Raw genomic sequence first — 288358 nt, forward strand, 5'->3', positions numbered from 1 at the left:
AGTCAGTTCCAGCCGCCTTTGTCCTTTGCTTGAACTACCGCACCTGCTTAGCTGTCTCATCGTGCTGTCTGCCGTGCTCACTTTGCTTGTACTGTGCTCTCTGGCACCACCTTTTATCCCTGTGGGGAAGGGAAAGGGCCGTAGGGTGTGGGTGATTCTGATAAATTGCCTGACTTTGCGTGACCCTTGTATTGGGACATGTCAGGTAAACGGCTCTGATGTTAGTCCGTTGTCCTTTGTGTTGTGCAAAAGTGTTAGAGCCAGAAAAGTGGGGCGGGTCAGTGGTTTCGAATGTCCTACGTGAGAGGATGGGGATAAGTTGTCAAAGGAAGGGGGATACTGCATCTCACCAGTCGGTGTCCCACTCCCCAAGGACCCCCACCCTCCAGGTGATCCTCCCTCAATGGTCCACCACCAGGAACTGGATCCAATAACAATGGCTGTGTCCTGGCCACCTTGATAATAGATCTTCAAGGTTTAGACCGGGAAACACCTTCAGATTTCTCACACTGCCCCTCTGAATCCCTTACCAATTATAGAAGTCCCTTTCTCAAGAATTGGAATGAACATCATTGGTCCTTTAGAAACATCCCGATTAGGCAACAAATATGTCCTGGTAATTATTGACTATGCAACCAGATATCCCAAAGCCTATTCCGTTGTGCAACAATAACACCCAGCAGATTGTTTAAATACCTCTTACCACATTTTTCGAGGGTTGCCTTTCACAAGGAAATACTAACCGATCAAGGCTCGAACTTTATGAGCAAACCTTTGGCAGAAGTCAAAGAGCTGCTCCATATTACCACCTTACGAACTTCTGTGTACCATCCCCAAACCGATGGCTTGGTGGAAAGATCCAATAAAACACAAATTCATTTTGTGGAAATTGGTATATAAGGATGGGAAAGACTGGGACCAAATGATCCCATGGGCCCTATTTGCAGTGAGGAAAACTGCTCAGGCCTCTACAGGATTCTCTCCTTTTGAACTACTTTATGGTAGCAAGCCTAGAGATGTCCTGAGCATGCTACGGTAGACCTGCAAGGAATGAGAGGCGGCACCCATTCCCATTTCTCAGACCACTACTAGAATGCAGGAGCATCTGAGACTTGTTTGAGATTTAATCTGCACTCATATCGAAAAAGCCCAAAGTCAGCAAAAATCCATTTATGACAGGAACATGAGCTTAAGATCTTTTTCCATATGACAGAAAGTACTGGTCCTCTTACCCACCTCAGAAAACAAACTCAACTCTAAGTGGCATGGGCCTTATGAAATTTTCAAACAAACGGGTGCCTGTACTTATAAAGTCACCCAACCGGACAGAAGACAGAAAGTCCATTTATATCACATAAGCCTCCTGAAAGAGTGGAAAGAAAGCCCACCAGCCACCCATGCCAAAGTATTATCCTGTCTGGTTCCCGAAGAAATACACAGTTATGAATGAATTCCTTTAGAGTTATCTATTCAACAAGAAGATCTAAAAGCTGAAATTACATAATTTCCCAATGTATTTTCTGAAAAACCAGGAGGAGTGAAGGGCACCTATCACTATATTAGAACACCTAAGGGAAAAGCGGTTCATTTAAAGCCCCATCGACTCCCGGAAGCCCGTAAACAGATGGTGGTAGAGGAAGTAAATAAAATGTTGAAAGCTAATATTATCGAGCCTTCTTCGAGCACATGGTCCTCCCCTATCGCATTGGTCACTAAACCTGACCGCTGTTCCTGTAGATTTTGCATAGACTTACATCAAGTTAACGCTATTTCTGACTTTGATGCCTATCCCATGCCACGCATCAATGACCTAATTGATAAAAACTCAGAGCAGCCACCTTTCTATCCACCTTAGACTTAACAAAAGGGTACTGGCAAGTTCCAGTATATGAGCCAGATAAGGAGAAAACAGCTTTTTCAACGCCCCTACGACTGTTTCAATTCAAAGTTCTCCCTTTTCGGCTTGCATGGCGCACAAGCCACCTTCCAGCACCTCATGGATAGAATTCTACAACCCTATTCTGATTTCTGTGGAGTTTATATTGACAATATTGTCATCTATAGTAAAACCTGGGAAGACCATCTCTTCCCTCTTTATACTATTATGAAGGTCATCAGAAGGGCTGGCCTAACTGCTAATCCATCTAAATGCAGATTAGCCCATTCAGACAATACCTCAGCTTCTTTGTAGGGAATGGGAATGTATAGCCTCAAAGCGAGAAAGTGAAAGCCGTCTTAGATACACCAACACCCAAAACTAAGAGAGATCTTAGTGCCTTCTTAGGGTTAATAGGATATTACCGTAGGTTTATCCCGAATATTTTGGACAAAACAGCTAGGTTAACTGATAAACTCAAAAATGCAGAATGCAAGAAACTTCATTGGACGGAAGAAGAGGACATATATTATAACACCTTAAAACAAACCCTGTGCCAGAACCCAATCCTAAAGAGTACATACTACAAACTGATGCCTCCCTTATAGGATTAGAAGCAGTCTGTCTCAAGTTTGCGATGGATTAGAACAAGTCGCAAGCTTTTCCCACGTGAAGAAAATTACTCTGTGCTGGAACTAGAGGCATTGGCTTTCAAGTGGGCCATTATCCATCTCAGATACTACCTCTTGGGAAGAAAGTTCACACTCGTCACAGACCATTCCCCCCTAATTTGGATTAGCCAACGCAAAAACTCCAACCCTTGTGTCATGCAATGGTTTCTAGACCTGCAGCCTACTGTTTCACTGTGGAACACAGAAAAGGTAAGGCTCAGGGTAATGTATATTTCCTTTCCCGGTTCCCCTGTGAAACAGATGTGGCTACATCGCATGGAGGAAGGGTATGTGAGAAACCTGAAGGTTTGATAAAGATCCTAGAGGTCGAAACATGTGTCGGCTGACCACACATGGACAACATGTCTGTTTTACAAATAACAAAACCCAAGTGCTTTGCACCCAAATGAGTGTGTGGATATTTAGACTTACCAAAAGTTGCGCACAGATCCGGGACAACACCTTATACTTCCTGCATTTTTAGCTAACCCTCATCTTTACAGAATGGAACCAAAATGTAGTCAAGTCCTTCCATAAAACGCCCCACCTGGCCCAAACTGGCCTGCCCCAAACTGTTTGGAAATGTCCAATCAGCCTGGGATAACCAGCATCATCTACGAAGGGCATATGCATCCCCCTTCTTCACAGGCACCCATGGTAAAGATCCCCAAAATATTTCTTTTTAAAAGGCAGAGCAATGTCAGGCAAGAGGAAGGGGCAGTTACAATCATAAAAAAATCATTCATGGAGCTGGGAAGATAGGGTTTTTAATCTTAAAAAACAAGCTGGGATATAATTTTGGGATAATAAATATAGGTGCATAGATCATATGATATCCAGTTTTTGTTCCGAATCAAGGCCATTCAACACATTGGGCTTCTCAAGAAATTAATGACTGGGTTAAAAAGCGTGGAGTTACAAATTGAAAGGTGGGCTGCGACACAGGCTTTTATTATTTTAAAAACACCTTCTTTCTGCTCCCACATCACTTAATAACATTATTTTCATGATATATACAATTGATGAAGCTGTCATACATGGACTACATGATCAATAACCTATCACAATTTCAGTCATTTGCTCTCTTGCAGGTTCGATCTCCACCAGCTTTAATTGAGGAGTCCTTGGAAGTTGGGCTCTGCGCACTGGGGCAGTGCAATCTGATTGCTTAGTAGTTTGTCGATGATGTTGATTTCAGCGTCTCGTTTCTCAATGCCCTCAAAAGGGGTCCATGACATGTCATGCTGCAGCTTAAAGGCACCGAGGAACTCGTGAGGACAGCTGGGTCCCCAGTCCTACAGAAATACAACATATACATGTTACAATAAGTGCTTAGCTTTATATTGCATATTACTACAATGAACATGCTTTAATAGTGCTTTTTCCTAGCCACACAATGCAATACGATAAGCATATGGAATCAGTTCACAATTCCTCCATTAGGTGAACAGTACAAAAGTGTAAAGAATTTGTTTCAAATACAGTTGGACACCTCAGACCTTAAGTACAGGAAACAGTACTAAGAAACAGTTCTCAGCAGAGGGCGCAGGAGGGCACTGTGGAAGGGCTATCCGAAAATAGGTATTTCCCAGCCCAGTTTCTATCATCTTACTTATGTGTGCAAACATATTCACATACCAACAGAAATGTATTTTAATTAGCATGGGTTTTGTTAGGGAGGATTTTCAATTTAGTGCTAAATTCCTCCCACCTTAGAGACCCCCAGCTCTTTTGCTGAACTTTGGGACTTTGTACTTTCAATTCTATGGCCCCGATTCATGGATTATTTGCGCCAAAAGAAACGGGATTTGAGCGCCATTCTTCCCGCAAATCCCTGTTTAACAAATGGGGATTTGCAGGCAGAATGGCGCACAAATCCCGTTTTTTTTCCGGCGCAAATAATCCATGAATCAGGGCCTATGTGTTTTCTGTGTTTTTTTGGGTTGTGGAATCTGACAAACTCCATAGGCATCATCTTTTACATTGTGCCACACAGCACCAATTAAGTTGCAAACCTCCCCCAATAGCACAATCTCCATTCACTTAATATATAGACTCCCAGGTCATCTTGGTACCTTTGAGGAAGACATCACCTCTCTAATAGCTGAGAACTCTAAGCCATCAGCACAAACTATCATCCTCAAAGATTTTAACCTTGGGTACAATGACCCCAAGCCCCTCCCCAGCCTCCTCCTTAGCTAACGCTCTAGCTGAGAATGGCTTGCACAACTTAGCTCTCAACCCACTCATCAGAAAGGTAGAATCATCGACTGGGTAGCTGCTCTCAATTGCAATATTACCTGCAAAGCCCCGCAACCTCTCACATGGACTGACCACCATCTAATCCCATTAGATATTAATATCAACAACCTAGATCCAAAAAAGTGCCCTACTGCACCAGCCTGTCCGACCAGGAATAAGCGTAACATCACTGCTGAAGCCTTAACACCTTTGGTCCTTCCCACTCTCAACACACTTCCGGCCACAGCCGACCTTAACCTATTGGTCAACACCTACAATAATTCCATGGCCAATGCCATTGATGCCATCGCCCCATTGAAATTGCGCAAAGGAAAACCTAGAGCTCATTTGAACTCCTGGTAAACCCCCGAACTCAAAATATTGAGAAAAAAAGAAAGCTAAGCTAGAAACACTTGGAAAACGGCACCATCTGCTGAAAACAAAACCAATTTTACGAATATCTCCTCCTTATATAAAAATGAGATAATTCGCACCAAGAAAGAAGCCTATGACATTAGGATAAATCAGGCAGGATCCTGCACCAGAGAACTTTTCAATATTCTAAAGGAATTAGAAAATCAAAATCCACTTACAGATACATGCACGAAAGACAAACACTAGTGCACCAGGAACGCCCTTGCCAACAAAATCACTGGGCTCCAAACCAAAATAGAGTTTAAACGACAACAACTCACCAGTAGCAAGTCTACCAGCCCAAGTACACCACCGCCCACTAACACTAATTTAGGTTTCACATTCAATAAGGTTACTATACCAGAAGTACAAAAAAGTATAGCCTCTCTAAAACCGTCCAACTGCAAAGGGGACAGCTGCCCTGCCCAGATTATAAAAGACGCAGCCAGAGATCTATTCCACTTTCATCTCCAAACTAATAAACCTGTCTTTCTCCACTAATTCTGTCCCTAGTAACAATCATGAAACAATCATGGGTTCTCCCACTTCTAAAAAAAACAATCATTAGACCCGGCCATACCCACCAATTACAGACCTATCACCACGGTCCCATTCTTGCTAAAAATCCTTGACAGAGTTGCCTACCTGCAAATTCAGGACTACCTAGAGACAAACCAACTGTTAGGAATACGTCAATCTGGCTTTAGACCTCAACACTGAACAGAAACTGCCCTTGTTGACCTCAAAAGTCAGACTGATGAAATCAAAGATAAAGGTAACGCTGCCATGCTACTCCTTTTAGACCTCTCAGCAGCATTCAACTTGGTCGATCACAAAATCCTTTTCAACCACCTATCTTCCGCAGCTCACTTCTCCTCCTCTGCTGTCATGTGGATACAATCCTTCCTGGCTAACAGAACCACGAGGGTCTTCTCACCGGTAGCGGCAGCTGACCCTATCCCTATCACATGTGGTGTCCCACAAGGCTCATGTGTTTCGCCCACTTTGTACAATATATTTACAAAGCCACTCTTTGACAAACTGGACCATCTGGGTGTCACCTACACCAATTATGCAGATGACACCCAGATACTCCCTACCCTTTCAGGTAACTACAATACTGACGTCATCCGGATTAACGAAATCTTTTCCATCATTCAGGCATGGATGGCCACACACGGCCTCTGTCTGAACGATGAGAAAACTGAACTTCTCCTTATCGGTTCACCCAATAACCTACTGAAACTTATCCCCAATTACAATAGCATCATCATCAATGGTAACACTATTCTCATTGTTAAAAGTGTGAAAACCCTTGGCTTTTATCTTGATGCCAACACTAACCTCTCCAAACAAATTAACATGACTGCCTCAGCCACTGCCTACACTGGTAAGCTGATCAGGGCCTGCAGACCTTTCTTGTCCTCTAATAGCTGCCTCACATTGGCCAGGGCTCTTATACAGTCCAAACTAGAGTACTGTAACAGCCTATACCTAGGCGCAAACCAATCCATAATTAATAAATTACAGGTACTCAAAAATAACGCGGTACGAGCAGCACTAAACATCCCCAGGCGAGAGCACATCTCTACCACCAGAAAAGCGTGCAAATGGCTCTCCATACAAAAAAAAAAAAAAAAAGACCTAAAAATCATCTGTCTCAGATACAAAGCCTTAAACCATCTAGCCCCTCCCTATCTCACCAACAAATTTACCTTGAAATCTGCTGCCAGAATTACTAGATCCTCTAACACATTATGCCTAACGGTGCCCAGATTCACCTTAAAAAGAGCTGGTGGATCCAGTTTCACGGTCCTTGCCTCCCAACTTTGGAACACCTTCCCACTCAACATCAAATCTATTGAGTCCTTTCAGTCATTTAGGAAACAGGTAATTAGATGGTTACTGAATAAAGACTAGCATTCGCCATCTTCCCTCTACTATGTCTGTTGCTATTGCCTCTGCCGTAACTGTGCTTTGTACTTACAAACTGTATACATTTCTAACTGTATACCGTATATAATGTACTATGTAACCGTGTAACGAAGCGCCCTTTTACCTCTAGGTCCGGAGTGCTATAAAAATAAATAAAACAAACAAACAAACCTTCAGTGCAGTGGCACAGTGAAGTCTTTCAGATTTCCCAAAGATTTAAATACCTTCTCTTTGATAAACTGTTTCCAAGAGCAGTGAAGTGAAATTGGCTTTACTTACATTTGTTACTTTCTAGACCCAGCACAGACTATCTTACAATAGGGTACTGGAGGGGTTACTTAGTATCCCACTTGTCTGGCTTCTCATGTAACAATTTTATGTTACCTTTTCCTAGATGAATGGCTGGTGGCAGTGGTTTACTTTTAACTACTGTGGTGTGCTTTTACCGCGGGCTGCATTTGCAGCTGCAGTAAAGCACCCAAGGGTGCCATTTTTGTCAAAATGGCCCTGGTCGTCTTTTTTCGCCATTTCTTTGTGGAAAGGTCCTTCTTGAGATATACTCTGCGCGTCAAACCAGGTTTGGTCCCTTTGTTCGTTTTGTCTTTCGCAGGATTCACGAGTGAAGCCCGCCTCAGGCTCCAGGGTGTCTGGTGGGGGCAGGAAGCAAGGGAGGTGCCCGAAACTCCCTATGTTTAGTCTCCTAGGAGACAGGAATGCACTCCTAGGTGATTGGCAAGCTGGCTGTCGGGCAAGGACAGCCACCTTGCTGGGTGACCGACAGCTAGGCTGGAATGAATGGGAGAAACTTGCATAAAAAGGCGAGGCTTTTTGGCTTGGAAGAGATAGTCGACCACTGGATGAAGGAATCCAAAGAAGAACTTGGAAGAGACGCCTGCTGCAACTCCTGGACTGTTGGTTTGCCCAGTGAAGCCCTGCTGCTGTGCTGAAGCTCCGAATTCGCCTCGACTAGAGAAGCCCTGCAAGGACGAATTCTCCCCTAGAGTTGGTGGGACCAATCAACTCCAACGTAAGCCACCTGGACATCCTCTCGGAGTTGATTGAATTTGCACTGCCGTTGCTGTTGGACACCGTAGAGCCAGAGAGAGGAACACCAGTTTGTGTGCATTGCTTTTAAGATGGCCAAGAGCTCCAGGAAGATCCTCTGGACTACCAGGAAGTAGGACTGACTGAGCCTGAGCCACGTCAATAGGGTGCAGGACCCCAGATGCAAGGAAAGCCCACCTCGACAGCCAAGAGTCTGCAGTGTTGCTATTTACTTAGACGCCAGGAGCTGAAACCGCCAGGTGCCACTGAATAGAAGTTGGTCCTTTTCTGTCGCCGACCGTCCCGTTGCAGGGCAGGAATCCTCCAGACGTCCTCCCTCTTGTCCCCCACGACGGAGGCCCAGGAACACAGGATCTGCAGAGCTGCACAGGAACAGAAGTCGGCCAAAGCCTTTATCTTCTAACCAAAGATATTGTAAAGTCTAAGAGAACTTACCTCTTGTTGTGTAACCGCACTTGTTCTCAGTTGGGACTTTTCGTGGTTGATTCTGTAGAGTTGCTAACAGCTTCTTTATCTCACAAGCCTAATCAGCTTCTGGCTCTGCTTTGATTTCTTTTTTTCTACAAAGACTTCTAAAACATTGTGCAAGACTTTTACCTACCTGCAAGAATTGTTTCAGCTCACCAAGGCTTTTGTCCAATAGACTTTGGCCTGGCCTGGCTTAATGGATGACTCTTCTCCCCTCTGACTGTGTTTTTCTGTCTTCCTTGCAGGAAGGGGTTAACTTGCTTTGCATTGGGGGTTATCAAAAGTACTTACCTGCTTCAGAATATTTATGAGATCTCTTGTTTTGTTTTAATAATCCTTTTCTTTGACATACTCCTAAGTATTGCCCTAAACGCAACAGTGATATATAAATGTCCACAGTGTCCTATTTATTTAAGTCACCTGAGGGTGTAGGAAGTGCCTGTGTGCCATCCAAAATGGGTACTTACTGATTGAGGGAAACTAAGAGTGTGTATTTTGCAGTGTATTTGTGTGTTACTGTTATATTTCCCCTTCTGAAGAAGGCTTACTCAAACTGACTGTTAAATTACTAATTGTTTAATCAAGAAACCTTGTGTGTAAGAGTTTATTTGAATACTTGTCACTCTGAATCTCTGTGTAACTCCCCCACAGCTCACATTGATCCCTCTTGAGATAAGGCTGGTTGCTCAACTTGCTACCAACCTGTGTAGTACAGACTTATACCAAAGGTTGGGTTCCTATTGCCAGGAGGTCAGGGTTGTTGTAGTGCACCCAAAGGGTACTGCATACAATCTTGCCTAACAGGATTATTGCTCAAGATAAACCGCAAGTGGATGGTATGGAAGCCGGGAATTCAAATTGTAATGCCTGCCCACATACCTTGTGCCATCTTGAGAGAGCCCTCCTAAGGAGCTTTTGCTTTTTTTTTGTTATGTACCCTAAATAAACCACCCGTCTAGCTCTCCGTAGGAGAGCAAAGATATTTAAGCTGCAGCGAAAAGAACTTGACAAACCAGTCCTTCAGTGGCCAGTGGGGCTGGGTCAGTGTCAAGAGATGCAATGCATTCTTCAAAAACCCTGCCTGCCCCGGAGAGAAACCGTCATAGTTTTCTCAGGACGCTTCTGGTTGCCACTCTTTAGGACTTGAAGCCTTTCTGCACTAAAACAAAGAATTATGGGTTAGGGAAGATAACTTGCGCTCAAATCACTGACAATTAAGGATTTGAACAGTGCTAAAGATGTATATCACTATGACAAATCAAGCAATATGAATTCAAAATTTTAAATTAGGATGATGAACAGCAGACAAGTGTTTCGACCACCTGGTTGTTTTCTAGGCTGTATATGACATGTCAATTAACAGAATTAATATATTTGTTGAGTGCAAGTAATATTAAAAAAATAAAATATAAATAAAAATATTGAATCATAGTAAATATGACATCATATTACAAATTAAATTATAGAACATACCAAACATGTCACAGTTCAGGTCAGGGACGGAGTATGAAGTCAAATGTGTATCAATGCAAAGAAAATAAAACAAATTAAAATACAAAACCATACTAATTGTGAATAGATTCAAGATTGGTGACACCGAAGATCAGTATTGTCAGTTTGCTGTGGTAAAGTGCGTCATGCCCCACACTCTTGATGAAAAAAGAAAGAAGAAAAAACGGACAGATGTGAAGCCATTGACAGTACGAATGATAAGTATCAGAAATTGTGATGAATAATAAGATAATAGGTCCTCTCCACAAAATGATCAAAAAACATCCCATGTTCTGCAGAAAATGCACTGTGCTATTAGTATTATTGTTCAGTATGATTGCTCCTTACTGCAACCACGATTTAGAACAAAGTATTGGTGCAAACCGTTAAATGTTGAGTTATTAATATGAGCTGTGATGAGGGCTGAAAGGTCACACTTATCCCACTATGCTCAACCAATGTCTCCTTCTCCGTTAGTAGGACAAGATGTCAAAAAAAGAAGGAAGATGTAATATGCTCCACATTGAAAGTGTGTGAATAAAGGCCTAATTGACCCCCTGGCAGTATTAGAAATGGAACATACCTTAGGGAAATAGAAAGTCTTGTAACAAGTAAAAATCAAGCCATATACGACGGTGTGGTTAGGTTAATCCAACTATAATGGTGATATGATCTGTAATATAATCATACATTACAGTCACCTTGAAGTTCAGAGAATATCATGGTCAAATCCCATTGCCCATCCTTTGAAAAGTTCCTACCTGTAATCTGGTTCCCCTGGTCTATTCCAGATGACAAATATAAATTTGAAAAGTCGATGGTATGGATGGGACTTGGATGCTATAAAGTGTGCGTGTGCATAATCTTAGACAGAACCTGAAAGGATAACTAAATTATCTTTGGTGTTAGCGATTGTCTAATGAAGAAACAAAAATGCATGATCAGGAATACTCAACCCTGCGCGTTCCCACTTCTAGCAAGTTGTCGCTTCTTCATTTGATCTCTGTCCTCACTACATCAAAGTCAAAATATTATGATGAGAACCCTTGTTAAGTATTAGGTTAACATAGTCGTTAGATAAGAGAGCCACGTAGACCCCAGATGGCAAGCTGGCCACATGGCAGAAGCTCTTACCTTAAACGCATATAGACCCAAGGCTCGGGATAGATCCCTCGAACATAGTCACTTGGCAGCTGCCCGAAAAGTAATTTTCTTGCGTTGGGCCACTTTCACATTCTGCGCGCAAAAATAGCCGGAAGTACGTGCATAGGAGAGCACCTATTATTCATCACATTTTCTAGGACTCCTCATTCGTACTGTCAATGGGCAATCAGGATGGCTTCACATCTGTCAGTTTTTTCTTCTTTCATCAAGCGTGTGGGGCATGACGCACTTTACCACAGCAAACTGACAATACTGATCTTCTCTGTCACCAATCTTGAATCTATTCACAATTAGTATGGTTTTGTATTTTAATGTATGATTTTTTTCTTTGCATTGATACGCATTTGACTTCACCCTCCGCCCCTGAACTGTGACATGTTTGGTATGTTCTATAATTTAATTTGTAATTTGATGTCATATTTACTATGGTTCAATATTTTTTATTTACATTTTATTTTTTGAATACTACTTGTACTCAAGAAATGTATTCATTCTGTTAAATGACATGTCATGTACAGCCTTGAAAACAACCAGGTGGTTGAAACACGTGTCGGCTGTTCATCATCCTAATTGAAATTTTGAAATCATATTGCTTGATTTGTCATAGTGATATACATCTATAGCACTGTTCAAATCCTTAAAGGATAGTTCCGGGACTTTTTTTTTATTGTCCCTACGGTTCGGCCATGTGTTTTTAAGCATAAATCGGTAGATCGTATAAAACTTTCCTATGGACCTTACCCGACTTTTCGTCCATTAACGCACTCGAAATCAGCTGCCATTTTGTGATAATCCTATCACTTTCCGCATCGCCCTGGCTGACCTGCTTTTGCGGCACTAAATCAAATCCCCCGCCCCTGAAACAGACTTTATCAAAACATTCATATTCCCCGCCTCTATCCGTGACGTGACTGTGCTGCGTAGGCAAACGCGCCCAGGCGTCTTCTACGCGACTCCACACAGAACCCGGAAAACAACACAGATCAGCTCACAACACAGCGCGCCACAATTCGGAATATGAAACTGTACTTTTAAATCAAACCGCAAGATTGTAAATTTGGTAAAGTACATTTATTTGACATCAAATGTTTAGAGAATATTCAGCGATTTGCATTTTTCTTTGCTCTCGATCCAAAATAGTTCGTCTTGAGGCAAGCGATGTTCGTGTGCAGTACACAGGGTGTTGGTTTACGATAAAATAAGCTCCTCGGTCGCACTGATAATCGCATGGCTGTTCCAACAACGAGGCACTAGGCCACCACAACGGTCTGTATGTTGCATCTAGCTGTTAGTACCGCGTAAGGGCATACTTGTACTTGGCGATCGTCCCATAAAATGGTCAGGGTGGTAACGTTGTTCACACGGAGAAGCAACTGGCGGCTGTAAAAGCCATCCGCCGGTGTCTGGTACTCGTGACACGGACAATAATGTAGAATGTACCTGTTTTAAAAACATAAAAAATGAAATTAGTCTCACCATCAGATCTTTATTAAAATTATTCATTTTATATATTAGGTCGGGAAATTATTTCATAGCTAGGACAGTGCAACTGGGTATTATACGTCATTTCCAGTAACCCACCCCCTCTCCTCCGCCTTTTTCAGAGCCGCCTGAGCGCCAGTGGACCACTTCGTCACTGATATGATATAATATGGCATTTGCAACGCACCTATACACAAGTGTTTCAAGGCGTGGCGAGGCAGGGGGGGGGGACAAGGAGAAGACCGACAACGACCCTACTAGGCCAGGTGTAATTCAGATCGCGCAAGTGCAGGGGTAGGGGGAAGGTAAAAGTGCAAGGGGAAGGGGAGGGGGGAAGTGGAGTACAAGGTAAGTAGCATAAAATAATAAATACATAGGGCCAGCTGGTGGCGAGTGCAAGGTAAGTGAAGAACAAGTGCTGGGAAGGGGGGGCTGTAGGATACTGAGACAGTCCCCCAGTGCAGGGGTTGACAGGGAGGCAGTGCATGTGGAGAGTGGAAGGGCCCAGGACCGAGGTCGCAGACAGTGGACCAGTTGTAGCAGGGGAGAGGGAGAGAGAAAGCAGAAGCAAAGAGGAAGGTTTTGAGGTTCTTCCGTAAAAGGAGATGGTTCTCCTCAAGATAGTGCGCGGTACAAAACAATATGCCACATAGAACGAACAAGTACAACTTAACCCGTCTTTAAAGCTACTGTATAGTAATTAAATTGCGGTATAAACTCATCTAAAGAGTTACTTACATTATATTTGCATTTTCCATTGTGTCTGTGCGTAGGGCAGCCCCGAAATACCACTCCTTCTATGCCGACGTTATTTCTTCTAATGAACGAACATTAAATGGCTTTCGTTTCTGAAATTATATTCATTATCGTTTACGTTATTGCACCACACCCCCAAAAAGAAGTCTTTCGGGATGGTCCCGGCCTGTCAAGGTCAAATAACAATAGAACCTTATACTGAGTCGTGGGCCATTCCGGCACCCGAGCAAAAAATCAAAGCAGCTGACCTTCACTTTGAACGAGCACACATTCCTAGTTAGCTACATTCAGTGTAAGGCCATCTCACAGGACTTGAAATTTACACTGCATCTTTGCATTTTGTCTGCGTGCTTTGCAGCCCCAGAAAACCATAAATACGGAGACATTCTATATTTTTTGAAAAATGATTTATATTACTGTTTGGTTTAATTTAATGCGCAAATGAACAAGATGGAATAGACACATTGCATGTACACTGAGCAATCACTTTTATTTACACAATACATAGCTACACATATTCAATGGGCCTGCGACATGAGGAGACTCGAGAGAACAGACAATCAAATTACAATCATTTAAACCGCGATGTGTATTTCTCAATGAGCTCTGCTTTAGGTGGACATGGAACAGAGGCAATGTTGGGTGGCAATGCAGTTGTCCCCTGCACAGGTTCGTTCACAACTCCATGTATGTGCCTATCTATGACATCGACAATAAGTTTCTCAATAAACTCATATTGCATATCCTCAAAATACTGGTTTGATCACCCATTGTTTACTTCTTTTAGTGAAGGCCTTATTGTAGCGAAGCGTCCCTAAAGTTCCGGTCGTCCTACTTTGTTGACGGCCAACATTATGGTTATGTGCCAAGACCGCTAGAAGAGTCCGATTTATCATGCCCTCCATGCCAAAATGCAATCGTTTTGGCCTGTACTTTAGGCACATATTGTGGAACACCTCCAAATCTCCTGTGTGGCAGAATTCCGTGAGTCCCCTCAAATCTCTTGTTATAGTTTTATCAAATACAATCTTTTCAATGGCTTTGTGAGTGGGTGATGAAGGAATCAACCACTTCTTCTTCCGTGCCTCCTCTGTGGACAAATGGCCATGTTCACAATTGTGGAAATGTTGGTTCGTGTTCCAGCGGTGAACGTTGCTACAGTGTAGCATTACTGACCGCCATTTTTCCAGTAGAATTTCCAACGACCCTCCAGATGTTTTTGAGCTCCACCAAAGATGGTTGCTGATTGACTTGGACCACTGTGAAATACCTTGCATATCTTTTTTTTTACCTGCAGCCGACATTTTTTTATTGATTGATTTTGCAAGATGCCATACGTCAAATTGGTGATTTATATTTTTGTACTCTTCTCTCATTGTCTTGGCAATTGAAACGTGTCTGTCCGTGGCCATCAGGTCGATCACCATTCCCCGCGATTGTAGTTCTTGCAATGATGCTACAAAGCCAACTTTCTCCATGGCCACTGAGGATGTACTTTGTGACACCTGCACGACCACCGAACTCACAATTTTCTTACTTTCCATGTACTGAAAGTGGTAGGTGCAGTACTTGGCTGAAAATCCTGGGCTGTCGCACTGTCCATCACCGGCTAGCCTGAACCGTTTGCCCACAAATGTACTTTCAATAGACATTTTTTCCATTCTCCAAGCTTCGCTAATGGCTGGAAATAGATAATCGGTTTGGTATTTGTAGAACTGAGTTTTCGCAATGAAATGGATTCCCACAAACTGAAAGAAATACTCTAACTTTTGAAAACTTGAACCACTAAAAAGTGCGGCCGCTGCACAAAGTAGATTGCCTGCTGGCAGTTGCCCCAGCATGGGTTGTGCAGACCATGAGAACGGATGATATTGTGTACAGGTGGCATGTATTTTAAGGTTAGTGCCTCGAATTGCACGAGTCACATTAATCAATGGCTCCCCACATACTTCCCCCACCAACCAAATGCCCACATTTCAGCATAATAATAATATCAATCAAACAACTATCGAATACAATGAATTTGGCCTCTTTCCTTATACTGTCACTCTGCATCCCAGCTGGTTCGGCCTGTAACATTGAGGACATGTCACTCACAGTAAAAGGTACAATCTCTGATATCATCTTCCGCTATGTTCAGTGATATTGATGGTGTTTCATTGTCGTCCATTACATTCTCTTCCATTGAAACATCTGTTCCTTCACCGGCGATGGGAGAAAAAAACAATTTCTTCAACTTTCTCGCGGTCTTAGTTTTTGCGGGTGTGGATTCTGTGAATTTATCTCCGACTGCATCCGAACTACCAGGAGGACATTCACTATCAATGACTGGTGGTGGTATAGCTCCGTTGTCAATCACTTCATATTCTTCCCATTGGCACGATGCATCTCCAGTCTCAAGTCCCTGCCAAAAGGTTTGACAAGCAACATCTCTCATTCGCTTCACTGTCTGTGTAGATCTAGTTCGTACACCCACTCGCAACTAGAGGACAGATTGGAAAAGGGATGTTCAGTTTAAACACAACTTACAGTATTGAACTATTAACAGTGAAAAACAACATAATATAGTGACCGGGACACTAACCTTCTTTTGCTTTCTTTTCTTTGAAACTTTCTTGCCTCGAACTTCAACATCTGGACGCTGTTGCTCCGACTCGTGTGTGCATGTCTCCACTTCCTCTTGCGATGCAACGACTATATTTTCACGATAAGCACATCCATCACTCACTGACGCTCCATCGACTCCCTGAAACATAGAACTTTCATTAGTATGTATAATAACATTGAAAACACAAAATGTACTTGGGGACCAATACCCACGTACATCTCAATAGCAAAACACGAATCAACGCATTGTGTAGAACATTCTAACGACAATTATTCAGGCATTGTTGATCTAGTTAGATGGAACTGTCAAGATCCATACCTCGGGCTCCGCATAGACTTCCATTGATGATATTATTGAAGATGACGCTTCAGCAACTCCCTGAAACACAGTAATTGCATTAGTATGGAAAGAACATAAACTTTGTGCAGGCGTCAACGGCTCATCTGAATAGACATGCACAAATGATCAGTTGTCAAAAATAAATAATGGATATTTAAATATGATTCGATTTGCTCGATCGTTGGAAGTGTCACCACCCAGAGATCTGCATCGACTACTAGGGGTGATGTTCTTGTAGTAGAAGCTCCGTCATCTCCCTGAAACATAGTACTTGCGTTAATAAAGAAAGAAGTATAGCGGATGTAATCACGTCATATGATCTCGCTTGATCGAACTGTCAGTATCCTACCTCGGAATGCATAAGAACATCAAGGGACGCTGTAACTGTGGTGCACACTTCTGCAAGCTGTTGCGCCGACCCGTAACTGCATGCTCCCCCTTCTTCTTGGACTAATGCTCCATCGACTCCCTGAAACATAGGACTTTCATTAGTAATGAACACAATATTGAAAAAAGAAGACACATAGGAGGGCGACGACAGAAGGACATATCAATAGCTAAAAACGAAAGAAACATTGTGTGTAACAATCACGCTACAAGAATGCAAGATCTGATGATCTCCATTGATGGAACTGTCCGGAAAAGTACCTCGAGCATCTGAGTGACATCAACGGTTGTCGTCAATGCGTTGGACTCCTCAGCATCTCCCTGAAAGACAGTACTTGCATTATTTTGGATAACAATAATTAAGTTTGTAAACAAAGACTAGAGGACGAGTACTAGGGTGTACCATTAGGTAAAATAATTACACGATAAATTAAAAGTATTGATTTACATGCCTAAAACAAGTCAGTGGCAGAATAGCTAAGTAAGATTACCCGATAGGCGCTTGAAGTGGCTGATGACTGCAATAACGACACGGATGGAGAATCTTCCGCCTTCATTTTGAGTGGATACATAAATGGGGAAATTATTGTTAGCTAATGCTACACACTACCGCAAGGCCGAGAGCTAGATCCGTAAACTTGACTCACCAGTGGAGGGATGTGGACGAATAGAGTGGGAATAGCGGTTGGGAGCAATTTTCGCCTCGCTCGCGGTGTGTTCTTCTTTATTAGCAATGATGTGGAGTACATGTCTGAGCTAAAGTGCCTGCTGCAGATGCGGTATCGATCACCCCTCTTGTCCGCAAAGACTTCTAGGACTCTACTTTCAAGCTCAGACGGTGGATATCCGCAATATCTAACCCATTCTCTTATCTGATCTATTGTCTTAGGGAAAACATGCATTATAGTACCTTCAGATTTATTATGGGTCTTAGAAGGGCAACCGCCAATGGAACAGGCAGGCATTGTGGAAAGTTCTGAAAAGTAAGGATCAACAATTCTCAATGAATACCAATGTGTTAAAAAATTAAATGACACATAAAAGGTCCAATGCAAGGTTCGTTTAGGTTCTTGGAACTATACACGTTATTCACATGTGGATAAGTATAGGAACAACAACCCATGCTCTATAGACTACTTTGAAGTGTACATGGTCTTTGGCACCTCTTGGCCTTGATCGCTCCCCGACAGCTCCACTTGCCAGCGCAAGTACCCCGGTGCGAACTGCCTTTGATAGGGCGGGGGGTGGATTGGGGCGCTGGTCGTGCAGACAAGACACAGGAAGACTTGTGAATGGAGACACACTTATGTGGATTGCAGGGGGGCGTCCAGCGTGAGGGGGGATGCTTGGCAGGAGACACGGGGTCTGGAGGTAGACATGGGAACAACAACCCATGCTCTATAGACCACTTTGAAGTGTACAGGGTCTTTGGCACCTCTTGGCCTTTATCGCTCCCCGACAGCTCCACTTGCCAGCGCAAGTACCCCGGTGCGAACTGCCTTTGATAGGGCGGGGGGTGGATTGGGGCGCTGGTCGTGCAGACAAGACTCGTTTGCCGCAGGGCCTCACCAAGGAGAGGCCATCTAACTGCATGTAAGAGGCAGGCTGCAGGATCTAGTACATGGAAGGCAGGGGGGTGAGTTTATAAATACCAAATCAAATCAAATCAAAACAACCATTGTTAAAATATATGTTGGGTTTTATTTTAGATATTAATTTCAATTGAACATAAATAATAAACATTACACATTGTAAAGTTCCGGTTGCAGCACATCCAGGGAAAATCTGCGGTATTGTCCACTGTCGCTGGGGAAATGTTGTCTAATGGCAAGTACCGCACAGGCAGGTATTACTCTCCGAACGCGGTGTCCGAGCCTCCCGTGAAGCCACCAAGTGAAGCAACGATAGGCCACCAGCCTGTACCACCTGTGAAAAAGAAAGATGCAATGGAACCAATTTACATGCGTTCGAATGATATGTAGATGTAATTTTATATGTGGGAGACGACCATGAAATAGTAGTGGCATCACTGACATCACAACCAGAGTATACTTACTCGTTACTCGGACGAACAGTGCCGCGAAGTTCATGCATAAGCACCATCATCATCCTCAACACGGTCCGTGAGAGGCACGCTTCCCCGAACTCTGGCAGCTCGGTGATGCATTGCGGACTTGGCTCGCCTTCCGAAATGTAGGCCAAGCACCCGGAATTTTCACGGCAGCAGCAGTTCTCCTCCTCAGTTGGCATTAGCTCGCACCGATTGCACGTGCACCAGGTGGAGACGCCGTCCATGCGACATGGTCCAGGCTCTTCATCCGTTGACTGGTCCTCCCAACTGCCGTCCGAATCCCCATCGTTTTCGCGTGCTTGCCTTTCCAGTAGTTCCTCCTCGGTGTACTCGGGCTCGTACATATACGGCATTATTGTAGCCATTGTGTGGTAAAGAAAGTAAAATAATTTACAGAGATGGTACAGGTGTTCACAAGGCCTAGAAGCGGCGAAGGTAGCTGACCAGAGCACAGAAACGAGTCACAGAATACTCAAAGTAACACAGAGAGAGGAATGGAATCGGAAATCGGCTGCTGTGTGTTGTGAAACGGTGTGTTTATACTTATTGAGGAAAGAGGCGTCCTGCCATTTCCATGGCGACACTCCATTAGCTGAGGCGCAGCGATTGTTGACACGAAACGTGCTTTGGCGTTGGGAAATGGGCGGTGCGCGTCTGCTGATGTCAGGCTCAGGGGCGGGGGGTTTGATTTAGTGCCGCAAAAGCAGGTCAGCCAGGGCGATGCGGAAAGTGATAGGATTATCACAAAATGGCAGCTGATTTCGAGTGCGTTAATGGATGAAAAGTCGGGTAAGGTCCATAGGAAAGTTTTATACGATCTACCGATTTATGCTTAAAAACACATGGCCGAACCGTAGGGACAATAAAAAAAAAGTCCCGGAGTGGTTTGAGAGCGAGTTACCTTCCCTAACGCATCATTCTTTGTTCTTAACTTTACAAACCCTGTGGGTGGTTTGTGGGAACAGCGTGTTCACTGCCAATAAATCCTTTTTTTAATATGCATATCCTAACCTGAGAGTGGTCAATGGCGCACAGGGGCCAGATCAAACCCACAATTTTGATTCCTTTCTGCACTAAAACACTTACATTTCTGATGTCTTTAGTACAGCATCACAATTGCATCATGAATACATAAAGAATGTCAAAACAAAATTAAAAGGTTTACTTTGTCGACCACCTTATTCTGATCTGTAACCCAATGAGTTTAATCCTTTTCCAGCTTGATCATTAACAATGAAGTCCATTTTTGTAACATTTAGACTGGGCATTTATTGCTTAGCTGCTGCTCTAGATCGTGCTTCTGTGTGAACTGACAGAACACCATCATTGGTACAAGATAGCAATTTCTTTAGCCCCTCTCCCAATTAAATAACTGGGTCTCTAATTTAACAGCAATCTCAACCCATTTCCAAATTCATCATTAAACACAAACATACAATCTCAATAATGAAATCCTTCCTCTAGCTCTTGGAAATATCATTGGCTGCAAAGAACAAGTTACTTACCCCTGGTAACATTCTTTCGACTGAATGTTCCTCCCACGTATTCCTCATCTTTTGATATCTCCAATATCCAGCTTCAGCTGCTTCAGAAAACCTTTTCGGCAGAGGGGGCTGTGCATCGATGCGGTTGACTCGATGTCCCTCGAGGGTCTCCGTCTCAAGGATGATGTCATCGAAGGTATATATAGCACTCAAAGCGCCCATTGGCTTCAGTTCTGTTTTTTCGTGTCAATTCTTAAATAGAACTACCCACATTAAAGCGGATTTGACCATACTAGACTCTGAAGGGGTGTAAGCTGCAATAACATGGAAATTCTACTGCAGGCCAGGTTGGGAGGGGCGATGAGGAATACGTGGGAGGAACATTCAGTCGAAAGAATGTTACCAGGGGTAAGTAACTTGTTCTTCGATTGGATTGTGTCCTCCCACAAATTCCTCATCTTTTGTTAGACTCTCAAAGCAGTGTTTGATTTGTAGGCGGGAGTACGAATTTTGTAATCAGGGATTGTCATGAACAGAATGAAGGACTGCTTTACCAAAGTTTTCATCCTGACTGAAGGTAGAATCAAGGCAGTAATGATTTGTAAAAAGTGTGGATTGTAGACCAAGCGGCTGCCTCACAAATGTTTTTTTTTATAGGAACACCTCTTTGCAGAGCAGAAGAAGTAGCCATGCCCCTACTGGGATGGGCTCTCGAGCCTTCTCAGGCATCTTTCCCAGCCAGCCTATAGCATTCAGTAATAGCTAAAATAATCCATCTGGACAAGGTCTGTTGGTTACAGCCTGTCCCGACTTATGACCGGTGTATCCTATAAAAACAGTTGGTCATCCAGACGCAACTTTGACATCCATGAAATGGGGAAACTCAGAGCCCTTCGTGGATCGAGTCTGTGTAGCCTCTCCTCTTCCTTGCCAGGATGAGGTGGGGTGTACTAAGTAGGTAACACTATGTTTTGTCCCAAATGAAAACCTGATATGACCTTAGGTAGTAATGAAGGTTTGACCCTAAGGACAACCTTGTCTTCATGAAATACCATAAAAGGTGGTTTAGGGTTTATAAGATAGTGCCTGCAACTCACTAACCTTATGGGCTGATCTTAGCGCTACCAACAAGATGGTTTTGAATGTTAGTAGTCTTAGGGGACATGAATGGAGCGGTTAAAATGGTGCACAGATGAGAAACTTTAAAACAAGATTAAGGTTCCAAACGGGAACCTGAAAAGGAGATGTAGGGAACACATTAGTGAGTCCCTTTACAAATTTTATCACCAAAGGTATTTTAAAATATGATGTTTCCTCAGACCAGCGCTTGAAGATGGAAAGCGCCGCCAAATAACCTTTAATGGTCCCAACCTGGAGCCACAGATTGGCCAAGTACAGCAGAAAAGAGAACACCTCTGGTGTTTTGCATAGCAAAAGATCTACATTCTTGTCCCTGCACCAGCTGCAGAATTTGTTCCAACGGCAGCGGTACAAAGACTTTGTTGCTGGCCTTCTGGCTGAAAGCATTTTCTCCATTACATCATCCGGGAGGTCCCAATCCTTATATCTCAGCCTCTCAGAAACCATGCGTGAAGGCTGAGTGTCTTGATCTCTTGATGGACAACCCAACCCTCCTCTCGCGAGAGAAGGTCCTCTCTTTGTGGAAGACGTATTGGAGGACAGATGGACATGTCCAGAAGGTCTGGGTACCACGTCCTCCCGGCACAATCCGGGGCAATTAGGATCATGACTTTCCCAAACTTTCTCAACCTCCTGATGACTTGAGGAATGACGGGGACTGGATTAAACGCGTACAGGCGTGGAAACTACCAGTCCACTACAAACTTGTCTTCTAGAGTTCCCCCTGGGGGAAATTCCCAGGGGCAATACAGTTCTCACTTCCAGTTGACACTGGTCACAAACAGATCCACTTGAGGTGTTCCCCAAACGGTGAAGATCTCTTGAAGGACTTCCTGAGGTAGTTCCCTGCTGGTGGGAGACTGTGCTCTGCCTGCTCAGAGCATCTGCCACAGTGTTCTCCTCCCCGGCTAGGTGAACAGTCGACAGGGAGATTCCTTCTTGAATTGCCCAGTAGCAGAGCTGCATTGTCTCTCTGCACAGTGGCAGTGACCTTACACCACCTCGCTTGTTAAGGTAGTACATGGCCACTGTGTAGTCCGTCATTATCAGGACATTCTCTCCTCATACAGAGGGCAGAAAAGCCTTGAGCGCAAGTCTGATTGCCCTCAGCTCTAAAAGGTTGATATGTAGTTTGGACTCTGACCGGCGATTGTCAGATCGCTTGCGTGGGTTACCCACCCCATGAGTGAGGTGTCCGTCATTACTGTTATCTCCGGCAATGGTTGCCAAAAAGGCTCTGCCTTCAAAATATCCTTGCAGCCGTACCACAGGAGATCCTGTGCAACCCTGTTTGGAAAGTAGGTCTGACGTGTTGCCCGGGAACAGAGACCATTGTGTCCTGAGAGACCATTGAAGGGATCTCATTCTCAGACGAGCCTCTGGCACCAGGAAAATGCAGAATGCCATGAGGCCGAGCAACCTCAAAAAGTCAAAAGCTGGGGGAACCTGGGCACTCTGAAATTTGGGGACCATCTGCAGAATGTCTTGAGCCCTCACACCTCGGGTGGCGTGGTCTTTCCCAAGGATGTATCCAGTACTGCACAGATGAACTGGAGTTTTTGAGATGGTATCATGTGGGACTTCTTTTAATTGAGGGAGATGCCCGAGTTGTGTATAGAGTGGCAGGTCACGCTGAGATAATCCAGGACTTGTTTGGAGAACATGCTCTGATCAGCCAATCGTCCAGGTAGGGGTAGAGGTGAATCCCCCCTCTCCTGAGACTCGCTGCCACCACCGTCATGAGTTTGGTGAAAACCATTGGGGGCACAGGTCAGCCCGAATGGTGGAACTCGAAACTGATAAGGAGAACCAAGACTGTCGGGTACTTTCTGTGCTGGAGATGGATTGGCACATGAAAATAAGCATCCTGAAGGTCCAATGACGCCATCCACTCCTGGAGCTGGAGGGCCTGAAGGATCTGAGAAAGGGTGAGCATCTTTAACTTGTCCTTCCTGAGGAACTTGTTCAAGTATCTCAAGTCCAAGGTGAGTCTCAATCCTCCGTCCTTCTTGGGGATAAGGAAATATGGAGAATACCATCCTTTGTTCCTCTCCTTTACAGCACCTTTCTCTAGCAGGGTCAAAATTTCCTGCACAAGGAACGGATCAGGAACCTTTAAAGAATGGCTCCCCGGTGAATGATTCTGAGGTCTCTGAATGAAGGGGAGGCAGTAACCTTGGGCTATGGTTTGTAATACCCAAGCATCTGAAGTAATACCCTGCCATTCGTTCAGATGCCGAGACATTCTGCCTCCCACTGGGGTGTCAGGAGTTAAGACCTCAAGAGAGGTTTTGAGGTGGCTGAAGCAGTGGCTGTCGGTAAAGATGCTGCTGCCTGGGCAGGGTTTGCACCTCTCCCTCGTCCACCACAAGGGAATCTTCTTTGGCCTCTTTGACCAGCCATTCCTCTCGCTCGTCCAACTGAGGAGTAGTAGCGAAAGGATCTACCCCTCCAAGACGTTCTACTGGAGTGAAAAGGCTGACTCTGCCTAATAGCGGCACCTAGAGACTTGGCAACCAGCTTCGAGGTCTGCAGCTTCTCAAGACTTTCGGCAGCCTTGCTGCCAAAAAGATAAGACCCGTCAAAAGGCATATGAAGGAGTCTAGACTGCACATTCGGTGCAAATTCAGACTTCCTTAACCACGCAAACCAGCGTATCACGGTGCTTGCCGCCATGGCTGTGATGATGCGGTCAGCAGAATCCAAACCCAACTGAAGAGACTCACACATGGCCTCTTTGCCATCTTTTACAATGGCCAAGAAACCATCTCTTTCCTCCCCTTCGGGAATATGTTCAGCCGCCATGGATATACAGTGCCATAGAGTCTACGTGAATTTCGCAAGGGCACATGTAGAGTTGGCTGATTTGTGAGCCATGCTCTCAGCAGAAAAGACTTTCATAGACCAGGCGTCTATACGTTTATCATCCCGATCTGGTGGGATGGTCAGAGGTAGTGGTTGCTGCTTGCACCACCAGACTTTCTGGGGTAGGATGTTTGGACAAGTAGCTGGGGTCACTATTTCTTTGTCAAATTTGTATTGACTGCCGCACTCAATTCCGGTACTTCCCAATTAGAACTTACTCTCTTCTGTAGCGCAACATGAACGGATAGGATATGATCCCTTTGAGGACATTTGTCCAGGATATCCATGAGGTTATCCTGTTCGAATGGGATGGCAGACGAAGGGGATAAGGAGCACACCTAAATGTCATAAGAATTTCAAACTTATTCGTTTTAGGGTTTAGCTGATTTTTTAGCTATTTAAAAGGTGCACGGGAGGAACTAAGGCCTTGGCACGAAGCCCAATATACACAAGAAAAGGAGAAAGAGGAACCAAATATGGATCCCTCCCGTCCCAAGCACACTATCCAGAAACCACAAACAATGTGGTAAAGTAAACTTCAGAATATAGGTCGAAGATGGTTAATTGAGGCATGATTAAACAATTATTTTCTTTAAATGTTGTAGAAATTATTTCTTACACAGAGTTTGTAAAAGAAAAACATTAGTTTTAATTTGAGATAGCATTCAATGTAAAAGATAGACAAAGCGCATTTTCAATGTACACAGTATTGGCGGCTTAACGCGTTTCGAGGACAAATCTTCATCAGAAGCCTGAATTGCTTCAGTTGTTTGTAAACAGTCATTGCAGTTGGAATATATGTTAATGCAGAAACATGAAAAGAAAACGTAAACAGAAACACACTTTAAAGTTGGTCATTTCACCATCCATCATATAAGTCAAAACAATATATTTTTTTTAAAAACACAAGGTCTAATGAATGCTTCCTTGAGAAAATAAATCACAATGCTCCACCACATAACACTTCAGTGTGGATAAATCCCAAAGCCTCTAGTTTTATTAACAAAGGTAAGTTATAATATTCCAACTAGAATTCAGCTACTATGGGTAACAAAAAGGTTAATCCATAGTATGGTGAACTCCTATTAGTCCAGACAAGTAAAACATTCAAACGAGTTTATCACATCTATGCGAATACCTGATTCTTCATTGAAAACACCTCAAGAGATCTTAATGGACGTGCTCAGTTATAGACTCACCCGTATTTATAATGTGCTTTGTCCAGTGTGTGTATTTTAAAATGAAAACACAAGGTCAGCAGTGTAGCTAAATACGTAGATTCAAAATAATGACGTACCCCCGGGGTATCTGATCCTAAAGTGTATAGAGATAATATGAATACGGGATTAATGCCATAGGTGCTATATGGGGATACCAATTGTGTTTGATAGTTGTAAGAACAAGGACACATACCAGAAAAAGAGTATGCTCCAGATGCTTATACAGCACTTCTATGCCGCTACATTCTGGTATCCGAGAAAAGAATTCAATGAGTAGTCACATATGAGTTTGTCACTCAGTACCCTAAAAAAAAGGGCGGGAAATAAAGATATGAATAAAGCCAGTTATGTAAAATTAAAAATAAAGAGGGGATCATCCTGGTACTTATAGGTTCCCCCCATGGCCCAAAAGGGAGAGCTACATACCTTATGGGTACTAATTGAAAGCGGTCTGTTGATTGCTATGCAGTCCAAAAAGAGAGGAGTTGCAAGCTTTCCTATGTGGCTCCGTTCATCAATGTCCAGCCATGGACGTTTATACTCGCAAGAGCTACCCACTGAATTCTTTTCTCGGATACTAGAATGTAGCGGCATAGAAGGGCTGTATAAGCATCTGGAGCATACTCTTTTTCTGGTATGTGTCCTTGTTCTTACAACTATCAAACACAATTGGTATCCCCATATAGCACCTATGGCATTAATCCTGTATTCATATTATCTCTATACACTTTAGGATCAGATATCCCGGGGGTACGTCATTATTTTGAATCTACGGATTTAGTTACACCACTGCTGACCTTGTGTTTTCATATTAAAATATGCACACTGGACAAAGCACATTATAAATACGGGTGAGTCTATAACTGAGCATGTCCATTAAGATCTCTTGGGGTGTTTTCAATGAAGAATCAGGTATTCGCCTAGATGTGATAAACTCATTTGAATTTTTTACTTGTCTGGACTAATATGAGTTCACCATACTATGGATTAACCTTTTTGTTACCCATAGTAGTTGAATTCTAGTTGGAATATTATAATTTACCTTTGTTAATAAAACTAGAGGCTTTGGGATTTATCTTTTTTTTTTCTTTTTTAGAAAACATGTACGCTTAGTTTATTTGAAAAATGTTGATCAATCCTATCAAACAAAAAACGTTATACATGCATTTACTTTGGTGCAAACAATAAAAGAAAAATAATAACCCAATGTCAAAGTTGCATTAACTACTTTTTGGGGATTGTTTTCTTAATTTTGGGGGGTTTCCGTGTTCTATTAGGATTTGGATCCAACTTTTTTATTTTCAGTGGCTGTAGGGTTATGCTGGATGTAGCTCTGAAATCAGACTTCTGAACAGGATTGTCCTCTGCTTTACGCTTAAGATTTGCTTGGGAAACATTCACAGATTCCTCCTTGGCCTTGTCGGAGGGCTCTTTCGCAGGGCTGGAAAAAATTATTTTATCTTCAATTGCTTGCGGATTGATCCATGGAACATTCAGAGGAGGCACCTTTTCCTTTATAGCTTTCACTTCATCTTCAAAATGACTGGAATGTTTTCGGAAGCCTAGAGCTAAAACAGACTTTAAACCAAGAACTGGCGCGAGGCTCTCACTCAGGCGTGGGACCTGGCCAGCCGGTACTGCACGGCTGGCACTTAGTTCAATGAGGTGCATGGTGATCATAGCAGATTTTGCAGATTTACATACAAGCACCAAATAAAGTTAATTATTTTCTAGAGGTCTAGTAACTTTGTTGATACCAATAGTAAGCTGTTTCCGAAGATCAACATGAGTCCACCCTGGTTTATGTGCTCCACCCTCCCCCAAGCAAGCATAATTTTTTCCAGCATCTGCTGTTGCTACCATGTTTTCCAAGTTTGCCTCACTTACATTACTTTGGCCTTTTTGGCACCTTTTCTTTTTTTTTTAAGAACTAAACTTTTTGGGTTTATTTGATGGCTCACCTTTTTGGAATCCAAGTTGTTGGAACTTTTTTTGTAGGGTCTGAAGTATAAATTGCATATCATCTCCTACCACTGGATTCCACTTGATCATGTAAGGGTTGTCCAAAGACGTCTTTATAGGAGGTGGTGTGACTTTTCCTACCAATCCCTTTTTAGCTGTTGTAGCAGATGTCATCTTATTCCGTTATACACCTGATGCTGCCTGGAAACTGAACAGGAGCATTTCGTAAACGGGGGCCTTATGTTGCTTTCATTATTAATTGAAACACGTTTAAAGTCTCTAGGAGACCCGATAGCATTGTGTTTTATTTATCCACACTGAAGTGTTATGTGGTGGAGCATTGTGATTTATTTTCTCAAGGAAGCATTAATTAGACCTTGTGTTTTTAAAAAAATATATATTGTTTTGACTTATATGATGGATGGTGAAATAACCGACTTTGAAGTGTGTTTCTGTTTCCGTTTTCTTTTTATGTTTCTGCATTCACATATAGTCCAACTGCAATGAATGTCTACAAACAACTAAAGCAATTCAGGCTTCTGATGAAGACGATTTGTCCTCGAAACGCGTTAAGCCGCCAATACTGTGTACATTGAACATGCGCTTTGTCTATCTTTTACATTGAAAGCTATCTCAAATTAAAACTAATGTTTTTGTTTTACAAACTCTGTGTAAGAAATAATTTCTACAACATTTAAAGAAAAGAATTGTTTAATCATGCCTCAATGAACCATCTTTGACCTTTATTCTGAAGTTTACTTTACCACATTGTGGTTTCTGGATAGTGTGCATGGGACGGGAGGGATCCATATTTGGTTCCTCTTTCTCCTTTTCGAATGGGAGGGCAGGCCTGCTCCAACCCAGATAATCAACTACCTTGGTCATTAATTGCCTGTAAGGGGCATCTGCATGCTCATATGATTCTGGCTTACCAAAATCCAACTGTGGTGAAGTGTCTACTCCACTGGCCATCTGTACATTTTCATGCAGGTCCCGTAACCTAGATTCTCCTGATCTGAAGCTACCAGGGAAATTTGGAGTGCCATACTGCAAACCAAAGGGTGCATCAATATCGGATAGCTCATTGTCCTCATGAATGGAAGTGAGTGACTTAAAAGAAATCCTTCCTAGGTAAAGGAGTGAAGGTTTTCAGAATTTCTGACAAAGGCGTCTATGGCTTCGAAGATTTCGAGCCAGATGCCCATGGAATCGTCGATGTCTTTGATTTATTTATTTTACAATGTTTTTATTGGCATTTCAAAATACATTGAAAAACTGTGACAATTAACAATTAGCATTTACCAATAAGAAACCATGTAATTAATAACATAACTTAAAACAAAGAACATTGTTCTTTGTCGCTTTTAACCATCTTTCAGCTTCTTTTAGGGTGTTGGTATCGTCCCAGGGGCTGGGTAGGAGTGGGGGCCCTGCCGAAGGGGTGGTGGGACTGTTAATTGGAGATAGGCAAGTTCGTCGCTGAGGGTTAGTTCCAACCGTATGTCCAAGTCCTGACGTACAGTTTTCGTTTCTCACGGGGGTTTGTTGTCGGATGGGTCGAACATGTCCCATATCAGGGATTTCCAGGCTTCGTAGGTCATACTCGGGTCGTCCCCTATCTTGGCTACTCCCTCTCCCCAGATTCTCGATTCCGCCTCTGACCAATGTTCCATCTCTTTATGCCATTTGGCGTATTGGGGGCCCTTCAGAGTTTTCCATGCCATTGCAATAGCTCTCTTAGCCAACACACAGGCCATGTCCATAAACACTGTCTTTGATAAAGACGTCTTAGACGTTGATGGCACCGGTGGCGACAATGGCACTGCTGGCATTGATGACTTTGACATCGACTTGTCCTTGAACTTTGTCTGTTACGGACTTTGATGGCTCAAAGGATTCCTCAATGACTTCGTCGTGTCGAGGCCTCAACGGCTCGATGGGGATTGGCCATCGTCCCGGGCACGTACCAGCTTCAGAAGGCGCGGTAGGAGCATGGCCCATTTGCTTCGAGTAGGTCTGGTTCTCAAACATTTTGAGCTTTTCCTGCCTGAATGATTCTCATTCAGCCGGAGTAGAGGCCTTAGTGGGGCATGATACTGCCTTCTGCAAAGCCATGAAAACTACCCTGTTTGCCTAACCAACCCCATCTGATCAAGCTCCCATGACTACCATGTATGATGTTGTATGATACTCCCTATTGCTTGACACAGGATCCTGTCTTAATGTAAACCCAAGGCACAACCTGTACCCATTGTAACTAAGTCTCCTTACAAGTAACAGCGCCACAATGCCTCTGGGCTGCCTGCGTGCTATACAAATGTAATAAATAAATAAATAAATAAATAAATAAAGTGCTCTCTGGGGAGAAGTGGGACGAGGATGACAAAGTAGGCGATTTGTGATGACTTTTCTTCGATTTCCTCGAGGAGGAGGAGGAGTGGTGGTGGTGGGAGCCACTCCGTGACCTGGACCTTTTAGTCTTCTTCCATCGAGGAGAGTCGCCTCTCGCTTCGTTGGAAGAAAGTTTTTTCGACGGGGTAGTCCAAGGGGATTTTTTGGGGAGTCTACCTTCCGCCAATTTCCCTTTACGAGCCTCCAGAGCTTTCCCGGTCATCGACTGGCACTTTCGACAGGCCGAGGTCTTGTGCTCCACACCGAAACAAGCATACTCGATGTGGGTCCGTCAGCGACATCTTGGCATCGCAGTCTTGGCATTTTTTAAACCCGGTCTTTGGGGTTGTCGGAGCCAAAGACAAAGACATTTTTTGATAATTCTCGAAGAATTATCTGATGCGCGCCGTAGTTCACAAAGCGAAAGCTTACTCAGAAAAATGGAACTGAACTCAACGGGCGCTGCGCGTGCTATATATACCTTCAATAACATCATACTCGAGACGGAGGGCCTCAAGGGACATCGAGTCGACCGCATCAACGCACAGCGCTATCTGCCGAAAATTATTTCTGAAGCAGCTGAAGCTGGCTATTGGAGATATCAAAAGATCTGTGGGAGGACACAATCCATTTGAATATTATATATATATATATATATATATATACTCACAGGAATTGTATGAAATATTACAGTCACCCACACACGCCTGCTTCTTAGATGCATTAATAGGATATGGACATCAGGTGATCTTATGCAACCAGGATGGTTACAGGCCACAGTCACAATCTTGCAATCAATGGGATTAGCTGCCTGAAAGATGTCCCTCTTACAAACTCATCTCTCTTCTAAACTTTAACTATAAGGTCATCACTAAAGCTTGAGTCGAGGATAGAGCTGCTGACCCACCCAGACCATTTAGGTTTTATGAGTGAAATGGGTGAACAATATTAGGAGGCTGCTTGTGATGCAGTTATGATGGATCCTGCTTCGTGTCAGCTTTAGTGCTAATCCTTGATGCTGAAATAGTCTTTGAAAAGGGGGGGGCTGCAATTTGCCCTCACAGTCCAAATATACCATCCTAACTGGAGTATTGCGTTTGAACTCTTGCGTTTGTGTGAAGTAGCACAGTACTAGATATACTATCACAGGATGTACTGACTCTTAAGCAAAACAATAGGAGGTTATACCAAATAAGCAATGCAAGTTATCTTGTCAGACTGCAAATAAAGTATATCACATGGATCTGCTGCTGTTGTTTAAGCCTTTCAGAGTTAAGAGATGCAGGGACAATATCAAACCTTGCACATTGCTTTTGAAGCAAAACAGATACAGTCAAATTAATTTGCTTCTAGTCACATTAAAAACAAGCATTGGTAATGAGAACAATTTGGGCTTATGCGTAGGCATGGCAAATGCCCTTCCCATAGTCGTATTAACTGCCCATTGCTGGTAGCAGGAACAAAATTGTGTGAATCTAATAGCAGTGCTTGGCAAATGCCTAATACTTGTACACAAGTTAATACTGCTGGCTTTGCCAATGGTTGTTTTTAACAGGACACACAGAGTGCTTATAAATCGAAGGAGAATGGGAAAAAAAAATTTTCAATGTGTTTCCATCAGGTTTTTGGTTTTGGAAATAAGGTCAACCTATATGGAATATGCTGCTCGTGATAGCAGCAAAGGAGAAAGGGTTTCAAAGGCTTGCAACTGTTTTTAAGACACACGGATCCCATGCCATTTTAATAAATTAAAATTCTACTATTCGTCCAGGGAAGAATCTTCAAAAGTCGCTTCACTTTACAGCGCAGCTTCTCTCACCCTGCCAGGCTGTTTCCCCACGTGTGATTATTTGTCCGTAAAAAAAACGGAAGCACTCTCAAAATCTCGGAAACTAACTTGAGCTGATCAAGCAATGCAACGCTGCAGTTGCACTCTTCCATAAGATCCGACTCCTTCCTCCCCCGACCCGCCTCTTTCCTCCCCCCGACACAAGCAAATGAAAAATAAAAACACCAGCCTGTGCCTTACGTCAGCACGCTGCACAAATCGAAAGCCTTCATTAAAACGAGCTTGCAAACTCAAAGAGTTCCCATGAGGAGGAGTTTTGGACGGGGAGAAAAAGGAATGGGTGGGAATGGCCATAGGGATTAGCATGGCAAAAGGCAGGCAATGGGTCGGCACATAACCAAACAACACCTATACACTGTGTGTCCCTCCTCAAATGTCATTCAGCCGTGTCTCTCGTCATTTGCCACTTGTACCCATCTGTACTTGAATCAGTACTCAAATGTTATGTTATGTTATTTGGCATTTGTATAGCGCCTTTTACAATTTTTTTGATTTCAAAGCGCTGTGTCTGGGGTTGTTTGTGTTTCTGTGCAGAGGGGACCTGGCCTAGCAGTTCGGGTAGGGCTGCTCCCATTGATGTCAGTACCTGACTGATTTGCATATGGATGGACCCCTTTTGCAATGGCGCAGAGACTAAAAAACGGTGGTGTGGAAGGTTGCCCAGAGCAATCAAGGACATCATTTGGGGGTCGCCAGGGTCAGCAACTGCTTCCCCTGAGGTCTCCCTTGCTACTCTTGTGTTCTGTTCTCCCTTGCTATGTCTAACAAAAAAAAAAGTAATATTTTTTTTAAACATCTTTTTTTTTTTAAATGTAGCTCCTGGGCTGTGGCCAGCGCCATGTGACTCTTTGTTTCTGGAGAGAGTGGCTATCTTGTTCAGGCCTCTTAAAAAAACAACATCAGGGGGTTGCACAAGTGTTACACTTTGAGCAGTTACCCTAAATAAGAAAGACTAGGAATAACAAATCATTTGTCTTTCTGGAATTCTATACAATAATTGCTAGACTCATTAAAGGTTTATTTCAGGCACACTTAGGGGGTGAGTGACTGATTTAGAGTGTTCTTAAACACCCCAACTCAGCCTTTCATTCTTCTGAGGTTGATAAATGAGTACCAACACAGGTTGGGTGATATTGTTTGTAATTACCTAATTGTCTGCAACTACGCCGTGATACCTCAGGGTCTGGGCGTATAACAAATGTAATAAATAAATAAATGTGTTCTATATAAAGCGCTTAAGCGTTAGTGCTTTATAATAACACATCATTATCATTTGGCCTTGGACTTCTGCTTGCATTCCCAGTAATTTGGTAGCAACTGAGATTAACCATACATATGGTGATCTATTTCTGTATGAAATGTATATCACATTGTAGTGATATCGTAACCATATTTTTCGTAATGCACTTAGGAACAATGCTACGTGAAGCCACTTCCTGTTTTGTCAAGGGGTGAAAGGCTGTGTTCAATCTCTTCTGGTGATGTCACTTTGGGGTTGGGTCAAATGACATCACTTCCTGTGATGTTTGTTTATTGATTTGTAGGGCACACCAAACCCTTAGGTAACTGGGCGCACAGCATAACAAGAATACTTAAAGCTTAGTTACAGGTATAGACAGGTCAAGTGATTACTTGGAGGCTTAGTTACAAATGTCAAAAGTACAGACAGAAATAATACACACAAACATGTCATCAGAGCTCAAGGACCGTGTGATGTCACTTCAACTACCCCAAGCATTTTGGTGAAATGACGTCCCCAAGAGCAATACCAGTGGTTCAAATTAAGTAAAAACCTTCCACCCATAACTTTTTTGGTTTAAACTTCACAATTCTATCTAAGTTTGACGGATGGCTAATCTTCACATTTCAGTCAGTGGAAGGGGTGGCTTGCGGGAGGCGGGAAAGAGGGCAGAGGTCGCCTAAGAGGCCTGGAAGGTGAAAAAAGGACAAAGAATGGGAATGAAGGTGCAGAAACGAAAATGGAGGCAGAGGCATGGAAAGATGACAAAAAGGAGGATGAAAGGAGAGAAAAGGACAGACAAACGGCAGAAAGGAGCAAAATTGAAGGTACAGGGTGCAGAAAGTGAGAAGGGGGACACTCGCCTCTCAATCGTTTGGGCTTTATAGGTGTCGCCCAAACAAAAAAGTGAGAAAAGCAAAGTCATCAAAAAGGACTGATCTTACAAAGAGCTCCAGCGCCTGCCCGTTAATCTTGATTATTTATTCGGTTATGGCCTTCCTAAGCCCACTACAATAGAGAGGTGAGAGAAAGGGACCTGTAAAAGGGAAGACCAGTATGACACCTTAGCCGAACAGATTGGTGCACGGAATTTGACGAGGCGATCAGTACACCACACAGAGTTAATATGGCCGGTGGGCGCTGACTGAGGAAGAAAGACTGAGGTGTGTCGGGAGACTACCCCGCGGCCCAGTGTGATGAAATGACTACTGCTCTGCTGAAGGTCAGGGATAGGTAGTGTTTTAAGACATCTACTTATGCTCACATTCCTACTAAATCAGCAGTTATCCAAGTTGAAACCGGAACTGTCCGATTTGTATACCCTGTTCGCCAATTTTTCCTTGAGTGAGGACTCAGCTGCTGCTTCCACCGGCTCCTCATGGGTAAGTTGATGGGCCCATGGCCCTTCCACGACTGAGTTTGCAGTACACCAGGCCCTCGGCTCTACCTCTGTGCTTGGCGCAGTGTTTCTCCCAGGCCCTCCTCTCGCCCTGCCCCAGCCCGCCCACTGCACACAGATTGGCTTCCCAATCAGAGCAGCAGACCTAGGTCTGAAGCATTGTCAGTGCATCAATTAGGGCAGCCTGACCGGGCAGCCGGCTAAGGGCTGAGGCAAAGGGCACCTTCCATACCTGTTCACCTGTTTGCCCTGATGCCCCAGCCGGCTAAAAGGCAGAGCACGAGAGCACACTCTGAGCGAGGCAAAGCACATAAGGAAACATCATTTTCGGGACGGCAGCTGAGCGAGAGAAGAAAGATGGCAAAACAGAAGGGGATCGCAAGGAGATTCATTCCCTTGACCTTTTCGACAAGGAACCGCTACTTTCCAGAAACCTCAAGAATAGAAAGTGTAAGACCAGGAAACCAGGCTGAAGATTCCTGCATTGTGTGTCAGAGATACCCGGGGCAGGCCGGTGTCAATCAAGGTGGGGAGAAGCAGCAGCCTCCGTGATACCTTGGCTCCAAGATCAAAGCAATGTCAATAAAATCAACACAGCCAGTGAGTTGGGGAAACCGATACAAGACCAGTCTGTGTTGAAGCCAAGGTTGCAAGCTGCAACATTGTATGGCGAGTGCCAGAACGAACATTGTTAAAACATGTGTGATAACAGACACAAGTAGTAAAGTTGAACTGCTGATGAGTGATTGAACTTTAAAAGCAAGGTACAATACGTTTGACAGAGTGGTCCGGCACCGCGTGGGTGCTCAATCAAAGGTCTCTAAAGTATCCAGCTGAGAAGTGAGAAAAAGTTTATATCAACAAGAGAACAAGTAATTGTGAACTGAAGTGGTCCTCCGATGAGTCGGGCAAAATCCCAGGCAGAGTCAAAAGTCTTTGCTTTTGATGAAGTAAAGAAAGTTTGGAAAAGAAGATAAATTTGGTCCGAGCCCGACGGATGGAGACCAGTTGAAGGTTTTGTGTTAAAGTTGGTCTGTGCCGGCAGAGCAGGATCTGGGGTGAACAGAAAATCACCCAAGAAGTTGTATATGTGAAATCCTAAGAAGAAAGGAACTTTAATGTTTGTCGTGTTGCATCAGGCCCTCTGAAATAAGAGACTTTGAATGGCAAAGAGACTTTGGCACAGAAGGCCCTGATGTTGAGGTTTTGAACTGCATCCTCGTGCTAGAGAAGCCAGAGAGTGTGCTAAACTCGAGTGTGCCACCTTGTCCCATGCTAAAAACATGGGGAAGGGAAGCCAACGGCTTGAATATCCTAACATATAATTTCTTGAACACTTCTTTTGCATAACATTGTTTCCCACACTATTTGTATTTAGAAGTAAGGATAGGTTTATTAATGTAAGCCCTTTAATTTTGACAGCCTTTACTAGGACGGCGATATTATTATTTGATGGTCGTAGCTTGCACCCAGCTTAAGATTTAGATGGGCGTTTTTAAAACCCAATTGAATTATTTCAATAAACGCCCTTGAACTGTGAACACTTGTGTCTGTCTTATTGTTTAATACCATGCCTTCCTTACAGAGATCAGCATCGAAAGAAACAGTGTTCAACACAAAGTTCTGAGCTTCGTCCAGCTCGCCGTTTCCTTACAGCTCCCATCCCCAAGTGTAAACTGTTCCCCCAAAAAGTCTCAAAATTACTTTCCTTGGACTTAAGGCAATATAGCCTTAACGAATACTCGGGGTTCCCTAACTCACGCTCTAAGCAACACAGTTGAAATAAAGGGAACCTTGAGACTCCGTACTCCCGTCAGCAAATGTCTCAAATCTGAAGGGTCCCCTTCCCAATGATTTAGTTTTGTTAAAGAACACAGTTCAAGATAAAGTATCCTGGTCTTCCAAAGTTCAGTTATTTCTGCTTTCTAATATTTTTTCTGTAGTTTGTAGCTTTCACACAAGTGTGTTTCATATTAAAGTTCCATTGTAGGAATTCCAAGATGGCCGCTGACATCAGATAGACATGTCGGCTGTGCTCCTGCTACCCCCCAGCAACTTAAACCGGTTCCACCACCCCTCAGCTGTTTCACCCCGTAAAGTGCGGAGAAGGCAGCTGTCACAAGTCTCTCCCATTTTACTTTACTTGAAACCTTCTTGGAAGTGACTTCCTTCTTTTGTACGGTCCGGGATTTATATAGGCCCGTGTGCGAGTCTTCGGATTCCAGCGTGGGGTTTGCAATGTCCTGTGCTGGGTAACGTTCAAACATCCAGGATCGGGAACCAGGAAGGGAACAATGTCCTGACTCGGAGGTACAGGAGTATTGTAGGACCGAGTACAGAAAGGATCCAGGAAGGAAGCACGGAAGTAGGAGGGTAAGGAAAGGGAACGAACGGGAAAATATAATCAGGGAATTGGGAACAAGGACTAGAAAGGAAGCGCCGAACGGACTCTGGCAACACACGTCTGACTACTCAAAGCAGTAGCGTTGAGATGCGCAGAGCCGCGGGGGCGTGGCTGTTTAGTAGGAAGTTGCACGTAACGCGTAAAGGCTGGTAAGCAGACCGCGGTGCATCATGGACCATGAAGTCCAGAATGGACGTAATCAGTGGTTCATGAAAGTAGCGGAGACACGGACGGGCGAAGTAACAGCCTGGGAAAAGCAGAGTTGGCCCCTGAGAGACGCTGCCACAAGGGAGGAGGAGCCCAATGGAGGGACCCGGGATGGCGGCCCGTGAGAGTTCGTGCCACGAAGAGGCGCACCCTGTCGAGTCCAGCATCTTGTCAGTGAGGGCGATCTAACGAGCTGAGGGCAAGCGGAGACCCATCAGAGACTATGACGAGCCAGACAAGCAGAGAAAAGAGGCACCGGCAGTCAACAGGGCTTAACGCGGAGCAGTGAGCAGAGGGATCAGGAGACTTGAGGAGCACGTCGGCGCCGACAGAACACTAGAAGGGGCAGCATCACGGCGGAGAGGGACGAGCGGAGAGGAGCCTGAGCACCATCAGCAGGCTCCCCGGCGACTGGAACGGCCCGCTCAAGGGGACGACGTGCAGAGGCAGAGCAGAGAGGTGGAGGGGAGGACCCAGGTGAGAGGCAGCGGCGCCGAGGCCCAGGGGACTCCGATATTAGGACGCTGTGTGCCAGGCACCTGCATTATAAACTGACCAGGTGAGGGACCGGAGAGCACACCAGCCAACGGGGAAAGGAGAATCCAGAGCCAAGGGGAGGCAGGGAGCCCCTAGGGATTTCAACAGACCGTGCCCGAATGGGATCACACAACGAGGGGCCAGGAGGAGAGGCCCTCGCAGTGAGGAGGACCAAGTAAAGTCTATTTGCGGCCCAAACGGCAAGGGACCGCGGTAATACCACTGCGAAGAGCACAGCGACGATTCAAGCAGCAGGCAAGCCCCTTCCCTCCCAGGCCCGGACACCACTCGCTGACGGCTCTGCCACAGAGGGGCCGGGGCACCAGTGAGGGAGACCGAACACTGTTGTGCTACCTAGGGAAGCCTAAGCAAAGCAGGCACGCCTGCAAATTCAGAGATAGGCACACCTCAAGAACAGCAGGGCTCGGAGTGGAGGAGCCCCAGCAAAGGAAGGCCCAGGGGGGCAGCAGGGAATCAAGGAGCCAGGCAGTAAGCACCCGGGACAACAACAGCTCTTTTGGGGACACCCCTGCAGGATGGAAAGAGGAGGGGGGACCAAGTCTGGAGCTGCCCCCGAATAAACGGATTGTGAGGGCGAACGGGAGAGGGAAGCCAACCTCCCGTGACTTGGCAAGGGTGGAAACCAACCCCGGGCTAAAGCATTAAGCAGGAGAAAAGGGCGTTGGGACGCGACTTACCTGTCCCCACCCGGGACCCCAGCTGAGGCGAAGGAGACGCAGTGTGGGAGCAGATAGGCCACCACGAGGACCCAGGGAGGCGAGACCCAGAGCAGCAGGAAGGGAGCAGGCCTGTAAAAGCAGGAGGGAAGGTGAGGCTGAGGGCCCCAACAAGGGGGCAGCACCTAGCCTCAAAGAGGGTGCAGGAGAAAGGGATCTACCTAGAGGGCACCGGCAGGAAGGAAGAGGCATACCATCGAGCGACCCATTTTGAGGCAGAAAGGTCCCCGGCATAACAGGCGACAGGGAGCGGAAATCAAGCTAAAAGGATACTCCTAACACTGGAGCGAAGTCATTCCCACCCTAACATGTCGAATAAAGCCAAAGGCAAAGCGAACAGAAGTGCACACCCCCAAGGAGCCGCCCCAGAACCTTGCCAACTATGTAGACGACCAGAGAACCCAATGAGACGCTCAGGGGACCCCAGGAAGGGGCGACGGGCCGTAGCACACCGGAGGAGATAGACCTAATGGCCCCGATATCGCATCGGGATTTCCACTGGGAAATGCTCTCCCTGCAGTCCAATTTTAGTCAAGACATTCCAGGTTCAAGTAGAGAGGCGGACAGGGACAACAAAGGGGGAAGGAGAGGGGAAGGGATGGACCAGAGAGTGCTCGGGCGAGTATTACAGAGAGAGAAAAATGGGGGTCACCAGCAGGCAAGGGACGTAGTCAAATCAACAACCATTCAAGTGGTTAACTCACAACATTAGGGGGCTTAATTCTCCTCTAAAGAGGAAAAAGCTAGAACAATTCACGAGGAAAGAGGGGCCGGATGTGCTGGGGCTGCAAGAAATGCACCTCATGCATAAGGATCAGGGATGACTAAAGTTGCAGGGGTTTGACCAGATTTTGCATGCTTCAGGAAGGAATAAAACGGGGGGAGTGGCCTTAGCCATCAAAAACACTATGGACTTCAGAATCATAGTGGTCCTACGGGACAAGGAAGGTAGGTACGTCATAGCTAAGGGGACACACCAGGACCTCCCCTATACCATAGCAGTAGTGTATGCGCCTAACTCCGGCCAGGAGATGTGTCTGAGGCGCTTTTAGGAAGTACTGGAAGACAACGCACGGGGCCAAATAATCATGATGGGAGACCTCAACATTGCTTGGGACAGGGGGCGCGATGGTTCAGGGGGTGCAGGGAAGGGAGGGGGAGCAGTGATGTCAGCTGAATTGAGGAACAGGATCGCAAGGGCAGGGATATGGGATGTATGGCGGGAGTTGAAGCGAGATGAGGAAGGCTATACTTTTCTATCAGGAGTTCATGGGTCACAAACCAGAATCGACTACATCTGGGTTTCAACGGGCCTGGTAGGGCAGATTCGGGATGTGGAGACGGGTCCCATTGGAATGGCAGACCACAAGATTGTATCCATCCAAATGAATTTAGGGCGTAAGGACAGAGGTGTATGGGGTTGGAAATACCCAAAGTTCCTGATCAGGGACCCAGTAATTAGAGAGGACATAGAAGGGAAAATCAAAGGTTACTTTGAGTCCAACAGGAGGGGGAAAACGAGGGAAGACATAAGATGAGACGCATTCAAAGCTACGCTCAGGGGGGAATTGATAACGGCGAAGACACAGTGGGAAAAGCAGTTGGAGGCGCTGGAGGCACAGCTTGAGGTGGAGGTGGCAAGGCAACGGGCAGGAGCAACCCCAACTAGGTCTTCCATGAGGGAGTATAGACGGGCAATGGGGCAACTGGAGGTCCTCCGAACAAAACGGGCACTGCACACCGTTCGTCAAAAATACTACGCTAAAGCAAATAAGGCAGATGCGCTATTAGCATGCCTACTGCGGGTGAAAAAGGCAAACAAGCGGTCACAGCCCTGAAAACGGGAACCGGAGAGCGGGTCACAAGGGCGGGGGACATCCAGGAAACTTTCGCACAGTTCTACGAATCATTATACACATCGAAAAACCCCCAGGCGCACCTACAGGCGAAATTCCTGGAAAGGGTGACTATGCGCAGTATTGGGAGGGAGGCACAGGAAACCCTTAGCCGGGAGATCACAAAGGACGAAAAAAGGAGGGTGATAGGTAACCTACCATCGAATAAGGCCCCAGGCCCAGACGGCTATACAGTGGCCTTTCACAAAACGTTTGCAACCAAACCAACCCCGCACCAGACATACCTTTTCAACACATTCAAACTCACAGGCAGGATAACCCCATCTATGGAGGAGGCCAGACTAACCCTCATCTTGAAACCTAATAAGGATCCAGAGGAGAGAACGTCTTACAGGCCCAAGGCACTGATAAACGTAGATGCCAAGATCTACACAAAGATCTTGGCAAACAGACTGGAGGGCCTTCTCCCGGATTTGATCCATCCGGACCAGGTGGGTTTCATAAGAGGCAGGCAAACGGCGGACAATATCAGGGGGGTGGCTCACCTACTGGAGAAGGTGCAAAAAACGGACACTCCAGCTGTCCTCTTGTCACTTGACGCAGAAAAAGCATTCAACCGCATGGAGTGGTCCTTTTTGTTTTGGATAATGCAGAAAATGGGGCTCGGTGGAGGGAGGGGATTTCCTGAAAATGGCCCATGCCAACTATCAGGCAACGTCAACGAGAGTGGCAGTGAATAGGGCCATATATAGACCCTTTAGGCTGAGCAGAGGCATGAAAAAGGGATGCCCGTTATCCCCAATGCTCTACGCAATATTTAGAACCCCTTTTACAGGCAATAAGAGAGGCAGACGGGATACGGGGCATCCCATTGGGGGGGACAGCACAAGGTAGCAGTGTTCGCTGATGATATGCTGCTCACGCTGGTAACAACAATGGAGTCTATCAAGGCAGACAGGGCCTTGCTGGAGGAATTTGGAGAGGTCTCAGGCCTGAGGATCAACATTGGCCAGTCTGAACTATTGAATCTGACCCTGGGGGTAGGGGACCGTGAGGCACTGAGGGCAGCTACCCCCTTTGTGTGAAGCGCGAGGGGAATTAGGTATCTAGGAGTAAGAATCACGGCGATCCTGGCAGGCTGGTACGCAGTTAATGATCCCCAACTACTGAAAGGCATTAAGCAGGACTTTCATAAGTGGAGGAACCTTTGGGTATCATAGGTGGGAAGGCTAGCCACAGTTAAAATGGTGACGCTCCCGCAACTGCTGTATTTCTTCCAAACGATTCCACAGGCAGTGCCAGCAAGCCTCTTTAGGGAAATAAAAGGTTCTGACTAACGAGTTTCTTTTGGCAGGAAGGAGAGCAAGGGTCATTAGGCATCTATTGATGGCACCAAAGCGGGAAGGAGGGCTGGCGCGTCCAAACTTCCAGCAGTATTACGAGGCCGTGTAGCTAAGAGTAATTAGGGAATGGCTCCAAGAGGGGGAGAATACGCAAAATAAGCAATGGGTGGCAATGGATAGGACAGGAGTACCTCACAAGCTGCCAGAAGTGCTGTGGCTACTGAAGCAGCATAGACCGAGGCATGTGTATGAGAGAACTATAATCAAATTAGTAGCGGACAACTGGGACAAATTGGTGGGAACCGGAAACATTACAACCTTCCCGTCCCCCTTTACGCCTATATTCAACAACAGGGAATTTAAACCTGGGTTGGAGAAGGGAGCATTCAAACAATGGCAAGAGGGAGGGTATAGGAAGCTGCAGGACATGTTTCGGGGGGGGGGATGGGGAATACTCTCATTTGAGGAATGCAAAAGGGTATTCGCAGTAAAGGAAGGGGAGAGGCTTAAGTATGCGCAAATACGGCATTGGGTACTGAATCCCGGAATCAAAGAGGCAGCGATCAGGAAGACGATACAGTTTGAAAAATTCCTCTTAACTTATGATGGATCTAAGGGGCTAATATCTGTATAAAATACTAGACGATGCAACTCCTAGGCACAGAAGAGGTGTTTGCAGCTGGAAGTCTTAAGGATCTGCAGCCAAAAACCCAGTAGCTGAATTCCTTGCTGTGAAGACTGAAGACAGGACAATGGAAGGGAATTCGAAGCAGGGATCAACTGGGAAGACTCCAGGCAAGGGTTTCTTCGTAGCTAGATGCAGTTCAGTGGTTTTGGCACCCTTTTCAGGAGCCAGGCGAAGACTGAATATCGCTGGTCGGATTCACGTCGCTAATATGTTCCAGCACTCTGGTGAGGGTACTTCAAGGATTGAACGTAAGTCTCTGGATGTCCAAGTTTCAGTGTGATTCGGACTTAGGAAGACTGTGCACCTCGTAATGCTAGAGGTCCCAGGGTATTGTGGGATTGCAGCCCAGCAAGGTAGCAGCACACCAAGGGAGGGCTCAAAATGCAGGTCTTCTTGAGTCTAGTGGATATCACCAGCCTCTTAGACTCTTTGCAGACGATGGGATACTGACTCTGACCAACCCCATGGAATCAATAACTGCAACAATGGAGGAAATACAAAGATTGGGGCAGTCTCGGACTTCGAGGTCAACATTAATAAATTGGAACTCTTGAATATCTCGGTGACTGGGGACACTAGACGGTGGTGAACCAGATCTCGAAAAACCCAATAAAACGAATTTTGTTGTTTTAAATCATCATTTCACTCAATGGTAAGTCATTGTGGAAAACAAACCTGCATCATGATATGACCACCAATCATAAGCTAATTATGTCTGTGCTAAATGATGAGATCTTGTTATGTCTCTTTGCTTATAAGTGCTGGAAATATATCAGAAATAACAAATAGTAACCAATACAACACATAAGGATAAACCAAATCAACTTGGGCAGTTTTCTGTAAGAAATCTGCAAAACCTTACATACCTTTGGTGAGAGGATTGAAAAATATCTCTGCCCACTTGTTCTCATGTACAAGTAGTATATATTTCCTGGTTTCTTCACAACGTTACATGCTGCATGATGTAGATCTGCATCCCTTTTTGCCTCTTCCAAAACCTTATTGGAACATCAATAGAACAAATTCGATAAAACATACTGTTCAGGCATAGAAATGCACTGCAAGGTAATTCTTTTGTTATGTACCCCCAGCACCAGAGCTACATTCAGTGCCTTAACACTGTAGCCAACATAAATGAGGCATTTAAGATGGTACATCAAACACCAAGTCAAATTCAGTAGTTAGATATTGCCTGTAGACTGAAAATCATGATAAATGAAAAATACTATTAGCCACTTCAATAACAGTTCACTTTGTTTATGTTCTAAAAATCTGTAGTGCTTAGCCGGTAGCGTCGGATCAGGTGGAGGGTGCAGATAAATGGCCTCCTTACTCACTCTGTAAAGCCCTGAGAGAAGAGTGTACTTGCTGTGGTTTCTCCTGTACTTTGAGCCTCGGACTCTGGTTAGCTGCATAAGGGAAACTATGCTGAATAGGATATGGTGATGAGGCTGGGGATATGTGGCATTTCGGCGCCCCAGGAAGTCTTGCGGTCACTGATACATTCTGCCTCAGCCCTGTGTTGATCTCCCAGGACTCCCACACCCTGCTTGCCCTCGATGTTGTGAGGGGCGTGGAGTCAGAGCACTTGCAGGAGATATTCTGCTAGCTTTGGTAGGCAACCAGCCCCTAGATCAACCCACTGTAGGGGGCCAATAGTGAGCCTCAGAGGGTAAAGTGGGGGAAATCATTGCACAGAGTCAACGGTCCAAAAGCGGCCATAATGGAGTAAGGCACTTCTTTGAGTAGAGATGTGATGTCCATGCAGACGTAGGGGAACCCCATGGAGTGCAGGCTCCTCAACAGTGATAGAGGTGGGAAGAGGCTCCACTTTTTCCATCTCACCCTCTGACGGACCGTACATGACAAAGGTGAGATTGCAAATGTTTCCATCAGTCTGGAGATGAGAGGCTTCCCACCACTTGCCTTTGATTGAGTGAATCTGTAGGGAGACCCTTTTCTCTGTCAGTGCACAAAGTATTAGGGTTTATTAAAAAAAAGTGTTGGAGGCATTTGTGCCCTCCCTCCGCCATGGGCCTCCCCGGAAGCTGGTTCTTGTTGGCTGTGTATTTGGGCAAGGAGACCTTAATTATGGCACTCCAACAGTCCACTAAAGATGGCAGGAATTCTGATTTCTATGCCCCATAATGTGAAAAATCAATTCAGTGGGCATCACCCGAGACTGTCTCTTCTGGCTCCTCACCTTCTTAAAGTCATGACAACCTTGGAAATGCTGTGTAACACTGAGAAGACAGCTTCGTTCTAAGACAGATGCAAACTTGGATAAACTAAATGTAGAAGTTCTGAAACTTGAAAATTGGGTTGACATTTTGAAACGTGGCTAGTGAAATTTGATTTCTGGAACAGGCAGTTGAGCTGAAATAGCGGAGAGCCATAAATGCCTCCCTGATTAAGACGAGTGGTGCCCAGGTGGTCAAGCTGAACAGCCGGAGAACTACCAGAAGGCTGCAGAACTGTATTGGTGGGATTTCCAGAGGCTGTTAAGTGTATGGATCTGAGGGCCTTCTACTACACCCGGCTGAATGAAAATCTGGACATTCCAGAGGATACAGTATAATGCAGAATTTTTAAATGTGAATACCTGACATCCAGAGAGAGGAGACCGGACAAGAGGACAGAGAATGTGTTTAACATTGTTTTCACCTGGGTTGTGGAGCAGGGAGGGGGAGATGTTCGAGAAATTGAAAGCTAAAGGGGATACCTTTACATCAATGAAAAAGGGGGTTTTCATCTTCCAAGATTTCTCAGAGGTGAGTAACTGAAGGCGCGGATCAAAGCCACTTCTAAAGGCCTTTGTGCAAATGGGAATGAGAGCAACCTTGTTTTATTTTGTTTTGGGAAACTTGCAGAATGCCCAGGGTTTGCTGGGTTAATTGATGCGAGTTGCAGGATGTCTGTGCAGCCCCAGAGAATTTAGAAGCAACTTTAGCAGTTGACATTCCCAGACATGGATGCAATGGCTTCCTTATGAAGAGGGTCTATTTAGAGGTGAGGTTGATAGGGGACTTTCTTGTCTTTTAAACAGGGTCTTTCTTCTCCCTTTTGGGGAAATGGCAATCAATGCCTTTTCGTGAAGGTGAGCATTACTGTCTTTGGTAAATGGAGATAAGGTTTACTTTGTGGACAAGGTTGCGGTTTCATAGCTTGTGAGTTTAAGGGAGGTTACTGAGTGGATACAGATCATTACATTGATCCTTAGATTGTAGTTTAAGAGGTCCATTTCCCTTTGTTGTTTTGGATGATACCCTTATTACATGGCAAGCTTTGTGATGTCATCTGAGAGAGGGACGATCCTCGCCCAGTAGGATAATGTTCTGTTTATAAATTCTAAAGTCATATTTTCAAAGAAATGTGTATTGCTGTTAATTTAAAAAAAACTCAGTAACTATTAAAGGATAGTTCCGGGACTTTTTTTTTATTGTCCCTACGGGTCGGCCATGTGTTTGTAAGCATAAATCGGTAGATCGTAGGAAACTTTCCTATGGACCTTACCCGACTTTTCGCCCATTATCGCACTCGAAATCAGCCTCCATTTTGTGATAATCCTATCATTCCGCCGCATCGACCTGGCTCACCTGCCTTTGCGGCACTAAATCAAATCCCCCGCCCCTGAAACAGACTTTATCAAAACATTCATATTCCCCGCCTCTATCCGTGACGTGACTGAGCTGCGTAGGCAAACGCGCCCAGGCGTCTTCTACGTGACTCCACACAGACCCCGGAAATCAACACAGATCAGCTCACAATACAGCGCACCACAATTCGGAATATGAAACTGTACTTTGAAATCAAACCGCAAGATTGTAAATGTGGTAAAGTACATTTATTTGACATCAAATGTTTAGAGAATATTCAGCGATTTGCATTTTTATTTGCTCATGTTCCAAAAAGTTCGTATTGAGGAACGCGATGGTCCTTTGCTGTACACAGGGTCTTAGAGCATCTCACAATACAGCACCACAATTCGGAATGTGAAACCGTGGTTTAAAAGCAAACGGCAAGATTGTACATTTGGCAAAGTACGTTTATTGGACATCAAATGTTTAGAGAATATTCAGCGATTTGCATTTTTCTTTGCTCTCGATCCAAATTAGTTCGTCTTGAGGGAAGCGATGTTCGTGTGCAGTACACAGGGTGTTGGTTTACGATAAAAATAAGCTCTTCTGTCGCACTGATAATCGCATGGCTGTTACAACAACGAGGCACTAGGCCACCACAACGGTAGGTATGTTGCATCTAACCGTTAGTACCGCGTAAGGGCATACTTGTACTTGGCGATCGTCCCATAAAATGGTCAGGGTGGTAACGTTGTTCACGCGGAGAAGCAACTGGCGGCTGTAGAAGCCGTCCGCCGGTGTCCGGTACTCGTGACACAGACAGTAGTGAATGATGTACCTAAAAACATAAAAAATGAAATTAGTCTCACCATCAGATCCTTATTAAAATTATTCATTTCATAGCGAGGACAGCGCTACTGGGTGTACACAAGTGTTTAAAGGCGTGGCGAGGCATGGAGGGGGGGGGGAGTGGAGTACAAGGTAAGTAGCATAAAATAATAAATAAATAGGGCCAGCTGGTGGCAAGTGCAAGGTAAGTGCAGAACAAGTGCTGGGAAGGGGGGGCTGTAGGATACTGAGACAGTCCCCCAGTGCAGGGGTTGACAGGGAGGCAGTGCAGGTGGAGAGTGGAAGGGCCCAGGACCGAGGTCGCAGACAGTGGACCAGTTGTAGCAGGGGAGAGGGAGAGAGAAAGCAGAAGCAAAGAGGAAGGTTTTGAGGTGCTTCAGTAAAAGCAGATGTTTCTCCTCCAGATAGTGCGCGGTAGAAAACACTATGCCACATAGAACGAACAAGTACAACTGAACCCGTCTTTAAAGCCACTGTATAGTAATGAAATTGCGGTATAAACTCATCAAAAGTTACTTACATTATATTTGCATTTTCCATTGTGTCTCTGTGTAGGGCAGACCCGAAACACCACTCCTTCTTTGCCGACGTTACTTCTTCTAATGAACGTGGCTCATCGTTTCGTTTCTGAAATTTTATTCATTATCTTTTCTTAGTCTTTCAGGATGGTCCCGGCCTGTCAAGGTCAAATCACAATAGAACCTTATATTGGGTCGTGGGCCGTTCCGCCACCCGAGCAAAACATCAAAGCAGCTGACCTTCACTTTGAGCGAGCACACATTTCTAGTTAGCTCCAGTTAGTGTAAGGGCATCTTGTCTGCGTGCCTTTTTTTTTATTGTCCCTATGGGTCGGCCATGTGTTTGTAATACGGAAACATTCTATAATTTTTGTAAAAATGATTTATATTACTGTTTGGTTTAATTGCAATGGGCCTGCAACATGAGGAGACTCGAGAGAACAGACAATCGAATTACAATCATTTAAACCGTGATGTGTATTTCTCAATGAGCTCTGCTTTAGGTGGACATGGAACAGAGGCAATGTTGGGTGGCAATGCAGTTGTCCCCTGCATAGGTTCGTTCACCACTCCATGTATGTGCCTATCGAGGACATCTACGATAAGTCTCTCAATAAACTCATATTGCATATCCTCAAACACTGGTTTGATCACCCATTGTTTACTTCTTTTAGTGAAGGCCTTATTGTAGCGAAGCGTCCCTAAAGTTCCGGTCGTCCTACTTTGTTGACGGCCAACATTATGGTTATGTGCCAAGACCGCTAGAAGAGTCCGATTTATCATGCCTTCCATGCCAAAATGCAATCTTTTGGGCCTGTACTTTAGGCACATATTGTGGAACACCTCCAAATCTCCTGTGTGGCAGAATTCTGTGAGTCCCCTCAAATCTCTTGTTATAGTTTTATCAAATACAATCTTTTCAATGGCCTTGTGAGTGGGTGATGAAGGAATCAACCACTTCTTCTTCCGTGCCTCCTCTGTGGACAAATGGCCATGTTCACATTTGTGGAAATGCTCATTTGTCGACCATCGATGTACGTTGCTACAGTGCAACATTACTGACCGCCATTTTTCCAGTAGAATTTCCAACGACCCTTCACATGTTTTTGAGCTCCACCAAAGATGGTTGCTGATTGACTTGGACCACTGTGAAATACCTTGCATATCTTTTTTTTTTCCTGCAGCCGACAATTTTTTATTGATTGATTTTGCAAGATGCCAAACGTCAAATTGGTGATTTATATTTTTGTACTGTTCTCTCATTGTCTTGGCAATTGAAACGTGTCTGTCCGTGGCTATCAGGTCGATCACCATTCCCCGCGATTGTAGTTCTTGCAATGATGCTACAAAGCCAACTTTCTCCATGGCCACTGAGGATGTACTTTGTGACACCTGCACGACCACCGAACTCACAATTTTCTTACTTTCCATGTCCTGAAAGTGGTAGGTGCAGTACTTGGCTGAAAATCCTGGACTGTCGCACTGTCCATCACCGGCTAGCCTGAAGCGTTTGCCCGCGAATGTACTTTCCATTGACATTTTTTCCATTCTCCAAGCTTCGCTGATGGCTGGAAATAGATAATCGGTTTGGTATTTGTAGAACTGACTTTTCGCAATGAAATGGATTCCCACAAACTGAAAGAAATACTCTAACTTTTGAAAACTTGAACCACTAAAAAGTGCGGCCGCTGCACAAAGTAGATTGCCTGCTGGCAGTTGCCCCAGCATGGGTTGTGCAGACCATGCGAACGGATGATATTGTGTACAGGTGGCATGTATTTTAAGGTTAGTGCCTCGAATTGCACGAGTCACATTAATCAATGGCTCCCCACATACTTCCCCACCAACCCAATGCCCACATTTCATCATCATAATAATATCCATCAAACAGCTATCGAAAACAATGAATTTGGCCTCTTTCCTTATACTGTCACTCTGCATCCCAGCTGGTTCGGCCTGTAACGTTGAGGACATGTCACTCGCATGAAAGGTACAATCTCTGATATCGTCTTCCGCTATGCTGAGTGATATTGATGGTGTTTCATTGTCGTCCACTTCATTCTCTTCCATTGCAACATCTGTTCCTTGTCCGGAGATGGGAGAAAAAAACAATGTCTTCAACTTTCGCGCGCTCTTATTTTTTGCGGGTGTGGATTCTGTGAATTGATCTACGACTGCATCCAAACTACCAGGAGGACATTCACTATCAATGGCTGGTGGTGGTATAGCTCCGTTGTCAATCACTTCATATTCTTCCCATTGGCACGATGCATCTCCAGTCTCAAGTCCCTGCCAAAAGGTTTGACAAGCAACATCTCTCGTTCGCTTCACTGTCTGTGTAGATCTAGTTCTTACACCCACTCGCAACTAGAGGACAGATTAGAAAAGGGATGTTCAGTTTAAACACAACTTACAGTATTGAACTATTGACAGTGAAAGACAACATAATATAGTGAACAGGACACTAACCTTCTTTTGCTTTCTTTTCTTTGAAACTTTCTTTCCTCGAACTTCAACATCTGGACGCTGTTGCTCCGACTCGTGTGTGCATGTCTCCACTTCCTCTCGCGCTGCAACGACTATACTTTCATGATAAGCACATCCATCACTCACTGAGGCTCCATCGACTCGCTGAAACATAGAACTTTCATTAGTATGTATAATAATATTGAAAACACAAAATGTACTTGGGGACCAATACCCATACGTACATCTCAATAGCAAAACACGAATGAACGCATTGTGTAGAACATTCAAACGACAATAGTTCACGCATTGTTGATCTAGTTAGATTGAACTGTCAAGATCCATACCTCGGGCTCCGCATAGACTTCCATTGATGATATTATTGAAGATGACGCTTCAGCAACTCCCTGAAACACAGTAATTGCATTAGTATGGTTTTCTATTTTGTTTAAAAGAACATAAACTTTCTGCAGGCGTCAACGGCTCATCTAAATAGACCTGCACAAATGATCAGTTGTCTAAAATAAATAATGGATATCTAAATATGATTCGATTTGCTCCATCGTTGGAAGTGTCACCACCCAGAGATCTGCATCAACTACTAGGGGTGATGTTCTTGTTGAAGAAGCTCCGTCAGCTCCCTGAAACATAGTACTTGCGTTAATAAAGAAGGAAGTATAGCGGATGTAATCACGTCATTTGATCTCGCATGATTGATCTGTCAGTATCCATACCTCGAAATGCATAAGAACATCAAGGGACGCTGTAACTGCGGTGCACACTTCTGCAAGCTGTTGCGCCGACCCGTAACTGCATGCTCCCCCTTCCTCTTGGACTAATGCTCCATCGACTCCCTGAAACATAGGACTTTCATTAGTAATGAACACAATATTGAAAAAAGAAGACACATAGGAGGGCGACGACAGAAGGACATACCAATGGCTAAAAACGAAAGAAACATTGTGTGTAACAATCACGCTACAAGAATGCAAGATCTGATGATCTCCATCGATGGAACTGTCCGGAAACGTACCTCGAGCATCTGAGTGACATCTACGGTTGTCGTCAATGCGTTGGACTCCTCAGCATCTCCCTGAAAGACAGTACTTGCATTATTTTGGATAACAATAATTATAACTGAAAACAAAGACTAGAGGACGAGTACTGTGGTGTACCATTAGGTAAAATAATTACACGATCAATTAAAACTATTGATTTACATGCCTAAAACAAGTCAGTGTCAGAATAGCTAAGTAAGATTACCCGATAGGCGCTTGAAGTGGCTGATGACTGCAATAACGACACGGATGGAGAATCTTCAGCCTTCATATTGAGTGGATACATAAATGGGGAAATTATTGTTAGCTAATGCTACACACTACCGCAATGCCGAGAGATAAATACGTAAACTTGACTCACCAGTGGAGGGATGTGGACGAATAGAGTGGGAATAGCGGTTGAGAGCAATTTTCGCCTCGCTCGCGGTGTTTTCGTCCTTATTAGCAATGATGTGGAGTACATGTCTGGGCTAAAGTGCCTGCTGCAGATGCGGTATCGATCACCCCTCTTGTCCGCAAAGACTTCTAGGACTCTACTTTCTATCTCAGAGGCTGGATATCCGCAATATCGGACCCATTCTCTTATCTGATCTATTGTCTTAGGGAAAACATGCATTATAGTACCTTCAGATTTGTTATGGGTCTTCGAAGGGCAACCGCCAATGGAACAGGCAGGCATTATGGAAAGTTCTGAAAAGTAAAGATCAACAATTCTCTATGAATACCAATGTGTTAAAACATTAAATGACACATAAAAGGTTCAATGCAAGGTCCGTTTTGGTTCTTGGAACTATACACGTTATTCACATGCGGATAAGTATTTCAATAACTTTCAAAAAATAGAAAAAGTAATTTGACTAAACTCAGAACATGTGACTAGTTCCTTGCATGTACTGTCGTGAACGAAAAGAAAACATGGATGCAATTTGATGACTGCTAGCAAATAGATATAAATTAAAAAATTGGACGCAAAATGATTATGGTACATGGACTTACCTTGACGAACAAACAGTTAGATGCAGGGATCAGAGTAGTTTCTTGTCGTAGAACAGGGAGCAGTTCACAGGTTGCAAACTGACGAGTTTGCTCAAAGTGGTCACGGAAGTTCACAGAGACGAAGAGCAGATAACCAGCACCTTCACGGGTTGACTAGCAAAGCGCAAAGAAGTTCTCATTAGAAATATGAAGTGGGTTATAAAGAATTCGAAACAGGGGTGTGTTTGTGAATGAATGACGTGTATATGTCGTGGCATTATGCGGTCTGCAGGGGGCCGTCCAGCGTGAGCGGGGATGCTTGGCAGGAGACACGGGGTCTGGAGGTAGACATGGGAACAACAACCCATGCTCTATAGACCACTTTGAAGTGTACATGGTCTTTGGCACCTCTTGGCCTTTATCGCTCCCTGACAGCTCCACTTGCCAGCACAAGTACCCCGGTGCGAACTGCCTTTGATAGGGCGGGGGGTGGATCGGGGCGGTGGTCGTGCAGACAAGACACAGGAAGACTCGTGAATGGAGACACACTTATGTGGATTGCAGGGGGCCGTCCAGCGTGAGGGGGGATGCTTGGCAGGAGACACGGGGTCTGGAGGTAGACATGGGAACAACAACCCATGCTCTATAGACCACTTTGAAGTGTACATGGTCTTTGGCACCTCTTGGCCTTTATCGCTCCCTGACAGCTCCACTTGCCAGCACAAGTACCCCGGTGCGAACTGCCTTTGATAGGGCGGGGGGTGGATCGGGGCGGTGGTCGTGCAGACAAGACCCGTTTGCCGCAGGGCCTCACCAAGGAGAGGCCATCTAACTGAATGTAAGAGGATGGCTGCAGGATCTACTACATGGAATGCAGGGGGGTGAGTTTATAAATACCTCACCCTCCCAGGAGAATATACACTAGATTCATTTAAAAAATCAAAACAACCATTGTTAAAATATATGTTGGGCTTTATTTTAGATTTTAATTAAACATAAATAATAAACATTACACATTGTAAAGTTGAGGTTGCAGCACATCGAGGGAAAATCCGCGGTATTGTCCACTGTCACTGGGGAAATGTTGTCTAATGGCAAGTACCGCACAGGCAGGTATTACTCTCCGAACGCGGTGTCCGAGCCTCCCGTGAAGCCACCAAGTGAAGCAACGATAGGCCGCCAGCCTGTACCACCTGTGAAAAAAAAAGATGCAAACTGTATTAAACTGACCAAACTTTCTTATCAATGTCGATTCAGGTAACACATGTCATTTTTCTTAGAAAAAAATTATATCTAGAAAATGCACTATATGGAACAAATTTACATGCGTTCGAATGATATGTAAATGTAATTTTATATGTGGGAGACGACCATGAAATAGTGGTGGCATCACTGACATCACAAACAGAGTATACTTACTCGTTACTCGGATTACGCGGACGAACAGTGCCGCGAAGTTCGTGCATAAGCACCATCATCATCCTCAACACGGTCCGTGAGAGGCAGGCTTCCCTGAACTCTGGCAGCTCGGTGATGCATTGCGGACTTTGCTCGCCTTCCTGCAGACTTTGCTCGCTTTCCGAAATGTAGGCCAAGCACCCGGAATTTTCACGGCAGCAGCAGTTCTCCTCCTCAGTTGGCATTAGCTCGCACCGATTGCACGTGCACCAGGTGGAGACGCCGTCCATGCGACATGGTCCAGGCTCTTCATCCGTTGACTGGTCCTCCCAACTGCCGTCCGAATCCCCATCGTTTTCGCGTGCTTGACTTTCCAGTAGTTCTTCCTCGGTGTACTCGGGCTCGTACATATACGGCATTATTGTGGCCATTGTGCGGTAAAGATAGTAAAATAATTTACAGAGATGGTACAGGTGTTCACACGGGCTACAAGCGGCGAAGGTAGCTGACCAGAGCACTGAAACGAGTCACAGAATACTCAAAGTAACACAGAGAGAGGAATGGAATCGAAAATCTGCTGCTGTGTGTTGTGAAACGGTCTGTTTATACTTATTGGGGAAAGAGGCGTCCTGCCATTTCCATGGCAACACGTCAATAGCTGAGGCGCAGCGATTGTTGACACGAGACGTGCTTGAAATGGGCAGTACGCGTCTGCTGATGTCAGGCTCAGGGGCGGGGGATTTGATTTAGTGCCGCAAAGGCAGGTGAGCCAGGTCGATGCGGCGGAATGATAGGATTATCACAAAATGGAGGCTGATTTCGAGTGCGATAATGGGCGAAAAGTCGGGTAAGGTCCATAGGAAAGTTTCCTACGATCTACCGATTTATGCTTACAAACACATGGCCGACCCGTAGGGACAATAAAAAAAAAGTCCCGGAACTATCCTTTAAATCCAATAGCATTTCAAATCCAAAGTGTATGCTGATTAAAGTATTCATAAAGACACCCAAAAGGCCATTGATGAAAATGCCCAAGCCAAAACTTCTTAACCACTGGAAATATTTCTGCAAAGAAAAAATAAACAAATGGAATGAAATGCTAACAGAAGGTGGGTAGCAACCCTATGACAGGGAGTATCAACTCCAAACCTAAAGCGCCCAACTGCTAGGCTACATGTACTCTGCTTAGAGACAAGCAACTGGTGTTTGCAAGCTGTACCTAGACAGTCACACTACAGTGAGGTCAAAAAAGGCAGGGAAGGACGCTGGAGGTTGCGTTTGCACCCTGCTGAGCGGGGTGTGGGTTAGCAGTACAAATTTGGCTGTTCTCTTTATGGTCATAGTTGAGGATTTTCAGATTCATTTTGTTCTTCCTGCATATAGGCATGTTGAGGCACATGAAGGCTTTGCTGTCACAACAGAACAGTTCTCCATTGATATCAAGTTTAGTTAGAAGATGCTGCTGTCATGAAATATAAACAACATGTAATCTTATCAGAACTATAGTGGCTGTAGGATGCCCTCTAGCAAACCATAGTGCTCACAACATGCAGGAGCTGCTCTTTTTCTTGCCACCCTAAAATGGGAGCAATGCTATTTCCTGTTGATACAGCCTGCTGTAATGCCATCCTGGCCTCCTATTAGTAATAATGTGCCATCAGCTATAATAACTGAGGCCTCATATAATGTAGCCTAATGAAAGCTGTCTTATAATGCCGTTATAAGCACAACTGTGTTTTTATGGTATATTAAATGTCCATGATGAAATGAAAGGTTTGATACCGTAAGTAGAGAAAACATAAAACATGGAGATCAAAGTATAAACGACTGAATAAAATGCCTCTGCACAGTCCCCCCCAGGCGGAATACTAGAGTCATGCTACAAGATATCAGGGTAGACCTGAAATCCAGGTTCAGCAGGACTCTCCTTGACTGCTGTTACTGGGGGTAGGAGTGCGGGCGGCGAACATAGCAGCGGTTCAGAGGTCAGAAGCAGAGCCAGAGTGAGTGAATCAAGCTGCACACCTGGACTGTGGCTCTCAAAGTCTGTTTCAGACCTAAGACTCAGGGGAGGGAAGGAACGACTCAGCTGATTGAATCAATGAGAGTCGCAGGGGCGTGGGAAATGGAAAGGCTGAAAGATCGCATGGCATATATACCCATAGAGCCCCATTTAGAGCAGTTTAAGGGGTAATCTAGCAAATTCCTACAAAGCTTAAAGCAACAGAGGAAATAATACTACTTTTTGTCCAGACAATTACAGGATTATCCAGTTTAGAAACTCAGTGTGCTGGAGACGGTCCGATTTGCCAGTGGTCTGGTGCTTTGTTCTTTGACAATGCTGATGCGTGACCTTGGGGATATTCTACATAAACGCTACTGGGTATGACTGGAAGATACTTCAAGTGGGGAGACTGGAGAAGGAGGCAAGACTTGCAGAATGCATAAGCAGGGGGCAATGGCTTTGGCACTCCCAGTGCAGGGTCCCTCTGAGTCTATTAAACAGCACCATCTCCACCAGGTCTCCCCATTCGACTGCAGCGATGCAAGTCCTAGAATCTGTATGCTGTGGGGGGATATTATAACAAGAAAAGAAGAGGACTGAGAACAGAGCCTTGAGGAACCCTATGGTGAAGCAGAAGTGCAGAGGAAATTTGACCAGACCAAGAAGCAGCCTAGGTACAGTCGGTAAAATGGGAACAAAAACATTTGTGCACACAGCCACAGAAACCTAGAGATGAAAGAGTAAAGACAAGAATACGTTGATCAACAGTGTAAAAGGAGAAATATTATATGTTGTTACCTTTCGCGCCTGCTCTTGTAAGAAACGAATTTGCTCTGCAATTGTAGTCAGTCTGTTACAAGCATTGGCTCGGATAAACTCATCTGCCTAGAATAAAAGGACATAAAAAGCATGGCAATGTCCCCAATAAGCATAATGATGGTAAGGATTGAGGAACAAGCAGAATTTAGCAATCTGTAAATATCTTGTTTTATTAACACATGTAAGATAATAGACATATAATTTACAGTTTGGAATATTGTATAATCACCTAGTTTAGTTACAATACACGTACTAGCCAATTACTATAGAATTAACAAGTTTCCATGTCCTCACATTGTACATAAAATACACTTTTCCACTGTTCTGCCAGTCCATACTTAACCTTACCTTAGGCAAGTCCACACCTCACCCAATGCCGATTGCTGTCCCTTGTACAAGACAAACCAGGTTTCAAAGGCCATCCTAAATCAGAGGTCCACCCCTACTAGGAGGCCATCTCAGTTACAAGGTCGCCCCTTCCTGCTCCAAGGTCTTTACCCACTCCAAGACCTATCCCTATTCCAAGACCCATCTATGTTTCGAGGCCCATCCCTGCCCTCAGGCGCATTCCCACAGCCGGCTAAGGTCCGAACTGGGAAATTATATGAAATGCTGGTTCATCAACACTTTAAAAAGGAAATTCATTCCCACTACATTCCTATTTTGCATAATTGCACAAGAACATTTGTTTTGGTATTAAAAAGACTTCCATACTACCAAGTATATTAGAAGGATATCAAAAGTCAACTCTGAGTTATGTCATGACACAGGACTCTCTGACAACAAAGCTTTATAATGTTCTGTGGCAAATTACATCTAAGTGGCCAAAATGGGCATCTTCTGAGTCTATTTATTATCCTCAGGGATTGAAAAGGACGGTCACCCAGAAGAAGATAAACATGAGGCAACAGGAGGTGGATCCAGATTGCCAGAGGATGGCAGTGGCAGATGCATAGTCCATGCCAACATAAAGCCGTTAAATTGAACCACTGAAAGCAGGGGGTGAATAAAGCGATAAGCTGCTGAAGTGATTTTATGGAAGCGGAGGATGGAGAAACAGGCTGAGAAGCTGTTGCAATAAAAGCTGAAGAGAGGAAAACTGCAACAAGGGAGATCATGAACATGCACAAGTAGAGCCCAAGCCCTTGGGTTTACATATACCTGGCATTGATCAAACTTATGCCTGTATGTCAACTCTTGCCCCTCCTCTCATGGATAGTCTTGCGTTCTTGGGTTTATGGACAAAGCTCTTGCACAGTGGACTGGGGACGTTCAATCCATCTTCCCCACCACGTGAATAACGTTCAGACACCTGGAGTGGCAGTACTGCTTGCAACCGCCTGCCTCCTATGCTTCTTTCTCCTTCTGTCCCTTTCCCTCCATCTTGAGCACGCCATCCTCTCATTCCTAAACCCTGCTCCGGTGTAACCGCCTCTTTTTCCCTTTTTTTAACCCTACTCGTTCTCCTCTTTCAGGTTTTGTGCTGGTCCTTCCCTACAGCAACATTCTTCACTACTCACCCTATCCTTTCTCTCAGTGCCCGTCTGCACCAGAAACCTCTTTGGTTCCTTCCTCTCCACGCAAGCCCATCTCTCCACTCCTGCTCTGCTCCTCCAACTCTCTAGCCCCTACACCCCAGAGCCACCCACTGTCTCATGCCACCTGAAGCCAACTCCTACCTTCTGTGAAAAACCAGAGGGTGTTTCACAGCCTTGTCCCCGGGGATCCCATACTCAGGTGGCCAGGGAAAGGCCATCGCTTTTGTATCCCGACCTTGGGGGAGGCCAAGCGAGGGAGGATCACCTGGGTAGGGGGCCCTCGGGGAGTGGGGGTGAAGCACCTGATGGTGAGACATGGCATCCCCCTTTTTCCTTAACCCATCTAACTCCTATCCCTGCTTATTTTAATGGGAAACTACAACTCACATAATTCCTCCCACTTCACACTGACAACACTACTGAGCCGAGGAAGATGAGGAATGAGGCCAGGAAGATTACCAGGAGGATTACCTCTACTGACTTGCAATGGCTCTGTCCCTCTAATGTGATCAGGCAGAGTCAGGCACGTAATACAAATCACATACATCTGCCACTTGTTAACGCTCCCTGTCAGGATAAAAGGTGGCACGCACAGGCACACTCTGAGCGAGGCTGGGTGCAAGAAGGAACAGCTCATTCGAGGATGATTCAAACCAGGCTATAGAAGTTGGAAGGCCAAGGGGCTGATCGGCTGCTGTAGAGAACGAGAGAGAGCAAGGCGAGAATTCCATCCTTTCGGGAAGCTGTAAGCGTTCAATGACTGAAAACGAGTCAGCGGAAAAGAGAAACCTTCAAAATGCTTTCAGGTGGCCCGGTACCCTCCCGGGTCAACAACGGAGTTGGGGAGGAGCAGAGGCGGCGTTGGTAACGGCCTTGACTGCTACAGGAAAAGCACTGAAGATAGAAGCCCAATTAACATGAACAGTGAGTTATCGAAGGCAAACAAAAGCCTGGTTTGTGTTAAGAGCAAAGGAGGCATTAGTTGAAGGTTGCGCATGTGCCGATAAAACACGGAATGAAGAGAACAATGATTGAATACTGAGAAAAGTATACAAAGTAACAGAGTGGTCCTGCAAAGTGGAATCGCACATCCGAAAGTCTCTGTGAAATGTTCTGAGTAATGGAAAGCCGGAAACAAAGGCAATAAAGTAACTGCAATCCCGAACGAGAATTGATTGGGCGGTATTCAAAGTTCATATAGATTGCTTTTCATTCAGAGAGCAACGGTCAAGAGGACATGAACTTTAAAAGATGCCAAGAGCATGTGGACTTTGAAAGAGGTCAAGAGGGCAACATTAAAACTACAAGTACCAAGGATCATCGGTGTTGTGAAGATTGTTGATTGTCAAATTATTTAAAGGTTGTTGAAGTGGTCATCCAGAGGTCTATGTAAAATCATTGTAGTTTCGAAAGTCTTCGACAGTAAAATAGAAAAACATTCTCGAGCCCAGCGGAGGGAAGCCTGTACTGAACTGTGATGAAGTGAAGAGTTTAATGTGAAAAGAGAGGCAGGCTATAGTACGGCAGAGGGAAGCCTGTACTGAACTGTGATGAAGTGAAGAGTTGAATGTAAAAAGAGAGACAGGTTCGAGCCCGACGAAGGGAAGCCTGTGTTGAATAGTAGCAAAGTGAAAGCCAAGAGAAGAACTGTGTGTTTGTGGTTAAGGCGGACGGCGCCTAAAAAACTGATTACGATTCCAAGATGGCCACCGGTATAGAGACCTGTTCCCCGAGCACTGGTGAGGCCAATTTAATGTGTACCCGTGGGCCGAAAAAAAACGGGACAATTCCCAGCAGCAGGCTCGTACACAGAGGACAAGCTTGAGGTGTGATGATATAAACGAGCAGCCCCCCCTGATGCAGAATTAAGAGTGATGAAGACTTGTAGCACACGCTGGGGCGTGGCTGTGAGAGGCAAGGCCCCTGATCCGGTGGATTAGATCCGAGCCATGTGGTGGAGGGACGGGGCAGCTCGATTGTTGAGCCTGGTGAAGCTGGAAACGTGCCTTAAGGAAGGGGGCGAGGACGGTGAGTGGGGCACAACCGGAGTGGATTGGTGTTCGAAGAAGGGAACCAGGTGGCAGAGAGTATATCTTGAGTGATGGATGCCGTAAGAAATGGAACCTGGTTGGAAAGGCGCATCTAAGCAGTGAGCAGGCACAGAGATCCTTGGGAGGATGAAAGAGCTGTGTTAAGACGTGGTGTGTGGCAGTACCCACTTCGAGTAAAAGGGGATCAGTTACGAGGTGAGGAATCGCTGAGCAAGGAGGGGAGGTTGCGACTGCCATATGTATAAGGAAAGCTGACCTGCGCTTGGAGAAGACGTGTGGCACCTCTCTCTAATAATAAACATATTGGGGACTTATCAGGAATATATCTAACTCTCTTTTGTTAAGGGACTTAAAAAATGGAAGGGGGAAGAAGGCTGAGGACACTACACTATCAGAGAGGCGTGCAGGTGTTTAATAATATACAAATTAATAAGAGGCATTGAGGTGCCGATGAGGCATTGAGAATTGACCTGAAGGTTACATGGTGAACCCCCACGGCAGGTGAAAGAACACTCTTCCAGATGCCAGGCACTAAAGGAAAAACCATCCTTACGAAGGCTAAAACACACACTAATACACAGGGAGGCCAGTTGCAATGCTGTTAGCGACCTCGTTCTGAAGGAACCCCCACGAGGGACGTAGGGAACAGCAGGCTACAGGAGAAAAGGTACTGGAGACAACTAAAATGGCCCAGAATAAAGAAGATCTCCAGGAATATCTTAAAGGAATGGAGGAAAGGATGGTGAACACCTTTCAGGTTCAATTGGAAAAGATGAAAGAAGATTTACAGAGCTCACTGATAGAGGTGAGGAAGGAGATTAAATATATAGACGCTAGAGTGGACGTTACTGAGCGTGGAGATGTGGAGAAAGTGAATTTAGGGGCAATATCAACTTCAGATCGCGCTCCGTTAATGGTGGAATTGAAAGGGTGGGTTCCTCCTAGGGGGTTGTGGACAAGGGCATGTCCTCTGGATATATTGTTCGACTTAGTGTCAGCGCAACAGGTGGGCAGCAAAATAGATGATTATTTTGAGAATAACGAAAATGAGGATATAACACGAGAGGGGCTTTGGGAGGCCTTCAAAGCGGTTATTAGGAGGTGAAATAATAGCGATCCAAGCTTAGAGAAGGAACGTAAGGGTAGTATTGGAAACGGAATTAGAAATTCAATTACGAGGTGCTCAGCAGGATTTAGTGGAGGGGGAAAAACACAATTCTTATAAAAATAAATAAAAGGGGTCAGACGCCAATTGGAATCACTATGTACACAAAACGCTGAGAGGGCACTGTTGAACACAAGGCAGCGATATTATGTAAGTGCCAATAAAGCAGATAGGCTTCTGTCCAGACAGATCAGAGGGATGAAAGCGAAAAGTGCAATTTTGGATATTAGGCAACAAGCTGGTACAGTGGTGACAGACTCGGAGTCGATAATGAGTCTGTTTGTAAGATTTTATATGACATTATATAAGACAGATATCCTAAACAGGAGGCTTTTGAACAGTTCTTTAGCGGACTCTTGCTCTTGCAATTAACAGACCAGGAGAGGGACCGCCTAGAGGAAGACATTACAGAGGAGAAAGTAGTGGCAATAAAACATTTTTTTAAAAACCTCCGGGACCAGATGGGTTTTCAGCAAGCTTCTATCAGAAATATTGCAGGCAGCCGAGTCCCAAGCTTACACGCCTCTTCAATTCTATAAGGGTGAGTAGGAAAGTGACTCATACCATGGCAGAGGCGAAAGTGGCTTTTGTTAAACCCAATAAAGACCCGACCATCTGTGGGTCATACCAGCCCATTGCTCTCCTGAATGTGGATGCAAAAATGTATATGGGAATTTTGGCAGCCAGAGTCACCCCTATTCTCCCGGATATTATAGATACGAACCAGTCAGGTTTCATAAAAGGCAGGCAAACAGGGGACAATTCCAGGAAGCTAATACACAATTGAAAAAAACACCATTTGGCGTATCCCAGCGATATTGGTCTCGCTTGACGCGGAAAAAGCTTTTGACCGCATCGAGTGGCGCTTTTTATTTAGAGTAGTGAACATATGAGATTCGGCCCTAGATTTATCAAAATATTTCAGGCCAACTCTGTGAACCCCTTAATTCGGCTGTTTATCAATTCGCATTTATCAGAAAAAAATCAGATTATGAGAGGGATGCGACATGGATGCCTGCTGTCCTCACTTCTTTAGGCCATATATTTGTAACCCATATTAGCTACAATAGAAAACAGAAACAGTGTATTAGAGGGATACAATTTGATGAGGCAGAGTGTAAAATCACAGCATTTGCCGATGACATGATGTTGACTCTGACTGAGCCTATGGCCTCTGTCAGGGCATTAACGGGGGAATTATTAAGGATGGAAAAGGTAGCGGACTGAAGATTAATATGGCGAAATCTGAAACGCTGAGCATAGGGCTGACGAAGACTCAGAGGGGAAATTGTCAGAGGCATCCCCCTTTCAGATGGCCGTGGATGTAATTGGGTATCTGTGTATGCAAATAACCAATTTAGCATTGAATTATATGAAACAAATTACCCAGTAGTAATGAAAAAGATACAAGCGGATTTAAATAAATGGACCACTTCATGTATATCGTGGCTGGGTAGAGTAACCAGGGTAAAAATGGTTACGTTGCATTGACTTTTGTATCATTTTAGGACACTACCAGATTGGCTGCCTATATCATTCTTTAAGAATATTAATAAGATAATATCTTGCTTTATTTGGCAGAACAAACGTCCCAGGGTAGCTTTAGAAACATTGATGGCACCTAGGCAGAAGGAGGGGTGTGCGACTCTCTAATATATTCAAATATTATGAGGTAGTCCAATTACGGGTAATATGGGAATGGTTGTCAGGTGATCTGACTAAACCATGGGCCAAGTTGGATATAGCAGGGCCTGAGGGCCTACTATGGCTGAATAAACAGGATAGACCCCAAAGTGCCAATATGAGTTGGACATAATCAATGGCATGTGATATTTGGGATCGACTGTTGAAGCAAAGACATGTATCTACACGGCCGAAAGAAGCAGAGCTCTAGCTCCTCTAAATCTAATGTGTACTTGTAGAAGTCAAAAGTCACCAATAAATGGTGAGTAATTACACATCAAGCAGCGTAAGGTTTAGGCAATTCTGCGTACTGTCAAGATATGAGTGACTGATATTGCTACAAGAGAAGCCATGTCATCCATGTTAACAAATAGAAAGTGCAGCCAATAAAATCCTTGGTGGCATAATCCATCCTGTAATTCGGTATACTGATTAAGAATAAATCTAAGTGTCAGCAAGATAAATAGAAAGTCCAAGATGATGGATTCTATGTATTACAATACAAGTTGTCTGGAGTTACTACATGACCGTAGAACTTATCTAGAGCTGGGCCATACCGGTTTTTCTATGCGCTCCCTAAAGTGCACAAAAACCCTACAAGAGCGCTGTTTAGACCCATAGTGTCTTCAACCTGTTGGCATTCTATCTTGACACTGCCCTACAACTATTGGTTACACCAACAACTACCTATCTTAGGGACACCTCACATTTTTTGCATCTGCTCAGTGAATTACGGTTTGATTACTCAGACTTGATTCTGTTCTTACTCAACGTTAACAGCCTATACGCTTCAATCCCACATGGGGAAGGCATAGAAGCCATTGAGTGATTCTTGTTAGGTCATGAACATGTACAGATTCCTAAAGTTAGTCTTTTCTATAGAGTTAACATCATCCTCTATAACAATTAATTCAGGTAAAATGGGAAGTACTTTCTAGAGATATCTGGCACCTCCATAGGCTGAGCGGTGGCACCTGCATATGCCAACATTTTCATGTAACATTTTGAATCCACATACATTCTCAACACAGAACCCTGGTCCATGAAAATTGTTTTTGGAGAAGGTACATCAACGATGTCTTTGCTGTATGGAAAGGTACCAAAGTGGAATTACTACAATTCTACAAATATCTAAACCAGTGTCTTGACCATATCAAGTTCACACTTGATATTGGTGAATCTAACTTGCACTGTCTAGACATGATGGTCACCTACGAACAAAACATACTTTCGACTAACATCTATAGGAAGCCTGCAGACTTAACACTTTACATTATGGGAGCTTTCACCTCACCCATCTTAAGGAAAGTCTCCCATATAGCCAGTTTTTTAGGCTTAAAAAGATTGTCTCCAACACGACACTCCAAAACGAATACGACCTTATGTCTGATAGGTTCAAAAAATGAGGCTATCCGCCAGATATTCTGGAAAAATGTATTACAAGACCTGAGACACAGAGAAGGGAGGTCCTATTGATATCAGTACCAAAGAGGGATAACGCGAGGATGATCCATACCTTGAAATATTCTGCACAAAGTCACCAGGTAGCGAGAACTGTCAAAAAGGATTGGAGTCTCATTAAACTTGATCCACAATTAAAATCGGCTATTTCCAGAACCAGCTTTGATGGCCTATAAAAGAGAAAACTATTTCAGGGACCCTTTATTCAAGGTGGAAAGGATTAAAAAAACACTCCAAGAACCTACTCTTGTCTTAACTGCCAACACTGGTGGACTGAGCATAAGTCGTATGAGAAAAGCCAAAGACAGGTGGACTGAGCATAAGTCGAATAACAGGACAGTCAATACCAAGTCACCAGTCTACAGACATTTTAAGGAGATGGAATACACAATTGCACAAATGCGATGCGTTGTATCGGAGGTGGTCCATCCACGGGATGGGGTCCTACAGGGAAAGTGAGCAGAAAGAGAACTGTTTTGGATAGATCATCAGAATGTGATTTGTCCTCTCGGCATGAACAAAGAGTTCTTCTTAGGACCCTTCTTATAATACACAATAAACAAATTGGAGACTAATCAGATAAATGCTTATGTATATAGAAAAAACTGGCACTATACCCCCTGAGAAGGGCTCTGTCTTTACCTATATTTATTCCAGTTACTTTCATTCGGATGGAGACGTTCATATACTTATTCTACTGAGTATCTCACCCCTGATTCAATTGGCAAATTGGCTAACTATATTTGTATCTCCATTGATCCCATTCTCATAACAATGGGATTTAATACTGTTGATGGATATTGGTATACTGCAATAAGTTGATTGGATGTACACATCAACATTAATTTAAGGATGTACCTTTTTATCTTTTTGTATTAAGATACATGGTCCTGCGAGAAGCCAATTGGATATTTACATTAAAATTAATTTATATGACCATATTGTACCATCTAAGGCTTGCTCATTGACCTTAATCAGCTCAATAATACACACTAGATCTAATCTTCCAATTTTGCTCTCCTTCACGGGGTTAACTCCCTTACCATCTTGGACTTTCTATTTATCTTGGTGACACTAAGATTTATTCTTAATCAGCACACCAAATTACAAGATAGATTACGCCACCAAGGATTTTGGAGCAAGGCCTAGCTTGCCCTATGCTAAGGTGGGATTTCCCTTCTTAAAGAAACGAAGAATAATGTGCGTCATTCAGTTCAACTCAAAAGTCTGCCTGTGTCCAAAACCAATACTTGCCCTCACAACTAAAGATATACGATGCATAGGGATGTCAGCAACCAAAGAAACAGTGTTCAAAATAAAGTTCAGAGCTTCTTCCAACTCCTGGCTTGCTTTTCAGCTTCTCCTTCCCCAAGTTCATAAAAGTTCCACACAAAGGCTTCGGGGTTCCCTTTCCCAAGTAGGCAGCTTTTCTAGCTTCAAAATCACAGTGAGTTCAATTCTCTCAGCTTTCAATAATGAGTCCAAATATACTCTGTAGGCTTTTCTTTAATCACTTTAACACTTGTTAGTTAGGCAAAACAGCTTTAGTATCTTAACTTTCCTTAGTTCTTTCCATGTAGGGGTTACTCGGTCTGGGTGCAGTTGTCGGACCAGAGGATCTATATGATCACTGCGCCGCCCATAACTGCGACAGCCAAAATACCGACGCCAGTCATGGCGCGGCACAGTGATCGCTTCCCCGGCCTGATTTTCCCTTCCTACCCCCACCCCCACACCCCAATTTACTGTTGATGGAGGCACTCTTCTGTGTGTGCCGCCTGCACCCTGCTAGCCCTGCGGCATCGGCTCCTCCCACTAATGTGGGTTAGAGCTGACGCTGCAGGGTGCTTTTCTTTTTTATTTTTCTTTCGTGTCCACTGCTTACCAAAATGTTAAGCGGGGGGACACCCCCGCAACCCCTGACTCCCGACTCCCGTTACGGCGCCCAAGCAGAGCGGGAGACCCCCCGCAACCCCTGCTCTGCTTGGGTGCAGTAAATGTCACCCTCATTTTGTGCGCCCTCAAAGTCGCAGTACCTGCGGGGGCGCACAAATGAGGGCGGCATTTTTGTACGATTCCCTGACCACACAGTCCACCCATTGCAGGTCACGCAACCAATAACCCTTGGCACTTTGTTATGGCCACTTGCTCTCATTGGACTTCCTTGCCAACACAGACTTCCTCTCTGAACCTGTGTCATTTGTCCATATTCAATTCTGTTTCTTCTTGGCAGTCTCTTGACTCCACCACAACGTAACTTTCACATAACTCACTTTGTGGTGTTTATTCCTTTATCACCACCTTGCTTTCACATTATCCAATAGTCCTAAACATTTGCTTTTCACTTATTATATGATATGGCATTTATAGCGCATCTATACACAAGTGTTTCAAGGCGCGATGAGGCAAGGGAGGGGGGACAAAGGGAAGACAGAAAACGATCTTACTAGGCCAGGTGTCATTCAGATCGTGCAAGTGCATGGAAAGGGGGAAAGGGAAAAGTGCCTGGGGGAAGGTAGAGGGCAAAGTGCAGTACATGGGATAGTAGAATAAATAAGATAAATAAAAACGGCCAACTGGTGATAAGTGCAGACATAAATGCTGGTAAGGGGACTGTAGGGATACAGAAAACAGTCCCCAGTTGCAGGGGTTGCCAGGGAGGCAGTGCAGGTGTGCAACTGGTGTGGCCTGGGCCCGAGATCAGGAAGGGTGGCCAGGTAACCAGTGCAGTTTCAGCCAGGAATTCAGCGGGGGAGAGAAAGCAGAAGCAAAGAGGAAGGTTTTGAGGTGCCTCCGGAACCGGAGATGGTTCTTGTCAAGTTTCAGGGAGGCAGGAAGGTTGTTCCAGAGGGAGGCCCCCGCCCAAGAGAGAGATTTACCACCAACTCGTTGCTTGGAGAAGCGACTAACCCTGAGGGAATTGGAGGCGGATGAGCGAAGAGTTCGAGAAGGAAGATATTTAGGAAGAGAGAGTTGAAGGTATTGCGGCACCAGGCCCCAGAAGGCCTTGTGGAAAATGCAGAGGGTTTTTTACTTAATTCTCGCAGCCACTGGGAGCCAGTACAGAGATTTCAGTCCTGGAGAGATACGATCCCTGGGCTTGAGGCCAAGGACAAGTCTCGCAGTCCTGTTATGGATAAGTTGCAGAGGGCGGGGAGTAGAGGCAGACAGATTTAGATAGAGGCTGCTGCAATAGTCCAGCCTAGAGAGGACCAGGGCTCTGGAGATATTGAGCTTCTAGGGGAGGGAGAGGAAAGGAAGAATACCTCTGAGGAGGTGCAGCTGGTAGTGACACGTCAGAGATGTGAGGAGAGAAGGAGAGTGTGGAGTCGAAGATGACCCCGAGGTTTAGCCTTGAGGTGGGAGCAGGAAGAGGGCCAAGAGAGGCCGGACAGAGAGCTGCAGGGAAGGAGAGAGTGGGAGAGAGTGGGTGTGCCGATGAGTAGAATCTCAGTCTTACTGGCATTAAGGCAGAGGTCATTGGTGGCATACCACTCCTGGATAGCAGACAGACAGACAGTCAGAGATGAGGGAAGGAGAAGAGGAGGCTGAGGGCAGCCTGAAAATGAGCTGGGTACCATCCGCATAGCACTGAAAATTGGGGCAGAGAGCGACGATGCGGTGGGCAGGGAGTGCCAGGTATTGGTTGAACAGCCAAGGAGAGAGGTTAGATCCCTGAGGGACACCATAGGTAGAGAAAAAGATATCGGAGAGGAAGGACCCAAGTTAGACCTGGGAGGGTCGGTCGGAGAGGAAAGAAGTCAGCCACGCCAGAGCCTGACTAGTGATACCCAGGTTATCACGGAGACGGTTGAGCAGGATGGCATGGTTAACAGTGTCAAAGGCAGAAGAGAGATCAAGCAAGATGAGGACGCATGGGGTGTTAGAGTAAAGGTTGGAGAGCAGGCCTTGATTCACAAGCTCTCTTTACTGGCTTTCACTTTGTTCATACATTTACATTGTCCATCAATGCTTATTGTTTTCACTTTATTCATAAATGCACATCTACTTTCTTTTCACTTGTGCAGTATTTTCATATACTTCTTTTCCTTAGTTTGGAATTCAAATCATAAAGTACTTCCTTGCTCGGTATTCAATATGCTACCATTCCAGACCCATTCATCATAGGTTTTCATTCAATCAGCATCTTCCTCTGCCAAAATCAAGCCCCTTAAGTGCCCCGGCATGAGTGTTCCCTCTCCGTCACTCACTGGTGTATGGCCGCTCCTCTGGGAGCTTTCGGTTCCTTCTCTGGCTTTCTCTCGCTCCTCTTACTTCTTCCAAAGCTTGCTGCTGCGGTCTGCTGCATATTGGAGTCTTCTGTGTCCCACAGCTCTGGTTGTGGACACATGGCTCAGGGATCTGAAGGGCTCTCGACCCTCTCATGGCCTGTTTGGGCCCTAGCATCCTTCTCACTCTCCTGCAGCGATCAGCATCCTTTCCACCAGCACCTCTCCAGCCTGCTCCTCATCAGGTTGCTGAGTCCTTTTCCTTCTCCTTACTTCTCACTGGTCTTTCCTTTTATGCTCCTGTAGCCTCTCAATTGGCAGCAAGTGCAAGTCCTTTGCCTGACCATAGTTAACTTTATTAGTGGGACATGCCTGACCATTGTAGTGGTGCTCCACAGTCCTCTCTTCCTAGTCTCAGAACCAAGGTGGTCTGCACAAACGGATGTGTGCATTACTCCCAGTTGCCTCTTCCTCGTCCCAGTCTTAAAGGAACATAAATGTGTGACAATTTGTGCGTGTACGAATGTGTGACCGTCTGTGTGTGTGACAGTGAGGAAGACTAATAACATACAAAGGTAGGGTAGGGTGTAGTCTGACAAGGGAAAGGGGGATACTATGCCTCCCCTAAAGGCATCTTCCCTCCACTCCCCAAGGTGCCTTCAACCAGGTGATCCTCCCTCGCATAACCACCCTAAGGATCGGGATCCAGAAAGCGATGACCTTTCCGTGGCCACCTGAGAGGAAGACCCAAGGGGAGTAGATGGGAGGATGCCCTCAGTTACCCTTCCCCTATTCAGGGTGTACCTGGGTGTGTCACATGGTAGCCGGGAGAGATAGTCCACATTACCCTAACCTCGACCCTTCCGGTGTTCCACTGTCAAACAATAGGGTTGAAGGTCCAGGAACCACTGCATAACCCTTGGATTAGACTCTTTGCATTGACCGATCTAAACTAAAGGGGAGTGGTCCGTGATCAATCTGAATTTGCAGTCTAACAGGTAGTATTTCAGATGAAGGGACAGTAAATTTAATAGCCAATGCCTCAAGATCTATAACTGAGTAGTTATTTTCCCTAGGGAAGAACTGCCTGCTGATGTATAATATAGAGTGTTCTAGCCTGTCATGATTTTGAGAAAGGACGGCCCCTAGATCCATCAAGGAAGCATCAGTCTGCAACATTCCTTAAAGAAATCTGATACTTTCAGAATGGGGGCGTTGACACAGGGTCTGCTTGAGGATGGTGTAAAAAATCTCATCTTCATCCCACCTGATCTTTTGTGGTTCCGCATTCTTCAGTTTGTCAGTGAGTTGGGAAGTCTTGCTTGAAAAATTTGGAATAAACCGGCAGTAGTAGCCGATTAAGCCCAAAAAGACTCTTAGATTTATTTATTTTTTTTGACGTGGGGGTGTCAAGAACTGCCATAACCTTTTTGTGTTGAGGTTGAACAGTATCATTATCCACAAATAACCATCGCTATTTAAGTGCGGATTGAGATAGTTTGCATTTTCGGGTGTTCGCGTATAGGCCTGCTTTTCTTATTACTCACATGACAGTAAAAAAGGTGGTACAAATGATCTTTCCAAGTTTTACGGTGTATCAGAATATCATCTATACAGGCTCTGCAAAAGTTCGACTAAGGTCGTAGAATCTTATCAATTAATCTCTGGAATGTTGCGGGAGCTCCATGTAGACCGAATGGTAATACTTTAAATTGAGACAGACCTATGGGAGTAGCAAACACAGTTTTCTCTTCGTCAGGTCCATATAGTGGGGCCTGCCAAAAACCTTTCATAAGGTCTATAGAAGAGAGATAGACAGCATTACCCAGTCGGTCAATAAGATTGTCAATACGCAGCATTGGGTAAGTGTCAAAGGCAGATAAGGCATTTACCTTTCGTAAGTCTATGCAAAACCTCCAACTCTCATTGGGCTTTGCCACCGACACAATAGGGGAGGACCAGGGGCTAGTAGATGGTTCAATAATATTAGTCTCAAGCATCTGCTTTACTTCCTAAATAATGTTTTTGTTTCGGGATTCAGGTAGTCAGTAAGGTTTTAAATGTACCACTTTGACTTCTGGAGTGCAGATGTGATGATAAATATCCTTCACTCTTCCTGGCGTAACGCTCACCTGATTCCCACGGAGGCGCTGGTCGTGGCAGGGTGGTAACTGTATCTTGAAAAGTGAAGTGCAGGACTCGATCGGCTTCCGGGGCTGGGCATCTTCGCACTGTGGGTCTAACTCGAAGAGTAAGATGTCTGCAGGTGAAAGAATATGGGGTTAATGACCTGGGATTGTCGGGTGTCTCTCTCTCTCCCCCTCTCACTTTTCCGTGGAGCCCCAAGGTCAACATGCTCACCTTAGATAGGTGAATGCTGGACTCTCCATCTGCGTCTGGTGCAGGGTGCCGTTACCAGTTCCTTCACTGGGTTGAAACGTAGGCCTCTTGACTTCAGAGGATTGCTAACCGTCGTTGACTGCACGAACGGTGAGTTTCCGGGCACCTTTAATGTCCTTACAGTCTTTAGGTGCGTGGGCACGTTAGTATGGAATAGGGCTCTGTATAATGTTCTTTTCAAATGGTGCCTTTTGTCTTGCAGGGTTCTTGAGGCGGAAGATGGTGGTTTGAAGAGAGCCGGAGTTCGAGCCAGCGCATAGGAATGAAGCGCTTGGGAGTGCGTAAGTAAGTGCCTGTTGCCTGCTTTCGAAATGCACTCCAACTGTCTCTTTTCTTTTGCAGGTATGATTTCGGATGCTGAAGAGACTCTGGAAAACGCCGGAGTATTTGCAGGCGCCTAATTGTGGAGGGCGCGATGGCGCGTGAGTAAATAACCTGCCTAATTTCTCTCCTTTTCTCTTTCAGGTGCAGGAATGCAGCGTTGAAGAAAACCGGAATTCGAGGGGTGCCGGTAAGTAAATTCCCCACAGGAATAATTATGCTTTTGTCTTCACAGGCTTTTAATGGCGGAGGAGCAGCGCGAAGAGTTGGTAACTGCCGATGGATCAGGTGAGGAAAGCGCTGCGAGTGAAGGTTGCTGTGCTAACCTGTTGTTTCTTTGTCTTTGCAGGTGCTTCTGAAGGCTGGATACAAGAAAGGTAAGCTTTTGTTCTCACAGATTCAGAATCGGAAGAAAGAAGACTGGAACCAACACGGTGAGTGTTCTGCTGCAGATGCAGAATAACGCGAAGCACGTTGCATCAATCGGGTGTGGTTTAAATAGCCTTGGAGTGATGAGGCGTCTTCCTCCACTGCCTCGCCCAGGAAAGAAAAGAGTTCCTGTTCTAGAAGAGTTCCAGTGTTGTATCCAGGGAGTGGAGCCTGCCCCACCCAGGTAAGAAACTAGTCCCGGCTCGCAGAGGATTCCCATATGGCTGGTAAGTAAGCAGCATGGTCTGCTGCAGGTAAATCCACCCAAGCATCTTTATACATGTTATGAGCCCGGCGCTTTCAGTGCCGGGACCAGTGATTTTGATGAGCCTGGTGCCACCGGCGCCAGGACAAGGTCCAAAAGGTCCCAATGGGGACCGGCTGGTGCCTAGGATGAAGGTTAGAGGCCTGCTTCCAAGGACGTTGGGCTGGTCCTAGCCCCTTGGAAGCAGTGATCATGACACCTGGCTCTTCTCTCTATACATCAGTAAATCGTCCTATGAGATCATATAGATCTTGCTTTTGGTTGTTATTAAGGTCGGGTGGTATTAGAGCGGTGTTATCTGAATCCTCTGGTAACAAGCAGGACAAATTAGATTCTGAAGGATTTTCCTTTCACTCCTTTAGAAGATTAATCTGGTACACTTGCGTTTTAAGGTAGTGATCAGGTCGGGAAATGTTATAGTTACAAGGTCCCATTTGTTCCAACACCTCATATGGTCCATGTCAACTGGATATTATTTTTTTCTCTGAAGTGTGTAACAACACTATGAAAAAAGATCTTAACAAAACCTTTTTGTCATAGGAGGCTTTCTGTTGTTCTTGTGCCTTGGCCATATGAGTTTGTACCAAAGATCTAACTGCCGTCATGTGTTCTTTAAGTCTAGTGGCAGTTTGGGAGAGTGCAATTGGGGCCATCTCCCTTTCCTCCCAGGTTTCCCTCAGCATGTCTAGGACATCCCAGGGGTTCACGTCCATAAAGTCACTCAGACAGGGAGACTCCTGTAGAAGCCGGAGGGACTCCTGTAGAAGCCAGAGGTGTTTTCCTGACGGCAAATAGAACCCATGGAATCATATGATCCCAATTTCTGCCATCTTGTTCCACTAACTTCCGCAGTATGGTTTTCAATGTCTTGTTAAATCTTTCTACAAGGCCATCTGTCTGTGGGTGGTATACTGAGGTCCTCAAAGTGGAAATATGCAACTACCGTTTTACTTCCCCCATGAGTTTGCTCATGAAGGTCGAGCCTTGATCTGTTGGTATTTCCTTTGTAACCCCCACTCATGAAAAGAAAGGGAGCAGGTGTTTAAGGTTGCAGGGTTGTATTTGTTCTCATGGGAAAGGCTTCTGTATATCGTAGTACATGGTCCACGATTAGCCAAATGCGCGTGTTCCCTAATTTCGATATTTCTATGGTCCCTACAATTTCCATATCTATTCCTGAGAATGGAATTTCAATGATTGGCAGTGAATTTAAGGGAGCTGGTAGGGGCATAGGAGTACTAGTCTTTTGGCAAATCTTACAGACCTGGATAACATTTTCTTTTTTTATTCGGTTTTGATTGAGTTTTAATTGTACATCAAACCATAGAAAAGAAGTAGTGCAACAATTGGATCATTAAATTATAAAAGTAGTACGATGCACCTTGCATTAGCTTCAACATGTTGCATTATCACATTTTGTGTTAGTTTATTTTCTCCCCCCAACCTTCAAGTCCCCTCCCCCAACCCCTCATTTACCACCTCAGGTTCGTGTAGTTGTCACATTATCAGATGACATTTTCTTACTTCTCTCATCAATGCTGTTAGCTGGTACACCTTGCATTACATTGTATCCCTATTGCGGGCAATACTCAAAGACAATTAATGGACTGTTACATATTGATGGCGTTGCACATGTTGCGTCATGTAATATATTTGGAGCGAAAGTCGGTCCATGCTACGTCAATGGACGTGTGGTCTCCGTGGATGACTGCAGTTAAGTTGTCCATCCAGTATATGTTTCAGGCTACATTCATCCATTCATTTTCTGTTGGGAGCACTTCTCTTTTCCAGGAAGTGGTCATTCTTGGCAGTTTGGAGACTGCATCCTCTAATTCTTCCAAACCAAACAAAACCATGAGCGGTAATTTCTCCCTCTCCACCCCATCCAGCTCCTTTGGCCAGCTAAGGACTTCATCCCAATATGTCTGTATAGCTGTGCACCCCCACCACATCTGTCAGTAGTTGGCCTTCTTTCTGCATCCCCGCCAACAATAAGGGCTTACTCCCTGGTACATCACAGCAAGTTTGGCTGGATCATAATGCCATCTGTAAAGCAATTTAACACTGTAATTTGTACTGGAACGCTATGGAGATTTGCGCAGTCTTTCTACATATATGGAGCCTGGTGTGTGGGGACAGGTCCCTTCCTAGGTTGTCTTCCCATTTAGCTTTCAGCTTATAAAATGGGGATTTATCCTCTTCTACTAGGGCTGTATACATTACACTTATGAGTCCTTTGGTGCCCGTACTAGTGTCTGGGATTCTCTCAAATGAGTGAGTGGCCTCTAATTTGTCCTTCCAGATGTCCCTGGTCATGACCCCTTTCAATTGTAGGTAATGGAATACAGAGAGTGGGCCTATCCCAAGTGCCTCTTCAAGTTCTTGTATAGTTATAAAGGTGTCATTTTTCAATAGCTGTCCTGCTCTTTCCAGCCTGGAACCAGGTTTGGAACCTTTCTGGATTTGGAATGGCATCTCGGACTACCAGCACCCACAAGTGTCCCAAAGGAGAGGGCCATGTCGTGATCCCTTTCATCCCCTTCCCCTGTCTCCACACATTCCACAGGGTCCAGAATATAGGGTGCTCTCGTAGCTTCTTGTGTAGTTTTGGTCTGGGTACCCACAACCATTCCTCGAAATTGGAGGGGTGGAGATGACAATTGTCTAGGCTCACCCACTAAGTCTGTACGCTGTCTAAGATGCAGAATTAAAATTCTCAGCTGTGTGGCCCTATAATATAGCTGTATGTCCGGGAGGCCAACCCCTCCATTGTCTTTGCGGAGGTGGAGTAGCGCTCTAGGGGCCCTGGGTTTTTTGTTTTTCCATAAAAAACGTAGCAGGAGGTTTTTAGTCTTTGCAAAGTAGTTATCGGGCAGTTGAATGGGGAGCATTTGAAACAAGTAGAGTATTTTTGGCAGGATGACCATCTTAATGGCGTTCACCCGACCCATCCACGATATTGTTAGTTTGGACCATCTCTCAAGTTCCTTTTCCATCACCATCATCAGAGGGGAAAGTTCGCCTTATATAGGCCCTTAAGCTCTCTGGTGACGTTGATGTCCAGGTACCGCAGTGTGCCAAGGCTAATTTTCATACCCAGAGGAGCAAAACATTCTATATCGGCATCCTTTATTTCGTCTATCGGAAGAATAACCGATTTCTATGTATTTATTTTGAGCCCAACTAGGTGACCATAACATTCTATTAGCTCTATTGCTGCTGGGATGGACGTTCGAGGGTTTGTTACATGTAATAGTATGTCATCGGCATACAGGCATAGTTTATAAACCTGTTCCCAACTATGATTGCCTCCACCCTTCCATCTTGTCTCAATTTCTGGGCAAGTGGTTTAGAGAGAGGACAAAGAATATAGCTGATAGTGGGCAACCCTGCCTGGTTCCTCTTTTTTAATTCAAACCACCTAGAATAGCCTCCATTAACTGCTACACTAGTCCTCGGGGACGAGTATATCACCTTAGTACTTCGGCGGAGCCGTGGTCCTATGCCTATTTGAAAGAGGACCCCATCTAGGAAGTCCCAAGCCACCCTGTCGAAAGCCTTTTCGGCGTCTATTGAGAGGAGTGTCAGGTCCCCCACCGCCTTCTGTGCCTCGTTTATTAGGTGAAGTGTCCTTCTTATCGTATCTGCCCCTTGACGTCCCATTACAAATCCGACTTGATCGGAGTGTATGAGTCTCGGCAAATTGTGCTCCAGTCTAGACGCAATGACTCTGGCGTATATTTAAGCATCAATATTGAGAAGTGATATGGGGCAATATGAACTGCACTGCCTCAGGTCCCTACCCTCTTGCGGTATGACTGAGGAGTGCCTGGGCAAACGATGGAGGTGCTGTGCCCATTTCCAAGATGTCGTTAAAGAGTCACCAGAAAGGGGGTGAGGATCGAAGAGAACGTTTATAAAATCCTGGGGTGAAGCCATCATCTCCTGGGGCCTTCCCCATTTTAAGACGTTTGATGGCGTTCTGCCCCTCCTCCTCTGAAATTGATGTTTCAAGAGCATCAGCTTCTACATTGGATAATGAGGGGAGACGGGATTCCTCAAGGTAAGCGTCTATGTCCACTGTGGGGGCTGACGTGTCAATAGTGTAGAAGTCTTCATAGAAGGTGGCACTTGTCTCCTGAATTCCCTCTACAGTGGCCAGAATGGCATCCGCTTTGTCCCCTTTTTCATAAAATATTTGTTTTAAAAATTGCAAGCTCTGGGTTATCTTTCCTATCTCGAGCGCCCTCAGATCTTCCCTCAGCTCGTTGGCTTCCATGAAGTGTTTAGACCTGTCATCAGGGGAGGAGTGTGCGAGCTTCTCAGCTGTGCCTATCTGCTCATTGAGCCCCTTTTCTATGAGTGAGGGTTCTCTTTTCTTCCGGGCCCCTTATCTAATGAGGACTCCCCTCCAGCCTCCCATACAGATCCCTTTTTAACTTCTCCTATGTCATTGGTTATAAAAAAAATCTTAATCTCAGTTTTTATCTCTTCCTTTAAAACTGGGTCTTTCCACAGGGATGCATTACATCTCCACTTCGAATTCGGGGGTGAGAGACCTTCCCAATTTAAATCCACGAATATATCGTGATCAGACCATGCAATGGGGTGGATGTCTGAGTTAGTAAGTATCTGTAACAGGCCTTCTGATATGAATGCGTAATTGATCCTCGTGAGGTTGCTGTGCGGGGTAGACTAAAAAGTGAAGCCTCTGTCTCGTGGATGAAGACACCTCCAGCTATCATTGAGCCCATGAAACTTTAGGGTCGTACTGATGTCTGCTTAAGCCTGTACCTGAGGTAGGCTCTGCATGACGTCTCGGGTTTGTCTGTCTAGGGTCATGTTCATCCAGGTGCTAAAGTCGCCTCCAAGGATGAGGTGACCATGCGTCATGCCAATTATTCTTTCTGTGCTTCTGTGAAGGAATCTTTTCTGGCCCGGATTGGGTGCGTAAATGGTTGCAAGGGTGAGATTTGTATTTTTTATGCATCCCGTGACCAGTAGTGCCCTCCCCTCTGCATCTACCCAGGTTTTCGTAACCATCATGTGTAGCCCCTTGCGTATTAGGTTTCCCTCTCCCGCCTTTTTAAGGATACCGGAGCTCCAGTGTGTACTGCCTACGAGGCCGCTGAGAATTTTCACTCACAGCCTCTTTGATATCGAGTCTCTTTACGATTTCAAAATTAGACCTCCAGAACTACCTGGCAACCAAGGATCTTTTGGTGGGCGAATTTAAGCCCTTAATATTCAGCGTGCATATGCAAAGTAAGTTCTTTTTGTGGGTTCCTGTTATTGCCGCCATATGTAGTGTATGTAGCAGTCACGTGCGTGTATACCAGCTATGCTCATCGGATGTGTCATGCAAGCCTATATTACCAACTGTTGCTCAAGCCATTTCTATCAGCAGGGAGATTGTTGTCGCTCCTACCTTGCCTGCCCCTATGTGCTCCCATTTTAGCCTCCCCTCTCCCTCCCATACCCTTATTCCCTTGAGGCGCCCAGTCTCGCCCAGTTTTAGTCGCTAGGCGAGTCTGAGCCACGGTGAGGTCTACAAACCCGACCTTCTCATTAAATCAAATTATCGGGTGCCCCGTGCTCTAACTAGTCATTTACGAGTGAACCACAACATTATGAACTTCAAACATTTCAAACTGCTTATGCAATAATATGAGATATCTTCTCCCATTAGGGCTCTTGTAGTATGTGAGTCTTTATTCAGTATTCCCCAACGCCGTTGGGAGTGATATCCCACTCACCACTGGTGACCATCTGACTAGTCAGTCTGCGTGAGTATCCTCACACGCAGTCAGCCCATCAAGAAGTTGACATTACCTCACGGTGCTTTGGGTGAGGGTATATTAAGTTTGAGAAATGTTCTAGCTGCTGGAATCCTTCTCCTTGATCTCAGTCTGCCATCCAGCATTCTTTTTGGTTGTGACCGGTTGTCCGAGGGGCTCCCCTCTCCTCCTAGTAGTTCTTTTATGGCATTGTTGATTGCCGAGTCCGTGATGAGTTTATGCCTCTGTCCCTCAAGTTCAAAACGTGAGGGAGAATGGATAACCCCACCTGTATCGTGTCCCTTTCTCTTTGAGCCACTTGGTTAGTGGCAAGCATAAATGTCTCTTTGCAAGGGTTAGGGTTGAAAGATCTTGGTATATGGTAATCCGTGCCACGTCCATCATTATCGTGCCTGTCATTTTGGCTTTCTGGAGAATTTTGTGCCTGTCGGGGTAATTATGAAAGCCAACCAGGACTGACCTCGGGCCTCCGGTCGGTCCGCCAGCCCTGTGAAGTCTATCGATTTTTGTGGCGTCAATGGAGTCATCATTGAAGAGCTGTTTTAGGATCTGGTGGATAGTGTTCTTCAATTCACCTTCGGTCTCCCCTTCTCTTTCTGGGATCCCAAAGAAACAGGTTGTTCCTCCTCTCTTGGTTATCAAAGTCATCCATCTTCAACAGTAGGTCCACCTCCCGGCGTTCTATTTTGCTTAGTCGAACGCCGATTAGTGTTTCAATAGTTTTGAGGGATGACTGGTTGTGCTCCATCTCCGTGAGTCTATCCTCCATTTTATCCATCCTACTGGTGATTTTGTCCACTTTGTTTCCAATATCAGCTTGCACGCTTCTTATTTCGTCCAACAGTGATGCGACATCCCCTTTGGTGGCCATTGAGTCTTGGCTCCCAGCTGCCATTGTTGCTGCTTCGTTTAGCTCACTGTTGCTTTCCTTGCATGGGTACGCACATTCTGCTTGTCTGTTCTTGTATTCCATACACCAATATTCCTGTCTTTGGCTACTCACCTGCTGTTCAGTATCTGGAAGCTTTTCTACGCACACTGTGCTCTGCGTTCGGAAGTGCAGCTCGGGGGAGCGGAGGGTTGCTCGGGACGGTCAGATGTTACCACCCAGGGGAAATTTTTAAAACTGGTTCCAGGACTCTTTTGGTTACTCAATGTCGGTCACGAGCCACTGGTGGTTGCGTGGGTGCTCCGCAGCTGACAGGCTGTAGTGTTGGTCGCCTTGAAATGTCAGCGTTGGGTTCAGAGTCAGTGAAGTAGGCAGACAAACGCCTCAAGGTTCTCTGGAGGTCAGAGTGGTCAGCCCTTCCAGGGATGTCGCTTGGGTCTACTGCGCTATATAATGGTATTTTAGAGAGTCTCTCAACCATGTGTATTCTGTAGTTGTTCAGTAGAGTAGCTTGGTTGTTCCTGACATACTGGGATTGAACCTCAGCGTGACTCTGGTCCTGATGGGCTTTATGTGCCCGTGAGGCATGCACACACCTCTCGGAAGAGGGCCACCTCCTCCTGTGTTGTGTCCACGTGGCACTGGGCCGTTGAGCAGCAGGTTGCAGGACCGACGTTGTTGCTTGCACACAGTGGCGCTGTGTCCTGCTGTGGTACCACTGCGTTGTTATGTGCTCAGGACATCATTTTCACAGCCTTCAGGTGGTGTTACAAGTGCTGAGGGGTTCTGCAGCGCAAGCTGGGGGGTGAGATTGGGTATTGTTCTGCACCCAAGGTGAAAACACAGTCCGCGTTTCCGCCGTGCCCCTCAGGGGGTAATGGGTCACCCGTGCGGTGCTGGCCGGCGCATAATCACCGGATTCCCCTCCCATCTCCGTAGACTCTGGGTTCAGCGGTTCTTTACATATGTAAATCGAGCCCTGGTTAAATGAATATCTGGCCATGTGCTGCGGCTCTGAGGGCAACGCGCACGTGCGCTCTATAAATTCCCCCAGCAGATGACCCGGGCGCACGCAGGTGCTCCTGCGCTGTGGAGAGTCAAACCAACCTCTGCTGTATTGTGCCCTGGGTGATCGGCTTCCCCCCCGTTGTGTGCCTCGTTCCGTGCCATGCTCCCCACCGGCTCCCTGGGACACGTTCCTCCTTAGTGCCCGGGGCCAGTGGAAGGCTTTTCGTGGGCAGCGCTGGTGATGTGAGGGTCTGCACACCCTCCCAAGCACCAGGGGTTTCTAGATGGTGCACTCTGGGGCCGGCGGCATCTGGTGACCACAGTGCCATGGGGATGCTCGGGCCAGTGACGCCGGCTGCCGTGGGGCCAGGATGGACAGCACAGTCTCCCTTTCGGAATCGGGGAGGGCGACCTACCTTACATCGTCCTTCTGGATGCCGCACCCTCCGTGGGTTTCGGTGTCAATTAGCCCAGCCGTATGCCTCGAAAAGTCAGTCTCTTCAGTGCGGGCTGGTGTGCCCGCGGTGACGTACTTTCTCGGCACGCCAGGCCACTCGGGTGGAGCAGCTTTTCTCTCTTGAAATGCAGCCGATTTCTTTAGCACGATATTTGCCTCTGGTTCTTATTATGTAAAATCTTGTTACGGGGTCCACGCATGTGGGGCAAATGGGGGCACATTTGCATCAAGAAGGGGGTCAGAGGCGGAGAGGATCACTATGTCGCGTCCCTCATCTGTGCACCCCCTGGGGGCCGTTACCCCTGGATAAAGTTTTTAATGGCAGCATGTATTCCTGGGCAGTAGAACTTATTAGTGATTTTGGCCTGTGTCTTTTTCTATCCTAAATAGCCTCCGGTCAAATGTAAGTGCGCTATTACTAGGAGCACTCGCTTATGACTCTTGGGGACAATCAGCTGAGTTTTTACTAAACCTTCTGCAGTAGTATCTCCCCGATAAATGAGCCCACGTTTTAAAAAGAAAAAAGCTCCTCCTTTCTCATGGCCCTCTTGTTCAGATGTACCCTGTAAAAAGGCTTCAGCCAACAGGTCCTTCCTTTGAGCAAAGGCTAGGGAAGGGTTTCAGTTTCTTCTTCTCTGACTCTTCTAAGTTCAGGCCCTGGAGTGGCATCAGGTGTATCCTCCACCTCCCTGAAACCCTGAGTACCTCCATCTGTTTTCTCCTTCCGGCTGTCACGGCTCGCTCTCTTCGCTCCCGTTCTCGCTCCCTTCGTTCCCGTCCCCGCCACTTGGGGGCATGTTCTGGGGTTTAATCCTTACTGGACATTTCCTTCGAACCCTATGCTACAGTGTTCTGATGAATTGGGAGCGTTAAAACCTTATTTTCCCAGTTACTTCCCTTCCGGATCCATTCCTGGTTTTTGGCAGCCAGCATGCTATTTAAATGAAATGACTATGTTTCCCAGAATGCCTTGGCTCACTGCTTCACCTCCTGCTTCCCAGAATGCCTGGCCCACTGCTTCATCTCCTCCCTGGCAGCCAGCATGCTATTTAAATGAAATGACTATGTTTCCCAGAATGCCTTGGCTCACTGCTTCACCTCTTGCTTCCCAGAATGCCTGGCTCACTGCTTCACCTCTTGCTTCCCAGAATGCCTGGCTCACTGCATCATCTCCTCCCTTGCAGCACAAGGCTGGGAGGAGGATAGGCAACACCTGTGGCAGCACGCCTGGGGGTGTGCTCGTTAAGCAGCTTTAAAAGCCTCAGTTTGCTTCAGTCCGGCGCTGGTCATTGTAGCAGTGTTCCTGTTGTGACTAGTCCCTGTTTCCTGTACTTGTTCTGTGCCTTGTACCTAGTTCCAGTTCCCTGTTCATAGATATTGAGCCAAGTATCTATATCCAGTTCCTTGTTCCTAGTTTCTGTGCTTTGTACCTAGTTCCAGTTCCTTGTTCATAGATATTGTGCCAAGTATCTAGTTCCAGTTTTGTTCCTAGTTCCATGCCTTGTACCTAGTTCCTGTTCCTAGCTTTGTGCCCAGTTACTAGTTCCTGTGTCCTGTTCCTCTGTCCTGGATTTCGGATTTATGCGCTTATTTGATTTATGCTTTCTGAATTTCCCTTTCTGTCTTCCTCTGTCTGCAGACAGCCTTTCTCTGTACTTTACTATTTGATGCAGCCCAGTTTGCCGGTGTTTTCTGTCCCTTTATGCTGTCCTGGTTACTGAAAAGCATGATGTATTACTATTTACTTTCGTAGAATTAGTTACTGCCTTTTCTCCTTGGATTGGGTGGGAAAGGTTTCCTTTTGTGATATCATTTTCCCTGCTCCTAATCCAACTTTATTGAGATTCCACTCCATGTTTTCCATTGCACTTCTGCATTCATTTTCCATTGATTATTAGGTGTGGGTTTGTTGTTACCAGTTCCAGAGTGTTTCCCATTTAGTTTTCCTCACGATTTATTATTCCACTCCATGTTTTCCATTGCACTTCTGCATTCATTTTCCATTGATTATTAGGTGTGGGTTTGTTGTTACAAGTTCCAGAGTGTTCCCCTTTTAGTTTTCCTCACGATTTATTATTCCACTCCATGTTTTCCATTGCACTTCCGCATTCATTTTCCATTGATTATTAGGTGTGGGTTTTGTTGTTACAAGTTCAGAGTGTTCCCCTTTTAGTTTTCCTCACGATTTATTATCACAATTCAGACTTGCCTTTTACTAGGGTTTATGTATTTTGTTATCTTTAACCCTTTGCTTTTACAGCCTTCTGGGTCCCTGTTTGATCTACAGGGTTCGTGAAATTACTGACATTCAAGTGGTCTTTCCGGTCCTCGTGAGTACTGTTTATAATTGCCTTATTCAGTATTCTACAGATTGTCAGTTCACAGAATCTGTCCTTGCTTGCCCGCTACGTGGGTTTAGCGCTGTCAGTATCTGTAAGAGCATAGTGGGTAAAGAGTTTGCCGACTTTCCTTTCAGTCATAAGGAGGTCCTAAGTGTTTACCCCACATCCCTTTTCCTATATTGGTAATACTGTTTTATCTTATTGACGTTCCTGGGTTTTACATATATACACAAGACTTGGGTATTATATACACGTTGTTAGATTCAGAGTTGTTCATAGTGCAACTGTGTGCACTTTCCCTTTTGCCATAGTATGCCTTCTTCCTTTCTTAACACCGGCTTCTTCTTTGATCCTAGGGAACATTGCCCTCTCAAGTACCCCTTGAACAATTGTATTCCCTTGATGTATTTGGAAGGGATCTTTTCCGAGGTTCTGTAACAACACTTTAACATCGCCTCTAGTCTGGCTCTATAACCCCAGCTAGCACATCAATGGGTATCAGTCTCCTTTCACTTGGGGAATACAGTTGTCCCTACTCCTACAAATATCAAACCCAATAGAGCCTTAGTGCCTACTGAGGGGGTCAGATGTTCTGGTACTCAAGTTTTCAAATTTGAGGGGCCCCCAACTTGTATCGGTTGAGCCGCATCCCACTCATGATACTGTTTGTGAAGGCATCATGAAGTAAGACACAGGCAACAGATTCACTTTTCTAAAATAAAATTGTTTATTTCTTAAATGTCAGGATGCCTAATTTACCCTATGCTAAGGTGGGATTTCCCTTCTTAAAGAAAGTAAGGATAGTCTGTGTCATTCAGTTCAACTCAAATGTCTGTGTCCAAAACCTATACTTGCCCTTACAACTAAAGATAATGTGTAGGGAGGTCAGCAACCAAAGAAACCGTGTCTTCGAAATCAAGTTCTGAGCTTCTTCCAGCTCCTGGCTTGTTTTTCAGCTTCTCTCTCCCCAAGTTCAAAACAGTGCCACAAAAAGGCCTCAGGGTTCCCGTCCCCAAGTTCAACAGAGTTCCAAAGTTCAAGACAGTACAATAAAAAGGCTTTGAGGTTCCCTTCCGCAAGTTCAACACAGTTCACAATGTCTTGGGATTCCCTTCCCAAAGAAGGCAGCTTTTCTAGATTCAAAATCACAGTCAGTACAACTCTCTCAGCTTTCAATAATGATTCCAAATCAACTCTATAACCTTTTAGGCTTTTCAACAGTTCACATAGCTTGCTTCCTAATTGTATATAGTTTAAAAAACCTTTACAGAAAAAAACCTTTCAACACAGAACTGTTGAGAAAAAGATAATATATATATTTGAAGACAAAACAAATTTTTCACACTGTTAAAAATACATTAGGCTATCAAATGTTCAACGTTAAAATCTACAAAAATTACTAGAAACTATAACAAAATATTAAAATGTTCTAATAAAAATGCTAAAATACTGCTTAAAAATTCTTAAAGCACTAATTAGAAATATTTAAATGAATAGATTTCAAAAATGCGGCACCAGCCAACCTCTCAGACATATTTTCGCTGTACAGACAGCGCTGCCAAAGATTTTCTTCATCTCTCCAATGAATGAATGAAAACAGTTTCCCAAATAACTCATCCTCTGACTATTCAAGTAGGGACAATGCACAACCAAATGCTTAATAGTTTCAATTGTGTCCACGTTCTTACAGAATCTGCATATCGCGTCCGCAGGAGGTATCTTACCCCTCCTCAGAAGGGCTTCCTTGGTTGGCAGCAGTGCCTATCGAAATCTCACAGTAAGATTGACCTATAAAAAGGTATTGGGGAACTGCATTAAAAAGGGCGATTATATCCCTCTTATATTCATGAGCTAAATGATTCATTGAGGGGTAGCCATGAAAGCATTTGATTGTCTCAACCCAATCTTTATCGTAAAGCAAGTTTTTAAATTTAGCCGGGTTGCTAAGCAGTGTCTCAAAAGTCAAACTCAGTTTACATAGGATACGTTCACCAATCACCCCCAAATGTGCCACAAAGTTAGCTGTAACACCCTCGGAGCATTTCAAACTCATACATGTTTTCAGTTCTTCATATAAGGATTTAGGAATAGGCGAAATTAAATTGCGGCATAACGTCAGGAAGTTCCAGTACACTCGTGCTCTCAGGGAGACATATCTTATTGCAGCTGAGGGAACTGCATTTAGGATGCCCAAAACATGTCTCCAAGTCATGGCTTCCAAAGGATCAAGCCATTTAAGAGCTATATCCATATAAAATTCCAGTCCATATATAATCTTAGGGACTACTTTCCCTCATAAAAATGTATTGCAGATCTAATCGAAAACCGCCCACATTTTCAATTGAGCGTTACCATTTAATTAGTTAGAACTGCCCCCTTCTGGATCAACACCAGATGAACATTTCAGAACGTCTGCTGGGCTGAAAAGTGAAAACCCAAAAAGACAATGCTTCCTGTAGATTTAAGCATAATATTTTCAAATGACCATAGTGCTGTCCCTCATTTCCTGCTCCTAGAGAATTCCAGGATTTTGGTCTTAGACAAGTTAATTAGGGGCCAATTGTCCTTTGCATATGCTGAGAAGTCTCCTCAATCCAACCCGAGAATGATCAAAGAGCAGGAAATCTTCTGTATAAGCGATCCATGTGATCTTAAGGGCGTCCAGTTTTGGAGTAATAAAAGCAGCAGTTATCAAATATTCATTAATATCAGATAGATACAAGTTAAAGAGGCAGGGGCCAAAACACACTTCTGCCTCAGACCTGATTTAGACAGAATTCTTCTGGAAAGGGTGCCCTCTCTATCCAATCGAACTTAAATACTGGAGTTCTCATGCAGACCAATAAGTAGCTTTAGTAGACCGTACAGAAGTCCCCAAGACTCTAATCTCCACCAGTCTCTTCTACGTTCCACACTATCAAAGCCCGGCGAAAGATCCACTAAAGCTGCATAAGTAAAACTGGACAAATCTAACCAAGCAATTTCTTGGATAGCTCTTAAAAGCAACCCATTAAGTTTGGTTGAGTGACCTTTTCGAAAAAAACAGTTTGGATTTTAACCTTTGAGTAGAAGGGGCCCACGTTTCCAGATGTTGAAGCAGGAGGGATGCAAACATTTTACTATCCGCGTCAATTGGGGAAATTGGGCACTGGTTTTTATGATTAGATCTTGCACCCCTCTTGAAAATAGGCACCATGCAGGCGGAATGCCAAGATTTCAGAAATGTACCAAGAGTTACAATACTTCTAAAAAGAATTGTTAAAACATTTGCCCAATTAATAGGATCGGCCTTTAGTGTATTATTTGTAAGTCCATTAGGGCCGGAGGCTCTGGAGCTGTGACTAGCTTTTATTAACTATTAACTCTAAAACCTTTTCAACTTCAATACGAATAGGACAGTGTGTAGTAATTTTATTCTGAGGATTGATGTTTAAGAAATCCAGATCCTCCATACTTGGAGCCTACAGAGCCTTGAAAAACATAACCCATTCTGTTTCTGGAACAGTATTCAACTGACTGACAAGAGAAGCATCTTGCCCATTCACTAAAGATCAAAATGCACTAAAATCTTTTTAATAAGAGCCTAGGGCATGTTTTAAGCATCTCTCCGCATTATTATTGCACGTCTTGATTTGCAAAATTGTTCATATCTTTGCTTCACCTTTTTACATTTAGTCGACTGTATATCCCTTGATTCACTGGAGCTATTAATTTCCCTAATAATCCGCCTCACAGATCATTTTTCTGCAGCTAAATAATCAGCAGCTAAATAATCATCAAAAACATGTAGGTGCCGTTTCCTCTTCCTCCCAGACCTAACGGTTGGATTCTTTAACACTGTATCCACTACATTTTCAATTGATGTGTCAAAATGCACCACATTAAAAACTTCAATTTTCCAGTCTAACTAAGAATGTTTCATAACCCACTTGAAGTTATCGTTCAGGATCCCAATGTTGCAGGGTGATCGCAAGGATTTTCTCTGTGCATTTACCTTCAAATCTTTATGTCCACTCTCCAATCTTGTCTTTAGCATTAATCTGAAGTTGGCCTTCTAAATGCAGTGATCACTCCAGGTATTTTTCAAGATTTTGAAATCAGAACAGCAATGAAGCAAGAGATGGTCCACAAAGATGTAATCCAAGACGCATGCACTATTACCACGATGCCAAGTTGGCTGATTACTTTCAATTCCCCCAATCCTGCCGTTCATTGGATGAAGCCCTAAAGAGGACATTGCAAGATGCCACATCCTGCCAGCTTGGGATTATAAATTGGTGGCTACCAAATTTGATGAAATGTCCCAAGGCTCACACTGTAAGTCAGGCAACAAAAAATTAGCATTGAAATCTCCAGCAAGAATGATATGACCCTTCTCAGCTTTGGTTTGCCACAATCCTATACCTACCGTAACAGTTCGAAGAAAATCAACTAAAGGGTAGACCTCTCTCTATGTCAGTAGATATTAATAAAAAATGGTTTGGATCTCTGGGCCTAGAAAGGGCAACTGCCAATACACCATATGGCATATTAGAGATTTCTTCAGCTATTAGCTCAAGACTGCTGCCAATAGCAATAATTAGGCCCCCAGCATGCCGACCCTCCCTACTCAGTTTAGCAGGTTGAGAGAAGACTTGGAAATCATCCAGTACAGGGGGGTGGGTGGCAAATAAGATATGCTTCTTGGAAAAGCAAGCAATTAGACTCTCGTAAGGGTGTCCATGTATCAACATTAGACAACAGATAAACTCCCCCGTGTGTTCCATAAGACTAGCTTTAGATCTTCCCAATTGCAAACAAAGTCAAAAGGCACCAATATCATCATCGTCCGCTCCTATTCCACAAAGGAGATGTCATTTCAGGCCTTCGAATCATGGCATTTGTCCTGATATTCACTGCAAACCCACATTATCGCCAGCACACTCACTCCATTGGTTAATTTTAAAACCAGGCATATTTTGATTTGCACATTCTGAGTAAATCTTTCACCAGTCTGGAGCCAAAATAGAGTATACAGCGATCTGTTTTCCTCGGTCGGGAAATTCCACAGTCTCAATATCAACCAAGGACAAGGGACTCACACTTGGAATCTTAGAAAATATTTTTGGGACATTGCTAAGTTTCGAGCAGACTGGAAAGTTATCTACCAGTGTGCTGGAGACCACTAGTTTAACCGGCAGTATTCTCTTGCTGCCAGTGGCCTTATAGGAGATTTTTACATTTAAATTTCGTAGGGACATGTTTTCGTCTACATTCTTTATTACATCAAAACATCTGGCCTGCCTTAATATACTATAAGGTTTATTACTTTCTATACCGGGAAGGCGGAGTTGGACACTAGTTCCACCTTACCTTTCAAAAGCCTGATGGATGGGCACATTAATGTGAGTATCCCTCCTTTTCCTATCACAGTGCGGGAACTCACTAGAATGATTAGCTTTCACACTTTTCAGCTGACACCGTTTGCTTAAAAAGCCAATATTCGGAGGATCACTCAAAGGGGATTTTATTTATTTATTGAGCATTTGTATGGTGCCCATACGGAAGAAGTGTTTCCAGGTGCCAGTCAAACTACATCCAACCATATTATGAGAACTGGATCGTGCGATTAAAGGCTTGTGGACAAAAAAGCAAAAAAGGGACAGGCTCATTAGTTATCATCGTAATACAGGGGGTGGGACAGGAAAGCATTGGACCTAAAGGGTTTAGAGAATGATTGTACATGGCATTCCCCTCCTCAAAATTAACCTGTTTCACATCAGTTTGAATCCCTATATCCAATTTAATACTCGTTCCTTCTTAAGAAAGTCCACAAAAAGGTTCGAAATTTTAGAGTTTTGCCACTTTTGACTTCTGTATCTGTAGTTTGAGTGCTTATATATTCCTCGAATATCGGAGTAATTACTGGAGGAACTTTTATTCGCCCGGTTTGAGCCCTTTTCATGGACTCTGGAATACTAAGATTTCTCAAAAATTTGCGAGAACAGACATTTTTTCTTTTCACCAACTTTTGATATTTAGACTTCTTCTGTATAAACCCCAAGTTAGTCGAGGTTATTACCATTTTTTCCCCCTTCCTTCCCAATATATGTTGCTCTTGAAACATCTTTGGGTAAAACAGGATGAACCACAGCTTCCATATTATCATTAACGACAAAGACTTCCTCACGTACAGTAACAGGAACTGTTCATGAAGTTGGATTAAGCACAGGTTCACACGATTCGCCACAAAGAAATATAGGGGTATTATTAAGAACATTTGGTCCTAAATCACCAGGAGGGCATATATTGGGATGAGCAATCTGGGGAAATGTGCCCTAAATTCAATTCCAGATCTTCCACGGTGACATTAATTGCACTCAAAATCACGGTATGAGCCTTTACTTCGTTCCAAATGTTATCGTATAAGTTGACAAAGGAGCCAAGAACCATATTAAGTGCAGGCACAGTGGGATACGCGAGACAAACAAGTTACTTACCAAACTGGTAACGTTCTTTCGATGGGATGTTCCTCCGACGTATTCCAAATCTATGACATGTAATGTCCACAGCTGTGCACTTCGGCAGAGGGCGTCTTGTGTCGAGCTGATGTCCCTCGAGGGCCTCCGTCGAAGCTCGACATCACCGGATGTTATATATAGGACGCATGGTGCCCGTTGCCTCAGTTCAGTTTATTTTTTTCCCCAGAACGTGAGACACCAGTCTCCTGTCAGTATAACAGTCTACAGCCTTGCGGAAATGGAAGCTGTAATCACAGAGGAAATTATCCAGAGGGGCAGGTTGGGAGGGCGATGTGGAATACGTCAGAGGAACATCCCATCGAAAGAACGTTACCAGTTTGGTAAGTAACTTGTTCTTCGAAGGGATTGTGTCCTCCGAGGTATTACACATCTATGACAGACTCCCAAAGCAGTAACACACTACAAAGGAGGGAAAGAATTTAGCCTGTAAAACTTAAGAGTACCCAATCAAATGGCTGAATAGAGGACTGCCTTACCAAAGGCCAAATCCTGCCCATGGATGGAGTCCAGGGAATAGTGTTTTACAAACGTATGGACTGAGGCCCATGTGGCTGCTTCACAAATATTCCGAATAGGAACACCCCTTTGTAGAGCAGTGGAGGCAGCCACACCCCAGTAGAGTGAGCCCGTAAGCCTACCGGAGGGTCCTTCCCCACCAACCGGTAGCACTGTGATAGTCAAAACAATCCATCTGGACAAGGTCTGTTTGGAAACAGCCTGACCCAAGCGGTGTTCAGCATAACCTACAAAGAGCTGATCGTCCACTTTGACCGACCCGGGACATCTGTGAAAGATAAAAGCTCAAAGCTCTCCTAGGATCCAACCTATGGAGCCTCTCCTCTTCCTTACCAGGATGCGGGGAGGATAAAAAGCCAGAAGGATCACCTTCTGGCTCAAATGAAATTCAGACACAACCTTTGGAAGAAAAGAAGGTTGCACCCGCAGGACAACCCTGTCCTTGTGGAAAACAGTAAAGGGTGGCTTGGCAGAGAGTGCCTGCAATTCACTCACCCTGCGTGCGGAAATAACCGCAACCAAAAACACAGTTTTAAAAGACAACAGTCTCAACGGACAAGAATGTAAGGGCACAAACGGAGCTCTCATCAGAAACTTTAAAACCAAATTCAAATCCCAACCCGGCACCTGGAAAGGGGACGGTGAAAACACATTAGAGAGTCCTTTCAGAAACGGTCAAACCAAAGGAATTTTAAAGTAAGACCACTCTTCAGATGAGTGCTTAAATGTAGACAGCCCCGCCAGGTAACCCTTAATGGTACCCCACTTGAAGGCCCCTGTGGGCTAAAGAAAGCAGAAAAGACAACATTGGAATGGAACACTGGAAAAGATCCACATTCTGACCCTTGCACCAATCGCAGAACTTTCGCCAAGGACAACGGTACAGGGATTTTGTTGCGGGCCGCCTGGTCGAAAGCAACACCTCCATCACGTCATCCGGGAGGTCCCAATCCTTATATCTCAACCTTTCAGATACCAAGCATGAAGGTTGAGAGACCCGACCTCTGGATGGAGAACCTGACCCCCCCCCTCCCATGAGAGCAGATTGTCTTGGTAGGGAAGACGGCGTGGAGGGAAGATGGACATGTCGAGAAGGGCCGGGTACCATGCTCTCCTGGCCCAATCCGGAGCAATGAGGATCATTCGGGAACCGAACCTCTAACCTCCGCAACACCTGAGGAACGACGGGGACCAGAGGAAACGAATGCAAGAGTGGGAAGGACCACTGCACCACGAACGTGTCCCCTAAGGCTCCTCTTGGAAATTCCCGCAAGCAGAATCTCTCGCACTTCCGGATGACACTGATGGCGAAGAGATCCACTTGCAGGGTTCCCCAAAGGGCAAAGATCTCCAAAAGGACTTCCTGAGCCAACTCCCACTCATGAGAGAGCGTGCTCTGCCTGCTCAGAGCGTCCGCCGCCATGTTTTCGTCTCCGGCCAGATGAACTGCCAAGATCGAGATTTCCTGTTGGATGGCCCAGAACCAGAGCTGCATCACCTCCCGGCACAACGGGCGCGACCCTGCCGCCCTCCCTTTTTGTTTAGGTAATGCATGGCCACTGTGTTGTCTGTTATAATCAGGACAGTTTTCCTCTCAGCTCTAACAGATTGATGTGGAGTCTGGACTCCGATGGGGAACAAGGGCTGCTGGCTGTCAACTCGTTGGCATGAGCGCCCCATCCTGTGAGGAATGCATCCGTCACGATCGTCACCTCTGGCCACGGTTGCCAAAACAGTGCCCCCTTCATCAGATTTCCTTTGTCGGCCCACCATAGAACATCCTGGGCGACCGAGAGCGGACTCTGAACGGGATCAGACATCTTGCCAGAGAACTGCGTCCACTGCATCTTGAGAGCCCACTGCAGGGATCTCATCCGCAGTCTGGCCTCTGGCACCAAAAAAATGCAGGACTCCATGAGGGTGAGCAACCTTAAGAATTCGAAAGCCGGGAGACTCTGGGCACGTTGAAACTTGTCCACCATCTGCAGAATGTGATGTGCCCTCACCTGGGGAGGCGAACACTGCCCCGGTGACATGTCGAGCACTGTCAAATGCGACTTCTTTAAATTGAGGGAGGAGCCCAGCTTGTGAAGGGAATGGCAGGTGATGGATAGATGATCCAGGGCTTGCTCGGGAGAACACGTCCTGATCAACCAATCATCCAGGTAGGGGTCGACGTGAATCCCCCCTCTCCTGAGGTACGCTGCCACAACCACCATCAGCTTGGTGAAGACCCTTGGGCGGTGATCAATCCGAATGGCAGGACCCGAAACTGAAAGTGCGAGTCGCCATCCGTGAACCTCAGGTACTTCCTGTGCTTGCGATGAATCGGCACATGAAAGAAAGCATCCTTGAGGTCCAGAGACACCAACCAATCCTGAAGTTGAAGGGCCTGAAGGACTTGAGAAAGAATGACCACCTTGAACTTGTCCTTCCTTAGAAGCTTGTTCAACCAACACAAGTCTATGATGGGTCTCAATCCCCAGTCTTTCTTGGGGATAAACAATTAAGGGGAATACCATCCCTCTTTCCTCTCCGCTACAGGCACCAGTTCTATGGCACCTTTCTCCAGCAGGGATAGGATTTCCTGCGCAAGGAGCGGATCCGTACACTTCAAAGAGAGCTTCTCCGGTGGATTGTCGTGAGGCCGCTGAAGGAAGGGAAGGCAGTAGCCGTGGGCTATGATATCCAGAACCCACACATCTGAAGTAATGGCACGCCGTTCTCCAAGATGCTGCACAAGTCTTCCCTCAACTGGCGAACCATGTGACATGGCCTCATGACTGAGCTCGTTCACCACGGGTACCCTTATGTTGGACCCTTTGACTGGCAGCTCCTCTCGATCTACCAAACGAGGAGTAGAAACGAAAGGAACCTCCCCTCCATTGCTGTCTCATAAAACGAAAAAATGGCAGAGGTTGACGTACTGCAGCGCTCAAAGGCTTTGATGCAGCTTTGGAGGTCTGCAACCCCTCAAGGCTCTTGTCAGCCTTGCTGCCAAATAAATGAACGCCATCAAAGGGCATGTTCAGAAGACGGGCTTGCACATCAGGAGCAAACCCCGACTTCCGCAACCACGCAAACCTGCGCAGGACGGTGCTCGCAGTCATGGACCGGCTGACACAGCCTGCCGTGTCCAAACCCGACTGAAGGGATTCACACATAGCATCCTTGCCGTCACGCACGAGGGCTAGGAAGCCATCCTTTTCCTCCCCCTTGGGAATATGCTCAGCTGCTAAGGACGCACAGTTCCACAGAGTGTGTGTAAATCTTGCCAAGGCACATGTGGAGTTGACAGCTTTCAGTGCCATGCTCCCTGAAAAAAAGACCTTCCGAGTCCATCCGTCGAAGCGCTTGTCGTCCCTATCCAGAGGGATGGTAGGGTACGCCTGCTGCCTCGAGGTGGCCGTAGCCGCCTGCACCACCAAACTCTCTGGAGTGGGGTGAGTAGACAAATAGCTGGGGTCACTAACAGATGGGCGGTACTTTTTCGACAAATTCTTATTGACCGCCGGAAGTGAATCCGGGGCCTGCCAAGCCGATGACACCCTTTTTTGCAATGTAAGATGGAAGGGCAATACCGGGTAAGAGGGGTGACCTTGGTCATTGATGTCAGTAAGGTCATCCTCAATAAAATCCTCAGGAGGACTGGACCACCCCAGGTATTCAGCAACCCTAGACATGAACCGCCTGTAGGAAGAGTCTGCATGAGCCCCCGGCTCAGGCCTACCAAACTCAACTTCCGGAGAAGGATCCAGGCCAATGGCATCATGGAGGGTCAGCCGCAACTCCTCCAAGGGACTGTCAGCCAACAATCTCGGAGCCTCATCCTGAGAAGCAGGGTCTTCAATCTCTGACCTTTCCTTCTCTTCAAATATGTCAGGCAAAGGTTCAGAAAACCCAGCCAAAGTGACAGAAGAGGGCCTGGGGCCCAATACTGGCCTCCCAGGCATAGAGGAAGCCCCATGAAACTCCTCAGACACATTACCCCCAAAAAAACGGCAAGGGCGCCGAAGGCCTCGACGCTGATGGCACCGAGGGCCTCGACACTGAAGGCATCGAAAACATTGACGCCGAGGGCATCGAGAACATAGACGTCGAGCCCGCCAAGGGCTTCGAAGCCGGAATCCGTGCCGCGGGTGTTGACACTGAGAACTTCTGTGTCGACGCCGCCACAGGCGTGAGCTGATAGGACGGTAAAGCATCGTCCGAATCCGACTGGGCTGGCGCCGAGGGAGTGGACTCCTGCGTCGGTACCTCCACAGGCTGCAACGGTCCTGCAGGGGACAAGGACCGAGACCTGGACACATGTCTCTTGCGACTGCTCTTGTCCGCACGGGACCTCGAGGGTTCCCGGTGTGATTCGCGAGCCGCGGATCGAGAACATTCTCTTCCGGCTTCGTGAGAAGGTGCGACAGGAACCGTGCCTTGCCACTGGAAAATTGCCAACATTTGTTCTTTAAAAGCCACCCACTCCTCCGGAGTCGAGGACTTCATGGGACAGGCTACCTTACACACGGCACCATCCTCCGAAGAGGACAGGGAAGGCGATTGGTGCCGGCGCTTCCGAGAGTGCCGCGAGGACGAGGAATGGTGGGAACCACTCCGGGACCGAGAACCTTGAGCTTCCCCCCCCGATGCAGAGAGTCGCCCCTCGAGTCGTCGGTGGAAACCCTAGACTTTGATCCGGATTTACGGGACTTTGAGGGCTTACCTGCACGGAGCTTCCCCTTTCTTTCACGCAAGGCCTTGGCTGTTAGAGACTGGCATTTAGAGCAGTCGTCGGTGTTGTGCGACTCACCCAGGCACCATAAGCAAATACGGTGCGGGTCGGTCAACGACATCTTGGACTTGCATTCCCGGCAAGTCTTGAACCCGGACCTTGGAGTCAGAGGGGTCGAAGAAATAAGACATCATAAGAGATCGATCAATCCACAAAGCGCAGAGTTTCACGAAGTATAAACTTTTGCTGTCGGATAAAAACAGAACTGAGGCAACGGGCACTGTGCGTCCTATATATAACATCCGGTGACGTTTAACCTTGAGGGACATCGGCTCGACGCCATCGACACAAGACGCCCTCTGCTGTAAGGTTTTCGAAGTGTACAGCTGTGGACATTACAAGTCATAGATGTGGAATACGTCGGAGGACACAATCCCTTCGAAATATTCGTTAATCAACCTCCCTTAGGGTGTGATGAATAGCGCCGTCATCTTGCAAATCATCCTCTTCTAAGGGTTTTGGTGTCCCACAACTTGTTCCCAAAAATTACTCAGGTCAGTAGGGGACACATCGCAGGTTTGTTGGGCCATGCTCTCTACTGCACAATATTAATTTCCCTGAATCATTGAATCTGCATACTCCATGATACTCAGATCGTTCAAGTCATTCATTTGCGTGCAGTCCAGCGTACCGATCACTCTAATTGGCACAATAGATATAATTTCAGTACTAGTGCCCGAGGACTTAGGAAAATAGTCAGTAATCCTCTGACACGCTACAGGTGATAAAGTTGGCTGAAGACTGGATTTATGCAGAGTAAACAGATTTAAAGGATTGTTTCCTCCTTCCTTTGGATCAGGACTCATTTGGATAGGCAGTTGATCCAGAACCCTCAGGGGCATGAAAAACACTGGATTGATAACGTATTATGGTACTGCTTGCTGAAATCGCCTGCTGGTTAAAACAAGCAGGTCGTGACTGGCTTCTCAAGCCGGTGCGTGATGACATTGGAGCCATTCCTTGATGAAAACTTTTCACCAGGAAAAGAGGACTGCAGGTAATTGGCTCCAGCGGTAAAGGAAAATTCACGTAACCCTGTAGACACCACTACCCACAGTTAGAATATAACAAATACTGTCCACTCATTAGACAGAGAGCATTGTCACCTTGTTTGCCTGTTATTTTCAAGCGGTAGGACCCAGCTCCTTTAGAAGTTATATTAACAGAGACAGAGGGAAAAGCACTTACAGTTGCAGTCTTCAATCTTGACAAGATTTTCAAAACATACTGGAGTAAGCAAAACCTTTCCAGAGAGTCAGTACGCAGAGCCACAGAACACAAAACACTCTGCAACGCTCTGTTAGGGAGCTGAGTATTTGTGAAAGAAAGTCCGCCTCCAGGCAATTAACAGCATAGAAAAAATCTCAGCTGTGCAACGATGTAGCACTATTAGCTCTCCAAAACACCCTGCACCCACTTGGCAATGCTCCACTAGGGAGCGGAGTATTTGTGAAAGAATGTTTGCCTCCAGGCAATTGACAGCAGAGACAGACTCTGGGCTTTGACACAATGTAGCACTGTTGGCTCTCCAAAAGACACTTGCTTATTTCTTTAATCACTTTAACACCTGTTAGGCAAAACAGCTTCAGCATCTTAACTTTCCAAGTTGGGTTACTCAGCCTAGGTGCAGTTGTCGGACCACACGGTCCACCCATTGCAGGTCATGCAAGATAACCTTTGGCACTTGGTTATGTTTACTTGCTCTCATTGGACTTGCTCGTCAACAAAGGCTTCCTCTTTGAACCTGTGTCATTTCTCCATGTTCAATTCTGTTTTTTCTTGCAGTCTCTTGACTCTGCTACAGGGTGACATTCACCCAACTCGTGGGTTTTATTCCTTGTCGCCACCTTCCTTTCACACTATCCAATTGTGCTCATCATTTGTATCTCACTTGGTTCACAAGCTCTTTTTACTGGCTTTCACTTTGTTTATACTTGTACATTGTCCATCAATGCTTGTTGCTTGTTTTCACTGTATTCATAAATGCACATCACTTTCTTTTCACTCGTGCAGTATTTTCATATACTTTGCATATCTTTTCCTTAGTTTGGTATTCAATCATTCAAAAAGTACTTTGCAGTGTGCACCGTATTAAATGTTCTTCCACTCGGTCTCCAGACCCATTCATTACAAGTTTTCATCCGATCTGCATCTTTGCTCTGCCTAAATTAAGCCTCTAGAGCGCCCCGGCATGAGTGTTCCCTCTCTGTCACTCACCAGTGTACGGCCGCTCCTCCGGGTGCTTTCGGTTTCTTCTCTGGTGTTCTCTCACTCCTCTTTTACTTGTTGGGAGTCTTCCGAACCTTGCTGCTGCAGTCTGCTACGCATTGGAGTCTTCTGTGTCCCATAGCTCCATCTGTGGACACACAGACACGGGATCTGCAGGGCCCTGAGCCCTTCTCGCTCCCCTGTAAGGAACAGCGTCCTTTTCACCGGCTCCTCTCCAGCCTACTCCTCGTCGGATTGCTGTGTGCTTCTCCCCAGGCGGGTTTCGCCTTATTTCTCGCTGGTCCCTCCTTTTATGCATCTGTACCCTCTCAATGGGCTGCAGATGCAAGTCCTTTGCCTGACCATAGTTAACTTTAATATTGGGACATGCCTGACCATTGCATTGGTGCTCCACAGCCCTCTTCCTCGTCTCAGTATCAAAGTGGTGTGCACAAATGGAAGTGTGCTTTATTCCTAGATGCCTCTTCCTCGTCCCAGTCTTAAAGGAACATGAATGTGGGGGGGAGAGAGAGAGAAAGAGAGAGAGAGAGAGAGAGAGAGAGAGAGAGAGAGAGAGAGAGAGAGAGAGAGAGAGAGACTAAGACTGATAATAACGTACAAAGGTAGGGGGAGGGTTGGGTGTATTCTGACAAGGGAAAGGGAGATACCATGCCTTACCTAAATGCATCTTCCCTCCACTCCCCAGGGTCCCTCCACCCAGGTGATCCTCCCTCGCATATCCGCCACCTGGGCTGGAATACAAAAGTGATGGCCTTTCACTGGCCACCTGAGTGGAAGACCCAAGGGGATGTGAGAAACCAAGGGTGTCTCGCCTGCTAGTCCCCTGGGATCTCTCTTTCAGGTGGCCAGGGCAAGGCCATCGCCTTTGGATCCAGACCCTGGGCATGGACCAGTGCGGGAGGATCACCTGGGTGAGGGTTCTTCAGGGAGTGGGGGTGAGGCAACCAATGGTGAGACGTGGTATTCCTCCTTTTCCCGTACCCATGACTTATCCTATTTTATAGGATCCTCCAACGTCCCACCTCCCCCCTTTTCTACACAAACAATGGGCCAAGGAAGAGGGCGACATAGTAAAGAGGCTAACCCTTACACATTTCAGTGGACATGTCCCGCTAATCGGGTCAGGCAAAGTCAGGTATTTGGCTTTAATTGCATACAACGGATACCCATTAGCTCTCCCCACATGGATAAAAAACGGAACATACAGACACTCAGAGCAAGGCGGAACACGAGAAGGAGCAGAACTTCCGGGTAAGGGTGAGCCTACTGGAGCAGGGCGACAGAGAGGGACGAGAGCAAAGGGTAGAGAATCCCTGGAGATCCCTGCAGGAGGTCGCTGCCCCTGAAGAGCCGTGAAAGATATGTGGAAAATGCCAAATCCAGACAAGAAGACTGCATTGTGTTTCCAGGATGCCCGAGACCCTCCTGGGTGAACAACAGAGTTGGGGAGGCGAGGCCAAGCCTGTGGTATTAACCTTGACTCGTGAAATTAAACAGTAAAGACAAGAAAGGAATGCACACAGCCGGTGAGTTGGCAAGCGACATGAAAGGTCAGTGTGTGTTCAGACAAGATTGAAAGTGCAACAGTATATCTCACAATTAAAGGCTGCATGCGTGTGAATGAAACACGAAATTAAGGCAGACCTGAGGGGAACTTTTAATTACCGATAACTGTAAAGCCAACGATACTGAGTAACGGAGTGGTCCTGCGAGAGAAAGTAGCCCACTCCAAAGTCTCAGAGAAAGGTGAATTGTTTTGTTATAAAGCAACAAAGTGAATACACTCTAAAAATGCTAACGATCATGAATAATAACCCCAAACAAAGGGGAAGTGAACAGGTGAAAGTTGAACTTGTGTGCTTGTGATACTGAACTACCGAGACCAAGAGAGGGCAAATAACAAAAGAGTCTGAGCTAAAGGGAAAGCCGTAGTGGACCTGTGGAAGTCTATTGCAGAAGCCTCGCACATTCGAAAGTCTTCGACATTAGGAAAAGGTCTGAATCCGACATAGGGAGACAAAGTGTGATCAATTAGGGTAAGAGAACCCCTAAAGAAGGTGAATTAAACTCGGGGAAGGAAACCCCTGCAAGTGCTGTGATTGAAAGATCCGAGTCCAGCGGAGGGAGACCTGTGTGAACTTTTTGTTGAGCTGTGAAGGAACGTTTGAGAGCTGGAATAAGTGAATTTTACATGGAAGGCCAAGCGGGCCTCGATCCACGTTTTGAAATGCCTTTGTTTTGAGAACCTGAGCCAGAGCGCATCATCCTGTGTATGTGGACCACCTGACTGTGTGCTGTCTAACGTGGGAAGGAGAGCGAACTCAGCCACATTGATTCTTTATGGTACAGCGCTGATTTTCCTTTGCATACATATTCCCCTTTACACACGTTTTGTATAAGAGATAGAGCAGGCATTTGGTTTTGTTACTATAGGCCATCTTTCATTTGACCAGGACTGACTAGGACTGTGTTTTGTTTATTATTTGATGGAAGAGACTACTCCCATCCTAGCTGTAGGGCAAAGTAGGAGTTTTTCCAAACCCCGGAAATTGAATAAAGGTTTTGAAATTGAATCTATTGTGTCAGTGTCATACTTGTGATATCATGACTCCCTTACAGGGAACAGATGGGAGAATGCCCACAGGTTCCTCACTACTTTCTATTTGTTTACATGGATGACATAGCTTCTCTTGTAGCAACATCAGTCACTTTTATCTCAACAGCACGCAGCATTACCTAAACATTTAGCTGCTTCATGCATATTTACTCACCATCTATTGGTGACTTGACTTCTACAAGTACACATTTGATTTGAGGGGCTAGAGCTCTGCTTCTTTCACAATATTGTACGCAACAAGAGACGGAATGACATCATTGCGTTGCCGTGCACATCGACTAAAATGGTGGCACTTGCTATTTGTTTACATGGATGACATTGCTTCTCTTATAGTGACATGTCACTTCTATCTTTACAGCACGCAGCATTGCCTAAATGATTAACTGCTTGATTCTTAGTTACTCACCAACTATTGGTGATTTTTGACTTCTACAACTACATATTGGATTCAGTGGGGCTAGAGCTCTGCTTCTTTCACATTATCGCATGCAACAGGAGACATAATGACATCTTTGCGTTGCTGTGCACATTGACTAAAATGGCAGCTATCTTGAGCCGCCGTGAACAGGCATTTCTGTTGGTGCTGGAGGCGGCTGAATTTCTCTTGGGGCTCTGCAGACCCAAGAGTTATCTAGCTGAAACCACTTTAATACATAGACTGAACAATCCATGACATTACGGGTTTGTCTAGCAAACTATTGACACAGTTCCCTCATTGTCTTATTTTTTCACTATTTAACTATTTAGGCACTTGGTGCCACTTATTTACCTCTATTGGAATACCTTAGAATAAACAGCTTTGGTTTACATCCCTCACCCGGCACATCATTAGGCGAGGTCTTATTCCAATTTTATTGTATCCTTATTGGCAACCAAAATTGTTTTTATACTAGGACTTAGTGGTTTTTTCATCACTTTTTTCCCCCCAAGAGGGATTTGTTGATTTATGCACTAAAGCTCCCATGCAGTAGTGTGACATTGTGGGTTTGTCTAGCAAACTAAGGTCACAGTGCCCTTCTCGTCTTATTTTTCACTATTTAGGCACTTGATGCCCCTTACCTACTTCTATTGGAATAACCTAGAGACAACATCTTCCGGTCACAATCCTCACCAGACACATAATTAGGTGAGGACTTTTTCCGATTTTAGTGTGAATCCGTATTGGCAATCACAATTGCATGTACACTATGACTAAGTGGTCATTACTCTGTTTTAATCCGATAGGGATTTTTTGATTTGTGCACAGAAGTACCCATGTGGTAGCATGACATAATTTTATTTGAGACTCTAAGATCCGTATATGGGTAAGGAGTCCACTTGTTAACTTGTAGCACTTAACCAGCTGTTGGTGAGATTCATTTGGACAGTAACCAGACATTGGTTTCTTCTCTATTAACAGATGCTTCTGTTTTTTCCAAGAAGTATAGAAGAAATGACTACTGGTTATACACCCACTTCCAAGATTTCATTTGGAACTTTACATATATGAGGTGACTTATCAAGCCCACGGTGCATCTGCACTCAAAATATTGTGTACACTATAAACAACTGTAATAACTGAATGATTTCTGCAACTCGTTACTTGCATCAGTTCGTTCTGATGCTTTCAGCACTTGCTAAGGAATAAACCCCTGAAAGAAGAGAATTTCTTTCTCAACACACGTTGGATTTTGTTTTACATTAAAACTTGTCGATTTCATGACAACAAAATTGGATGCCAAGAAGAATTTCTTTGATAAATGATCAACGATTAACCATTTACTCTCTACAAAATGTTATATGTATACCTTATAAAGAATTGTTTGGCGTTTATAGTCCTAAAATAGTGTGCAGGGAACAGGAGTTCCCAAAGCTTGGGAACTTCACTTTCTTGTATCCAACCTCTAGGGGAAACAGCTGCAGTGCTTGGTCTAATGGATATTTGGGAAAATCGTAGTACTATCACAAACAAGCAAAAACATTTGTTGAAGGAGATGTACAGAGTAAAAGTCTATATGAGTGGTGCCAGCAAAGCAGTTAGCAGGAATCTATTGCTTTTACAAAAGAGAGTTGGGGAATTAAAATGATCTTGAGAGTATACAACCACCATATCCTTGGGCACTTTATGTCAAATTGTGCAAATGTATATTCCCAATAAGCAAATTGATGAACTCTTGGAATCGTGTACATGCCGATGCACATTTTCTTTTTAACTGTACATTGGTTCCAAGTTCCGGCCACGGCAAACTCAGCCGCGGTCGGAACGTTCGAATGAGAAAGGTGCGAACTACCAAAAGTTTGCACCCTTCCCATACGAACACACATGCATACTCACACCCACACACACACACAACACACCCATAACACACACCCCAACCACACCCTAAACACACCCCACCCACACCCCCAACATAAACAAACCCCACTTACCTTCTTCTTCACGCTGGGTCCCTGCAGCGCCAGTTCCCTTTCACTTCCGTGATCGGGAACCGGCGCTGCAGGGTCCTTTTCTTTTTAACGGAAGGCTGTGGGGGTGCCCCGGCAACCCCAGTTCACTATACTATAAAGTATAGTGAGCGTGGTGATGGGGGGGGGGGTTGAGATGCCCGCAGCCCGCGTTTTTTTTTTTTAAATGCTACCACCTAAGGATCGAAATTTTGGTGTTCGAACCTTTGGTGGTAGCATTTTTAGACCTAATGGTTCATGCGAGCCATTAGATTCGGTCAAAACGACCAATACCCTCTACATAACACAAAGCTTATGGATGGACAGTTTAATTATTTTAAAACCAAACTTATTTTCTCAACATTGTTTACATACGTCATTAACTTTAAATTTTCATATAATCTCTTGCATAGCACATTTTTCAATCAACATTATATACTGTAATCTCTGCAACGCCTGTCCTCCACACCTCCCACCTAGCCCCCAACAAGTTTCCTGCAAGCAGACCCTTGCGTCCTGTTAGTTGTAGCTCAGTTCTCTTCCTCCTCTAGTATCCCCTGCGCCCTCAGTCTCTTTGGGATGTATAGGTGTGTAATGTCCTTGATAGCGTAATTTATGAAGGGGGACCAAACTTTGCTAAAGTTCCTCAATGACCCCCGTACTGTTGCCGTCATTTTCTCCACACCTACCGTGTCCCATTTTGCATAGTACCATTGTATGGCGGCTCCTTCTGTTTCCAGTGTTTCACTATACATCGCTTTGCAGACATCATTAAGTTTGCCCATAGCGGTACAGCACGCCCACCCATTCTTTGTTCCCCCTCAGGCAAAGTGCACAGAAGCACCATTACCCCATGAAGCTCCAGATCTACTCCCATTATTCCAAACACTCTTGATTTCACCTCCTGCCAGAAGTCTTTAAGATGCGGGCCGCCCCAACGATATGTTCCATCGTTTCCACTTCCCCACACCCCCTCCAACACGCTGCCGACATTGAGGTGTACATTTTATGGAGTCTCTCCGGAGTATACTGCCAATGGTATAGCAGCTTGTATTGTAATTCATGGTGCTGTACGGAGGTGAATGAAGTGTGCCATCCCTTTAAGGCTTTATTCCATTCCTTGTCTGTGAGTACCTTTCCCCTTATCTTCTCCATTTGCCCCTCAGTGCCCCCACACCCCTCCTGCCCGCTTATCAAAATCCTGTAGATTTCCGGGATCAGCCCCCTGCTGCTCTCTATAGTGGTTATTAGCTTTTCCCACTCTGGGCCTCATCACGACTTGGGCGGTAACGCCTGCGCTATTAGCGCCGGCGCTATCTTCCCTACAGCCGAACCCCCCGGCGCTAATAGCGAGTTCGGCGGTAATTGTATTCCCCATTCCCCATTGAGCCCATTCGGGAATGCCCCATTCCCCATTGGGCTCAATGGGGAAATTTCACGCTCATACCGCCGGCGGATTTCCCGCCGGCGGTATGAGCGCAAATGTTCAGCGGATTTCCCCCCAGCTCAGAGCTGGGGCGAAATCCGCCAGAGCCCTGATTTGGCGGACCCTTAAATCCGGCGGTAATAGCACTACCGCCGGATTTAAGGGTTACCGCCAAAGTCGTGATGAGGCCCTCTGTCTGTTCCCATGTGGCCCCTCCCATCACTGCAGGGGCTATTGTCCAGTGTCATAGTTGTTGATAAGCAAATAGGTCCCCCATACTTAGGCCTAGCTCTCAAGTGCAGTCTCCGATCTCCCTTATCCCTCCCTCCACCCATTGTTTAAACCTGTTATAGTTCCTTCCTGATGGGAAGGCGGGATTTCCAAAAATGGGCGTCCTCAGTGACTGTCACAGAGCCAATTTAAACCTCTTGTTTATGTGATCTCAGATCTTCAGGGTGTTCCTAGTGATTGGGTTTCCCATTAGCCCCTCTGGCCTGTCCTCCTTTCTCATCCCCAATACTTTCCAAAGATGCTCCCCCGCCACCACTTGCACCATGGACATCCAGTGTTTTTGAGTCTCTGTTCTCCCCCACAGCGCTCAGTTGTGCCACCTTGAAGTATTTAATTATATTAGGGCAGCCTACTCCTCCCTGGGTGTTGTTCCTGAATAGGATTTTCCTTCCTATCCTCTGCTTCTTCCCCTCCCAGATAAACCCCATAATGCACTGCTGATGTCCTTCATCAGCCTCCACAGGAAGCCCAGGGAGATCGCCTGGAAGAGATATAGGAGCCAAGTGTGCACGTTCATTTTGACGGCAGCTATCCTTCCAAACCATGATATGTACAACCCTTTCCACCTCGCTAGATCCGCCCTAATTCGTATCAGCAGCGATGGGTAGTTTGACCCAACTAATTGTTATTTGCCTCGTCGCGCCTTGAAACACTTGTGTATAGGCGCATTATAAATGCCATATCATACATCATATTATGGAAGTCGTCGGGTTCACACCAAGATATCTAAATAGTCCTGTTGCCTACCTGAACGGGTTATTGTTTTCCAGTTGCCTCCTTTCCCTCTCCCTGGTTGATAGGTTTAGGATCTTTAATTTTGCAAAGTTTACTTTGAAGCCAGACACTTCAGAGAAAGCCCTCATCTCCTCCATTATTGCTGGTAGTGAGATCTCGGGCTCTGTGATCATCAGGACCACGACGTCGGCAAACAGGCCTATTTTGAGGTGCGCCTCTGCCCACCTGACCCCACGGATCTCCCTATTCTCCCTTATCCGCCGCTCAAAGGGTTCCATCACCAGGCCGAAAAGGAGCGGGGTGAGGGGACATCCCTGCTTTGTTTCTCTTCTTATCGAGAACGAGCTGGTTAATTACCCATTCACTTTAACCTTAGCTTGGGGATTCTGATAATTAGCCTGTATCATTCTAAAAAAATTCGGTCCTACTCCCACCTTTCTGAGTGTTCACTCCATGAAGGGACAGTTGACGTGGTCAAACGCCTTCTTGGCATCTAACATTAATAGGCAGGTAGGTGTGGCGCTGCCCCCACCCCTTCCAGCCTTATCAATTATGTGTAGGACCCTTCTCATATTGTCGAACATGTTCCGACCTTGAATAAAACCCGTTTGGTCCTGTGCTACCAAATCCAGGAGAGTCCCTTCTAATCTTACTGCTATTATACTTGCGTAAAGTTTGGCATCTACATTAATGAGCGATATAGGGCGGTACGAGGAGCATAGCTGTGGGTTCTTCCCTGGCTTTGGGATGAGAGTAATGTGTGCCATGTTCATGGATTTTGATATTTACCCCTTCTCGCAAAAGTCATTAAATAACTCTGTAAGGGCTTTAGTTTAGTTTAGTTTATTATTTATAATGCGCAGTTATACCCAGGGGTATCAGGGCGCAGCATGTACAAGAATATGCGAAACTTGGTTACAAGGTGTAAAAAGTACAAATTGGCGTAGGGAGAATGTACAGAACAGCAGAGAAAACAATCAATATATACAATATATACACAATAGGAGTGGCAAGCATACAAGTGCGGATCACATGGGGAGTAACCTTGGCATTTAGTTGTCTGGGAGGTCCTTCATTTTCAGCCATGAGATGACCTTAGAGCGGAAGTTCAGGTAGGGCATGTCTGCTCTAAAGTTAGGGGGCAAAGAGTTCCAAAGTTTGGCTGCTTTTACCGGGAAGCTGTTACCTCCTATGGTGGCAAGTTTATAATTTGGGATAGAGAGGCAGTCTTTGTAAGCCGTTCTGAGGGGTCTCGCGGAAATTTGTCTCTGGAACCTGTTGATCAGGTAGATCGGGGCGGCATTGTTAAGGGATTTGTAGGTGAGTGAAGCCGTTTTTAGGAGAATTTTATCTCTGGTGGAGAGCCAATTGTTCTGTTGACTGAGTCCTGATATATGCTCTCTTCTGGGGATACCTAGAGCTGCTCTCAGGGCATTATTCTGGAGAGTTTGTATCTTGCTAGTGGTAGCCATGGAGGATCCCAGGTAAAGGGCATTACAGTAGTCAAGGCGGGATAGTATAAGGGCTCTAGCGATTGTAAGACAGCTGGTATCTGACAGAAATGGTTTAGCTGAGCGGATAAGTTTGCACGTGTATGCAGATGAGGATGCCAGTGAACTCAATTGTCTTTTGAAGGAGAGGGTAGAGTCTAAGTAGAAGCCCAAAGTTTTAACCTCCTGTCCAACTTTAATGTTGTTCCCATCTATCTTGAAAGAGTTGTAGGCCGGGCTGAGTTTCCTTAGACTGTGTGTTGTGCCCATGATGATAAGCTCTGTTTTCTCATCATTCAGGCATAGTCCGTGGGTGGCCATCCATGCCTGGATGGTGATGTACACCCTATTTAGCAAGGCCAAATCCTTTCCATAATCTCCAGAAAGCGGAAGGAGGATCTGAGTATCATCTGCATAATTAGTGTAGGTGATACCAAGATGATCCAAATCATCGAAAAGGGGCTTGGTAAATATGTTGTACAGTGTAGGGGAGACGCAGGAGCCTTGTGGTACACCACAGGTGATGGGTATGGGATCTGCTGCAGCTGTGGGCGAGAAGACCCTCATAGTCCTACCGTTAAGGAATGAGGTGATCCAAGAGATGGCCTCGGGCGAGAAGTGTGCTGCTGTGTGGAGATGTGAGCATAGGACAGAATGGTCGACCAGATCGAAAGCAGCAGAAAGGTCAAGGAGGAGGAGCAAGGCAACTTGTCCTTTGTCCCTGAGTGTGTCAATCTGAGCTTTCAAGTCGATGAGTGCAGTCTCAGTCCCGTGTAGTGGGCGGAATCCTGATTGTCTGGATCCTAACAGGTGGTGTTCTTCGAGGTGTCTCTGTATTTGAACGTAGGCGACCTTGTCCAGGATTTTTAGTAAAAAGGGAACAGTTGTTATAGGTCGGTAATTGGTAGGTATGGCTGGGTCAAGAGTGGGTTTTTTCAGTAATGGAAGTACCCAGGATTGTTTTAGATTCATGGGGATGGAGCCAGTGGTGAAAGAGGCGTTGATCAGTTTCGTAATGAAGGGTGAAAGATCACGAGCAGCGTCTTTGATAAGCTGTGCTGGGCAAAGGTCTCCCTGGCAGTTAGAGGGTTTCAAGGACAGGATAATTTTTTCTATGTCGAGAGTATTGACTTGAAAATTTGAAGCGGGTGGGGTCTGTGGTTGCGCACTTGTCTGGTCTCCTAGAGGGGGGCAAGTCTTTTAAGGTCGCTTTTTTGCTAGAGATTTTAGTTTGGAGGGTCTTGATCTTATTGGCCAGGGCATTCTGAATTTCTGAGCACCAGTTTTTATCTTTGGTGCAGGTATCAATGGGTAGTATGGGGGTTTCGACTTCTTTAAGAATGGAAAAGAGTTCTTTCATATTGGACTTGGCAGATGATATGCGAGAGTCAAAGGAAGTTCGTTTGGCTATATAAATTTCTTTTTTGTAGAGTGCAGTTATTTTAGATAGATTGAGTTTGTTAGCAGCTGAAGGACATTTTTTCCAAGTAGTCTCACAGTTTCTCTTTTGTTGCCTCAAATTTTTGAGGAATGGTGTATACCATTTGTTGAGGTGTGATTTCTGTTTGCTGGGTCTGAGTTTGAGAGGGGCGATAAGGTCCAGTGCTGTTGCCATGGCTTTATTATATTCCTCCACTAGGATCTCTGGGTCTGTGTTGTCCGGAAGTGAATCAAGTATGGGGAGAAGGTTCGGGAAGAGTCTTCCTGCGGTAATGTTTTTCTTGTTTCTGGTAAGAATAGGTGGGGCTGTTGTGGTAGGAGTAGGTGTAGGTCTATCGGTGGTTAGACAGAACGAGACTAGGTGATGGTCGGACCAGATTAACGGTGAGATATTGGTGATGTTTGCTACACAGTTGTAATCAGCCACCCAATCGAGTATTCTGCCTTTCGAGTGAGTGGGGGCCATGCTTCTTTGCGCGAAGCCTAGTTCAGTAAGGGTGGTGGCAATAGAATTGGATATAGGGTCTGCTGGGTCGTTGTAGCCTAGGTTGAAGTCCCCCAAGGTGAGGACTTGAGATGAGGTTTTAAGATTGCTAGTTAAGATGGCGTTGAGGTCTTCATCGAAGGTGCTGATGGGTCCTGGCGGACGGTAAATTAGGTGTATGGTAAGTGTTTGGGTGTTGTTGAGTGGGACTTTGACTGACAGGTTTTCGCAGGATTGGACAGTGTTGAGTGTAGCAAGTCTCATGGGTAGGCCGAGTTTATGTATAATAGCGACACCGCCTCCTCTGGAGTTAGGGCGATCTTGCCTCAGGATGGTGTACTTATCTGGGACTGCTAGCATGATCATGGGGCCTGCTGCAGGATGTAACCAAGTCTCGGTGATAGCCAGGAAGTCTAGGTCGTCTTTGAGGATCAAGTCTGCTATTTCTATAGCATGTGCTACTAAGGATCTAGCATTGATCAAGGCTCCTTTGATTTTAGGGCTGACTGTGTTTGTAGTGGTAGTTGTGTTTTCAGTAGTACTTGTGTGTCGTTTATCTTGGGTAGGTCCAGGTGTACTCTGGCAAGGGTGTATGAGTATGGGGCTGGAAGTGTGGTTGTGATGTAAGTTAGCAGTTTTAATATTGGGGCTGAGTTGGGTCGACTGCTTAGAGGATTTATGTAAGGTAGGCAACGATCGGGCCAGTGGCTCATAAATTTTGGCTAGTCTAGCTCTAAGTGTTAGGTTTCTGTCTATGGTAGTACGGGGGAGACTAGGTAGTAGCAGAAAGTTGGCTGGCTCTGTAAGGGGTGGAGTCTGGTTGGTGAGGCTAGAAGGAGGGGGCAGTGTGGACAGTTGTGGTGCCATCTTACAATAAGTAGCGAGGTTCAGGAGGATGAGGATGGAGGCGTGTAAACTTATGGTAGGTAGACGTATTTTAAGTGGAATTGGAGGTGAAGTCTTGACTGAATAGGTGCTAGAAAGGCAGTGTGTGTAAACCCTTTGAGCTAGGGAGAGAGGCTACACTAGGCAAGTGTGGAGAACTAGCTGGGAAGTGTCACCTAAGTGTGTCAGGGCAGCTAGAAGCACAATGATGTATATAAAGTAGCTAGGGCAGTGTTATGCCTAATGACAACCCTAGGGCCAGGCACAGGTCAGGGCGCAAATCTGGTGAAGTCCTATCTGCAGTAGCACAGAGTGGGCATAGGTCAATTGTGGTCTATTGACGACCATAAGGCACAACACAAATAGGCATAGGTCAATTGTGGTCTATTGGCGACCATAAGGCACAACACAGATAGGCATAGGTCAATTGTGGTCTATTGGCGACCATAAGGCACAACACAAATAGGCATAGGTCAATTGTGGTCTATTGGCGACCATAAGGCACAACACAAATAGGCATAGGTCAATTGTGGTCTATTGGCGACCATAAGGCACAACACAAATAGGCATAGGTCAATTGTGGTCTATTGGCGACCATAAGGCACAACACAAATAGGCATAGGTCAATTGTGGTCTATTGGCGACCAAAAGGCACAACACAAATAGGCATAGGTCAATTGTGGTCTATTGGCGACCATAAGGCACAACACAAATAGGCATAGGTCAATTGTGGTCTATTGGCGACCATAAGGCACAACACAAATAGGCATAGGTCAATTGTGGTCTATTGGCGACCAAAAGGCACAACACAAATAGGCATAGGTCAATTGTGGTCTATTGGCGACCATAAGGCAGAACACAAATAGGCATAGGTCAATTGTGGTCTATTGGCGACCAAAAGGCACAACACAAATAGGCATAGGTCAATTGTGGTCTATTGGCGACCATAAGGCAGAACACAAATAGGCATAGGTCAATTGTGGTCTATTGGCGACCATAAGGCACAACACAAATAGGCATAGGTCAATTGTGGTCTATTGGCGACCATAAGGCAGAACACAAATAGGCATAGGTCAATTGTGGTCTATTGGCGACCATAAGGCACAACACAAATAGGCATAGGTCAATTGTGGTCTATTGGCGACCATAAGGCACAACACAAATAGGCATAGGTCAATTGTGGTCTATTGGCGACCATAAGGCACAACACAGAATAGGGCGCAGATCGTGTGAAGTCTGATGATAGGTTAGTCTTAGGCAGTAGATCTGCAGGGTCAGGGTAGAAGGTTAGGCAGCTCTGCTATCGAGGTACAGCAGGGGTTGCATAGGGCCTTTGTTGAAGAGTGCCGAATAAGTCTATAGCGTGCAGTTATCAGAGAATCAGCTAGAGGTGCCGGAGAGGGGACCGCGGGCTTACCGTGCTTGTGTGGGTCTGTCCTTGCAGAGTGCGGGTTCGTAGCAAGATATCCTCGGGCGGGTAGGACGAGATGGTAGGCCACGCTTCTAATGTGCTGAAAAGGCCTTTGTATGGCCTTCGGATGCGCCGGCGTCCCCGCCTGCCGGCGGATGTGCGGATTCAAATAATGCCGCGGTTAGCGAGGCTAAGCCTCGTTATGGCGCCGTAATGCGCCCGGCATGCCTAGGTCAGGCACAGTGAGGGACAAGGTCAGGCGAGTCCTGCGCCTTGTGTCTTCGTGGGTCGTAGGCGGCAGTAGTGTATGCGATGTAGCTTCTACGGGGGGGGGAGGGCTCCTGCCCTCTACCTTTGCCGTGGGGTGCTAGCGGAGAGGGCCTGGCTATAAGAGCCAGACGATGTGGGGAGCGGGTGCGGAGGGGGCAAGGAATCGTGGCTCTGGGCTCGAGAGGCTCCAGACAGGCTCACGACAGGATGCACCGCCTTGTGCAGTGTGCCTTTGGAAGTGGGCCGGCTTGAGCCTGCCGGCTCTCTATTGGCCCAAAAGAAGGGACTGTGGGCCAATAAGGTGCGGATGATAGTCCGATAGTTGGCGAGCAGTTTGCGGAATGTCGTGTAGAATGCTGCTGTTAGCCCATCTTCCCCCAGGCTCTTGTTTGCCTTTAATCGCATTATTGCTCTTTGCACCTCTTAGCAGGTTATGGGTTACCCTTCCCAGCCTGCTAGGTATGCAGTTTGCCCTTCCTCATGGAACCTCTGCCTGCTCCTTAGAAGGGTGCTCTCCACCGACCTATTAGTTAACTGTTTAAGTTGGCCTCTCGCATGTGCTAGTTTCCTGGCCACCTTATTTGTTCCATTCTCCTTATGCATCCTCTCGAGTTCCTGTATTTCTCTTTCCAGCCCCTCTCTGCCACTTTCCTTGCCGCACAGCTCTGCTTCGATGCTCTTAAATGTTCCTTAATGTGCTGCTTAAACGCATCTCATCTCTCTGACGGGCGGTTTCTCTCCCTCCTACCCCCCCAATCCTCCATTAATTTACACATCTCATTCTCCGTTTGCTGACTCACATCATGATCTCTGAGAAGATATTCTTCCAGTCTCCATCCTCCCAGGACCCCCCCCCCCCATGTGCTTTCTTCCTCGCACTCTAGCGAGACCGGAGCGTGGTCCGATACTGTCATGCTCCCAATATGGATCCTTCTAGCTGCTTAAACCACCCCTCATATTGCCATGATATAATCTATTCGGGAATAGGTCTTGTGAACATGCGAGTAGAAAGAGTAGTCCTGCTCTTTTGGATGGTGCACCCTCCGCACATTATTAATCCTGTCTTCCCTGAGCCGCCTTCTCAGGCGTTTGGACATTGTCCCTGTTGCATGTCCCCTCAGCCCATCTGACCTGTCTAAACCAGGATCCGCTGCCAGGTTATATACCCAGCCACTATCAGCTCCCCTTCCCCGAACCTGCCCAGTTCCCCTAGAAACCTTTCAAAGAACCCTTCCTGCCCCTGGATGCATAAACTGATGCCCATGTATATGGCAGGCTACCTATTTTCCCTTTCACTAGCACATACCTCCCCTCCGGATCCCGTTTCACCTTAATCCCTTCCAGTCTTAAATATTTATGAAATAGGATTGCCACCCCTGCCCATTTGGTTCCCATGGCTGCATGGTACTGGAGTGGGTAGTTCCTGCTACGTAAGCGAAACTCATTTCCCTTCATCAAGTGTGTCTCCTTTAGACAGACTATTCCGGCCCCTTCTTTGTCTTTTTCCTGCAGGACTGTGACACTCTTATTCGGGCTGTTCAGTCCCCTTACATTCCAAGAGTTTATCCTATACATTCCTTCTTGCTAGTGTTTGCACCAGGTCACCCTGACATCACCCGTTTCCTTTGACCAACTGAGCTTTTGCCTTGCTGTACCCAGGCGCCCCCAGGACTGGTTGTACATCCCTAAATTATAACTGGCCCTGGATCCACTGTCCAGGTGCTTATGCGAACCGTGTCTGATTTTGTCCCCCCGCCCCGCCTGTTACTGTTCCAATTCCTTACCCAGTATCAGGCTATATTCTTGTCCTTTAGCCTTCTTAGTGAGCCTCCATCCGTATCACATTGACCTTATTCATTTCTTCTTCGCCATTTTCGTACTCCACTACTGGGACCCAGATCTTGCCTCGCCCGACATCTCTCCTGGGTGGTTTTCCATGCTGGCCCCCTTCTGCTTCTCTTGGAGCCACCCCCAGTGCCCTCAGACCGTCTGCGACCTGGGAAACAGTTTTTTCTTTATTACCCATATGAAATTGGAGCCTTGCTGGGAAGAGCCATCTATATCTCATCTTCCTCTTGTTCAATTTCTCTGTGAGCGGTTTAAACAAGTGCCTCCTCGCCAGTGTGGTTTGGGACAGATCATCATATATCTGGATTTCGTATCCTCACTCGGATTTTCCCTTTCTTCCTGGACGCCCCTATGAGCCGTGTTTTATCCTCCTCGTTGTGCATTTTCACTAATATGTCCCGAGGTCTTGCACCTGGATCCGCCCTCCAGCTGCCCAATCTGTGTGCGCTTTCTATCTCCATCTGCATTGTAACGTAAAAGCATTACTTTTACATATTTACTATGTGTCTGTATTTGTAAGGTGGAGAGATTACCTGAATTGCAGGTAGTACATAATCTGCCATGGTTTGCATTTTGTACAAGTTGCTGAAATGGAATAGATTCACAGTTGGGTATGGATACACTTCTCTCCTGGCCCAGGCTCCACCTAGTCGTTGGGAGTGCCAATATTGGCCCTTTGTAGGCTGTGCCGCTACCGTGCACCTTTCCCCCGCTCCCACAGGGTATACTGACTGCCTGTGTGCAGCCTTCTTCTCGCCCTGCGGCTCTGGGCCTCTCTAGAGACTGCATTCCTTCCTCCTCGCTGCATACCACACTCCCGCCTCCTGGGTCTGCTCCACACCTTCCTGCTGCTCGGTCTTCAGCAGCTTTGATGATCACTCGTTCCGAAGGCTGGATTTTTCCCGAGGCGCTCCTCCACTCCACTCCACTCCTCCTCCCGGGCAGCACGCTTTCTCCTTGTCCACCTACAATGCCCCCCTCCCCTCCTTCTGTGTCCCCGATGTGGGGCGGCTTGGGGTTCTCACTCCGCATTTGACCCGGCAGCTGCTGCTGATCCGCTTCTGAATGCTATCCCCCGGCCCCAAGTCAGTTGGGGCCGGGTGCCTCTGTACGCAAACCTGCTCTCCTTGTTCTTCCCTCGCCTTGTGCGTTCCCTCCTGGTCCGCCTTTGTCTGCCCCGCTGCCGCTCCGGGACGCTTCACATTGCGTTCCTGCTCCTACCCATATGGGGCCTGCTGCTTTCGGCGACTTCCCTGCGGCTCCGAGTCATCCAAGAGGCGGATCTGCTGCTTTTCCTCGGCACTAGCAAGCACCGCCCGCCATCTTTACTTCGGGGCCTTTGCTGCCGCTGCACCCTTAATATACCTTCCTCTTCTCCTGGTACAGAGTCGTCTCACTGTTCCCACTCGTTCCATGAGCCTACGCATCGGCTCACAATATTTCGCTCAATTATGATCTCGCTCTGATGCCAGTTTCTGCGCTACATCACCAGGCAGGGACGGAGCTCATCCACACCACGTCCGCTCAACCCCCCCATCTTGGCCACGTCCCCCACAGACCGTCTATTTTAAAGCACATTTTGAATTTATTTTTGGGATAAGAAATATTGTCGCTGAAAAATTACGCAAATCAACATGCAACCCCTTACATAAAGCATGGCTGCACTGGAAAGAGTTTTTTAATTTAAAAAAACAGTGGAGAAAGTTTAGTTATTTAGAATATTTATATATCATGATTTGTTGTATATCATTTTATTTGTGTTTTTATGTGCTTCTTGTGAGACAATGTCAAATGAAAGTACTGAATCAATCAATATAGACTATATATGTACATTATAGGTAGTCAGGTGCATTGGGAAATGAAGGGTGTACAAAACACATAGGCTACCCAACATCTCTTAACAGGATCAAAGTATTTTTTAAGTTTTCTCAATAGCATCAGAAGTAATGCCCGCACCAAATCCCACATGCGCACTTCCCCCATAGGAGGAAGTAGAATTAAGAACCTCCAGGTAGACAATCTCCAGGTGGCCTAGTCTATTGTTCCCCAGTGAAGGTAATCTCTGCATTTCTTCCAGCAATGTTTCTTAAGCTCCACAGGGATCCCTCACTCTCCCTCCAAGAGGGGGGGGGGGGGGGGGGGGGGAGGCAACAACTCTGTGTAAAGGTAAATGCAAGCACAGGATTGGTGGCTTCTACGGGTCCTACTGACGGAGTGTCATCCGTTTTTTAAGGCAATTCCCAGAAACGTTGCTTTGAGGCATTAGACAAACATGCAGGGAGAATTCAAACTGGAAGTAATTTTCCTTGACAGGAGCTCCCATCCTACCTAAGCACAGCTTATGTCTGCCAAGATGCTAGCCGCCTACCAGAAAGGGTCATGCTACAAGGCGACATTTAGAGTATCAGGAATACCATTGTAGAACCTACAAACAATCTTTGCACATACAAAGGGAGACCAAGCTCCTTCTGTGTTCTGTTCCAAGTTTGGATTAAATCAGCAGGTGTATTCTGGTAGCTGTATGCTTTACAAGAGTCAGCGAGCAGGAAGAGGTACCGTAATTGCTCACATCTGCCTCATGCTGCAAAGAACAGAAGGAGAGACCATGATTGACCTCATCTGCCTCACTTTGCAGCATGCTCTACCCTGTGTGGGCATGAGCAGAGGGGCTCTCAGAAGCTGGCTTTCACCAGTAGCAGTTCTATCAACTGCATTTACTAGTAATTCCTGTGACCAGCATTCTGAACCTTTCCTTGAAATCCTACACTTGATTTAGAATCGTGCTTGCCATGGCAGTTTTGTGCAGTGTCCTGCCCAATCCTGTTTGAGACATTCAGTTCTCATTGTATACAAGCGTTTTCTTTCCATTCATTTCTAGAGATCCTTGTTATTTTGAGATATTTCCTCCCTCACAGACTCCTGTTGTGATGAAATTGCTGTTTCCCGTGGGTTCCTCCCTCCTGTTCCAGTTTCTTTTCAGTCTTTTCGTCTCCTATTCACAAATATAACATATTTGAAGAGTCACTAGCACCATTCTGTACTAACCTTTCTTTGTTCCTGCTTTCTTGCTTTTCTCCTTGACACTCGTGTCCATGATTGATTGCACCGGTTTAGGACTGCTCTCAGTTTCCGGATTATTCCAAGAACATGGAGAGTTGACAGCATCCCTCTGTTTTGTCTAAACTAGTGTCTCAACTTTCCCTGGTACTCAAGGATGCTAGAATTCTGAGTTTGTATGACTACTCCTGTGCTAGTGCATGATGCTGGTTCCTGATACCTGGCCTATGATTTTCTATCTATGCTTGCCTTTTTGTGTGGCTTCTAAATTAATACTTTTATAGCACCTATCTTCAGCCTCCAACTACAGCTTTTGCATTATAGATCCATTCCCTGCAAGTGTATCTGGTTATTCTATCCATGCTGGTTTTCCACCTTCATCCCCACTGCTGTGCCTCAGTCATAGATATTTGTTTGCTGTCTTAACCCTGGGTTAGTCACCTTTAGCATCTGATAAAGGGCAGACTTCCAGTGCTTCCAACTGCTCCATTTGCGTCTTACTTGTCTCAGTCTACTTAGCACATCCAAGTTATGACTGCTAGCAGATTGAACAACCAAAATACAGCAGTGCACAGCCAGCAGAGCAACATTAAGACCACTTAGCCCAACAGTTATGGCTACCCTGATGTGTTTAAAAGGAATAGAAGCTGCAAAATCTCAATGCACCTCACGTGGGGTTGGGGGTGGGTGCGATTGCCAGGCGTGTAGCGGTTCAGGCCCTTTGGCACAGACATTGTCATCATCTTCTCAGAATGCGCGCTTGCTGAATAATGAACTCTAGTGAAGCACATGCAAAATGGCAGTCAGGAAAGCCTGAACCACTGAAGTGGAGCCGGATGAAGAATTGCAGAGTGCAGGTGAGGCAGCATCCATCCAGCATAGTGAAGATGTTTATGCTGGCCTTGAGACGGGGGCAGGGGGAGGACAGGTCTTCAGCTATGACTCAAAGTGGGGTCACGCTATGGGGTGAAAACTCCAGGTTGCTCGGATACACTAAACGTACTCCCTCATCCCACTGGAAACCGTGACACTGGAAACACTGAAACGGCACTCAGAGAGGCATGTTCTGTGGAGTGAGGAGGGACCCAGATGGGACAGTAGAGAGATACAGCTGGGAGACAGGAGGCGTGGAGGAGACCCTCCAGGGAACAACTTCAAGGTGCTACCTGCACCACTAATGAAAATGAAGTAAAACCGACACTGTACAACATATTTTAAATCACCTCATAAATTCGTAACAGACATCTGTAACAGACATCTGTAGCCCTATATCATCTGTTGATGCATGTGGGTTCACCACTTTGAGGATGCAGCTGTTGGGTGTCTCATGTGGTGTTGGTTCGGGCTAGCTTGATATGACTCAGGTGGCATAGACCCCAATGCTGCTTTGCCCGATGAATGAGGAGCGTGTAGGTCATAGTTACCAACAAAGGCCCTAAATAGCACCGTAATGGATTCCCTATTCATCTAGCCCCATCTGCCAAATCATTCAGGTTCAATATCGACAGTGACCTCTCCTTTCAACAACACATTACCAAAGCCTACTATTAACTAGTACACACGTGATAACAATGATCAAAGAAATGTGATCACACCTTCCCTGTCTTAAACTACACTGGTAACCTATTTCAGCCAGGATACTCTTCAGGAGGTGAAGGTCTGAAGGCGGATGCATCCCAATGCAAGCGCTGCAAGTGAAAGAAGATATATATGATTGTGTATAAATGGTTAGATGTCCAGTTTATTAAAGCAACAAACTGAGCTATATATCACATAAAAGTGCTGGGCTCAGCTCCACACAAGCATATATAACATATCCCATGATAGCTGTGTTAGTAGGTGACAGGTATAAGGTACAATTTGAGCAGAGTGTAAGTGACTCCTTTACAGTGAGCCTATTGCGTCTACCCCAGGAGACTACAGAAGACTTGTAGTGCCCCAGGGAGGTGAGACCTCAGTTTCTACAGTTAGCCCATGAGATTCCTTTAGCTGGTCACTTACGTTTTAAGAAGACAAAGGAAAGGATTGCTCTGTATTTCTGCTGGCCCAAGATGGGGCTGATGTAGATATATTCTGTAGAAGTTGTCACACTTGTCAGACTTCTGGCAAGAGTGGAGCCAAGAACGTGGGACCTTTGGTGCCTCTCCCAGTGGTGAGAGTCCCTTTTGAGAGAGTAGGAATTGACATTGGTGGTCCCTTAGACCCTCCCACATCTTCAGGCAACCAATTTATATTGGTTGTGGTAGACCATGCTACCAGGTATCCTGAAGCTATACCTATGAGGACTGTTACTGCTCAGGCAGTGACTAAGGCCCTCCTTGGTATTTTTACCAGGGTAGGTTTTCCTAAGGAGGAAATATCAGACAGGGGGACCAATTTTATGTCCCACTGCATGCAAGCCATGTGGAAAAACTGTGGAGTGACCTACAAATTCTCAACAGCCTACCATTCCCAAACCAATGGGATGGTAGAGAGGTTTAAGAGAACTATGAAGAGCATGATGGGTGCTTTAGAAGAACCCCTTAGTGGGACCTTCTACTGCCATGCCTTCTCTTTGCTTATAGAGAAGTCCCTCAAGAAGGGGTTGGCTTCAGCCCCTTTGAGCTCCTCTATGGTCATCTGGTTAGAGGTCCATTGGCCCTAATCAAAGAAGGGTTGTAGAGTGCTCCTTCCCCCCAAGCCAGTGAGAGTCACTGACTATGTGTTGGGTCTCCGAAGGAGAATGACACACATGATGACAGAAGCTTCGGATAACTTGAAAGCAGGTCAGGCTCTGGTGAAGCATTAGCATGACCAAAAGGCCAACATGGTTGGTTTACTCAAGACCAGCTAGTTCTAGTTGTGGTACCTACAAGGCAGAGGGCCTTACAGGACAAATGAATTGGACCCTTCAAGGTTGTGGGAAAACTTGGAGGTCAATTATTTGGTGGACTTAAGCAATCCTAGGGAGGCCCCAGGGTCTTTCACACCAACCACCTAAAGGCCTATGTCTGTAGACCAGAACTGGGAGCTTTGCTTCTAGCCTCTGCTCAGGAGGAGGAGGAGAGTTAGCCTATACCTGACCTCCACAGGGGACAATCTTTAGATGGGAAGATAGAAGGAGTTAATCTCTTCTGATCTGACACTGGAACAGCAGGAGGAGTGCAGCATTCTGTTAAATCAGTTTGCCCCTCTGTTTTCACCATCACCAGGCTTGACCCCTTGGGGCCAGCATGAGATTCTCACTGGTGGCGGTCTACCTGTCAAAAGCAGGGGTTACAGAATGTCAGACCATCTAAGAACCCACATAGGAAGAGGTCAAGAGGATGCTTGATCTTGGGGTAATAGAGCCATCTACCAGTCCAGGGGCTAGTCCTGTTGTACTAGTGCCAAAGGCAGGAACCAAGGAGTTGAGATTCTGTGTGGACTATAGAGCTCTTAATGCAATCACCAAGACTGATGCCAATCTTTTACCTAGGACAGATGAGCTGGTGGACAAACTTGGTTCAGCCAAGTACCTCAGTACATTTGACCTAACATCAGGCTATTGGCAAATAGCTCTGACTGACCATGCCAAGGAGAAAACTGCATTTTCAACCACAGGAGGCCTCTACCAGTTTAGGGCTATGCCTTTTGGACTAAAGAATGCACCTGCTACATTACAAAGGATGGTAAATCATGTTCTGAATGGGATGGAGTATTTCTGCATGGCATACCTGCATGACATTGCAGTGTTCAGCCCTACCTGAAAGGAACATATTGACCACTTGGGATAGGTATTGCAGGCTCTTGAGCAGGCCAATCTAATCATAAAGGCTAGTAAAGGTCAAATTGGCCAGAGTAAAGTGGTCTACCTTGGACATGAGGTAGGAAGAGGTGAAATAAGGCTATTGCCTAGCAAGGTACAAGCTGTACAAGACTGGGCCACTCCTACTACTCAAGCCCAAGTGAAAGCCTTTCTAGGTCTCACAGGTTACTATAGGAACTTCAATGAGAACTATGGGACCATAGATTCTCCCTTGAATGTGACCTCCTCACCCAAATTCCCCAAAAAGGTCAGGTGGAATGAGGAGTGCACTAAGGCCCTTTGTCGAGCTCCAGTCTGTAGAGCTCCTGTCTACAAACAATCCTTTGTTGTACAAACTGATGCTTCCAATACAGGTATAGGTGCAATTCGGAGTCAGCTGGATGAGAAAGGCAGGGAACACCCAATCTGCCTCATCAGTAGAAACCTGAAGGACTCTGAAACAAGATGGGCAACCATGGAACGTGAAGGTTTTGCCACTGTGTGGTCTTTGAAGAAGTTTAGGCCATACTTGTATGGATCTACTTTTGTAATTCAAACAGACCACCAACCCTTGAGATGGTTAATGCAGATGAAGGGGGAGAATCCTAAAGTGTTAAGATGGTCAGCCAGCCTACAGGGGTTTGATTTTATCATAAACACAGGTCAGGGTGTAATCACCAAAATGCTGATGGTCTCTCCGGAAAGTATGACCGAATGGAGTCAGGAGATTCATCCAGAGGTGGATTAAATCCTCCTGTCCCTTAATCTGGGGGGGACGAGTGTTAGGGAGAATTCTCAGAAATGTGCTAATTCCTCTCTACCGTAGAGACCCCAGCAACTTTGCTAGATTTTGAGGACTTTCATTTTTAACCTGGAGAGAGTGAGACCCTTTTTCTCCACTCTCTCATGTATTTTTCATGTGATTTTGAGCACTGTGTTTCTTTTGGTTGTGGAGTCTGGCAAACTCCATGGGCATCATCATTTACATTGTGTAATACAGCACATTCAGTGCAGTGGCACAGGGAAGTCTTTTAGATTTCCCAAAGGTTTAAATACCTTCTCTTGGATAAACTATTGTTTCCAAGAGCAGTGAAGTAAAATTGACTTACTTACATTTGTAACTTTCTAGACCCAGCTCACACTATCTTACAATAGGGTGCTGGAGGGGTTACTTAGTATCCCCTTTGTCTAGTTTCTCATGTAATATTTGTATGTTACCCTTTCCTCGATGAATGGCTGGTGGCAGTGTTTTACTTTTAATTACCGTGGTGTGCTTTTACAGCGGGCTGCGTTCGTAGCTGCAGTAAAGCAACCCAGGGTGCCATTTTGTCAAAATGGCCCGGTCTTCTTTTTTCGCCATTTCTTAGTGGAATGGTCCTTGATTTACTCTGTGTGCCAAACCAGGTTTGGTCCCATTGTTTGTTTTGTCTTTGGTGGGATTCACAAGTGAAGCCTGCCTCTAGCTGCAGGGTGTCTGGCGGGGGCAAGTAGTGAAGGAGGTGCCCAAAACTCCCTGTGCTTAGTCTCCTAGGAGACAGGAATGTACTCTTAGGTGATTGGCGGCCGGCAAGGACAGCCACCCTGCTAGGTGACTGACAGCTGGGCTGGAATAAATGGAAGAAATCTGCATAAAAGGCAAGGCTTTTTGGCTTGGAAGGCAGAGTCGACCACTGGACGAAGGAATCTGAAGAAGAACTTGGAAGAGACGCCTGCTGCAACTTATGGACCGTTGGTTTGCCCAGTGAAGCCCTGCTGCTGTGCTGAAGCTCCGGATTTGTCTCAACTAGAGAAGCCCTGCAAGGACGAATTCTTCCCTTGAGTTGGTGGGACCAATGAACTCCAAAGTAAGCCACCTGGACATCCTCTCGAAGCTGGTTGAATTTCCACTGCAGTCGCTGCTGGAACCGAATAGCCAGGGAGAGGGACACCAGATCATGTGCGTTGCTTTTAAACTGGCCAAGATCTCTAGGAAGATCCTCCGGACTCCCATGAAGGAGGACTGACCGAGCCTGAGCCACTTCAACAGAGTGCTGGACCCCAGATGCAAGGAAAGTCCATCTCGACAGCCAGGAACTGCAGTGTTGCTATTTGCGGTAGAGACGAGGAGCTGAAACACTGAAGTGCCACTTGTTTGAAGAATGCCGGTTGCAGTCGGTGACCGTCCCATTGTAGTGCAGAAGTCCCCAGAAGTACTCCCTCTTGTCTGCACAACTGAGGCCCAGGAACACCAGGATCCGCAGAGCTGCACAGGAACAGACGCCATCTGCTGCACTTTTCTTCAACCAAAAGGAACTGTACAGTCTAAGAGAACTTGCCTCTTGTCGTGTAACCTCACTTGTCCTCGTTGGAGACTTGTGTTGGTTGCATATGTAGAGCTGCTAACAGCTTCTTTATCTCACAAGCCTAATCAGCTTGTGGCCCTACTTTGATTTCTTCTTATTCTACAAAGACTTCTAAAGCATTGTGCAAAACTGTTACTTACCTGCAAAAAGTGCTTCAGTTCACCTTGACTTTTGCCAACTTAACATTGGCTGGCATGGCTCCCTGAATGACTCTTCTCTCCTCTGCCCTGCTTATGTGTTATGCCCTCCTTAAAGGAAAGAGTTGACTGACTTTGCATTGTTTTTTTTTTAAGTACTTAACTGATTAAGAATATTTGTGTAAACACTCGTCTTATTCTGAAACCTCTTTTCTTGACTCTCCTCTCAATAATATTCTAAATGCAACAGTGATATATTAATGTCCCCAGCACCCTAACTATTGAAGTCATTTTAGGGTGTAGGTAGTGTCTGTGGGCCAGCCCAAATGGGTATTTGCTGATTTAGAAAACTAAGATAGTGTTTTTTGAAGTATACTTGTGTGTTGCTTTATTTTGCCCTTCTGAAGAAGGCGTATTCAAACTGACTGTTAAATAAATTAATAATTGTTTAATCAGGAAACCTTCTGTGTAAGAGTTTATTTGAATACTTGTCAGTATGAATCTCTCTGTAACTCCCCTACAGCTCACATTGACCCCTCTTGAGATAAGCCTGGCTGCTCAACACGCTACGAACCTGTGTAGTACAGACTTATACCAAAGGTTGGGTTCATATTGCCAGGTCAGGGTTGTTGTAGTGCACCCAAAGGGTACTGCATACAGTCTTGCCTAACAGTTGATATGCATTTAACATCTTCATCCTCGCATTCATGGTTATTCGCACTTTTCGCATGTCCACTGCAGCTATTCCAGAATTAATTATTTTTTGGTATCTCTGCCTCTGCTTTCTGAGATTAACTCTGCTACCATAAAACTAGCATTGGTATCCAATCACTCCCCTATTACTTTTCAACTTGATAGCCATGGGTTAGACAGTAGGAAGTCCAATTTTTGGAAATTAAATGATTCTTATAGCCGACAGGGCTATTTGCAATACCATCTCGGAAAGGGCCGCTCAATATCTTTGGCATGCTCTCAAACCTACACTACGGACGAACTCATTAGTTTGGCCTCATCATGTAAAAAGGTCCTAACAACCCGTGTACACAGGCTGAAGAGATTGTTCAAGAGTCGGAGGGCTTTTATAAACAGGATGGTGCTAGGAAGATTTACAGGCAGCTGCAGGTAGCAAGATCAGAACTGAAGGCGCTATGGGTGGATGAATTCTCTCGTAAACTGCTTAGAACTAAGCATTTTTATTACAGCTCTTCTAATAAAGCGTCACGCATTGTGGCACACAAACTTAAGGCCCAGAGAAATAAGCACCGCAATTGACTGAGGGATGATGAGCCTGCCAAAATGTGCATACTGTATCAATATTATACAGCAATGTTCGCAGCCGATCCGCTTAATGGAGCACAGCAGGATGCATTTATCCGGGCTGCACATTTCCCTTGGATTTCTGAGAAAAATAAACCAAAGTTGGAGTCGCCCATAACGGTGAAGGAGGCTTATCAGGATATTCAGACTCTTCTGGTTAATAAGGCTCTGTCCCCCAACGGGTTCACTACCTTTTTGTATACGAAATTCTCAGATATACATTCTCTCCAATTGGCGGTTCTATTTAATTCAGATACAGAGTCGATTAAACCATCCATGGGGAATCGACACTCATATTAATAGAGAAGTCTGGTAAGCACCTCACTATGTTCCACCTTTCATCCTATTGCGGTCCTCAATTATGATTCTCGCATTTAATCTTGGCCGCATGCTTAGCTACAGTGCTTCCCGGGGTGGTAGGAGGGACCAAACGGGGTTTGTCCCGGGATGCCAAACATTTGACAATATTCATCACACTGTCGATATCCTGGCCTGTGCAGGGAGGCATAAGCAGGAAATGGCCTTGCTATCGATCAACGCCGAAAAAGCATCTGATCGAGAAGATTGAACATATTTGTCAAAAATACTAGTAGGATTTCGTTTTGGCTCAATTTTTCTCAAACAGGCATTGGCTAATTTTGTGCTCCGATCTACTCAGATCAAAGTGAATGGCGTCTTATGAGATCCAGTAAGTCTACGGAGGGGTACCCGGCAGGGATGCCGCTATCCCTGCTTTTGTTTGCTTTATCTATGGTGCCCTTGATGTGCTTGGTCCATTCATCCAGAGACATTCATGGATTAGACATTGCTGTATATCAGCATAAAATGGAGTTATACGCAGATGATTTCCTTTCCTATATGCGTGATTCTCATAGCTCATTGCCCCACAGTCTCATTGTTAGACAAAATTCCATTGGGTCTCTGGGTTTAAGATCAATTATACGAAGACTACCATTCTTAATGTCTCAGAAACACCAGAGATGGTTACTCGGTGGAAGGAAGATTTTCCATTCTCGTGGGCCTTGCGGGCCTCAAAATATTTGGGCAACCACTTAACTGCACACTATACCGATTTATATGCAGCCACTATTCTGCCACTCTTCGCTTCGGCTACACAAGATCTGGCGCGTTGGGGGACTTCAGAAATATCTTGGTTGGGAAGAATAACAATGGTCAAGATGACTGGCGCGGCTGTTACATACATTCCAGGCATTGCCAATCTGGATTCCAAAGGCAATGCGCAAAGACCAACAATCTCAAATTTTTAGATTTATTTGGGCCAAAAAATTCCCCAGGGTGGTTAGGCACACACTTATGGTGGCAAAGGACAAAGGGGGATTAGCAGTACCGGAAATCGAGAGCTATCTATAAAAGGTCCACCAATATTAGAAAGCCAGGCAGCCAAGCAGCATTCCAAACACTGAGCAGACACAGAGCAGGACACCCTTGGGACTCCCTTGCATCAATGGTGCTGGTACTCCCCAGCAGGGAGGAAATAGGAGGAGCGTTGTTTCCCAACTACCAGAACTACACTTGATTACTGGGACAAAGCTGCCCGCAGATATGCTATAACCATCTTCCCCTACCCCATGACAGGTATATGGAAAAATAGGGAATTCCCGCCAAACAGGATACTGGGCGATTCACTCGTTGGATTGAGGGGGGTTTATTCAGGCTTGGCCAGTTGTTTGTCGATCAGCGCACCTCTTACCTCCGAGCAATGCAAACAGGCCAATATGGTAGAAGACGCTGATAGAAATGGCTCTTTACAGCTTAGACAAAGGCTGGTCCAGACAAAACTGCTCAGGCGCGTCGAGAAACTTCCCAATTTAAGGATTTCTTTATAGGTGATCCCCCGCTGGGCAAGGTCACCTCCATCTACACAGGGTGTTAAAACTCCAACAGGTTTAAACCTCCACACGTGTATATGGTTAAGTGGGAAGAGGCTATAAGAGGCTATAGGTAAGCCTATAGACGACCTGGCTTGGTACAATATCTGGACAAGGGCCGGTAAATCTCAAAGTCAGTCCAACTCAAAGAGAACAGCTTTAAACTGATGTGCCATTGGTACCTTACACCAGAGCCCCTGCACAAGATGAACCCTGCACTTCCCCCACACCCCCATGTGTTGGAGATGTAGTCACCCCAGGCACCTTTTTTTTCCATATGTGGTGGACGTGTCCCCTTATTCTATAGTTTTGTGAGAAGGTCTTAGCCCAGATAAAGGGAATATGTGGAATACATTTGGTGATGGATCCGCTGCTCGTGCTGATGGGGGCGATGAGGACCCACAAGGGCACTACAAGCTGGTGCTTAAAACCTCCAGATTGATAACTCATTTTCTGGTTGCAGCACGACTTGTCATAGCTAAGAACTGGAAGTCCTCAGGGGCAGTGGATATAAAGGAATAGTGAGAGGGAGTGTTGTTTGTGGCTGGCCATGAGGAAAATTGAAGCGGCACTGAATGGGGGATGGCTCAATTCCTGATTGACTGGGGTCCTCTAATCTCGTTTTTGAGTTGTCATGATAACCTTAGTATTCATCATAAGTCCCATGAGATGGCGTCCTTCTCGCTGATATAATATTTAGGTTTGGCAATGTAATCTCCGCTAACTTTCGCACTGTATTTTGAGTTTATGTTTAATTATGTTTTGCTTATCAATTTTTGTAAATGGTTTTATATGCCTTACATCTAGAGTTATGTACCAGATGCGATATGGAGGACCTCCCGGCTTAGTAAATATTGCTGTAATGGATTGCAGTGTGCAGGAAGTACATGCAAAAGTAACTATTTAAGGTACTATATGACATTTGCTTTAATACAAATGTAAATTATAAAAAAGACAACTATTAATTGAGCTAAGCAAATGGTCAGCAACGGACATGGGTATAGGTGCAAGCACTGCGAGAAATTATGTATTAACAGCATTCCCTAACGTTGGCCCAAAGAAAACCGATTAGGAGAAAATAATAATTGTAAGCAGAATAAGAGAAAATCTTCGGCTGACATCTTAGACAAACAAATTGTATTTGCTGAACATTCTGGTATCAATAAACCCAGTCATTGTGCAGGAGGCAATAGCTGATGCTTTTGTCCATGGTTTACAACAGCAAATGAAGGTCATCTGCGTGGGCTGGCAGACTATACCACTAGCAGAATTGTTCAGCTAATCAGAGGCTCTGCCAGGGGAAATGTGCAAGGGTAGAGCGACGCAGAAGGAGAGGGGCTGTGAACACCTTTCAGGTTATAGCACTGAGCAAAGCCACTGCATGCAATTATTGTAAACAGGAGGGTCACTGAAAGATTCAATGTCCCAACAAGCCACAACAAAATGTCCTATCCCTGTTCCTTAATCTGACGCAGTTTCTTAACCTTGCTACACCTGCCTTTCCCCTACAAACCACTACACAGACAATCCAATGCAAAACTCATATTGGAGCAGCTTGGCGAAAATAACTTTGTCATGAACCTTTTACTCCCGTTGGTCATGAAAATCCATGTGTGCAAGGGTGTAATAGAAGCACTATCTGTGCCTTTCCGTGTAGATACCACAGCAAGCCAATATGTCCCTTGTTTTGACGACTTTCCCATGGCTCCTCTTCCTTCTACTCTGTCAAAGCTGTCAGTATCTCTAATTAACGAGTTACATATCATGTGGCTGAACCCATGTCCGTTTCTGCGAGCCCTTTAACAGTCAATCATGCTTTTCTGCCAAGTCCCTTCTCACCCTTTAACCAGTCAGGATGTCAAAGTTAAACTGTACCATTCACTGTACACTTAATTTGTTGTTTTTAGATGTCCTCTATGAAATTAAAGAAACTGTGCTTACATTGTATATCGAACCACTCACACTGCCAGCCCAAAATGATATGAATGTCACCAAGAATCGGATTCATTTGTTTCTACAAGTGTAGTTGTTCAGCTCCTTCGGTTCCCTCCTCTTGCCCACCCTTTGGACTCTCCTCACCTGAGCTGCTGGAATCGTTATCCGTAGACTGTACGTTTTGCCTGGCCAAGTAATTCCTCTCCCTTCTTGGGTGGATGTGCTTGTCACGGAAGGAAGCCACAGTTGCCGCTAGGGAACAGCAGTTCCATGGCCCCCTTTCCGGAATCAAGCCGGAGGAAGGGAAAAACTAAACAGGGAAGAAAAAACCCTTCGTAACACTTGGAACCTCTTCCTTGTTCTCCGTAGGTGCCAACAGTAGCGGAGCGGACAGGTGATGATGCAGATGACGTGTTGCACAAGGAGGTTCTTGGAGAGAAGTGAAGAGAAGGAGCAACACTGGCAGAGGAAGATGCTGAGAGGACTGCCGGCGCGGGTGTGGTCGCACGGTGATCTCCGGGGAAGGACACCCGGAACAGATGGGAAGAAGAAAAGGAACGACAGAACTGGAGGACCGAGAGGCCCAGCAGAGAAAAACAGGAGCCAGAACGTCAGAGAAGGTAAGGCGAGGAGAGGCAGGTCCGGAGGGGGAAACCCGGACCTGGGAAATACTGGAGGAACGCCGAAGGCGGGGAGAAAGGTTAGAAGAAGAGAGAAGGGCTTCGCGCGGAACGCGTAGCAGGAGCAGAGAAGCGAGGTAGGGCCGCAACAGAATACGAAGCGACAAGCCTCGGGAGCGAATAACCCGAAAGAGAAACTTCCGAACCGGGTTGCAACGCGGAGTCTGCCGGCAGAATGGAGGCTATGAAACTCCCGGCAGGTTCCGCCCACAAGGCTGATCCGTGTTTGATGACCATAGAAAGAGGACTAGAACACACTGCCCCTGTGCCGCCACCTATAACGTGGAAGAAGCCGCCAACCGCAGCGGCAGCGGATGACAGTATGCCCCCCCCCCCTTAGAGCACGGAACAGCGGGCTTTCCCGGGTGCAAGCGGTGGAACTTAGCCAGCAACCGAGGGGCATGCACTTGAGAAGCCGGTTCCCAGGAGTCCTCCGACTCAGGGTAACCCTTCCAGGAAATTAGGTATTCCAAACGGCCTCGATAAAACCTAGAGTCTTGAATGGTAGAGACCTCATATTCATTCATGTCCTGTTTGGGTATGGAAGGAAGATGAGGAACAGACCTTTGATGTGGATCAGGGAAGAATGGTTTGAGAAGAGAGGAATGGAAGACTGGGTGTATGCGACTGAGAGAGGGGGAAGCCGAAGGCGGAAAGCCACTGGGTTGACCTTAGATAGAATGGGAAAAGGTCCCAAAAAGCGAGGAGACAGCTTAGAAGGACGGACCCACTTAGGCAGGAACTTTGTGGACAACCACACCCTGTCGCCCGGTCTCCAATCAGGACAATCCCTGCGATGTTTGTCAGCTCCCCTCTTGATACATCTCCTGCTAGCTTCCAGGCTGCGTAAGGTGGTGGTATGAGCTTCTTTGATATCTTGCAGCACTCCCTCTACCCCTGGGGAGTTGGTAGAACTGGGCACCAATGGCAAAATGGATCTCGGATGAACTCCATACGTACAATAAAAAGGTGAGTAACCAGTGCGGAATGTTTGGCGTTGTTGTAGGAAAACTCCGCTGTAGGTAGCAAAGAGACCCAATTGTCCTGATGGGTAGTGACATAACACCTCAAGTATAGTTCCAGTGTAGCGTTCAGCCGTTCCGTCTGTCCGTTGGTTTGCAGATGGAATCCAGAAGAAAAGGGCTCTTTCGATTCCAAACCGGTTGCACAGAGCGGTCCAGAATTTAGAGACATACTGGCTACCGTGATCAGAAATAATTTTATCCGGTAAGCCATGCAGTCTAAAGATATCCCGCTCAAAAACCTCTGCCATTTTAGACGCTGTTGGGAGACCTGGAAGAGGGGAAAAATGTGCCAGTTTGGAAAAAGAGTCCACAGTAACCATGATGCAAGTACAAGAATCAGATTGGGGGAGATCCTCAATGAAATCGGTAGAAATGAGTCCCCACGGGCGGGTAGGTAGAGCTGGCTGAGTCAGCAATCCCAAAGGTTTGCCCGGCTGATACTTAGCCCTGGCACAGATCGGACACGTCTTGACGTATTCCCGAGTTTCTTCTCTCAGAGTGGGCCAAGAGAATACTCTCGAGATAAGTTCCAAGGTGTTATTCCACCCTCTATGTCCCGCAGTGTGTGAGTGATGACACCAGTCTATGATTTTTGTTGCGCCAAGACCCTCCGGAATGTACAAGCTGTTTCTTATAAAGAACCCAGCCATCCTTTTCTTGGTAGAGAGTGTTAGGAAGCAACAATAGTTGTGGCAGTTCTTACATAACCGCTGCTCGTACTTCTTGGAGAAAGGAACCGACATGAGCTAGAATCCGATCCTTGTGAAACATAGGTTCGGCGCTGATCAAGGCTTTCTCCTTGCTCGAGTCCTTGCGAGACAACGCGTCTGCCAACCGATTGGATGTTCCGGGAATGTAGGTGATCTTAAAGTCATATTGTGAGAAGAGATAGGCCCACCTTGCCTGTCTGGAGTTTGAGCATTCCATCTCCTGTAGAGCCCATAGGTTTTTATGATCAGTTCGGATAAGAAACCGGTGTCGGGTCCCCATGGGTAGATGACGCCATTCCTCACACTCAAGTTTCATAGCAAGAAATTCCTTTTCCAGAAAAGAGTAGTTTAATTGGCTGGGAGTGAGCGTCTTAGATAGATAAGCGACAGGATGCTCCACTCCATTGACGGCCTGAAGTAGCACTGCCCCAATGGCAATAGCTGAGGCGTCAGTCTCCAATATGAAGGGTTGGGTCTGATCTGGATGTTGCAGAATCGGGGCTGAACAGAAGAGACCTTTGAGATGAAGGAAACTCTTCTCTGCTTCAGTTGACCATTGAAACGGTGAAGCGTCTTTCTTTAGCAATCGGGTAATGGGATAGACCACCTCAGAAAAATTGGGAATGAATCTCCGGTAATAGTTGGAAAGTCCAAGAAATCTCTGAACTTCTCGGATGGTAGTGGGAGCTGGCCAGTCGAGAATGGCGTGCACTTTGTCCTGGTCCATGTTAATCCCATCTTCCGATACAACATATCCGAGGTATTGCACTGATGAAACTGCAAACTTGCACTTTTCAGCCTTGACTAACAATTTGTTCTCTTGAAGACGTTTTCAAAACCTGCGTAACTTGTAGCACGTGTTCATTCATGTTCGGGGAGAAAACCAGAATGTCATCAAGGTAGATGATGACTGAAATTGACAGCATGTCAGAAAACATTCTGTCCATAAATCTTTGGAATGCAGCGGGTGCGTTCACTAATCTGAAAGGCATCACCTTATACTAATATAAGCCGAAGGGGGTGCGGAAGGCGGTTTTCCACTCGTCTCCTTTAGCTATTCTGAGCAAATGGTAGGCATTCCTGAGGGCGAGTTTTGTGAATATCTTCGCCCCCTGAACTGCTTCTATAATGTCTGTAATGAGAGGCATCGGGTATCTGTCCCGTATGGTGACTTGGCTTAGACCCAGAGAATCAATACAGGGCCTAAGTTCGCTAGAGTCTCTTTTTTAATGAAGAATAAGGGGGCTCCGGCCGGGGACTTTGAAGGCTGGATAAGACCGTTTTCCATATTAGTGTCCAAGTACCTACGCACGACCTGTTTCTCCGTTTGTGTAAGGGAAAACATTCTTCCAAACGGAACCAGAGCATTGGATTCCAACTCGATGGTACAGTCGGGCCGATGAGGCGGCAGCTTGGCATGCAGACTCTCCTGGAATACTTCAGCAAAGGGAGAACAATAGCTGGGAAGCACGTGGACCCCTACGTGGTGGTTCGTGAAAATCTTCACCGGTTGAAGGTCTTCCCGGCCTCCCACTGGAAGGCAGTTTGAGGCGCAGAATGAGGAACTAAAGCTCAACTGATTTTCTGTCCAGTTAACCCAGCGGTTGCGTTTACAGAGCCACGTGATGCCCAGGATAATGTGCGGCCCGGATGATGTCAAACCGCAAGATCTCCGAGTGTTGGTAGATTCTCAAGGAAAGGTCTTCAGTGGTATGTGTTAAAGGACCGGAAGACAACGGAGACCCGTCTACACCTTCAAACTTCTGGCCCTCCTTCCTGGAAATCCAGCGTACACCCTGCTTATCGGCCCAGAACGTGTCAATAAAGTTGCCCGCTGCGCCATAATCCAGCAGAGCTAAGGTTTCGACCTGTCTATCCTTCAACTCTAGGATCACTGGGAGTACCATAAGTCTGGAGTCCTCTCGGAACTCGGGGGAGGATATGGATAGGGAAACATAGGGACGTTGAGAAGAGCCTGGTAACCCTCGGACACTAGTCCCTACTTGTGCTGAGGGGTTTCGTTTCCCGACCTTTTACTTGGTAATTCAGTGCAGTCCTTGAGAAGGTGTTGATCGGAACCACAGTATGCGTACAAACCCTTCTCTCTTCTTCGCCTTCTCTCTGCAGCGGATAGAGGGGGTCTGGTGGCACCGATCTGCATAGGTTCGTCTGAAGCCGTAGCTGGGGAGTGACCAGGGGGAGAGTGCGAAAAGGAGTCTGATGGGAACCCGGAGCCTCTTTGCTTGCGGAGCTCTGTCCTCCTCTCTTGTAGCCGATATTCGATGTGGAGAGAGGCTGCTAGTAAGTCGGAGAAAGTGGGTGAGCGGGGAGATCTGGCCAATTCATCCTTGATTTCTTCCTTCAAACCACTCCGGAAGATGGCGTACTGTGCTGACTCAGGCCATTCTGCTCCGGCTGCCAGTGTCTTGAAAGAAGAGATGTATGACAGAACATCCATGTTGCCCTGTCTGACGTCCAACAAGTCTTCACAGGCCGTAAAGGACAGCTCAGGCCGTTCAAACGTCTGCTTGAGTAGATTCTGGAACCCCGCAAAATCCTGAAGAATGGCATTGCCGCTTGTCACCAATGGGGTAGCCCAGGTTAATGCGTTTCCGGTCATGTTGAAAATTAGGAACCCAACCCGGGCCTGATCCGTCGCAAAAGTTCGGGGCCTAAAGGTAAAGTATACCGTACAAGCTTCCAAAAATTCCTTCACCTTTTTTGGGGAGCCGTCGAATTTGCCCGAGGAAAGCGCCATTGGTGGTAGTTCCGGAGGGGAGGGTTCTCTCGCAGCTATCATTTGCTTGAGGAGCGCGTTCTCTGTCTTCACCCCCTGCAATTCTTGAGACATAGCTTGAAAAGCCTTCCATGATTCCTGAACCTGCTCTTCGGCCGACATCTTGTGACCCTTTGGCTTTGCAATCTTTGCTTGTTCAGCTCCTTGTAACGCTCACCTGGCTCCCACGGAGGCGCTGTCCTGGTCTGGATTGCTGTGACCTCTTCAAGCGTGATGCGCAGGATTCAGAACACCGACTGAACTGGACCCCCAAATCTGGCTTGTCTGGCCCGTAGAAAAATCTTTCTGTAGGTGGAGAAAGGGGATTAACTGACTGCAGAGTATTGTGATTGCTTCCCACCTCCCCTTTGCTCTTCTCTGACCACCTCCGAAATCCCCAATCAAGGCTCACCTTAATGTTTGAATGGATGAGCTCTCCATCCTGCTTCTGGTGCAGGGGCGCGTATTTGACCAGTTACTTCACTGGTTTCGGAAGGCGAAATGCCGTAAGTATGCAGTTTAAAAAGTTCCAGAGTAGAGTCTTCTCTTTGTTTGCTTTTCTTAACCTGTGATCTGTCCTTATTTTCAGGTGCAGAGTGGAAGTGATGCTTCGAGGGATATTGCCGGAGATAAACTCAGGTGAGTTCGTGATAAAATTATCCCTTTAAATGGCTTTGAATCCCTCTAGTAATGTCTTTCTTTTTTCCCCTTAGGGGCCGGGGTGTGGTACCAGGCCAAGAAGTGGCGCCGACCCGAAATGGGGAGTGGTTCTGTCAAATATGGCCAGGTAAGTCTTGTGACGGAAAATCAGGCTTTCCTCATTTGTTCCTCCTTCTCACCTTTTGTCTCTTCTTCTCCCCTGCAGGTGCAGAGATGTGGCGGAATGCCCAGAAGGTCGCGGTGGATAGTGAAGAGCCCACGAGGCAGGTGAGTGATGCGCGGCGCTGCAACAAGTAGCGCGATGCTTTTAAAGAATCTCTATCTTCAGGATCACTGGCGTGATGGTTCCGGACACAGGTAGGAAGTTAGATTAAGTTCTTGGTTTTCACCTTTTCTCTTCCCTTCCTTCCTTCCAGGTATCCCAAGATCAAGGCGGGCGTGGCTGGAGGCAAGATGCGGGAGCAGGCACGGTGAGCGTTCAGCTGCTAGATGCAGAGCAACGCGAAGCACGTGTGGCAGTCCGGGCGTGGTTTAAATAGCCTTGGAAGAAGTTCCAGGTAAGTATTCTTCCACGGTCCCCACCCAAGTAAAATAGTTCCTTTGATAAAATAGTCCCTCCTAAGGCTCATTTGGCTTGAGGCTTCATGCAGCATGGTCTGCATCAGGCAAGTGCACCAAACACCCTCTTTTATGAGCCTGGCGCCTATGGCGCCAGGACTGATGTCCAACATGAGCCTGGCGCCAAAGGCGCCAGGACAAAGTCCAAAGAGCCCCTATTAGAGGCCGTTGGGCTTTTACCCGAGGGCATGATGCATGCTCCCGGGGGTGCTGGGCCTGTCCTGGTGCTCCGGGGGTAGGCATCATGACAGCACTCCCCCCCCCAAGGCCCCTCCCTCTGGAGGTTTCGGTTTGTTTGGGAAATCCCGATGGAACTTTTTTACCAGCCGAGGTGCATGTACGTGGTCGCTGGGTTCCCAAGTCCTTTCCTGAGGCCCGTACCCTTTCCAATCAATTAGATAGAAAAGTTTTGATTTTGAAATTTTAGAATCCAAAATGTTCTTCACCTCGAATTCAGGCTCCCCATCTGTCTGAATTGGTTCTGGTGGCTTTATTAATCTGGTTCCTGGTTGCACTGGTTTCAAAAGTGACACATGAAAAACGGGATGAATCCGCATGTTAGCTGGCAGATCGAGCTTGACTGCCACTGGATTAATGATAGCTTTGATCGAATAAGGGCCCAAATACCTTGGATTAAAAGTTCGAGGTCCCTTGAGCAATAAATGTTTGGTAGCCAACCAAACTTGGTCTCCTATTTGGTATGAAGACGCCTCCTTCCGATGCAGATCTGCATTTTTCTTGTATTTCTCTTTCGCTTGCTGCAAATGGGCAGTTGCATTCTTGAATGCTTGAGTTATAGTGGAATGCAAATGGTCTACTGCAGGCATTTCAAGGCTCAGAGGAGAGTCCAGGTCTGAAGTACGAGGATGATGTCCATATAGGGTGTATAAGGGGCTTTGTCCAGTTCCAGAGTGCACCGAGTTATTGTATGCATATTCGGCCACCCATAACAAATCCTTCCAATTACCCTCCGATTGGTGCAACATACACCGTAGGTATTGTTCAAGGGTCTGGTTCGTTCTCTCCGTCTAACAATCGGTCTGTGGGTGATGGCTGGTTGAGAGTCTTACGTCGATTTGTGCCAGTTGACAACACCTTTTCCAAAAATGTGAAATAAACTGGCTTCCCCGGTCGGAGACTAATATGGACGGGAATCCATGCAAGCGGATGATATTTTCGAGGAATTCCTTAGCAAGGACAGAAGCTGAAGGTAATCCTTTCAACGGAATAAAAATGAGCCATTTTAGAAAATAGTTCCACCACAACCAGAATAGTATTGTATCCATTACAAGGGGGCAGGTCCGTGATAAAATCTAGTGACAAGGTGTGCCAAGGCGCTGGTGGAATGTCTAAAGGCCGAAGAAGACCGGCGGGTTTTGTCTTTTGGCCTTTGTTTTGGGCGCAAACTCCACAGGACATCACAAAAGATTTAATATCCTTTCGCCAGGAAGGCCACCAGAATTGTAGTTTAATTTTTTTCTTCAGTTTTGGCAATGCCAGGATGTCCTTCCATCAGGGTATCATGATGACGGGAAATAACCAATTCTTGTAATTCCTTTTCTGGCAGAAATAAGCGTCCTTGGAAGTAAGGTAGGCCATCGTTGACCGAAAAGTAAGACCCCCTTTGGATCCAATCCTGCAAGGCGGTAGAGTCCAGGAGTTGTTTTACTCGTGCTTAAATGTCTTCAAAGGTTTGTAAGGAGGTTAATCCCAAAATTCTTTGTTCGGGAATGATCGGCACAGGTTCTGAATTAGTGTCCATTTCTCCCATTCCTATTCTAGATAGTGCGTCTGCTTTGCCATTCTTACAGCCGGGACGGTAAGTGATTACGAAATCAAACTCAGCAAAGAACAAAGCCCATCGGAGCTGACGTGATGATTGAGCCTTGGCAGTCTTTAAATATTGTAAATTTCGGTGATCACGGTGATGGTGTGCCTGGCGCCAAGAAGATAATGCCGCCAAGCCTTAAAGGCGGACTTAATGGCTAATTATTCCTTATCGGTAATTGCATAATTTACCTCAGGCGGTGAGAACTTTCGGGACCAAAATGCTACAGGATGCAGTTGGTTGGTTTCAGGGTCTCTCTGAGACAGGACAGCTCCCATGGCTAAACTGGACGCGTCAGTTTCGACTATGTATGGGAGATCGGGACACGGGTGCTTCAAAATAGATGCAAACGTGAATTCAGCTTTCAATTCCTGAAAGGCCTGTTCGGCTTTCTTGGTCCATTCGAAACGTTTATTTTTCCGCAAAAGTGCAGTGATGGGTTGTACTACACGTGAAAATTCCGGAATAAATCTGCGATAAAAATTGGCAAAACCAAGCATGCTTTGGACCCCTTTTACCGAGCTAGGAGATGGCCATTTGAGGATGGCCTCCACTTTCCGCGAGTCCATTCGGACCCCATTAGGTGTCAGGATGAATCCAAGAAACTCCACCTCGGTGGTATGGAAAACACACTTTTCCAGTTTAGCAAACAGTTTGTGCTGGCGCAATTTCTCAAGGACGGCCCGGACATGCTTTCTGTGATCAGATTCCGAAGAGGAGTACACAAGAATGTCATCGATATATACGACAACACAAACATCGATAAGTTCCCGAAGGACATCGTTCATGAAGAATTAGAAGGCAGCAGGTGCGTTGCACAACCCAAAAGGCATCACCTGGTATTCGAATAAACCATATTGTGTACGGAAGGCCGTTTTCCATTCGTCGCCTTCTTTTACTCGCACCAGATGATAAGCCCCCAGGAGATCTAACTTGGTGTATACGCAAGCGTCCTTCACCTGGTCAAGGAGTTCAGGGATCAAAGGCAGAAGGTAACGGTTTTTAACCGTTATCTGGTTCAATGCGCGGTAGTCGATACAAGTTCTAAGGTCGCCTTCTTTTTTGGGCACGAAGAACAAAGCCGAGGATGCCGGGGACTTTGACGGGCGAATGAAACCATTGGCTAGGTATTGATCTAAATATTGTCTCAAATGCCGGTTCTCAGGTTCAGTAAGGGCATAAATCCTGCTACAAGGGGGTTGTGCACCGGGCACCAGATCGATTTGGCAATCGTACGATCTGTGGGGGGGTAACGTGTTGGCCTGTTCCTTTTGGAAGACGTCCTGAAAGTCTTGGTATTCCGGAGGTAATTGCATGGAGACAGAGGTTACAGATGCTAGACTAATCTTCAGATTTTCTGGGTAGCAGGTTTGTGCACAATCCGGGAAGGTTATTCTCTTTGCTCGCCAATCAATTCGAAGATTATGTGTCTCTAACCAAGGAATTCCAAGAATAACCTGAAACTGTGGGGCCTTGATTACGTCAAACACAACTGCCTCCCGATGGCCGTCCGGACCAATAAGAGTCACCTCAGTAGTGGAATGTGTTACCGGTCCTGAGGCAATTTCAGTTCCATCGACTGTGGTGATGACATCTTTGCTGGTTTTTGGACGCAGAGGGAGGTTAATCCTAGAGACCAATTCACGATCCACATAGTTTCCTATAGCCCCACTATCGATGTATGCCTTTATTGCATGCAACCGCTTAGGCTGTTCCGGATCTACGAGAACCATTGGCACAATGAAATGCGAGGTCTGAGAGTTAGTTTTCAAGCTTGGCAAGCGGACCTCTACGCTTGTCGGGCGGAGTCGTTTCCCGAAACAGAGTCTTCATGGTTTTTATCAGCGGCTCCTACCAACTTCTTGGGCGGTTTTGCCGGGCAATCTCGTAGAAAGTGTCCAGAGTTCCCACAATAAAGACATAATTTTAACTGCCGCCTCCTTTCACGTTCCTTTTGGGTTAAAGGTCCTCTAACCCCTCCAATTTGCATATTCTCGGAGACATCGGCACCCTTGGGAGTGACGTGGGTCTTGACCAACACCAGGGTTTCAAACTTGGACCGATCCGCTTTTCGGTTTTGGAGCCTGTGATCCAATTGGACCACTAAGTCTATATATTCTTGGGGCGGATTTACAACTTGGGCCAAGACATCTTTAAGTTCTCCGCGTAGACCCCGATAGAATAATGTGATTCTTTTATCCTCTGGCCACCCAGTTTCCACGATTAGTCTGTTAAAGGTTGCTATGTAGGAGAGGAGGTCTTGGTTGCCCTGTCGCAGGGATAGAAGTTCATCATCCAGAGTTTGTCCCTGAGAATGTCGAGCAAATAATCTCTCCATGCTTGCTTGAAATCCTTGGAAATCCTGAAGGATTGGGTCATCTTGAGTAACCAGTGGTACTGACCAATCGGCAGCACAGCCGCTAAGGTATGACAACACAAAAGCTACCTTGGTCTGGTCATTAGGGAAGGCCCCAGGTCTGCATAGGAAGTGCAAACGACATTGATTCATGAATACGGCGAACCGTTTGGGGTCCCCAGCAAAGCGTTCAGGTGGGGCTGCAGCATATTTCCAGGTAGATTGATTTGCACAGGGTTACTTGAAGCCACAGGAGCAGAATTCCCCCAGGAACCAGGTAGAGGGATTTGCCCAGCTTGACCTTGCAATACCTGCCTAGCCAGGTCATCAGTTTGTTCCTTAGATATGATTATTTCCCTCCTGAGGGCATTAGTCTCTTGACGAGCGGCATGTACTTCGGCCCGTAATTCCCCCAGTAATTGGGCCAACACATCAGTCTCAGAGGTTTCCATAACGCCTGGGTGGGAATTTGTAGGGTGCTTCGCGTTGTGTAACGCTGACCTGGCTCCCACGGAGGCGCTGACCTGGTCTGGATTGCTGTGACCTCTTCAAGCGTGATGCGCAGGATTCGAAACACTGACTGAACTGGACCCCCAAATCTGGCTTGTCTGGCCCGTAGACAAATCTTTCTGCAGGTGGAGAAAGGGTATTAACTGACTGCAGAGTATTGTGATTGCTTCCCACCTCCCCTTTGCTCTTCTCTGACCACCTCCAAAATCCCCAATCAAGGCTCACCTTAATGTTTGAATGGATGAGCTCTCCATCCTGCTTCTGGTGCAGGGGCGCGTATTTGACCAGTTACTTCACTGGTTTCGGAAGGCGAAATGCCGTAAGTATGCAGTTTAAAAAGTTCCAGAGTAGAGTCTTCTCTTTGTTTGCTTTTCTTAACCTGCGATCTGTCCTTATTTTCAGGTGCAGAGTGGAAGTGATGCTTCGAGGGATATTGCCGGAGATAAACTCAGGTGAGTTTGTGATAAAATGATCCCTTTAAATGTTTTTGAATCCCTCTAGTAATGTCTTTCTTTTTTCCCCTTAGGGGCCGGGGTGCGGTACCAGGCCAAGAAGTGGCGCCGACCCAAAATGAGGAGTGGTTCCGTCAAATATGGCCAGGTAAGTCTTGTGACGGAAAATCAGGCTTTCCTCATTTGTTCCTCCTGCTCACCTTTTGTCTCTTCTTCTCCCCTGCAGGTGCAGAGATGTGGCGGAATGCCCAGAAGGTTGCGGTGGATAGTGAAGAGCCCACGAGGCAGGTGAGTGATGCACGGCGCTGCAACAAGTAGCGCAATGCTTTTAAAGAATGTCTATCTTCAGGATCGCTGGCGTGATGGTTCCGGACACAGGTAGGAAGTTAGATTAAGTTCTTGGTTTTCACCTTTTCTCTTCCCTTCCTTCCTTTCAGGTATCCCAAGATCGAGGCGGGCGTGGCTGGAGGCAAGATGCAGGAGCAGGCACGGTGAGCGTTCAGCTGCTAGATGCAGAGCAACGCGAAGCACGTGTGGCAGTCCGGGCGTGGTTTAAATAGCCTTGGAAGAAGTTCCAGGTAAGTATTCTTCCACGGTCCCCGCCCAAGTAAAATAGTTCCTTGGCTTGAGGCTTCATGCAGCATGGTCTGCGTCAGGTAAGTGTCAGGTAAGTGTACCAAACACCCTTTTTTATGAGCCTGGCGCCAAAGGCGCCAGGACAAAGTCCAAAGAGCCCCTATTAGGAGCCGCTGGGCTTTTACCCGAGGGCATGATGCCTGCTCCCGGGGGTGCTGGGCCTGTCCTGGTGCTCCGGGGGTAGGCATCATGACACTCCTTTGGTTCCTTCTTCTTCCTCACCCTTTGGACTCTCCTCACCTGAGCTGCTGGAATCGTTATCCGTAGACTGTACGTTTCGCCTGGCCAAGTAATTCCTCTCCCTTCTTGGGTGGATGTGCTTGTCATGGAGGGAAGCCACAATTACCGCTTGGGAACAGCAGTTCCGTGCCCCCCTTTCCGGAATCAAGCCGGAGGAAGGGAAAAACCCAAGAGGGAAGAAAAAACCCTTTGTAACACTTGGAACCTCTTCCTTGTTCTCCGTAGGTGCCAACAGTAGCTGAGCGGACAGGTGAGGATGCTGATGACGTGTTGCACGAGGAGGTTCTTGGAGGGATTTGAAGAGAAGGAGCAACACTGGCAGAGGAGGATGCTGAGAGGATTGCCAGCGCAGGTGTGGTCGCACAGTGATCTCCGGGGAAGGACACCCGGAACAGATGGGAAGAAGAAAAGGAACGACAGAACTGGAGGACCGAGAAGCCCAGCAGAGAAAAACAGGAGCCAGAAAGTCAGAGAAGAGGCAGGTCCGGAGGGGGAAACCCAGACCTGGGAAATACTGGAGGAACGCCGAAGGCGGGGAGAAAGGTTAGAAGAAGAGAGAAGGGCTTCGCGTGGAACGCATAGCAGGAGCAGAGAAGCGAGGTAGGGCCGCAACAGAATACGAAGCGACAAGCCTCAGGAGCGAATAACCCGGAAGAGAAACTTCCGAACTGGGTTGCAACGCGGAGTCTGTCGGGAGAATGGAGGCTATGAAACTCCCGGCAGGTTCCGCCCACAAGGCTGATCTGTGTTTGATGACCATAGAAAGAGGACTAGAACACACTGCCCCTGTGCCGCCACCTATAACGCGGAAGAAGCCGCCAAACGCGGCGGCGGCGGATGTCAACAAGACCCTCACTGTCTTTGTTCTCAGCATAACAACTAAGTAGGCTGTATGCACAACACACAGCCCCCTAGAATCTGAATAGATCACGCTAACCCCCTGCCCCAAGTCATGTCATATCCATTATGTCGTAAAGCGGAGGCGGGGATAGCAAACTCACTTTTGCAACAAGGAATTATTGTCCCCATTTTTCAGTCTAGCCATGCAACCACACTGATCATGTTTGCATGATCAGTGTTGTTACATACTAGACTGCATTGCTCAGCTGGTTACGTTTTATACCAGTCTGGCAATGCATTTTTTTACTGGGCATCCATGTTAAAGAAAACATATAATTGTTTGCTTTAACCATGATGCAAGTTAAAAAAAGAAAAGCCATACCAGACTGACTGACATAAAGCGTAACCAGACTGGCTGCAAACATGCAGTGTTGTTACATGGCTAGACTGGACTGTATTGCTGCAGCCAGTTCAGTCATGATTTATGCCGTCTGGCATGGCATATTTTATTTACAGGGTATCGCATTTAAAGCAAACGTTTCCTTTAACATTTTTGGGCTCTTTACCTCACAAATCGGGCAAGTACATTTTCTTTGGGTCAAGTAGGTGAACTAAGCCACTGGACCTGCAGGTCTAGTGGTATGTTTACGAATTTGCAAGCTCTGCAGATGAACATTCATTTGGAAGATGACTTGATATTAGCCTATTGCAAGGCCCTGATGAAATGGGCTAGGTCTATTCCACTTACAAGTTAAGGAAGCAGTTCAAGCCATTCATTCCCTGCAGCCTATGTATACAGTAACGGGGTCAATGACCTGACCCGTTCAAGGGGATTTGGGGGACCCCTCTCAACCTGGGGCAGGAGGCTTACTAAAGTCTTGCTAGAGCCAGTCCTGTCCGAGAGGCAGGATGAGGGAGTCGAAAAGGCACCAGTCTCTGTCCCCTCTCCATGTGCCTGCTTTAAAGTACTGAGTACCACTTTTGATTGCCCATACCTGCTGTACGAAATGTGCATTAGTGTCTGGGCATGGTGTGCGATTACGCCCCTGCTTTATGACGGCCAAGAGTACATCCTTGGGCATAAAACACAGAGAAGAACTGGAGCTTGAACTCGGCTCGGAAGGGTCTGTGCCATTAAACAGACGAGAGAACTACTTCAACCATGAATGTTCATCCACATGCGTTCCCTTTATCCTGTTTGCAGTCATGCATGCCGACCCCCATTCACAAACTTCCACAATCGTTTTGAATCCTTGGTCGAAACAGCCTCCAGCAGACCTACTCAGTCTAGCACCAAAACAAAAAAACATGTCCACGGGGACGTGGCCAAGATGGCGGGCTGAGCGGACGTGTGAGAGGAGCTCCGTCCCTGCCCGAGATCCAACAAGTAGCTAACCTGCAAGAATAACAATTCTACAGCCAGCGGGAGACCCTGAGGAGAAGAAGAACGCTGGAGGCTAAGGAGAGTGCACCACAAAGCCTCCGGAAGCCAAAACCAAAAAGAAACGCAACAGGTGCGGACACGGGAGGCCTGAAATGAAGATGGCGGGCGGCGCGCAATAGACATCAGGGGGTAGAGCCATCCCTGCCTCCTGGTTGCTGTAGAGCCTGGTGAGGGACGCTGTTCCGGGACCAGCAGATGAGGGATGCCATACCAGGAGCAGCGGGCACCATAGACCAAGGCGCTGGACCACAAGGAAGATCCGGGGGTGGACCCGGAGCAGGTTCCGAAGAAGAGGAGCAGAGGAAGAGCCGAAGCAGAGAAAGCTAGAGAGGCGCTGCAGGACATATCCTGCTCCTGTGAGGGACCGCGCATCCAGGCGGTGCGAGGAAAGCCTATGGGGAAAGAGGTGAGAGGTGGAGTAGAGCAGCCAGTGGCGGACACTCGAAGCGGGAGAAGAGGAGGAGGAGGCATACTAAAAAGAACACTGACCCGGGGAGAGCGACTGATGAGGCGCAGCTGGGGGCATACTGAACGGCACACAGCATCGCCATGTGACTGCTGGGAAGCGCCGGCCAGCAGGAATATGAGAGGGACGATGAGGAAGCGGCAAGGGGGCTGCTGGGCAGCAACAGTGGCTGCAGGGTTAGGAGAGAGACAACAGAGCAACGGCAGGAGGCTGCAGGGCAGCAAGAAAGAGGGAAAAGAAGGTGGTAGGCCTGGGGGCCTGGTGACTGACCTGCTCACCTGCAAAGAACAGCCAGCAGCAAGTGGGACAGCAGAAAGAGAAGGAGATTAAAGAGTTGAAGGCTCCGAAAAAACAATTGGGGCTCCACACCCTAAGCAACAAGGCACAAATGTGGTGAGAGGAGAGTGGAGGCTCACACAGCACCAGAGCAAGCCCTCTGGTCAATCTGGGTCAGAACACAGAGTGACGAGGAGCACTGAGGGAATTAAGGGAGAGTGCCCCCACAGGCAAAAAGACCCAACAAAGGTGGATACATGGGGGCAATCCACAACTAGTAGGAGAGGATCAAGAAGACGGAGAGCCAGCAGAGCAATCCTTGGGGAAGGGGTGCAAAGGTCCTGGAAGGAGTGTACTAGGAAAATGTAGAAGGGACTAAAAAGGAAGAGCACCACACCTGCGGTTAGAGCGCAGGAGCGACACCAGAAGGGACATCCTCAAACAAAGCTTCTCTTCGGAAAACCTGATGGCGCAGAGTGGCAAGGAGATGTCACTCACAAAGGAAGATCTGAAGGAGCTAGCATAAGAGGAACTCTCGCAGGTGATAACAGCTAACCGCAGAGAGAGACTTGCTGGGTGACAGAGTGATGGAGGTAGAGGGTCACATAACTGAGCTGGAGAAGAGAGTACCTGAACTGAAGCAGCAGGCAAAAGGAGCAGAGGAGAGAATAAGAGCCTTGGAGGAGAAGTGTGAGGACCTAGAAAATATGTCACAGAGGGACAATATTCGGATCAAGGACCTTAAAGAGGGGGCTGAGGGCTCCGATCTAGAGGACTGCACCTGAGAAATGTTAAAGGACATAATGGAGGGAGAACAGGGTCAAAACATGGAAATTGAAAGCGTGCACAGAGTGGGCACCCGAAGAGCTGATACAGGAGCTAGCCCGCAGGATATCCTGGTGAAAAAGCACAGCTATAAAGACAAGAAACAGCTCATGGGAGCTGCCAGGGGGGGACGGGAAAACTCCAACTGAGAGGCTGTGAAATCCAACTTTATGATGACTTGTCGCAAGCCACATTGGCAAAAAGACGGATGTTCAGACCACTCACAGAAAAACTGAAAAAGAGGAAGGTGAGATACAGATGGCTCTTCCCAACAGGGCTGCAATTCTGCATGGGTAACGAGGAAAAGACAGTCTCCCAGGTCGAGGATGGACTAAGGGCACAGGGGATGTCCCTGCGAGAACCTCGGGGGGACAATGTGGAGAAACAGCCAGGGAGAACATCAGGCGGAGTGCAAACTAGCTCCCAGTGGTGGCGCTCAAAGAAGGCGAAGACTTGAAGTGGATAAATGAAGCCTGGAAAGCTGTACAGCGAAGCCGGTAGGACTACAGTACAGATTAATGCAGGGTATGGAAAGGAGATAAAGACGGGCAGGGGAGTGATGATTACACAAGGCTCGAAAAAGGGGGCCACGTCGAGAACCTGGACAATGGTTCCAGGGACAGTTAAGAGTTGGGGACTTACAACCAGACCGGGGGGCAACCAGGGGAAGCAGGACAAAACATGGCTTGGTCAAGAGGTGCAGAGGTGTCAGAGTACACTGAAGCAATTACCAGCAAAAACAAATGTATTGGTTAGACTCTGACTGTAAGGCGACTAAATTGCCTGGACAAAAGGGTCACAGTCCTGCGGGAAATTAAGAAAGAGGAGGTGGGAATAGTCGGTCTTCAGGAGACACATTTGATGAAGGAAGACGATGGTCGCCTCCACAGCAGGGAGTACCCGCTCCAATACCACGCATCCGTGGGAAGCAAACGGGCAGCGGTGGCAATCCTCCTTCACAAATCTCTACTGGTAGAGGGGACCAAGGTGAAGCGCGACCCACAGGGGAGGTTTGTACTGGTAAAGGGGAAGATGGGAGGCCTGACATACACATGGGCATCAGTGTATGCCCCAACCAGGGACAAGAAGGATTCTTTGAGAGGTTCCTGGAGGAGCTGAACAGATTTGGGGAGGGGGAAATAATAGTGGCCGGGGACTACAACCTAGCGGCAGATTCGATCATGGATAGATCAGATGGGCCGAGGGGTCATGCAACAGGGACAATGTCCAAACAACTGAGAACAAGGCTTAAGGAAGAGGGTTTTAACAACGTGTGGCGGGTGCACCACCCACGGAAAAAGACTACTCTTTTTACTCACACGTCCACAAGACATATCCCCAGATAGACTATATTATGGCAACACGTCCACAAGACATATCCCCAGATAGAATATATTATGGCAACGCAGAGGGTGGACCAAGCGACCAGAAGGGTCTACATAGGGAATATGACAATCTCAGACCACGCCCCGGTCTCACTGGAATGGGAAGGAGGACACGCACAGGGAGGTCTGGTGGGATAGAGCCGGTAAAATAGCTCAGCGGGTTGAGCGCTCGCTGCTGCGATGTGAGCGTGATCCCGGCAAGGCCAACTCAGCCCTTCATCCTTCCGAGATCGATAAATGAGTACCAATTTCGGTTGGGTGATATTGTATGTAAATATGTGCTCTGTAAAGCACTTTGGATTAAGGCGCTATATAAATACCACATCATTATCATTATAGAGCCTCGAAGAATACCTCCTCAGGGATCATGAAGTAAATCAGCAGATAGAGAATGAGATACGCAGATTTACAGAGGAGGGGGGGGGGAGGCACTCCAGGAGAGCAATGGGACGAGTTTAATTGGAAGATTAAGGAACACTTCATAAAGAAAGCATGGTTGGAGGCAGAGAGGGGGTTGGAAAGAGAGATACAGTAACTGGAGAAAGCCCACAAGGAAAGGGGAACAAATAAGGTTGGCAGGCAGCTGGCACACGTGAGAGGACAACTCAAAAACTAACTAACACATCAGTTGAGAGTAACCTCCTAAGAAGCAGGCAGATATTCTATGAACATGGGAATACAGTGGGGATGATATTGGCGAGACAGATAAGGTCTAACAACTGTGGAGGATTAAAAGGGACAAACAAGTAGGGGGCGGAAAGTGCTAAACACAGGATAGTCAGGGAATTCTTTGCCGACCTCTATGGAGAAGAGCCATCAAATAGGGAGGAACAAAAAGTGTACCTGGCGGGCTGGAAGGGACCAAGATTGTCCCCCACGCAAAGAGATCAACTAGAGGAACCCCAACGTGGGAAGAGGTGCAAAGGGCAATAGCTCGTCTGAAGCCGCATACGAGTCCGGGAGAGGATGGGCTAACATCGGCATTCTACCCAAAATACAGTGAACTACTATCCAAATGACTGTCGGAAGTATTCAATGACATCAGAGAGAGTGGTGAGATATCCCTATCCATGAACATGACGAACATCACTTTTATGCCAAAGCCAGATAAGAACCCACAACCATGCTCCTTATACCATCTGATAGCACTCATTTATGTGGATGCAAAACTTTCCATAATCCTGGCGAAAATATTAGCTGGGAGATTAAACTGCCTGCTTCCAAAGTTAGTTCATAAGAATCAAACTGGCTTTGTGTGTGGTAGACATAGTAGTGATAACTTGCGGAAGTTGCTTGACGTAATCTATCTAAAAAGGCACTGTGTGGAGGAATATGCAGCAATAAGTATTGACGCAGAAAAGGCTTTTGACAGAATAAGCTGGGTTTTCCTATGTCAGATTTTGCTTAAAATAAATTGTGGGCCGCTTTTTCTCAGATTGTTTAGAGCCTTATATAGAGATGCAAAGACAATCGTGGCTGTCAATGGGAATCGCTCTGAGTATTTTCAGATCCTAAAGGGAACCAGACAGGGTTGCCCTTTATCCCTGCTATTGTTTGATTTATTCATTGAACCTCTCACCATTATTATTAGGAATCATCCAAATATATTGGGTATTCCACTTGGGGAGTATGTGCCTAAAGTTCTTTTGTATGCAGATGACCTCTTGGTCCTGATCTCAAAACCAGAGCGATCATACCCAAAGCTTCTATCAGTTTTGCATGAATTTGGTAAATTCTCTAATTATAAAGTCAATGTTGCAAAGACCTTGATTTTCCCGGTTTCTATATCATGCCGTAGGGGGCTGTTTGATGTGGGTAGGGAAATGTGGGCTGATTCGGGCATCCATGTAAATAGGGATGTTGAGTCTCTGCTAGCGCATAATATTCGCCTGAAAATTGCGAAAGTGGATAGTCTTTGCTGTAGATTGGAAAAACTAAAATTAACCCTATGGGGTAAGATTAATGTAGTGAAGATGCCCATCCTTCCAAAATGTGTATATGTCTTTAGCATGCTTCCCCTACCACTTTCAAATAATCTATTGAAAATGATCAATAAATCCTTGGATAGGTTTGTGTGGGGTGCAGGAAACTGTGCACGTGACCCAAAGGATGTCCTCCAAAAATCAGTAAAGTTGGGTGGTTTTGGCTATCCTGACATAAAACATTACCACTCTGCATTTACTCTTCGCACTTTGCACCATTGGTTGGGGTCTGGTCACATTAATTGTGCAGGTTGTTTTGAAATTGAGAGGGAATCTACTTCTCCCATCCCTCTGGATATTCTTTTGTTCATGGATAAGAGGTTGCCAGTTAGTACTACCCCGCCTTTTGTTAAGCATGTTGTGAAAGAATGGCATAAAGGTAATGAGATTAGGGATGAGAAATATTTGCTGTGTGCAGACTCCAGCTTGTGCAAGAATCAGGCTATAAAAACAGAATAACTGTGTTTTGTCATGGATTTCGTGGCAGAGAGCTTGCATTTGGAAAATTGGACAGGTTCACGATGGCCAAAACATGGTGGATTCTGAGTTTCTAAGGTTTAAATATCAGCTAAAAGCGTCTGAACTTTTTCGGTATAATGCTCTACGGAAACTTTTTTGCTGTGCTTTTCTCGTCCTTAAATGCTACGTTGCACTCTTCACCTACGATTTTACTACTTTCAAAGTCCATGCCCTTATCTGCATCTGCTTTGTATAAATTCATTACACCATCTGCGTCTCAGTTGCCATTGCAACGTGGTAGAGGAAACTGGGATTCAGATATGAGTTACCCTTTGTCAGATAATGAGTGGTACCGCATTTGTGCAGGTCCAGTCAAATACAAAGTGGATTTAGACTTGAGGTACACACAACAAAGAATCATTATCTGTACTGGTCCCCAAGGAAGGTGAGGTTGAGTAAGTTGTGTAATGTAGACTTATGCTGGAACTGTAAAAAAGAGGTAACGCACCACGTTCCATAAGTTATGGTTATGTGGTAAGATACAACTTTTCTGGGTGGTGTTTTTCAGAGAATGGAACTAGTTATGGATTTAGCTATACCCAGAGATCCACTTGTTGGTGTGCTAAGTTTAGTTTCAGTAGGTGTTGGACTGTCCACTAGTAAAATGTTTTGGGCATATAGAGTCTCCTCCTTGCCAAGAAGCAGATCTTGAGATTTTGGAAAATGGACACTTCCCCTACTATTGATGATTGGTTGCAGAGTCTGTCTCTCCTGTCAAGGAGGTAGAAAATATCCTTTAACGCAAAGAACCAGCTTGATAAATATGAGAGGATTTGGGGGGCATATAATGATCTTTATGCTTAACCATTAGTTGCATTCTAAGATTTATGCTTTCATTTTATTTTTTAGATTCCGTCTTACTTTTATTTGTTTCCTTTACTTTATTTCTTTTACTTGATTTTTCTTTGTTTATCTTTGACTTCTGTCCTTCTTTATTATTCCTGTAAAGATTAGATTACCAATTTGTATAAGAATAAGTAGGTCTTTGTACATTTGTATTATTGTATTGCTTTATTGTTTATGTAAAGTATTAAATTAATAAATAAAACCTTGAAAAAACAATTGAAAAGAAAATATACACAATTGTACTAGCGGCTAGGCTGGAAGGGGTGCTCCAGGGTTCCATAGCACAGGACCAAACGGGGTTCATTCAGGGTTGGAATGCATTCCACAACATAAGAAAGGTCCTGCACATAATTGATAAGGCTACAAGGCGGGGAAGGACATGCCCTGCCTGGGTCCCGTGAGTATTTAATTTTGTAATTGTGCTGTTTAACTTGCTTTCGCGCTCCGTGCGCGTTGTGTGCCTTTCTCCTGCTGCCCCCTCCCACTTCCTGGTCCTCCTCTCCCTCCCGCCTTCCTGCCCGCCCACACCCCCTTCCCCTTCCTCTCCCTCTGCCTATAACCTCCCCCTTCCTGGGCAGCCCTCTGCCCGGCAGCCCCTGCGGCTAAGGGCCCCAGGCCAAGGGCGACTCCTCAGCTGCAGCTCCCTGTGTGTCTGCAGGTGTCCGCAGGGGACGCAAGGCGCCAGCTTCACCTGCTTCTCCGCTCCCCCGGCCCACCCCTCCTTCACCTGGTTCACCTCATCCGCATGGTGCCTTCGCCTCACTGTATTCCACAATTGTGGTTAACTTGGGTGTTTCTCTCCCCTCGCAGGACTCTCAAACTTAGGTGGCCCTGTACCTAATACGCATTACTGTTTGCTCTGAAATGTGGTAAACTTGCCTGCCGCTCACTTCCTGTCTGCGTGCTCTCGTTTCGTCTGTCTTCCCCCCACTCCCTCCTACTCCATGGTGCTCTCTATCTCGCCTATCTTCTCTAACTGCTTCTCCATTGACTATCCTGCTCTCCTCACTAAATCTGGTAGGAAAAAGTTTAAAAAGGACATCCTGGTCTCCAACCCAGGCCTCTCTATCGCTGACACCTACACTAGTGCCAGCTCCAAGGAAACTCTCACTGACATTCTCTTTTTCATGCCTTCGCCTGACCTATGGACCCTTCATATGGTCTCTGTGCTCTCTCCTTTCTCCTCCTCTCCCATTAATGGTGGCACCCGTTGGGATGTCCTATTGGCCCCTTTCCGCTCCTCTAAGGCCATCATTAATGTCTACGCTAATGGGACTGTCTTGGTTCAAGGCCCTCAGGCCAACCTTCACCTCTTTGATAGACGCTTCCCACGCCTCATCAACTTCCTCTCCTGCTGACCCCCTCCTCTGTCCTCGGCTACCTTGCCTCTACCCTCCCTCCCTGCCCCCTCTCGTGCTCCTTATTCACCTCCTTCTCCAACACCTCCGCAGGGCGTACCTCTGATCTGTACCCCTCCCCGGAAGTTCTTCAAGGATGGCAACCTTCTCCACATTGCCACTCTTAATTCTCGCTCTGCCATCAAGCATTCCTCTGATATCTGACGCCTTCTTGAGGAACTGGACCTCGACGTCCTCGGTCTCACTGAGACATGGTTCACTGCCAGCTCTGCCACCAGCTTTGACACACTCCTACCTGACGGTTACAAGATCCTCTCCGTGCCCAGGCCCAACCGTGCAGGGGGTGGTGTTGCCCTTATCTTCCCTGAGTGGATTCCTGCCACTGTCACTCCTACGCAGACCTACTCCTCTTTTGAATGTCTTGTCTGCCGACTCTCTCTCTCTCCTAGCCATTCCCTTACCGTGGCTACTATCTATCGGCCACCTGGTCAAATTTCCTCCTTCCTCTCTGAGTGGGCTGACCTCTCCTCCTCACTCCTGTCCTCAACCACTCAACTCCTCTTTCTTGGTGACTTCAACATCCACCTCGATGCCTCCTGTCCCCCCACTGGTCTCTTTCGTGACCTCTGCGACTCTCTCGCACTCTCTATTCTCCCGTCTGGGCCTACTCACTCTGCAGGGCACACTCTTGATGCTCTGATCTCCTCTGACCTTCCCCTCTCCGTCCCTCTCTCCACTCCTCTCTCCTGGAGTGATCACTTTCTCCTATCCTCCCACCTCACCCTCCCTACCCCACAGGCAAAGCCACCCTCTTCACTACCACCCACCTTCTCGGTCATCCGACCCATGAAGCGCGTGTCAGTTGAGGCTTTTGCTGCTACCTTCTCGCCCCCGCCTCCCCCTTCGGCTGACTCCCACCCTGACACAGCCCTCTCCATGCTCCACTCTGCTATATCTAATACTCTTGATATCCTTGGCCCCGTCATGAGAATCCGCCTGAAGCCCAAAGCCAAATGTAACTCCTGGTATGACTCGGATCTCGTCACCCTAAAACGCAAGTGCAGGGTGGCAGAGAGGAAATGGCGTGCTTCATGTTCATCCTCTGACAAACTGGCCTGCCGCCTGCTCCAAAGGCAATACCGGCTCTCCGTTCTCACCAAGAAGAGAGCCCTTATCCAAGCCCGCATCTCTGAGGCATCAAACAACTCGGCCGAACTCTTTAAAATCTGCAAGGAGCTGGCCAACCCTGCTGCAGTCTCTACCTCTCCTGTCCCCTCCCAGGCCCTCTGCACTGCACTGGCCTCTCACTTCATCTCAAAAACTCAGGACATCCTGTCCTCGCTCTCCTCCTTTCACCTCCCTCCCTCTCTTCCCGGCTCTTCCTCTGGCCCTTCTGCAGCCACCCCTCCTCCCTCCTTCTCTGCCTTTCCACTTTTTTCTGCTGACGAGGTTTCCAGACAAGTCCGATCTATGAAAGTCTCGTCTAAACAGGTTCACCCCTGTTCTTCCAAAACCATCAAGGACCACATCGACTCCCTGGCTCCTGCCCTGGCTGATTTTTGCAACCACTCCTTCGCCTCTGGAGTCTTCCCTTCCCCCCTCAAGCACTCCCTTGTGCACCCCCTCCTCAAGAAACCCTCTTCCGACCCTTCCTGCCCGGCCAACTATCGCCCAATCTCCATTACTCCCTTCCTGGGCAAGCTCCTGGAGAAACTGGCCATCTCCCAGCTTAACCTCCACGCTGAATCTGTTGGTAGTCTTCATGACCATCAATCTGGCTTCAGAGCTGCCAGAAGCATGGAAACAGCTCTCCTGAACATCCGTGAGGACCGGCTCTCGAACCTCGATTCCAACACTCCGTGTGTTCTCATTCTACTCGATCTCTCCTCTGCCTTTGAAACTGTCAATCATGCCATCCTGCTCAACCGTCTCCGTGATAACCTGGGTATCACTGGTCAGGCTCTGGCGTGGCTGACCTCTTTCCTTTCCAATCGACCTTCCCAGGTCCAACTGGGGTCCTTCCTCTCTGACATCTTTTTCTCCTCCTGTGGTGTTCCCCAGGGATCTAACCTCTCTCCCTGGCTTTTCAACCAGTATCTGGCACTCCTTGCCCTCCGCATCGCCGCTCTCTGCCCCAACTTCCAGTGCTATGCGGACGATACCCAGCTCATTTTCAGGCTACCCTCGGCCTCCTCCTCTCCTTCCCTCATCTCTGACTGTCTGTCTGCTATCCAGGAATGGTGTGCCGCCAATGACCTTTTCCTTAATGCCAGTAAGACTGAGATTCTACTTATCGGCACACCTACTCCCTCCTTCCCTGCAGCTCTCTGGCCCGGCCTCCCTTGGCCCCCTTCCTGCAAGGCAAAAAACCTCGGGGTCATCTTCGACTCCACACTCTCCTTCTTCCATCATAAATCAGACGTCTCTAAGAAGTCACACTACCAGCTGCACCTCCTCAGAGGTATTCTTCCCTTCCTCTCCTTCCCCCAGAAGCTCACTGTCTCCCGAGCCCTGGTTCTCTCAAAGCTGGACTACTGTAACAGCCTCCATCTTAATCTGCCTGCCTCCACTCTCCGCCCTCTGCAACTCATCCAGAACAGAACTGCGAGACTTGTCCTTGGCCTCAAGCCCAGGGACCGTATCTCTCCAGGACTGAAATCTCTACACTGGCTCCCAGTGGCTGCGAGGATTAAGTTCAAAACCCTCTGCATTGTCCACAAGGCCTTCTGGGGCCTGGGGCCCAAATACCTTCAACTCTCTCTTCCTAAATATCTTCCTTCCCGAGCCCTTCGCTCATCCGTCTCCAACTCCCTCAGGGTCAGCCGCTTCTCGAAGCAATGAGCTGGGGGTAGATCTCTCTTTGCAGCAGGGGCCTCCCTCTGGAACAGCCTTCCTGCCTCCCTGAAACTTGAGGAGAACCACCTCCGGTTCCGGAAGCACCTCAAAACCTTCCTCTTTGCTTCTGCTTTCTCTCTCCCTCTCCCCTGCTGAACAGCTTTAATTCTTCACTGAATCTGCTCTGAATCTGCAACTGGGCCACTCTCAGTGACCTCGGTCCAGGGCCCAGCCACTCTCCACTTGCACTGCCTCCCTGGCACCCCCCTGCACTGCGGGACTGTCACTGTATCCTTACAGCCCCACCTTCCCAGCACTTGTTCTGCATCTACCTTGCACTTGCCACCAGCTGGCCTTATTTATAATTTTTTACGCCACTTACCTTGTACTGCACTTCCCCCCCCTCCCCTTCCCCTTGCACTTTTCCCTTGCACTTTTCCCTTCCCCCCACCCCTGCACTTGCGCGATCTGAATGACACCTGGCCTAGTAGGATCGTTGTCTGTCTTCCCCTTGTCCCCCCCCTGCCTCGTCGCGCCTTGAAACACTTGTGTATAGGCGCGTTACAAATGCCATATCATATCATATTAATGCTAAACGATGAAAAGGCGTTCGACCGCGTCAACTGGGATTTCATGGTCCAAACACTCAGCAGGGTGGGAGTGGGACTGAGTTTTCAAAACATTATCTGAGCAAACTACCAGAACCCCCAACCCAAGGTTAAAGTGAATGACCAACCCTTTCTCGATAAGAAGGGAAACAAAGCAACAATGCCCACTCTCCCCGCTCCTTTTCACTTTTGTGATGGAGCCCTTTGCGCAGAGGATAAGGGAAAACAGAGAGATACAAGGAGTTAGATAGGCAAGGGCACATCACAAGATCGGCCTGTTTGCTGACAACGTGGTTCTAATGGTCAACAGGCCAGAGACATCACTTCCAGTAATAATGCAAGAGATAAAGGCCTTCTCTGAGGTATCTGGGTTCAAAGTAAATTACTCAAAATCAGGGATTCTAAATCCATCGGTCGGGGAGAGAGTGCGGGAATGCTTAGAAAATAACACACCGTTCAGATGGGCAAAGGGATTGGTTGGATACCTTCGGGTGAACCGGACGTATACCATAAAACAAATAGCCGGGGCAAACTATCCCCCGTCAGTGAAACAAATCAAAGCAGATCTCACGAGGTGGAAAGGAATGTACATATCATGTTTAGGGAGGATAGCTGCTGTCAAAATTAATATACTCCCCCCGACTGCTATAGCTCTTCCAGACGATCCCTCTGTCCGTGCCGGGGAAGCTGATGAGAGAAATCCAAGAAAGCATCATGGGCTATATCTAGATTGAGAAATAAACACAGATGGGGAGAAGAATCTTATATAGACATAAGGCCCAGGGGGCAGTGGGGTGCCCCAATGTGCTACGATACCTCCAAGCAGCGCAAATGAGAGTTATAGCGGAGGGGAGGGTGGATAAGCAAAAGCATTGGGTGAACATGGAAACAAGCAGTGGTGGGAGAATATCCTTCGAAAATACCATGGGAAAGGAGGAAAGGCCAGGCGGACTTATGGAAAACCGATTGCAAGGAACACCCTGATGATCTGGGACCGATTAAACAGAACTCAAGTTAACACTGTGGCAAACACCCATCTTTCGTAATCATGATTTCTCGCCAGGTATGGATTACAATAGGTTCAAACAATGGATAGCGGGAGGGATGAGGGAAATAGATCTCTACGAAGGGAATCACTTTAGGTCATTCGAAAGCTGCCTTAAGGAGTTGAACCTGGAGAAGGGGGACCTATTTGCATACAAGCAGATAAGTCATTGGGCGGGCCCCCACAATGATGGAAGGGGCCACAAGGGAACTAATTAACAAGGGGGGTCCTGGGAGTCCTGGAGACTTACCCAGAGTCTTTAGCTCACTATCTTTCACAGAGAAGAAATATCCCAAACATATCAGTCTTTTTCCTGCCCTGGGGCAGTCCAGCACCGAAATGCTAGGCAATTCTCCTCTGAACAAGAATACCAACAGCAACCCCAGACACGTGTTTCGGGTTGGTTGGACCTCATCAGTAGGGTGGAGCTGTGCCTCTCTAAGAATAGTGAGCAAGGGGTCCACGTCTGGATTCCCCATGTAACTTAGGGTGAGACCCAAAGTTACTTAAATATGCAAATTAACAAAGGGGGGTCCTGGGAGTCCCTCTGCCAGACATTAGTCCTGGTTATGAGAAACTTACCCAGAGTCTTTAGCTCACTATCTTTCACAGAGAAGAAATATCCCAAACATATCAGTCTTTTTCCTGCCCTGGGGCAGTCCAGCACCGAAATGCTAGGCAATTCTCCTCTGAACAAGAATACCAACAGCAACCCCAGACACGTGTTTCGGGTTGGTTGGACCTCATCAGTAGGGTGGAGCTGTGCCTCTCTAAGAATAGTGAGCAAGGGGTCCACGTCTGGATTCCCCATGTAACTTAGGGTGAGACCCAAAGTTACTTAAATATGCAAATTAACAAAGGGGGGTCCTGGGAGTCCCTCTGCCAGACATTAGTCCTGGTTATGAGAAACTTACCCAGAGTCTTTAGCTCACTATCTTTCACAGAGAAGAAATATCCCAAACATATCAGTCTTTGTCCTGCCCTGGGGCAGTCCAGCACCGAAATGCTAGGCAATTCTCCTAGCATTTCTGGTAGGCAAAACTCCATAAAATGTTTAACTCCATCTCAGCAATGTGCTGGAGGGTTTGTGGGGAAGTGGGGACGATGGAACATATGTGGTGGAGATGTCCACAGCACAAACACTTCTGGCAGGAGGTGAAGTCAAGGGTGGGTGGGATATTAGGAGCAGACATAGAACTCGACTGAGCTATAGCGCTGCTGAACATAGTGCCCGACGGAGAGCAAAGATTAGGAGGTAAAACTGAGACACTGGGCAAATGTATTGATGAGTATTAGGCGTTGCATAGCAAAGCAATGGAAACAGAAGGAACTGCCATCCATTACACAATGCTACTATGCAATTTGGGACACTCTGGATGTGGAGAAGATGATGGCAATAATCTGTGGAACACTGGGGACATTTAGCAAAGTTTGGTCACTCTTTCTTACCTATGCCTTTGAGGATAGTGCACACCTATATATTCCGAAGGGACTGGGGATGCTGGGGATTTTACAGGAGGAAGAGGACTAAGCCAATGAAGGGCGGATACAGGGGGCTGCTTTCATAGGACTGGTTGGGGGGCTTGGGAGGTGGCTGTTTTGAAGTTAATACAGCATGAAATGTCAGATGGAATTGAGATGTGCAAAAGGAATTTATGCAAATGCAAAACTAAATTTACAAGTGAACAATTTTGAGCTAATAGAGATTTGGTTTAAAATGCCCACAAAAGGTCCTGAAATTCAGAACCCTCAGGGGAGTACCAAGTCCCGGAAGCGAAAAACCTCTTCGACCCCCACGGGTCACCAAAACAGGGCAAATGCAAAGGCCCCAGAGGCAGCTGATGCGTTCAATACGTTGAGAAGCCTTCTTGCTGCGAGCAACAGTGCCAAACCTCCGGACCCCCTCCCCAGGGGAATATAATATGGGCAACAAGAATGAGGACTCCTCAGAAAAGTCATCCGAGGCGGCAGCCTCCTTGCAAATGGAGGACGACAAGCCAGCTGAAGAGTGGCTAGAACCCAGGGGGACAGAGAGCACAGGAAAGAAAAACATATAGGAGGAAGACACCATTGAATTGTCAGACATGTTTAATCACGACCAGATCAGAAACCCCAAGTCATCGGACTGGCAACCATCGCCTAGAGTGGCAAAATACATGGAGCAGAGGTTAAGAAAAGCACTAGACAAAGATACTAGATTGCGCATGAGAGCAGAATGCCCACGCCTAGACCTTGCAAGGAAAGTGGCAGAAGCCCCCCCGAGTTCGACCCCAAGAATCTAGCCTTCATCAGAAAATCCTCCAAAGACCTCTGGAAAGGCATGGACAGATCCTGGAAAAGTTGCCAGGAGAAAGTTCGAGATCTTAACAGACCATTAACGAAAATAATGGACCTAGCAGAAAGGGCTAGAGATACCGGAGAAGAAATAGATGCAGACACTGTAACCAGCTGGGTGCAGAGGGCAGTGTGTCTATTGGGGAACGCCAACTGTGCAATCTCTTTGGAAAGGAGAAAAGGGCTTCTCCTGAAGATCGACTCTAAGTTGAGCCACCTTGCCAATTCTGAAGCAGGAGAAGCTGCTGAAGGCTTACTCTTGGGGACCTACACCTCACTGGAAAAAGCGCAGGCATCAATCAAGAAGATCTTCCAGAGCAGAGTTTTTGCCGGGACCGGCCGCTTCCGGGATCAACAGCCAGTCGATTCCAGTCCACACGAAGACCTCAAGGGAGTACAGCACACCACCGACAAGGGAGACAGCAAGACTCCTCCTTCCCAACCAGAGGAAGGTTCCCCAGGGAACGCAGGCGCTGAGGAACGCACAACTATCTCAGGTGAGACCCAGCGTCTACCCGCCAGTAGGGGGAGGGGTGAACTCAACAGTTCTGGCGGAACTGGCGCACGCTCTCAAGCGATGCATGGGTACTACACATGACCCTAGGCCTACAGAAAGAATTCATACAAGACCCCATACAGGGGAATATCCTCGACCCATTCATATGCCGCATACAGAAAGAGTACTGCACAGCGAGCTAGAGCAACTCCTGAAAAAGAGAGCCATCAAACCATGCACCCAAGCTCCCAGATTTGTGAGCAATATGTTTCTGGTCCACAGAAAAGAGAAAGTGAGACCAGTCATACATTTAAAAGAACTAAACGGCTGGATGACATACAGGCACTTCAAGATAGAAAGTATCCATCAGCTGAGGAACACACTGAGAGAAGGGGACAGGTTAGCAAGGATAAACCTGAAAGACACCTATCTCACCGTTCCTGTGGAAGTCTACCATCAACCCTTTCTAGCATTCCACTGGGAAGGGCGATTATGGCAATTCAAAACAATGGCTTTCGGCCTCGCTTCAGCCCCTTGGGCCTTTACGAATGTCATGAAGCTAGTAGCGGCGGCCATCAGAGAGAAGGGGATTTGTATAATTTATACCTAGACGATATCCTCCTGCTAGCAGACAACAAGGAGAAACTGAACCTACAGACGAGCTGGGTGAAGGAACTCCTGACGTCGCTAGGGTTCTTGATCAATCAGGAGAAATCGAACACAACCCCATCGGATTTCTTAGGCTTTGTAGTAGAAACAAAGAAGGCAACTTTAGAATTACCAGCGAGAAAGATCTGGGAGATCAAAAAAGAAATAAGAGGATGTCTCGACAAGCAAGTCATCTCCCTGCGAATATTAGCAAGAATTGTAGGACTGCAAGCGTCCTCCATCCAGGCAATCTTCCCAGGGCCTCTCCATTACAGAGCGCGGCAAAGGTTAAAAATAAAGCACCTACAGCAAGGGCTGAGGTACCACCAACCTATTACACTAGGTCAAGAAGCGAACACAGAATTACAATGATGGCTGCAGAATATGGAAGCATGGAATGGTCGTGCCATTTTCGGAGTACTTCCAGGCCTATTAGAAGAGACAGACGCCAACAGAGCAGGCCGGGGAGCACGCTGCGGCGCCCCAGAGAAAGGCGGGAAATGGTGTTCCAACGAGCTACGACTACATATAAACTATCTCAAACTGCTACCTGGATCATTCGCAATAAAGGCGATTACAAAAGACAAAGCGCGCTCCTGCATACTGCTGAAGATGGACAACATCTCAGCAGTCAGATATATCAATCACCTAGGAGGGACGAAGTCCAGACTCCTAGCAGAGCTAGTGAAAGATTTCTAGCAGGGATGATATGATATGGTATGGCATTTATAACGCGCCTATACACAAGTGTTTCAAGGCGCGACGAGGCAAGGAAGGGGAAACAGAGGGAAGACAGACAACAATCCTACTAGGCCAGGTGTCATTCAGATCGCGCAAGTGCATGGGGAGGGGAAGGAGGAGAAGTACGGGGGCGGTGGGGAGAGGACAGTGCAGTGCATGGGATTAGACAACAAGTAACAATAAGTAAAAGTACGGCCAGCCGGTGGCAAGTGCAAGGTTAAGTGCAGACATCAGGTGTCAAGTGCTGGTAGTGGGACTGTAGGGATACAGAAAACAGTCACCAAGTGCGGGGGTTGCCAGGAAGGCAGTGCAGGAGTGCGACTGGAGGGGACCCGGGCCAAATATCTCAGTCACAGCCGAATATCTACCAGGAAAGCTCAACTTGAGAGTGGACTGGAACTCCCATCACCTGACGGACGGCAGCGACTGGAGACTCGACACGAAAGTCTTCAATCAAGTGGAGCGGCTATGGGGCCCCATAAACACTACCTGTTCGCCTCCAGGCAGAACACCCAGAAGGACAAGTACTTCCGCTGGAGACCGGATCAAACAGCACTGGAGATGGACGCGTTCCTCCAAGACTGCCACGGGAAACTGCACTACACGTTCCATTTGTGACGGTGAGCAGAGTTCTAGCAAAGTTTTGCATGAAGATAGTGTTGATCATAATTGTGGTACCCATATGGAAATCGCAGGTGTGCTGCCCAACCCTGATGGAGCTTACCAAAGACTTTCCATGGATGCTACCAGCAGGAGAGCGACTTCTCACGGACCCAGCTGGGTCATCTCATCCTCTGAGAGTGAAGGGGACACTTCCCCTTATGGCGTGCACGTTATCAGACAAAGATGGTCACTGTGATGCTGGAAATGCATCGGAAGGACAGGGCCTCCGTATCCTTGTCCTTTACTGCTTTTTATCGTGTGTTCTGTCATGTTTTCCGCACAGGAGTTCATGTGGGACTCCTGGCCGTGAAGCTCTCTTTCTTTTGGTTTGGTGAACAGACCCGTGGGATACCCTTATGGCACCCATGGGTGGGGGTACAACCCTGTGGCCCTAGTGTATGTTTTTGGGAACCTGTGGGTGGCCCGCAGAGCAGGGTATGGGCTGGTGGCAGCTCCATGCTGAATGTGACAGGTGCGCGGCGTATCCTCCATTTTGTGATACCCCAGCCCTGCCATTGGGATCAGTTGATTCCTGATGGAAAACAAGATGGCCCCGGTGGCCTCTTGCTTTCTATTACCCATTACCTTGTTTTCCCAAAGTCCTGGGAAGCCCTGACTCTGTCCCTTCCCCCTGACTGGCTGTTGGGTGGAAGTGCCACATATGGTGTTGTTGTGAAGGCCCGGCTAGACTAGCTGGAGCCTTCCCGGTGATGTATGTTGTGGGTACCTCCTGTGGGTGGGCCCTGGGTGAATAGAGTGTGTGACGAATATGCATTCTGCGTTGTGGGTGTCTAGTATCTGGTGGTTGACACAATGACTGAGACAACCCTGCCCGAAACCGGTATGAATGCAGCTTGGAGTGTTGAATGGCTCGGTACTTGTCCCAATACACATAACTTGTTGTGAGTGTCTGGAGAGAAGTGAATGGCCTGAATACCTCGTGTGCCTGATTGGCTGCCTGCCTGCATGAATGCCCGTAGTCGTGATTGGATGCTTGAGTGTGACCCAGCGGAATGAATGGGTGATCAACAGTATATCTGGGGACCTCTCACTGCTAGGAATCGTGTTCAGAAGCTGAAGTCCACTACGACGAGTAACTGGAGTAACTGACGCTTGACCTTGAAACCCCCGCTGGACGAGAAGGAGTGCTGTGGCTCTCCTTCACAATCTGAAGGCTGCTGTGTTCCCAAGGACTGACCCAGAGAGGACCTGGTAAGGCGCCTTCTTCCCGAGTTACGAAGGACCATCGTGCACAGCTGATCTTTGCCAACGCTCCCTGGTAGACAGACCTACGACAGGTTGCCGACCCGATACGGGGACTGCTGCGGAACTCCAAGGAGAAGCACCCAGACTGTTGTCCGTCACTGTCGACGACCGCCGTCGCCGACCGGAGCCACCGTGCTCCCGTTTGCCTAAGAACTTCAACTGATCATCGGACGCTCTCATCTGCATCGGCATCTGCTTGTCTCCCGCTGGAGAAGGCCCGACCGTCGACGCGCCGTGGGTTTCCCGCCACCTACAGACCGCAGAGACGCCGACGACTCGACGCCCTTGCTGGGCCACAGTTCTTCATCATCTCTTTGCGGTCCAGAACTATTGTCACCGAGGTGCCCAGCACGCCTCCTCCTTGCAGGACGCCAACGCTCTGTCGTCGACAAGCACCGCTAGGAACGAAGCTGCCACTTCCCTGCCATAGTTCACCCTGTTCACCGTTGGACGTTCGACGACCCGTGACTCCTGCCTTGGAGGGAGGGCACTCAAGAAAGGCTGTCGATTCAGACACCGAATGCCACGTTCCCCGACACCTCTCGACGATCCGTGGCTCCCGCCTGAAAGGGAGGCACTCAAGAAGGATTGGTCGGCGCATCGTCAGAGAACTCTACTCCACCAGGTACATTGTGGGGGTAAAACCTTAACAGGAAGAAGTAAGACAATTGAACATTTGGACTGGGCTTGTGCTATATATCTTTATCGACAGGTTGCCCAGGTGGGGGGATCTCCACACAGAACTGTGCCTAGTGGTAGGGGTCAGTATTCTGCCTATTGTTTCAACCATCTTGCGCTCCTTCCTATCTCTATTGCTGGTTTACTCGTTATCGATCTGTGTGACATTTTAACCGTACAGTTGATGCACTTTAATGAGATTTGATAACATTAGTGGTACCACTCTAGACGTGTATATATCTATCATTATTGACTTCCAAGTACAAACTGCGTTATTGTGATCGTGTACATACCTTTGAATATTAATTATATAAAGACTGTGTTTTCAGTAATACAGTGTGTGGACATTACCTTGTGGGGGTTCGGGGACTACACTATACTTAAGAACCAGCCTGCATCACCTCCTGAGAAGCTAGGCCTTGATTGCTCGTCCATTGCTACCTTATAGAGAATCTTTGCTGGGGTCTGCTGTGCCTCTCCTCTACCATATAGAGAGCGGAAGTACAGACACCCCCCACTGGTCTTTACAGTCACTGCCAGGAATTTCGAAACAGGCTGCAGAGCTCATCGCAGCCTCATGGGCTGGCTCCACTAGAAGGAGCTATGACGCAGCATGGAGTCACTGGGCGGCCTGGTGCAGAGAGAGTTCTTTATCCCGTTTCTACCCCTGTAGTAATGACTTTTTAAGTTAATAAATAAACATGACTGGTTGGGACGGTTATTCAAGTTGGTGTCAGAGATATAGGGTTCAGATGGTTTTAGTGTGTCCTGAGAAGGGGTGTTCTATTGATGTGTGCGAGCAGTTAAACCGATGTGCGTGGTAAATATGGGAAAGTATGAATTTGAGTGGGTGACTGAGGGGTACTCGGAGTGAAGACCACCACTGGCACTCGAAGTATCCTAGCCAATATAAGTGCTGGGGCAACCTAGTGGACCGAACATGTGGGCCAAAATAACAGTACAAAACACCTATGAGCAAATTTAATGTGTGGATCACCTGAGCCCAAAATCAAAGTGGCCGATGTAGGTGGGGAGAGGGCCCACCTAGCAGCAGAATCACAGTGGGCGACACCTAGGGGGAGCAATTACAGTAAATTCATTTAGGAACAAAAACATAATGCGGATCACCTATATGCAAAATCACTGTGAGGAGTACTGTGATGAATCCAATTGAGTTATCACGGATTCCCCAGCGGTGACCTCCTCCCACGTGGCAAGGGGGTGGCAGTTGCTACTTGATCCTGATCCTGGAGGTGGCTATCTGACAGAGGATCACATAGGAGGAGACAACCTCTGGGGAGATGTCATGGCTTCCTTGGATGGGACATGGTATGTCCCATTTGCAGATGAAGAAAACCCCTTAATATCTAATGGCCTACAGCTATGTATGTATACCCCCTTTGGGGAAAATAAAGAAACCTTTTCCAAAAACCATTAAGCCTAAACTTCCATCCCTGCTCTAAAAAGTTAAAAGCTCCAAGAAGTTCCATTTCCCCTCTATATAGAATTGGCTTCTCACATGGAACCATTGAAAGTGGTTTCTCAAGTAATCTGCATCAGTTAACATCAATGCACTCCATTTCCCACAAACACCCAAGTACTGGGAGGAGGAGGAAGAAGGGAACAATGTAGAGCATTAGGAACCTCAAGCTCAATGAGCATGCCAGTTGTTTTCAGAGTGCACCTGTGCAGGGGACATATAAAGATTGAGAAAAAAAACTCTAGAAGGCTGCTGTTTGGGAGAAGTCATCCCACCTCTCTGTGTGGCGTGCAGAACCCAAAAGCATGGACCGGTGTGGCAGAGCCAAGGGGCTCACAAGTAAGAACGCGGAGGAACGTTGCACAAGCAGGTCGTACCGCAGACACACCAGGAACAGAGGGAAGATTCCTGGCCATTCGGCAAACTGAGAAAGCAACACTTCGCCTATTGGAACCTGAAGGAAAGCAGGCATGCTGAAGCGATGCCGCGAGAGAAACCGGAACGACGTGGAAGCAGTCCAGAGTGGAAAGCAGGTGGCAAAGTTTTGCTGCGTAAGCGCGATCAGGACTGAAGATGCCACACAGAGACGGTGAGTCAACCCAAGCAAAGTGGGGACCCTGGGGAGTTTCAGTGACCGCGCCAAACACAATTTGTAAACTTTAAAGCCACAGAAACAGAGACATTAGGAAGAGTATTTGCAAACTAAGAAGGCATATTACAAATATGAACCGCAACCATATACGAGTGGATTGAATTCAGATATATGGGAAATACAGAGCGAATGTTGAAACAACCAGATATACAAATCCACAGAAGATATATACAATTGTGGAAGTAAAAGAGGAACTGTTACCTATGAATACAAGAAGGAAAGTAAACCAGGCAGCTACAAGTGTATGAGAAGTCCAGGCAGGGGAGCATACCAGGCAATCACATAGTCCTGGCAAGGGAGTATACCAGGCAGTTGCATATCTGCAGGAAGTCCCAAGAACGGACTGCATTTGTTGAACAAAAAAAGGAACTTTTGAAAGAAGGAACTACAAGGCTAAGTAGCTTTGTAACTAAGAGTATTATTGTGAGCCAAGAAAGGCACAAACAAATGTTAAACCAAGAATCAAGCAAGAATCCAGCGGAAGGGAATAAACCTCAGGAACCAAGGCTTGCTACTCTTGGTGAATTTTGTGTTGAAAGGATTAATGAAACGGACAAAACCCAGGAGAATGGAATTCCCCTGGAGCTAAGCTCGTTTTCTTTACCTTGTAATATTTTTGTATTTGAATTGAGGAGGAACGCAAAGGAGGTCACCCTCTGGAATGAAGGTTCTTTTAACTTGGAGAACTCTTATGTTGAAGCGGTTCTATTTTCCTTTATTAACTCTTTTTGCAATCACCAGCATAAAGACATTTCCCTTTCTATCTTATAGTTGGGTTTGTAGTGTGAGGGCCAGGATAGAATGTTTGGACACAAGTACAGTTTTGACATCCTGACACGGACAGATCCTTCGTTTTTGGTTTTAGGGAGAGAAATTCCTCTTAGAGCAGGGTCAGAAGGCCTTTTCCCAACCCATTTTATGTTAATAAAAGTCTTGAACCAAAAACATGGCAACTTTGTGTCCGACTTTCATTTCTGGCTCCTAACAATACCTAGGAGCAAACTTACTGTGGGGACCTTCTAGCAGCAAATTACAGCAGAAGAACATAGTGAAGCAACAGCAAAATTGATGAACACAGAGGACAATATCACAGTAGGAGGATTCCTAGGAAAACATGGCACAATAGGGATTTAGGAGAAAAACTACAGGAAGACCAAGAAGCAAAACAGCAGTGGGTAAGGGAGGGAGGAAGAGGGAACACCATGTGCCACAATGTGAGGGGGGAACACCAAGGAGTACAATTATGAGGTGGAGCATTTAGGAGCATAACAGTGGGGTGTGGGCATTTAGGAGAGTAAACTGTGGTCAGTGGGCACAGGAGCAATAAAGTAGGATTGCTAAAAGATGTTATACTGTTTTTTCCGCACATATGCATTAGTCTGCCTTCAGCCCCGGTAGCATTCACACTCATTCCATTCCTTCTTTGGGTATTTTAGCTATGTGCTCTGTTATTGTGCATTAGTGCTTTGGCTTAGGAATCCTTTATTTATTTCTATTTATGCGCTTAGTCTTTGTAGCTGGAGTAAGATTCCAATACCGTCATTTTTTTATGTATTGTCAAATTACAAAGAGTCCTAAACGCGAATATGTGGTCAGTGAGCAGCAGAGTATCCAAACTTATGTTATGCTCTACTCATGTAAATTTTGGAGATCAAGCAGGCTGCACCACTACTCTTCTGTGTATGTCTTCCAACATGCAAATTTTGGTTCTCCCCACAAAATAAAGTCTTTGGGTAATTCATGGCAAGTTTTCAACAATATAACTCCTCCTCTAGCAGTCGCCATTCTGCTTAGAAAGTTCACTCAAAGTTGAATGCACATTTTTGGAAGATTATTAACGGAAAACGCTGAATTCCCTCTCTCCTGGTCACCCAAGTGTACCCAAGCATACCAAGACCTTCAGTTTGTTAATTGTTAGCAAAATCAAAAACTTTTCATGATTTACATTTCACAGGCTTTAATTTACTGAGAAAAATTCCAACTAATCCCCCTATGTTCTCCTCTTTAGAAAGGGGGGAAGTTGCGTAAATGGCATAAGTTACCAAACTTGTCCTGATAGCCAATTGTGATTTGAGTACCAGTAATAATTCACATTTCTCACCTTCTGCACCTGTTGAGCGAGGGCTACAAGGTCTGATGGATCGCCGATTCGATTTGTTTGGTATGAGCTGACTAACTTGAGTCCACTTGGGTCAGAGCTGCTTTCCACCAGGGCAACTAGAAATAAAGGTATTAACAAAAATCTTAATATTAATTGACTGTAAAATACCATTTTAAATAAAGAAACCATTCCCTGACTTTCACATTACAACCTGAAAGTTTATAGTGAGAAATAAAACACCCTTTCAGCCAGCCTCAAGATATCAAAGTCCATAAAGTGACAGATTGACTTATTTGTACAAGCATATGTGTACACTGTGCAGCTTGTTTTTTTCTACATTTCTGGACAATGAACACAATCATTGCTCCTAGTAGTTGAATAACTTCACAACCACATGAAAAACAGAGTGTTTACTTTCTAAAACCTAGAATTTTGTATTTATGGTTTAGCTGTAGTCCCGTTCACGACAAAGCTATTGAAGTGGTATGAATGACAGGGTTTGAATCAAAACTACTAGCTGATCTGAAGCATCACATCAGTAGGCAACTGTTTTTCTACACCTTTTCCCGATCTCTGTGCTTTCACTGCAGCATTAAAAAGCCTGATGCCTTGCTACTAATAACAGATACTAGGCATGGGGAGACAATCAATATCAGCTTTATCAGGGTCATATGCAATGCAAAGCCAACCACACCACTGTACACTTATCAGATGTTGACCAATCCTACTGTGCCACTCAGATTTAAAATAGTCAGCTGTAAAGGTGAAGTTACAACAGACTTGTGTTTATGTTCACTCCCCTCCCCCTGCAGGGGGTGTGAGGAAGAGATAGTTGCTCACTAGATGGCTGGGAGCTACCCACAAGTAGAGTTGTACTGATTTGCAGATAGGTCAATCATGTTGGGTGAGTGGAGTTTTTACTGTGCATTTATTTTTCACTTGTGTTTATTCTTGAGCCGAATAAATTGTATATTTTCCTTTACTTCTGCCTAATGGTAATTCTTGGTGTCTTACTGTGCGTGCTCATCAAAGACCTCTGATCACCCTCACTCCTCCTGAGATTTAGCCTTGACTGCTCTTCAAGCTACCGTCAATTGGTCGGTCTATCTTCCCAGAAGTGTCCCTGTTTCACTAACAAGGGTGGCCTCCTAAACTTCTGTTCAACAGAGCAGAGTTTAGAAATCCATTATAACACCACTGGCTGCCTTTCAAAGCCCGTATTGACTTTAATACCCCATCGCTCACTATTGCATTTACAATGAAGCCCCACTCTACCATAACAGCATAACCAAGAAACAGCAGGTACGTGTGCTGCGATCATCTATCTAAATCTCTTTAGTCACTCCTCGATTCAAATATGCCAGAGAAGGAGGTATTAAGTGTCTGCGTCACAGCCCCCACCCTCTGGAGCTCCCTACCTCCTTACATCGGAAATGAACCCTCCTGCCTGGCCTTCAAGGGACTTGTGAAAAGGTGGCTGTTTAACAAATATGATTCATTTATCCATGCCCTTTGTCCTAGAATCTCTTGATGTTTTTACTGTATCCTCTGTACAAACGCTGTGTTACCCAAGGGTCTGTGCATTATATAAATGCAATAAATAAATAAAAATAAATTAAGGGAGTGTGCGGGTTGGGGTATTTTGGGCTAGTTTGAACAGAAATGCCTTGACAATTAAACGTTTGTTCGTACATTGTAGGTGTGGAAGTGTAACACAAAGCATTGGCACTGAAGCACCAGTTCATTTTAATTTTAAAGTCTTTACCTTCAGTTTTGAAGGTCACGAAAAGCAAGACAAATTTAGAATCAGCACTGCTCTATGCAGCAAGTGCTTCCAATTTTGTAAGCGATTTCCTGGCTGAGACATACAAATTGTAGTCCAGGACTGCAGCCAGTACCTCTTAAGGACCTGCAAACACCTTTCCTTTGTTATCAGTAAACCCTTTCTTATGCTAGATTGCAGGGACATGTACAACGGAAAGCCCCAAAATACTACCAGTTAACTAGGAAACATGTGCCAGTTTCCAAATCGCTCTGAGTGAATAGAAGGAAGTCCCCCTTAAGATGTATTGTATTTGGTTATTTATATAGCGCTCTTTCCCTACTTGTGTGGCCTCAATGCGCTTTTTTCCTGGTTGGAACGCCCTTGGTGACCATAGTCGATGTGGTGGAAGATTCTAAGGAGTTTAGCTTGCATGTGTGCATGTTGCCGGTGTAGGACTTGGGCGGCTGGCAAGGCAGCCCGAAAAGAGGTCAGGCACGTGGGTGGGCGCTGTTGGAGGTTTGCGATAGATTGCTATTGTTGAGAGAGTCGATGTGTGGACAGCTGTACTGAGTTCCTTTCGGATGGTAGTCGATGTATGCTAGTGGCAGAGATGTTGAGTTACGTCAGGGGTTTCAGCATGGACGGCTATATGCGATGCTAGACCGGATGTGGTTAGCCAAAGCACCATTCTATCGTGCATGGATGCTTGGCCGTCCCTGCGGCCTGTGTCCACACTGGTGGTGTGAGGTATACGTACCGTAAGCTTCAAAGTTGTTCGGGTTGTGGCGATCTCTGTCTAGTGCAGCAGAGGAAAAAGGTCTAGATTTGAAAGTCCAATACCATTGGACCTAGGCTTCACAATCCAGTAGGTTTTACCATATATTTAAACAGAGATGGAGGCCACCCCTAGATGTGAGAGCCCTGTATAGTGGGAGAGAGGCCCAGGCCTCACAATGCAGTATTTTCCAGCATATACCAGACAGAGATGGAGGCAATTGAACGATTGTCTGGGGTACGATGCAGTCTAGTGAACAAAATGCTAAACAGTGTGGTGCAAGCCAACATTAACAGTACCATAACAGTGTGGAGCATTCTAGATATAAAGCGAGGCAATCTGAACAATTCTCTGGGGTAAGCCGCAGGCTGGCATTCACCATACTATCACAATGTAGGGTAGTTTGCCAAGTGATAGGAGTTCCAGGGTAGAGTGAATGCTCTACCCTTCATCCTTACCACTACTACCTTGACTGTACCTACTGGTTGACGGCTGGCCACTGGCTTCCCCGGCTGACACCTGCAGACACTGTTTAGAGCCGTCATTGTTGGAGCCGCCCTTTGCCTTAGGGCCCTTACGAAAGGGGCTGCCGGGCAGAGGGCTGTCCAGATCTGGTCCAGGATAAGGAAGGATTTGGGCAATAAGGGCCAGGGGAAGCTGTGACGCGGCTGGAGAGCCTGTGAGGGTCCCGATACTAAATGCGGCGCCATGATGGTACCAAGGGTGGCCAGGGGGTCACAAGCACACGTTCACCTGTAAGCCAAGATGTATTTATATCCAAGTGCGGTATTGGAGTTCACAGTTGAGGTGCAGGAAGCACGCAAGAGCAAGTAAGTATGAAAGTAGATGAAGCTTTATTATGTTACACGGTATAAATGGCGGACGCTCATGGAGAGCTCTCAATACGTAATTTGACCCCAAAAAAAGGCTCCTCACAGCTGGCTATCATGAAGCGCTGCAGTGACCACGCTCATGCTATAAATGCTATGTTACAATCATTTGTAGAGCTCTGTGCCACCCGAGAGTGTCCTAGGACCATACCTGCCTAACCTCCAGATTTTTCCCAGAGACTCAGGAATTGTAGCCATTTCTCCGGGTCTCCGGGAAAGACCCTGGAATCTCAGCAATTTTTATGGGGGAAAGCTTTCATTGATTGCTTTGTTTTTTTTTTCTTTATGCTTGCAGGACTTCGCCGCCACAGACTCCCTGCCCGAGTGTGGCGTGGCTTTATCTCTGCAGCAATGACTGTAGCGCTTCCAGCACATTGGCAAAAAGAATGCAGGTTAAGCAAAATAACGCGCATTTATTTTTCTTCACCCTTCACTCTTTTTTGTCGACTTTCAATGCGAACGCGTATTTCTTTTGCTTTCTTTCTTTTTGCCCAGATTGGGGTGGACTCAGCCCCATTTAACCACAGCCATCAGGTTTGCAGTCTGTACAACTCCCCACTGCACTACATAACCTGATAAATAAAACTACGGTGAAATGTCCAATTTCGATACTACAAAATTCAGGGAAAACCTTTGCGTTGGTTCTTGGAGGTTACATGTGCACATTTTAAAGTGTTGATTTTATGGAAGGCGAATGGAATGCCTTTTGTCCTATTAAATGTGGGTGGTTGTGAAAAGGCAATTTAATGATATATGCATATTTCACATTGAACTGCAAATTTCTGACATCACATAACAGAGTTTACCTTTTTGACATGTGGGCGGAACGATGTGAAAATGGGCGGAGTTTTGTGTGACTGTGGGCGGGGCAAACATCAAAGGGGTTATGATTTTCAAATGTAGGCAGGTATGCCTAGGACTATATATAGGGAACCCATTGAAACAGCAGGGAAGAACAGAAACAGGCTAAGCCTGCTCCATTCATTTGCCAGCGCTTGTTTAACCTGGTGTTGAGAAAGGGTAAAGTTGTTAGTACTTATAGGCGACGACAGACACGCCGGCACGGACATCGGAGGATTTTTAAACGTAGAAAGCACAGGAGACTCCCGAGATTAATATTTCGAAATGCATGTATTCTATACGCACATGGCAGGCATTTTACGCTAACCAATCTAAACTCATCGAACAGAGCGTCTGTGAATTATTGCTGTCGTGTTCGGTGTGTAACAGGTAGATAGGTCAATGACATGTACGCTACATAAACCTCACTCTGTCACAATTTCTTATGACATTAAGAGAATTCGCCACAACTAATATGGCCGCCACCGATATACGGCCTAGTATTTGAAAAAGAAAAAACACGTTTACTTTTCACTCCTCCCACACGAGACACACTGGCTTCCGTAACCATGGTCGACGCAGTCTAGTCTTCAATTCACCACGCACTTTAAGCCTATACTATCGAACCTCACTAACAAACATCAGAGCTTTGATGCCCTTCTGGAGCGGTTCTTATACTCCAACCCCATCCTTACCAGTAGTGACCGTGTTCACTTCGGAGATGCTCATTTCGAGAGTTCCACTTAAGCTACACCAACAGATTGTGTAAGAGCCAGCTGATGTGCGTCGAAAGAGAAAATAGACTACTCGTTTAGAAAGCACGTGACGTCATGCATTAACGTAAAAGGCATACCCAGCCAACGTAAAGCCGAGGGTTTAACACATTGAGCGTGACAATTTTCAATTGTATTTCTCTTACTCGACTTCCCATTTTTATCTACCCCATATCTCCCAATACTTGCCAACATTATGTGACCAAAAAGCTGTAAGATTCTTTACAATTTAAAAATAGTAATTAGCAAGAAGATGGCATCACAGGACATTGCATCACATGACCTTTAACCCAATCACATCACAGAAAATAACATAACCTGACAAATGATGCTAACCAGATTACAGTAAAGACTGTCTGTATTCTAGCCCACATCCTCTACTGAGCTATCATGTGAAATCTAATTACCAAATGGGCAGCAGTGGCTTCTGAATGTTTTAATTGGAAAGGTGTAAAAGTTACCCACAACTATAAGGGAATGGCTAAGCATAGCAAGGAGGCACAAACCATTCAGGGGCTTCGAAGGTTCTTCCCCCAAAAATGTTTAAAATAATGGGTTAAGGGGCGTGGCCTGGAGCGCCGATGATACGGTCGCTCTCTTAATGGCCTCCGTGGGATGTCCGCTGCAATCTACACCCTGATACGGTTCTGGTGACTGTTCGGAACGATAGAATCATTGGTGGCAATGTGTGAGGACATGGGGTCTCGACTGATGCAGCTGAGGGGGCTGTAGTCCCCAATGAAGACGAGATTGAGACCTGGGTGTCTAGCGGTCTCCCCCACCGTATCCGCCAAAATGGCGGGTGGGAGCCGCGCGACCTGCTGGCCTGCGTCGGAGAGGGATGGACCGAGGCAACCTGAGGCCCAAAATCCTGGACTGGGGGGGGGCCCCCTGGATCCCTCCATCACTACGCAGCTTCGAGAACCCTGCCTCGGTACACACCGGATGGGTAGCTCCGAGGGGGCTCCCTGCAGTGACCCTCCGTCTGCGCCCATGTCTCTTCTACCGAGGTTCTTTCGGGAGACCGTAGCACCCACGAGGGCCAAGCACGGTCCAGCCTAGCCCGCGGCTCGCTCCGCGACCTTCCCGCTGAACATCTCAAGCGGCAGCCGGGATCGCGGGACCTACAATCCCAGAGGGAAGCCTGCTGCTGGGCTCCCCGGGCTGTGCTGTCAAAGCCAGCCATCAGCCCCGGACCTGGAGGCCCTGGGAGGACCCCTGATTGTGCCTGGAAGGGGGAGAGAAGACACGCTCCAGCCTCAACAAATACCTTGCCAGCGGTAGGTGGTCCACTCCAACAACCATCTCCCGCTCCCTGCTGAGCCCGCCCGGATTATTTCCTCCCCTCCTCCTCCCCTCAAGCTCCCTGGAGGAGACGGGCTCCGTTTCGGGGGAGGACATGAAGAACACTGTGACCCGGCTGGTTTGAACTATTGGTGGTAGGGGGGCCTGCATGATCTCCCCCCCCCTCCTCTTTATCATTGGGGGACTCATCAGCTTCCAGGCCCCGGATCCACCGGTTGGGCCCCTCTTGCTTGCCCCCAAGATTTCAGTGGGGACCTTCACCCACCCATACCCCCCCGGCTCGGACCATGGGTACACTCAACCAAAGGCAGCAGGGAGCGAGCCTGACACAGTGGCCGAAGGGGCTGCGCTTGGGGCCTGAGGGAAAACTAAACCTACCACAGCCGCCCTCAGCCATTTGCAACAAGTGTCCTGGTGGACCATAATCTGGACTTTAGCCAAGGAACTCTGGGGCCCAGAGTAGCCCGCAGTAGTGCTACTGATTTGACCAGGACCCCCCCCGCTACGGCCGGACCTCTCACCACATACAACAGCCTCTAGGAACCTGGTGGCCTCACTCTAACCTAGGTCTCCCTGCCGCCTTAGCTAACTACGGGCTCTTCCCTCCTCTTTGCTTGAGCACCTCCTGGGGCGCCCCGGCCCACTTCTCAATTCTCCGCTCCTTCCGGGTGGGCTATCCAGTCTAATCAATGACTCGAATGCGCGGGGGGCCTTCCCCCCTCACTAGCAACTCCACCACCCCACCTGACCACAGTGCCGTGCTGGTGGCCGTCTCAGGCCACACAAATTGCCACTTATCTACCCTATCCTCTTAAGGAATTCCCACACCTGCCATTTCATGAGTGAAGACATCATGGCCAAGCAATCTAAATCTAAGAAGAACACGGACATAGCCACAATGCTGCTATCGGCGGATAAGGGGAAGAAACAGGATCCCCCTACTCTGCGCCTCAGATAGCCACAGAAGACAAGGGGACCCTCGCAACCAGAAGCAACCTACTGGCTTTTATGGCTGATATCAAATCTGAGTTTAGGTCTTGCATGTCTGATCTTTCTACAAAATTAGAGCATACTGACCAGAGGGTGACGGAAGCAGAACAGAGACTGCGGGCAGTCGAGGATCAAACCCAAGATCACACTACGACCCTAGGCAAAATCCAACAATCCTTTAGAGCCTTACAGGACAAATGTGAAATCTTGGAACAAGAAGACTTGGAAAATCGAGCCTGACGGAATAACCTACGAATTTGGGGTATTCCTACCTCGATTCCAGATCAAAACCTAACGGAATACGTGGGGGACCTTTTCCAGTCCTTACTCCCACACCTGGACAAGTCCCAACTCTTGCTGGATCGCACCCATAGGTTGCACCCACACCGGGAAGTGGAATCAGATTCCCCCCCGATGTTATCACCAGGGTACACTTTTTCACTACGAAAGAAGGCATCTCATCAATCAGTCGCACCCGGAACGAGCAGACCTTCCACTGCTCTCCCCTCCAAATTTACCAAGATCTCTCCCTTCTCACGCTGCAAAAAAGAAGGTCCCTCCGACCCCTGACTCTCTTTCTTCACAACCAGCAGGTCCGTTATAGATGGCTCTTTCCTACAGCGCTACAATTCACCGATAGAGGCACTTTAAGGAGAATTAGCCACCTCGAGGACACTGAACATATCATGCACCCATCTTCACCCGGGACCTCCTCCCCTATGATTTCTGAAACCACCAAAGGCAAAGACCCTACGCCCCCTCCAAAAGAGAAGCAGACCCTATGGACGAGGATCTCAAGAGACAGGAGGAAGAGATAACTCAACATTAAGGAAAGGTAAATTGGCAAAGAGACAGGAAGCAGACAAACTAAATGATGGACCCTGTAGCCCCTACTTGCCCATAATCCTATTCACTATTCAGCAAAGCTCTATTCCTCCTCTAGACCTGGACCTTTCTCACCTTGACAGAACGCCACCTACAAAGGAACAAAAGAACTGTCACCACGCTTATGGCTGCGGGCCCCCCCCCATGGTTCCTGCCCATTTCCGAGGTACAATCCATCCAAAAGTCCTTGGAATACCAAACAATTTGATCTTAGTTCCAACCATGTTGGCTGACTACGGTTACCTGGCCCAGTTGGCCTGGGGTGTCGCCAGTCCCACAAAGCTGGCCCCCCGTTGTTTAATACCCAGCCTCCCCGTTAGAGGCATGGGCAAAAATCTCAAGAGCAGGATGGTTAACAGCTTCAACTTTTCTCAATCCATGGCTGACCCATACACAACCCATTCCCTTCGCCTGAACCTAACAGCAACTTCACCCCCCGCCCAGGAATACTGCACCCTAAGTTTTGTCTCCCTTAACGTCAGGGGGTTAAACTCCCCCCCAAACGTAAATCAATCTTACAAAAGCTCCAAGATGAAGATGCAGCGGTGGCCCTACTTCAGGAAACACACTTACTACCTACGGATTTAGGGCGCCTGCGCTCTCAACAATTCCTGAAGCAATTCATCGCCTCAGGTGGCACCAAGAAAGGGGGTACCGCGGTTCTCTTTAGGAAGGGGATAAACCCCCACATTTTGGAAACCAAACTCTGCCCAGAGGGCCGATTCGTGGCAGTGAAATGGCTCCTGTTGGGCCAACTATATACCTTTACTTCGGTGTATGCCCCAAATACAGGAAAAGTCGCATTCTATGAAGCTCTAAGCGCTGCGCTGGCTCCCTTTGCAGAGGGTCAAATAGTAATGGGAGATGACTTTAATGGAATCCCCGACCCCGGAAAGGATAAATCGCACCCACCCTCGTCTGGAGATGTCACTTTGGCCCTCGGACTGCTACGCCTATTCAGGACCCTAGAGGTAGTGGACTCTTGGCGGGTGCTCCATCCCTCAGAGACAGATTATTCCTTTTATTCCTATGTCCACAGAAGAATCGACCTCCTCTTTACATCTCTGCAGGTGCTCGCCTACACCAATGAGGTATCCATTGGATCAAGGATTTTATCCGATCATGCCCAGGTAATCCTGGAGATCCGCATTCATGATCCAGCGCCCACCGCCCAACGCAGACACTTCTATGGCAAATACCTGGGATGCTATGCAAGTCATTCGGGGAGAACTAATAGCTCAGGGAGTGGCATGCTATAGGAACAGGCGGCCGCTCGCCTGTCCCTCGAAGAAGAACTCCGGAAAGCAGAAGACACTCATAAAGAAAAGGGCTGGTCCCCCAAAACGCAACGAGCCATCCGAACTGCACAGAAAATAATCGAGGCCCACTACGCTGAAAACACTGCGCGATTGCTGGCAAATGTCAAACAATTCTATTATGTAAAGAATAATGAAGCAAAAAAATTGCTAGTGGCCAAACTTGCTAAAATAAAAAGAAGCAATACAATCATTGGCCTACGAGACACACAGGGCAAGATACTATATTCAGAACTGGAGAAACTACAACTGGCAACGAATCACCTGACACAAGTGATGTCCGCACTGCTGCGAAATGTGAAGGAACAAACGGAATACCTGCAGAGAGCTTCCCTCTCCCAGCTGAAGCACTCAGCCCGAGACATCTTGGTCGTGCCGGTCTCAGGCGAAGAGGTAGAGGAGGCCATAAAATCTCTGAAAACCCAAGCCCCGGATCCGACGGATATTCCACCAAATTCTACAAGATCTTCAGACACCAATTACTGATGCCATTGGTGAATCTCTTGAACTCCTTTAGGGAAACGGGCACAATAACCCCCTCCATGCAAGAATCCATTACCGTCCTTCTACCCAAACCTGGGGGGGACCAGAGGAACCCGGCCTCGTATAGACCAATTGCCCTGCTGAACATCAATGCCAACATCTACTCCAAGGTCCTTGCGCCGCGCCTTTCCCACATCCTGCCTGACATAATCCACCCAGATCAAACCGGGTTCATCAGAAACAGAGCCACAGGCGACAACATACGCAGAACACTGGACCTGGTAGACCTGGCCACCCGGGACTCTCAGGGCCTAGCACTCTTGGCCCTCGACGCCACCAAGGCATTTAATAAGGTGGATGGACCTTTATGAACCTCATCCTAGAAGCTTTTGGGTTTGGGCCAGAATTCCGAGCCATGGTCCTAGCGAACTACAAGTCACCAAAAACTCTTCTGAGGATCAACGGCACCCTCTCCACCCCGATCCCTTTGACCAGCGGGACCAGGCAGGGATGCCCGCTATCCCCGCTCCTGTTTGCCCTGATCATGGAACCTTTCACCCAGAGGATCAGACTAAACAAGCTCATCAAGGGGCTCCATGTTGGCTCCTCACAACACAAACTTGCCCTATACGCAGACAATGTCTTGCTTACCATTTCAGAGCCCTGTACCTCACTGAAATACGCCCTTGCTGAGATAATTATGGAAGAGTCACTGGCTTCATCATTAATTTCAAGAAGTCCACGGCTCTGGGGATAGGCCTGACCCCGACTGAAAGGGAAGGTTTGATCCCACTATGCCCTATTCAGTGGAAGGCTAAGGCAATCCCATACCCGGGGGTCCAAATCCCGGCAAACCCAAAAGATATATATTGTGTAAACTTTCCCCCTCTTTTCAAAGAACTGGAAGACGACCTGAAGCGCTGGAAATCCCAGGAAATCTCATTAATGTGCCTCATCACCGTCTGCAAGATGAATCTCCTCCCCAGGTTTATATATGCCTGCTCATCACTTCCAGTTCCTATTCCAGCACTGGCCCTTCAGGACCTCCAGAGGAACATGCTGCGGTTTATATGGAGAGGGAAAAAACCCAGGATCCCCCAAAAAACAATGCTAGGTAATGCAAGACTAGGCGGTCTGGGGGTACCCGACTTGCACGGATACCAGATGGCGGCACAATTAGCATGCACTCAAACGTGGCAGGTGTCCTCCGGCCGCCCTAGATGGGTGGAGCTTGAACAGTCCCGCCTAACCCTCCCCCTACGCTTTCTTCCACACATCCCACCCCCAATGAAGCGGACGAGGGACAGACTACTGCTAGCTACCAGGCACACCATAGACATTTGGGACAGGGCCCTAAAGAAAAAGGGGATTCCCAGAGGACTGAGCCCCTCGTCGCCGATCTTTGTTAATCCAACCTTCTCACCTGGAATGAACCCCCAGAACTTAAAAAATTGGATAGCAGGGGGCCTGGAGTCTCTGGAACAACCGTTCGTGGGGGGGGGAAACTCACCCCTTCGACAATGCAAGGAAGCCTTCCAGCTTCAGGAGAATGACAGGTTCTCTTACATCCAGCTTTGCCATTGGTACTTCCACCCGCAAATCCGCCAGGGTGCAACCCGCCCCCCCCCCCCACAGCACTGGAGCTAACCCTTGTGGATCTCCCGACCCGCGGTAAGATCTCCACTTTATACAGACACTTCCAGGGAGACTTTCTCACCTCCAAAACACGATGTATGGCACAATGGGAGGCAGACCTAGGCCACCCTATAGAGGATCAGACCTGGGTGGACATATGGACTAGGGCCCACTCATCATCGGCCTGCGTCACTAAGATGGAATGTGCCTACAAAATCCTGCTGCGTTGGTACTACCCCCCCTTGAGGCTCCACCACTTGAACCACATGCTTGACCTGGCATGCTGGAGACAATGCAGACATCCGGGGTCCTACCTTCATATGTGGTGGATATGCTCAAAAGCCCAACAATTCTGGAAGCAATGTCTAGCTGTTATTGCAGAAATCACTCAAACAGCACTTCCACTAGATCCTGAACCGATTTTGCTAGGCGCCCCGGTTCCTGGAATCTACTCAAGGTCGGGAGCCAAAGCTAAACTGTTGTCCCAATGCCTCCTAGCAGGAAGAATAGAGATTGCCCGCTCCTGGAAATCCAAGGAAGGCCCACTCCTGCCCCTCTGGTGGGTCAAACTATGGGACATTCTTATCGCAGAGAAGGTAACAGCGGCTAAGGCAGGGCTTCTTCACCGCTTCCAGGACATTTGGGGCCCAGTTCTTGACTATGATCTAAAATTCCCAGCCCTCATCAACAAATCCCAGCAGGCCAGGAGGATCCTGAACAATGGGAGTACACCTGAGGAGGGGTGAAAGGATAAAGTAGGAGGGAAAACCCCTAAATCCTGAGACCCGGCTCCAGACCGGCATTCACATTGGGGAGGAGGGGGAGGGAAGATCTTGATTGAAATGCTGGATTGATATATAACTGTATTTGTTTTCCTGCCTTGGTTTAAGATAAACACATAAAAAAAATAATGGGTTAAAGTGGGGCATTTTACAGCACACTTTCTGTGAACAATTGAGTAAAAAGCCAAGTTTGCAAACGCTTTTGTTGGGTAACTCATTTCATGATGCCTTTTCTCACAACATATGCCAGCATAAAATAAATTAAAGTAACTGCGCCTATACATGTGCATGCTAGATGTACCGATGCATGCCAGTATTCCCAAAGCAGAACATACTGATGTTTTCTTTGCGCATAATGCCAGTAACAATATAATACATGTCCATGCTGCCGTTGCCAATATAAGCTAGTATCCCCACATAAGAGCACATTCCTGTTGGTTTTTCCAGTAAAAAGGTAATACCACATGTGATGAATCTAATGATGTCCTCACTCCTTTCTCTGAGGTTGTCTCTCCCTATACAACATTTGCCTACACCTTCTACCACCCCTAGTCCAAAGTCCCCAGGTGCAATCCACAAGGATACCAGTGCCCAAAAAACAGAAAAGCTAACATACCCACTACCAGCAAAATCCAATGTGCCCTTATCAATTCACGCTCCATCCCAGCCCACGCCACAGAGATTCATGACTTGATTTCAGACTTGGAACTTGATGCTTTAGCCATCACTGAAACCTGGCTACACAAAGCATCCGGCCGGGCCATCTGCCAATCCCTCCCTGGGATACACCATATTCCATATAGACAGAACTCCCAACAAGGGAGGAGGTGTCACCCTCATTGTCAAGGAATCACTTAACGCCAGGCAAATAAAATCTGCTACCGCAGTAAACTTTGACTCCTTGTCAGTCAAAATATCCCTCTCACCTAACGGCACAATAACTCTTCACATCGTCTACCGCCCTCTGGGACCTCTTATTGACTTCCAATGCAATCTCCTACACCTTCTAGGTGCCAACCTAAAAATAAATACTAGAGCAATACTCTTAGGAGACTTTAATCTTGGATTTAACGATCCTAAAGATAAAAAAGGAAAAACCTTTGCCAGAGTTCTCCTAGACATGGGTTTTATCCAAAAAGTGATTAATCTGACCCACACCAAAGGTCGCGTATTGGATTGGATAGCTGATCACAACTGTGAAGCGGACATCAGTTCCAACACACCACTAACATGGACCGATCATCCATCTCCTACACTTCTGCCTACCACCCAGAGCCACATCTAAACCTAGCCTACCATTGCCATCGACCATGGCCAGAACTAAACCACTATTCACTAAAGACAGATTCTTGTCCTATCTAGAAGCCTCTGCGCTTAAACCCCCATAATCAAAAAAACCTGCAGAACTCGTAGAGCTCTACAACACCTCCATCAAAATAGCAATAGATGCTGTCGCCCCACAGCAGAATAAAAAAGCCAAGACTGTCAAACATGTCAACTCGTGGTTCACCCAAGAACTACTTGACATTAGAGCCCTTAAAAGTGCAGCGCTCAACAAATGGCAATCCTACCCCCTCGGACGCCACACAAGAAGTCTATAAAACAATTGCCAAACAATACAAAAAGGCCATCTCAGTAGCTAGAGCCTCCTCATACAACCTCAGAATCGACAATGCTAAATCGCAGTCTAAAGAGTTGTTTGCTATTTTTAAAGAACTCGTCCTACCTCCTACCTCTACACAACAAACAGTAAAAGACCAGGTGTGGTGCAACAACATTCAACATGCAATCATAGACAAAATAAGCACCCTCCAGGAAAAAAGTAAGGGCCACCTAAACGCCGCGCCTAAGATCACCGATCCCGACACCATGCTTGCAGACACGGGGCCAATACTAAGAGACACTGTCCTGAATAAAAACCTAAAGTCCTTTGCTTTCAAAGATATAACTAAATCAGAAGTCCTATTCATCATGACACATATTAAGCCATCCCTCTGCAAGGGAGACATCTGCCCAGCCAGCCTGATCAAAGACTGTGTATAGTCTCTAGCTCCATTTCTCAAAGCATTCATAAACGGCTCATTTGCTTCAGGCATCGTCGCTCCCTCCCTCAAGGATCCATGGGTTTGACTGCTGCTAAAAAAAAAACATACTTCGATCCAGACTCCGCTAACAACTATAGGCCAATCACCACCGTGCCCTTCTTGTTAAAAGTTTTAGATAAAGTGGTATATCTGCAAATTCAGTCCTACCTGGAATCACATGACATTCTGGGTAAAAGGCAATCTGGCTTCCATCCACGTCATGATACAGAGTCGGCCTTGATAGACCTAAAGAATCCGCTACTGGAAACAATGGATAGTGGCAAGCCTGCGATTCTCCTCCTGTATCTGTCGACCGCTTTCAACCTTGTTGATCACAAGATCTTATGTAGACACCTCAAGAAGACTGCTCATTTTTCCCAGGAAGCCACAGCCTAGATTACATCCATCTTGGAAGGTCGTGCCATGAGGGTCTTTTCTGACCAGGCCTCGGCCACTCCATCACCCATTGACTGTGGAGTCCCCCAAGCCTCATGTACCTCCCCCACCCTCTACAATCTCTTCACACTACCTCTCTTCAATGGTTTAGACGAGCACGGCATTGCTTTTACAAACTACGCGGATGACACACAAATTCTCTTCCCTCTCTCCGGCTCTTACGAGCAAGATCTTAACACGCTTAAGGAGACCTATGCACTCATCCAGGCTTGGATGGCGGCTAACGGTTTATGTGTCAACTGAGGCAAAACAGAAATCCTACTGGTAGGCCCTAAGGAAATTCCGAACAAACTAGACAGCCAGTACAGCACCTTCAGTATTGAGAATACTGTAATTACGGTCTCTGCTGCAGTCAAAACCTTGTGTGTGTACCTTGACTCCACCCTATCAATGAAACGTCAAGTCAGCGCCCTTTCATCTTCAGCAGCTCTCACAACCAAATTCATTAATGCAGTAAAACCTTACCTCTCGGCCAAAAACTGCCTTAACATAACCAGAGCCACCGTAGGTGCCAAGTTGGATTGCTGCAATGTCCTGCACCTAGGCACCTCATCCAAAAACATAAACAAACTGTAGACCACACACAACAACGCGCTTAGTTTGGCTCTAAGTATTCCGAGGAAGGAGCACATCTCTCAGGCCAGGTGTGATGCTCACTTGCTCCTAGTCAAAGAGCGCATATTGTTCAAGACCCTCACCATCACCCACAGATGCCCCTATCAGGCCACGCCCCCCCTATCAGAACAAATTCACCAGGTGCCCACAAACAGACCTAAACAGGCCCAATACTCACACCAGCTTTCATTTCTGGCCTATAAAAGAGCCAAAGCCGGCAGTGCCAGCTTTTCGGTGTTAGCACCAACAAACTGGAATGCACTACCACTCAACCTCTGAAATGAAACTTCCTTCACTGTGTTCAGAAAAGCATTGAAACCAAGCTTTTCAACTAGACTGTACTTAATGTAGTTCCTCTGTAACCATAATACCTACTTGTATTACTGCATTGAACCTTGTAATGTTTCCTCCTATGTAATCTGTAACCAATTCGATCTTCTGTAACAGTGTCACGATGCCTTAGCGCCACTGAGCGCTTTATAAATTCAAATAGATAAATAAATATGGCCAGGGGATTGCAGCTGCTACCTGATCCTTACCCTGGCGGCGGCTATATGAGACAGGACCACCTGGGGGGGAGGCGATCCTCGGCGAGATGAGAGGACAACATTGGAAATAGTGACATACGCCCGTTCCCTCTTGGGGATGTTACCCCATTCCTCAGGCCTTAATGGCTTATTGCACCACTCATCCATGTACTGAATCCAGTATTAATATTCCCCAACATGATAACCAGAGCAATACATTCATTATTGAGACGAGGAAGAGGCAGGGAGCATAAGTGATTACTCCTGAAAGACTCCCATACCAGCTTCCTCAACAACACATAAAGAATCATCCAACAACTACTGAGATGAGGAAGAGACAAAGAACAATAAAGATCACTAAGGGCGGGAAGCCTACACTGCGGTCTAGTCTTTGGAAACTCTTTAATCAGACCGGGAGATTTAATATCCACACAACTGGCAGCAACATGAGAGAGCTGCAGACTCTGAGCTGTACGGTTACCTGCATGAGCACCGGCTGGAACGTTGGGGGAGAAGTTGCAGTTGGAAACACTGCCAAAGCTAGACCAAGACCTACCATTTGTGGTCGAAGCCAATGCTTCCGTAGGTGCAGTAGGTGCAGCACTCCTACAAGTGGTAGAAGATGGGCTGGAACACACAGTTGCTTATCATTCAAGAACCCACACAACAAGTGAACAAAAGTATTCTGTGCTAGAAAAGGAACTACTTGCCATATGCCAAGCTTGTGAAGAATGGCATCATTTCATTTTCAAAATCCCCTCCAGAGTAGCACGGGACACTCCTTCCTAAAAGATTTGGTATCTTTACCCCGTTGGCACTTAAACACATTTGTAGACCTACTCAAATAGTTCATAGGTCCACAGTCCTGTAAAACAACTACAGTCTCGTGTGCTCCACACAGAAAAATATTTGGATTCCCCCCCCCCTTTTTTTTATCGCTTCTTTATTATGTACTATTTCTGTTTTGACTCAGGAAACTAACTATGAAAATGTATATGTATTCTTTGTTTGGACATATTTGTAATTATTCTTTGTATGTTCTTTGAATTTTTTGTTATGTATCCTTGGTTGTTATATTAATGATTTGAATATACTAGAATTGCAAAGCCACCAGAGTATACCTGTATTTTGTTGTTTTTCTCTAGTGACCTATACGGCACTGTTTCAAATCCTTCTCCATAAATTTCTTACTTTCTTTGTGAATTTATGACAATGAAATGAATATTGGTCTCCATGTGGATTTTCCTCTTTTTTGTTAACAGTACTTTACCCCCCTATCCACGTTAGCACCAGGGGTATCCCTATTTTTGTACTCATCATCTTCTGCAAGGAGCAGTTCATCGCTTTGTCGTCAGAACTGATCACAGAAACCTTTGCATACTCCAGCAGATGTAATGTAGCAATGCACGACACTCACGCTGGGAATATTTTTTCTTTCAATTCGATTTTATAATTACATACATTTTGAGGAATGTAAACATCCTAGAGGACGCCCTGTCCCGCAGCTTTGGAAAGACTTCAGATTTCCAAGGTGAAGGTGAACTCTTACTGGTAGGCAAAAGAGATTATTGCTGTATTCAATGTATTCCTACAGGACGTCCGTACAGGAGTTGAGCAAGAAGCTTTACCCAATGCACAGAAATACCCACTGATAAGGAAGGAGGGTTTCTACTTCAAGGAGCATGCGTTATATCTACCCACCAAGACCCTTCAGGACCAGGCGATTGCCTGGTGTCATGATCTTCCATCAGCAGGACATATGGGCCAGAACGCCACCACAGAACTTCTATCGCAGTATTTTTGGCGGCCGACTCTACGAAAGGATACTGTGATCTATGTCTCTACGTGCCCCACGTGTGCTTTAGGAAAGACCATGTCCTCCAAACCAGTCGGTTTGTTACAGCGAGATCTTATCCCTTCTAGACCATGGACTCACATATCCACTGATTTCATTGTGGTCCTCCCATAGTCTGAAGGATACACCGCTATCATGGTAGCAGTGGACACCTTGTCTAAATTAGCTCACTTCTCTCCCTTAACCGGTTTGCCATCAGCTCCTGAGACCACCTCCGTATTTCAGAGAGACATTGTCCGTTTGCATGGCCTTCCAAACACCATTGTATGGGATCATGGCACCCATATGCCAACAGATGGGGGTTCAAAGAGCACTCTCTTCAGGGTACCACCCTCAGAGCAATGGGCAGACAGAGAGGTTGAATGCCATGGTAGAGCAGTAACTACGTTGTTTTTGTTGTCACAATCAAGATGAGTGGAGTAGGTTTTTCATATGGCAGAGTTCATGTACAATAATACCTTACACACAGCTATCAGAATGAGTCCATTCCTATGTACGTACGGATACCATCCTCAGCCTCTTCCACTCAATGTTCCTACTACCTCCAGACTTGCTTCAATAGAACGCTTGCTGGAGACCATAAAAGAGACCCACAAGCAAGCTATCGAGACTCTGGAAGAAAGCAGGAAGGGATACAAGAAAAGGGCTGATGAAGGAAGAGTGCCTAACCTGTCCTGGTCAAAAGGAACTTTGGTCTGCTTGTCCACAAGATTTCTACCCAGATAGATAAGAAAGGGACATTTTCCCCGAGATTCATTGATCCTTACCCTATAGAAGCCCAGATTAATCCTGTGGTGTTCCGTCTCCGTCTTCGGTCAAGTATGAAGACGATACACCCTGTGTTTCATTCATCCCTGTTGAAGATGCACAAATCAGAACCTGTTCACAGGAAGGTTCTGAAGCCAGAGGTCTCTGCTCCTTCAGACGAAGAAGAATATGAAGTGTCCCATCGGGTAGACTCTCCGTACTGGAAAGGTGTGCTACAATATCTAGTCTATTGGAAGGAGTTTTCTGAGGCTGAACGCACCTGGGAGCCAAGAAAGAATATTCACGCTCCTTTGCTCATTCAGAGGTTCCATAGACTGCACCCGGGAAAGCCAGGGGCCCCTCTGAGAAAGAAGGGGTATATTGCCACGCCCTCCTGGAAAGTATGGGATCAGTGGCGACACCATTAGCTTGTTCCCTCACATATTCTGTTGTTTTCGCTTTCAGCGGTCTAGTCTATATTCAACATGGCCGACTTCAGGGATTTCAATCCCCAGATCCAGCGTTTCGGTGCGTTGCACCTTGATTCTTCTGTGCCGAACGCTAGTATCTTCCTTTCTGTCCGCTTACATTCCGTAGCCTTTCTGAGTATTTTTGGCAGTGCCCATCTCACTCTTTTGGCTGAGCCCCTTGCTGTTGCGATCTGTCTTTCTACCTTTTTCTCAGAGCTCCTTGCGACCGCGATGCTCTCAGTAAACCTGTATTCTTCCTTTCTCGCTTCAGTGCTTTTGTATTGCCCTTGGTTTCCCGTCTCTTGGGAGTACAGTTTTCATTCCTTTTTCTTACTACACGGACCTCGCAGGATTCTTGCTTTAACTTACCTGTCTTTCAGTCTTGTTTGTTCCTGTGCGTATCTTACTTTATTGTAATAAAGATATGATAAGAAAATCATGCAAGGAGAGTACACCAGGTGAAGAGAATTGTAGTAAAGTTATGGTATGAAAGTCCTGACAGGAGAGTACCCCATGTGAAGAGGAGTGTAATAAAGTTATGGTATGAAAGTCCTTACAGGAGAGTATACCAGTTCAAGATATATGTATAAAAGACAGTAAAGAAGTCCTGACAGATGAATATAACAGGCCAAATCAAGTTTGTGTTAAATTACAGGAGAACCTTTAGGAAGTCACATGCCCCAGGATCTTGAACTATTTAAAACGTGATTCTTTGTTTTTAGACTTTTCCTGCAAAAAGGAACCTGGGGAAGGCAACTAATTCCCAGAGAAGGGTGTGTGCGCAAAGAGGGAGAAGCCACCCCCTTGAACTAGAAGAAGCTTGCATATTGGTAACAGGAAATTGGGGAAGGGAGACATTCCCAGGCAACATTGTCCACTTGGAACTTCTGTTTGGAGTTATATCTTTTTGTTGAATTGGAACATTTGTGCACCTTGAGATCCAGAGAGAATATTATTTGTACCTTAGACTTAATTTTTAGCATGCGAGGGCAAGAATAGGATTACGGACACAGGACGTATTTTTACTTTGGACATCGTCACAACAGACAGACCCCTTACTTTTTGGTTGAGGTAGGGAAATACCTCTGAGGATAGGGATAGTAAGGCATTTCCCCAACCCTTTTGATTTTGAATAAAAGTTTATAGCCAAAAGAATCCCCTGTATCTTCGTCTCAATTCTGGCTCCTCACATATGGTGTTAGGTATGGGATCGGGATCAGTTGACACAAACTGGGGAACCCTCTAGTTTGAAAAGCTTAGCAACTGAGCCACCGATCCATCAGTAGCTACAGAAAAATCCATTGGGTTTGACCTTTGCAATAGCCGGGAGGAATTAATACCACCTGGAAAATGTTAATTCCCACTGACCTAGTCCTAATACCCCTCCTGGTACTTATTTTAGGCTAACATCTAAATCTGTCTCAGGTTGGCGTTATAGCTTAGATGTATTAGCAGGTGTCATAGACCCTGATTATAGAGGTGTTGTAAAGGTCATACTTCACAATAGTGGGAAAGAAGCATATCAAGTCAAGGAGGGGGATACAATCACTCAGGGGATCCTAGAGAAAGCTCTGTTCCCCAAAGTAGAGGACATCCACGAGGTAGATAACACTGAGAGAGGAGAAAATGGCTTTGGGGAGGCAGATGAAGATTCTCCATCTTCTGGGGTAACAAAACCTAAAACCCTTGGAGGGAAACTGGGGGTTGTACATGACTTAGCCTGTGCTCAAAGAACTGACCCCCTATTGGCAGAGGCTTTCCTACATGTGGTGTCAGAGAAAGAAGGGGGTTAAAAGGAGGGCATTTCTACTTTCCAAAACATGGGTTTCTCTATAGGTGAGATCCCAATTCTGATGGCATGCCAAGGACACAAAAAGTGTGGCACCTAAAAGTCACAGGAGGATAGTATTGGAGATCGCCCATTCTCATCTTACAGGAGGTCATTTAGGAACAGCAAAGACCCAGGCACAGATATGAAGAACTTTGTACTATATGAGGGAGGACCACCTGGGGGAGGCGACCCCCTTGGGGAGATGAGAGGACAACATTGGAAATAGTCACATGCCTCCCGTTCCCTCTTGGGGATATTCCCCAAGTGATTACTCCTGAATGAATCCCAAACCAGCCTCCTCAACAACACACAAAGAATCATCCATCAACTACTGAGACAAGGAAAAGACAAATGTGAGGAGCCAGGAATGAGACATAGAGGAGACATGTTTGTGGCTATAAACCTTTGTTTAAATGCAAAACAGGTTGGACAATGCCTAATCTAGTAGGAATTTCCATACCTCAACCAAAAGCTAAGGAGTCTGTCAATGTCAAGATGTCCAAATAAAAGTAAGTCCTGTGTTATCCTATTCTGGCCTTCAACTGTAGGGTGTAATTGGTAATGTTTCTTGTCTTCCTAAAGTGTTAAAAAATGTTCAAAGTTCAATACAAGAGTCCAAAATCCCCCAAAAAAGGGTTTCTTCACAGACAAAGTTCACAGTTCTAGGAATAACTTCCTTCTCTAGGTTATTTGCCTAAAACAACCTGTTCCAATAGGAATCACTGAGTTTCCAATAGGATTTCTCTGTCACCTCAGAGCATTCACGTTATTTGCAGAAGTGCTCCCTTCTCCAAGGGTTCTCTTTACATCCAGTCCCAAAATTACCTTTCTTTGAAAGGACCTTTCCTTTCTTTTAAGCACTTAGTTCACAGTTCACATTTCACACTTTACCATGATATTGTTTTTCTTTAACGTCCTCTTCAGCTACTTTACAGTTCATATATATATTTCTTTCCTTTCAACAGTTCACACAATATTTCACACACTTGTCTTCTCCTGGTATACGCTCCTGCCAGATTGTAATATATGAAACACTTAACCTATCTTCACCTGTTATACTCTCCTGCCAGGACATTAAACATATGAAACACTTAACTTTCCTTTACCTAGTATTCTCTCCTGCAAGGACTCTATTGAAACACTTCACTTTCCTTCATCTGGTATACTCTCCTGCCGGGACTTTTCTACACAAATACCTACTTTTACATGTAGGACTTTATTGATCTGCGTAGTTTGTTTAATAAATACTTTAACTCGATTAATGGCTTCCCATGTGCTTCTCTTTGTGTTTTCATGAGGCAGTATAATTTATTATACCATCCGGCTTCCCACTTGTGCATATTACGTTCCTCATTAGTCACAAGCTTTCCTACGCTTTCATTACTTTCCTTTCTTTTTTTTATAACTCTGTTTATTTGGTAAAAGAGAACAGCAGATAAGCAACAGAAACAAAAACTCAGCAGAGTCACAAATCTAGATTGATGCTGCGACACAGCAAGTTAACATTCAGTAGACATATGTAGACATAATCGCTCCACCCCTCTGCTCTCCCCTACCCCGGCCATCCTGCCACCTACTTGCAACCCCCTCCCATCCTTAACCTGACTCCTCCCATTTGCCCCAGATCTTCCAGAACCTCCTAAGGTTACCTCTATGGTGGTACAGCATCTCCTATAGGGACCTGCACCGGTCCATATCCTTCCTTCATTGAGCCACCGTTGGCATGACCCCCAACCCCCATGTAGTGGCCAGGTGCCTTCTTGCCAGGGCCAGGCCGTGCTTACCAGCTGTCTAGTGCCCCCTGCATTCACCACCTCCTCCATGATATGAAGTAGGGTCACTTTGGGGAATAATAGACACAGTAGAAGACTTTCAATGGCACCAGGCAAAGTCTGGTAGACATATTGAGTTCCCTAATAGCCATTCGGGCCTCTACCTATTCTTCTTTTTCCCATTCTTTTTCCAATACCCCTATGTCCTGCTCCCATTTGGCTCGGAACCAATCCAGTAGCTGAGCAGGAAAATGATTAACTGCATGATACATTGTCAGAAGTGTCATCTTTTTGAGGTGACCAGAGAGTAGGTTGACCTCTATTTATCAGGGATTACAGGACAGGAACGCAGGCTCACCTGTGGTTTCTTGATTGTCTTCTTTTTGAATGGCGGCGTGTCCTTTTTTTTGGTAGTTCGAGTCTCTTGCAGAAAGGGGCGAGCCTCCACCGACGCCACCCTGCTGGTTATGGAACCAACAAACTAACTCAGGGAAAACTGCCCAGTACAAGGAAAAAACCCTCAAGGGGTAAAACCAGTGCAGTGACCGGATCTCTCTGTCTCGGAATGGCAGGTCTAAGATAATGGGTCTCATTACGAGTCCACCGACCCGGACATAACGTCACCGCTAAAACCATACTGGTGCCGTTTCCGCGACCGTGCAATCACGACCCACGGACCCGGAAACACCACCACCACAAACCGCCGCCGCGTAGATAAGGGATCCGTAAAGAGTGACGGCAGTGAAACCACCCACTTACCGGCAACACAAAACACCATGGCCATCACGAGTACCACCGACATGGAAACACCACCAAAAAATGACGGAAAAACCGTGGCCACAGAGGTGGTAACGGCGCCGCCGTGAACATGAGGATAAACAGTACCAGGTGAGACAAATCAGGCCACAGGTGACCCAAATGAGGCCAGCCGGACCCAGCAGCTCACTGGGAGGCTACAAAAGGGACACACCCACACCCAGGCCAACTCCAAACACAACAATGCAGGCAGCAGCAGCAGCATTGGGACTGGGACTTATGAACCTACAGGCAGCAGTGCACATAGTGGCAGCAATGTTGCAGAGGAGGATGAGGCAGAGGCGGAGGAGGTGCAGGCGTCAGTTAGCAAACCCTGCACCCATGCCAAACCCAAATGCGCAGCTGGCACGCCCCGCAGGCAGCCTGCAATACCCCGCATCAGGGCCTCACCGTGGAACTCGACCCCAGGACAGATCTACACATTATACCGGCTGGACCGGCCAACAATCATGTACATCACCGCTATGATTGAGGACGACATTAGCAGCCACATTGCCATTTCGACTGCAATCCCCCCCCTCCTGAAGGTGGTGTCAGTACTGCATTTCCTAGGCACAGGAACCTATCAGCACACAGTTGGTGAGCTGCATGGGCTCTCACAACCCTGTTTCTCTAAAATATTGGGACAGGTACTGGACGCTCTGCTGCGCCATGTGTCCGAACACATTGTCCTACCCCGTACACTTGCAGAGGTCATTGCAACCAAGTTGGCATTTCATGCCATTGCAGCCATGCCAAATTGCATAGGTGCATTAGACTGCACCCACATAGAATAACAGTACCACGTGCAATGGAGATGGTGTACCGCAACAGGAAACAGTACCACTCACTGAATGGACAGATGGTATGTGATGCCGGACTGCTGATTACACATTGCTGTGCACGTTTTCCGGGCTCAACACATGACTCAATGGTTCTGCGGAATTCAACATTGCCACGCTACATGGAACGCTACGTTGGACAAAGCACATGGCTTTTGGCTGAGTACTTCTGCCAATGCACATGTCCTATGGAAGTGTGTTGAATGTCTAGGCCAATGACCCGTGTAAGAGGGCTGCCACAACTGCACATGCATCAACCCCTTGCACATGTAATGGACGGTCAGCATAACCCACACATCTAAAATATAGACATGACAGGTTGCCACTGTACAACACCTGCCAAAGGAGACATACGACCAATGCTACCAACAGGCCATAGAGGTGAATCCTCTCAATGCAGCCATCCACACCTAGGTCCACTTCCCCCCAATACACATGTTGTCTGCTCATGTGACATCCTGCAAAAGCATAATCATCACAGGCCATGGATTTAGTCCCCTATGTGTGCCTGGCATTGCACAGTGCATTAGTCATCAACCACTATCGCGTATAAGGTCCACTTCATATGCACAACAAGTAATAGCGCCATGTCCAAATGACACCAGCTACAACAATCACCGCTGGATGGTAATCACCTGCCCTTCAGACCATGGCAAGGCCCTTATGGATGAATGTATGATGACACAGTATTGCATTGCATCAGATCGTGAGATGAACCACAAACACTGACATGTCCCACACATTTACTTCACACGTAGGTGATGTTGGATATGCACTCACGCCATGGCTGATGACACCTGTGCGGAGGCCAAGGAACAGGCATGAGGAGGCGTACAACAGGGCACACATCCGCACACGTGGCATGATAGAGAGGACGTGTGGCCAACTGAAGGCCAGGTTCCGCTGCTTGAGCAGATCTGGAGGATCACTGCTGTACAACCGAGTTAAGACGGGTAAAATTGTGATTGTGTGTGCCATGCTGCACAATCTGTGCTTGCGCAGGAACATTCCACTTCCCCCAGATGCAGAAGATGAAGATGGGGATGGGGATGGAGTGGCACCACAACCTCCAAGGGGTGCCCAAGATGGCCAACAAGCACGGGATGCACTAATTCACATTTACTTTTGAGAGACTGCACATTGATATCAAAGCATGAATATGACGATGCCAATGATTAAATGATGTTTTTCTGCGAATTAAATGACAGATGTCCACTCATTAATGCAGTATTGAAAGGTTTTCTATTATCATTTCAACAGGGTAGAAGGTGCATTGGGTCTAGGGAAGCTGTACAACCCATGCCCACCCACCAACCAAACCACCCAAACGTCCTTGAAAGGCCTGCTGGGCTATCAACATGGACTCAGCAATGTTTGACTGCACGCTGTTCCCTTCCCTGACATGGCGTGCCAGGGTGAGAATTGTGGCTGCAAATCTGCCAATGGACCTGGTGAGCTGACCGACCGACGTGGCATTGCTCTCCCGCTGCAGCCTGGCCTCATCACGCTACAGCCTGGCCTCCTCACGCTGCAGCCTGGCCTCCTCACGCTGCAGCCTGGCCTCCTCCAGCTGTCTTTCCACCAGCTGCATCAGGGTGGCCTGCTGTTGCTCAATGTGCTGCAATCTTGCACATAGCTCGCCCATGGATGGTGTTGGGGAGCGCATGGGTCTGTGCATTTCTTGGGGGCTGAACTCTAGCCATCCATGTTTTCTCCATCACCCTGTTGCACTTGCTCGGCCCGCATGGCCAGACCACTCCCATCACTTGATGCTGCCTCCTCAGCTGTGCAGATGGGTTGTGATTCATCATCCGGGGCATGGGTGGCTGGCTGCATGTGGGTAGTATCTTCTGCTGGTGTGCCTTGTTCTGCCGGTGTTCCTGATGTTGCCGGTGTGCCTGGTTCTGCTGGTGCCTGTGTGCCAGAGCAGCTTGCATCATCGTCCTGGACTTGAGTGCTGCGTTGTGCGCCTGCAGGTGGCCGCTGCGTCGCATCTTGTCCATCGTCGCTGTCACTTGTCACAACTATGGGGATACAGAGGACATGTGTTTAATTGTGTGGTTGTACGTTATGTGTCCATCACATTCATCAGACATCACAATCCATATCCAATTGCATTACAACACTTTTGACTATTTATGCACACAGGTGTGTGTCTGTGCTTCCTGTCAGGTACGCACGGTATGAATGTTGAGGGGTCGTACCTTGGGGATGTGTCACTCATCATTTGGCCAGTCAGTGGGTCTATTGGGTCACTGCAGCCCTGTTGGGGGGGGGCATTGGAAGTGGGTCCCCTGGGTCACTGCAGCCCAGTTGGGGGGGCATTGGAAGTGGGTCCATTGGGTCACTGCAGCCCTTTTGGGGGGGCATTGGAAGTGGGGCCATTGGGTCACTGCAGCCCTGTTGGGGGCGGGGCATTGGAAGTGGGTCCATTGGGTCACTCCCATTCACACGTATGGCTTTGTTCTCTGTGCACTTACCAGCATCTGCAGGTGGGCTCACTCCTGCCTCTGCCTCTCCTATGCCGTGGATGCCTTCCAGGTGCATTACACTGCTGCAGCGCTCCTCCCACGATTGCAGCTTCAGAGGGGATGCAGGGCCTCCACAAGTTCCAGTGCTGTGTTGGCGGTGTGCTGTGATGAGGTTGCGCACCCGGAGCCTGAGGTCATCCCACCTCTTGTGGCACTCCTTCACTGAACGTGTGGTCACGCCAACTGCTGTGCACTTGTGTGCTGCCTCTGCCTACACCTCCTTGCGCCTTTGCTGAGTGGCACGCCGCTGATCTGCACTGAAAAGCATTTCAGCATGCTCAACAATGTGCTCCACCAGTACTGCGAGCTCAGCCTCACTGAAGCGCTGCTTTCTCTGCCTGCGTGCTGGTATCCTGGATGACATGATGGTGTTGGATGGTTTGTCAGTCTCAGGGAGGTGATCTGACCTGTGGTGTCTCAGGATGGCAGTGGATTGTGCTTTATATAATGGCCGCCTCTCTGTTTCGGGTCTTTTTCCCACGGTCATGGTATTTCCGCTTCTGGTGTTTCCGTGTCGGCGGTGGCGGGCACGGTTGTAGCACCGTTTAATGTGCCGCTAGGTCCGCTCGCGTGGGTGTTTGCGTGACGCCGGTGACTCCGTTTACGCCTCGGTGTGTTGCGCGCGACCCATATGCCGTAATCGGCCCATCTTTCCGCAACCTTGCGGAAGCGAAAGCAGAGTCACCGTCGACACGGAATCACCGCTTTCCAGCGCGGAGGACTCGTAATGAGGCCCAATGTCTGCACTAAAGAGAAGGTAAGTGTAGTTCCGATCCTGCCAGTCTAGAAACCCGCTCTACTGGTACTGAGGATAATGCATATTGTATTTCAACAAAAGGAAGGAACACACAACAATCAATAACAAACAGTAAATATACCCTCAGATAGCGGTTTCTCAAAACAGCCACTTAGTAAATATGGGCTGTATTCTGTGTTCTAAATGATCATCAAAAAACAATGTTACCAAAAAATATCATTTTTAATATATTAATCTCTTTTCAGCACAAGTAATACAGACAATTGTTTAAAAAACATATACACATCACATAGTCATATACATGTTAAAATCATTCCACCTCACAGTATCAGAAAAAATGCCAAATATTTGATCAGCAAAAAAACACAACAATGGCAACTCAATTATTCTCATTTCCCATTGTGTGAACAAGCCCAACTTATATAAGTTTCTGTCCTCTGTGTTATAAGTAACTGGACATTCATCAGGGGCAGAAGTAGTCCTGTGCTTCAGGTAGATTCCTCCTATTCGTACACCAGATTGCTATATCTAAGGGTAAAAAGACAAGAACGTATCACTAACACGGGCATTATAGGTTTAATTAATCACCATAGCCAATCCCTACTCACCAATAGGGTATCAAGTATACAATATATCATATACCTAATCCAAATGTCAGAAGAAATGTATGTCTTCGACCTAAAAAGCCAAACCAATTCTAGCTCTTCACTACTTTCGCAGATAGAATTCAATTTGAGTACCTAGAACCTTTTACAAAAGACTGCAATATAGTCTACCCAATTCCTTGTTGATGCCCTTATCCCTAAACAAATGGGTTTTAAGCATGCCCATAACCAGTAAAACCAGAAATAACGAGTACAGCTCATCCTAGGATGTCAGTGCTGTTCTTCTCCTGGAATTTGACTAGATCACAATAGCAGTCTCAACAATGTCTCCCTTTCAACTTCCTCCGGGCCTTCTGATGCCTAAAATACGGGGGGGGGTAGCGATAAGTTCCAATACTCCAAAGTATACATAATGTACCCCTATTTTTAACCAAACCCGAGGGCCCTTACCTCTCTCAGGCTATTCCCATACATCCACCACGTACTCAAATGGATGCACGCCAGGATGGAGCCTCCTCCTTCTACGGGATGTTGCGCCTCTCGCTCTGCAAGTGAAAATCACTAAATGTGCAAGATAGGATCACTGGGAGAGTTCCCACATGTTGGGACTCTGTAAATGCAGAAAACCCCCCCATAATCAGGCTCTTACCTAATCTTGGGTAGATGTTATCCTGCAGGGAAGCAGGGTACTAAGACTAGGACCCGGGAAACTACGGAAACACTTGCTGTCGCCACGGTAAAACGCTGTTCGAAAATCCCTGTTACGCGACACTGGCGTAACGTGATGACATCATCACGCTGAGCGTTGCGTGGTGACATCATACGTCGCCGTGTCCACTACTGTCCGAAAAAAGCTCCCCATCATAGCGCGGTTGCTAAGCAACACATAGGGACCAATGAATTGCGGCAGCAACACCGAGTTAGCAGGGCAAATAGTGTGCCATAGGGAAAATATTGGTTCCCTGACCCGGAGCCCAAAAAAATTGATTTCTAAGGGAACTCCATGGGCTCTATTATTAAGAGACCCAAGCCAAATGTGCACAGAGACACTGCCAGCCCGTGATCATGTCCAAGGAATGTGGCAACAAAGCAGGACACACCTCACAATATCTGTTCTTCCAATTTCAGGATCAAGCAAAGGTGAAACATACCCATACTTGAAATTGTACATCACCTATATTACAGCAACACACTTCCTTATTCATCATGTTCCATAGTTCCATATTACAAAACATCGAAGTTGATATTATCCCTCAGTGGGTAACAACAGTAAGTGCAACACTCCAATGACCTCAGAGCACTATACCAAAACTGGTGGCGTACTAATCTAATATTATGCCACTCGATATTCTCATTCAGTCCAGTAATGTGGCTATTAGTAAGAAAGATAAGCTTCTGTTCCAGATTGATCAATTTCCTATTGATTTCATCTTGGGATCTACCTTTGATCTTTTTTAAGATACACCACTCAAAGTCCAAGAATGTATGTTCTTTATCTTCAAAATGTTTTACTAGAGGAGCTTTATCAATATGATTTTTCAAACAGCTCCTGTGCTCGATCATGCGAGTCTTGCACTTTCTGTTTGTTTTGCCTATATAAATTAAATTACATGGACATTTAATAATATAAATTACATTTTCCGTTTTGCAATTTGTATGTTCTTTTAGTGTCCATTCTGAATTTAGACCCAAGTCCACAGAGGTCACTTTCTTTGTAAATGGACACATAACACATTTTCCACAAGGATGATGACCCACCACTTGGGGTAGACCCCACAATGTACTTTGTGCGCCCTCGTGACTAACCATCTTGTGTATGTCATTCTTCATGACGAGATTGCGAATATTCGTGCTCTTTTGAAAGCTATCAAGGGTAGTGGACTATTCATAGTCTTTTTCCAATTTTTACAAATGATGTTCTTCACTTTATAAGAAATATTACTAAAGGTGTTGATAAAAACCAAAGGGGTATCATGATTAGCAGTATCTTTCTTTGTCTTATCAAAAAGAGCTTCCCGGTTGTTATTAAAAGCTCGTTTAGCAGATTGCCTGACGACCTTGGTAGGGTAGCCTCTGTCAATCAATTTGTCCATTAGTATGTTGGCACCTACTTCATAATCATGTTTGGTACTGCTATAACGTTTCAACCGTAAAAATTGTCCAAAGGGCAAGTTGTCCCGGACATGTTTAGCGTGATGGCTTTTATAATGAAGAAGCACATTTTTGTCGGTACTTTTGACAAACGGTTTCACCCATAATTGGTTATTCTGATGGTAAATTGTCAGATCTAAATAGTTCACCTCTATGGTCCTCTTGGTAGCTGTAAATTTCAGGTATCTATTCTGATTGTTTAACCAAACCAGGAAGTTGTTGGCTTCATCCATCGAGCCATGCCATAACATGAACACGTCATTGATGTATCTTAGCCATTGTATTATTTGTTGTTTGAAAGGATTCATTTCCGAATAGATCATTGTTTGTTCCACCATATCTACATACAAATTGGCCAAATATGGAGCCATGGCAGCACCCATGGCTGTGCCTTCAACCTGTGGATAGAATTGGCCCAAAAATTGGAAAACATTATTTGTCAACGCTGTTTCAGCGCACCATAAAATGAAGGCGTTACTCACAGGATGATTATCCTCACGTTGTAGCAAGGTTTCCTCCACCACTTCCAGAGTGGCTCGTTGTGGGATATTCGTGTATAGAGATTGTATATCCAGGCGAATAAGTATATCTTTGGTGTGATCAAAAGTCAACCCTTCAATTTTCCTAATGGCATCTCTGGTATCTTGTACATAGCTTTTCATTTTCATTACAAAGGGACGTAAATAAAAGTCCACAAATTTAGATAGGGGTTCCAGAATGGAATTGACGCCAGATACAATAGGTCTTCCAGGGGGTCTCACCAGATCTTTATGGATTTTAGGCAGGATGTAAAAAATAGGAGTTCTCGCTGTCTCTCTTGCTAGGTAATCTCCTTCCTGTTTGCTGATCTGTTGTAAATCGACCGCTTTGTCAACTTTCTCCTTTATCATTTTCATAAGTGCAGGACTAGGATCCTGATCAATCTTACGATAACTGATGTTGTCTGCCAATAGTCTGTGACATTCTTCAATGTAATCCTCCTTGTTCAAAAGGACAATCGCCCCTACTTTATCTGCCTGGCGGATGACAATTCTCTCATTTTTACCCAAACCTCGCAGTAAGGCAATTTCTTGCTGACTCAAATTGGAGTTCTTGGGGATGCCTTTGGTTTCAAGTTTTCTCACTTCTTGTAAGACCTTCTTTTTAAAAACCACAGATTCAGGAGAGTACATGTGATGTGGTGGGCACCAAGTAGAGGGATTTCTAAGACCACTAAAATTATAATTATTATATATTGCAGCCAGGAAAGAGCAGCGAGAGCTGAAAGGCAGCAAAGCTGTAGGGTAGAACAGCGCAGTGAGGAAAGCAAGGCGGACTGGACGCAGCAAAGTAGCAGGGAGGAACAGCGTGGCCAGGAAAGCAGCATGGCTGGAGGCAGCGAGCAGCAGGAAGGACAGTGCGGCCAGGATAGTGGTGCGAGTCAGAGAAGAAGGTAGGAAGGGAATGGGAACAAGCAACGAAGAAGCGCTGAGCACGGAAAAGGCAGAGGCTTAACCGAGCATTGAGATGCACAGTGTCTTACTAGCCAGCGCTTATATGATGATGTGTGGGCAAGGCCAAAAAGACTAAACCGCTGATACAACTGAGTCCCACAGTGGAAGCAGCCATGTTGGGAGAAGAAATGGCTGTCGCCAGACGATGCCAAACCTTCCATGCGGCCAAAACGGGCAAAGGGAAGGAGTCATGACACTAGTGGAGTGAGGTCCGGGATGTTCATGTCCATGTCGTTTTCTCCTTTTCCATTCATCAGTCTTTGGATGACGACTTTTCACCCTAGGATCCCCCTCCGCTGGGCTCAGACCCCTTCTTGACTGTTTGCTTAGATTCAGTACACTTGTACCTTTTCCATTCAAAAATCTTATTGTCATTTTAAACAATGAACTGTTGAATTCCCTTCGTCAGGTTCACTCTTGCCACACATACAGTTCTTTCTCCTTTTCTATCGAACGGGATTCGTCTCCAGTAGCTTTCAATGTTTTGCCGGTCAAAGTCTTTCGATTGTACAGAGGCTTTTGCTAGACCCCTCTATAACCACTTTAACCATTCCCTTTTGGCCCTTCTTGCATTCACATGTAGTTGGGATGATGGCTCTTCACTTATGGATCCCCGTCTGCCGGGCTCAGACCCCTCTCGAGTGGTTGCCTCCCTGCACCGGGTTCACTACGGCCTTCTCACTCAATTTCAATTATGAAAATCTTAATGTCTTTGTTAAGATGGATTTCTGAACTCTGACCTGGAGGGGCAGAGGTTCCGAAGGCCAACCTAGTTTCTTAGAACAGGGTAACCTCTGGACAAGCCAGACCAATCAGGGTAGCTATGGCAGGCGGTCAAGACTAAGTCTCAAGAGGGTGAGGGTGACTGAAAGACCTCAATGAGCACACAAAGCAAGGACACTTACAAATTACTCCAGACAGGTGTTATATTAAAAATATAGACACATTTATTACAAGGCCTTTGTAACATAGACCATAGCAAAGAGTCACAATAATACTGAAGTAAACCAACACATCACAATCAACACAATATATATACAAGACCAGAGGGGTCTAACGGATTAAGAAGCATGAAATATGTAGACCCCTTAGATGGAGAGGAAAACAGGCAGTGCAAGTAATCTTTAGACCCAGTTCCACATCAAGAATACACCTAACTACGAGGCAGTCCAAGCCCTACGAAGAGAGGAGCCTTATGCTCAATAGTACATGCACACGCTTGTGCCACTGGACAAAATAGGGTCTCTTCAAGGGTCACTAGCAGCTCAGGAAGGTGGATGCGGTCGATGAAGAGCAAGTCCCCACTATTCAAGCAGGACCTCCACTTGCGGGCAGAGGCAGGTTGAGAGTGCGGGATAGAGTCGCTATTTCGCAACAGCGGTAGAAAAGAAATGGGCTCCTGCGCTAGGGGCCACCAGTTGGGATATGGATTACTCACCGGTCCCCGACGCAGGCAGACCCAGACTTCGCCAGTTCAGCCCACTTCGCTGGCAGGTTCGGATGCGACAATCAGGACATCTCGACACCGTGTAGTTTCTGTGGTAGCAGGCTTCAGGGTCAAGAGAGTCGCAAGTGCAGTGAACTTGCACAGGTCGTTGCCACAGCAGGGCAACACGGTAACTGCGTTTACTCTGGTCCAGGCGCACTCGTCTCACTTCAGACCTGGGAATGCCAAGTGTACGAAATTCGGTGTGAGGGTGCCGTGGACACAGAGCAAGCAGTTTACCAAGTTTCGAGGGCTTCCTCAAAACCGCAGCGATGACAGAGCAAACGTCCTGCATAAGCTGGTCAGCCCACTGGTTGGCCCAGGGACACTTCCGAAGAGGCTTACTTGCAGGGTTTGATGAAGGTAACGAGAATAGTTGGTCCCACTATTCCAATGGGTAAAAGCGCCTTCGCAGACCTTCTAGGACGATCAGATGCAGAGGGGTCTCGTAGGACGACAGCGGGCTCAGGGTGCCAAACCTTCCAGCGGGTCACCAGCGGTTCCTCGACTCGTCTTCTTGTTGCAGGATACTTGACTCCTTATCCTTTGTTCATGTGAACTCTGGAAATCGACATGGTAGTGGTGTTTTCGGCCTCCTCTTATCCAAAGTTCCCTTCGCGCCGAAACAGAAAGTACCTAATGGGAGATCTGCTCACAAAAACTCACTCCATACGTGGACCAATCACGGACCACGGTGGTCCCAGGCATTCAGGACACTCCAGACTCTTTGGCACCCAGGATGTGTATTGGAAACAGGCATCCCAGCCCACATCCTGGAGGCACACACACAAGGCATGCAGAAGCCCGTGAAAGCTTTGGGTTTCGCGGGAAAGTTGTAACGCTCACCTGACTCCCACGGAGGCGCTGGCCTGGTTCGCGCTGCTGTGATCTCTTCTAAGGTGATGCGCAGGGTTCGGAAGATGGACTGGACTGGGCCCCCAAATCTGGCTTGTCTGGCTCGTAGAAGTATCCTTCTGTAGGCGAAAATAGGGGATTAACTGTCTGCGGGGTAATGCAATCAGCCTCCCACTTTCCCCTCTCACCCTCCTCGAAACCCTTCTGTGATTCCTTGTAGCGTCTCACCTTAGGGTCTGGAAGGACGAGCTCTCCATCCTGCTTCTGATGCAGGGGCGCGTTGGTATCCAGTTACTTCACTGGATTTTCGGATTGGTGAGAACCAAACTTGCTTGGCTTCCAGGTAAGTTTTTTGATAAGAGGTTCCCCTTGTGTCCATGCATTAATGTACTAATGCTAGTGTCTTTTTCCCCATAGGGGCCGGGGTACGGAATGCCGGGGAACAGGCACCGACCCGAGATGAGAGGTGAAATCCTTGTAGAAATCAGGTAAGTCTTTAATGAGCGTTTTTTGGTAATGTCTTTTCATTCGCTCATTAACGCTGATGTCTCTTTTTCCCCTTAGGGGCCAGGGTCCGGAAATGCCAGGATGCGGCACGGACCCGAAATGAAGAGGGAATGAATCAACAGGTAAGTCTTAACATGGAGATTTAGCTTTCCTTATTCCCTTCTCTCTCTCACCTTTGGTTCTGGTCTTTTTCTCCCTAGGCGCTGGGGCGTGACTGCGAATCCGGATGATCGCTGCTGAACATGGAGGCGCCCAGTAAAGGTGAGTGGAATGCGGCGCTGCAGCGATCGACGCGGTGAGCTTTTAAATAAAAGTCTTCCTTTTCAGGATTGTCGGCGAGATGTCTCCGGGATGCGGATTTAGCAGGTAAGGACTTTTCCTTCTTCTGTTCTCTTCTTCTCTTCCTTTGCAGGTGATCCAGGATGCTGGCAGGCGTGGCAGAAGTCAGAATGCAGGAGCAGACACGGTGAGCGTCCAGCTGCTAGATGCAGGACAACGCGAAGCACGTGTGGCTGTTCGGGTGGGGTTTAAATAGCCTTGGAAGAAGTTCCAGGTATGTATCCTTCCTCCAATCAGGTATGTATCCTTCCCTGACCACGCCCGGATGGTAAATTAGTCCCACAGGTAAAGTAGTTCCTTTCAGGCCTCAAGGAGGCCGGGATCCTGCAGCATGGTCTGTATCAGGTAAGTGCACCCAAGCACATCCATAATGAGCCTGGCGCCTATGGCGCCAGGACTAATGTCTTTTATGAGCCTGGCGCCACAGGCGCCAGGACACTGTCCAAAGGGCCCCTATATGGGGTTGCTGGGTCCTTCCTTGGGGACTGGATGTCCGCTTTCGGGGACGCAGGGCTTGAACCGGCTCCCCGGGAGCGGGCATCATGCCAGCACTCCCCCCCAAGGCCCCTCCCAAGGTTGTTCCCTCTGGGGGTTTTGGTTTGTCTGGGAAGAGTCGGTGGAATTTCCTGACTAATCGAGGTGCATGCACATGGTCGCTGGGTTCCCACGACCTCTCCTGAGGTCCGTACCCCTTCCAATCAATTAGGTAGAACAGTTTTGACCTAAACATTTTTGAGTCTAAAATGTTCTTCACTTCGAATTCGGGCTCCCCATCTATTAGAATAGGTTCTGGAGGTTTGAGTAGTCGGGTTCCGGGTACCACTGGTTTCAGAAGTGACACATGAAAAACAGGGTGAATTCGCATACTAGCCGGTAAATCAAGTTTAACAGCCACTGGGTTAATTATTGCCGTAATAGAATAAGGTCCCAGATATTTTGGGTTAAAAGTTCGAGGCCCTTTGAGTGGTAAATGTCTGGTAGCTAACCACACTTGATCCCCAATCTGATACGGAGGTGCTTCACTCCGATGTAGATCAGCATTCTCCTTGTATTTTCTCTTGGCTTGTTGTAAATGCGTAGTTGCCTCTTTGAAGGCTTGGGTAATTGTAGAATGCAGATGTTCTACTGCAGGCATTCCGAGGTTCTGAGGTGAGTCAAGGTTTGAGGTTCGAGGGTGATGCCCAAACAAAGTATAAAAAGGACTGTGGCCAGTTCCAGAGTCTACCGAATTATTATATGCATATTCGGCTATCCAAAGAATGTCTTTCCAGTTGCTTTCAGATTGCTGTAACATACACCGTAAGTATTGCTCCAGGGTCTGATTTGTCCTCTCGGTCTGACCATCGGTCTGAGGGTGGTGACTGGTCGATAATCTTACGTCGATCTGCGCCATTTGACAACATTTGCACCAGAAGTGGGAAATGAATTGGCTTCCCCGGTCAGATATTAGTATAGATGGGAATCCATGTAGCCGAACAATATTTTCGAGGAATTCTTTGGCTAGGACAGAAGCTGAAGGTAAACCTTTCAAAGGAATAAAGTGGGCCATTTTGGAAAATAAATCCATAATTACCAGAATAGTATTGTACCCCGAACAAGGAGGCAGGTCCGTAATAAAATCCATTGATAGGGTGTGCCAGGGTGCTGGCGGTATGTCTAGAGCAGGGGTGCACAACTGATTTTGACAGAGGGCCGAAAGTACCTTACATGAGGGCTATAGTGGGCCGAAAAGTAAAAGTGGGCGGGGCGGTAGGCGGGACATGTCAGGAGGCTTTTTCAACCCCCAATTTGTATTAAACACATGGAAAAAGATATGTTTTTGAGGGGTAACAATTTTTATTGCATTTCAAACTTACATTTTGTACTACACATTTTCCATTGCTATCATTTATTTCGATTTAGTTATTGTATATCGTCTGTTTAATTAAATTATATATATTTTATTGACCCTTGATTGGACATTCCGTTATTTTGGACTGCTATAGTTTTCTGGTTGGGTTACCCAAGAGGAGTATGGCCTTCGTTGAGTCAGGTTTCCTCAAAAAAGCAAAGGATGTACATCTCCTAACTGTGCCTGTTTTAGCTTTATTATTGAGTTCACTCTTGGAGTGCAACACTATGCCCCATGGCTCCCATCCCCAACCAAACACTATGCCCCATGGTCCCCTCACCCCCAACCAAACACTATGCCCCATGGCTCCCATCCCCAACCAAACACTATGCCCCATGGCCCCCTCACCCCCAACCAAACACTATGCCCCATGGCCCCCTCACCTCCCTAACCCCCAACCAAACACTATGCCCCCTGTCCCTCACCCCGAACCAAACACTATGCCCCATGGCCCCCTCACCCCCAACCAAACACTATGCCCCATGGCCCGCTCACCCCAACCAAACACTATGCCCCCTGTCCCTCACCCCCCAAGCAAACACTATGCCCCCTGTCCCTCACCCCCCAAGCAAACACTATGCCCCCTGTCCCTCACCCCCCAAGCAAACACTATGCCCCCGTCCCTCACCCCCAACCAAACACTATGCCCCATGGCCCCCTCACCCCCAACCAAACACTATGCCCCCTGTCCCTCACCGCCAACCAAACACTAGGCCCCATGGCCCCCTCACCCCCAACCAAACACTATGCCCCATGGCCCCCTCACCTCCCTAACCCCCAACCAAACACTATGCCCCATGGCTCCCACCCCCCAAGCAAACACTATGCCCCCTGTCCCTCACCCCCCAAGCAAACACTATGCCCCCTGTCCCTCACCCCCCAAGCAAACACTATGCCCCCTGTCCCTCACCCCCAACCAAACACTATGCCCCATGCCCCCCTCACCCCCAACCAAACACTATGCCCCCTGTCCCTCACCCCCAACCAAACACTATGCCCCATGGCCCCCTCACCCCCCTAACCCCCAACCAAACACTATGCCCCATGGCTCCCACCCCCCAAGCAAACACTATGCCCCCTGTCCCTCACCCCCCAAGCAAACACTATGCCCCCTGTCCCTCACCCCCCAAGCAAACACTATGCCCCCTGTCCCTCACCCCCAACCAAACACTATGCCCCATGGCCCCCTCACCCCCAACCAAACACTATGCCCCAAACACACTCAAGCATGCACCCATACAGACCCGAACCCCCCACCCCCCCAACTCAGCACACACACAAACATGCACCCATACAGACCCAAATCCCCCACCCCCCCAAATCAGCAAACTCTCAAACAAGCACCCATAAAGACCCGAACCCCCACCCCCCAACTCAGCACACACACAAACATGCACCCATACAGACCCGAACCCCCCACCCCCAACTCAGCACACACACAGACCCGAACCCCTCACCCCCCCAACTCAGCACACACACAAACATGCACCCATACAGACCCAAACCCCCCACCCCCCAAATCAGCAAACTCTCAAACAAGCACCCATACAGACCCGACCCCCACCCCCCAACTCAGCACACAAAAAACATTCAAATCAAAACATTCATACACATCCGACACCCCCCCACCCCCGCATCTCAACATACACACAAAATACATTCAAACACAAACATTCATACACATCCGACACACCCCCCCACCCCCGCATCTCAACATACACTCAAAATACATTCAAACACTCAAAATACATTCAAACACAAACATTCATACACATCCGACACACCCCCCCACCCCCGCATCTCAACATATACACAAAATACATTTAAACACAAACATTCATACACATCCGACACACCCCCCCACCCCCGCATCTCAACATACACTCAAAATACATTCAAACACTCAAAATACATTCAAACACAAACATTCATACACATCCGACACACCCCCCCACCCCCGCATCTCAACATACACTCAAATACATTCAAACACAAACATTCATACACATCCGACACACCCCCCCAACCCCGCATCTCAACATACACTCAAAATACATTCAAACACAAACATTCATACACATCCGACACACCCCCCCACCCCTGCATCTCAACATACACTCAAATACATTCAAACACAAACATTCATACACACAAACATAAAGCAAAACAAACCTGACACACAAACACAAACAGACCACTTACCGGAGACGTGCTGGAAAGGCAGGCAGGCAGGTAAGCTGGAAGTCGCTGGAATCGCACTACGGCTGGCGTGGTCCAAGGCTGAAATGCCTTCCGGCATCAAGCCTTATGGACCACACCAGCCGTAGTGCTGGCCCTCCATTGGTGCAGCACACACGCATTACGTGGCTCGTAGGAGCGACGTGATGCGTGTGTGTGCTGAGCCAATGAGGGCCAGTGTTTTCACCGGCCCGGAAGACAACAAAGACTTTCCTAATGGAGGGCGGCCGCGGGCCGCCCTCCATTAGGAAAGTCTTTGTGCCTCGCGGGCCGGTCAAAAGGGCATGGCGGGCCGCAACTGGCCCGCGGGCCGTATGTTGTGCACCCATGGTCTAGAGGTTGAAGGAGACCGGCTGGTCTTTTCTTTTGACTTTTATTTTGGGCGCAAACACCACAGGACATCACAAAAGATTTAACATCTTTTCGCCAAGAGGGCCACCAAAATTGTCGTTTCACCTTTTCCTCTGTCTTGGCAATACCGGGGTGTCCCTCTATTAATGCATCATGATAACCGGAAATAACTAGTTCGTGTAATTCCTTATGTGGCAGGAATAAGCGTCCTTGAAAATAAGGTAAACCATTATCTATGGTAAAGTCTGATCCCTTTTGTATCCAATCCTGTAAGGTTGTAGGGTCCAGGAGTTGTTTCACTCTGGCTTGAATGTCTTCAAGCGTCTGTAACGAAGTCATGCCTAGAATCCTCTGTTCGGGAATTATTGGTACTGGTTCTGAGTTTGTATCAGATTCTCCCATTCCAATTCGGGATAAGGCGTCTGCTTTGCCATTCTTGCAGCCAGGTCGATAGGTAATCACGAAATCAAATTCAGCGAAAAACAAAGCCCATCGGAGCTGCCGTGATGACTGAGCCTTGGCGGTTTTCAAATACTGTAAATTCCGGTGATCAGTGATCACTGTGATGGTATGTCGAGCGCCAAGCAGATAATGCCGCCAGGCTTTAAAAGCGGACTTAATGGCTAACAGTTCTTTGTCCGTGATTGCATAATTAACCTCGGGTGCCGAGAATTTTCTGGACCAAAATGCTACGGGATGCAGTTGGTTGGTTTCGGGATCTCTTTGGGACAGGACAGCTCCCATGGCTAGGCTGGATGCGTCAGTCTCGACGACATAAGGGAGATCTGGACGCGGGTGTTTCAATATAGGTGCGGAGGTAAACTTAGCTTTTAAATCATGAAAGGCCTGCTCGGCTTCTTCAGACCATTCAAAACGTTTATTTTTCCTCAAGAGTGCAGTAATGGGTTGTACCACGCGTGAAAATTCCGGGATAAACCTGCGATAGAAATTGGCAAAGCCGAGCATGCTTTGAACCCCTTTTTCAGAGCTAGGTGATGGCCATTTGAGGATGGCATCCACATTTCTTGAGTCCATTCGGACTCCTTTGGGTGTCAGGATGAAACCTAGAAACTCGACTTCTGTGGTATGGAAAACACATTTCTCCAATTTAGCAAATAGTTTGTGTTGGCGCAGTTTTTCAAGTACTGCCCTGACGTGTTTTCTGTGATCAGATTCCGAAGAGGAGTACACCAGAATGTCATCGATATATACGACAACACAAACATCGATGAGTTCCCGAAGGACATCATTCATGAAGTATTGGAAGGCAGCCGGCGCGTTACACAATCCGAAAGGCATCACATGGTACTCGAATAATCCGTATTTAGTACGGAAGGCAGTTTTCCATTCGTCGCCTTCTTTAACTCGTACCAGATGATAAGCCCCCCGGAGATCTAACTTGGTGTATATGCAAGCGTCCTTCACCTGGTCAAGGAGTTCAGGGATCAGAGGCAGAGGATAACGGATTTTAACCGTTATCTGGTTCAATGCGCGGTAATCGATACAAGTTCTAAGGTCGCCTTCTTTTTTGGGCACGAACAACAAATCCGAGGATGCCGGGGACTTTGACGGGCGAATAAAACCATTAGCTAGGTATTGATCCAAATATTGTCTCAAATGCAGATTCTCAGGTTCGGTAAGGGCATAAATCCTGCTACAAGGGGGTTGTGCACCGGGCACCAGATCGATTTGGCAATCGTACGATCTGTGAGGAGGTAACGTGTTGGCCTGTTCCTTTTGGAAGACGTCCTGAAAGTCTTGGTATTCCGGAGGTAGTTGCATGGAGGCAGAGGTTACAGATGCTAGATTAATCTTCAGGTTTTCTGGGTAGCAGGTTTGTGTACAATCCGGGAAGGTTATTCTCTTAGCTCGCCAATCAATTTGAGGATTATGTGTCTCTAACCAAGGGATTCCAAGAATAACCTGAAACTGTGGAGCCTTGATTACATCAAACACAACACCCTCCCGATGGCCGTCGGGACCAATAAGAGTCACCTCAGTAGTGGAATGTGTTACCGGTCCAGAGGCAATTTCAGTTCCATCGACTGTGGTGATGACATCTTTGCTGGTTTTAGGACGGAGAGGGAGGTTAATCCTAGAGACCAATTCACGATCCACATAGTTTCCAATAGCCCCACTATCGATGTATGCCTTTATTGCATGCAACCGCTTAGGCTGTTCTGGATCTACGAGAACCATTGGCACAATGAAATGCGAGGTCTGAGAGTTAGTTTTCAAGCTCGGCAAGCGGACCCCTACACTTGTCGGGCGGAGTCGTTTCCCGAAACAGAGTCTTCATGGTTTTTATCAGCGGCTCCTACCGCCTTTCGGGGCGGTTTTGCCGGGCAATCTCATAGAAAGTGTCCAGAATTCCCACAATAAAGACATAATTTTAACTGCCGCCTCCTTTCACGTTCCTTTTGAGTTAAGGGTCCTTTAACCCCTCCAATTTGCATAGGCTCAGAAACATCAACTCCCTTTGGATTAGCATGGGTCTTGACCAACACCCGGGTCTCAAACCTGGACCGATCTGCTTTTCTGTTTTGAAGTCTGTGATCCAATTGGACGACTAAGTCTATATACTCTGTGCATTCTTGAGGCGGATTTACAACTTGGGCCAAGACATCTTTAAGTTCTCCACTTAGGCCTCGATAAAACAACGTGACTCTTTTATCCTCTGGCCATCCCGTTTCCACAATTAGTCTATTAAAGGTTGCAATATAGGATAGGAGGTCCTGATTGCCCTGTCGCAGGGATAGAAGTTCGTCATCCAGAGCCTGCCCCTGAGAGTGTCGAGCAAATAACCTTTCCATGCTTGCTTGAAACCTTTGAAAATCACGGAGTATCGGGTCATCTTGAGTAACCAGTGGAACTGACCAATCGGCAGCGCAGCCGCAGAGATATGACAATACAAACGCTACCTTGGTCTGATCATTAGGGAAGGCCCCAGGTCTGCATAGGAAGTGCAAACGACACTGATTCATGAATACGGCGAATCGTTTGGGGTCCCCAGCAAAGCGTTCGGGTGGGGCCAGCGGCATGTTTCCAGGTAGATTAATCTGCACAGGGTTACTGGAAACCACAGGAGCGGGGTTCCCTCCGGAACCGGGTAGAGGAGTTTGCCCAGCTTGACCTTGCAAAAGCTGTCTGGCCAGGTCATCAGTTCTTTCCTTGGATATTATTAATTACCTCCTGAGGGCATTAGTCTCTTGACGAGCGGCATGTACTTCGGCCCGTAATTCCCCCAGTAATTGGGCCAACTGATCAGTCTCAGAACTTTCCATAGCGCCTGGGTGGGAATTTGTAGGAAGTCTTCGCGTTCTGTAACGCTCACCTGACTCCCACGGAGGCGCTGGCCTGGTTTGCGCTGCTGTGACCTCTTCTAAGGTGATGCGCAGGGTTCGGAAGACGGACTGGACCGGGCCCCCAAATCTGGCTTGTCTGGCTCGTAGAAGTATCCTTCTGTAGGCGAAAATAGGGGATTAACTGTCTGCGGGGTAATGCAATCAGCCTCCCACTTTCCCCTCTCACCCTCCTCGAAACCCTTCTGTGATTCCTCGTAGCGTCTCACCTTAGGGTCTGGAAGGACGAGCTCTCCATCCTGCTTCTGATGCAGGGGCGCGTTGGTATCCAGTTACTTCACTGGATTTTCGGATTGGTGAGAACCAAACTTGCTTGGCTTCCAGGTAAGTTTTTTGATAAGAGGTTCCCCTTGTGTCCATGCATTAATGTACTAATGCTAGTGTCTTTTTCCCCATAGGGGCCGGGGTACGGAATGCCGGGGAACAGGCACCGACCCGAGATGAGAGGTGAAATCCTTGTAGAAATCAGGTAAGTCTTTATTGAGCGTTTTTTGGTAATGTCTTTTCATTCGCTCATTAACGCTGATGTCTCTTTTTCCCCTTACGGGCCGGGGTCCGGAAATGCCAGGATGCGGCACGGACCCGAAATGAAGAGGGAATGAATCAACAGGTAAGTCTTAACATGGAGATTTAGCTTTCCTTATTCCCTTCTCTCTCTCACCTTTTGTTCTGGTCTTTTTCTCCCAAGGCGCTGGGGCGTGACTGCGAATCCGGATGATCGCTGCTGAACATGGAGGCGCCCAGTAAAGGTGAGTGGAATGCGGCGCTGCAGCGATCGACGCGATGAGCTTTTAAATAAAAGTCTTCCTTTTCAGGATTGTCGGCGAGATGTCTCCGGGATGCGGATTTAGCAGGTAAGGACTTTTCCTTCTTCTGTTCTCTTCTTCTCTTCCTTTGCAGGTGATCCAGGATGCTGGCAGGCGTGGCAGAAGTCAGAATGCAGGAGCAGACACGGTGAGCGTCCAGCTGCTAGATGCAGGACAACGCGAAGCACGTGTGGCTGTTCGGGTGGGGTTTAAATAGCCTTGGAAGAAGTTCCAGGTATGTATCCTTCCTCCAATCAGGTATGTATCCTTCCCTGACCACGCCCGGATGGTAAATTAGTCCCACAGGTAAAGTAGTTCCTTTCAGGCCTCAAGGAGGCCGGGATCCTGCAGCATGGTCTGCATCAGGTAAGTGCACCCAAGCACATCCATAATGAGCCTGGCGCCTATGGCGCCAGGACTAATGTCTTTTATGAGCCTGGCGCACAGGCGCCAGGACACTGTCCAAAGGGCCCCTATATGGGGTTGCTGGGTCCTTCCTTGGGGACTGGATGTCCGCTTTCGGGGACGCAGGGCTTGAACCGGCTCCCCGGGAGCGGGCATCATGACAAAAGTGCATGACCAAATAAGGACTGACCCGGGTCGGCTGGACCTGGGGAAGGTGAAGGGGCAAGATGGCCAAAGGACAGGACAAATAACCTTGTGGCATGCCCATTTTGGAGCCAGGCCACCTATTCGTGCCAAACGCGGTAAGCGTGGATAACATGGCAAAAAAGGGTTCAAAACATAAGAAAAACGATAGCTGCCACCAGTCCTGTCCGTGACACACCTGCACAGTTCATAATAAGTCCAGCGAGAGTTTCTAGGGCCTTTGGAATGACTATAGACCCAAGGGTGCGGTAAAGTAAGTTACATTGCACTCTTGTTACATGTTGCACAAAAGCTGCAACATGAGGAAAGGACTAAGGGAAACAAAGTCTCCCAGTACTGACTGTCTTAGGGGCATGTCAGTTTCCCCATAAGAAGTGATCAAAAGCCCAGAGGAGTGTGGCTGAGGGCTGCGCTTCTCTGGCAAAGGTTAGATCAGGGTGTAAAACAGCAGCAAAAAGTTTGGGGGTTGACACATGGAGGGAAAACTACATTCAAATATGAAATCTTTCCTAACAGTCTTTTACCCAGTTGGGCATCCCTCTGCCGGGTTCACCTTTTGTCAACACACTGTTTCCTGGGATATTAGACTTTCTTGATTCTCTATTGGCATACCTCTGCCGGGTTCATTCTTGCCATTTCCTCTCTCTCGATGTGGGATTCACTTCCCTTACATTTTCAATGGTTTTGTCGGTCAAAGACTTTCTACTGTACAGGGATTTAGCTTCAACCCCTGTATGACCACCTTGACTGTTCCTTTGGGCCTTCCCAAGGCCTTCTGGTATTAGCAGTTTCAACAAACGCAGGATTGACCAGAGTCTCTCGGGTAAGCACCCACGTGATGCTGTATCCCTCTGCAGCTGGTCTTCCCTTTATTCTAACAGTTCTTTGAATTTCCTCTAAGTTGCTACTGTGTGGTTTTTGTTTAACACAGTTCGGTTCTTATCGGTTCTCCCCTCTTGACTCACCAGCTGTGATGAACCGCTTGGCTTTATACAATATCTGGAGTCAAGGCTGGTAACACGGTAGCAGGCGCATCTCTGTGTATCATTGACATGTGCTGCAACACACTTGAGCTATTGTCCATAGTCTTACGAGTCCCTGTGCAGAGGTTTTGTAGGTCTTTGGGCGAAAAGGGCAAGGCAGCATCTTTCCTTGTCAGCCTTCCGATATTCGCTGCCTTTCTCCTCCTCTTGAACTGCCATGCCTGTATAGCAGTCTCGTTGTGCCGTCTGCTCTGCTTGTAGTGTGCTCTCGTGCTCCACCTTTTATCCTTGTGGGGAAGGGAAAGAGCCGTCAAGTGTGTGTGATTGTGGTCAGCCTGACCATGCCTGACCCTTGTATTGGGACATGTTAGGTAAACGGCTCCGGTGTTAGTCTGTTGTCTGTGGTGTGCGCAAGTGGTCGTGTTGGACAGGGGGGGGGCAGTGTTTCAGAAAACCAATGTGGTAGGAGGGGGAAAAAGGTGTTGAAGAAGGGGGATACCACGTCTCACCCATCAGTGTGCTACCTCCACTCCCGAAGGATCCCCCATCCAGGTGATCCTCCCTCACTGGTCCACCCCCAGGAACTGGATCCAATAGCGATGGCCATGTCCTGGCTACCTGGATGACAGACCCCCAGGGACTAGTCAGGGAGACACCTTCAGGTTTCTCACAATAGTGTTTGGTCAAGTACTGTTATACCAGGACCACAATACCAATAGATAAGTTGTCTGAGGCACTAACCTGGATCAAAGGCGGCGAGTCTGCAGCTGTGAGGTATTTCCCCAATGCACCTGCGTCTCCCCCGCTGATTAACAGCAAAGGGAAACACAGACTCCCTATGGAAACCCTCTGGGGAAGAAAACCTTGTGGTGTTGATGTCTTCGGTTCCGCTGTGATCGAAGATCAGAGGTACAGATTCGGCAATCACAGCGACGATCTCTCTGGATAGTAGAAATGATAAGGTTAAGAATTCGTAGTTCCACTGCTTGCAATAGAATTAGTGATGCTTTTTGGAGAATTACTGTAGAAGTTTGGAGGGGAGACCTCGTAGGTAGGATCTTGATGGGAAGGCCTAGAGTCGCCTTTCTGTGTGTGAAAAGAGGAATGTTAGTAAAGGTGAACGCGGAGCGAGAACGCCAAAGAGGAGAATGGAGGGGCAGAGCCCTACCGTTGTATTGCCGAGCGAAGGCTTTGCTGATATAATCCGTGAGGAATCACAGAAGGCTTTGTGGATGGCGCTGTGTAATAATTTTTATTCTAATATGGACTGGCATGCAAAGGTGAAAGAAAAAGGCAAGAACCTGGACCAGAAGCTGCAACTTGAATAAGGGAGAGCTTACCTGGTCACCCTACTCAGCCCCAAGGCTAGAGGGCCAGGGCTGGATAGGATTTCCAGGGAAACCCTCACAGGGAAGAAAACCCTGTCTTTGAGGTAGGTGGTTGTCCCTCTGGGTAGGATGTGGACTTCAGTGATGAATATGGAGGTATCCTGTGGTGGCCCAGCTCAGTTTATCTCAGGAGGGGCTGAAACTTAAAGAAACAGATTAGAACCATGGATGTGCATGTGGCTCTAAACAGAGTATTACGGTAAAGATGTACCCAATGCAGGAAGGGATGGTCTTGTTGTAAAGATTTCAGAGGATCATGAAGCAGTCTGGGGTTTTTGTAATGTAGAGAGGGAAAGAGAGTGAATGCAAATACTGGGAGAGGCCAGGTAAGTGAGAATATAACATGAGCCAAAGAATGCCTACCGTTTCGGAGGCAAGCGGGAGCTTATACAAGAAACTACCGTTGCTGAAGGATGGTAAAGCTTGTGTGTAACGAGCCGCAAGGCGCTTCGTTCCGGGGTTCTGCAAATGAATCTAGCTTATGGCAGAACCTGGGGTGACAAGGGGGTTAGATAAGTTCTTTTTCTGGTAATGCAAAGGAACAGGGAGAAGTGGATATGAATAGTACCCGAGGGGGGGTGGCTTCTGAGCCGAACGCAAACTGTAGAAACCAGGAGCGGGAACCAAGGACGCTGTGGTCATGTTTAGAGAGAAGCTGAGAAGGAAACAAGGTTTAGGAGTTTGATGAATGGGAAAAGCAGGAGTGAGGAAGGAGAAGAATGCAGTATGTTAGCTTGGAGGCAATCTGGAAATATTTGAATTTACGAGCGTATCTTTGGGGAGAGTATCAACGCGCTGCTTCTCTGCTCTTGCTGCAAGATGAATCCTCACAGGACCCGGGGGCAAAGCTGGGTCTGGGCAAACCAGGTGAAAGGCTGCAATGCCCTCTGAAGTTCCAGGCGCCATGTTGGGAGAATTATGGAGCACAGGGGCTACACGGCGCCACCTGCGCCACAGGGACCAGTGGTGAATGTGAGACATGACAGTATGCCCCCTCCGAAGCTGAGGTGCACCAGGCTTACCCTAGTGCCACAAATGGAAGTGCCGAACCAGCCAAGGGGCATGAACAGCAGATGCAGGCTCCCACGTACGGTCAGCAGGGGAATAACCCTTCCAGTCCACCAGGTATTGTAAAGTACCCCTGAGGTAACGAGAATCACGATACCGGCAACCTTGAATTCCGGGCCAGCAGGGGTAGACATGGGAGGAGGCGGCACTATACGCTGCCTCCAGAACTATCCATGAACATCCAGCTTAATTTGCAACACATGAAAGACTGGGTGGATCCAGGTCCACGAAGGAGGCAACTGAAGATGAAAGGCTGCCGCCCCTCCTTGACCCAGCACTGTAAAGGGTCCGAAATATCTTGAAGGTATTAAATGCAGAGGCAGAAACTGGGAGGATAGCCACACTCTGTCACCCCACACTAATGGTGGGTGCTGTAGATTGGCGCTGATCCGATCATAGTTTGATCCGTTATTGGGCTTCGAGTAATGCCAACCGAGCAGTGACATGGCCTTGTCTGATGTTATACATCAGACCGTCAATGTCGGGGAATTGAGTAGCTGGAGGCTCTAAGGTAGGAAAAATGGCAGGATGATATCCGTAAGTGCAGAAAAAGGGACTGGTTTTAAGGGAAGTATGTGTAGCGTTATTGTACGCAAATTCCGCCATGGCTAACAAGTCCTGTCAATTGTCTTGGGCCAACGAGATGTAGCAGCGAAGGTATCCTTCCAGGGTTTGATTCAAGTATTCAGTTTGACCATTGGTCTGGGGATGATACCCCGAGCTAAGTGCCCATCTGATGTTGAGAATGGAGCACACTTGTTTCCAATATCTCGAGGTGTACTGGGACCCTCGGTCAGAAATGATTGTTTTCGGGAGGCCATGCTGGGAAAAGATATGATTGATAAAGATGCGCGCCATTTGTGCTGCAGATGGAGTTCCTGGTAAAGGGATGAAGTGGGCAAGCTTGGTGAATGAATCAATCGTGACCATTACAGAGGTACATCCTTGCGATAGAGGCAAATCCACGACAAAATCCGTAGAGATTATTTGCCATGGTTTGTCAGGAATCGGCATCCATTCAAGGTGCCCTAAAAGATGAATCCGGGGTACCTTGGTTTGAAGGCATACTACACAGGAAGAGAATACTCATGGGTGTCCTTTCGTAACGACGGCCACCAGAAGTGTCTCTGGATGAGGTCGATGGTGCCAGCTATTCCTCAGTGTCCGGCTGCTTGGGAATCATGGCAGAGACAAAGAGCTTCTTCACTGAGGGATTTCGTAGGAAGATAAGCCTGCTGGTCATGGAAATAACAGCCTTCGTTCATGCTGAGTTGATTCTCTGTTATGATGTGTGATTCTTTGGTGTCCAAATGTCTGGACTGGAGCTTGATCGACTCGAGAAAGTCCGTTATAGCATGTATAAACACTGCCTTATGGAAGACGGGTTTGGATCGGAACTGAGCAAACCGCACAGGTTCCTTTCTGTAGAGGGCATCTGCCCAGAGGTTGGCTCTTCCAGGAATAAACGTAAAAGTGATATTGTATGTAGAGAAAAAATGAGCCCATCTGGCTTGATGGCTGTTTCTGGTTTGAGCGTATTATAGGGACTGGAGATTATGGAGATCTGTATGAACCTCCACTGGATATTTGGCTCCCAACAGCAGATGTCTCCATTCCTCACAAGATCTCTTTGTATCAAGAAGTTCCTGCTCCAACACTGTGTAGTTCAGTTCGGCTGACGTCAACGTTTTAGACAAATAGGCCACAGGGCATTCCCTACCTTGACTGTTTTTGTCAGGGATGGCACTCTATTAAGAGTGGCACAGGACACCCAGAAAGGGTTTGGGTGGTTGTGCCAAATAAAGTGGACAGACAAGAACACACACAGCGGAAAGGAAAGAGAACGAAGAGTAGGCAAGAGTAGCAAGGGAAAAGATACAGAATGAATACCCTCTTGGGGTGTATGCAGATATAGGAAAAGAGTATTCCACGAACCTTGGAAATACTCTAGCCTTCTGCACAGTTTGCTATAACAAAGGCCCACGCTGTTTGCTCATGACTTGGAACAGCAGCTATGGGTGTCTGTAATGTAGAAACGAGACAAGGGAAGGGGCAGAGGTTGACTGATGGGAACCAACAGACAAGCTCTGTACAAAAGGGTCTACAAACAGTACAAGAGAAGATACTACAGACAAATCCAGGGAAGGAGGTGATAGCAAACTAGCAGAAGGAAATGAAGGGAAAGTCGTGTAACAGGATAGGATAGCAGAGAACAGTAAGGAACAAGGTTGAGAGCTCAGAGGAGCAGGAAAGCAATGAGTAAGCCCACAGGAGTGGGACTGTAAGGTAGAAAGCCCAGAGGAAAAGGGCTTAGGGCAGCAGAGTAAAGCAGACTGCACGGCAAGGAGCCCAAAAAGGGCCGGGCAGTAAGGAGTGAACCCTGAGGGACAGGGCCGCTGAACGTAGAAGGTAGCAGAGGACTGTAGAGGGCTGCTAGGCCGAGAACCCAGCGGAAAAGGTAGGTAGTAGGCAGCGGAGCGTGATAAGCTGCAAAGTAGGAAGGCCCAGAGGACAAGGGTTGTAGGTAGCCAGAGTGAGGTAGGCTGCAGAGCAGGGAGCCCAGAGGACAAGGGCTAAGGAAGGAAAGCAGCAGAGCGTGATCAGCTGCAATGTAGAGGGTCCGCAGGGCAAGGGCGGAGGCTGGAAGGCAACAGAGTGTGATCGGTTGCAATGTGGAGAGCCCGGCAGGGCAAGGGCGGAGGCTGGAAGGCAGCAGAGCGTGATCGGCTGCAATGTGGAGAGCCCGGCAGGGCAAGGGCGGAGACTGGAAGGCAGCAAAGCGTGATCGGCTGCAATGTGGAGAGCCCGGCAGGGCAAGGGCGAAGGCTGGAAGGCAGCAGAGCGTGATCAGCTGCAGTGTGGAGAGACCAGAGGAGCAGGGCTGTGAGGCAGGGAGCCTGGCAGGCTATGGCTGGAGGCAGCAGGGTGGAGCAAGCAACAAGGCAGGGTCCAAGCAGGAGTGAAGGGTAGCAGCATACAAGATCCGTAGGAAGATGCAAAAGGTGGAGGAAGGACTCTCAGATGCAAGAGGCTGAGCCACTGCAGGCAGCAGCCTTTATACTGCCTAGCCCAGCACAGAGGCAGGCTAATTGGTTGCACCTGGCTAAACACACCTGCAGGCAATCGGCCACCTCCCTTTCTGTTCCTGGGCTGGTGGAAGCAGGGCAAGTCTCTAGGGCTTCTGGGGGGTGTAGTTCCATTGATAACCAATAGGAACAGCCAGGAATCAATGCTTGTAGCCAGGTGCATTATGGTATGCGTAGTTTGTTGGAAATAATAATTAAGCAGCAAAGTCTCGCAAATGGGAAATAAAGTTTCCAAAGTAAATATAGATAGATCCAAGAGTCTGTTGTAAATAAATGATAAACATATAGTCCAAATTGAGCGTAAATGGATGCGCCCATGGCGCAGGCATGACAGTATGCCCCTCTCCAGGCCCCTCTCCAGGCCCCTCTCCAGGTTCCCTGAAGACCGACCTATAGGAAGAATGTCTGTCACACCGTACAAGAGTCTTACTCCAAAAAGGCAAAACATGAAGCACCAGAAACGGGTTGCAAGGTGAGAGTCTTGAATGGCTGTAGAGAGTATCAAGGCGGTAGCAACTGGGTGTGTGGGTGTCATGAGAGAGCCAGCGGGCTGGAACGCACCTGAGACTGGTAGAGTAGAGTCTGGCAGTCTTAGTGTTATAGATACACCAGCAGAAACAACTGGAGCAGTAGTCTTACCAGGAAAACCCTTCGCTGACCCTGCAACAATTAGCATGGCGGATGTAGGATCAGGAAGAGAAGGTGCTGAGGGATCAGGTTGTGCAGCAGAGGATTCTGCTGCAGCGAGCACAGCTGCGAAGGAAGTAGAAATCAGGGCATCGGGAGCATCAGAATTAGCAGTAGCTTCAGGAATCACAGTAGCTATAGCAACCTCAAGATTTGCAACAGAGACTTGAGGAGTCTCAAATGTGGCAGGGAGTTTAGGAACCACAGCAGCAGGAAGATCATGGATTGCAGTTGGAAGTTCGGGTGCTGTAGCAGCTACAGATAGTTCAGGTGTTGCAACTACTAGTAGATCGGGTACCACAACCACTGGCGATTCAGGGGGTATCAAAGAAACTGAAGATGTTGATTGCTCAAGAGTGTTGTCTGATAGCACAGCCACACTTTGGCAAGCCCCGCTTGCCAACTCAGCATGCTCGGTGTGAACTGCGCCAGTCTCTTCAGCTGCCATTGTCATTTCAGAAGAGGTTGTAAGTGTGAGTACTGGACAATAGGCAAGGGTGAGGGCGGAACCATCCTTTGACTCAGAGGGATTTCCAATCAGAAGACCACCCTTGTTTTGTGGTGTAATGGCTGTGTGCGTGATTTGACCCACCGGAGGAGTTAATTCTTTTCTGTCAGTACAACAACCTGAGTTTCTGTGGCTGGAAGGTGAAAGAGCTGTGTCAGTCTTTAGAAGGGATACATATGCTATATTTAGGTCTTCCATCTGCTTGGTATAAGTCTGTATACTTTTCTGTATGGCAATTCCAGGCCTTATCATGTCTATCTCTAAAGATAAGATGTCAGGTGTTGGACATAGTGTCAGATGGTCTGGTGACTTGTGTCCCTTCATAAGATTCTTATAATACAAATAAACAAAGTCATCATAGAGGTCTTCGGTCTTTCTTTTAAGGCGTAGGAGTTGTTCGTGTAGCAGGTAAGTATCATTAGTTTGATCTAAAGCTTCCGAAGCTGTTGTGGCAGAGAAATCGGTTGTAGCAATGGGAAGACAGACCTTAGGGTTATTGCGGTTAGTAGATACAGTGGAAGCATTAAGACAACCGATGGTTAGTATAGGTCTTTTGTACCCAGGACCAGATGCACAAACCTCAGTATAATGACTGCCTTGTCCTGTCAAATAAGGGTTTCCAGCATTCTGGGGAGCTTGCCAAGCCGATCTTGCGCATATCACTCTGGCAACAGCGTATTCTGGTTTAGAGTCTCCCACAATGAGTGCTATATCCTTGGCTGTTGCGGTGTTAGAAGGCTTGTCAGAAGATGCAGGAGTGTTTTTCACTGTTTGGTTTAACAAGATCTGTAAGAATTCATTATCTTGCTGTAGCTCTGCAACAGATAAGGACTGCGGGTCATAGTCGCAAATGTCATAATAATTGTACATGGAAGAAGGGTCAGCTAGCCAGTGAGTATAGTACTGTGCTTGTAAATCTTTGTTTACTGAGGCGAGACTGTCCTTTAGACTAAGGTTCTTGTTTGCTGTCTTTAGGGAAACCATAGGTTTATGCAAAGGTTTCTTAACCCGAAAGGAAAGCATCTTTGTTCTGTGTGTGCCTTTCCGGCCTATGGAACAAGACATTTTTGGCTCTTGCATTCTGTCAGGGATGGCACTCTATTAAGAGTGGCACAGGACACCCAGAAAGGGTTTGGGTGGTTGTGCCAAATAAAGTGGACAGACAAGAACACACACAGCGGAAAGGAAAGAGAACGAAGAGTAGGCAAGAGTAGCAAGGGAAAAGATACAGAATGAATACCCTCTTGGGGTGTATGCAGATATAGGAAAAGAGTATTCCACGAACCTTGGAAATACTCTAGCCTTCTGCACAGTTTGCTATAACAGAGGCCCACGCTGTTTGCTCATGACTTGGAACAGCAGCTATGGGTGTCTGTAATGTAGAAACGAGACAAGGGAAGGGGCAGAGGTTGACTGATGGGAACCAACAGACAAGCTCTGTACAAAAGGGTCTACAAACAGTACAAGAGAAGATACTACAGACAAATCCAGGGAAGGAGGTGATAGCAAACTAGCAGAAGGAAATTAAGGGAAAGTCGTGTAACAGGATATGATAGCAGAGAACAGTAAGGAACAAGGTTGAGAGCTCAGAGGAGCAGGAAAGCAATGAGTAAGCCCACAGGAGTGGGACTGTAAGGTAGAAAGCCCAGAGGAAAAGGGCTTAGGGCAGCAAAGTAAAGCAGACTGCACGGCAAGGATCCCAAAAAGGGCCGGGCAGTAAGGAGTGAACCCTGAGGGACAGGGCCGCTGAACGTAGAAGGTAGCAGAGGACTGTAGAGGGCTGCTAGGCCGAGAACCCAGCGGAAAAGGTAGGTAGTAGGCAGCGGAGCGTGATAAGCTGCAAAGTAGGAAGGCCCAGAGGACAAGGGCTGTAGGTAGCCAGAGTGAGGTAGGCTGCAGAGCAGGGAGCCCAGAGGACAAGGGCTAAGGAAGGAAAGCAGCAGAGCGTGATCAGCTGCAATGTAGAGGGTCCGCAGGGCAAGGGCGGAGGCTGGAAGGCAGCAGAGTGCGATCGGTTGCAATGTGGAGAGCCCGGCAGGGCAAGGGCGGAGGCTGGAAGGCAGCAGAGCGTGATCGGCTGCAATGTGGAGAGCCCGGCAGGGCAAGGGCGGAGACTGGAAGGCAGCAGAGCGTGATCGGCTGCAATGTGGAGAGCCCGGCAGGGCAAGGGCGAAGGCTGGAAGGCAGCAGAGCGTGATCAGCTGCAGTGTGGAGAGCCCAGAGGAGCAGGGCTGTGAGGCAGGGAGCCTGGCAGGCTATGGCTGGAGGCAGCAGGGTGGAGCAAGCAACAAGGCAGGGTCCAAGCAGGAGTGAAGGTAAGCAGCATACAAGATCCGTAGGAAGATGCAAAAGGTGGAGGAAGGACTCTCAGATGCAAGAGGCTGAGCCACTGCAGGCAGCAGCCTTTATACTGCCTAGCCCAGCACAGAGGCAGGCTAATTGGTTGCACCTGGCTAAACACACCTGCAGGCAATCAGCCACCTCCCTTTCTGTTCCTGGGCTGGTGGAAGCAGGGCAAGTCTCTAGGGCTTCTGGGGGGTGTAGTTCCATTGATAACCAATAGGAACAGCCAGGAATCAATGCTTGTAGCCAGGTGCATTATGGTATGCGTAGTTTGTTGGAAATAATAATTAAGCAGCAAAGTCTCGCAAATGGGAAATAAAGTTTCCAAAGTAAATATAGATAGATCCAAGAGTCTGTTGTAAATAAATGATAAACATATAGTCCAAATTGAGCGTAAATGGATGCGCCCATGGCGCAGGCATGACAGTTTTCTTGTAGGATAACACCTCCTACTGCGTAATGTGAGGCATCAGATTTCAGGATGAATCTTTTGGTTGCCAAGATCGAGGCGGAAGTAAAATGTTTTATTAAGCAAGTGAAGTCCTGGTGTGCTTCTGTGGACCACCCAAAGGCGACCCCTTTTTTGAGGAGGGAGATTAAGGGGCCAATAACAGCAGAAACGCCAGGAATAAAGCACCTATAAAAAGTGGCAAAGCTAAGGATGCGCTGGATATCCTTCACACAAGAGGGGGTTGGCCATTCCAACACTGCGGTTACCTTTTTTGGATCCATGACAATCCCATCTGCCGATAGAATATAACCCAAGTAGGAGACTTGGTTTTTATCAAACTAGCATTTTTCGATTTTACAAAACAGATGGTTTTGCTGGAGCCTTCGTAGTACTTCCTGGACATGTTTCACATGATCTGATGTGTTGGAGGAAAATATCAGAATATCGTCCAGGTAGAGGATAACGAAATGAAGGAGAATATCTGCAAATATGTGATCCGTAAACCGTTGGAAGACGGCGGGTGCATTAAGTAATCTGAATGGCATCACTCTGTATTCAAAATGGCCAAACATAGTGCGGAAAGCCGTCTTCCATTTATCTCCTTGTTTGACTTGAATGAGGTGATATGCTCCTCATAGATCCAGTTTGGTGTACACCTTAGCCCCTTTTACTGCTTCCAGGATATCAGGTATGAGAGGCATCAGGTATCGATCCGGTATCGCAATCTTGTTGAGTCCCCAAAAATCTATGCATGGCCGGAGTTCTGTGGAATACTTCTTCGAGATGAAAAAAAGAGGCTGCTGCGGGAGAAGTGCATTCCACGATGAGGCCATTCTTGAGGTTTGCTTGAAGATATTCCTTCAGGACTTCTTTGTCTCTGGAGGATAAGATGTACATGTGCCTAAATGGTAGAGGACTGTCCAGTATCAGGCTGATGGCACAGTTGTCCCTGCGATGAGAAGGGAGTTCAGAATACTCTGAATTTGAAAAAAAACTTCTTGAAATGGTAGTTAAGGTACAGGGACTCTATGGATATGATTTACGATGGTAATACAACTTGGTTTTCTTGTCTCGGAAGAAGAGAGGAATTTCTCACTCCGAGGAGGGATGCAATTGTCTTGACAAAATTTGGAACCTAGGAAAATGGTGCTTGCAGCCCAATTCACGTAAGGGTTATGCTGTCTCAACCAGGGTAATCCGAGAATAATCAGATAATGTGCAGCCTTGATTATATCGAATGCTAGTTCCTCTCTGTGGGAGGCAATTCTCATTTGGAGGGGACGTGTCTGTTCCTTGATAGAGCACTTTCAACGGGTATGAAAACAGCCTTGGAAGATCTAGGGATACCCTGCTTACTTGCTAAAGTGTCATCAACAAAGTTACCTGCAGCCCCACTGTCTATCAATGCAGCTATATTGTTGATCTGGGAGGTGCCCCAAGGGAATGTAAGGAGCAAAACCAACATGGGGGATTCAGACGAATCGGAGTCTGGTGCAGAATGTTGAGGATGAAGGGAACCAGGAAGGCTGTCCCGTACCGCGGTTCCCGCTACAGTCGGGCACTGGCATTTTCCTGCCGGCCTTGTCTTTGCGGAGTTGCAATGGGACACTCCTGTACAGAATGGTCCTTAGCCCCGCAGTACATACAAAGCCAGCAAGTTCTTCTGCAGGTTCTCTCTTCCATAGATAAGGGACCACAAGCAACTCCCAACTGCATGGGCTCTTCGGAAGTAATAGGCTTATTTGGAGCGGCGGTTACTTCGGAGAAGGATCGGGAGGGCCTCCCTCTTTCTTTCTGCATGCCTTTCTTGTAACCGGTAGTCGAGTTGCATTACTATGGAGATAATTTCAGCTAGGTTATGTGGCTAGGTGATACCCGAAACCTCAAACTTGAGCTCTTCCGTTAAATCTCGACGGAAAATGATGATCAACGCGTCAACCGGCCAGGCCGTGTCTGCGGCCATCTGCTTGAATCGTGTGATGTATGTTATTAGATCCTGATTTCCTTGTTTGAAATCAAGAAGATGTTCTTGGGAAGATACAGTAATCTCTTGCCTGCAGAACATGAGTTTCAGACTGTTGCAGAAAGCGGGATATGCATCAAGAATGAGATTGTTAGACGTAACCAAAGGGGTTGCCCAAGCCAGGGCGGCACCTGTCATATGCGAAATCATATGCCCAATCTTATCCCTATCCGTCGGGAAAAAGGCTGCCTTGAATTCAAAGTGCACTGTGCAAGCTTTGAGAAATTATTTTACTCTATGAGGGTTTCCATCGAACCTTCCACCAGGAAGAGGGCCTGGAGGGAGCTCCGAATATTGGGGGGGGTGAGCACGACATCTGTGGTTTGAGGGCAGCATTGTCTTGTTTGAGATACTGAACTTCCGCCACCAGGGACTGGACGGCTGCCACAAATTGTTGCACCTGGCCCATGCTGGTCCTATCCCCCTTTTTTTTAGGGCATTGCTAACTGTAATCATTTTTATTATAATATGGACTGGCATGCAAAGGTGAAAGAAAAAGGCACCAACCTGGACCAGGATACGCAACTTCAAGAAGGGAGAGCCTACCTGGTCGCCCTACCCAGCCCCAAGGATAGTAGGCCAGGGCTAGATAGGATTTCCAGGGAAACCCGTATGTGGTAGGTGGTTGTGCCTCTGGGTAGGATGCGGTCTTCAGTGATGAATATGGAGGGACCCCGAGGTGGCCCAGCTCAGTTTATCTCAGGAGGGGCTGAAACATAAAGAAACAGATCATAACCATGGATGTGCATGTGGCTCTATACAGAGAATTACTTTAAAAATGTACCCAATTCAGGAAGGGATGGGCTTGATGTAAAGAATTCTGAGGATCTTGAAGCAGTTTTGGGTTTTTCTAATGTAGAGAGGGAAAAGAGAGTGAATGCAAATACTGGGAGAGGTCAGGTAAGTGAGAATATAACACAAGCCACAGAATGCCTACCGTTTCAGAGGCAAGCGGGAGCTTATACAAGAAACTACAGTTACTGAAGGATGATACGTTATTTTTCTGGTAACGCGAAAGAACAGGGAGAAATGGATATGAACCGTACCCGAGGGGGCATAGCTTCTGAGCAGAACACGAACTGTAGGAATCGGGATCGGGGACCAAGGACTACGCAGTCATGTATAGAGAGAAGCTGAGAAGGAAACAAAGTTTAGGAGTTTGATTAAAGGGAAAAGCAGGAGTGAGGAAGGAGAAGAATGCAGTATGTTAGCTTGGAGGCAATCTGGAAATATTCGAACTTACAAGCGTAGCTTTGGGAAGAGTAGCAACGCGCTGCTGCTCTGCTCTTACTGCAAGATGAATCCTCACAGGAGCCCGGGGTGGAGCCGGGTCCGGGGAAACCAGGTGAACAGCTGCAATGCCCTCTGACATTCCAGGCGCCATGTTGGGAGAATTATGGAGCACAGGGGCTACACGGTGCCACCTGCGCCACAGGGACCAGTGGTGAATGCAAGACATGACACGCTGCTTGTCATTGAGTCTGTTGTGAAAAGAATGGTAAAGAATACAATCTAGAGGACTATTAACAGCCTCAAAAAAGGAGCAGGGCTATAAGCCGTACTGTTGCTAAGCGACGTGATCACGTTCCAGGAAGTGAATGTGAAGGTAGCTTAGGAAAGCTGAGGGAAGGTTCACCAAGCGAGGGAGCGCTGAGGAAATAGATAGGAGATCAGATCAAGTATGTAGAACAAGACTGAACATACAGTGCAGAGACACAAACTCACGTAGCGCTCGCTGTATGGATTAGCGATGTGTCGTCGGTGGGGCTAGAGATCCTGATAGCAGCTTCTCTGGTGTAGAGAGGGCGGACCCAAAGCGTGAAATACCGATGAGACTGAAACGCTGCTTGCACACACGGGCGCCATCTTGGGAGAAGAACAGTAAGTCATGCCAATCCGCTTCCAGCAGCCTCAAAAAGACCAATGGTGCCCACAAAGCCTAACAGTATGCCCCCTCTGAGCGATACGCTCCCTAACTTGACAGGATGAAGCCGATGAAAACGGTGGACCAGACGGGCAGCATGAACAGCTGAGGCAGGCTCCCAGGAACGATCTGCCGGGAAGTACCCCTTCCAGTCGACCAAATATTGCAGCTGACCCCTAAAATAACAGGAGTCACAGATCCCTGACACCTCAAATTCTGGACCCAAATCTGTGTTCACAGGCGGAGGTCTGGCTCTGGAAGCATGTTCAAAATGATCTGGGACATCAGGCTTGAGCTGAGACATGTGAAACACAGGATGTATCCTGGACCACAAAGCAGGGAGCTGAAGGTGAACCGCCGCCGAACCCCTCTTCTGCAAAACTGTAAAAGGGGCAAAATATCTAGCTGCCAATTTCGATGGTATCAAATGTTTTGGGAGAAAATGGGAAACTAACCAGACTTTATCCCCAGGAGCAAACTCCGGAGCCGGGGTGCTATGCCGGTCTGCAAAGAGCTTGGCACGGTCTTGTGCCTTTTGCAAGGATTAATGGACCAAACGGTGTCCAGCCTGGAGTTGATGCACCAGATTGTCAATGTCAGGGAACCGAGTAGAAGTGAGAGAAAACGATGGAAAGCAGGCCGGGTCATAGCCATATGTGCAGAAGAATGGGCTAGTTTTTAAGGCAGCATGGGTTGCGTTATTATATGCAAACTCAGCCAAGGGAAGTAACTCTGACCAGTTGTCCTGAGCAGAAGAGATAAAACATCTCATATATCCTTCCAGGGTCTGATTAAGTCTCTCAGTTTGCCCATTGGTCTGAGGATGAAACCCTGAGCTCAAGGCCCGTTTAATATCAAGGACGGAATAGACCTGCTGCCAATAACGTGAGATATATTGGGACCCCCTGTCGGACACTATGGTTTTGGGTAACCCTTGGTAGGACAAAATGTACTCAATGAAAATACGCGCCATCTGTACGGCGGTAGGAACCCCTAGTAGGGGTACGAAATGAGCCAGCTTTGTAAAAAAGTCTGTGGTCACCATCACTGCAGTAAATCCTTGAGACAGTGGAAGATCCACAATAAAATCGGTGGATAGGATTTGCCATGGAAGATCAGGCATTGTCATTTTCACCAGACTCCCTAATGGGGGTCTGCGAGAGGTTTTAGATTGAAGGCAGATAACACATGAGGACATGTAGTCTTGAACATCCAAAGGCAGAGAAGGCCACCAGAAGTGCCTTTGGATCAGTTATTTGGTGTTACGTACACCACTATGTCCTGCAGCCCATGTGTTGTGACACATATGGAAGATTTCATGTCTGAGTCTTTCAGTCGGCAGATCAACCTGTCCTTTTCAAAAATAGAACCCTCTTTCTTTGTGCAGTTTGTACTTTGTGAGGATCTGCTGACATTCTGGTTCATGATTCCTGGTGTGTTCGATGATCTGCTGGAACAGACTCTGGATCACATTGACAAAGTCAGTTTTGGGGAATGTGTTCCGAACAAAACTGAGAGGGCCCTACAGGTTCCTTCTGGGACAAGGCGTCAGCTCACAGATTGATCCTCCCTGTAATGAAGGTGAACACAATATTATAGGGAGAGAAAAAATTTGCCCAACAAGCTTGTCGGCTGTTACGGGTCTGGGTGTATGTATTGTAATGCCTTGAGATTGTGGTGATCCGTTCTCACTTCAACTGGAAATCCAGCACCCAACAACAAGTGTCTCCACTCCTCGAAGGCCCTGTTGATGGCCATAGTTCTTTCTCAAGTATGGAGTAATTCAATTTGGATGATGACACGGTCTTGGACAGATAGGCGACTGGGCATTAATCTCCTTGCTCGGTTTACTGCAATAGAACGGCCCCCAAGGCATAATGGGACGAATTTCCTATTTTGATCAGGAGCAATCAATATCGGGGCTTGCGTGAATCGGGACTTCAATGCTTCAAAGGCATGTTGGGTTTCCGTCGACCACAGTAAGGGTTTTCCTTTCTTTAATAGGGCTGTAAGGGGTCGAATTTTATGTGAGAATCCTGGAATACAATTTCTATAAAAGTTGACAAAGCCCAAGAATCTTTGTATCTCTTTCACTGTAGTCAGAGAGGGCCAATCTACCACTGCAGCAGCGACATTTTTGGATCCATGGACACCCCTTGAGAGGACAACACATATCCTAAATATGTCACCTGGCTCTGATGAAACTTGCACTTTTACAATTTGCAGTATAGATGTTCTCACTGTAGGCATCCAAGCTCCTCCTGGACGTGCCATATGTGGTCTGTCTTTTAAGAGGAGAATACCAAGATATCATCCAGGTAGACGATAACAAAGTGCAATACGATGTCAGAAAAAATGTGATCCATGAAGTGCTGGAATATGGCGGGGGCGTTAGACAGACCGAAGGGCATTACCACTCGTCCCCGGCCTTCACTCGGATAAGATGGTAGGCCCCTCGTAGGTCGAGCTTAGTGTAAATCGTAGAGCCCTTGACTGCCTCGAGAATATCAGGGATTAATGGCATGGGATACCGATCTGGGATTGTGATCTTGTTAAGATCTTTGAAGTCAATACAAGGGCATAATTCAAAGGTGTTTTTCTTCGTTATAAAGAATAGCGAGGCCCCAGTGGGGGATGTGGATTCTGTGATGAGCCCATTTTGGAGATTAGTGTGAAGATGCTACTTCAACAGCTCCTTCTCTCTGGCGGAGAGTATGTACATGCAGCCAAATGGCAATGGTTGATCTGGGACCAAGGGGATAGAACAATCGTCCCTACGGTGAGGAGGTAGTTCCGAGTATTGAATAGTGGAACATTTCTCATGGTATTGTTGATAAGGTTCAGGAATTCCTAGAATATGATTGAGCACAGTGGGATTTACCGCGGCCGCAGCTGTGGGTAGTGAAGGGGTGGAGAACCCAATGGAGCCTTGTGAAAGACAATGTGAAAGGCAATGTTTGCAACCAAGAACAAATGTACCTGCTATCCAATTTATGACGGGGTTATGTAAACAGAGTCAGGGAAGTCTTAGAATGATTGGGTAATGGGCTGTCCTGATTATGTCGAATGAAATCTCTTCTAAATGGGAGACTACCCTCATTGGTATTGGAAGAGTCTGTTCCTAGATAGGACCGGAGGTCAGAGGTCTACCTTCCGCGCTTTCAACGGGAATGGAGATCACCTTGGAAGATCGAAGGAGCCCTTTACTGCGAGCCCACTGATCAACAACAAAATTCCATGCTGCACTGCTGTCAACTAAATCTGGGACTCTATCTACTTCTACAGATCCCCATAGAAATGTCACTAACAATACGACCATGGGGGTGTCTGGTAAATCTGTTATTGGTGTGGTATTGCCTTACTTGGGGAACCACAGCGATCTTTATGAATTGTCGTTCCCCCTACGATCGAGCTTCCGGCATTTCCCGACTTGCCGGGGGGAGCGATGGGGCATTCACTGACCAAATGATCCTTGGCAGCACAATACATAGACCATTCGTACATCTGCGTGAACGTTCCTCAGGAGTCAAAGGACCACGGGCCATTCCTAACTGCATGGGTTCCTCACATGGGACTGACTTGGCGGGAGTGGGCAGGGAGTCCGAAGGAGGATGATGACTTCTACCCCTTCTTCTTTCATGATGCCTCTCTTGCAGCCGGTAATCTAGCTGCATGACCAGAGTTATCATTTCGGCAAAATTCACTGACCTTTGGACTCGGGAGACCTCATCCATTAGGTCTTCCGAGAGGCCTCTTTGGAACAGAGTAATGAGTGCATCATCGGGCCAAGCGGTATCGGGCGCCATTAATTTAAAACGTGTAATGTAAATGAGGAGGTCTTGTGACCCTTGTTTGAAGTCCAAGAGCTGTTCTTGGGAAGCCACTGTTATTTCCTGTATTCCAAACATGGTTTTAAGACTCCACTAAATGCTGGGTTGGAATCCAGGATGGGATTGTTAGTGGTGACTAACGGGGTAGCCCAAGCCAAAGCAGAACCAGAAAGATGGGAAATCATCTATCCCACCCTGTCAAGGTCTGTTGGGAAAAAAGAACCTTTAAATGCAAACTGTACGGTGCAGGATTCTAGAAACTCCTTAGGTTTATGTGGGTTACCATTGAACTTACCCCCTGGCAAAGGACCAGGATGAAGTTCCGAGCTTTGAGGAGCTCGAACCATCTGCTGGCAGAGGATTGCATTTTCTTGTTTGAGCCCCTGGACTTCAAGAGTCAATGGGCCTCATTACACGGTAGGCGGTGAGCCATGGCGCTATTAGCGCCATGGCTCATGCCGGTAAAATACCGGCACCGCCTTGGCGGAAAGGGGATTTACCGCCCCATTCCAAGGTTGGAGGGGCAGTAAATCCCCCTTCCACCATTGCCCTTCCCCATTCCCATTCCTGCCCCATAGGGCTCTATGGGAATGGGGAAGGCGCTAATTACGGCACCGCAATTTTGCGGTGCCGTAATTAGCTCCGAGGTCCCTTAGCGGGTTGGATTTTAACGCCTGCAAAAAGCAGGCGTTAAATCGCCCAACCCGCAAAGGGACCTCGTAGTAAGGCGGTAAGGATTTACCGGTACCGGTATTTTACCGGTACCGGTAAATCCCTACCGCCATCCGTGTAATGAGGCCCAATGACTGCACAGCAGCAACAGGTTTCTGCATCTGATCCATGCTGCGCCAAAGATAGTTACGGGTGTCGCTAACTGTTATACCAGGACCACAATACCAATAGATAAGTTGTCTGAGGCACTACCCTGGATCAGATGCACCGAGTTTGCAGCTCTGGGGTATTTCCCTAATCCCCCTGCGTTCCCCCTGCTAAGTAACAGAAAGAGAAACACAGGCCCCCCAGGGAAACCCTCTGTGGAAGAAAACCCTGTGGCGTTGATATCTTCGACTCCACTGTGTTCGAGGATCAGAGGTACAGGATTTGGCAATAACAGCGAGCGACGGTCTCTCTGGATAGTAGAAATGAAAAGGTTAGGAACACGTAGTTCCACTGCTTGCAATAGAATTAGTGATGCTGTTTGGAGAGTTACTCTAGAAGGTTGGAGGGGAGACCTCGTAGGTAGGATCTTGATGGGAAGGCCTAGAGTCGCCTTACTGTGTGTGAAAAGAGGAATGTTAGTAAAGATGAAAGTGGAGAGAGAACTCTCAAGATGAGAAGGGAGGGGTGGAGCCCTACCGTTGTATTGCTGAGCAAAGGTTTCTCTGATATAATCCGTGAAGAATCACAGAAGGTGTTGTGGATGGCGCTGCTTGTCATCAAGTCTGTTGTGAAAAGAATGGTAAATATTACAATCTAGGGGCTATTACCAGCCTCAAAGAAGGAGCGGGTCTAGAAGCCGTACCGTTGCTAAGCGACGTGTTCACGTTCCAGGAAGTGAATGTGAAGCTAGCTTCAGAAAGCTGAGTGAAGGTTCGGCAAGCGAGGGAGCACTGAGGAAATAGAAGGAGATCAGATCAAGTATGTAGAACAGTACAGAACATACAGTGCAGAGACCCAAACTCAGATAGCACCCACTCTATGGAGTAGCAACACGTTGTCGGTTTGGCGGGAAAGTCTGTGCAGCTTCTCCGGTGTTGAGGGGGCAGAGCCAAAGTGGGAAACACTGATGAGACTGAAACGCTGCTTTCACACAAAGGCGACATCTTGGGAGAAGGACAGTAAGTCATGCCAATCCGCTTCCAGCGGCCCTAAAGAGAACAATGGTGCCCACGAAGCATAACAAGTTCTGGAATTACCTTCTCCAAGTTCAAATGTGCCACCATTTACACAAAACGAAGCCCCTGGACTTCTCTTTCCCAAAGTTCAAACGTAGCACAGTTCACACCAAACAAAGGTCCTGGGATTCCCTTCCCTAAGGCAGCATCCTCTGGTTGTTTGACTCATAGGGTCTCCTTCTTTGCACAGCTGTCAGACAGCATGGTCCACCCATCACAGGCATAGCTCTCAACCATTTGTGTTGCAAAGGTGGGTGAAATCACCCGATTTTGTTTTTGGCGGGTGAGACGCCCATTGACTCCTGCAATGGGCGTGCAGGAGGCTTGGCGGGTGAGTCAGCCCTTTACAAGGCGGGTGACACCCTCCAAAAGCGTGTGAGTTGAGAGCTATGTCACAGGTCACACAACCAGTAACCCTACATATTAGGAGACTTGCTGGTCTAGGATCAGTTGTCGCACCGCACTGTACACCCACCACAGCTAGCGCATCATAAATCTCCCCAAAGCTGTTGGCCCCCTTGGAGACTCATCTGCCTTGGGCTTTCACTTTCCATATTTGTATTTCTTATAATACCCTTTGATACCAGTTCTTGGCATGTAATGTACTTGTTACTCCTTCTCATGCTTGTAGTTCTAAATGACAGCCTTTCTTATCTTTGCACATATAATGATCACCCCAACTCTTCAATCCTTACTTCTGTCCATAGTTCTCTTTATTAGTAGTGCTGGTTGACATGTCTATTTAAAAAAAAAAAAAAAATTTAAACTCTGTTTATTTGGGTTTACAACATAAAGAAAACGTAATGGGCCTCATTACGAGTTTGGCGGTAACCATGCCGCTATTGGCGGCATGGCTGCCGCCGAAATCGCGTCAGGGTCCAGGTCCTCGGAATGAGGATTTACCGGGCCATTCCGAGTTCGGAAGGCCCGGTAATTCCTCCCTCCAAGGACCCGGCCACGGTCCTTCCCCATTCCCATTCAGCCCCAATAGGGCTGAATGGGAATGGGAGAGGGAGCAAACAACGGGCCATTACGAGATGGCCCGTTGTTTGCTCCCTCTTCCCCTCGTGGGACCCGGTAAGCACGCCTGGTTTTCCCAGGCGTTGCTTCCTGGGTCCCGCGAGGGGACCTCGTAGTGCGGCGGTACGGAGTGAACGGCGCCGGCACCTTTTACGGTGCCGTTCACTCCGTACCGCCAGGGTCGTAATGAGGCCCCATGACAAACAAACAACCATAGGCATTTTTCCATAAGTATAAATAACTCATCAGCAATATCCAAGAACGCAGGCGATGCAGTCCTAACAGGTAATAATACGTCCACGGGACAGGCAATAAGTGGCAGTTCAGGTTACGTCTCATGGCTTTCGGTAGCAGGAGTGGGGGGGTGATAGGGAGAGCAAGGGGGGGAAGTAGGACAGAGGTATGTCTCAGTAAGCGTCTAGCCATTTCCCCCATATCTTCTCAAATTTCCAGGGGCAGCCCATGCGCACCTGCTCAATTCGTTGGTCCAGCGGTTCAGACACACCGGATCCGCGGAGCCCCAGCCTGCAGCGATAAGTCTTTTTCACGCACCCAGAGCCACTGCTGTAAATGTTTTTTCATGCTTAGTAAAGTCAACCTCCCCCCAGATTCCCAGAAGTGCCATCTTGAGGTCTACGGGGATTGGCGTTCCCAGTACGGTGGAGATTGTGTCCATGCACTTACCCCAGAAGACCTGTAGCACCTGACAATACCAAATCATATGAAAGAAGGTGGCCGTCTCTCGCTTACATCGGGTACATGTCACATCTCCAGTTTCGCCCCACCTGGCCATGGCGGTGCGAGAGTAGTATGAACGTGGAGTATTCTAAGTTGTATTAGTCTAAGTTTGGCCTCGATCCCTATCTCCCAGGGGGACATTAGTGCGTCTGTCCAGTCCTCAAGCTCCAGAGCCTCCAGGTCTCTTTCCCACCTTTCTTTCAGCTTGCCTAGTTTTTTAGCGCCCAAGGAGTTGAGGGGTAGATAAAGTGTGGAGGTGATCTTGGAAGGGAAGGGATGCCTTGAGGGAGAATATGGGTTTCTATGGGGGAGCAGGGAGGTATGGTAGTGGTATCTGGGAATTGGGTGCGTATGGCATGGGCAAGCTGTGCATATTGGAACCGGTCCATATGTGTCAAACCGTATTTATCTCACAGGGTGTCGAAGCCCAGTAGATGTCCCTCTTGGATCACATGGGCTAGTGTAGTTATCCCTCTATTTCCCCAGTTCCCAAACCATCCCATTTTCCTTATTTCTGGAAGATGTGCGTTATGCCATATGGGTTGAGCAAGTGTTGGTATCGCCTTCCAGCCCACAAACTTATGTGTGTCTTTCCAGGTGTGGCGGGTGTGACGTGTCATTCTCAGTATTCTTGGGAATTGGGTGCTGGTGGCTTATAGTACCTGTAGGGGGGGATTGGGAGCATAGTCTCTATTTCTATGCGGACGTGCGGGAGGATGGGGTCTGCATGTAGCCAGTCATTCACCACCCCAATCTGCGTTGCTAGGTAATATGTGCGTATGCAGGGCTGTCCGATGCCACCCTCCCACACGGATCGCTGTAGTGTGGTGAGGGCGATTCTGGGTTGTTTCCCTCCCCAGAGCAGCGTGCGAAGGTTCCTATCTATAAGGGAGAAAGTTTCATGGGGGATGGGAAGCGGAGCGTTTTGGAGAGTATATAGTAGTCTAGGTAATGTCATCATTTTAAACAAGGCTGCCCTCCCCATTAGTGATAGGCAGAGCGATTGCCAGTGGGATACTTCCCTATTGAATCTGTCTAGTACAGGTTGCAGGTTGAGTTGGATAAAGCCCTCTAGGGTCGGGCCAATGCGTATGCCTAGGTATGTAAATTCCCGGATGCAAACATGGTAGGGGCAGGGCTCGGGGATTGCATCTTCGCCGCCTTGGACCGGAAAGTACATAGTTTTGGAGACGTTTACCTTTAGGCCAGCGAAGGTTTGGTATTCTCCGAGGATAGAGGAAACTATCGGGCATGAAGTGGCCGGGTTGCTGAGATATATAAGAAGGTCATCTGCATACAACGAGAGCCAATCTTCTCCTCCCCCTGGCCAAGCGAATCCGGACCAGTTTTTGTTTGATCGAAGGTCAATTGCCAGTGACTCAATGGCAAGCAGGAATAGGAGTGGGGAGAGGGGGCATCCCTGTCTAGTGCCGCGGCCCAGGGGGAATGTTCTGGAGCAGTTGCCGTTCACCCTCACAGTGGCCTGTGGAGATGCATAAAGGAGTCTGACCCATGAGATGAAGTTTCACCCAAAGTTCATTCGGGCCATAATTTCCCACAGGGCCTCCCATCCCAGGGAGTCGAACACCTTCTCAAAGTCCACTGCCGGGAGGGCCAGAGGACCCGATATCTCAGAGGCTCTATCGAGGGCAAGTTGAATCCTACGTAGATTCATGCGAGTAGATTTGTTGGGCATGAAGCCGCATTGATCTGGATGGATGATTGTCTCTATCACCCTAAGCAGCCGGTTAGCCAGTGCCCTGGCCAGGATTTTAGCTTCCCCATTGTTCAGTGAATTTGGGCGGTAGGAAGCGCACTCTTCCGGGGGCTTTCCGGTTTTGTGTATGACAACAGTGTTTGCTCTTCTGAGGTCCGGGGGGAGTGCGCCCTGTTCTTTGCTGCGAAGAAACATTCAGTACATATGCCCCATTAGCGTTCCACCTAGAAGCTTCCAAGTCTCTGTAGGGAATCCATTGGGGCCCAGTGATTTCCCCAGTTGGAGCTGAGCCAGCGCCTCTTGGATTTCATTATCAGTAATTATGGTGTCTAGGAGCTCTGTTTGTTGTGCAGACAATTTCGGGATCTCAATCCGGTCTAGGAAGCGGAAAGGCATTGTTGTGGGGTTCCCGGTTGGTGGGGTGTAGAGTTTCTCATAATAGGCTGCAAATGTTTCGGCTATGCGGGTGTCTTCAGTGAGCAGCTCTCCCTCTGGGGATCTGATGGCTCGCACATGCCCTCTAGTTTGCTCACGTCGCTCCAACCAGGTGAGGGTTTTATTGGCCTTGTCTCCTTGCTCATAAATTTGACTCCGTACAAGCCAGTGGGCCGTCTGTGCATTGTCCTGGGCAATGTTACCGAGGGCCTCCTGTGCGGTCACCAGGGCTTCCTTTGCGCTTTGGGTGCTGTGTGCAAGAAGGTGCCTTTTGCACTCCAATACTTTCTCCTCGGCCTCCACGATCTTTTGGGCATGTCGCTTCCGGTAGGCAGATACTGCAGAGATCGCTTCCCCATGGAGAACAGTTTTGTACGCTTCCCACAGCACGATTGGACACTCCACTGCTCCTCCATTTAGTTCAAAATATTCTGTGGTTTTCTTTTCAAGCTCTTCAGCAATTTCTGGAAGCCGCAGGTGATATGTATTCAATCGCCAGGTGATGTCCGGGCGCTGGCGAGCGTTTTTCATAATTATGAGGAGCGGGGAGTGGTCCGAAATACCTCTTGCTAGGAACTCCGCAGATACAAGCCTATGGGATATGTTGCAGGGGATGAAGGTGTAGTTGATCCTAGAGAGTGTTCTGTGCGCACTGGAGAAAAAGGAGAATCCAGCCTCGCTCTCGTGCAGTGAGTGCCAGGTGTCTGACAGTCCCAGTGTCTCGGCAAATGTGTGAAGAGCTGTCGGGGCAGATCGAGTTCCTTCCCTTTTGTGGGATCTGTCAGCCGTGGCGTCCATAACCTCATTGAAGTCCACCCCTATAGCCCATAGGTTAGCGTCCTCCTCCAGGAGTATGTTCTGCAGTTCCTCCAGTAGTTCCTTCGTAAGTGTAGGGGGGCATAGACCGCTACAAGGCCCCACTTTTCGCTCCATATATCAGCCAACAGTGTCACAAATCGTCCCCTAGGGTCGGTCCGTACTTTCTGCACCTGTAGGGGGACCCGTTTGTGGATTAGTATCATTGTGCCCCTGGCACCTTTTGTGAATCCGGCATGGTAAGTACGCGAGTAATTGGAAATTTTAAAGAAGCAGTTTCCGGTTCCGATCAGGTGCGTTTCGGTGAGGAATGCTATGTCTGATGAGTATCGATTGAGATATTGGATCACCAACCTTCGTTTCACGCTGGAACCCAGGCCATTGACGTTGCAGGTTAGTAAGGATAACTTGTCTGTGTTTATTTCAGCTGAGTGGGTCCCAGTGTGGGGCATCGCGGAGGATCTGCAGTCTCATTAGTCTCCGGGGTCGTATGTAGTATTCTGACCAAGGCAGTCTAGCTTGTCTCCTGTCCGGGTCCCCCCCGGGCCACTGGAAGCGTTGTGCAGACCCAGGGAATCCAGGTGTGTCTTTTGGAGGGGGGAATCTTCCCAGGGCTGCCGTATGAGAATGTACCTTGTGCTTGGGCTATGCGGATCTCGCGGGGCCAGCCCGCAGGCTGTTTGTGTGTCCTGCGGTCGTGGGAGTGAGCAACATGCCTGCTTACGCTGTGTTTCAGGTTGCCTAAACCCGTTGAACCCCCCCACCCTGTACTTCTCCCCAACTGGGAGCACCTGTCACCCAAACATTAAACTTTAACTTTCAACTGTAAAACCTCTGCGGGGTCACCCGGACTGTGGACGAGGCTGCGCTGCCTATAGGGCGGTGGCCGCAAAGATAGAGTTTCGATAGTACTGCGTTGCGGGTCTATTTGTATGATGCCGAGGCCTCATCCGTTCTCCGTAGTGTTTTTGGCAGGACTCTGAGGTGTCTCGGTTCCCGGGTCCACCGGAGTCAGGGGTGGCAGGCGCTGTCCAGGCTTGGATTTCCATGCAAGCGTCCCTGGGGACGAGCGTCGGGCTTCAGGCCCGTTGAGGATTTGCGTTTCGAGCCACTACCATGACTCTTTGGGATTGTGAAATAGGTGAGTAGTGCCCTCGTAGTGGACTTTGAGCAGTGCCGGGAAGAAGAGCGCGTACTTGATTGATAGGGATTGGAGTCTCTTCTTAACCGAGTCGAATGACTGGCGGGCCTTTTGGACCTCCTTAGTGTAATCCGGGTAGAAGCCCACTCTGTATCCATTGTACGTGATCGGGCCCGATGCCCGTGCCATCTGGAGGATAGCGCCCCGGTCTCAGTAATTCAGGAGACGTGCAATTATTGTTCTGGGCGAGGCTCCCGGGATAGGCTGCCTGGTGGGTACCCTGTGAGCTCTTTCAACGGAGAAGAATTTCGAGAGTTTTTTGGGGGCGAAGATGTGAGCCATACAGTCCTCCAGAAAGAGCTTGACGCTGGGGCCCTCCTCTTTTTCCGGAATCCCGAGGATCCTGAGGTTGTTGCGACACGCCCTTCCCTCGCTGTCTTCAGCGCGATATTCAAGTTGGTTGACTTTCTGGGTAATTACAGCAAGTTGCTGTTCCAGTTGGCAAACGTTATCTTCTGTGTCCGAGACTCTCTGTTCCGCTTTGCCAACTCTGGACGATAAATTGCAAAGATCTTGGCGCAAGAGGGACACTTCTGTGGAGACCCCACCGATTTTGAGTTCCATGGATGTTCTTGAGTCCCCAATTGCTTTCATTACGTCGCTCAGGGAGAGCTGCGGGTCCTGAGCCTCTTCCCTGGTTTCTACTTCCTCTAGGGTCTGCATCTCTGGGCGGGAGGGGGCCCCTACTGTGTAGAAGTCTATTTTACTTTGTAGGGTTTGTCTTTTAGGCTTGTCCTTGCCCATGATGCAGTCAGTGCTCCTCGTGGGGCGTTGGGTCCAAGTGAGTCATGCTGGCGCTCCGGGGGAGGTTATTGTTGGATTCAGCGTTGAGGTGACCTCTGTTCTGGAGCGCCGGGGAGCCCACCTCTCACCTCCGGGGTTGGGTCCCTCGTTTTGGTTTACTTGTTACGCCTGTTGAGGCGTTATGCGCCCAGTGGGGGGTGTCCGCAGAGGTATACTCACAGGAGCTGTTTTCGGAGCCGTTGATAATGTCTCTCTTATGCATGGTGTGTGGACGGTAGTGGCCTTCAGCGTCAATCTCCGATTCTCTCCGGACTGTTGTGTGGCTATGCAAAGTGGCTTGGTTCCAGCGCCCCGCCGTCCACCAGGCACCACTGTGCGGCTGTCCGCCCTCTGTAGGCTCCGGGCTGTTCTTCCCAACAGGGAGGAGTCGCGACAGCCCCAGTCGGAGTGGCCGCAGGGTCCGCCGCGGGGAGGACATAATGCTGGTTAGGGGGGCCCTCGGTCGTGCAGGATATTATCGGCCTGGGCGCACGTCTGGCCTTCTTGTCGGGAGTGGGCGGGCAGGAAGGAACCCAGGTAGCGATCCAGCAGCGTCAGTGGGATGCAGTCATCCTCTGTCTCTGCTTCGCACTCTCCCCAGGGCCTCAACGGCTGCGGAAGACCAGGGGGAGGGGCAGATCAGCCGCTCTCGTTCACTCGGCAAAGGCGGGCCGCCTCACGCAGGCGGGCCCAGGGGAGACACCGGTGTTCCCTTATCTGATTTTCTCCCAGGTTGGAGCGGTTGCTGCACCATTAAGTCCACAACGGTGTCGGTGCGTTTTAGGGCTGAATATAGTCTTGGAAATGGTATATTTGCAGGATGTTTTGCCGCGGCCGGCGGGAGCCGATGCAGTTAGCTCCTCATGCGCGGCTCGCACATGTGCAGTCCGTTGACATGTCTATTAGAGTGTTTATTCACCATTCAGCACATCATAGTTTATTCATTTCGCAGCTTTGTTTCAGTTTGGCATTCCTTATAGGTAGCATTGTCTTGTATCCATTTAAATGGCAACTTTCTTTCTGTTCGGAATGCAATATGGGTGGCATTTACTTAAATGCAGGGACCGTTACTTGTTTCAGCGTTCCTTCTGAGCCCTTCAGTCTCTTCAGTGTCTTCTGACACTTACCGGCTTTCGCGGCTCCTCCCAGTGGCTCTCCCCGAACAGGAAATCACCTGCCAGTTCGCCAGGCATGTCTCCATACCGGCACCTCTGCTCTGCTCCAAACGCGGTCTGCATCGCTATTGTCTTCTGCAGCTCCACCTGCACCCGGGCTTAGGCACAGAGGGCTCTCCTCTCTCTCCTACTACAAGAAAGCACCTGCTGCCCACCTTACAATAAGAGGGTTCCCGGTCCTGCAAAGTCTGTCTGGGTTTCGTGGCCGGCGTCTCCGCTTCTTGGCCTGGTCCCAACAGAGTGGCCTCGCTTCCCTCTCTCCCTGTCTGCTTTTGGGCTCCACTTTTTGTACTCTTTAACATTATTAACAGGCTGCAGGTGAAAAGGGTTAGACTCAATTGCCTGACCTTGTATAAGTCTGTTAGTGTGACATGCTTGATCTTCATTACTAGATGCCTCCAGGCCACTCTTCTTCGTCCCAGTACCAGAGTTCTGTTTGCAATAGGAAGTGTACATTACTCTTAGTTGCCTCTTCCTCTTCTCAGTACTTGGTGGGAGATTAGAGGGAAAAACGGGAAAGGACTGACAATATGCCATGAAGACTGACGGAGGGTTAGGTAGGTCAATGTTAGTGAAAGGGGGCTACCATGTCTCGACTTCAGGCACCCTCTCTGCAATCCCCAAGGACCCTCTACTCAGGTGATCCCCCCTCGCGTGTCCACCCCCAGGGTCAGGATCCAAAAGCAATGGCCCTTCCCTGGCCACCTGAACAGAAGATCCCTGCGGAGTAGATGTGAGAGTACCTTCAGGTTTCTCAAATTACCCTAACCGGGGTATTCTGTAATATATATAGAGCAGCCGGGGTAGAGTCATCATTTTAAAGAGGTTATCCATCCCTTCTAAAGTCAGCAGCAGGGTAGCCCAATGTTTTGCGTCCTCCTGCCACCAGGCCAAGACTGGGTCTAGGTTACCTCGAAGAAAGAAAACATCCCTTGTCAACATGAATCTTAATCCCTGGGTATGAGAAGGGCCCCTCAGCCACAATACAGGGGGCAGTCTGTCATGCACCGCCAGTGAAAGTGCTGTGCATCATTCATTCCCTAGTGGTCTAACCTTCCCCCAACATGGCCGCCACATCTTTATAGGCGGAGATAGAAGCTCAGTACGTTGTATCCGTCTTCTGGGGGAATTCGCCTAGCTGTGACTCTGTGTTTCCTTAGAGTTCTAGTATTTTTTTGCTCTCTCTAGTTTATCTGTCCTGCTCCGGTCCTCCGCCGGAGATCTCTGCTTGTCTGTCTCTGTCTCCATTTCTCATGCTCTGCTTCCGTGTGCCTTTCTACCCGACCACATCTCTGTGGTCACTTATGTTTCCTTGCATCTTACACTACTCCCTTTTCCTATCGCTGACCGTTCTGTTTTATGGAACAGATTCTGACTATTCTACTTGCTTTTCTGGACCTCTCTTACGGTCACGGACCTTCTATTATTACTGCTGCACTCTGCCTCGCACCTCACTCTTTCCTTTCAGTTTCGGCGTACTTGCTATTTTCACGCTTTCGTGCCTCTCGTGCGCCTGGGTGGTTCTGCTTCCTGTTTTTCCGAATCTGTCGTCAACATGTTCCCCGCTTCCTCTTATCTGGCTTAATTCACATGCCTTTTTCTTTCGGCATGTCTTAGCCCGCATTGAAGGTTTACTTGGTAATCCTTCCTGGTTCACAATGTTCATTTCTTCGATGGTGTGGAGTACACCCAGCGCCTGTCAACTGCTGTATCCTACTTCACACTCATCCGTTGGAGGCAAAGGATCTATTTACTCAGTCCTGCATGTTTGCACCTGTAACCCTGACAGATAAAGAGTCTCAGCACCTCCTTTTCTCATCATTTCAGAAGAAGAGTGACTATACTCTGTGGATATTACCAGCAAGTCCAGTGCATTCCGATTTTTCTGCAAACCATCAGACACTCAAGGTTTTTGCGCCAAGGAGGCTTTTTCCCTGAATTGGGACGCTTGCTCCTCGGAGTTCCCCTAGACTTGGGTGAGTCTACAGGTAAAGGTGGCCCCCGAAGGAGCTTGCCCCTACCTTCGTCAAAAGAAGGAAAAAAAAGCCCAAGGAACCTAGGAAACCCCGCCGTAAGAAGGAGTCCGAAGCCCAGGACATTTCTGTGGAAGATACAGGTGAGGAGGTAGTACGGGAGGGATCCCCAGGGCTTGACACAGTCTTCCCGGTTTGCCTTACTCCTCCCTTAATTGGGACGATCACGGGTTTACTCCAGTTGATCCTGAGCCTGCTTTGAGCCTGAAACTCTGAATTGTGGCCATGGCCCACAGACCAGTCCTCCTCGTATGCCCCACGAATAGCAGTAAGTCATCTGTGTATAGCGAGATGTGGTACTCCCATCCCCCATGCCATGCAAACCCTGTCTGAAGCTTATCGCCCCTAATGTTCTCGGCTAGTGGCTCCATCGCAAATAAGAACAGTAGTGGGGACAACTGGCACTCTTGCATCGTGCCTGGCAGCAAAAGGAAGCTCTCAGTTGTATACTGTAAGGAACTCATGGTGTCAACAGTAAAGACAGACACAAGTGATCTCAGTTCAAGGGTGTTTATTGAACAATTAATGTAGGGCGGAAAAACGCCTAACCTAAATCTAAGATGGGAGAAAGCGTCGACCATCAAATGAAAATAAGGCAGTACTAGTGGTGCTGGCCTCCTCTGTTGCTGGTTTTCCCCTTCTTTCCTCAATCGTATCTTTAAGCCTTTCAAAGTTCAAATTAGCCGTTGGCTACTTTTTGTTCAACACAGTTTGGTTTTCTTATCGATTCTCTCCTCGACTCACTGGCTTTCATGAGAAGTCAACTAACTTTAGGATTGGGTTCTGACACAGCACCTGCTTCAAGGTGTTATAACATATCTCATCCTTATCATTCCAATGAAGTTTCTGGGGTTCGGCATTCTTAAGTGTATCTGTCAGCAGGGCTGTTTTGTCCACAAAGTTGGGAATAAACCTTCAGTAGTATCCTATTAACCAGAGAAAAGCTCTAAGATCTCTTTTGGTCTTGGGAGTTGGTGTATATAAGACAGTTTTTACCTTCTCATATTGTGGTTGTACATTCCCATTCCCTACAAAAAAAAGCCAAGATGTTTTACAGCTGATTGGGCCAATATGCATTTAGCTGGATTACGAGTTAGGCCAGTGTTTCTGAGGACTTTCATAATGGAAGAGATGATCCTCCCAAGTCTTACTATAAATGTCATCAATTTAAGCTCCACAGAAATCAGAATAGGGTTGTAGGATTTGATCCATGAGACATTGAAAAGTGGCTGGCGCACTGTGTAGACCGAAAGGTAGGACTTTAAATTGGAATAATCCTAGTGGCATTAAAAACACTGGGCCTCATTACGACCCCGACGCTAAACCATGGTACTATTAGCACCATGGTCCATGCCGGGGTCCGCCATGGTGAATGGCGGAATTACCGCCCCATTCCAAGGTTGGCGGGGCGGTAATTCCCCATTCACCATGGGCCCTTCCCCATTCCCATTTTTGCCCCATAGGGCTCAATGGGAATGGGGAAGGCGCTAAGTACAGTGCCGCAAATTGCGGCACCGTACTTAGCACCAAGGTCCCTTTGCGGCACCCTACTTTAACGCCTGCTAAAAGCAGGTGTTAAGGTCGGGTCTCACAAAGGGACCTCGTAATCAGGCGTTAAGGGTTTAACGGCGCCAACACCTTTTACGGCGCCGTTAAACCCTTAAGGCCAGGGTCGTAATGAGGCCCACTGTCTTTTCCTTATCTGGTCTATATAAGAGAACTTGCCAGTACCCCTTGGTTAAATCTAGAATAGATAGAAAGGTGGCTGCTCTGAGTTTATCAATTAGTTTGTCGATGCGTGTCATGGGATAGGCATCAAAGTCCGATATGGCATTAACTTGAGGAAAGTCGATACAAAATCTCCAGGAATGGTCAGCTTTAGTGACCAGCACGATAGGAGAGGACCATGGATTTGAGGATGGCTCAATAATGTTGGCTTTCAACATTTTGTTGACTTCCTTGATCACTATCTGCTTACGAGCTTCTGGGAGTCTATATGGTTTTAAGTGTACCACTTTACCTTTAGGTGTTCTAATACAGTGGTATGTACCTTTACTCTTCCTGGTTTTTCGAGAATACATTGAGGAATGAAATTACTACATCTTTTAAGTCTTTTAGTGTTGAGTCGATAACTCTGAAGGAATTAAATGAAAGTTATCTATGTCTTCAGGAACCAGACATGCTAGTACTTTGGCATGGGTGGCTGACAGGTTCTCTTTCCACTCTTTCAAGAAGTTTATGTCATATAATTGGATTTTCTATCCAGTTGGGCTACTCTATAAGTGCAGGCTCCCGTTCTTTCTACTACTTGATAAGGCCAATACCACTTGGAGACCAGCTTGTTTTCTGAGGTTGGTAAAAGGACCAGTACTTTCTGTGCTATCGAGAAAGATCTTAAATATACTTTCTTGTCATAAGTGGCCTTTTGTTGGCTCTGAGCTTTTTCAATATGAGTACAAACTAAGTCTCAGACCAACTTCATATGTTCTCGCATTCGGGTGGCAGTTTGCGAGATGGGAATAGGGGCCTCCTCTCGTTTTTCTCAGGTTTCCCAGAGCATGTATAGGACATCTCTCGGCTCCCTTCCATAGAGCAATTCAAAGGGAGAGAAACCTGTGGAAGCATGGGGGTTTTCCTCACTGCTAATAGTGCCCATGGGATCATTCAGTCCTAGTATTTCCTGTCCTTGTCTACCAGTTTTTCGGAGAATTAGATTTAAGTTTTTATTGAATCTTTCTACCAAGCTATCGGTTTGGGGATGTTACACAGAAGTTTGCAAGGTGGTAATGAGGAGTAGGTCTTTGACTTCGGCCATTAGCTTACTCATAAAATTCAAGCCCTGGTCGTTAGTATTTCCTTGGGTCAAACTGACCCTGGAGAAATACGGTAGAAGATGTTTAAGGATCTGATGGGTGGTGTTATTTCGCATTGGGAATGCCTTAGGGTAACTGGTTGCATAATTCACAATCACAATGACATATTTATTGCCTAATCTGGAGGTTTCAAGCGGTTCAGTTAAATCCATACCAATTCTTGAAAAGGGGATTTCTATAATCGACAACGGGTCAGAGGAGCAGGTGATGGGATGTGTGTATTGGTCCTTTGACATATTTCGATCTTCTGTATGTAAGTCTTTACATCGGTGTGGATACTTGGCCAGTAAAACCTTCCACCAATTTGAGCCTGGGTCTTCGATTGTCCTAAATGCCCCCCGGTAAGATGGGAATGCATGATTTCTAGTACAACCTTTCGGTGGCTTTTGGGTATTACCAATTGCTTTTTTACCATACCTTCTGGGGAGGTTTCTTTTCTGTAAAGCAATCTTTGTTTTAGAAAGAAAAAGGGACTCCTTTTCTCTAAGCCTTCTTCTTCCGGAATTGCTTGTAAAAACACTTCGGCGAGAACTGGATCCTTTCGCTGGGAGAAGGCTAGGTCAGGATAGATGGTGGAGTCCTCTACCTTCCTTTCTTCGATGTTAATTGATTCATCAGCTTCCCCAAAGCCTACGTTACCTCTTTCTGTTTTATCTGGTTCAGTTTCTTTAACCTGAGTTAATAGAGCTCTTTCCAAAATCCCCTGAGCAATGTGATCTCCCCGACATACCTCAAAAGGGATCTCGCCATGGTTTTGTAAGAGAACCTTGACATCTCCCCTAAAGTCGGCATCAGTAATACGTCTATCCTGAACTTCCACACTAGACCAGATTTTGGGGCCAATCAAAGGTATCAAAACCAAGTGTGTTGGAATCATTCCTCTTTTCCCATTGGGAATGGTAGCTTCCCTAGTGCTACAGATATCAAACTTTTTTGATTCTTTATTTTAATTTTATTTTTTTATTTTTATTTTAGTTTTGTATAGCGCCGGTAGCCCGAAGGCATCAGGGCGCTTAGGACAAACAAAACACATAACATGACCTCACCCTAGCCTGAGCATGTGTTAAAGATACTCCTAATGAATACTTTCTAACTGAAGAAAGGAGGTCTAGGGACCTTCTTACTGAAAAATAAGAGTCTTAAGACGCTTCCTAAAGGCCAGATGATTTTCCTCAATTCTCAGGACCTCTGGCAGATTGTTCCATATTTGAGGAGCCAAAACCACAAAAGCTCTGCCCAAGCCCGATTTGCGTCTGTATTTGGGAATGACCTGCAGGCCTGTACCCTCTGATCTCAGATTCCTCTGTGGCACATATGGAACTATACAGTTCTTTAAATACCCTGGGGCCTTACCATATAGGCACTTGTGTACGAGTGTGAGAGATTAAAATTTTATCCGCTCTTCCACTTTTAACCAATGAAGCGATCTTCTTTGGTTTGTTACATGGTCCCATCTTTTCATATTTTTGACCAGTCTGACCGCGTCATTTTGAATTACTTGGCATTTAGCCAGATCTTTCGCGGTGGCCACTATCATCAAAGCATTTCCATAGTCCAGCCTAGACAGAATGATGGCTCTGGCTATTGTGGCCAGGTTCTTTTCATTCATGAATGGTTTTACTGCTCTTATTAGCCTAAGGTAGTAGGCTGTATTTTTTAGGAGGTAGTTGGTCTGTGCCTCAGAATTGACCTCTGCGTTGACCATCATTCCCAGAGTTTTGATCTGTGCCGAGACCTTAATGATAGCGTCCTTAATCTGGAAAGACTTATATTCCCTTCCCAATTTGGATAGATGCCGGTTTGAGCCGAATGTCATCAATTCAGTTTTTGCGTCATTCAGACACATCCAATTGGCTTGCATCCACTCATCAATCAAGCCATATATTTTCCCCATTGCAGCGCTATCAGCATCATGGTTTCCACTCAGCCCGAAAATGAGCTGTGTGTCGACAGCATAATTTGTAAATAACACCCCCGCCTTGACCAGGATGCTGCACAGCGCCCGCATATATATGTTGAAAAGCATGGGAGATAGACTTGCACCCTGAGGGACACCAAAGAGTATTGGGCATGGGTCCGAGAACATATTGCCCCAATGAATTCGTGCCTGGCGGTCTGAAAGGAAAGATATCAGCCACTTTATTGCTTCTTCTGAGCAACCCACATTCTCTTTGAGGGCTTTGATGAGGAGCTGGTGATCTACAAGATCAAACGCTGCGCTTAGGTCGAGCAACATCAGCATCCCAATTTTATTGCCATCAACCAGACCTAGCATGTGATTCTGGAGATCCAACATCGCCGTTTCGGTGCTGTGTGAGGCTCTAAATCCTTATTGCTGTTGGTGTAGAGCAGATTGGTTTTCCACATGCAGTTGCAATTGTTGTGTAGCTAATTTGTCCAGCACTTTAAGTACGAAGTTGGAATTAGTTATGGCGCGAAGATTGGCCGGGTCTTTAGGATCTAAGCCCGCCTTCTTTACTAATGGGGTAATAGTGACCTTTTTTAGATCTTTAGGAACCACGCCTTCCCTGAAAGAGGCATTAACCAGTTTTAATAGGATTGGGGCGAAAAGTTCTTTGTGCTGCAAGATGACACTAGATGGCAGAATATTTTCTGCGCACGGTGTGGGTTTCATGTGAGACAGTACTTCTAGCAATTCGGTTTCCGACACTTTCTCAAATTTAAAGAGAACACCACCAGGACTGGAAATGTCCTCCATTAGCGGTGTTGTCTGTGGTGCAGCTTCTCTGGCTTTCATTATGTTACGCCTGGCTTTATCTTTTTTGGCAGAGAAAGCCTTCTGTACCAAGTTACAGTCATCCTCTGTAGGCTGTAAAGGAGGAGTAAGGTTTTCTGGTTTTTCTATGTTTTTCAGGATATTGAAGAGTTTGTTGGTTTTGTTCACTGCTTTTTCAATCTCTTCATTTAAGAAATTCTTCTTGGCCGTCCTGATCATTTCTCTATATGTTTTATCCTTCTGTTTCCAGTTGTTTTTATTTTCCTCGCTTTTTTTCCACAAGCCACTTCCTTTCCAGAGCCCTTTTTTCTCTCTTCATGGTTGTGAGATTGGCCGAAAACCATTTTTGGTTGTTATTGTTTTTCCTCACTAGCATAGTCTTCAGCGGAGCCTTGCGCTCTACCAACTCTGCTATGCACTTTGTGTATTTTTCTAACAGGGTAGTACAGTTACCTCGTTCCTGAAAGGATAGCCTTACTTTCTCTAGGCATGACTGAATTTGTTCTTTGCTCAAATTCTTAAAGTTCCTACTTCTCAATTGAATATGTGGGTTTTGTTGTGGAGGTTGAGTGTGTAGTGACACTGTTGATGACACCAAATAGTGGTCGCTCCAGATACACGGCGTGGTTTTACAGTCCGTGATCTGGGTGTTAAAGGCACACATCCAGATTCCTTGGTGGCGATGGAAGGGTTAGAGGCTCTTTGACTATGTTTTTGAAATAGTAGGGTTCCCCAATTCGTTACAATTGAGTCACATCCCACAGACACCATATGTAAGGAAGTCATGGTGGCAATGGTAAAGACAGACACAAGTGATCACAGTTCAAGAGTGTTTATTGAACTATAAATTCAGGGTGAAAAAATGCTAAACTAAGCCTAAATCTAAGATGGGAGCAAGCGTCGAACATCAAAATGAAAATATGGCAGTTCTTGTGGTGTCTTGTCAAAATAAATGGCCTATACTAAAAAAAATATTGCCAAATCCTTACTGCTAAATATAGAAAGTGTGTGGGATAGGATTTTCAATAAAGAAAGAAGTGTTCTCAAATCATAAGTCAGGATGGGCTTTAGCCAGGGGTCTCCCTTACCCACGTTGTCATGCCATTTGCAAGAAGGATTCCCTGGCGTCTAGGAAGCCAATGGCAACTTCTCTGCCATTAGAATGTCCCACCTTGATCTTTTACTTCCTGTTGAGTCGCTCTAGTCTTTCTGCCTACCTATCCCCTGCTTCCGTATTTAACCACACCTCCTTGTTTGGTTCAGTGCGTTGCAACTTTTTGCCTTAACGCTCCGTATCCCGCGCTGTGCCTTGCTTACAGCTTTGCTTAGTTTTCGCTGCCTTACCGGTCCCAGTCCAGTGCTGTTTCTCCCTTCCCCACGTTATATTTTTGTCTTTTCAGTCCGCGGTTGGAAGTTCCTTTCTCTTATTTTTTGCCTTTGCTTCCATCTGTATTCTTCCGCTTATTCCGTTTCCTCCTGCTAGCCTCTCCCCTTTCTTTCGACTCCTCGGCCCCTCCCTCTCCTGCTCGCTTCCTGCACTCCGACCCATTCTCGGGTTTTCCACCTCTTACCTTTTGATTCCCTTTTCTTTCTTGATTTCCTTCTGTCTTCCTTTTTCTCCGGCTTCTTAGCCGTCCTTCTTACGATCCGGGTTTCCTTCCCTTTGGAATCCCGATCTGCCGGTGTTCCACGTGCACCGCATTCAGCTACTCTCATCACATGATCCTTTTTGCGGTAACAAGATCAATCTCTTACCTGGAGCTACGGTACACCTGGAGTCAGCTCTTACCTAGAATCAACACTTACCTGGAATCAGCCCTTGTCTGGAAATACAGGTACTCTGCAACAACACTCAACACTCAAGAGAGGTTTTTTTAAGCACTCGCTATTTTCCTCTCTTCGTGGCTTCTTCGGGAAGGGGTCCCTTGCATTCCTGTTCTATCAGGGAGACGGGGTGGCTTCTAACTGCAGAAGGCCTTTTCTCTTCACTAAAAAGAAAACATCAAGGAGAAAGGGGCGAAGACACGAGTCATCTACAGAAGATTCAGGTGAGGAGGAATGGGTTCAGAATAAAGACAGTTCTAGTTCCGAGGAATCCTGTGATAAATTTGACAATCTTGACAGACGTTTTGAGCACAGGATAAGGTGGAACTTCTGGGCACAGCACACGCTCAAGCTTACCCAGCACTAGCCGACAGTTCCGTACCAGCTATCAGGTTCTTCAATGGTTGAGTCTCTTTTAACAAACAACTCTTGCCTTCGAGGCCTGATGCATCCAATAAACAAACACAAAGTTCTGCTTCGCGTATACCTTGGGTGAGGACTTCACCCCTAAATCCCCCTCTTCAGGGCATAGACTTTTCACAGATTTATATTCAACAAATTGACTAAACAGTTCCTTTCTCAATTAACTTTGGGTGACAACTTTCCACACTGGATCTCCCTCTTTCGGGCTCAGACCCCTTTCAGACGTTCGCCTCCCTCCTTCGGGCTCACTGTGGCTTTGTTTTACTTTCACAAACTTTAATGTCTTTTTAAACAGTTCTTCGGGCTTTGTGCCTTTTTATCAGCTGTCACGATTAATGCTGCTGACCCCCTCAAGCATGACAGCCCCCCAACAAGAGTGGGACTACAGCTCTTAAAAGTGGCCCTAAGGGCCTTTCAACACTGTAAAAAGAACACTTAGAGTCAGTCCTGGCGCCTCTGGCGCCAGGCTCATTATCAGGAATAGGACAAGCATCAGTCATGGGTGTAAACCCAACATGGAGGCCTGTAGCACAGTTCTGTTCCTAGAACTGAACTGTGCAGACCAGTGTTGTGGGTGTGGTCGGGGCCTTCAGGTGTGGCTGGCTATATAAGCCACGCTCAAACTGGAACACACGCTTCGCGTTATTTTGCACTCCTGCAGCGTAACGCTCACCGTGTCCAGCTCCTGCTTACCTGCTTATCTCCGGCCCGATCCTGAAGCCCTCGATCTTGACGCCATCACCGATCTGGAAGAAACAAGAACAGCATTACTAACAACACTTACCTGGGTAAGCAGCGGATCCTGAAACCATTCCGGACTCCACTCGCTCGCCACTCCAGAACATCACTGCAACCTGAAATGGTGGAAGAAACAAGAACAGCATTACTAACAACACTTACCTGGTTAAGCAGCGGATCCTGAAACCATCCTGCGGTCCACTCGCTCACCACTCCGGAACATCACCGCAACCTGCAACAGTGGGAAAAAGAGGAGAGAGAACAAAAACAGCAGGTTAGCAACATTCGCAATAAATCCAACAAACAGCGCTGCGCTCTGCGCATCAACACTTACCTGTAATCTTCGCCGCCAGGCGGTGCATGCTCATCTTCATCCGACTTCCCATCAAGAACTCTAACCGCAGCCATACCTGCAGAAACAAAAGACATTGTTAGAGAAATTGCATAGTCGGAAAAAGGCAATATCGAAAAGAAGGACAAAACGGAGAGAGGAGAAAGGGACAGATTAGAGACCGGAAAAGACATTATAACTCAACTAAAGACAGCAAGAAGAGTCGGAGTCACAGCCGGTCTGGACCCGATACAAGGGCCCACGGGCCAGTGAAACCACTAGGTCCAACGGAACGCCCGCACTCACAACGCACACCTGCACAGAGAAGCAGGACGGAGAGCTCTATGCTTATCAATCCAAGGCACTACCCCCCACCAGGCAAATAACGAAGCAGAGAAAGACCGAGACAGATGTCCCATCCAGCATCGTGTGGCTGCCCCGTGGATACCAGGTGAGCGTAACATCAGCATCCCTCTGCCGGGTTCACTTTGGCCAACCTTTACAAAACACTGTTCATGTGCTCATTTCACCAAGCAGGATTCATTTCCCTTAGCTTCTCAATCATCTGTCGGTCAAAGACTTTTGAAGGTACATAGGTCTTTACAAGACCCCTGTATGGCCACTTTGACCTCTTTTCACCTGTTCCCAAGGGCTTCTGGTTACAGTAGTTTCTACCATTGGGTAAACGCCCAGAGTTTCCTGCTTAAGCACCCACGTGATGCCAGCCTCCTCTGTTGCTGGTTTTCCCCCTCTTTCCTCAATCGTATCTTTAAGCCTTTCAAAGTACAAATTAGCTGTTGCCTACTTTTCGTTCAACACAGTTCAGTTTCTTATCGGTTCTCCCCTCGACTCACCAGCTTTGATGAACCGCTTGCCTTTTTTTATCCTTGGAGTCACGGTTGGTACCACTGAGGGGGTGTGGCTAGATGGCTACGTGAAAGGACGTTCCTCGAAAGGAGCTCCTGCAGATCCGGCATTGATTCTGAGGAAAAACGATGGTTTTTGGTGGACGTGCATGTCCACAGCGCACCAGAAGGAGTACGAAGGCTCGGGGCACATAACGAGTGCTCAAACAGCCTGTGGGATAGCAAACTGAAGAAACCAAGAGCCTAAGGAAGAGACGATCTGTCCGCGATGGAACATTATCCAAGATGGCCGTTAACGAACAAAGGGCCATAAATGGAACGCGAGGCTGAGGTGGACCGAGCTGGCTGGCGCAGCACACACGGCGCCAACAACAGTGGCCCAGAGCGTGAGCATCCTGCTTGGAAGTGATTGAGAGAACTGGTCGGGGAGGGGACCCCGCAGAGCCAGTGTGCAGGCAGCGACCAGAGACACAGACGGGAGCGCCGACTCATTTCGGCCCCGAAAGTGTGCAGACCGCGGCGGTGGCACATCTGAAGTGCGATCGTCTAGAGCTTGTTACAGCGACGCACGAACTGGTGACCCTAGGAAGGGCAAAGGCTCCCACAGCCCCCGTGACTGAGAGGGGGGGAGTGAGGACAGAGCAGACGGAGCCGCGTCGTTGCGGCGGAGGCAGCCGCATCGGAGTCCAGGCGGGGCAGCGGAGTGCCGTGCCTGGACTGTAGGTGCCTGGGACTCGTTGTGCCGGAGCGCCTGGGGACCCGGGGCACCCGGCAGAGCCCTGGGACGGCTTCCCTAGAACATCCTGGGTCCTACACGGCGCGTTGCCGATAGATGTGCGGCAGTCGAGCCGGAGACGCTGGATCGATAGCCCAGTGAAGTGGGACCCGGACTGCCCGGGGGGCGCTGTCGGGCCACGGCGAGGGACGGCCGCGGAGGGGCTGGTGCGTGGCAGACCCTGAGAGGTGCTCCAGCTGGCTATGCAGAGATATGGCGAATTAAAAGGACACATTGTGCGGCTTCTGGATCCTAGAGCGGATAGTCGCAGGGCATTGTGAAGTGTGCACAGTTGAGCCCCTCAGCGGTATATACTTTAATGAGGGATAACATATCTGGCCTGAAGCGAGTGCTGGAACAAGAACCCCCCACATAGCAGGACATCTACGGCAGCTAAGTAGCTGCAGCTGGCAACAGAGGTGGGTGAAAAAGTATAACCGGGTAGCTTGGGCCAGGAGACATGTGAATATGACACCGGTGCTGGAGTCAACTATGGGAAGAGGGGGCCCCCATGCCAATAACCAGGTGTAGAATAGCGACCAACAGGCTGCTTGGACAGGGCCCCTGCACTGAATGACACTGTAACATACACAAGGAGGCCCAGCGGCACGGCCCACTCCGGGACATACGCAGCACCCGCAGGGGTACTCAGAGGGTAACTGGTGTCAGCACTTGATCCGGAACTGGAGAGAAGACACTACTGTGGGCCAGGCGGCGGGCGGGCCCTGTCGGGTCCCGGTGTGGTGGTGTTTGGGACTGACGGGCGTACCAGACTATTGGGGGCTGGAGAGCCACAGTGAAGGCCCGTGTAATATCCCGGGGCTGGACCCGGTACGTGGGAGGACACAGCCCATTCCAGAAGAAGGTAGTTGGCACGCAACCCCAGGGTGAGCCCCACATGCCAGGAACGCAGCGCAGACTGGCAGAATAAGACTGAGTGGGGGGAGGACACGGCCCACCCCAGGAGCGCAGCAGGCAGTGGGTATGCACCCCAAACACGGCAGAAGCAGGCCTCAAACATTGGAAATAGCCCAATACTGCACAGACCCTTCATGCGAAAGGTGGCTGGGCTGGCCCAATTCTAGCCAACACAGCACAATGTCCAACAAAATCGTGAGACCGAAGAACACGCAGCCCATGCTGTTGGCCTACGCAAGACACCCCCAGGGGCGGAGGGGGCCAGGAGCAGGGATAAAACCTCAGCTGCAACGGAGGAGGCCCCGGGCACAATCCAGGAGGTGTTGGCAGCAATTGCGGACCTGAAAGTTGCCTGGGAGACTAAACTGGGCCTGGCTATGAACGAACTTAAAGTGGCACTGGACCTTAAGTTTGGAGCGGTCCAGGAAGATGTGAACCTACTAAGACAAGATGTGAGGACACTTGCGGAGCGCACCGGAAACCTAGAAAAAGAGATGGCCCCAAACACAGCGGAATGCACCGCTCACCAATAAGAAGTCCATTCCCTGGTGCAGCGAGTAGGCAACCTGGAAAACAGAGCTGAAGAAGCAGAAGGACGCGCTCAACGCAATAATATCCGCATTGTGGGATTGCCTGAAGGAATGGAAGGGTCTAACCCGAAGGAATACGTGGAAACCATGTTACTACAGGAGATAACCGGAGGGGAACTGTCCCAGGGGTTTGCCGTCGAAAGGGCGCACAGGGCCTTGATGAGGAGACCGTCCCCGGGAACCCCACCAGGCCATTGATCGCAAAGATTCTGAACTACCGTGATTGGGAAAGGATACTAGAGTTCTTCCGCAAAGGTGGAACGATCGAAAGAGGGCCTGCGAAAATAACTGCATATCCTGACTACACCTTGTAGGTACAACGCAGCAGAATGAACTTCGGAGCGGTTAAAAGAAGATTGAGAGAAGCAGGTCATAGATATATGTTGCTGTACCCATCCAAACTGAAGTTGTTCCACAAGAACAAAACTTTGTTTTTTGATATGCCGGAGGACGCTATGGGATGGCTGGATATGCAGAGCCGCCCCCAAGAATCGGGGATCCAGACGGGAGCCGACGAAGATAAGTAACTTGTTGCTGGGGCACCCCTGGTGACAAAGTGCGAGACACTGGGACTAGAATATAGCATTAAATAAGGCTCATAAGGATTGCGCTGTTGGGCATGTGCTTGTTTGCAGGATCTGTTTGAAGTGGATAATTCTAATTTTACAAGAGGGAGCTCCCGAGAGTCAACCCTTGAAACCCCATAGCATTACACTTAGTTAGGTCACTATTAGTTTGGTGACGCCCCACAGGGTCCTATTCCTCGGCACCACGAGACAGGACCAGACACGGGTGGGCCTGAGATCCAGGGATGGAGCTGGGCATTTGTTGGGGTTGGGTAGGGAGGGCGAGGGGAGGGTTGTGTGCAGTGGAGCAAGGGGAAAAAAGGGGGAGGGGGGTGTTTGGGGTGTTTGTAGTTAGGGGAAGTTTGAACTGGGGAACAAGCCTATATAGACTAAGATGGAAGTGGGATCTGGACTGCACCGATGGGAGGGGAAGGGGAACTCTAATGGGCCATGGGAGACCTTAAAAGAATTATGTGGAATGTCAGGGGACTTAATAGGTTTTTTTAAAAAAAATGTTTTATTGAATTATACAAACAACCAAACAATACAAACCGAACAGTGCATGTTCCAACAGTTTCATTACACTTTCTTAACTTCTAACCACTACTTCCTTTAACCTACCCCCCTTTACGAGTCTATTGCATTAAACCTTCAGTTTCCGCAACCTGTGGTTCGGTCTCCTCTTCTACAGGCTCTGCCGGGTCAGCTAATGACCCAAACAGTTCGGCTATCAGTGATTTCCAGGCCATCAGGGACTCATTCTCCTCCTCCCCCCCTGTGCTACTCGCTTCTTGCCATGCCATGGTTTCGGCTTCCGCCCATTTTTGCAAATCTCTCCACCACACCTCTACCTTTGGCACATGGCATGACTTCCACCCCATGGCAATCCTCCTCTTTTCAAGCACATAAGCCAGATCCCTCAGCTTACTTACATGCCTGAGCTTCTGTGGTCTGGGGAACCCCCCAGCAGACAGGCCCACACTGTATCCACTACCATCTTGACCCCTTTTTCTTCCAGTTTCTCTTTCACTCCCCTCCAGAATCGCTCTATGATCGGGCATGACCAGAACATATGCACCATGCCCACGTTCTCCTCATCACACTTGGGGCATGCTTGCCGCCGTGCATTTTCAAACCTTGATATCCTCCAAGGCATCATATATGCCCTGTGCGTTATGTACAGCTGAATCTGTTTCAGCCTCGCGTTTCTAGACACCTTCTTATGATACCCCTGCACCCGTTCCCACATCCCGTCTCCCATCGGGGCTCCAACCTCCATTTCCCAGTCAAGTCCCAACTGCGTGACCTCCTTCCCCACTTTAGACATCAGCATTTCATACAATCTGGAAATCTCATGACCCCCCTCAGCTATGTCATATATCACGTCTATGGTGGCATCTGATTCTTCCTCCAACAATGTTTCAGGCCATGTTCTCTTAATCCTCTGTACCACTCTATGATACGTAATATACTGGCCCTCGTGCAACCCAGTTTCTTCCCGCAGCCCCATAAAAGTAATACTAGAGCCCTCCCGCCAAATATCACCCTTTGTTGCCACCCCAGCCGGTTCCCAGTGGTTCCTGAGTATCATTCGTAGCTGCGCGTCTGCCCCGTCAATACAACCAGTGGTATCTGCGGTGAGCATGGGGACGGGTCCACCATCATTTGACATGCCCTGCGCCACACCTCCAACCCCAGTAGCATCATTTTAGGGCGCCCCACCATTTCTGCCCTGGGTACCCACATCATCTCTTTCAAATAAAAAGGTGTACAATCACGCCCAAACAGCCTAAATTCAGAGGTCTCCTCGTCAGAGAGCCATTTGGCAACATACTGTAACTGGCTTGCCACATAGTACGCCTCATAGTTGGGCAGCTTTATCCCTCCTTTGTCATTGAAGTTCTGTAGCTTCCATAACGCCACTCTATTTCACGTGCCATGCCACAAAAGTCCCTACACATGCTATTCAATTTGGTGAAGAACTTCTTAGGAATCAGGTATGGTATGTTCCCGAAGTAGTGTAGGAGCCTTGGCAGGACCACCATCTTTAGCATTGCTCCCCGCCCCATCATCGCCAAGGGCAGCTTTGCCCAAAACTGCATGCACTTCTCAATTTTCTTAGTGGCTACTTCTGTATTGCACCTTTGCTCTTCCTCCACGGTGTGGTATATATCTATCCCCAGGTACCGAAATGTGCTAACCGCCCATGGCGCTTGCAATACAGGTAACCGCTCTGCTGGAATCCCCATGTACCCCCCTAATGGGAACAAGTTGGACTTCTGGGGGTTCACTGCTATGCCGGGCAGCACAGCGTATCTCTCCAGCACTTCTAGGATGTACTGGAGATTTTCTTCTGGGAATCCCAAGTACAGCAGCATGTCATCTGCATATAGGGAGATCAGATGCCGCTCCCCTTTCACCTCGATGCCTATGGTGTCATATTGCTGCCTCAGATATATTGCTAGAGGTTCCAGGGCCAGTATGTAGAGCATTGGAGACCACGGGCATCCCTGTCTAGTACCCCTGCTGAGCTGCCACCTTTCCGATATCACAGGTCCTGTCCTAACTCTAGCCAGCGGTTCGCTATATAAAATTTTCGCCCACCTTACATATCCAGGCCCTAACCCGTAGTGCTTCAGGGCCGTAAGCAGCCATGGCCATTTAACAGAGTCAAAGGCCTTGATCACATCCAAAGACACAATTGCCATTTCCTCATCTCTTTCTCTGCCAAACTCAATGATTCTCTGGAGTCGCCTATGATTATTGGTAATGTTTCTATGAGGGACATAGCCCGTTTGATCCGGGTGTATTAATTTGCCAATAACCTTCTTCAGTCTATTTGCTAAGACAGCAGTTAATATCTTGCCGTCTTGATTCAGCATTGACAAGGGTCTATAGGAACCACAGCTGTGCCCAGGTTTATTAGGCTTGGGAAGAGGTATTATGACAGCCTCTCTTAGTGACTCCGGTAAGCGTCCCATCTCAAACGCTTTGTTTAACATCTCTAACAGTGGGGGGAGGACCTCTTCCGTGTATACTTTGTAAAACTCACTTGGGAGTCCATCTGTCCCTGGGGTTTTACTAGTAGGCAGCTGCCTCACCACCTCCCCTAATTCTTCCAGGGTGATCGGGGTATCTAGTTCCTCTCTCTCCTCGCTTATCTTGTGCAACCCCATATCCTCAAGCGTTTCTTTCATCATAGCGCGACTACTTTCCCCGTCATCTCCGTATTATACCTTATAATAATCCACAAACGCTTGATTAACTCCCTCCTGGGTGTCTTCTACGCTACCGTCTTCTCTCTCTATAGTCCTGATTGTGACTCTGGGGGTCTCACTCTTATATAAGCACGCCAAAAGACTCCCGGGTTTATCACCTCCCGCATGCTGTCTCTCTACGTATTTTTTATAATTAAGGTTACACAATCTCTCCCAATATTCCCCACATTTTTGCTGTAGCCTAAGTGTCAATTCCAGCTTCTCTGCTATATCGTCTCCGCCCCTTAAGGCCTCTTCTAATTTTTCTTCCGTCTCATGCAGTTCAGCTAAAACCCCACCTTGTAGGCCCTTGGATTTCGCTATGGCTACCCCCCCTCATGACAACTTTAAAGGCCTCCCATAGTGTTCCCGCGAAATCCACGCTCCCAGTATTTGTTTCAAAATAATTCACAATCTCCTCCCTCAAGTCCTCCCTAAAAAAGGGGTCTCGCAACGGCTCCGCTCGTAGGTGCCATGTCGGGATCCTCGCTCTCGGGGGCAGTATTGCCATGCGAGAATCAGGGGCGAGTGGTCCGAAAGGACCCTGGCCTTGTACTCTATTTATGCGATCTCCGCTATCATTTCGGGTGATGTGAAGACATAATCCAACCTCGTTGATAACTGCTGTGGGGCAGAATAATGTGAATATTGCCTTTCCTGGGGGTGCCTCACTCTCCATGCATCCTCCAACCCAAAGACATCCAGCAATGTCTGTAACGCCCTGGCTGCAGGGGCCAGTCTATCCATCTTCCCATCCGATCTGTCCACCCTCGGGTTTAATACGCAGTTGAAGTCCCCTCCCCAGATCATCGCACTTCCTACGCATACGCTCAAATTCGCACTTAATGTTCTAATGTACGCCGCTGTGTTCTGGTTCGGGGCATACGTATTAACAATGCTTATCTCCCTGTTCTCTACCAGTCCCCTCAGCATTGCCATCCTCCCGTCTGTCTCAGCACCACTTGCAATCGCTGAAAAGGGACATGTGGCGCCACCCAAATAAGCACTCCTCTTGCATAAGCAGAGTACGATCAGCCCACCAACACCCCTTTCCACTTCCCAGCGATCGTGTCCATCCTCTCTCGTGTAAGGTGGGTTTCCTGCAGCAATGCAACATCTATTTTCTGCCTGCACAGGTACAACATAACTTTGTTCCTTTTTAAATAGCTGTTGAGCCCCCGCACGTTCCATGTAAGTATCTTAAGGTCCCCCATGGCCTGTACCAGTTCCGTTCCCCCTCCCCCAGGTGCAGTCTGACTTTGAATTCCAATCCAATCTGTATAGGCTCGCATCCCATTCTAAATTCCCTTTAACCAAAAACACACCAAACTTCCCGTTCCCCCTCCCTCCCGCCTCCCGTCCCTTCCCCAACATCACACCCCCCAACTGTTGCCCAGCTCCATCCCTGGATCTCAGGCTCCCCCGCATCTAGCTCTTTCTGGCTCTCGCCTGTACTCGAAGCAGGGTGAGGCCGCCCTAGTGGCCAACCTACTACTACTACTACAACTATAATTCGGGGGGTAGGGTGCTTTCGCCCTGCCGTTCCTATGACACATCGGATTGACTACCCATTGCTATACAATTTGAATATATGTACACGCTACTATATTCCAGTCCTTCAAGTCCGTTACAATCAGCAGTATTTTATCAAAATATCAGCCTCCTACAGCCACGCCCATTGTTCTCAATCTTCATCTAGGCACCCCTGGGGTGCTCACTCGACGCCTTAACAGTATGCGTACCGTATCCCAGTCACTTATCACGTCCCTCTTGGGTCTCTTCCGTGTCTTGTTCCGGGCAGCCCTGCAGATCCAGCCACGTCGTTGCTTCTTCCGGAGTGTCAAAAAAATACATTTTGCTCTTATGCACCACCTTCAATTTCACGGGGTACAGAAGCATATATTTTATCCCAGCCACACGCAGCCTCCTTTTTGATTGCCACATAGCTGTGGCCTCTGGACCAACATAGTGTAGCCCGGATACGCCGTGATGGTGCTCGAGGCCCTTTCGATTGTTCCACCTTTTCGGAAGTACTCCAGTATTTTCTCGCGGTCTTTGTAGTTCAATATTTTGGCGATTATCGCCCGGGGAGTGGCCCCTGGCCTCGGCTTCCTCATAAGGGCTCTATGTGCACACTCCACTGCAAATCCCTGCAAGAGTTTGCCAGCCCCAATTCCTTGTAGGAGTAGGTTCTCGACGTAGTCTGTCGGGTCCTGTCCCTCCTCACCCTCCAGCAAGCCCACCACGCGAATATTGTTCCTCCTCGCTCTCCCTTCTGCTTCCTCTGCTCGAGACTCCAAGTTAGCCACCTGTTGTTTGAGTACATGGATCTCCTTTGCGTTGTTAGTGCTGGTGTCCGTGTTAGTTTTCACTGCACCTTCCAGGCTGCTTGTTCGTTCTGCCAGCCCCCTGACATCTTGCCTCAGCAGGGAGACTTCTATGCCCACTGCGTCTATTTTAGCCTCCAGGGAAGTGCGCAAGTCCAACATCGCAGCCCGCCAAGAGTCTGTCAGCTCCGTGATGGCCTCTAAAATCTGATGGTTATCAGACACTGTGGTGCCCTCCGCTGGTACCATCGAGCCTTTGGGCGCGATGGCCGCAGGAGAATGTTGCGTTTTGGCAAAAATATCCATTGTGGATTGTTTATTCTTGTTCTTGCTCACGGCCCCTCGCGCTGACATTCTGCGGCCTCCGTTGGGCCTCACTATCACGATTCAGCGTCCGCGTGCCTTCCCAACCGTCTTTTCCGCCCTTATCAGCTGTTGTAGTACTCTTCAAGCAGTCGCATCGTCTGCCGCCTCTCGTCGCCGCAGCTTACTGCTCATCGATGCCGAGCGAGCGCTTCCTATGTCTGTCGTGGCACGGCCTATCTGTTCGCACCCCCGCTGCCTCCGGGCTCTTGCCTTCCGGGTCAGCACGCAAGCCATCGTGACACAAGGCTTACCGCCACAGGGGTTTCGCTCTGTCTCGACTTCGCCATCATCATTCTTTCCCCGCGGCTGCCGTCTCTATTCTGCCGCTCCGGGTGCTCCAGTTTCGTTTCCTTTGTTGTCGGCCATCTTGTGTGACAATGGACCGAGCAGCTACCGTCGTCCGCCGAGCAATTCCTCCAGAATTTCACACACGATTCACTCGGTCTTTATACAGTGAGCAGAACACACGTTCCCATGCATGTATATTCAATCCTGGAACCAGTAGCGCGTTTTTGAAGGTAGTTTTCACGGATCATATGTCGGATCCTCCGGAGCTGCTCAGAAGCACGTCCTACTCCATGGCTGCCCAAGCCACGCCCTAGGGGACTTAATAGTTATCTAAAAAGGAACAAGTTTATGTTGTACCTGCGCAGACAAAAGATAGACATTGCACTGTTGCAGGAGACTCACCTGACATGGGAAAAGATGGAGATGGTTGTGCAAAAATGGAAAGGGTTTGTGGTGGGCTCGACATATTCAGCTTATGCTAGAGGAGTGCTCATCTGGATGGCGCCGCAATTCCCGTTTCAACTGTTGCAAGAAATGGCGGAAACGGATGGGAGTATGGTCATACTGAGGGGATTGGTGGAGAATAGGGAGATAAGCATTGTAAATACATACGCCCCCAATCAAAATATGGCAGCATATTTCAGAACTCTGTGTACTAACCTTAGCATGTTTATGGGGAGCGCGGTGATCTGGGGTGGGGATTTTAACTGTGTATTAAACCCCTGGGTGGATAGATCAGACGGAAAGATTGATAGACCTGCCCCAGCGGCTAAAGCGTTGCAGACACTACTAGACGACTTTGGTCTGGCAGATGTGTGGAGGACGAAACACCCCCAAGAAAGGCAGTACTCACACTATTCCGCCCCGCAGCAGTTACATACGAGGCTGAACTATGTCTTTGCTACGACGGAGGTAACAATAGAGACCCCCTTTAGACTTGTAGCAATTCTGCGATTGTACGCACTCAATCTGAACAGCAGGGATTTATCCCAATGATATATGGAAGCTTATCTTTCACATCTTGTGACAGGGGCCTCTTACATGACCATAAGACTAATTAATAGCCCTGATTTGAGAAAGGTCCTTGGAGGACCGAAACACGTGTCATCAACGTTAAGGGCAATTTTTTCTGAAAAATAAAAAATAAAAAATATAAAATTAAAAAAATAAGTCTTGTGTGCAAGAATCAGGCGCAGTCTCCTCCCAGGTCACCCATACTTGACACTATTCAACAAGGGGTCTTGTACTTGGCTAAACCCCCGACTTGGTGGGACGCGACTTTAAGGACTTATTGGACTACTTTCATTTATGACATTCAGTTTCTTACCACTATCGGATGTCGCCAGTTTAGACCAAACCTTCCAAGCCAAGGGTTTTTTATGAATAACAATAGAGATTACTCAGGCAGAATATAAAGCGAGGGTCCTCTCGGACCACTCATCCCTGGTTCTCATATGGCAATATTGCCCCCCGAGAGCAAGGATTCCGACATGGCACCTCCGGGCAGAGGCACTTAAGGATCCCTTTTTCAGGGAAGATATAAGGGAGGAGATTATAAACTACTTTGAGACGAATACGGGTAGCGTGGACTGGGCGAGCACGTTATGGGAAGCCTTTAAGGTGGTGATGCAGGGCGTAGCCATAGCAAAATCAAAAGGCCTGCAGGGTGGGATTTTGGCTGACCTACAAGAAATAAAAAGGGAACTGGAAAAGGCATTGAGGGGAGGAGGTGACACGGAGAGAGACATGGAGCCATACTTAAACTGCAGCAGAAATGTGAGGAGCAATGGGAAAGACTGTGCAACCTCAACTATAAAAAATATATAGAGAGACAGCATGCGGGAGGGGATAAAACAGGAAGGCTTTTGGCATGGTTATACAAGAGCGAAACCCCAAGACCCACGATTAGAACGATAACGAGAGAAGATGGTAGTGTGGCGGACACCCAAGAGGGAATTAATCAGGAGTTTGCAGATTATTATAGGCTGCTATATGGGGATGAAGAGGGAAGTAGCCATGGGGAGATAACAGAAACACTGGAGGACATAGGGTTACCCACGATAAGTGCTGAGGAAAGAGAGGAGCTGATGCACCGATTACTTTGGAGGAGTTAGAAGAAGTGGTGAGGTAGCTGCCTACTAGTAAGACTCCGGGGGCAGACGGGTTCCCAAGTGAATTTTATAAAGTATATAGAGTGGAAGTGCTCCCCCCAATGTTAGAAATGTTAAATGAAGCGCTTGAGGTGGGACGGCTGCCGGAGACACTTAGAGAGGCGATCATAATACCGCTGCCCAAACCCAACAAGCCTGGGCATAGCTGTGGCTCCCACAGACCTTTGTCGATGTTGAACCAAGACAGCAAGATATTGACGGCTGTCTTGGCAAACAGGCTGCGGAGAGTTATTGGTAAACTTATACGCCCCGACCAGACGGGCTATGTCCCGAATAGAAATATAACTCATAATCATAGACGACTTCAACGGGTGGTTCAATGGAGGAGCAAGAACGAGGGCGAAATGGCAATTGTGTCCTTGGACGCGGTAAAGACTTTTGATTCGGTCAAGTGGCCATGGCTGCTGGCGGCCCTGGCGGGCTATGGAATGGGGCCTGGATACATAAGGTGGGCGAAGATGCTATATAGTGAACCACTGGCCAGGGTCAGAACAGGATCAGTGATATCTGAAAGATGGCACCTTAGTAGAGGCACCAGACAGGGGTGCCCATGGTCCCCAATGCTCTATATACTAGCCCTGGAGCACCTAGCAATATACCTTAGACAACAATACGATAATATAGGTATTGAGGTGGGACGGGAACGACACTTGATCTCCTTATATCCAGACGACTTGCTGCTGTACTTGAGGCACCCGGAGGAAAATCTCCAGTATATCCTGGAAGGTTACCTGACATTTGGTCGAATGCATTTGATCGAATTACAATATGGTCGAATCAATTTGGTTGAAAAGATGGTCGAATTTTTTTTATTTTTTTTTATTTTTTGGGGCGGTCCCCCCCCCCCCCAACCCCCGTTTTTGGTGTTAAAACACCTTTTTTTACCTTTTTTTACCTATACTAGAGCAAAAAAAAAAAAATACTTAAAAAAAAAAATTCGACCTTTTTTTTTTCGACCAAATTGATTCGACCAATTTGTCATTCGATCAAATATATTCGACCATTTGACTGGACACCATCCTGGAAGTGATGGAGAGATATGCGGGGCTGTCTGGTATAGAGGTGAATCCTCAAAAATCTAGTATTTTCCTGTTAGGCAGTTATAAGAGAATTCCTGTGGGACGGTTACCGGTGTTACAAATACCATGGGCGGTTAGTACTTTCCAGTATCTTGGTATAGACGTGTACCACACGGTGGAAGAAGAGCACAGGCACAATACCGAGGTAGCCATTGAGAAAATTGAGAAGTGTATGAAATTCTGGGTGAAGTTGCCCCTAGCAATGATGGGACGAGGGGCAATGCTTAAGATGGTGGTCCTACCTAGGCTCCTGCATTATTTTGGGAATATTCCATACCTGATACCCAAGAAGTTCTTCACTAAACTGAACAGCATGTGTAGGGATTTTCTGTGGCATGGTACCCGGAATAGGGTGGCACTATGGAAGCTGCAGAACTTTTATGAAAGAGGGGGGATAAATTGCCTAATTATGAGGTTTATTATGTAGCGAGCCAACTGCAGTATATTGCTAAATGGCTCTCAGATGAAGTGACCCCCGAATCCAGGTTGTTTGGACATGATTGTGCCCCATTTTATTTTAGAGAAATGATCTGGCTGCCCAAGACAGAAATGGAAGAGCGCCCTAAAATGATGATGCTTGGGTGGAAGATGTGGCGCTGGGCATGCCAGATGGTGGAGAACCCATTCCCATGCTCCCCGCAGGTTCCACTAATTGCACTGGCAGGGGGAGATAAGCAGCTGAGGATGATAATCAGGAACCACTGGGAATCGGTGGGGTTAGTAACGATGGGAGATATCTGGTGAGAGGGGACTATCATAGATCTTGAAGTGCTGGAGGAGGAAATGGGGTTACACATGGGCCAGTATATCACATATCACAGAATGGTGCAGAGAATTAGGAAAACATGGCCCGAAACGGTACTGGAAGAAGAACCAGATACTATAATGGATATGGGGGGGCATGAGATCTCTAGACTGTACGAGATGGTGATATCTAAGATCGGGAAGGAACTAACACAATTAAAGCTAGACTGGGAAGCGGAAGTAGGAGCCCCGATAGAAGACGGGATGTGGGAACGTGCCCTGGGGTACCACAAGAAGGTGTCAAGGAATGCAAGACTAAAACAGATACAACTATATATTACGCACAGGGCATATATGATGCCCCAGAGGATATCTAGCTTTGGAAATATTGGACGACAAGCATGTCCCAAATGTGACGAAGAAAAGGCTGGCATGGTACATATGTTTTGGTCATGCCCAGTAATTGAGCATTTTTGGGGTGAAGTAGCACAGAAACTAGCGGAAAAGGGGGTCACAATTATTAAAGACACAGCTTGGGCCTGCTTGCTGGGGGCGTTCCCCAGATCGCAGAAACTTAAGCATGTTAGTAAACTGAAAGATCTAGCATATGTGCTTGCAAAAAGAAGGATTTCCATGGGATGGAAGACATGTCACAGGCCACGGGTGGAGGTGTAGTGGAAAGATTTGCAGAAATGGGCAGAGGCAGCCGCAGAAACCATGGTATGGCAAGAGGCGAGCAAGGTAGGAGGAGAGGAGAGGAGGAGGCGGGAACCCTGATGGCATGGAAATCATTAATAGCAGAATTGTTTGGAACGATACAAGATCTGACAGAATCCACGGAAAGTGAGACCCCACCACGCGAGGCAGATACAGAGTGTGTGGAATAAATGGGCTCGTAAAGGAGGGTGGGATAAGGGGAGCAGTGACCGAAATTAAGCAATGAACAATTGAGCTGTTGATATATGCACTGCGTGTTTGGTTTATATTGTTTTTTGTTTGAATAAATCAATCAAATTGTTTTTTTAAAAAAAAGGTTGGTACCACTGAGACCAGCGTCCTTCCACGGCTTGGTTATCAGTGGAGGAGGGTCTTGCGTACCGTAGACATCTGCTGCAACACACGCTGGCTATTGTTCGGGCCTTATAATTCGTTCTCCAGAGGCTTCACAGGCCTTGGTCGGAAAGGACGGATCTATGTGATCACTGTGCCGCCCATAACTGCGATGGCTGAAATGCCGACGCCAGCTACGGTGCAGCGCAGTGATCATATAGATCACTGTGCCCGCTCCCCAGCCTGAGTTTTCCCTTCCTACCCCACACCCCTACCCCCCCAATTTACCGTTCATGGCGGCACACACAGCACACTTCTGTGTGTGCCGCCTGCACCCAGCTATCCCTGCGGCGTCAGCTCCTCCCACTAACGTGGGTTAGAGCTGACACCGCAGGGTGCTTTTCTTTTTTTTTCTTTAGTGTCCCCCGCTTACCAAAATGACACTCCCGCAACCCCCGCACTGCTTGGGCGCAGTAAATGTCACCCTCATTTTGTGGGCCCCCAAAGTTGCAGTAACTGCGGGGACGCACAAATGAGGGCAACATTTTTGTACGATTCCAAAAGGAGAAGGTCGCTTCTCTCTGTATGCACCATCTTTTTTCTCCTCTTGAACTGCTGTGATGAGTTAGCTCTCACGCCGTGCAGTCTGCCTTGCTCGTCCTGTGCTTTTGTGCTCTACCTTTTATCCCTGTGGGGAAGGAAAGGGGCTGTCAGGTGTGTGTAATTCTGGTTAATTGCCTGAATTTGCCTGACCTTTGTATTGGGACATGTCAGGTAAATGGCTCAGATGTTAGTTTGTTGTCTTTCGTGTTGTGCGTAAGTGTTCATGTGGGAAAAAAGGGGGGCAGTGTTTTGGAATATCCTATATAGTAAGATGGGGAAAAGATGTTGAAAGAAGGGGGATACCGTGTCTCACACGTCAGTGTCCCACTCCCTGAGGACCCCCCATGCAGGTGATCACTGGTCCACCTCCAGGAACTGGATCAAATAGCAATGGCCGTGTCCTGGTAACCTGGATGACAGATCCCTGGGGACTAGCTAGGGAGACACCTTCAGGTTTCTCACAGTATCCTCACAATTTTCAACTACTATTCCAGGTAGCCATGTTAATAAAATGCTCACCCCATACACGAAGACTTCCAGATCTACCGGAACCCCTCGTAGAGCCATTTGTCATGTAAATCCTAGGATAAACTCTCCTATATTTAAATAGTGTACTCCTGGAGTGGAGCGCACTATTCCTTGATCAGTGAATTAAATCGTCATGTTAAGTTTCGTCATTAAATCTCAACCCAGAATTTTAACTGGTGTTTGTCGTGAATATAACAAGGGGACAGACGTGTCACATTCCCCTATAGAAACAGGTAATTTATCAGTAAAAGGAACTAAACTTGTAGCTCTAGAGAACCCTTGAGCATTCATGGCAATACCTGACATTGGGTATTTTCCCTCCCTTATACAAGAGCGAGTCGCCTCAGTGTCTACAAGAAAAGAAAGAGATTTGCCTCCTATTGTCATATCAAATCTTGGTTCCTCTTGGGGGTCTGGTGTTACTGATAGTACTGAACACATCAAGCCACCCAGTGACCTGTCCTATTGAGGGTTCAAATTCATTCTTGTCCCCGTAAAAAAAGGCTTCCCTCCTACCACAGTGGCAACCCCTATCCTAGGTGCTAGCGGTTTCCCTGTGTTTACATTTCGTTGTGTCAGCATAGGTGCTTGTTGCAACTGCCTTTTCGTTGGGTGCATTTGCACTGGCCCCTGCTGTTGTGCTCACTGTGCTTACTGCACCTGTGTGTGATAGGATGTGTGATCCTGGACACAACCCTCTTTTGTTTGTGTGCTCTATGGCGGTGGGTGAGCTGTCCCCCCTCTTGAATTGTGTCCATTTTGTTGCATGTTTCCTCGGCTTCTACATACACGCGCAATATGCCCTATCATCCCGCAATTCCAACACAATGGGGATGGCCCTGTGCAAACCCACCCTTCCATTCTCACTGTATGTTCTGACTTCCACCCTGAGCATTTTGAAATCCACCTCTGGTGTTCTTGAGTCCACTTTGGGTGTTCTGAAATCCACCTCCTCTTCCTCTAAATCTTGCACCTTTTCCTCGTGGCCAAAACCCATACCCACTTTGATCCACTGTGTGTACATGTCACGCATTCCACTCCCTCTGGGGATCCCATTCCTCATCCCCGTGCCCCGAACACCCCTCGCCCTGTTGCCCGGTTCCGGGACTCACAGGTTCTCTCTTCACCCCAGTTGCCACGGCGCCGACTGCCACAAAGCTTGGGTCGGCACGCTCTTTGCCCGCGGAGACATCTGCCCCCTTGGCGTCTTCCGTGGCGGCTGCTAGACCGACTTCTTCCGCGTCACATGACCGCCGCCTTTCGCTCACGTGATGCGCTCGCGGGTCATGTGACCGGGAGGAAATAGCAGCACCAGTATTTAAACGGCTCTGTTGCGATGCTTCGGTGCTTCACAGCTGTTTCTTCGGATTCCTGTACGGCGCTACATACCTTTTGTTTCACCCCTTCTTTGGATCTTGACCTCGGATTTGTTTCACGGACTGGCAACGGATAACCCTTGGCTTTGGTACTTTCTTTTGGATCATTGTTACGACAACGGACTGTTTCACGGACTCCTACTACATTCCGCCCTCCTTGTGCGGATTCTGGCATCAGGTGGGCCTGGCACTTGCAACCTTGCTGGGATACTTACATACTGAAAGAACTGCCTTGCTGGGTCTCGGAACCTTCCCCATAGGTACAACCACCACTCCACAGACACCTTTTGGTAAGACCGTTCCATTTACTTGTTGATAGGTTGTTGATTCTGTTTTGGCTTGACACTTAACCGGTGTTTCCTTTACAGTGGTTCGGGGTTCCACGAGTACTGCAGTTCCGGAAAGAACATCTCCCACCTGTGGCCTCAAAGGCGGCACAGAGAGTGACTTTGATTCTCTCTGTGCGGCACTTGTGGACAGAGGACTCTTCGGCTACACGACAGTCAAGACACAACAGACTGTGAAGCCATCCTGTCGTGTAGCTATGGAGGGAGCTGCGGATGACCCCTTGACCACTATGGTTCAGGCCATAACCGTGTTACGTGCGGAGATGGCCGCAGCAAATACAGCCATTCACCAACGCTTGGATACCATCCAGAGTGCTAGACATCCTCTACCCTCAGATGCTGAATTTGGGGATACCCCACCAGGCCCCCCGCCCGTCCAACCTCCCGTTCCACCCATTCCTAACCCCATCCCCATAGTACTACCCTCTCCTTTTCCTTTGGCTGCCCCTGAGAGGTATCATGGGGATCCCGGCAAGTTCAGAACCTTCTTGAATCAATGTAAATTGCATTTTTTGTGTAGACCCATGGCTTTTCCAGACTCCACCTCTAAGGCAGCCTTTACTCTTTCTCATTTAGCAGGCACTGCTGCTGCCTGGGCCAATCCACTCCTGGAAAACGACCACCCAGCCCTTTACGACTTTGATTTGTTGGTCACTGAGATGTCCCGAGTGTTCGATACACGCCATAAAGTCCAGTCCCGAGACCTGGAACTCCTGGACCTGGGGCAGGGTAGGGGGTCTTTGATCGAATACATTACTAAGTTCAATCAGCTTGCACCCGAGACTTCCTGGCCTGACTCCAAAAAAGCCGTTGTGTATTATCGCGGTTTAAATAACGCCATGAAGGATGCCCTTGCGGTTGTTCCCTCCTTACCGACCTCTTACCATGATCTAGTCGATTTAACTCTGCAATTGGACGCCAGACGTTCTGAACGTAGGGCTGAGGCCGGTTTCCTGCACACCACTGCCCCATCTCCTTCCACCTCGGCCCCCTCAAACACCAGTTCCGAACCCATGCAATCGGGGGCATCAGGAGCCCGATCACACCCATAGAAAGGGAACGTGGGAGGGTCGACAATGCTTGCTATTATTGTGGTCTGCCTGGCCATTACGTGAAGGAGTGTCCCCGTCGCCCCAAGCTAAAACTATCGGGTTTTCGGAGTGCTCGACCCTAAACTCGGGGACCGGGTTGAGCGCTCCTTGTCATACCCCGAACCCTGTGTTTGCTTTCGGCCGCATCAGACCCATATATGTGCAGGCCATTCTACAACCCACACCTGACATCTCACATCCAGTTACGATTATCATAGATTCCGGGGCTACAGGTAATTATATGGACATCACACTGGCCCAAACCCTGAACTTACCTCTTCTAGCCAAAACCCGGCCGGAACCAGCACAGGCAGTGGATGGGACTGCTCTGGTTTCCGGACCAATCAAACAGCAGACCGCCCGATGCTCTTGACCATACAGGCTATACACAGGGAGACCCTGAGTTTCGATCTCATCTCAATGCCCCAGTTCGGTGTAATATTGGGAATACCTTGGCTACGGGAGCACAACCCCTTAATTGATTGGAAAGAGGGTTCGGTGCATTTCGAATCCGATCTCTGTCAACATTTCTGTCTAACCGCAGCCACCACTATTGAGACACCCGCTCAAGCATTGGGGGTCATGGCTCAATTATCTCTAGAGGATCCCGTTGTCCCCTCCACAGAACACCACATGGTTGGACTGGTCTCCACACTCATTCCGGCCCAATACCAAGACTATCTAGAAGTGTTTGACCATGGTTCATCAGAAGTTTTACCGCCACATCGCCGGTACGACTGCCCGATAGATCTGGTTCCGGACAGCACTATCCCCACAGGTCGTATCTACTCCTTGTCTCCTACTGAAGATCTAGCCCTCAAGGAGTACATTCAAAAGTCCCTCCGTCTGGGCCAGATACGTCCTTCTACATCCCCGGCGGCGAGTCCCATTTTCTTTGTCCCCAAGAAGGAGTGTGGACTACCGCCTTGTGTGGACTACCGCAGACTCAATGCCATCACCAAGAAAGACCGCTACTCTTAGACTCTCAATACAAACAAAGATAGTACTCACAGAACTGGTCCCTTCTGAGTTCGTTTCTGTAGTATCGAAGTTGTGGTATGCCTCCAAGAAGGCGCTGAAGAGACCAGGAAAAATGGGCTCTTAGCGCCTTGTGGGAGACACCCTCGGGAAACCCTCCAGGGAATAAAACCCGATGTGCTTGGATTCCAAAAAACATGCAGGTCTGGTGATGTTCGAGTACAGAGTCCTTTGAAATGTTGGCCGAATTGTCCAGCTGAAGTAGAAAGGAAATCCAGCTATATGAAGCCGAGTCTCGTGAAGGAAGGTCCGGAACAGGACAATCTTCTTGTCTTCTTGATGGAATCCGAGGGCAAGGAAAAGTAAACAGGACGCTCAACGGGGCAAGACGGCACCCGGAGCAAGGTGTAAGGAGCAAGGAGGCACAGCGAAGCTGAAGCACAATTAGGAAGGAGAGGGGAGGATATGGCAAGGAAGTACAGCCGCGGGAAGGGAAAGGAAGGTGAAAATAGCGAAGAGAATAGGGAATGGAAGACCTTAGTCAGAAAAGCAAAATTAATCGAAAAGGCAGGAGCGTGAGCTGCTATGAAGCTGCACGGGTGTGGAGCGAGTAGCGACGCACCTACCTGGGTCTCAACGAGACTGATATAGCGTTTGGCTTGAGGAGGTCGCCATTTTGGAATAAGCTAGACCTGCCCGGAGCATTAGGAAAAACGGAACCAAATAGCCGCCATCTTGGTTTCTGTTGAAGGTAGCGAGGATGATGTAATTTCCATATCTTCCAGTATGAACGCTGGGATTTCCTAACAGTATGCCCCCCCCGCAGGGCCAATGGTCCGGGTTTCCAAGGATGAGTGCGATGGAATTTCTGGACCAATGCAGGAGCATGTACCTGAGAGGCCGGCTCCCAAGACCGATCAGCAGGTCCATAGCCCTTCCAATCGATAAGGTACTGTAGTGTTCCTCGGTGATACCTGGAGTCACAGATGGCCGCGACTTCAAATTCAGGTCCAGCAGGAGAGAGTATTGGTGGAGGAGGGGCATTTTGTTTTCTGTGGAATCTGTCCGGAATGTGGCTCTTGAGTTGACACACATGAAAAACGTTATGAATTCTGTTCCAGGTTTGGGGCAGTTGGATGCAATATGCCACCTTACCAATGTTATTGAGAACGTTAAATGGGCCAAAGTAGCGAGGAGAAAGTTTAGTAGGTATCAAATGTTTGGGAAGGAATTTTGAGGCTAACCAAACCAGATCGCCGGCTTGATAACTGGATTCCTGCGATCGTTTCTTGTCTGCTTGTTGTTTGGCTTTAGCTCTGGCCTCCGAAAGAGATGAAAGGGCTGTTGAGTGTGCAGTTTGGATGTCAGCAACCAGGGCATCGACAGAAGGGATCTTGGTAGATGATGGCACTGTGGTCGGGAAAACAGAGGGATGAAATCCGTAGGAGCAGAAGAAAGGGGATATTTGTATGGCGGAATGATGGGCGTTATTATACGCAAATTCCGCGTAAGGCAGTAGGGTACTCCAGTCATCTTGTGAGGCTGATATGAAACATCGGAGGTATTGTTCCAATGATTGGTTAAGCCTTTCAGTCTGGCAGTTTGATTGGGGATGGTAACCAGAAGTTAGACTGCGTTGTATTCCCAAAGACTGGCATAAATATTTCCAGAAAGCGGATATATATTGTGGTCCTCTGTCAGACAAAATACTTTTTGGTAGTCCGTGCAGACGGAAGATGGTATGTAGGAAGTATTGAGCCATTTGAGCCGGAGAAGGTACTTTAGCCATAGGTATGAAATGGGCTAATTTGGTCAAAGAATCAATGGTCACCATGATGGTGGTGTGTTGGGAGTTCTTTGAATTCTTCGTTAGAGAAGACTTTCTGATACTTCTGATTACATTCTGGTAAAAGATTGAGATTGGAAACAGATTGTGGTTGTGGTTCGCATTTTTCCTGATGGGGATTGGTGAATAAGCCGATGGCACCCTTGGATAAACAGTTTGACAGGCAACCTTCGAACCCAGAAATAATGTGCCTGCTGCCCAGTTAACGTAGGGGTTGTGTTTGACCAACCAGGGTAATCCTAGAATCACCGGGTAGTGGGCCGCCTTTATCAAATCGAACACGATTTGTTCTTGGTGAGATGCGATTCCCATTGTTAATTCCATAGTGTTTTCCAATATGAGTCCCGAACTTAGGGGGGTCCCATCTACTCCTTCTACTGGGATCGCAACGGATTTGGTCTCTCTTTTGATTTGGTTTCGACTGGCCCATTCTGAATCCATGAACAGTCCTGCGGCTCCGCAATCAATCAGGGCGGGGATTCCGCTTAATGTGATTTCCTGACACTGTAAAGTGATGGGCAACACCACCATTCTCTGGGAGGTAGGAAGGCAGTCCAGGGAACTTTTGCAATACCCGTTCATGGTTCCCTTCATGGACGGGTGGCGGCATTTCCCGAACGTCGGGGAGGCGTCAAGGTGCAATCGGACAGTATGTGTTTATCAGAACCGCAATACATACATAAGCCCAAAGTCTTCCTTCTGGATCTCTCTTCAGGAGTTAGAGGTCCACGAGCAGTACCTAATTGCATGGGTTCGCTTTGTTTGCTTCGGGTGAGGTTCTTTGTAGACTCATTATGTGGAGTGAAGGCTGGGGGCTTATTTCGATTCTTGCGGTGTTCCGAGTTTCTTTCCTGTATGCGATAATCCATCTGGAGTACTAAGGAAATCATTTCTGCCAGATTTTGGGGTCGAGCCACTCGAGATATCTCATCCTTTAATTCTTCGCATACATTTTTTCTGAAGACTGTGATGAGAGCATCATCGGACCAGGCAGTTTCTGTAGCAAGTTGCTTGAATTGTGTAATGAACGAGAGTAACTGTTACGCTCACCTGATTCCCACGGGGGCGTCGATCTGGACTGGCCCGCTGTTGCTTCCACCAGAGTCATAAATACATTTGCGGGTTGCCCCACACGACGGTGATAAACCCTCCTACCACGTGGGGATATACTCAATATTTAATCAAAAAGAAGGGACATATTTATTTAACACAACATGTTTGCCCTCAGCAATCTGAAACCCGATCACACAGTCTATCTAACCAAATGCAAGTTGCGTCACGTACAATAAATGTCATGTATCCAGTATTAAAATATCATATTTAATTCATTTGCTAAACAGCACAAATATCAAAAAACATTCACTAAAAAAATGCATTACATCACATACAAAATATACAATGTTATAAAAGTGGTAATTATTCCACACATATTCAAATTATACACTCATTTAAACATTCTAAACAGTAGCTAATTCAATTGTTCTTATTTCCTACTGTGTATAACAACTTAGCCCAACTTATATAAGTTTCTGTCCTGGATGTTTATTATTAACTGGACATTCTTCAGGGGCGACAAATTGACTTGTGCTTCTTGTAGACTTCTCTCTATGGTTCCAATTTCTAGAGCTGAGGATACATACAATATAAAAACAAATTATTACCTTGGCATAATAGGTTTTTTTTTTTTTTTTTACTTCACCCAGCCAGTCCTAATCACCATTAGGATACATCAAGTATATATTCTATAAGATACTAGTGCTTAAAACTTGTAATCTCTTTCATGTAGTACAAGTTTATTTAGACAATCACAATTTTGTCCTTCACTATACACAGTGTTTGGGAGGGATATAGAGCCTATCACAACACATTCTTTGTTGTACTCATCAAATCATAATGGCAATTGATGAATGATCAAATCAGAGAATACACACATCTATTCTCAAAACTCAGAACGTTCCTCATACAATCTAACTGGGGTAACACCTCACCTCCATTCCAATAATGATTTTCCTGTCTTGTGGGCAAAGTACATAAGCCAGCCTCCAAACCAGATCAAATATGCAGTTAGTATTCTGTCAAAAAATAGGACACCCTGTAAGTTCTCAGAATGCAGAAAAACGGGCCGAAACAACAGCCAAAAAGAAATAAAAGGAAACAAATGGGAAAGATCATACCTTTTGTAAAAAAGTACTATTATGGGGTCTGTAGTCTTGTCAATAATTTTCCTGAGCCCCAATGTTTTTTTATTATTTCATAGTACTCCGTGGCAAGGGTCTTCCCTAGAAAGAGGATGTAATAAATACCATCATTCACTTTTAGCAAGTAAATACATCAAAGGTAAAAATCCTGATAAAGCACCCCATCAGTTCCCCAAATCTAGGTCCCCCAGCTTACCATTAGTAGTGCTCCAGCCGTAAACCATCCGCAGAGTATTATTATTCTGCTGCTGATCTGCTCGCGAGCGCGAGCTTCTCTATTTATTGAGAGCGCCGCGGTCGTACGCCCACTGATGACGTCATCGCGTAAAAACGTGACGCGATGACGTCATCGCTTGCAGTACAACGCCGCGCCGACGCCAAAACCAGTGTAGCTACCCCAGCAACCCGTGAGTAAAGCCACTGCAGGAGCAAGAATAATACCCAAGCACTCATCCGGGCTCATCCATATGTTGAAAACAATAGGAGAAGGAAAAAATAAAAACATATCTCTCCATTAATGTCGGGGCCCTACGGGGTGCAGATAGTTAATCACCATCCAAATATCCAGAAACAGTCCAACTACAGTATGTAACAGTCTCTGCATGAGCTAAAAGATGGATTATTTAGGGCAAAGGCACAGTGCCAAATTTACGTAGGAACTCCAGTAATTGCTGGTATTAGTCATACACCTTTAACAGGTCCAATCAACATTAACATATAAATACACTGTAGGGGCCAAACTCACCCTTTTAAAGATAAGTCATTTCTAATACATAGTACAGAGTACAAAGTACCCTGCCCCCATCCTGTACTTCTGGGAGTTCTTCAAAGTGAATTCCTATTTAACAATAGGTACATCGTGATAGGAAATACCATCAGACACTACAAGACACGTCCTTCAATGTTAATCGAAAACACAAGAAAATAATCTATTTGATGTTATGCCACTCAATATTTTCATTAAGTCCTGTTACATGACTATTAGTTAAAAAAATTAACTTTTGTTCTAAATTTAGCAGTTTTCTATTGATATCTTCCTGTGTCTTCCCTTTCACTTTTTTCAAGATGCACCATTCAAAATCCATGAAAGAATGGCCCCTCTCATCAAAATGTTTCACCAGCGGGGCCTTTTCAACATGGTTCCTAAGGCAGCTCTTGTGTTCTATCAACCGCGTCTTGCATTTTCTGTTGGTCTTTCCTATATACAATAAGGCACATGGACATCTAATCATGTAGATAACATTATTTGTTTGACAATTAGTATGTTCCTTCATTTGCCATTCTGATTTCAAACCCAAATTCACAGAGGTCATTTTGCGAGTGAGAGGGCACATAATGCAATCGCCACACGGATGATGTCCTACAACCCTAGGTAATCCCCATAAAGTACTCTGTCGCACTTCAGAACTATAAGTTTTCTGTACATCATTACGCATCACCAAATTGCGAATATTAGTACTTTTCTTGAAAGCCACTAGGGGAGTTGGAATGGTCATTATCTTCTTCCAATTTCTATGAATGATGTTTTTCACTTTGTAAGAAAGATTACTAAAGGTATTGACAAAAACCAATGGGCTCTCTACCTTCTCTCTATTTTTCTTTTCAAATAGAGCTTCTCGATGATTGTTAAAAGCTTGTTTGGCTGATTGCTTCACAATCTTAGCAGGGTAACCTCTCTCAATGAGTTTGTTAATCAAAATGTTAGCCCCATCTTCATAGTCCAACCTAGTGCTACTGTTACGTTTAAGGCGTAAAAATTGCCCAAAAGGCAAATTATCACGTACGTGTTTGGCATGGTGACTCCCGTAATGCAATAACGCATTCCTATCGGTGCTTTTTACAAATGGTTTGACCCATAGTTGATTATCCCTATGATAAATAGTCAAGTCCAAATAATTAACTTCATTAGAACTCATAGATGCTGTGAATTTTAGATACCTGTTCTGATTGTTTAACCACTCCACAAAATTGTTGGCTTCTTCCAATGTTCCATGCCATACCATAAAGACATCATCAATATACCGTAGCCACTGAGATACTTGATGTTTAAAAGGATTGACCCCAGAGTAAATAATGGTTTGTTCCACCATATCTACGTATAAATTTGCTAAATTCGGGGCCATTGCTGCACCCATGGCAGTGCCTTCCACCTGCATGTAAAATTGGCCCATAAATTGAAAAAAGTTTTTAGTAAGGGCCATTTCAGCACACCAAGTAATGAAAGCATTACTAACCGGATGGTTGTCCTCACGCTTTAAAAGGGTTTCCTCCACTACCTCTAAAGTGGCTCTCTGGGGGATGTTAGTATACAGGGATTGTATGTCTAAACAAATTAATATATCGGTGGTAGGGTCAAACAAGAGTCCTTCAATTTTTACAATAGCGTCTCTGGTGTCCTGAACATAGCTCTTCATTTGATTCACAAAAGGGCGTAGATAAAAGTCTACATATTTGGATAAAGGTTCCAAAATTGAATTTACGCCCGACACTATAGGCCTGCCCGGAGGTTTATCCTTGTTTTTATGGATCTTGGGCAATATGTAGAATATCGGAATCCTCGCTGTTTCCCTGGTAAGGTAATCACCTTCCTGTTTGCTGATAAGCTGTAATTCTACAGCTTTTTCAACCTTTTCCCTTATCTGTTTCTTAATGTCTGGACTAGGATCCTGTTCAATTTTACGATAGCTATTGTTGTCTGCCAGTAACCTCTCGCATTCATTTATATAGTCTTTTTTGTTTAGAATAACAATAGCGCCACCCTTATCTGCCTGTCGAATCACTATTTCCTCATTATTGCCCAGATTGCGTAACATAGTGATTTCAGATTGACTCAAATTGGAATTTTTAGGTATCCCTTTCTTTTCCAATTTCTGGATCTCATGGAGTACCTTTTTTTCAAAAACCAATGATTCCGGGGAATGGGTATGCTGTGGGGGGTAGAAAGTAGATGGATTTCTTAAACCGCTATAGTTGGTGTAAATACTAGCTGGTTGGTCTTCAAAAAACTCCTTCAAATGTACCTTACGCATAAAAGCGTTAAATTCTAATCTAAACTCAAAAGGGTTATGATGTTTAGACACCACAAAATTCAGACCCTTGTTAAGACAATGCTCCTCTTCCTTAGTGAGAATCTTGCTGGATAAGTTCACTACCAACCCCGGTGACTGCGTGTCTGCATCCGGTCTGTTGACCAATCTTGCCGACTGTTCCCTCTGCCTAAAAAAGGTGGGCGTCTAGATCCATTTCTTGTGCTCCTGTTCCCTCTTAAATTTCGACCCCTTTGTGAAGGGGCATTAGTATTTCTTCCTCTTTGCCCCCCCTCATTAGTATCTTCATTGTCATTGGATGAGCCACCTTCCTCACTAGAGCTAAAAGAAGTGTTCCTGAACCTCACTCTCCGGTTCGTTTTCTGTCCTTCGACAGGTGCTCCGAAATTATAATCTTTCATAACATATCGAAAAGCTTTTTCATGTTCAAAACTGGCTAAATCTTTTTTAAGCCTCTTAATTCTTTCTGCACTAGATTCTAATTTAAAATTCTGCATTTCTTTCATATGAGCATCTAATTTAGTTTTGAAGCTTTCAATATCGAAATTCTTTTTCATTTCTTCTTCTATTTTGTTCAGGTCCACCATAATCTTTTTTGTGGTTTCTTGGGCTGTTTCGATGATTAATACTAACCAGTCCCTCCCACATTTATTAGCTATATAGCTCCATTTTAATTTAAAATCTGCATTATCCAAAAATAATCTTGGTTCATTGCGTACTATCAGGCCCTGGGGTAGTGCCTGGTTCTTAAGATACTCCAACATAATAATCGCATGTAACTCGGTACGTACAAGCCTCTTTCGGGTTTGTGTGAGCTCATTCCATTTATCATCTTTGCTAATGTCACTTAATTCACTATCTAAGCCCAAATCTGGTATCGAATTCAAAAGTTGCAAAATATAGTCTTCAGTATAGGCCAAACTCTTATCAGCCGAGGTGGTCATAGTGCCACTTGGATTGATTACAATATGGGGAATCTAATAGTCACAGTGTGAGAACATGTATGTGATTATGGTTACCAGTAGTCTCTCCCTAACACCACTGAGTGGAAAAAACCTCTGAGACAATAAGTTGCCTCACAGAAGCATAAATACATTTGCGGGTTGCCCCACACGACGGTGATAAATCCTCCTACCACGTGGGGATATACTCAATATTTAATCAAAAAGAAGGGACATATTTATTTAACACAACATGTTTGCCCTCAGCAATATGAAACCCGATCACACAGTCTATCTAACCAAATGCAAGTTGCGTCACGTACAATAAATGTCATGTATCCAGTATTAAAATATCATATTTAATTCATTTGCTAAACAGCACAAATATCAAAAAACATTCACTAAAAAAATGCATTACATCACATACAAAATATACAATGTTATAAAAGTGGTAATTATTCCACCAGAGTAACACGTAGAGCCGAGATGACAGGCTGGACAGACCCACTTAGCTTCGTTTGTTGGACTCGTACGAATATCTTTCTGCAATGGAGAAAGAGAATTAACCTCCCGTAATCTGAGCGTTAACCCGCCTTCCCACTCCCCTTGTCTGCCCACAGAACACTCCTGAAGTTCCCTCTTAATCTCACCTGAAGATTTGGAAAGATGAGCTCTCCATCCTGCGTCGAGCGCAGGGGCGCGTAGACGACCAGTTACTTCACTGGCGTGGAGGAATTGGTGAGTTCCTGTATTGACTCTAAGTCCAATTGTTCGTAAGAGTTCAAAAGTCTGATCTTCACTCTGCCAGATTCCTTGCAGGTTGCGGATTTAAACCACCAGAAGAGTTCCAAGTGGCAATTGGTAAGATCCTGGTAAGTCTATTGTGGTTCTCCCCTTTGGGGCCGGGGTACAGCGATGATGCAGAATTAACTGCGCCGACCCGAGATGAGGTGAGTACCCCCCTATGGTAAATCAGGTAAGTCTTTGGGGGTGGTTTGTATTGCCCTTGCTCACCTATCTGTTCTTGTCTCCCCCAGGTGTTGAAGAATGGCCTGGAGATGCTGGATTCGCGATGGAGTAAGGAATGCAGCCTCGGTTGGTGAGTTCAGCGCGGCTCTGCGAGGTGCGTGGCAATGCACCTGAGAAGGCCTCTCTCTTCCAGATCGACGATGTGCTGGATCAAGGATTCAGGTAAGGGTTTTGTTCTGACCTCTTCTCCTTCTCCTTTTCTTGTTTCAGGTATTCCAGGGCTGAAGCGGGCGTGGCTGAAGACTGGAGCTGCTGAAGACACGGTGAGCGTTACGCTGCAGCAAGCAGAATAACGCGAAGCACGTGTGGCTGTCCGGGTGTGGCTTAAATAGCCTTGGAAGAAGTCCCAGGTAAGTATTCTTCCACAGCCCCACCCGAGAGGAAAGGAGTCCCTGAGGTAAAGTAGTCCCTTTAAGCCTCATTTGGCTTGTGGCTTCGTGCAGCATGGTCTGCATCAGGTAGGTATGCAGCATGGTCCGCAACAGGTAAGATTTCTGTAATGAGCCTGGCGCCCATGGCGCCAGGACTGACTTTATTCTTATGAGCCTGGCGCCATAGGCGCCAGGACTGTAGCCAAAGAGCCCCTAACTGGAGTTTTTGGGCATGCTTCAAGTGGCATGAGGCCTGCTTCCGGGGTTGCTGAGCCTGGTCTGGCTTTCCGGGGGCAGGCATCGTGACAGCACTCCCCCTCAAGGCCCCTCCTAAAGCTGTTCTCCCTCTCGGCCTTGGTTTGTCTGGAAATTCTTGGTGGAACCTTTTCACTAATTGAGGTGCATGCACATGGTCACTAGGCTCCCAAGATCTTTCTTGTGGACCATACCCTTTCCAATCAATGAGATAGAAGAGTTTTGATCTCACCCTTTTAGAGTCAAAAATATTCTTGACTTCGAATTCGGGTTCCCCGTCTATGAGGATAGGTTCAGGTGGGGTGGTTAGTCTAGTTCCTGGTTGCAGAGGCTTCAAAAGAGACACGTGAAAAACCGGATGAACACGCATATGACCAGGCAGGTCCAACTTGACGGCCACTGGGTTAATAATAGCCTTAATAGAATAAGGTCCCAAGTACCTGGGGTTAAATGTCCGTGTTCCCTTGAGTGGTAAGTACTTGGTGGCTAACCATACTTGGTCCCCTACATGGTATTGCGGTGCTTCACTCCTGTGTTGATCAGCATCCTTCTTGTATTTATCCTTAGCCTTTTGTAAATGTGCAGTCGCTTCTTTAAAGGCTTGTGTGATAACAGCGTGGAGATGGTCCACTGCAGTCATCTCTAAATGCTGGGGAGAATCTAAGTCTGAGGTTCGAGGATGGTGACCATATATGGTAAAAAAGGGCTTTGTTTAGTTCCTGAGTGTACAGAATTATTGTATGCATACTCGGCGATCCAAAGAATGTCTTTCCAATCCTCCTCAGATTGATGTAGCATACAACGTAGGTATTGCTCAAGAGTCTGGTTGGTTCTCTCAGTTTGACCGTCGGTCTGGGGATGGTGGCTGGTTGAAAGCCTAACATCAATTTGTGCCAGCTGGCAGCACTTCCTCCAAAAATGTGAAATAAATTGACTTCCCCGGTCTGAAATTAACACGGAAGGAAAACCATGTAGAAGGGCAACATTTTCAAGGAACTCCTTGGCCAGGATTGAAGCTGAAGATATTCCTTTTAAAGGAATGAAATGGGTCATTTTAGAAAAAAGATCTACAATAACTAGAATGGTGTTATAACCTTTGCACGGGGGTAAATCCGTGATAAAGTCTAATGACAAGGTATGCCAAGGAGTAGGTGGTATGTCTAACGGTTGTAATAATCCAGCGGGTTTTTTCTTTTCCCCTTTATTTTGAGCGCAAATGCCACAAGACATGACAAACAACTTGACATCTTTTCGCCAGGTGGGCCACCAAAACTGTTTCTTGATTTTGGCTTCAGTTTTAGCAATGCCAGCATGTCCTTCCATTAAGGTGTCGTGGTAATGAGAAATGACAAGTTTCTGTAGTTCCTCTAGTGGCAAAAATAGCCAGCCTTGGTAATAAGGTAGATTGTTGGTGACAGAATACTCTGGGCCTTTCCTGGCCCAGCCCTGTAAGGCATCGGAATCAAAGAGTTGATGGACCTTTTCTTGAATGTCCTCCAGAGAGTGTATGGATGTCAGACCAAGGATCCTCTGTTCAGGAATTATGGGTACAGGTTCTAAAGCTCTTTCTGTTTCTCCCATTCCTATTCGGGACAGGGCATCAGCTTTTCCATTTTTACAACCTGGTAGATAGGTTAATACAAAATCAAACTCGGCGAAGAACAATGCCCAACGGAGTTGGCGTGAAGATTGGGCCTTGGCTACCTTTAGGTATTGTAAGTTGCGGTGATCAGTGATGACCGTAAAGGTATGCCTGGCGCCCAGCAGATAGTGCCGCCAAGCCTTGAAGGCGGACTTGATGGCCAACAGTTCCTTGTCGGTTATAGCATAATTTAATTCGGGAGCCGAAAACTTTCTTGACCAAAACGCCACTGGGTGCAGCTGGTTAGTTTCGGGATCCTTTTGAGAGAGCACTGCTCCCATAGCTGAACTGGATGCATCTGTTTCCACTATGTAGGGAAGCTCTGGGCGCGGGTGTCGTAATACAGGAGCGGACGTGAATTTCTTTTTTAACTCTTGGAAGGCGTTCTCGGCTTCTTCTGTCCATGTAAAGCGTTTATTCTTTCGCAATGGTGTTGTAATGGGATGTACAATGTGTGAGAAGTCCGGGATAAACCTACGGTAGAAATTGGCAAAGCCGAGCATGCTTTGCACTCCTTTGACTGAGCTTGGCGAAGGCCAATTAAGAATTGCGTCCACCTTCCGTGTATCCATCCGGATTCCTTTCGGGGTCAGAATAAATCCAAGAAACTCTACTTCCGTAGTGTGAAAGATGCACTTTTCCAGTTTAGCGTATAACTTATACTGGCGTAACTTTTCTAGGACTGCTCGGACGTGCTTTACATGATCGGATTCTGATAGGGAGTATACTAAGATATCGTCGATGTAAACGACTACACAAACATCGATGAGCTCTCGGAAGACATTGTTCATGAAGAACTAGAAGGCTGCTGGTGCGTTACACAGTCCGAAAGGCATCACCTAGTACTCAAATAATCCGTACTTGGTGCGAAAAGCAGTCTTCCATTCGTCACCCTCTTTGACACGTACCAGATGATATGCCCCCCGAAGGTCTAGTTTTGTGTATATACAAGCGTTCTTTACCTGGTCTAGTAGTTCAGGGATCAAAGGCAATGGGTACCAATTCTTGATAGTTATCTGATTCAGCGCGCGGTAGTCAATGCATGTTCTAAGGTCGCCTTCCTTTTTTTGGCACGAAGAACGTAGCGGAAGATGCAGGGGACTTGGACGGGCGGATGAAGCCATTAGCAAGATACTGGTCTAGGTACTGGCGCAAGTGGAGATTTTCAGGTTCCGTGAGGGCATAGATTCTGCTGCAAGGTGGTTGTGCTCCTGGTATGAGATCTATTTGACAATCATACGATCTGTGCGGCGGTAAGGTGTTTGCCTGCTCCTTTTGAAAGACATCCTGAAAGTCTTGGTATTCAGCAGGTAATTGTATGGCAGCTGGGATTATTGGGGCTAGTACTGAATTTAGAGTTCTCTTTGGGTAACAGGTGTTAGCTGTTCTGAAACCTTGATGGTCGTGCAGATTATGTGATACCTCCGTCCCCAAGTACCCCACAGGCAGAATGTAATCACTGCCTGTGGAGTCTTTGCGGCCACAGTTGAGTGGTAGGTCGTCGAGGTGGAACCAGGAACTGCCGAAGAGACCCCTTGAACGCTGCAAGGCAATAGGCAAGTAATCAAGCAGTGCAAAAATAGGCAAACTGAATATACAGGTGATATAAACACTGCTTACCTAAGGATGTGTATGAACTGGCAACGAAGGAGTAAAGGGGGCTTGGCACCAGATAGGAGACCTGAAAGGGGTCTTTAATGACAACCAATGGACCGGGTTATGTTGCAGTCTGGTAGGACCCAATCGAGTGGTGAACCATGGAAACACACACACCAGAATCAACAGGAGTCAATCCACGTGGTATCCGTTGAAGCAAAATCCGTAGGGAAAACCATAAGCAAAGTCCGGATCAATAGGGGAAAAGCAATCGAAAGGTCCAAGGCGACGTAACAATTCAGGGGCAGAGTCCAGAAACAAATCCAAAGAAGCGATCCGTAGTCGTAAGTTCCAGAATTACCGGTAGAATCCAAAGCGCCACGCACCACTTGAATAAGCAGCTGAGAAGCACCGTTTCCGAGTTCTCAGCGGGCTTTATACAAAACAGCAGTCACATGACAGGTCCATGAAGCCACGGTCGACGTGCAGGAGAGTCACGTGATACTGGCTGCTGATCACGTGACAACTAGTCCGTCTTGCCATGACGATTGCGCCGATAGCGGTGCCAGAGGAAAGGGTACCTCCATTTCAGTTGCCAGAGGAGAGAGGGCCGATAAACGCCTGGAGTACCAAGCGTACTGGTAGGGAACTGTTGCCTTTGCCTATGGAGTCGTGTGTGGGTATGTGAGTGATTGAGGTTCTGTTGGGTTGCGAGTGACTGCGGGTTGTTCCCTGCATCAGTGTGAACCCTGGTGGACGTGACAGAGCCCCCCCTCTAAGGCCCACGACCCCGTGGGCTGGAGGGATTGTCCCTATGAAAACGGGAAACCAGCAGAGGGGCTTGGACATCACAGGAAGGGACCCAGGAGCGATCCTCAGGACCGTAACCTAACCAATCCACTAGATACATGAGCCTACCCCTGTGCAAACGGGAACCCAGAATAGCACTGATCTCGTAGACATCCGGGGAAGACACAGAAACAGGGGCAGGCGGTACAAGGAGACGGGTAGGAGCAGGGCAAGGCTTGAGTAAGGAACTGTGGAAAACAGGGTGGATGCGCCAGGAGGGAGGAATAGAGAGGCGATAAGCCACAGGGTTTAGAACCTTGGCGACCCGGTAAGGGCCAACAAAACGAGGCAATAGTTTGCGACAGCCGGGAATACGAAGATGACGTGTCGACAGCCAGACACGGTCGCCCACACGGTAATTAGGGACTTCCGACCGTTTGTTGTCAGCCTTGGTTTTCATTGCTGACTGGGCCTCACGTAAATGGACAAGGGTCTGGGCATGTATGGTAACTAGATCCCGGGCACAGGCATTGGCAGCAGGGGTTGCAGAGGCAAAATCGGGAAGAGGCAATATACGTGGATGTTGGCCGTACAATGAGTAGAATGGGGAAAAGCCAGTAGACGAATGTTGTGAATTGTTGTAGGCAAATTCTGCAAGATGGAGTAAACGAAGCCAGGAGTCCTGATATTGGAGGGTCAAGCATTGTAAATATTGTTCGAGGGCCTGGTTTACTCTTTCGGTCTGACCATCACTCTCTGGGTGGTAAGCTGAGGAGTAGTGTGAATCAATACCCAGGAGTTTAGTAAGTGCCTGCCAAAACCGGGACGTGAATTGTGTACCACGGTCTGAGATTATGACCTGCGGTAAGCCAAACAGACAAAAAACGGACTCAAAAAACAACCGGGCTAGGGTTGGAGCCGACGGTATCCCGATACAGGGTATAAAATGGGCCATTTTTGTAAAGGAATCAACTACAACCCAGATTGTATCATAACCTCGTCTGCGGGGCAGGTCTGTGATGAGATCCATCGTAACTGTATGCCAGGGCTTGGGAGGAGTAGGCAAAGGGTGGAGTAAGCCTAACGGACGGCCCCTACGTGATTTACTTTGTGCACATATTGAACATGTGTTTACATAGTGTTCGACGTCACGCCTCATTGACGGCCACCAACACCAACGTTGCAATAGTTCTAGGGTGCGATGTTGTCCCGGGTGACCATTGATGGCGGCGTCATGAGACCATGCAAGCGCCTGGTTTCGTACCTCACAAGAGGGAAGAAACAGTTTCCCTTGGATGAAAGGCAAACCCGCCTGAAGTACCACACCCCATTCTGTCAAAGCATTCGGGTGATCGGAGGCCCATTGTTTAATGATGGAGATCATGGGAGGGGACGGGGTACACACACAAATGACATGGCCCGTGTCTAGTATGGTATCAGGAAACTGAGACAGGGAATCCCCCCCCAGGCGAGCGAGAGAGAGCATCCGCTTTACCATGGGTGATGCCAGGTGTGTGCTTCACCACGAAATCGTAGGCTGCAAAGAACAAGTGCCAACGGACCTGTCTACTGTTTGAACATTTTAGGCTGGCCAGATCCTGTAGGTTCTTGTGGTCGGTGTAGACCACGGTCTGATGCTTAGCCCCCATAAGATGGTGTCGCCATATTTGAAGTGCGTACTTGATGGCTAGTAATTATTTCTCAGTGACCGTGTAATGGGACTCTGCTGATGTCCATTTTCATGAATGGTATGCCACCGGATGCAGACGACCGGTGGTCGGGCAAGGCTGTGACAGAACGGCCCCCATGGCAAAGGAGGATGCATCAGCTTCTAGGATAAACGGGAGGTCCGAGTTAGGGTGTTGTAGGACTGGGGCCGTGGTGAACCTGGCTTTAAGTGTTTCAAAGGCTTGTTGTTGCTCATGCGACCAAGAAAACGGAACAAGAGGACTAGTCAAGGCTGTAAGCGGGGATACAATTGATGAAAAACCGGCGATAAATCACCGTTAAAAGTTGGCAAAACCAAGAAAGGTTTGAAGCTGTTTTAGGGTAGATGGGACGGGCCATTCAGTGATCGCACGGACCTTAGACCGGTTCATGGACAGGCCCCCAGGTGTTATGTGGAAGCCCAGAAAATCCACCTCATTGGTATGAAAGATGCATTTTTCTGGTTTGGCAAACAGGTGATTGCTTTTAAGGTGGGACAACACTTCCTTGACATGGAGTATATGCTCCTCCAGAGATGACGAAAAGACCAGGATGTCATCCAAATAGATCACTACATAGACATCAAGGATATCTGTGAATATTTTGTTGACAAAACGCTGGAACGTCGCAGGAGCGTTACAAAGCCCGAAGGGCATTACCAGGTATTCGAATAAACCCTGTCGGGAACAGAATGCCGTCTTCCACTCGTCTCCCTGACGTATACGGATCAGGTTGTAAGCCCCGCGCAGATCTAGTTTGGTGAAGATGGTAGCCCGTGACAACCCGTCCAGCAGCGTGGAGATGAGTGGAATCGGATATCTGTTCTTAATGGTAATGTTATTCAATCGTCTATAATCGACACAAGGGCGTAAATCCCCCTCTCTTTTAGGTACAAAGAAGATAGGGCTAGCAGCAGGGGAACAAGAGGGTCTGATATGACCTAACTTTAGTGCTTGCTGGATGTATTCCTTCAATACCTTCTCCTCGGATAGTGACAAGGAATAAACCCTACCCTTTGGAATCATAGCATTCGGTACCAAATCTATGGGGCAATCATAAGGTCTGTGTGGTGGCAAACCTTCGGATGTGGCTTTATCGAAGACCGTTAAGTATTCGTGATATTCGATGGGAATGCTGGTTATCACTGCCCCCACTGTGTGTGCTGTGGGGACGTCAGGTGCACTGTCAACGATATGGGAAGCGGCCATAGCGCCGAGGAGACTGGCGGGAGAGGTGGTCGAGTCGGGTTCCGATAAACAGAAATGTTGGCAAATGTCTGATTCGAAAACTACCTGTCCTGTTCCCCAATTGATTAAAGGGTTGTGTTGCCTCAACCAGGTAATCCCCAATAATATACCAAACTGTGGAGTAGTAATGAGGTCAAAGGACATGGTTTCTTTGTGGATATCTTGGATTATTACTTCTAATGGTGCAGTTTGGTGGACGATTGGACCAGAAGCAAGATTGGTCCCATCCACCGCTTGCACGGGTTCTGGATGTGTCTTCTTAATCAATGGTAGATTGAGCTGTTGTGCTAGTGAGATGTCAATGAAGCACCCAGAGGCTCCGGAGTCAATCACCAAATGTACAGGATGGGTGATTTCCTTGGTGGGTTTTAACACTGCTTGAACTACTATAGGTCTAATGGGACCAAAAGTCGGTTCAACGGGGGTTGTTGAAGTGCTAGTCCGTACCCCCGATGTTAAGGGCGAGCCTTCTGAAAACCCATAGTTTTATTCTTAGGTCGGCGGGGACACTCTTTCACATAATGCCCATTTATTCCGCAGTAAAAACAGGCGTTGTCCGTCCTCCTGCGTTCCCGTTCGACCTGAGTTATGGGACTCCGAATCCCACCTATTTGCATGGGTTCTGAAGTAGTGGTTGCAGGTGTCAGGCTTAGAGAGGAATGATTGAAATGACCAGCCTCGATCCTGCGCTCGGTCTTACGGGCGTCCACCTGAAGGGTTAGATCAACTAGGTCCGAAAAGACAGAGGGAAGGGATGGTACCACAGACAATGCGTCTTTCATTGCATTACTAAGACCTCTGTAAAACACTACCGCCTTCTTTTCCTCGGGCCATGAGGTTTCCGCGGAAAGTTGATTGAAGTGGGTAATGTATTCAATCAGTGATTGTCTACCTTGCTTAAGGTCCAGGAGTTCTAGATCCCGTGATTGGGCCTTGTACTTGGTGTCGAACACCTTTGCCATCTCTGTGACTAGGAGATCGAAATCATACAAAGCAGGATGATTGTTTTCCATGAACGGGTTTGCCCAGGTCGCCGCCACACCAGACAAATGGGAGAGAAGAAAGGCAGCCTTGGTCACTGAATCGGGGAAAGCCTGAGGTTTACAAAAGAAGTGTAGCTTGCACTGGTTAATGAAAGTGCGATATTTCCGGGGGTCACCCTGGTATCGTTCAGGAGCCGCAAGTGGAAATGAGGTCGAAAGGAATACTGGGGTAGGTGTTGTGGGAGGCGTGGGTGGTGGCAGGACTTGGGGGCCAGGGTCACCTAATTCCGCATCTGCGGGTAACGGGTGGTGTGCACTTTGCAGAGTGTCCAGACGATGATGAATCGCGGCTGTGGCTGCGGCCATGTCGGTCCTAAGAGCTGCAACCGCCTGCATTAGAGCGGTCACAGGGCAGAGGGATCCATAATCTAGACAACCAAGAGGCTTCTCAGTCTGTTCCGAAACCTTGATGGTCGTGCAGATTATGTGATACCTCCGTCCCCAAGTACCCCACAGGCAGAATGTAATCACTGCCTGTGGAGTCTTTGCGGCCACAGGTGAGTGGTAGGTCGTCGAGGTGGAACCAGGAACTGCCGAAGAGACCCCTTGAACGCTGCAAGGCAATAGGAAAGTAATCAAGCAGTGCAAAAATAGGCAAACTGAATATACAGGTGATATAAACACTGCTTACCTAAGGATGTGTATGAACTGGCAACGAAGGAGTAAAGGGGGCTTGGCACCAGATAGGAGACCTGAAAGGGGTCTTTAATGACAACCAATGGACCGGGTTATGTTGCAGTCTGGTAGGACCCAATCGAGTGGTGAACCATGGAAACACACACACCAGAATCAACAGGAGTCAATCCACTTGGTATCCGTTGAAGCAAAATCCGTAGGGAAAACCATAAGCAAAGTCCGGATCAATAGGGGAAAAGCAATCGAAAGGTCCAAGGCGACGTAACAATTCAGGGGCAGAGTCCAGAAACAAATCCAAAGAAGCGATCCGTAGTCGTAAATTCCAGAATTACCGGTAGAATCCAAAGCACCACGCAGTACTTGAATAAGCAGCTGAGAAGCACCGTTTCCGAGTTCTCAGCGGGCTTTATACAAAACAGCAGTCACATGACAGGTCCATGAAGCCACGGTCGATGTGCAGGAGAGTCACGTGATACTGGCTGCTGATCACGTGACAACTAGTCTGTCTTCCCATGACGATTGCGCCGATAGCGGCGCCAGAAGAAAGGGTACCTCCATTTCAGTTGCCAGAGGAGAGAGGGCCGATAAACGCCTGGAGTACCAAGCGTACTGGTAGGGAACTGTTGCCTTTGCCTATGGAGTCGTGTGTGGGTATGTGAGTGATTGAGGTTCTGTTGGGTTGCGAGTGACTGCGGGTTGTTCCCTGCATCAGTGTGAACCCTGGTGGACGTGACATTAGCACATTCTGGGAAGGTTAGTCTCTTCTCTCGCCAATCAATACAGGGATTGTGTTTTTCCAACCAAGGGATTCCCAGTATCAGTTGAAACTTTGGAGCCTTGATTAAATCAAACACCATAACCTCTCAGTGTCCATCCTGACCCAGCAAAGTCATCTCTGCAGTGGAATGAGTTACGGGCCCAGAGGCAATTTCAGTTCCATCAACAGTGGTGACGACATCGGTAGTGGTCTTTCGGGTGAGAGGTAGATTCATCCTGGAAGCCAATCCGTAGTCCAAATAGTTTCCTATGGCTCCACTATCTACGTACGCCTTTACCGCGTGCATGCGTGATGACTGCTCTGGATCTATAAGGACCATGGGTATGGTGAAATACGAGGTCAGAGTGTCCTTCTTTAAGCTCGGCAAGCTGACCTCTACGCTTGCCGGGCGTGATCGTTTCCCGAGTCAGGTTTCAAGTGGTTTTCGTCTGCTGCTCCTATAGTTTTCTTGGGTGGTTTTACAGGGCAGTTCCGAAGGAAATGACCAGTAGCTCCGCAATATAAACATAATTGCTGTTGCCGTCTTCTTTCCCTTTCCTTCTGGGTTAAGGGTCCTCTAACCCCCCCCGAATTTGCATGGGTTCTGAGGCATCTACCCCCTTCGAGGGTACGTAGGTTTTAACCAAGACCTTGTTTTCAAACTTGGTTCGATCAGCCTTTCTGGTTTGAAGTCTGTGATCTAACTGGACCACAAAATCTATATATTCAGCACAGTCTAAAGGCGGGTTCACGACTTGGGCTAAAACATCCTTGAGTTCTCCCCGAAGCCCTCGATGGAATAATGTAATTCGCTTGGCTTCAGGCCATTCGGTTTCCACAACTAATCTATTGAAAGTTGCAATGTAAGATAAAAGATCCTGATTACCTTTTCGTAAGGATAAAAGTTCGTTATCCAAAGCCTGTCCTTGGGAATGTCGGGCGAACAGTCTTTCCATGCTAGTTCGAAAACCTTGGAAATCTCGAAGAATCGGGTCATCCTGATTTACTAGCGGAATGGACCAGTCCGCTGCACTGCCGCTGGGATATGACAGTACAAAAGCTACCTTGGCTTGATCGTTTGGGAAAGCTCCAGGTCTACATAAAAAGTGTAAGCGACATTGATTCATGAATCTAGCAAACCTTTTAGGGTCTCCGGCAAAGCGTTCAGGCGGAGCCAAGGGAACGGCTCCAGGAAGGTTTATCTGCACAGGGTTACTCGATGGCACCGGAGCTGGGTTGGCCCCGAGTCCAGGTAGAGGTGTTTGTCCAGCCTGGTTTTGTAATAGCTGTCTGGCCAAATCATCTGTTCGTTCTTTTGACACTATCAATTCCCTCCTGAGGGCATTGGTTTCCTGGCGGGCGGAATGCACTTCGGCCCTTAGTTCCCCTAATAATTGGGCCAACTGATCGGTTTCCGAGGTCTCCATGACGCGCAGGTGGGTATTTGTGGGTAGGCTTCGCGTTCTGTTACGCTCACCTGATTCCCACGGGGGCGTCGATCTGGACTGGCCCGCTGTTGCTTCCACCAGAGTAACACGTAGAGCCGAGATGACAGACTGGACAGACCCACTTAGCTTCGTTTGTTGGACTCGTACGAATATCTTTCTACAATGGAGAAAGGGAATTAACCTCCCGTAATCTGAGCGTTAACCCACCTTCCCACTCCCCTTGTCTGCCCACAGAACACTCCTGAAGTTCCCTCTTAATCTCACCTGAAGATTTGGAAAGATGAGCTCTCCATCCATCGTCGAGCGCAGGGGCGCGTAGACGACCAGTTACTTCACTGGCGTGGAGGAATTGGTGAGTTCCAGTATTGACTCTAAGTCCAATTGTTCGTAAGAGTTCAAAAGTCTGATCTTCACTCTGCCAGATTCCTTGCAGGTTGCGGATTTAAACCACCAGAAGAGTTCCAAGTGGCAATTGGTAAGATCCTGGTAAGTCTATTGTGGTTCTCCCCTTTGGGGCCGGGGTACAGCGATGATGCAGAATTAACTGCGCCGACCCGAAATGAGGTGAGTACCCCCCTGTGGTAAATCAGGTAAGTCTTTGGGATTAGGTTGTATTGTCCTTGTTTTTTCCCCTTAGGGGCCGGGTTGCGGCGGTGAT

General features: G+C 47.1%; 1 protein-coding gene and 1 pseudogene across 1 annotated transcript; both read right to left on the reverse strand.

Annotated features, from left to right (window-relative positions):
* Positions 1-3298: 3298 nt before the first annotated feature.
* On the reverse strand, positions 3299-168905 carry C8H1orf50 (chromosome 8 C1orf50 homolog). The gene is made up of 5 exons (XM_069610888.1): positions 168750-168905; positions 163785-163900; positions 55936-56022; positions 43157-43288; positions 3299-3842 (listed from the first exon to the last, which is right to left on the reverse strand). Exons 1-5 carry the CDS (start codon positions 168781-168783, stop codon positions 3657-3659), a joined length of 555 nt encoding a protein of 184 aa, XP_069466989.1. The 5' UTR covers positions 168784-168905; the 3' UTR covers positions 3299-3656.
* Positions 26902-27813, reverse strand: LOC138473508 (ribonuclease P protein subunit p38-like; annotated as a pseudogene).
* Positions 168906-288358: the final 119453 nt, after the last annotated feature.

This window comes from Ambystoma mexicanum, chromosome 8 (assembly GCF_040938575.1).
Source record: "Ambystoma mexicanum isolate Mex_15411 chromosome 8, UKY_AmexF1_1, whole genome shotgun sequence".
Classification (NCBI taxonomy): domain Eukaryota; kingdom Metazoa; phylum Chordata; class Amphibia; order Caudata; family Ambystomatidae; genus Ambystoma; species Ambystoma mexicanum.

Excerpts from the sequence above, each read along its gene's own strand:
- C8H1orf50 (XM_069610888.1), bottom strand. The coding sequence starts at position 168,783 with ATGAGCATCTCCGAAGTGAACACGGTCACTACTG. Across the intron at positions 163,901-168,749 it reads AGTGAACACGGTCACTACTG|TTGCCCTGGTGGAAAGCAGC; the intron begins GTAAGGATGGGG and ends CTTTATTTCTAG. Across the intron at positions 56,023-163,784 it reads TCGCTCAACAGGTGCAGAAG|GCAGATGAGTTTATCCGAGC; the intron begins GTGAGAAATGTG and ends CTTTTATTCTAG.